This window comes from Ictalurus furcatus, chromosome 6, assembly GCF_023375685.1.
Source record: "Ictalurus furcatus strain D&B chromosome 6, Billie_1.0, whole genome shotgun sequence".
Lineage (NCBI taxonomy): Eukaryota > Metazoa > Chordata > Actinopteri > Siluriformes > Ictaluridae > Ictalurus > Ictalurus furcatus.
The window spans coordinates 8229906-8518263 of record NC_071260.1 but is presented as its reverse complement, the minus strand read 5'-3'; positions in this window follow the sequence as shown (position 1 = coordinate 8518263).

Sequence of the window (288358 nt, the reverse complement as noted above, 5' to 3'; positions counted from 1 at the left end):
GACTGGGCAGAGCAGCTGGTGAGCACTGGGTCCTCTGCCCTCCAGGATGTCACTCAATTTGCAGAACTTTTTATGGAGGAGTTCACGCAGCCAGGGCAGCTTCATGGCCTGGATTTACTGGGGTGGAGAGTCAACGGACAGCCCCAGCCTGACCTGCCATTTAACCTCTATTATGAGGGGATTGACAGGTCAGCCTCCACCGATCTGCTTCTGGTTCCAGCGAACGTGGTGGAGGTGGCACCGACATGCATGTCTGAGGGCTGCAGGAGAGAGACCAAGCTACAATGCCCTACCTGCAAAAAACTGGGTCTCCAGGAAGCATTCTACTGCTCTCATGAATGCTTCAAGAGCGGCTGGTGGGAGCATAAGAAACTCCACCAGAGAGCCCGTGCAGAGATCCATTCCCGGGGTCAACAGGGTGACCTCGGAGCTCCCGTCGGAGGTCTCAGCACCCGAGCCCCAGCCGGAGGTGAACCTGGCGACCTCAGAGCTCGAACCTGAGACCCACGAGGAGGTCTCACCTGCTGAGCTAAAGCCAGAGGTCCACATGGCAGCCTCAGAGCTCCAGCACGAGACCTACGGGGAGGTCTCAGCTCCGGAGCTCCAGCCTGAGGTTAACCTGGCGACCTCAGAGCTCGAACCTGAGACCCACGTGGTGGGCTCACCTGCCGAGCTCCAGCTAGAGGTCAACAGGGAGTCCCCAGCATCAGAGCCCCAGCCGGAGGTTAACCTGGCGACCTCAGAGCTTGAACCTGAGACCCACGAGGTGGGCTCAACTGCTGAGCTCCAGCCAGAGGTCAACAGGGAGGCCCCAGCCCCAGAGCTCCAGCCTGAGGTTCAGGAGGGGGTCTCAGCTCCACAGATCCCAGCTCTCAGAAGCCCAGTTACTGTCCCAAGTGTCTGTTAACCTGGACAACCAAGCCCTGCTCAAGCCCAAGTCTACTGACACGGCCGACCAAGTTCTGCTCACACCCAAGTTTACTGATACGGCCAACCAAGTTCTGCTCAAGCCCAAGTCTACTGATATGGCCGACCAAGTTCTGCTCACACCTGAGTCTACTGATACGGCCGACCAAGTTCTGCTCACGCCCGAGTCTACCGACACGGCCGACCACGTTCTGCTCAAGCCCGAGTCTACCGACACGGCCGACCTTGTTCGGCTCAAGCCCGAGTCTACTAACACGTACAGCCAAGCCCTGCTCCCGTCCGAGTCAGCCGACATGACCGATCAAGCCCTGCTCCCATCCAAGTCAGCCGACACGGCCGACCAAGCCCTGCTCACGTCCCAGTCAGCCGACACGGCCGACCAAGCCCTGCTCACGTCCGAGTCAGCCGACACGGCCGACCAAGCCCTGCTCACGCCCAAGTCCGCCGACAAGGACAGCCAACTTCTGCTCACGCCCGAGTCCGCCGACAAGGACAGCCAAGTTCTGCTCACGCCCGAGTCGGTTGACAAGGACAACCAAGCTCTGCTCACGTCCATGTCTGCTGACATGCACAACCAAGTGTCTGTTGAAACAAACAACCAAGCTCTGCTCATGTTCCCGTCTGATGACCTAACCAACCAAGTTATGTCCACGCCCAAGTCAGCTGACGGGGACAACCAAGCTCTGCTCACATCCCAGTCTGCTGACATGACCAGCCAAGTTCAGCTTGCAGGCTCCACTGAGTACGTCGCTCTGCCTTCCTGCTCAGCCGAGGACATCGCTCTGCCTTCCTGCTCAGCCGAGGACATCGCTCTGCCTTCCTGTTCACCCGAGGACGTCGCTCTGCCTTCCTGTTCAGCCGAGGATGTCGCTCAGTTTCCCTGCTCCACCGAAGACGTCGCTCTGCCTTCCTATTCAGCCCTCCTAAATAAAACCTGTTCAAACTGTGTTTGCATCCGTCATATCTCTGTTACATCACGAAACGTGACAGCAGCATATAAAGAGCTGCTTGAAGTGATTACTAAGGCTGGATGAGCTTTTTTCTCCCCAGAGAAAGTAAATCCCTCACACTGCGAAAAACTCCCCTTTCTTCCAGAAGTGCATGACAAAATATCAGGCTTCTGGGGGAAAACCATGCATAAGCCGTATTTATAACCCCACGATGTTGGATTATTTGGCCATTGTGGGGAATGAATGGCATGGCTATTTAGCTATGCTGAAGGTGGAGGAGGCGCTTGCGAGCTACCTCTGTCCATCGATGACAGATAATTTAGGGGGCCAGCTTTGCCATCCAAGCCACTGTGTAAGGGCTCCATGGCAAGGGCAAGGCCTGTGCAGTAGTAGTCTTGCTTGTGGGTAACTGCAGACAATGACAGTGTTGCAGCCCTACCAAGGAGACCTGCTGAGTGAGCTCAACATATGGCAGCATTTAGCCAGATCCTTCCCTGTTGTGTCAAGTTCACCCGGGCATTCACGAGTGGAGCCTGGGCCAGCGCTAGTGTGAGGGAGACACAGAAGGCGAGTATGGCAGCCCACCAGGGGAACCGGATAGCCACAATTGCGGCCTGCTACTAGGCCTGATCTGAGAATGGTCATAAAGGCCAAGCAGACAAAGAGCAGTGGTCCTGAGGGGCCGTGGAGGGACGTATCAGGAAACATGAGGTTGTTACAGCAGTTAGCCCCCAGTGCTACTGTAGGGCCTCTGATGCTTTCCCTCCAACAGAATGTGTAATAGTTAATGTCACTAAAAGACCATCTGGCAGCGTGGAATCTACTGCCAAATGTGTCTCCATGGGTTCTGTCTACTGTAGAAAAGGGTAACCAGGTCCAGTTTAGAGCTTGACCCCCTGGTTCAGAGGTGTGCTCACCACAGTAATCAGCACAGACCCGAACCTGACGTTAGCGCAGGAAGTAAGATCCCTCTTGGACAAAGGGGCCATAGAACATGTACCCCGTTCCCTGAGGGAGGGAGGCTTTTAAAATCTCTAAGTAAGGACTCGCTGTACTTACCTCCATCATTCCGGCTAGTGGTGTAAGTCGGAGCAGCTGCTGGTCTGCTTGGCAGCGACAGTAGAGCTGATGCTGTGTCAAAGCAACGCATCTCTAATTGGATAGTGGAAGCAATCTCTATCACTTATGAGGCGTGCGGTCTCACTACGCCTCTGGGCATAAGGGCTCATTCCACTAGGGGGGTCACCTCCTCGAAGGCTTTGTCCAACGGGGTATCCATACAGGATGTGTATGCTGCTGCAGGGTGGTCTACGCCAGACACATTCATTCAATATTACAGTCTGGATATTCATTCCGCCCCAGGCTCAAGTGTCTTACAGTGAGCCTTGGGCTTGGGTCTTTTTGAACAGGCTGTACCCTTGGTATGATGGAGTGGGTATTCTCGTTCCCATAGTGTTATGCTAAATGCAACGTCGAAGTTCCCTTTGAAGGGTAACGTCTGGGTTACGCATGTAACCCTGTTCCCTGAGAAGGGAACGAGACATTGCCTAGCTTTGTCATACCAGGGTAGACCTGTAAATTGCGTCTTCGCTTCAGAAAATAGAGGCTGACAGCGTGGTTCACAGGTGCCATATATATATATATATATATATATATATATATATATATATATATATATATCATGCGACGTGCTTAACTGCCACGTCACCTGATCACGGCAAGCCTATAAACAGGCATGATTTTACACAAGCTTCAGATGCCGGTCACACGTGATGTTCTTCGCATCTCAGTGGAAGAAAGACAAAAGAGGCAAAGAATGAGAGGAATGAGATTGTGGCAATACGATGGACTTTAATTTGTGAATTCCAAGATGCAAGGAAGTGGGTAAGAAGGGGAGTCGGTGGTTTTAAGAGAAGGTGTTTGTGTGGAGAGCTGCAGATAGCAGAAGTGTGGGCGTCTGTCTTTGCAGCCATTTTTAATCCCACTGTGCCTAGAGGCTGAGACATGACAGCAGTGGAGCTGGCCTCTTTTTAATGGCCATCACTTTCAGACAGGTAGAGATGCACTTGCTCCCACTACGATTCTTTCTTCCTTTTTACCTCTCTGACTTTGTCCACTTTCTTACTTTCCACATCCAGTTCTTTCTGCTTCTCTTTCTCTACCTCTGTTTGTCAATCCATCTCAACTGAGAAGCTTTGTGGAGTTTTTATTATTATTATTATTATTATTATTATTATTATTATTTCTTACTGTTCAGAAGTAAAATCAAAACTCTGAACATACAGTATAAAATCTGGCACAATAAAAAAAAATCCTGTTCAAATGAAAGCATTATGGAGGCAGCTTAATGCAATAGCTTTTTTTTATGCAGCCTACATTTCAACTCAGCAGAGAGAAATGCCTTTACTTAGTGACAACACAGAGCAAGTTTGTAGAGATCATTAGTGAATAGTAGAGTACATGATGTTAATGAGGGAAAACCAGGTTGAAGTGGTCTGACTTCAATAAGGCAAGAATAACAATGGGAAAGATGGCAAAATGACAGCTACATTTATTACAAATACTGCATCAAGACACTCTGATTCTGTGAAAGTCTCAGCATGGACACAAGAAAGAATCCAGATAATTCTCACTGACCCTGACAGTCATGATGGGTGAAGTAGAGCATATATTTGACAATGGTTTGTGTTTCTTTCATTCTTTTTTTTTTTTGTACTGAGAGTGGTTGTACAATGTAGTAGCTTGTATTTTGGGGAGGCTATGGAAGAGTCTCAACCTTTCACACAGGCCCTTTTACACGAGAAACTTAACAGCAATTAAAGCCTCACTTGAATGGGTTAGTGGTTACAATATTAATCACAAAAATATTGGAATACTTTGTTGACTCCTTGACCTGTCACTGTCCATATGAACAAAGATAGCTACTGAACTAATGTGGATTAAGTCGTAGATTGTCTGTGGGGGACACAAAATCTATGACTTTATCCATATTATTAGCATATTATTATTATTATTATTATTATTATTATTATTATTAGCATATTAGCTATCTTTGCCATCTAACCAAAATATTTTGATCAAACTGACCTATAATACTGTACATGTCCACTCCCCCAGTTTTCCCCAGTATCATTCTTCATAAGCCTGGCTAACTACTTTCCAACACTGGGTCTAATTTATCAAGCTGGATACAAAAGTATTTACAGTGTCCTCCACTAATATTGGCACCCTTTGTAAATATGAGCAAATAAGGCTGTGAAAAATTGTGTTTATTGCTTAACCTTTTGATCTTTTGTTCAAAATATTCACAGAAATACTCTGCTCTCATGGATATCAAACAGTTACAAACATAACACAGGTTTATCCAAAAAAAAAAAAAAAAAAACTTTGTTAAATATACAGTGCCCTACACTAATATTGGCACCCTTGGTAAATATGTGCAAAGAAGGCTGAGAAAAATTGTCTTTATTGTTTAACCTTTCGATATTTAAAAAAAAAAAAAAAATTTCAAAAAAAAAGTCTGCTTTCATGGATATCAAACAATTGCTATATATATATATATATATATATATATATATATATATATATATATATATATATATATATATATATAATATATATGGTAAATGGTCTGCACGTATATAGCACTTTTATCCAAAGCACTTTACACAGTGTCTCATTCACCCATTAGCACACACACTCACACACCAATGGTAGCAGAGCTGCCATGCAAGTTGCTAACTTGCCATCGGGCGCAACTTGGGGTTCAGTGTCTTGCCCAAGGACAGTTCAGCATGTGGAGTCATGTAGACCGGGAATCGAGTCTCCAACCCTATGATTAGTGGACGACCCACTCTAGCATCTGAGCCACAGCAGCCCTATATCTTTGTTAATTATAGGTGTGCAACAATTATTGGCACCCTTTTAGTCAATACATTGTGCTACCTCCCTTTGCCAAGATAACAGCCCTGAGTCTTCTCCTATAATGCCTGATGAGGTTGGAGAATACATGGCAAGGGATTTGAGACCATTCCTCCACACAGAATCTCTCCAGATCCTTTAAATTTCGAGGTCCATGCTGGTGGACTCTACTCTTCAGTTCACCCAACCATAGCACCTGTGAGTGTGAAAAAAAAATCGGCATTCCCAAAACGTTTTTAAATCCAGCACAAAATTATAAATTCTAAAATGTTTGCATTTCTGTATATTAAAAATGGGAGAATCTATAACACAACTGACAGTGGCTACTTAGTTCTGTCTCTTCCCCAAGATGCTAGGTCTATTCCCGAGATAGGGGCATTTGTGGACTGCATATTGCTGGATGTGGGAGAACAGGTAGAACCTGAACAGGTACTTCCACTCTCTAATAAAAAAAAAAGTTGTAATCTTAATCCTTTAACATCCTCACTAAGAAAAAACCAAAACAATGGAAAATTGTTTTCTTTGCATTTTCCTTGGAGCAATTACAACAACAATAAATGTTGTTGTTTTTTTAACAGACCCCAGTGTTTTTTTTAGTATAGGCCTAATATAGGTGACATATGGCCCTTTTAGTATAGGCCATAAGTCACTTTATGGTAAAACTCTAAATACATTTACCAAATACCAAAAACTTTTAGAAAAAGTCTAATAAAACCCAGAGACGGATGTCTGGAGTGACTTTCTTGTTGCTAATTTTATGTAAGGAGCCAAACTGAAAAGGCACACTATTTCAAGACACAGCAACATTTAGTGAATGTTTTTAACATAGCATACTTAAACTGAGTGGCATAACTGGTTCAATCAGAGTTACGTTCAACACATTTTTTCAATTAGATGTAGTGACTCAAAATGTGCTCTTCCAAACAGTTGAGAAGAAGGAAAGAGATTTGGTGTGTAGGTGGAGCATTTATCATCACCAGAAAGAAGTGTAGTGATTTCAAATCTCCTGGCATAATAAATTGTCTAACATTAAATCAATAATGCAAAAGTAATAAAAACTAATTTTGTACTGTGATTCTGCTTTGTTGAAAAAGTCCAGGGGTGAAAAATGCTCCTTCATTTCTGACATTAAAACTAGGAACAAGGAGCTTAGAAGTACAATCAGTCATACACAACTTCCAAAGGATAAATGGTGAAAAACAAAGGAGTATACATACACACAGGGTAATGAAAGCTTTAACTGGGAACAGGTGCAGATATTTACACATGGCCTTGCTGACACTGTGCTGTTACAAACAAGGTTCCATTACAGGAGGTGACACTTTTCTTGCCACAGCCATGTGCCTCTGATCTACTGCCATATTATATCAGAATTATAAATGCATGAGTATTTTATAAAGAAGATAAAAAGAGCTTCCAAATTTCACTCGACTAGATTTTTAGGTGTTGATTTTAGGGATACAGGCTGCCATGAGAAGTGATGTTGAAGCAGTTGAATAAGACTATTTGTGTGGCTCTGGAAAAAATGGTGACACATCAACTTGGTGCACATGCTGGACAAGTTCAGCATGTCTTGAAGAGGAAGAAGAAGCTGCTGGGAGCATGGTCAGTTAGATTAGTAAGTAGGGATGCAACTAAATATATCTATATACAGTGCCCTCCCCTAATATTGGCAACCTTGGCAAATATGAGCAAAGAAGACTGTGAAAATTGTCTTTATTGTTTAACCTTCTGATCTTTTCTTTTAAAAAATCACAAAAAATTCTCAGCTCTCATGGATATCAAACAATTGCAAACACAACACAGGTTTATCCAAAAAAATATCTTTGTTAAATATAGGTATGCAACAATTATTGGCACCCCTGTGAACGCACAGGAGAAAAATATATTCAGTATATTCACAGTGATTTTTTAAAAAAATTTTTAGTACATCTGGCTGACTTGGAACAGGAAATTGTTCAACCATGACTTCCTGTTTTACAACAGTATAAATATGAGGTAACACATAGGCCAAATTCCTTTAGTCATTCATAACAATAGGTAAGACATTTTTTCACAGCCTTCTTGCATATTTACCTAGGGTGCCAATATTAGTGGAAGGCACTCTACATTATTCTGAATGAGCATGTAATGTGTTCTAAATGGATATATATACACAACTAGAAGGTGCACTATTTGTTTTATTTCACATGGCATCTTGATACTTCGTGTGCATTGGGACACAACAAAAAGGTACAGTATGTGAGTGGGAGGGTTTTACTTTCATGCTGGTGCAAGTGAAATATAAATCTCAGGGGGGACAATAAAATATTACCTACATTAACATCAACCTGAGGTGACCATTCATTCATGCTTACTCCCTGCCTGTTTAGGGTAATGTCATGGATATCCTGGAAGCTACTCCAGACTACAGTTCACAGCAGCCACTGCACCATCATTGTCACTTGACCACCTACACCTGAATCCCCTTCATGTTAACAAGCACCATGTGTATATATATACATAGCCACAGATTGCACTGAATACTGGCAAGGGCGTAACCATGGTATGGACATTGGGGTGGTCCAACACCCCCCCCAAACATCCAAAGTTTGATACTGAAAATTCACATATTTAAAACATAGTTTTAGGATTACAGTTACCGTTTGAATTCACGTGATTTCTGAGTGATAGAAGCTCCCACAGTATGGGGAAATTGTAGGGTGCTGTGGACGTCCTGTGGGCAGATGTATTCTCTGCTCCATAACCTACCATGAAACCTACCACACCAAGTAGAGGCGAGCTAAGATGTATGCAGGCAAACCACACACGCTAACATTTAAACACGCAATCACGACTTAGACAAACTCAGAAAGGATGGCTACCAATGAAACTAAATTCAACACTATATATATATATATGCTGTTCACCCCGACAGGCCAACTCTTGCAGTAACTCTATATATGTATACACTATATATGTTGTAAATACAATTTCCCCACGAATACTTCCAAGTAATGCTGTGCTGCCTGCATTGTGACCAGGTACCATTATTTTCCCAGAAGAGCAATGACTGACTTAGATGATCATTTTACTTTGATAAACTGAATATTCTGTTTGTGTAACTGGTGTCATTTATTATGTTAATGTCATCATGCTGTTTAGCTTGCTATGCAAAAAGTGTACAAAGTGTACAACAATATATAGTGGTAACCTGAAATGTTAGCTATGTAAAGGGTACTGGAGTTTTCTTTTTCTTAATTCTAAAGACAAACTGCCATAACTAGTTCTGAATGGATAACTACAATATGGCCACAACTCAGACATTAGTTCCATATCTCTCATTGCCAAGCTAGCACATCTCAGCATTATGCTGAGCCTTATATTTGTAAAAATCACTTAGTTGTCCTTAGCCCAAATGTAGTGTAAAGGAACGAAATGCTATGCAGCTTTCCTCACTTTCAGTCACATTTATAACAGTCTGTCACAATGTGAGGGTTCACAACGAACTCGGAGGGAGGATATGCAAGTGAATATAATGTTAATGGTCAAAAACTGGAACTGATGTTAGCCTAGCCTACTTCGTGGGTGTGCAAATATCAAAAGTTAATTGACTTTCTTAAGAACAAACAAACCCATGGTATGATGCCTTCCATACTAAGCTAAGGTTACCTACTATGTAGGTATCTAGTTACTTACTGTCTGAAAAAAGCTTGTATGTTCTGCTTCACTTTTCTATGCTTGGCTGCTGTCTCCATGTCTTATAGACTGAGCTGCTAAAATATATCAACGAACTTGCAAACAAACCTATTTTCCTTAACAAACAGAAATATATTAAAAAGGAATAGACATAAACAAATAGAATAGATGAAGAAAAGACAGATCCGTTGGCAGGATTCATTAAAGGGGGACATATAGAAAATATTTTGTACTGTATATTGGGGGGACAGATTGGTATTTCCTCAACATTGGAGGGGACACGACCCTCCCAAAGAATGCGTGGTTATGCCCATGCATGCTGGTCTTGTATTTGTCTCACTTTTCCATGATTTCTGTCATGGTCTTTGTATTATATTTAATCCTTGCCTTTATGTTTTTATTACGTGTTCATAGCTTCTTTTTGTGCCTTTTTTCATTGTTATTAAACTCTTAATCTGCACTTGCATCCGTCTCTACCTCCAAACCCTGACAGAACGCAAGACCCACGTAGAGTATAATCTGTGGCCATATATATATATATATATATATATATATATATATATATATATATATATATATATATATACACAGTATCTCACAAAAGTGAGTACACCCCTCACATTTTTGGAAATATTTGATTATATCTTTTCATGTGACAACACTGAAGAAATGACACTTTGCTACAATGTAAAGTAGTGAGTGTACAGCTTGTGTAACAGTGTAAATTTGCTGTCCCCTCAAAATAACTCAACACACAGCCATTAATGTCTAAACCGCTGGCAACAAAAGTGAGTACACCCCTAAGTGAAAATGTCCAAATTGGGCCCAAAGTGTCAATATTTTGTGTGGCCACCATTATTTTCCAGCACTGCCTTAACCCTCTTGGGCATGGAGTTCACCAGAGCTTCACAGGTTGCCACTGGAGTCCTCTTCCGCTCCTCCATGACGACATCACGGAGGTGGTGGATGTTAGAGACCTTGTGCTCCTCCACCTTCCGTTTGAGGATGCCCCACAGATGTTCAATAGGGTTTAGGTCTGGAGACATGCTTGGCCAGTCCATCACCTTCACCCTCAGGCAAAACACGTTATCATGCTGGAATGCTGCCCTGCGGCCCAGTCTCCGAAGGGAGGGGATCATGCTCTGCTTCAGTATGTCACAGTACATGTTGGCATTCATGGTTCCCTCAATGAACTGTAGCTCCCCAGTGCCGGCAGCACTCATGCAGCCCCAGACCATGACACTCCCACCACCATGTATGACTGTAGGCAAGACACACTTGTCTTTGAACTCCTCACCTGGTTGCCACCACACACGCTTGACACCATCTGAATCAAATACGTTTATCTTGGTCTCATCAGACCACAGGACATGGTTCCAGTAATCCATGTCCTTAGTCTGCTTGTCTTCAGCAAACTGTTTGCGGGCTTTCTTGTGCATCATCTTTAGAAGAGGCTTCCTTCTGGGACGACAGCCATGCAGACCAATTTGATGCAGTGTGCAGTGTATGGTCTGAGCACTGATAGGCTGACTCCCCACCCCTTCAACCTCTGCAGCAACGTTGGCAGCACTCATACGTCTATTTCCCAAAGACGACCTCTGGATATGACACTGAGCACGTGCACTCAACTTCTTTGGTCGACCATGGCGAGGCCTGTTCTGAGTGGAACCTGTCCTGTTAAACCGCTGTATGGTCTTGGCCACCGTGCTGCAGCTCAGTGTCAGGGTCTTGGCAATCTTCTTATTGCCTAGGCCATCTTTATGTAGAGCAACAATTCTTTTTTTCAGATCCTCAGAGAGTTCTTTGCCATGAGGTGCCATGTTGTACTTCCAGTGACCAGTATGAGGGAGTGTGAGAGCGATGACACCAAATTTAACACACCTGCTCCCTATTCACACCTGAGACCTTATAACACTAACAAGTCACATGACACCAGGGAGGGAAAATGGCTAATTGGGCCCAATTTGGACATTTTCACTTAAGGGTGTACTCAATGTCAAATTCAAATGTTATTGGTCACACACACACACAACCATTCACAGTATGATTAGTACGATATGCAGTGAAATGCTTCTTATTGTTACGAAACAGGGACTTGGAGACAGGAAGTAAGTGCAGGAGAGCAGTCTTTATTGTGCCACTTGACTAAACACACGAGGAGGCAGGAAACCAGACCCAAACAAAAAACTCTAACCTAGAGCATGGACACTTCATGTACCTAGAGTATGAACACTTAATTTAACTAAAACAGGAACCTCCCATTTAACTACAGCAGGAACATCTCATTTAACTAGAGCAGGAACATCTCATTAAACAGGAACATCTCATTAATCTAGAACAGGAACATCTCAGTTAACTAGAACAGGAACATCTCAGTTAACTAGAACAGGAACATCTCATTCAACTAGGACTGGATACAAACGCTCAACTATGACAGGGTATCAACTAAAGGACAAGAAAACAGACAGAGCATGGCAATATCACAACCTGGCTGTTACAGAGCGTAGACGGAGACAGTGTCGTCGATGTAGGCGATAACGTACCTTCCAAGCATGTCCCTCAGTGCATCATTGATCAGGTTCTGGAACACAGAGGGGGCGTTAGCGAGCCCATACGGCATGACCAGGTACTCATAGTGTCCAGAGGTGGTGCTGAAGGCCGTTTTCCACTCGTCACCCTCCCTAATATGAATTAGGTTATAAGCGCTACGGAGGTCCAGCTTAGTGAAGAAGGTGGTGGACCGTAACTGTTCCAAGGCTGAGGGGATGAGAGGCAGCAGATATCGGTACTTAACGGTCACTTGGTTGAGGGCCCGATAATCAGTGCATGGTCGGAGGCCCCCTCCTTTCTTCTCCACAAAGAAGAACCCGGCAGACGCAGGGGATGTGGATGGTCGAATGTACCCCTGCCGGAGCGCCTCCTGAATGTACTCTTCCATGGCCTGCTGCTCCGCCTGGGAGAGTGGGTGCACGCAGCCCCGAGGTAGGCTGGCCCCTGGAAGGAGGTCAATGGCACAGTCGTAGGGTCTGTGAGGTGGGAGACAACTGGCCCACTCCTTGCTGAACTCCTCATGGAGGTCGCAGTACTCTGGGGGGATTTTAACCGGGACAAGCGACAGGGGGCTCTCCACAGTCATGGTGGCCAAAGGGACCGCAGGGCCCCTCAAACAATTATGCAAGCAATACGAGGACCATTGGATGAGTTGCTTGTCAGTCCAGGAGATTTGGGGGTTGTGCCGTTCTAGCCAGGGGAGTCCGAGTATAACAGGGTGTCTGGTGGAGCCAGTGAGGTAAAGGACCAGAGTTTCATGGTGAAGGGCGCTAACTTGAAGGCTGACAGGGTGTGTGCTGTGAGATATTACGCTTCCCCCTATAGGCGACCCGTCTATGGATTGGAGCTCACGAGGACGGAGGAGGGGACATATGGGAAGGCCGAGCTCCTGCGCCATCTTCTCATCTATGAAGTTCTCCGCTGCTCCGGAGTCGATGAGTGCTGAAAGAACAAAAGAACGGCCTGAATGTTCTATCACAACTGGCACAGCAAATACGTGAGACACACGTGACTGTTTTGGACTCACCCGGGCATGACAAGGTGGGTTGTCAGTGCACCTCCCGGTCCCTCGGCGCCTCCTGTGCGGGCATTGGCGGACGGCGTGGGTGTTCTCACCGCAGTAGAAGCACCAGGACTCATTACGTCTTCTCTCCGTCTCCTCCTCGCTGGTCCGTGTCCTTCCGAGCTGCATGGGTTCGCTCGCTGCTCCCGGCTCAGCTGGCAGTAAACCGTGTGGTACAGGGCGGTTGGTATGGCGCAGACGATCCAGCCTTATAGTCAGATCCACGAGGTCATCAAAAGTTAGCTGTTCACCCCGACAGGCCAACTCTTGCAGTAACTCTGGATCGAGGCCACGGCAAAACGCGGTCTTAAGGGCTGGTTCGTTCCAGCCGCTTCGGGCAGCGATAGTGCGAAATTCCAGCGCGTACTCTCTCGCGGTATGTGAGCCCTGTTTAAGTTGCATGAGCTCATCACCAGTCTCCCAGCCATCAGGAGAATGGTCAAAGGCATGCTGGAACCAGGTGAGGAAGTCATCTAACGAGGGTCTGACATGCCTCCTCGCTCCCACTCCTCCGTGGCCCACGCCAGGGCCGTTCCGGAGAGTAGTTCCATAAAATGGGTCAACTTACGGACCTCAGGCATCTCCGGGTGGCTCTCGAAGAACAGCGCACATTGTAACATGAAGCCCTTGCATCGCTCCGGCTCCCCAGCGTATCTCTCTCGTGTGGGCAGAGGCGGACTGTGCGCCGTCGGCACAGGAGTGTGAACAGCCGGCGCTGGAATGTACGCAGCTGGCGTCGGCTGAACATGCGCTGGGGCGGTCGGCGGTGGTGACGTGAGAGCCGGGGGCGTGGCGTTGGCAGATGCGGAAACGCTCAGTCGCGAGACTTTGGCACGCAACGCGGATATCTCATCCCGATACACCGCTAGCGTGCGGTTTTGTTCCAGGATAATACGCTCCCAATCCGGGGTACCTGCTGCCTCTATAGTACGGCGAAGTAATCTGTTACGGAGCGTAGATGGAGACAAGCGCGGGCAAGCGGAGAGATGACGTGTGACTGAACGCGGAACAAGAATCGAGTCGGGAGAGAGCAGGTAAGCTAGGTATCAGGGGCGTAGGCAAAAGCGTAGTGAAAGACAAGCGTTAAGTCGAGTACCAGGGAAAACACTTCTAGCAAGATCGGCTTAGTAAACAAACAGAGATGAGGCTGCTGAGCAGTTACTTCGCAAGCGGCGAATGCTAAGGAGGCCCTTATATAACCTTAGGTGTCTGCAGGTGTTCGTAATCAGAACTCCAGCGAACTCGAGCGCGGGTATGGCTGGGAAGTGTAGTCTTCCTCCGCCATGTCCATGGGCAGCACTACACATTGTGAGCTGCCGCGCCGATTTCGCCGTGTCGTAACACTGGCACCATTATACATTCCGTCGTCTTCTCTGTTAGTCCTTTCTCCTCCTTACTTTGCTTGGCTTGATGTTGCTTTACTACAACTCTTTAGCTTAGTTTATTTTAATGCCGCGCGATGTGCGCAGCAACACGAGTGGTGTAAGTAGACAGTCCCTTGATTGCCGACAGCTGGTGACACTTAACCCAGCTTTAGCGTCCATGTGCACTTCACTCACGTGCCCGTGATCAAGCTGCTCATGCATGCTGTCGCCACAGCACCGTCTGCTGGCGGTACCATAACAGAACCCCCCTCCAACGGGGGTCCTGGGCCCCTGTGTAATTTGTCTCTTGATGCATTGGAAAACAAGGCGGCCTCCGCCGGGCAGCAGACAGGCGGAGCACCACCCCCAGTGGGACTGAAGCTCGGGCGACATTCTCAGCGGGACTGGAATGCTGGGCGACATCCCCAGCAGGGCTGGGAGGCTGGGCAATGTCCCAGCGGGGCTGGAAGACTGCTTGACTTCCTCTGTGAAGCAAGAAAACAGAATGATGTCCTCATCGGCGCAGGCAAACAGAGCACTATACTCAGTGGGGCAGGCAAACGGAATGCCGTACTCAGTGGAGCAGTCAAACAGAGCGGCGTACTCAGCGGTGCAGGAAAGCAGAGAGACGTCCTCTGCAGGGCTGGAGCTCGGAGGGACGTCCTCTGCCAGGCAGGACAATGGGACAGCTTCCTCGGCAGAACAGGGCAGCGGGACAGCTTCCTCGGCAGGGCAGGACAGCAGGACAGCTTCCACGGCAGGACAGGGCAGCAGGACAGCTTCCACGGCAGGACAGGGCAGCGGGACAGCTTCCTCGGCAGGGCAGGGCAGCGGGACAGCTTCCTTGGCAGGGCAGCAGGACAGCTTCCTCAGCAGGACAGCCCCCTCAGCTGCAGAGAACTCCCCGCGGTTTTCGGGCTGGGGCTCTGAGGTCGCCAGGTTAACCTCGGGCTGGAGCTCCGGAGCTCAGACCTCCCCCTAGGTCTCAGGCTGGAGCTCTGAGGCTGCTAAGTTGACCTCAGACAGGGGCCCAGAGGTCGCCAGGTTAACCTCAGGCTGGAGCTCCGGAGCTGAGACCTCCCCGTAGGTCTCGGGCTGAAGCTCGGCACGGGCTTGCCTGTAGTAGTTTTTTATGCTCCCGCCAGCTGCTCTTGAAGCATTCGTTTGAGCAGTAGAATGCTTCCTGGAGACCCAGCTTTTGCAGGTAGGGCATTGTAGCTTGGTCTCCCTCTCGCAGCCCTCAGACCTGCATGTAGACCTCCTCTCCACCACATCGACCGGAATCTGAAGCGAAGCTGCTGCTTCTGTCTGGTCCAGCCATGCGTAATAGAGGTGGAATGGCCAGTCCTCCTTGTCCATCACTTCGAATCCCCTCTCCAGTACATCCAGGCGGTTTGATTGCCCCGGCTGCGAGAACTCCTTCAGAAAAAGTTCAGAGAACTGGGTGACGTCGTAGAGGGCACTGGACCCTGAACGGGCCAGCTGCTCTGCCCAATCCCAGGCTGGGCCATAAAACCGGGATACTAGGAAGCCCAGCAACTGTTTCTTGGTAGGATTGGGGGGGCACCAGGCTGGCAAAGTACACCTGGCTGTGGAAAAGGAACAGCAGCGGGTGGTGTCCCCACCCAGGCGTTTCCCACGGGAGTTCAGCGGCCGTCCTCTGTGGAAATTGCACAGACTTCTACCACGGCCAGTAGTCCAAGCACATCCTGACCAGGTACTTTCTTGCTACTTCCATGTTTTGTCGTGGCATTCTGTTATGAAACAGGGACTTGGAGACAGGAAGTAAGTGCAGGAGAGCAGTCTTTATTGTGCCACTTGATTAAACGCATGAGGAGGCAGTAAACCAGATCCAAACATAAAACTTTAACGTAGAGCATGGACACTTCATGTACCTAGAGCATGAACACTTAATTTAACTAAAGCAGGAACCTCCCATTTAACTACAGCAGGAACATCTCATTAAAGAGGAACATCTCATTAAACAGGAACATTTCATTAATCTAGAACAGGAACGTCTCAGTTAACTAGAACAGGAACATCTCAGTTAACTAGAACAGGAATGTCTCATTAATCTAGAATAGGAACGTCTCATTAATCTAGAACAGGAACGTCTCATTATTCTAGAACAGGAACATCTCAATTAACTAGGACTGGATACAAACACTCAATTACAACAGGGTATCCACTAAAGGACCGGAAAACGGACAGAGCATGGCAATATCACAACCTGGCACCATTATACATTCCGTCATCTTCTCTGTTAGTCCTTTCTCCTCCTGGCTTGGCTTGGCTTTACTACAACTCTTTAGCTTAGTTTAATTTAGCTTATTTTAGTTTAATGCCGCACGATGTGCGCAGCAACGAGGGGTTTAAGTAGACAGTCCCTTGGTTGCCGACAGCTGGTGACACTTAACCCAGCTTTAGCATCCATGCGCACTTCACTCACATGCACGTGCGCGTTTTCAGGCTGCTCGTGCATGTTGTCACCACAGTGCCATCTACTGGCGGTACCGTAACACTTATGACTGTCCTGTGACATAAAAAGCAGAATTTACATAAAGCAGAATTTATTTGCATACTAGTAGAAAAATAAAAATAATATATAATATAAAGCATATATAGTCCCCTCTGAAACTATTGGAATGCAAGGCCAATTCATTTGTTTTTGCTGTAGACTGAAGACATTTTGGCTTTGAGATCAAAAGATGAACATGAGACAATATTTATCCCGGTGTGTCCTGTTAGATTGTCTGTTTTTTACAATAACTAGCTCTGAACATCTACTCTTGGTTTTAGAGTTCAGTTTCACCTGTGAATATTGCATTTGATGTTAAAAAGGATAAGCCAAAATGAAGATCAGAGAACTGTCTATAGGGAAAAAAAGCCAGCTTTGCCTGATAACAACGCAACAATGCTAGAATCCCTCCCACAAACACGTGATAACAGTTGGCTAGATAATTTCTGCAAGGAATTAGGATATCACAACCTAAGTTTCCTCACAACTCCGTACGGAACCACCGGTACTTTAACTGGTGAATCTGCCTACGTCAGTGTTGATGACACAGGCGGCTGTATTCGATCTGACGCATTCAAGATTATAAAAGTGACAGTCGTGGTCCTTCTAGAACATCTTATCAACAAAAAGCTGAAAGAGCTCTGTTTGGGGTGTGAAGTGAATCACCCGAGTCAGATTAGACACTTGTGTCTGTTCGAGCCTGACGCGTATTTCTTTGACAAATACTTTGAGGAATTATTGCGTGATCTGGTCAAACCCGGACTTAAACATTTCATCGCTCAAGAGTCTGCTTAAGTGACGTATTAGGTGTGAGATGTCCAGCATGATGTACAAATGCCTTATGGACTGTGCTGATGTACCTGTAGCTGTAAATAGATGTGATGTTGACCCGAGATGTTTAACAAATCTTGTGAATCAGATGTGTCTTGTGCAAGGTACGGTGTGCAATTGGTCTGCTTTGTTGCATATGTGTATTATATGCATATGTGTATTATATGCAGACATATGCATATGTCTGCAACTCACTGCTTTCAGGCCTCCCAGCCAGCTCCATCAAACCCCTTGAGATGATTCAGAATGCTGCAGCGCGCCTCGTCTTCAACCAGCCCAAGAGAACCCATGTCACACCCCTCTTCATCTCCCTCCACTGGCTTCCTGTAGCTGCCCGCATCAAGTTCAAGGCCTTGATGCTCACCTACAAGACCTTGTCAGGAACAGCACCCTCCTACCTCAACTCTCTCCTGAAGGCCTACGTTCCCTCTCGCAATCTGCGATTGATTAGCGACCGACGTTTAGCAGTTCCAACTCAGCGTGGCGCAAGGTCCCTTTCCAGAACCTTCACACTAACTGTTCCTCAGTGGTGGAATGCACTTCCAATCTCAATCCGGACCGCAGAATCTCTCACCATCTTCAAAAAACAGCTAAAGACCCACCTCTTCCATGAACACCTAACCAACTCATAAAAAAAAAAAAAAGAAAAATTGCACTTACACCACTACTCTGCACTTTGCTTCTTCTGGAATTCAATTAATGGATCTTGTATGGTAGCACTACTTGTATTGTTCTCTTCTTGATATATCGCTTTGCTTGTATCTTTCTTATTTGTAAGTCGCTTTGGATAAAAGCATCTGCTAAGTGAATAAATGTAAATGTAATGTAAATGTAAATGTATTAATGCATGCGATCCGATTTGGGCTTCTACCACAAAAATACTAGATCTTGTGACTGAGTGTGGCAAACGTGTTAGAATTGTGGACATTTTATGTATGTGTGAATATGTGCATGATTTATCTGTAATCCTTCTGTCGAGAAATGAGCAGACTGTTGTCTGTGAAATAACCGATATATTTATCGCATATATGGTTGAGAAAAACACTGATGTGTATAAAATTTCTACACTCCCTCTATGATGCATGATAATGTTTGTGTTGTTTTACTGAAATAAATACCATTACATTTAAGACCATCTGCGTTATTCTTTTGTGGAGGCTAAAGTGGTGATATGTCGGAAGAAATGAAAAAAGTGTATTATACACCTTCAAATGCGGGGTCTTTTGGTGGTAAAAATTTTTTAAAAGACGGCGTTTTAAAAGAAACAGGGGTTCGTTTAACAGATAAACAAGTTTGGGATTGGCTCGCTGGCGAGGATGCTTACACGTTACACATAACTGCGCCATTAAAATACAAAAGAAATCGTGTCTTTGTTTATAGTATTGATATATAGTTTCAAGCCGATCTGGTCGATATGTCTGCATATGCCAAGGAAAACAACGTTCATTTTCTGTTGTCGTGCCTATACATGTTTAGTAAATTTGCATGGACTCGGGTTTTAAAAAAACAAATCCGGTGGTGAGGTGTCTAAAGCTTTCGAATCTATACTGGATGAGGGCAGGGTGCCCCGTAAACTACAGACAGATAATGGGAAATAATTTTTTAATAAACATTTCAAAGCATGACAAAAATTTTGCCACCAATTTAAAAGCATGCATTGTCGAACGGTTTAATAGAACCTTAAAAGGGCGGATGTGAAGATATTTAACTGCTACAAACTCCAAACGCTATATCGAGATTCTACAAGACATCACGGATGGATACAATGCCAGCTATCACAGGAGCATTAAGTTGAGACCTATTGATGCGAACAAAGAAAATTAATCTGCGGTGTATAAAAACCTATATGGCTCTAACGACGGCCCCACCGTAACCCCCAAATTTAAATATAAAGTTGGCAACATTGTTAGAATTTCTAAAGTAAGAGGTCCGTTCACAAAATGTTATAAAGAAAACTATATGCATGAGTTTTTCACTATAACAGAATGCATATCACACGAACGTCCTGTCTATAGATTGTGTGATTATGATGGTGATGTCATCGATGGTGTTTTTTATGAAGAGGAATTACAAAAAATATTTGTGAACAAAAACAAAACATTTAAAGTGGAAAAAAATTTAGACAAGAAGAAACAAGGCCAAAACATTGGTTTTGGTTAGATGGCTCGGATGGCCCTCAAAATTTGCATCATGGATTGACCAGAAAGAATTGGTCAATGTACAGACCCTATAAAACAAACGAAACCTCGTAGATAATGCACATTCATGTAAAAATCCAACCATGACTGAGGGTGGATTTTATGCAATGCTTCCCTGTAATGCCTCAACTACTGTTTATCCGGAAAATCGTATCTCGTGTTATACAACTCAATTATTGAAAACTATCAATCTAAAAGGAGAATGGCAAGTCAGGTTAATCGAATTTGAATTTAATGAGGAAGATGCTACGTTCATTTTCAACTATGGTGAAACAACGAAGACTGAGAATCGGGTCACCGAATATAATACTGAAGGCAAAATATCAAACAAATCTTACGGGTTAAAGACTGGATATTATGACGACATCGTTTTTTTGATCAGGGAGATCAACGCGTCCCTGACACAACGTGCGAGTCTTGGCTATGATCATGTTAAAAATAAAGTGTTTCTGAAAGGCCCTCCGAAGACATCGCTGACATTTTATGGAAAGGTGGCCAATATTTTAGGATTAAAACCAGGGGTTGCTATTGAAACTACGGACCATGCTCTTGAAAAGTCTAGTATGACTTATGCGCCCTTTCAGGCTGACATTAATGCGGGGTTTTACAGAATGTATATTTATACCGATATCATAGAAAACCAGACCGTGGGTGATTTCTATGTACAGCTGCTAAGATGTGTACATATAGAGGGGGAAAATCATAAGATTGTTAGTGTTAGATATGACACCCCCCACTACGTATCGGTTAATAAATCGTCCGTCAGTGAGATAACCATACAAGTGAAAAATCGAAATGTGCGCTTCAGTTACGGGAAGGTGTGTGCCAAGTTACATTTTAGGCCTGTGAAACAATTTGTTTAAAAAAAAAAAAAAAAGTCATATTTCAACAATCACCACACAGACCTCCTGCGTTATGTTGTGTATTACCAGAATCAAGCAAGAACCGACTCCCCAGCTATGCAGGGGGCGGTGTTATGTATGGTTCCGGGTTAGGGGGTATGTTTAGAGGTCTCTTTAGAATGGCTATTCCATTGCTAAATCGTGGTTTTAGCATAACCAAGTTGCATCTTAAATCAGCTGCAAAAAACATACTAAGTGATGTTGTTAGCAATACATTACCGCATACGCTACGCTTAATAATAACAACAATAATAACACTCAAGACTGGTCCAGACTTGTGGTGATGGTTCGCAGAAGAGCATCTAGACCTCCAGGGGTTCGGAAGAGTGGCCAAACGATGAAGAAAAGAAAACACAACACCAAGAAATCGTCAGTTGTAAAATGCAAACACAAGAAGACACCAACCAGGTCTACAGCAAAAAGACCAAAGACCTGCGTTAAAACAATATTTTAGACCATGTCTTTACTACACAATATGTCAGAAGAATGCTTACAAACCAAACTGGATCTATTCACAGTACCATTGACTCAAACGGTTATTGAAACAAATACATATATAGAAGTACCCCCGTTGTCAGCAATATCAGAGACATCACCTCTGGAGTTTTTTATAGCGGTAACTGGAGAGGATTATGTGGACCTAAACAACACCCTCGTTTTTTTACGTCTCAAAATCACTAATGCAGATGGTTCAGACATTGCAGACGGAGCCCCCGTGGGGCTTAGTAACTATGCCGGATCTACAATATTTTCACAAGTGGACATGTTCGCTTGGAGACCGTCTCATATCACAAAGCTCCAACACATATCCTTATCGATGAATAATAGAGTGTCTTACCAATTATGGTAAAGACACACTTGAAATGCTATTCTCAGCAGGGCTCTTTTACAAAGACACGGCTGGTCACATGGACGTAAGGGACCCTGCTGGTGGTAATAGAGGTTTGACCAAACGAGCTGCCTTTACCAACGCCAGCAATGTTGTTGAACTACTAACACCCATTCACAGCGACATATTCTTTCAAGAAAAACTAATGCTTAACGGTGTGGACATTAAAATTCGCATGACGTGGGCAAAAGATGAATTCTGTTTGATGCGGAGCAATGCTATAGCCTATAAATTAAACTATCATGTCAGCTTCGCTGTTTGTGAAAAAAGTGTCTGTATCACCAGGTGTGAGATTGGGGCACGCACAAGCATTGCTCTCAACGCCAGCCAAATACCCCATCGACAGAGTATGTGTGAAAAACTTCTCAATTCCTGTAGGCTCACGTGTTTCTAATCAGGAAAACCTGTTCTTAGGAACTCTACCAAAATCTGTGGTTCTGGCTATGGCTGATAATGACGCGTTTACAGTCTCGTGTAATAAAAATCTGTTCGCATTTAAAAAATATGACCTAGAATTTTTGCCAGTTTATCTGGACGGTCAGCAGCACCCCTCTAAACCTCAGCCTGAATATGGAAGTGGCTCTGCAGTGCATGAATTTTACCAGTTAGCGATGGCTTCTGGAAAGCATCTTAAAAATCAGCCTCTATCTATTGATAGGGAGGATTTTCTGCATGGTTATACCCTTTATACATTTAATCTCATGCCCGACGGAGACTGCAGTCAACACGTATCGCTTATCAAGTCTGGAAATATTAGACTAGAAGCACATTTTAGACAGCCTCTACCCCGAACGATCAACTTAATTGTTTATGCCATATTTGACAGCATCATCGAAGTGTCAAATCGCAGACAGATCCCGTTTGATTACTATTAATAGGCAAAATGGACACCATCCAGATTACGACTATAATGGATAAAATCACGTGTAATACCCATTTTCTCGGCGTACTCCCATGAGATTACCTACCAAAAGCTCCCTTAAGAAAATTACCGTCAATGGTGATAATCAACACGTAAAACTAAGAAAAAGTTAGTTGTAATGAAAATGTTTTCAAATGTATTCATTGTGTTCAGACAGGTGAGATGTTTATGTCTAATACTAGATTTCTTCAATAAAAACAAAGAACATTTCTTCTTCTTTTGACTCTTTATTATTATTATTATTATTATTATTATTATACATATGCAACCTCCAGCAATACAGATAATAACAAGATCATAAACATTAGAAAGCTCATGGGTTAAAAACTTAGCCACTGACTCACGTCAAGAGTGGGTGATTTGAATACTGGGCCATCTGAATAATTTGATTGTGCTGATGGTGTGCTCGGCAGTATTTTCTGTTTTTTACGCTTCATAGATGAGATGCTTAAGCCGAAGTCGATTTGGTTTTGAAAGAGTTAATTGCATGTCTGACATAATGGTTTGGTACCGTTGAGTATGGTCTGTTTAAACTAGCAAAAGCCTCCTGAAATTCGAGCTAGCCGACACGTCTTCGGGCATCAGAAATCTTTTGCGGAGCCGTGATGCCTTTAACTAAATCGAGCACGTGTGAACCAGGGATTGTTCTACCTTTAAACACAAACTCCCCCGAATCATCCCAAGATGTGACATCTTTCATTTTAGACATTTTATCTAAAATGTAGCGAGCGTTTTTTACACTCCTCTGCGGAACATTCTTCAAAATATTGTCCACCACGTTATCTAAATCTAAATCGTCGTGGGGGTTTACGCTGGGTGGCGAAGACGGCTTTTCTTTTTCAGTGTGATCAGTCTGCGGAAGTGTTAATGTTAATGTGCTGTTTTCACGGTCCCCTTGTCTAGAGAGTGTTAAAAAGCACTGTAAAACGCTTGTGTACAGCTTCGCCTGTTCATAATTGTCCAAGTCAGATCGGTGCAAAATATTTCTTATAGCTATGTCCAAATCATTCTCCACAACCTGTTGAATAGAATCGCGGGGGGTTCCGATCTTTAATTTATCCGGTATTGTTGTGATGTGAGCGGTATATTACCATAGAGCTACTTCACACAATGTCACAATGAGTTCGTCTGTGGCAGTTTATAAAATAATCCGTCTTTGTTTGGGTGTTGCTTTTAATAATATTTTTAAAAGCGGCAGGTTTCTACAAAGTATGGCCGACATCTTTTCTGGAGATGTACCACAGGGTGTGGTGCAAGTAAATCTGTTCTGAGCCGATAGTGTTCAGGTGTTTTTTTTATATAATCAATCAGCAGATACCCGTAAGGTTTGCTGGTTGCGTCTTGATAACACTCCATAAAAAATTTTGTGTTGCCGGGATACATTCGTCTATCTAGAACACTGACTTGATTAGCGTGTCTGGGGTTCCCTTTCAAAGGGAACTTCGACGTCGCATTTAGCATAACACTATGCTGTTTCCGCCTTGTGTGCGTGACCGGTATCTGAAGCTTGTGGAAAATCATGCCTCTACTTAGGCCTGCCATGATCAGGTGACGTGGCATTTAAGCGCGTCGCATGATATATATATATATATGGCACCTGTAAACCACGCCGCCAGCGTTATTATCTTTAGAGAGACTGCATGTCTGTTGTTTGTGTGACAAAAAATGTTACATTTCTACTCTATATTTTCTCAAAAAGAAAAGAAAAGAAAAGAGTGGTTTACGCATGTAACCTTGCTCCCTGAGAAGGGAATGAGACGTTGCATAGCTTTGTCATACCAGGGCAGGCCTGTGAATTGCATCTTCGCTTCAGATAATAGAGGCTGGTGGCGTGGTGGCATGATATATATATATATATCATGCGATGCACTTAATTGCCACGTCACCTGATCATGGCAGGCCTATAAGTAGAGGCATGTTTTTACACAAGCTTCAGATACCGGTCACACGCGCAAGGCGCTTCCCATACTGTTATGCTAAATGCAAATGGCCATAAATCAGCACACACTACTTTGATTGACAGTTTGACAGAAAGTGTATGATATAACTACTAAAGCCACTGGTGTACTGAGCAACCGACACCAAATGGATTGGCCAAAGAAAACAACAGCTGATGACAGAAACATTGTGAGACCTGTGAAGAAAAACCCCAAAACAGTCAGTGACATCACCAACAATGTCCACAGGGCAGGGTTGAAGGTATCAAAATCCATTGTTTGAAGAAGACTTTGAGAGCAGAAACATTGAGGCCATACCAAAAGGTTCTATGTTTTATGTTGTTTGCCACATCTAGATGTAAATACCAGGAATTAAATATCCGTCTCTTTTCTGTCTTTTGATACCAAATATAAAAGTCTTTGGTGTATATAACACAAACAAATAAATCGGCCTTGCTGTTTTTATATTTTGGAGGGGACTGTATAAGATAGATGGCAGTACAAGTATGGACTGTATGAGGAATAAAGTGCATGAATGTGTCCAAGTAGATATGTCCAAATAGACAGTATTAAATTAAAATTATTACATTAAAAACATGTCATTTTCAAAACTCAGTGTTCTAAAACTTATGAAACTCTGTGTTCTAAAACGTATTATTAAATATCGTTAATAAAGAATAGTTCTGAGAATGAGTACACTAATTCCTTGACTCACAACAAACAAATGTATACCGTAATCTGCATCTCAGCCTTATGACATTCCTGTTCCTTTTAGCTGGAGTTTAAATAGGCTGCTAATTTGCAATCACATGATCAGATAACAACATGCTGATGCATTTCTGACACGCTTCCTAAGCCAGCCCATGGGGAGTCTGAATGCAGCCGAGAACTTGGCAACTGAAGAGACAAAATGTGCTAATTTCAGCTTTTCCAACCTAGAAATACAATAGATATTGCTCCCGACTGACTGCCTTAATGAATATTTCTTGTTTCACCCTGCTGAGCCATTGTACTTCTACAGTATATGGCTGATTAGTTAGAATGCATCAGTTGTCTAATCACAGGACCCTAAAAAAGAAAAGAATTTTCCTTTATAAGACTTTGACATTTCTATAGATCTCCTCTACACTAAATGAAGGTACAGTAAAGCCCAAATAATAGTCAAATCAGTTGGCTTTCTATGCTGATTTCGATTTACTATTTCTTTTTAGTAACACTTTTCCAGCCTTTTGTTACCGCCTCCTAACTCTTTTGAGACATGTTGCGGCCATCAAATTCAAAATTACCTTATTTTTTCTTAAAATTGTACATTTACTCAGTTTAAACATTTGATATGTTTTCTATGTTCTATTGTGAATAACATATGGGTTTATGCGATTTGCAAATCATTGCATTCTGTTTTTATTTACATTTTACACAGCGTGCCAACTTTTTTGGAATTGAGGTTGTATTTTAAACCATTTCAGAATTTTGCATACGGTACTGTATTTTTCATTGGAAAATCAGAGGGTACTTTTTGACCTCTAGACCTGGAAAAACATTTTTTAAAGATTGCCCTGAAAACCCTAATGGAGAGTAACCCTTGAAAAAACTTGTTTAAGTTACCAATTCACTTCTCCACACCTTATATTCACCTTAGACGTCCTCCAAACATCTGGTTGTTTAACTGACCCAATTCCCAAAACTGCTCCACTTCAATAACTATGACTCTTGGTAAAATAATGAGAACTGGCAGTATTTACTATCTTGCATGCCCTCATATGCATATCTTCCATGATAACATAATGGCTTCAATTAATACAGAAACAAAAAAAGAGAGGAGTTCTGACCTAAATAAAGTCTCCCAAAAGTCTTTTCTCAAATGAGGACCATATATTTTCAGTGACACTATTGCTGTGCATCTGGCACAGTGAACTGCTGGCCAATTACTCTTCACTAGTTCACCCCCAAAAGTTTTAACAAGTTTCCTGCTACTATGACCATAAAGCTATAACTATAATTTTTCCAGTGCAGTCAATGTCTAAGAGAAATATAGGTACCAGCAACCAAATATTAATAACATAATAACAAATGTTAGACAATAATGTTTATTACAGTAATTATCTTTTCTTATAACACAGCATGGTTGAACTCTTAACTCTGATTGAGCAGAAGGTGTGCATTATTTTTGTATAATATCACAGCGAGGTCCATGCCATGGGTTTATATTAATAATTTCAAGTATTGAGTAAAAAAGTTAAATTAAAAATGCTGTACTGTATATAAAAGTATGATATGAACAAATACATATATAGGTACCCTTCAAAAAATGCTTTTGCCATGTCAGAGAAAGTAAGATTTGTCTCACTGCCTTAACATCTTCTGTTCTTCTGCAAAAATGCCATTTCCAGCAAGCCAGCAACCTTCTATTCCCTACATGCCAATCGTAGCTTTGATTGGTGTGAAATACAGCCATTACCTTTTGTGATATCATGAATCTTCATCCCTGGAAGTCATGTGCTGTTGCCAGGAGATAGAGCAGCCCACAATCCCATACCTTTTACTTAAGCCAACTAAAGCAAGCAAGGCACAGCCAGGCAATATCAGACAGTGTGTTTTTCCCAATATTTAATCTGGGTTCAGCAGAATTAAATCCTTGGGGATGAGTGTAATTGCTAGTGAAAAGTTGGCCAGTGTTGGTCCAAGAAGAAGCTTAAAATGGAAGAAAGTGTGAAAACAGCATTCATTTACAGGGAAATTTAGTTCATTTAATTAAATTCAATCCAATTTATTTGTGTAGAACTTAACAATAGACAAAGCAGCTTCACGGAAATCTAGATGTAGATTTATATTTATATTCCTAATAACAGAGAAGACAGTGGCGAAGAAAAACTCCTTGAGATAACACGAGGAAGAAGCACCCCAATTATAACTCATTACACCTACACAATTATATATTATCCATCCATCCATTTTCTGTATTGCTTATCCTACACAGGGTTGCGGGGAGCCTGGAGCCTATCCCAGGTGACTTGGGGCACAGGGTGGGGGACACCCTGGACAGGGTTCCAAAGCATCACACGGCACAATCGCACGCACACACTCATACAACCATTCACACACTACAGACAAATGCCAGGAAACCCCCGAAGCACAGGGAGAGCATGCAAGCTCCACCCACCCAGGAATCAAGCCCCCAATGCTGGAAGAGCGAGGGAAGCACTCAAAGCAACCATGCCCCCCCCAAATTATATACAATATATAGGCAAAAAGTACTGAATGTGTTAAAATGAGATTTCTGTTTAAATGTCAGAATACTCACAATTCCAGCTTAGCAACATGTATTTACACACTTTCATAGAATTGTCATATATTGTTTTGCTTACACAGCTGATGAAGTACTTTTGACCAAAACTCACAGCCTTTTTCTAGAAATTTAATTTGTTTAAGTCTTACTACAGCTACAATAAGTCCTGACGAGTACACTGTCATGGTCCATCTGGAGCCGATCCTGGGAACACTGGACATAAGGTTTGCACCATGCACACACACACACACACATTCATAGTATGCAGTATTTTGGTGTAAACTGTTGATAAGGACAAAACAGTGTTATGCTGTGGGCATAATACACGTGGCAAAGTTCTTCTGACTTATCACCTTTATCCTATGATGAATAATTTCTATCCCGGTGGGAGGGGTCTCTTCAAGGACGACCCCTCCCCCGTTCACAATGTACGAGAGCACATTGAATGGATGATGAAAATAATATAAGTCATTCTTATTACCTTAACACTCACCAGATCTCAAACCAATTAAAACACCTATGTGAGATTTTGGAGGGAAGTGTTAGACAGATCTGTCTATCACCACCATTTAAACACCAATAAAGGTGTTATCTTTCATAAGAATGATGTCCATCTCTTCAGTATAGTTTCAGAGATTCAAAGAATCCATGCCAATCTGCACTGAAGCTGTTCTGGAGGTATGTAGGGGCCTAACTCCTTACTAAAACTGTTTGTTTGTTTGTTTGTTTTATTTTTATTTATTTATTTAATTTGTCAACACAAATCATACACCAAAAACTAAGACATAATTGACTGTCTCTAGAAGTGAGAGAAACACACAGAGAGAGAGAGAGAGAGAGAGAGAGAGAGAGAGAGAGAGAATTACCACACAGTACAGTAGACTTTGTAATTTGTGTAACAATTTGTGTAATGACATCTGGTAATGCAAAGACTGATTATCAGTATTCAGGTGGCCTGCAAAGCTTGAGGCTAACTATTACAGCACTATTATAACATTTAGAGACTGAGCAATGCCATCATTGCCATTCAGAACACCTGCGCCTCCATTGCCTACTGGCTCATCATATCATCAGGCTCCAGTTTAGATGCCGTCATTGTAATTCTGTACATCTGCTTTTACCCATAGAAATCACTTTAGGTCTGTTTTTGCATGTAGGTGTTGAAACTGCCTTAAGTTGCAATTTAGGGTGTTCTCTTTTAGCTTTTGTCCTAAAGAGATCTAAAGCAGTTAGCTAACATGAGATAAAGTCATACTATTGCCGCTGAATGCAATTAGTTTACTTAGCTTTTACATGGTATTTGAATTAACTCTGGATCTCTGAGATATTCCATGTTAATCTGTGCATATGTGTCCAATTGTATCATTGCAAAATAAATCTCTCTGATTTTGAGAGGTCTCACAGCTACTGTAAAACAGCAGATCAGATGAGTCCTGCTATCAAAAAGACCAAGGAACTGCCCAGGAAGATTCTAGATGAAGTTGTTAGAGGGAAAAAAATAATGAGTTATAAAGAATAAAGAATGTTATACAAAGATCAGCAAAGCTTTGAAACTTCTCAGGAGCACTGTAAAATCTTTTATAACAAAATGGAAAAATGGCACAACCCAGACACTACCAAGACTGAGTGCAAGAAGGGCAATTGTCAGAGAAGTGTCCAAGAGACACTGAGCTCACAAATCTCTGGATGAAATAGAAGAAACTGTGTAGACCTTAGCAATATCATCAGTGCTTCACATATCTGTTATAGAGTGGCCAGAAGGAAGTGACTTCTGAGAAAGGCCATGTTATAAAATCTAAGAGCTTTTGAATTAAGAAGTTAAGCCATCTGGTCTAAAGCCAAAGCGTAATGCTTGGCACAAACCATTTACAGCCCAACAACCAAGTACGTCATTCCTGTGTTTAAGCATGGTGGTGGTAGCATCATGCTCTAGGGTTGCTTTTCAGCAGGAGGAACTCGAAATCTTGTTGACATCACTGACAAACACGGATGGAGCCTAATATATGCAAATAATTGCAAGGAAACTGTTCCAGTCAGCCAGACATCTGCATTGAGGGCTGAAATAGATGTTCCAATAGGACAATGACCCAAAGCACAGTGCAAAAACTACAAAGAACTGGAAGAGAAAGATTGTGTTTTGGAATAGTTGAGTCATAGCCTTGAAAATCTCAATTAAAAATTATGTGGCATGAACTGAAAATTGCTGTCCATCAACATTATTCATCTAATTTGGCAGAATTGAGAACATTTGCATTGAGTAATGGGAAAAAAGTGCAAATCTCATAGAGACACATCTGAGACAACTCAAATCTATAATTGCTGCAAAATGACAATCCACACAGAGGGGATGAATACTTATTCATCCCCAACTCTTAGTAGGTCCCTACTTCTGGCTGGAGTTCTCATCACTTGGAAATCACTCGCTGTTGATGATGGCCCCACATGGACAGCCTAAAGATACATGAGATTACTGAGAATGGTACCATTTAAAAACCATGAAGATGGCTTTGGCCTACAGTTGATATGAACAGTTTTGCTATGATGGCTTAGGAGTACATTTGGCATGATAGCTTTAGGACTGCAATTGCCACAAACAGTTTTGCACTCAAATCTCCATCAGTGAACAGCTGATAATGTCAATAAAACAGACTTCATGTGAAAACTGTAATGAATTTCCTGGTTACAAAATTTCAGCTTTTGACCATGTAGTACACAGATAGAAGGGAAACTATTTACATAATTTACATCTGGTGTCACCCAGATGAGGATGGAGTCCATTTTGAAGGTTTTGCTCAAGGTTTCTTCCTCATATTGTCTCAGGAAGTTGTTCCTTGAACCTGTTGCCTCTGGTTTGCTCATTATGGATAGATTTATAAATAATTTTCCCCCCGAATTTATATATTTCTGTGAAGCTGATTTGTCACAATGTCCAGTGTTACAAGTGCTATACAAATAAAATTGAATTGAATAATTATTGAAGCAATTTTTAGATTTTTGAAATTTTATTTTCAAATAATTATGAGGATATCTACATAATTTAGTTCATTTTATTTTTGTGAAGAGTCACTTTAAAAGGAGCAAACAAAGATCCCATTCTGATATGCTTTTTGATTTGCAAATTGCAAATTTCAGGTTGCAATACTGCAAGAAGAGAAGTAATGATGGGGGTCAGGAGGTGGTGGAGTGTGTGTATGTGTGTGTGTGTGTGGGGGGGGGGGGGCAGGGGTGAATATTTTCTAGAGACACTGTACATAATATACCATTAAAAACCATTAATATACCATTAATACTGGCAGCTCTTGATACCACATGTAGTCATAAATCTGAGTGGATGTCTCACAGCTATTTTAGCACCTTGACAAATTTATCATGGTACTAAAACGAAATCTATCAACTACAGTATTATATTAATAAATTGTATAGTACATTTAATCCTGGTCTATCTCTATATATAACTTATGTCATTAGATAAGTGAGTAGAGACTTCAAACTGCATCACTCTTAATTTGTATTCAAGTCTTCAAATATGTTGACACATCTTTATGGACATTTGCAAGCTATTATAAAATGTATTCAATCTTGTTTAGTTGTGTTTTGTCTAATTCCTGTCATTTATTACAAAAAGGATGTGTTGTGGAAATAGGGTCCTATATCACACTGTAATAAGTAACATAATTGGTAACTCTTTGGTTTAATGATCTTGCAACAAACATAAAACCATCTAAACAAACAAACAAACAAATTAGTAGACACATATTTCTCAATATGACCAATCCTGCTCAAATATCTATCTAATTTAAATACATTGTGCCCTGATAATATAAATCTGCAACCAATTGCATTATACAGCAATCATTTTTCATTAAAATATCCTGTCATTGTTCAAAAAAGCTTCTAAATTGAAAATGAATTGCAAGAGCACTATAAAACAGTCATTAAACAGTAATAGTCTCAGTCAATATTCAGTCATTGTTTTAGAATAAAGCTGGTGAGGACTGGGTTCAGGAGGTTGGGTCTTTTTTCTGGGTATTTCATATCAAATTAACACTTTGGGGTAATTAACACAACATAATGGCTGAAATGCCATTACAATCTAGTGTTTTGTTTAATTCTCTGGATGGAAAGTAGGAACAATCCAGAATTTTAGTCCTTTTCTTAGTCCCAAGTTATTTTCTTTTCTGACTCCATATAGCAATGAGCGTTGATATTACATATATATATATATACACAGTATCTCACAAAAGTGAGTACACCCCTCACATTTTTCTAAATATTTGATTATACCTTTTCATGCGACAACACTGAAGAAATGACTCTTTGCTACAATGTAAAGTAGTGAGTGTACAGCTTGTGTAACAGTGTAAATTTGCTGTCTGGTATTGGTTAAAATACCAGAATTGAAACACGATCTCACTAAACAGACACCCACAAATTCACTGTAAAGCAAAGGAAACATTCTGGAAAGGGCTTTGTCTAGGTAAAATTGGATGGTATCCATTCATGAGCAGAGGGAAAAGTCTGCAACAGGACCCATCACCTACCTAGAACGATGTCCTGACGTCCTTTATCTCAGCGGATTCACTCTGATTCACATCTCTGGGCCCTGTTGTCATGTCAATATCATGATTCCACATGATTAAATGGTAAGGATTTTACCATCCTCACATAGAGCTGAATTAACCAGTGGCAAAAAATCTTAATGACTGAATAAATCAATTCTCTAAGACTCTCGACTAAACTGCCTCCACTGTATTGGCTTGTTCATTTTATTTATTGGTTGGTGCAACTTTGTGGTGTTTGGGTGATACTTACAGTATCTAACTCATTCATTCATTCATTCATCTTTAGTAAACACTTTATCTTGGTCAGGGTCTTGGTGGATCTGGAGCCTATCCCAGGAACACTGGGTGCAAAGCGGGTGCAAGGGGTGTACCCTAGATGGGCACCAATTCACAGTGCAGCATGCAAATCCACACATTCACAACTAGGGGCAAATTAGCTTCCACCCTATTGGCATGTTTTTGAGAGGTAGGAGGAAACCAGTGAAACTCACTCTGACATAGGGAGAATTCCATACAGTAACCTGTGCTCTGGATCAAAAGTGGGGAGCTGGAACTGTAAAGCAGCAGCATTACCCGCTGCACCACCATGTTACCTTAATGATGTAATTATTTATTTTTATTTGATGTAATGATGTAAGTGTTGCAACATGTTTTTGAATATGTCCTAATTTATAGTGCATTTTAACATGCATAGTGAAGATGTTTTATTTGATTTAGTAAAATGACCTATTACTTAAGCGTACCCTGCTTAATGTAATGCAAAATAATATTTTTAATTTGAAACAAATTATTTTATCTCATAACAAGCCCAAACAACCCAAACATGGGTCAAAATGAACCAATTCTTGGGTACTTCAAGCAACCCAACACATAACCCATAACCCATATGTTCTGTTATTTGCTGTACCAATTTGCATTACTGCAACTTGCATGAACCTTCTTTTAAGAGCAAGGGCAAATTTTGCATAATCCAAAGAATACCTTTGTTAGTATAGCTTTAAATATCAACTAGAGGTCATAAATCCATACACTCTTGATAAAAAAGGCCAACCATTACAATACCACGTGAGTCACCAGCATGGCCTGAATCAAAGCCTGGAAGCCTGACTTTAATAAACAAATAAGAACAGATGCTCATGGGAAGGGTTCCCATTCACAGCTGTGCACTCAGTGGTCTCCAGAAATTGGTGGGGTGGATTTAAGGGGCAATTCAGTGACTCAAACTCAGCTTGTTTGCTTCATCATGCTCTACTTCAAAAAGCTCATCCATGGAAAAAAGGGAAAATGTTTAGCAGAGGAAGAGCACAAGCTATTTATGAATGACTGTCTGTTGTGTCTCAGGGGAAGGGCATTTGAAGTTTGATGTCCTGGGAGGAAGAGTTAGCTTTAAGAAAACCAGCAGCGCTCAACTAATCAGGTAATTTAATTGCTAATTGCTGTCATTTTCCAGATGCTGCGCACGGCTGCAGGGTGACATTACTGATATCATTACATGATAGTGGTCTTTTAGTAACACTAGAGATAATTATTAAATATTAATTTAAATATTAGCTGCATATGATGAGTGCAAACTGATGTATTAACAAGGCCTACAGAGGATTGCATTCTTTATTTGTATATGCCATGTTGCATAATTTAGAGTTTCTCACTTGTCTCAACATCCCAATATATACTAAAAAAAGATCAGTCTTCTTCTTAAAAAAAAATAACAGATGAATTTGGAATGACTGAGAGTTTTACAGGTGTTTTGAACTCTCCAATATTAACTGACCCTTAGTTAAAGCCTTAACCAATTAAGAAAGTAATCTTTCATTAGGGCCCGAGCACCAATGGTGTGAGGCCCTATTGGATCTGCTCCATTTCTTCTTCTTCTTCTTTTTCTTTTCCTAAATGAATAGCATTTTTGAGGGCCTAAACATACACGAAAACTCATGAAACTTTGCACACGTGTCAGATCTGGTGAAAATTTACATCTGATAGCGGTTCCAGAATTGAGTGTGTTATAACTCAAATATACAATATCCAATCTGCTCCAAACTTCACATGTTTGACAAAAGTCCTGGCCTGAAGACATGTACATGCTAATATTCAGTTATAGTCATAGCGCCACCGACTGGCAACAGCCATTTCCAGGCCTCATACTTGAACAAACTCCTCTCAGAGATTTAATTAGACCAACATCATATTCGGTCAGTCTAATCTAAACATCTTGGTAATGTTAAATTGCGAAGCTGTTGAGTTTTCATTGAAGGGCATGTCCGTGACGGCTTGACAAATTTCGATGTGAAACGAATCACATTTCTGAGGGCTAAACATACTTGAAATGCAATTTTGCACACACCTCAAAAGTGGCAAACATTTACATCGGATATAGGTTTATAGAATTGAGTGTGGCAAAATGGCTCGATAGCACCACCTACATTATTTCAACGATGTGCGCCTCACGCTACGTTTCACCTACATGGACGCAATTCGGCCCTTATGTGTAACCTGCCAATACATACAAAGAAGTCTCTTGAACCCATGACCTAAACTCAACAGGAAGTCATCCATTTTGATTTATCTCTTTTTGCTCAGATTTTGCAAAAACAGGAAGTTAATAGGAAGTTGTTAAAACTCAAACATACAATGTCCAATCTGCCTCAAACTTCATAAGTTTGATAAAAGTCCTGGCCTGAAGATATCCACATGCCAGTATTCAGTTATAGTCATAGCGCCACCTACTGGCAACAGGAATTGACATGTTTTACACTATGATGCACTCCTATCAACATATTAAAATATGCCAGCAAGACGTAAATATGCTAGCAACATGGTAGAAACATGTTACACCATGCTAGCAACACTTAGCTAAGTGATAAAGCATGCTATTAATGCCATGAAAAAGAAAATTGTTATAACTCAAACATACAATGTTCAATCTGCACCACACTTCACATATTTGATACGAATCCTGCCCTAAAGACATCTACATGCCAATATTCAGTTATAGTCATAGCACCACCGCACCACCTGCTGGCAACAGGAAGTGACATGCTTTACACTGTTGTATTCCTAGCAACGTATAAAAATATGCCAGCAAATTTTAAACATGTTAGCAACATACTAGAAAAATGTTAAAACATGCTAGCAACACTTAGCTAAGTACTAAAGCATGCTATTACTGCTATTAAAGAGAAAATTGTTATAACTCAAGCATACAATGCCTAATCTTCCCAAAACTTCACATGTTGGATACGAATCCTGGCCTGATGCCATTTACTTGCCAATATTCGGTTATAGTCATAGCGCCACCTACTGCCAACAGGAAATAACATTTTAAATATGGTGATACACTCTAACGACACATAAGTGCTAAAAAGTGCTAAAAAAATGGAATGGCGTTCCCCTGACAGAGCAGCCCCAATGTGCACCTGGGTGTGAAGACCTGTTCATCACTGCTGTCAGCATTAATTTCATCTGAGTTTCTCTCTTGAAATGTGATGTGCGCTGTAATGAATGAGGCTGCACCATATTCATTCGCCCACCAGAGGTAGCCCTCACCTGAATACTAACCACTGACATGTGCCTCACACTCACTTCTTGTTTGCTACATATATAAACATACCATTTCCACATTCACCTTTGTATTGTTAGTTCATCTGAATTACCAAGCTGTTTGCCTGTTGTTTTTGCTTCATATTATGACCTTTGCCTATTTTTTGGAATTATCAATTCTTTGGATTATCCTTTGTTTTGTTTGCTTTGTTGGGCTGTCTTTTTGTTATTGAACTTTAACTGTGTGCACCTCGACTACGTCTCACTGCCTGCGGATTTGGATTGTTTGTTTGTGCATTTCAGTTAACTTCCTGCACATGGATCCTAACACGATCTCCATGTCCTATTCATTCAATTCAATTCAATTTTATTTGTATAGCGCTTTTTACAATAGACATTGTCTCAAAGTAGCTTTACAGAAATATCAACATGGTATACAGATATTAAAGGTGCGAATTTATCCCAACTGAGCAAGCCACTGAGTGGCGACGGTGGCAAGGAAAAACTCCCTAAGATGTTTTAAGAGGAAGAAACCTTGAGAGGAACCCGACTCAGAAGGGAACCCATCCTCATCTGGGTAACAACAGATAGTGTGAAAAAGTTCATTATGGATTTATATGAAGTCTGTATGGCCTTAGGAGCAGCCGTAGTCCCAGCAGTCTGGAATTAGAGAAGATTTGAGCTCCATCCAGAGGCAGAAAGGATCTGGATCTCTAGTATCTCCATAAATTCATGTGGGGCTCGGCGAAAGGAGAGAGGGAGAAAAAAGATAATTATGACTGCGAAGTAGTAGAACAGAATCTAGTCAGGGTAGGCTTGAGTAAACAAATACGTTTTAAGCCTAGACTTAAACACTGAGACTGTGTCTGAGTCCCGAACACTAATAGGAAGACTGTTCCATAACTGTGGGGCTCTGTAAGCGAAGGCTCTTCCCCCTGCTGTAGCCTTCACTATTCGAGGTACCGTCAAATAGCCTGCATCTTTTGATCTAAGTAGGCGTGGCGGATTATATAAAACCAAAAGGTCGCTTAGATATTGTGGCGTGAGACCATTTAGTGCTTTATAGGTTAATAAAAGTATTTTATAGTTAATGCGAGATTTTACTGGGAGCCAATGCAGTATTGATAATATCGGTGTGATATGGTCGTACCTTCTAGTTCTAGTTAGGACTCTAGCAGCTGCATTCTGGACTAACTGGAGCTTATTTATATTCCTACTGGAACATCCAGACAGTAAGGCATTACAGTAATCTAATCTAGAGGTGACGAATGCATGAACTAGTATTTCCGCATCATGTAGTGACAATATGTTTCTTATTTTAGAAATATTTCTGAGATGAAAGAAGGCTATCCTAGTAATATTATCTACATGAGCATCAAATGATAGGCTGGAGTCAATAATCACTCCAAGGTCTTTAACTGCTGCACATGATGAAACAGAAAGACCATCTAGAGTAACCATGTGATCAGAAAGATTACTTCTAGCTACACGTGGGCCTAATAAAAGTATTTCTGTTTTATCAGAATTAAGTAGAAGGAAGTTAGTTAACATCCAATGTCTAATGTCCTTTACACAATCCTCAACTTTACTAAGCTTCTGTCTGTCCTCTGGCTTCGCTGAAACATACAACTGTGTATCATCAGCATAACAGTGGAAGCTAATTCCATGTTTACGAATAATTTGACCTAGGGGTAGCATATATAAAGTAAAGAGCAGTGGGCCTAAAACAGAACCCTGTGGAACTCCAAAAGTAACCTCAGTACGCATGGAGAATTCACCATTTACATCTACGAACTGATAACGATCGGTCAGATAAGACCTGAGCCAGGAGAGGACTGTTCCCTTAATACCAACAACATTTTCTAATCTATCAAGGAGAATAGTGTGATCTATAGTATCAAAAGCTGCACTAAGGTCTATTCGTCACATGCGCTCACTTTCTGTCATAGTAAGTGAAGAATGATTTGAGTAGTGATGGGCGAAATAAAGCTTTTCAAAGCTTTGAATCAGTTGAACCAATTGCTTCGCAAAATGATTCACTGTTTCGAAGCATTCGAAACACCACACACTGGCGACACCTATTGGTCAAAACAGTGTAAAAGCTATGAGATCTAAGCCCAAACATAATGATATATTTTACAAAACAATTGCAAATATCTTCACAACAGTGTAATGTTTTCAATATAATTTACAACTCATTAAATACCATTAAATATTAGTGCTTGTATTCTGCGTTTTAGTTAGGGTCTTTGCTAATCAGACCATTTACATGGTCATAGATCAGTACAAACACAATTGATTCATTTCAGTTTTATTAACATACAAAATAAAACTGACCATAAATGAGTTAAAACAATTAGTAGACAATGATTCATGGGTTCACTTTGAGATCAACACCCCCTAGTGGCAACCATCGGAGTTTTGAAATGTTTCGAAACAATAATGATGTCATGAAACGTCGGGGTTACCTGAGAAGGGAACGAGACGTTGCATTTAGCATAACAGTATGGGAACACCTTGTGCGCGTGACCGGTAACTGAAGCTTGTGTAAAATCATGCCTCTACTTAAAGGCTTGCCATGATCAGGTGACGTGGCAATTAAGCACATCGCATGATATATATGGCACCTGTGAACCACGCCACCAGCCTCTATTATCTGAAGCGAAGACACAATTCACAGGCCTGCCCTGGTATTACAGTGCTATGCAACGTCTCGTTCCCTTCTCAGGGAACAGGGTTACATGTGTAACCCCGACGTTGTCTTTCAAAGGGAACTTTGACGTTGCATTTAGCATAACAGTATGGGAATGGGAATACCCACTCCGTCATACCGAGGGTACGGCCTGTTCAAAAATACCCAAGCCCGAGGGTCACTGCAAGACACTTGGGTCCGGGGTGGAATGAATATCCAGGCTGTAATAACGAATGACTGTGTGTGGCGTAGACCGCCCTGCAGCCACACACACATGCTGCAAGGATACCCCTTTAGACAAAGCCTTCGAGGAGGCGACCGCCCTAGTGGAATGAGCTCTTATGCCCAGAGGCGTGGCGAGACCACATGTCGTAAGCCATAGAGATTGCTTCCACTATCCAAGTAGAGATGCGCTGCTTTGACACAGCATCACCTTTACTGTCGCTGACAAAGCAGACCAGTAGCTGCTCCGACTTACGCCACTGGCCGGAGTGGTGGACGTAAGTACAGAGAGCCCTTACTGGACACAGCAGGTGCATCCTCTCTTGTTCCAGTGTGAGGAACAGAGGGCAGAAAGCCTGCAACACCACAGGGTGGGCAGCCGATGTAGGCACTTTAGGAATATAATCCGTCCTAGGATACAGGAAGGCCTTGGCTAATCCAGGGGTAAAGTCAAGGCAGGAAAGGGCAACAGAAAGAGCTTGTAGACCTCCCACTCGCTTGAGAGATGTCAGGGCCAGTAAAAGAGCTAACTTTAGAGTCAGAAGCTTCTCAGAGGCTGACTCTAAGGGTTCAAATGGGGCCCCTGACAGACCTTCCAAGACCACAGAAAGGTCCCAGGAAGGTATGCATGGCCTGCAGATGGGCCTCAGCCATCTGACACCATGCATGAACCTCGAAGTTAGAGGATGTTGCCCCACAGAGGCTCCATCAACAGGGGCATGGCTGGCCGAAACGGCGGCCACGTAACCCTGATTGTAGAAGGAGCCACCCTGCTGAGAAACGTTCTTGTAAGAACTCCAGGACTGTAGCTATTGTGTAGTTCACTGGGTCTAGCTGACGTTCCTCACACCACAAGACAAAAGCCGCCAATTAAGCGCATACAATTTCCTGGTGGATGGTGCTCTAGCATTTAACATGGTCTCTACCACCTCAGTTGTGCGACCAGAATCTATGAGCTGGTGCCCCTCAGGGGCCAGCCCACAGTTTCCATAGTTCTGGCCGAGGGTGATAAATCAGCCCTCCGGCTTTTTGAGACAGGAGATCCACCAAGGGCTCAAATGGGGCACCCGACAGACCTTCCAGGACCACAGAAGGTCCCAGGAAGGTATGCGCGGCCTGCAGATGGGCCTCACCCCGCTGAGAAATGTTCTTGTAAGAACTCCAGGACTGTAGCTATTGCGCAGTTCACTGGGTCTAGCTGACGTTCCTCACACCACAAGACAAAGCTGCCACTTGAGTGCATACAATTTCCTTGTGGATGGGATCCACTCTAGGGGCTCAAATGGGGCACCCAACAGACCTTCCAGGACCACAGAAGGTCCCAGGAAGGTATGCGCAGCCTGCAGATGGGCCTCAGCCGTCTGACACCACGCATGAACCTCGAAGTTAGAGGATGTTGCCCCACAGAGGCTCCATCAACAGGGGCATGGCTGGCCGAAACGGCGGCCAAGTAACCCTGATTGTAGAAGGAGCCCACCCCGCTGAGAAATGTTCTTGTAGGAGCTCCAGGACTGTAGCTATTGCGCAGTTTACTGGGTCTACAGTGGATCCCTGCGGACGGGAATCTCCTAAGGAGTGCCATCTCGCAGGGATATTATTCCTCAGAACCATGTTCGAGCTGGCCAAAAAGGTGCTACTAGCAGACTGTCTTGGCGAACTCTCGCTAGAGCTTGTGGGAGCAGAGTGATGGGGGGAGCAGCATACAGATGTGACCTCGGCCACATGTGTGGACTCCACCCCAAAGTCTCCCAAGATCCAGCTTTATCTTGCTCAGTGTTGATAGGATTAACCCTACGCATGTTGGGGATAGAAACGCGCTCATCGTAGTACAATCCTATAACCCCTAGAAAAATTTTCCACTGCACCAGGGAAAGCATACTTTTCTGAGATTCAACCTGAGCCCCAAGTTCTTCATGTGGGCGAGAACAACATCTCGATGTTGAACCGCCAGCTCCCTGGATCATGCTAGAATTAACCAGTTGTCCAGGTAGCTTGGTACACAGATGCTCTGGAGTCTCAATGGAGCCAGAGTGACAGCCATGCACTTTGTGAAGGTGCAAGGGGATAAAGCTAGCAATATTCCTACGTGGAAATATGCACCTTTTAGATCTATCGCCACAAACCAGTTCTCGAACTGAATCTGTGGCACGATAAGTTTGAGTGTCAGCCTCTGAACCTGTATGTCCGAAGAGTACGGTTCAGATGACGCAGATCTAAAATTGGCCGCATACTCACACTTTTTTGTGGAACAGGAAATAATGGCTGTAAACCTCCCTCCCTTTGGGAACAGGGTTCTATGGCCCCATTGTCCAAAAGGGAGCTTACTTCCTGCGCTAACGTCGGGCTCTGGTCTGTGCTGACTGCTGTGGTGAGCACACCTGTGAACGGGGGGGGGGGGGGGTCGAGTTATAACTGGACCCGGTAACCCTTTCTACGGTAGACAGAACCCATGGAGACACATTTGGCAGTAGTTCCACGCTGCCCGATGGTCTTTTAGTGAAGTTAACTATTCCATATTCTTTTGGAGGGAAGCATCAGATTTTTGTTGCCCTGTGACAGTTCGCTGACCAGAGAACACTGAAAACTTGGGGACCGCCTTGGCTAGGGGAGGCCCTACAGTAGCACTGGGGGCTACCTGCCCTAACAACCTCATGTCTCCAGATACGTCCCTCCACGGCCCCTCAGGACCACTCTTCTTTGCCTGCTTGGCCTTTATGACCATTCTCAGATCAGGCCTAGTAGCAGACTGTGACTGTGGCCGCCCGGTTCCCCTGGCTGTCTGCGGGGGTTGGCGGGCTGCCATACTCGCCTTCTGGGTCTCCCTCACACTAGTGCTGGCCCAGGCTCCACTCGTGGATGCCCGGGTGAGCTCGAGACAACAGGGAAGGAAATGGCTTTTTTTTGAATGCCGCCATATGTCGAGCTCACTCAGCAGGTCTGCTTGGTAGGCCTGCAACCCTGTCATTGTCTGCAGTGACCCAGAAGCAAGACTACTACTGCATAGGCTTGCCCACTAATGCCACGGTAGCCTTACATGACTTGGATGCAATCCGGCCCCCGTAATTATCTGCCGTCGGTGGAGAGAGGTAGCTCGCAAGCGCCTCCTCTACCTTGAGCATAGCTACAGTATCTCACAAAAGTGAGTACACCCCTCACATTTTTGTAAATATTTGATTATATCTTTTCATGTGACAACACTGAAGAAATGACACTTTGCTACAATGTAAAGTAGCGAGTGTACAGCTTGTATAACAGTGTAAATTTGCTGTCCCCTGGAAATAACTCAACACACAGCCATTAATTTCTAAACCGCTGGCAACAAAAGTGAGTACACCCCTAAGTGAAAATGTCCAAATTGGGCCCAAAGTGTCAATATTTTGTGTGGCCACCATTATTTTCCAGCACTGCCTTAACCCTCTTGGGCATGGAGTTCACCAGAGCTTCACAGGTTGCCACTGGAGTCCTCTTCCACTCCTCCATGATGACATCACGGAGCTGGTGGATGTTAGAGACCTTGTGCGCCAACCACCTTACGTTTGAGGATGCCCCACAGATGCTCAATAGAGTTTAGGTCTGGAGACATGCTTGACCAGTCCATCACCTTCACCCTCACCTTCTTTAGCAAAGCAGTGGTCGTCATCATGCGGCCTAGTCTCCGAAGGGAGGGGATCATGCTCTGCTTCAGTATGTCACAGTATATGTTGGCATTCATGGTTCCCTCAATGAACTGTAGCTCCCCAGTGCCGACAGCACTCATGCAGCCCCAGACCATGACACTCCCACCACCATGCTCGACTGTAGGCAAGACACACTTGTCTTTGTACTCCTCACCTGGTTGCCGCCACACACGCTTGACACCATCTGAACCAAATAATTTTATCTTGGTCTCATCAGACCACAGGACATGGTTCCAGTAATCCATGTCCTTAGTCTGCTTGCCTTCAGCATACTGCTTGCGGGCTTTCTTGTGCGTCATCTTTAGAAGAGGCTTCCTTCTGGGACGACAGCCATGTAGACCAATTTGATGCAGTGTGCAGCGTATGGTCTGAACACTGACAGGCTGACCCCCCACCCCTTCAACCTCTGCAGCAATGCTGGCAGCACTCATACATCTATTTCCCAAAGACAACCTCTGGATATGACGCTGAGCACGTGCACTCAACTTTTTTGGTCGACCATGGCGAGGCCTGTTCTGAGTGGAACCTGTCCTGTTAAACCGCTGTATGGTCTTGGTACCACCGTGCTGCAGCTCAGTGTCAGGGTCTTGGCAATCTTTTTATAGCCTAGGCCATCTTTATGTAGAGCAACAATTCTTTTTTTCAGATCCTCAGAGAGTTCTTTGCCATGAGGTGCCATGTTGAACTTCCAGTGACCAGTATGAGGGAGTGTGAGAGCGATGACACCAAATTTAACACACCTGCTCCCCATTCACACCTGAGACCTTGTAACACTAACAAGTCACATGACACCAGGGAGGGAAAATGGCTAATTGGGCCCAATTTGGACATTTTCACTTAGGGTGTACTCACTTTCGTTGCCAGTGGTTTAGACATTAATGACTGTGTGTTGAGTTATTTTGAGGGGACAGCAAATTTACCCTGTTACACAAGCTGTACACTCACTACTTTACATTGTAGCAAAGTGTCATTTCTTCAGTGTTGTCACATGAAAAGATATAATCAAATATTTACAAAAATGCGAGCGGTGTACTCACTTTTGTGAGATACTGTAAATAGCCATGCCGTTCATTCCCACAATGGCCGAATAATCCAACATCGTGGGGTTATGAATATGGTTTATGCGTGGTTTTCCCCCAGAAGCCTGAGATTTTGTCATAAACTTTTGGAAGACAGGGTAGTTTCTGCAGTGTGACGGATTTACTTTCACTGGGTAATCATTTCAAGCAGCTCTTTATATGCTGCTCTCAGTTTTTAACACACCCTTCTAACTCCTCTCGGTCAGAGAGGAATTATTACCCTTTTGGCTTTCCATAGCGGAAGGAGGAGTCGCGACGCGAGCTCCAAAATCCAGCGGAGAGTCGAACCCGGAAGACAGAGCAAGAGATAGAGCAGCGCTCGTCTCCGGCTCCTTTTCCGGATCTATAAGAGATCCCCTGAACCTGAGACGGCTGGCTGCCTCGGCAGCGGCCGGCCCAGATCCGCGAGGCTCTGATACCCGACTCGCTTCGGCTTCCGTTTTTATCGAGAAGAGCGCGATTCGCGAGCCGAGCTGCTTAATGTAGGCGTTACCATGCGCAGCCTCTCGAGGCTGCCATCGCATACTACACCGCTAAAACTTCACCCAGAAAGTGTGTACTTTTCCCCGTGATGAAACGGGAGCAAGCTGTAACACACTTATTGAATTCTTTCTCGCTCATTACTTACCTCTCTTTTCCTCTAAAAAAGAGATATAAAAGTTCAGAGATTTTGAGAAAATATCGAGTAGAAATGAAGCGTTTTTGTCACACAAACAACAGACATGCAATCTCGCTGAAAATAATAAGGATGGCGGCGTGGTTCACAGATGCGATATATATATATATATATATATATATATATATATATATATAGATATATATAGATATAGATATATATAGATATATAGATATAGATATATATAGATATAGATATATATAGATATATATAGATATAGATATATATAGATATAATGACGCGCTTAATTGCCACGTCATTTGATCATGGCAGGCCTTTAAGTAGAGGCATGATTTTACACAAGCTTCAGATACCGGTCACGCGCACAAGGCGTTCCCATACTGCTATGCTAAATGCAACCTCGAAGTTCTATTTGAAAGGGAACCTCGTTTTCTGAAATCACATGACTTGCCTAATTTGATACACGCTCTGAACTACTGATTCGAAACAAAAGATTTGAAAAGGTTTCAAAGCTTCATGAAACAATGTTTCAAAAGCGGCCATCACTAGTTTTGAGTTGACTATATTTATTCAATCAAAAGAAATTTTGTCAGAAACTAGTCAAAAACATAAAAATCAACACCAACAAACAAACCAAATAAAAGATTATATAGGTCTACAACAAAAAGAGAGTGAATGTAATACAGATTTGCAATATTGTTTATTTAAATAGTCACTGTTAATAAAATATGCATATTTAAACAGGCTATATTTGGCATGAGTTTCTTCACAATGTCCTGGTGAGCATTTAATTTTGACAAGTCGAACCAACAACCCGAGTGTAATCTCACATTGATTTGGATATGAAAAGCATCACAGGCAAGCTCATTAGATGCCATAATCATTTGAGCCTCCCACTAACATCTTCATGGACAGTTAAACATACACAGATCCATTCTATGTTTGCTTTTTATATTCCATTAAAATGAGATGAATCGAACTGCAAGCCATAATCACCATTCATGTGGATTAATGAAAAGTGAGATAGAATGATTATACAGGTGCATCTAAAAAAATATATTAATATCGTGGAAAAGTATTTTTTTTTTCTGTAATTTAATTCAAAAAGTGGAACTTTTCTTTGGCTATATTCTAGATTCATTACACATAAAGTGAAATATTTCAAGCCTTTTTTTGTTGGTTTGTTTTAATCTTGATTACGGCTTACGGCTCATGGAAATCAAAAATCCAGTATCTCAAAATATTAGAAAAAAGAATTCATAATAGAGAAATGTCAACCTTGTGAAAAGTATGTTAATTTATGCACTCAATACTTGGTCAGGGCTCCTTTTGCACAAATTACCGCATCAATGCCGTGTGGCATGGAGGCAATCAGCCTGTGGCATTGCTGATGAAAGTTTTCGCAATTACTTTGTTCTGGTTTCCATTAATTTACCAATGTCCCTGTAAAAATGGGTGAATTTAATTATTAAGGCTTCTGTGGTTGATGTTAAAAATATATTATTAAAGTTCCAATGAAATTGATTAAAAGCCATAATTTGATTCAGTATGTTGATGTATTTCATTTTAAAACAGGAAGTCAGCATGAAGGTATGTTTAAGAGCTTGATTATAGAGTTAGATACTCCAGATGCCTGCCAAATCTAAACAAACTTAGTGAACTAGCTACATGTGAAGAACAGCGAAGAGTTTAGCAAGAATCTTGACGTTTTCAACTGTGGAGAATTTCTTACTACTGATTTCAACCAAACATGAACTTTAATGAGGATGATATCCTAAACGATGCTGTAAGATGCTGTACAGATTAAACTTCATCAGTGCCAATGGTGAATGAGAGCTGGAGGGCCATCACCTGGAGGCCTCTGATGTAGCTGAGTGCTAAGTTTATAACTAAATAAATAATATTATTTGTATTATCATTATTTTGTCTAGTCTGCTATACAGCAATAAACCTCATCTCAACACTGTGTTCTATGTGTTCGTATTGACATTTGACATCTCTGGTTATATAAAGTCTATATACCCTTGCTAAAATTGCAGGTTTTGTGCTGTTTCTTCCACCTTTAAAGTGGTTTAGCAATCTTGAAAATTCAACACCCCTTAACCAATGCTTTGTTAAAATACCTTTTGCTTGTAATATTTTTGCTTGTAATAGCACTGAATAGTTATGGTAAGAGTCTACTAATTTAGCCCATCCTGATTTGGCAATTTTCTTCTGCTCTTCCTTGTGAGAAGAAAAAAAAAAAAAAAAAAACTCATGGTCTATCAAATTGCTATGGGATCTCCTGTGCACAGCCCTCTTCAAGTCATTCCACAGTTTTTCAATAAGATTCAGGTCTGGGCTTTGACTAGTCCATTTGAAAACAATTTTCTTCTTCAGAAGCCATAATCTTTGTTGACATGGATTTGAGCTTTGGATCATTATTGTTCTGGAAAGTGAAATTTATCACTGTTCTCCTGCATCCTCAGCTGTTTAACTGAAGTCCTGCAGGTTTTGTACCAAAATAAATTGGTATTTGGAGCTATCCATGATTCCCTTTATCTTCACTAGCTCCCCAGTTCTACCTTGCTCTCATCAGACCCTAAAACATTTTTCCACATGGTTTGGGGTGATTTAAGCAGGTTAGGATGTTTTTTGTGTTTTTTTTTTTTTCCATCAGAAAGGGCTACCATCTAGCCACCCTACCCCATAGCGCAGAATTGTGAAGAATATGAGAGATTGTTGTCGGATGCAGGGAGTGATCAGATATTCCTTCAGCTTCTTTAATGTTGTAGGTCTCTTGTCAGCCTCCCTGGGAAGTTTTTGTCATGTCCTTTCACAATTTTTTCGAGTTAATGTCACTGTCAAACATTCTCCACTTGATTTATGGAAATTCACAGTGTTCCATGGTACATCTAATGTTTTTTTTTTTTATTCCTTTGTCCTCCTCTCTTAATCAGTGCCATTCAACAGTGAGATCCCATACATACTTTGTAAGCTCTTAGTGGACCATGGCTTCACCAGTCGGATGAAACAAAAAAGATGTCAAGAAAATCCTACAGAAACAGCTAAACTTTATTTACTTCGGGTAAATTAGAATCGCTTCCTTGATGACAGATGTATGATAATTACTTTTGAACACAAGTTTGAATGTGATTAGTTAATTCTGAGCACAGTCGCATGCCCCATTCACGGGTTCACTTGAATTTTGGTGATTGCTAAAGGTGGTAAAAGATCTGACATTATTTATCATGGTTTAATTTTTTTATATATCACAAAAACCTAGAAATTTTTATCAGGGAGGTGTAGACTTAAATTTTAAATTAAATGTTACAGCAAAATCTTTGTATGTCAGTAATGGAAGCAACACATTATGTAACAGACCACATTTAGACCAAAAACATAAAGAAGACTGCCAGGTTTTGCTGCAAAAAACAAACAAACAAACAAGTGCAAGAGTCAGAGTCTCCAGAAGAACTGTGGCAGATTCTCCAGTATGCTAAGTAAAACTTACTAGCTCATTTCTTTATAAAACAGCACAAGCTGTACCAGAGACTATTTGTTCCCTTTTTTTTTTTTTTTTTTTTTTTTTTTTAAAATAGCAAAGGGGTTTCATACTAAATATTGACTTTGTTTAGTTTATTTTACTATTTTGTTTAATTTACTGCTCTATAGTTTAAAAATGTTTTTTTTTTAAGGAATCTTTTCTCAAAGACTTTTGCACAGTACTATTTACAGTGACCTCCACTAATATTGGCTCCCTTGGCAAATATGAGCAAAGAAGGCTGTGAAAAAGTCTTTATTGTTTAACCTTATGATATTTTGTTTAAAAATTCACAAAAATACTCTGCTCTCATGGATATCAAACAATTGCAAACACAAGAGGTTTATAACAAAAATCTTTTTTTTTATTGAATTCTATGAATTCAATTCCCATTGATATTTACATTTTTTTTAGTAAATCACCTGCGTGACTAGGAACAGGAAATTGTTCAACCATGACTTCTTGTTTCACAGGGATATAAATATGAGGCAACACATAGGGTTAAATTCCCTTAGTCATTCATCACAATGGGTAAGACCAAGGAATATATCTGTGATGTGTGGCAAAAGATTGTTGAGCTTCACAAAATGGGAAGCGGCTATAAGAATATAGCAAAAACATTGAAAATGTCCATGTCCACCATCAGGGCAATAATTAAGAAGTTCCAGTCAACTGGAAATGTTAGGAATCAACCTGGAAGAGGATGTGTGTCTATATTGTCTCAACGCACTATGAAGAGGATGGTTCAAGTATCCAAAAAATCTCCAAGGATCACAGCTGGAGAATTGCAGACGTTAGTTGTGTCTTGAGGTCAGAAAGTCTCCAAAACTACAATTCAAAGTTAGCTACATTGCCACAAGTTGTTTGGAAGCATTTCAATTTAAAAAAAAAGCATCTACTCTCATCCAAAACCATCTCAAGCATCTTCAGTTTGCCAGACTCTACTGGAACTTCAAATGGGATCGGGTTCTATGGTCAGATGAGACCAAAATAGAGCTTTTTGGCAATAAACACCAAAGGTGGTTTTGGTGCACACAGAGCGGTAGCCATATGGAAAAGTACCTCATGCCCACGGTTAAATATGTTGGTGGCTCTTTAATGTTTTGGAGCTGATTTTCTGCCAGAGAACCTGTACATATCCATACATAGGATACATGGCATCATGGCCTCTGTCAAATATCAACAGATATTAAATGAAAACCGGAATTACATAGAAAAGATCAGAATTACTGAAAACAACACTTCAAGTTGTACCATGACATAATATCATGGTACTTTAACTCCCTTGATTTGTCCACTACATTAAAGAAGGTCCTTAACAAGCCTCACACACCTGTCATTTCTATTCTAAAGAGCATGTCTGAATGTGACCACACTAGAGCCTCTGCTTGCACATCTGTGCAGCTTCCCAGACTGGACTTGTCAACTTGCACCACCCACACAGTGTCCTATTAATTGCTTTACTCTGGCTCATGTCCTGGGTCAGAAATAGATTTTTCCCATCAACCAACAGAGGAGATTATTAATCGGCATGAGAGGAGGAAAGTGCTGTGGAAATATTACATTTTCACCAGTGCTTGTCAGTACTGCTTACATTTTTGTAGACATTTTTTCTTTACTGGGCCTGAACAAGGAGCCTTTAACCATATTGTATCCCTCCCCTCAAACTGCAGTGGTTCTTGAAATTGAAGATAATCATATTGCAACAATGATGAGCCTGAAGACAACTTAAGAATGGGGAATGGAAAAATGTAAGTGAAATATACCCTTGCTTATGTGAAGTTTTGGCATTTTAATGACCAAATAAACAGCAATGGATAACACCAATTACATTTTCATGGTTTTATTTGCAGTCCATTTGAATGAAACACTGTGTAATTCAGAATCTACTTAAATATAAAGTTTGCCCTGAAAGACATAAGGCATGTTCATATTGAAATATGTATGAGATGGTCATCAATTCTGGTGACAATTTATTGGTTGACGCTGTATTTTTTTTATTGGCATATGGCATTTAATATAGTAGAACAATTTTCAACATTCTCAAATATAAAGGATAACAGTCAGGTTTTGCTATTACTTCCTAAAATCAAAGTAGACAAATGTTCTTTTCTCACTCATCATTGACCGTTCACATTATATTAATGAGAAATCCAGCATTGCCCATCACACTAAGAGCACCACTCCTAAAGTGAAGCATGGACGTGGTAGCATAATTTTTGTAGAAGCTTTTCATCAGCAGGGACTAGGAAACTGTTTGGGATTGGCATCAAGATAGATGCAGCAGCATACAGGGCAATCCTATAAGAAAAACTGTTCCAGTCTGCAAGAGACTTGAGACTAGACCTTCTAACAGGTGAGCTACACTGAATGGTTCAAAACCAAGAACCTAAATATGTTAGAATGACCCAGTCAAAGCAACCTCCAGACAGAGGTCAACGTGGCGAACTCATCCCCAGAGCTCCAACCTGAGACCCAGGAGGTGGAATCACCTGCCGAGCTTCAGTTGGAGGTCAACGTGGCAACCTCCTCTGAAGATCCCCGATCGGATGTCAACATGGCGACCTCCTCTCCAGAGCTTCAACCTAAGGCCCACGAAGTAGTCACAGATCCAGAGCCCCAGTTGGAGGTCAAGGTGCCGACCTCCTCCCCGGAGCTCCAGCAGGACACCCATGGGGTGGTCTCATCCCCAGAGCTCCAACCTGAGACCCATGAGGTGGTCTCAACTGCAGAGCTTCAACATGAGACCCACGAGGCGGTCTCATCCCCAGAGCTCCAGCATGAGACCCACAAGGCGGTGTCATCCCCAGACTTCCAGCATGAGACCCACAAAGGTGTCTCATCTCCAGAGCTCCAGCATAAAGTCAAGTTCCTGTCCAAGTTTGAAGAGACGACCTCTGAAGCCAAGATCCTGTCCGAGGTCGAAGAGAAGACCTCTCAAGCCAAGTTGTTGTCCAAGGTCGAAGAGACGACCTCTCAAGCCAAGTTCATGTCCGAGGTCGAAGAGACGACCTCCCAAGCCATGTTCCTGTGTTCCTGTCTGAGGTCAAAGAGTTGACCTCTCAAGCCAAGTTCCTGTCCGAGGTCGAAGAGACGACCTCTCAAGCCAAGTACCTGTCCGAGATCGAAGAGACAACCTCTCAAGCAAAGTCCCTGTCCAAAGTCCAATAAAGGGCCTCTAAAGTCAAGTTTCTGTCCAAGGTCAAAGAGAAGGCCTCCCAAGCCAAGTTCATGTACGAGGTCGAAGAGATGACCTCTCAAGCCAAGTTCATGTCCGAGGTCGAAGGGATGACCTCCCATGCCAAGTTCATGTACGAGGTCGAAGAGGCGACCTCTCAAGCCAAGTTCCTGTCCAAGGTCGAAGAGACGACCTCTCAAGCCCAGTTCCTGTCCGAGGTCGAAGAAGCGGCCTCCCAAGCCAAGTTCATGTACGAGGTTGAAGAGATGACCTCTCAAGCCAAGTTCATGTATGAGGTTGAAGAGACGACCTCTCAAGCCAAGTTCCTGTCTGAGGTCGAAGAGACGACCTCACAAGCCAAGTTCCTGTCCGAGGTCAAAGAGACGACCTCTCAAGTCAAGTTCCTGTCAGAAGTCAAAGAGACGACTTCTCAAGCCAAGTTCCTGTCCGAGGTCAAAGAGGCGACTTCTCAAGCCAAGTTCCTCTCCTAGGTTGAAGAGACGACCTCTTAAGCCAAGTTCCTGTCTGCGGTCGAAGAGACACCCTCCCAAGCTTAGTTCCTGTCCAAGGTCGAAAAGACGACCTCTCAAACTAATTTCCTGTTTGAAGTCGAAGAGACGACCTCTCAAGCCAAGTTCATGTCCGAGGTCGAAGAGATGACCTCCCAAGCCAAGTTCATGTACGAGCTCGACGAGGTGACCACTCAAGTTCCTAACGGAGGTCGAAAAAAAGGGCCTCTCAAGCCAAGTTCCTGTAAGAGGTCAAATAGACGACCTCTTCAGCTCAGTTCCTGTCCAAGGTCGAAGAGACAACCTCTCAAGCTCAGTTCCTGTCCGAGGTCAAAGAGACTGTCTCCCAAGAAACATTCCTGTCTGAGGTCGACGAGGCGATGTCCCATGCCAAGTTCCAGCTAAAGGAAAATGAGGTGACCTTACACGCCAAGTTCCAGTCTGAGATTGACGATGTGACCTTCCATGCCAAGTTCCAGTTTGAAACCAACGTAATGAGCAACCAAGCTCTGCTCACACCTTAAACCGACATCATGACCAACCAAGGTATGCTCACGACAGAGTATGTTGACACGACCAACAAAGTTCTGCTCACACCTGAAGTCAACATCACGACCAACCAAGTTATGCTCATGCCAGAGTCTGTTGACATGAACAACCAAGATCTCCTTATGCCTGAAACTGGCGTCATGAACAACCAAGTTATGCTCATGCCTGAATCCGACATCACGAACAACCAGGTTCTTCTCACGCCTGAAACTGACGGCACGATCAACCAGGTTATGTTCACGACAGAGTCTGTTGACACAACCAAAAAAGTATAACTCACGCCTGAAACCGACATCACGACCAACCAGGTTCTGCTCACGCTAGAGTCTGTTGACACAACCAACCAAGATCTCCTCATGCCTGAAACCGATGTCACGACCAACCAAGTTCTGATCATGTTAGAGTCTGTTGACATAACCAACCAAGTTATGCTCCAGCCAGAGTCTGTTGACACGACCAACCAAGTCCTCATGCCTGAAGCCAGTGTCACGAACAACAACTTCTGATCATGCCTGAGTCTGTTGACACGACCAACCAAGATCTCCTTTTGCCTGAAACCGATGTCATGACCAACCAAGTTATGCTCATGCCTGAAGCCGACGTCACGATCAACCAGGTTCTTCTCATGCCTGAAGCCGACGTCACGACCAACCAGGTTATGCTCAAGACAGAGTCTGTTGACACAACCAACCAAGATCTCCTTATGCCTGAAACCGATGTCACGACCAACCAAGTTCTGCTCTCGCCTGAGTCTGCTGACACGGACAACCAAGTTCTGCTCTCGCCTGAGTCTGCTGACACACACAACCAAGTTCTGCTCACACCCGAGTCTGCTGACACAAATAACCAAGTTCTGCTCATGCCCAAGTATGTTGACACAGCCAACCATGTTCAGCCTGCAGAGTCGATAGAGGACGACACTCCGCTTTCCTGCTCCGCTGAGGATGCCGCTCAGTCTCCCGGGTCAGATGAAGACATTTTGCCCAGGGGTCCAGGACCGCCAGGGCAGAGGAGTGTCTTCTGGTGCTCCAGGAGGAGTGCCCTTGGGGGGAGTTCTGTCACGACTTTCCCTCGAGCTGGAGCTGCTGTATTGCAGCGTGCTCGGAAACCCGGAGTGCGATCTTGTTGTGCGAGCTCTTAGCAAACGCATGCTTTTGGGTCTTCAGTGTATTTAACTTTGTTTACCTTGGACACGTACTTTTGTTATGGTTTATGTTCAGTGTCCGCCCCTGTACTGTCATTGGTTGTTCCCTTTCAAAGGGAACTTCAACATTGCGTTTAGCATAACACTATGGGAGCGCCTCTCGCAAGTGACCGGCGTCTGAAACTTGTGTAAAATCATGCCAATTTACGGGCCTGCCATGATCAGGTGACATGGCAATTAAGCGCATTGTGTGATATAAATTTGGCACCTGTGAACCGCACCATCAGCCTTTATTATCTTCAGCGAAAGACTGCAAATCAGTTGTTTGTGTAAAGAAACAAAAAGACGCTTCATTTCCTCGCTATCTTTTCTCAAAATCTCAGAACTTTTCTATCCCTTTAAAAAAAAAAGAGAAGAAAAAAAAGGAATGAGCGAGAGAGAAAAATATGAGTGAGAGAATTCAGGAAGTGTGTTATGGCTTGCTCCCGTTTCATCACAGGGAATAGTGCACACTTTCTGGGTGAAGTCTCAAGGGGTGTAGCATGCGATGGCAGCCTCGAGAGGCCGCACATGGTAATGCCTACATTTAGCAGCTTGGCTCGCAACTCGTGCTCTTCTTGGAAGCCGAAGCGAGTTGGGTTTCAAAGCCTCGCAGATCTGGGCCGGCCGCTGCCGAGACAGCTAGCCATCTCAGGTCCGGGGGATGTCTTATGGATCCGGAAGAGGAGCCGGAGACGAGCGCTGCTCTATCTCTTGCTCTGTCTTCCGGGTTCGGCTCTCCGCTGGATTTTGGAGCACGCGTCGCGACTCCTCCTTCTGCTATGGAAAGCCAAAAGGGAAAAAAAAACACACACAAAAATAATAGTAATAATTCCCCTCTGACTCCGAGGAGCCAGAAGGATGTGCTAAAAACTGAGAGCAGCATAGAAAGAGCTGCTTGAAGTGATTGCTAAGGCTGGATGAGCCTTTTTCTCCCAGTGAAAGTAAATCCCTCTCACTGCAGAAACTCCCCTTTCTTCCAGAAGTGCATGACAAAAAACAGGCTTCTGGGGGACAACCATGTATAAGCCGTATTTCTAACCCCACGATGTTGGATTATTCGGCCACTGTGGGAAATGAACGGCATGGCTATTTAGCTATGCCGAAGGTGGTGGAGGCGCTTGCAAACTACCTCTCTCCATCGATGGCAGGTAATTAGGGGGGCCGGCTTTGCCATCCAAGCCGCCATGTAAGGCCACCGTGGCATTGGTGGGCAAGGCCTATGCGGTAGTAGTCTTGCTTGTGGGTCACTGCAGACAATGACAGTGCTGCAGGCCTACCAAGCAGACCTGCTGAGTGAGCTCGACATATGGCGGCATTCAGCCAGTTCCTTCCCTGTTGTCTTGAGCTCACTAGTGCGAGGGAGACCCAGAAGTTGAGTATGGCAGCCCGCCAACCCCCGCAGACAGCCAGGGGAACTGAGCGGCTGCAGTCACGGCCTGCTACAAGGCCTGATCTGAGAATGGTCATAAAGGCCAAGCAGGCAAAGAAGAGTGGTCCTGAGGGGCCGTGGAGGGACCTATCAGGGGACATGAAGTTGTTAGGGCAGTTAGCCCCCAGTGCTACTGTGGGGCCTCCCCTAGCCAAGGTGGTCCCAAGTTTTCAGTGTTCTCTGGTCAGCGAGCTGTCACAGGGCAACGAAAATCTGATGCTTTCCCTCCAACAGAATGTGGAATAGTTAACATCACTAAAAGACCATCTGGCAGAGTGGAAACTACTGCCAAATGTGTCTCGAGGGGTTCTGTCTACCGTAGAAAAGGGTTACCGGGTCCAGTAGCTTGACCCCCCCCCCCCCCCCCCGGTTCAGAGGTGTGCTCACCACAGTAGGCAGCACAGACCAGAGACCGAAATAGCGCAGGAAGTAAGATCCCTCTTGGAAAAGAGGCCATAGAACATGTACCCCATTCCCTGAGGGGGGTAGGTTTTTGCAGCCGTTATTTCTGTACTCTTCAGACATACAGGTTCAAGATGCTGATGCCCAAACTTATCGTTTCACAGATTCAGTTTGAGGACTGGTTTGTGACGATAGATCTAAAAGGTGCATATTTCCACATAGAAATATCGCTAGCTTTATCCCCTCACACCTTCACAAAGTGCATGGATGTCACTCTGGCTCAATTGTGACTCCAGGCCATCCGTGTACTAAACTACTTGGATGACTGGTTAATTCTAGCACGATCCAGGAACTGGTGGTTCAACATCGAGACGTTGTTCTCGCCCACATGAAGGGCTTGGGGCTCAGGTTGAACCTCAGAAAAGTATGCTTTCCCCAGTGCAGTGGACAACTTTTCTAGGGGTTATAAGGATTCTACTATGATGAGGGAATTTCTATCCCCAACATGCGTAAGGTCAATCCTGTCAACAGTGAGCAAGATAAAGCTGGATCTTGGCATCCCCTCCAGACTCTATGGGAGACTATTGGAGCTTATGGGCAGCCAACGTCATACCATTGGGCCTATTGCACAGGAGACCGTTCAGTGGTGGCTGAGAAGTTGGGGGTTTCGTCCAAGGACGAAACCTCTGAGAGTAATCAGTGTCATGCGGCGATGCCTACGTGCTTTTTAGAATGTAAGTGTCCCCGGTTTCTATCCTTGGGTCACACTCTAGGAGTGTCTCCTTAGTGCAAGACTGTTATGACAGACACCTCCCTCACGGGCTGGAGCACAGTCTTAGACAGCTGTCCAGCTCACGGTCTGTGGAGCGGCCTTTATCTGGAGCGGCATATACAGTATCTCACAAAAGTGAGTACACCCCTCACATTTTTGTAAATATTTTATTATATCTCTTCATGTGACAACACTGAAGAAATGACACTTTGTTACAATGTAAAGTAGTGAGTGTACAGCTTGTATAACAGTGTAAATTTGCTGTCCCTTCAAAATAACTCAACACACAGCCATTAATGTCAAAACCGCTGGCAACAAAAGTGAGTACACCCCTAAGTGAAAATGTCCAAATTGGGCCCAAAGTGTCAATATTTTATGTGGCCACCATTATTTTCCAGCACTGCCTTAACCCTCTTGGGCATGGAGTTCACCAGAGCTTCACAGGTTGCCACTGAGTCCTCTTCCACTCCTCCATGATGACATCATGGAGCTGGTGGATGTTAGGGACCTTGTGCTCCTCCACCTTCCGTTTGAGGATGCCCCACAGATGCTCAATAGGGTTTAGGTCTGGAGACATGCTTGGCCAGTCCATCACCTTCACCCTCAGCTTCTTTAGCAAGGCAGTGGTCATCTTGGAGGTGTGTTTGGGGTTGTTATCATGCTGGAATTCATGCTGGGATCATGCTCTGTTTCAGTATGTCACAGTACATGTTGGCATTCATGGTTCCCTCAATGAACTGTAGCTCCCCAGTGCCAGCAGCACTCATGCAGCCCCAGACCATGACACTCCCACCACCATGCTTGACTGTAGGCAAGCCATGCAGACCAATTTGATGCCGTGTGTCATATGGTCTGAGCACTGACAGGCTGACCCCCCCACCCCTTCAACCTCTGCAGCACTCATACGTCTATTTCCCAAAGATAACCTCTGGATATGACGCTGAACAAGTGCACTCAACTTCTTTGGTCGACCATGGCGAGGCCTGTTCTGAGTAGAACCTGTCCTGTTAAACCGCTGTATGGTCTTGGCCACCATGCTGCAGCTCAGTGTCAGTGTCTTGGCAATCTTCTTATAGCCTAGGCCATCTTTATGTGGAGCAACAATTCTTTTTTTTCAGATCCTCAGAGAGTTCTTTGCCATGAGGTGCCATGTTGAACTTCCAGTGACCAGTATGAGGGAGTGTGAGAGCGATGGCACCAAATTTAACACACCTGCTCCCCATTCACACCTGAGACCTTGTAACACTAACAAGTCACATGACACCGGGGAGGGAAAATGGCTAATTGGGCCCAATTTGGACATTTTCACTTAGGGGTGTACTCACTTTTGTTGCCAGCAGTTTAGACATTAATGGCTGTGTGTTGAGTTATTTTGAAGGGACAGCATATTTACACTGTTATACAAGCTGTACACTCACTTCTTTACATTGTAACAAAGTGTCATTTCTTCAGTGTTGTCACATGAAAAGATATAATCAAATATTTACAAAAATGTGAGGGGTGTACTCACTTTTGTGAGATACTGTAAATTGCCTAGAAATGTGGGCCATATTTCTAGCACTGAAATTCGTTCTTCCACAATTGAGAGTTCACCATGTGTTTACAGACAACACAGTGGTGGTCTCATATATTGACCACCAGGGAGAATTATGTCCATTCCCCCTATTCAGGCAGGCACAACTAATTCTTCTCTGGGCAGAGGGAAAGTTTTGTCAGTGAGTGCAATGTACATTCTGGGCAACTGGAACATGGGATGGAGTCCATTTGGTGGAGGTTTGGCCAAGCAGTACTGCATGTGTTCGCCTCCGAGGAGAAAACACATGGCCCACTGTGGTTCGCCCTCACTCCTCCCAACAATTAGGGCTGGACGCCATGGTGCACATGTGGCCGAGGTCACATCTGTACGCTTTTCCCCCAATCGCTCTGCTCCCACAAGTTCTAGCGAGAATTCGCCAAGACAGTCTATGTCTGCTGTTAGTAGCACCTTTTTGGCCAGCTCGAATATGGTTCTCAGAGATAATATCCCTGCTAGATGGCACTCCTTGGGAGGTTCTCATCCACAGGGATCCACTGTAGACCCAGTGAACTGCACAATAGCTACAGTCCTGGATTTTTTACAAGAATGTTTCTCAGCAGGGTGGGCTCCTTCTACAATCAGGGTTTAAGTGGCCACCATTTCGGCCAGCCACGCCCCTGTTAATGGATCTTCTGTGGGGCAACATCCTCTAACTTCGAGGTTTATGCGTGGAGTCAGGCGGCTGAGGCACATCTGCAAGCTGTGCATAACTTCCTGGCACCTTTCTGTGGTCCTGGAAGGTCTGTCAGGTGCCCCATTTGAGCCCTTAGAGTGGATCTACTGTCTCAAGCCTGAGGGCTGATTTATCACCCTCGGCCTGAAGTATGGAAACTGTGGGTCTTGCCCCTGAGGGGCACCAGCTCATAGATTCTGGTCTCACAACTGAGGTTGTAGAGACCATATTGAACCCTAGTGCACCATCCACCAGGAAATTGTATGCACTCAAGTGGTGGCTTTTTGTCTTGTGGTGTGAGGAATGCCAGCTAGACCCAGTGAACTGCGCAATACCAGTCCTGGAGTTCTTACAAGAACGTTTCTCAGCTGGGTGGGCTTCTTCTACAATCAGGGTTTATGTGGCTGCCATTTCGGCCAGCCACACCCCTGTTGATGGAGCTTCTGTGGGGCAACATCCTCTAACTTCGCGGTTTATGTGTGGTGTCAGGCAGCTGAGGCCCATCGGCAAGCTGCACATACCTTCCTGGGACCTTTCTGTGGTCCTGGAAGGTCTGTCAGGGGCCCCATTTGAGCCCTTAGACTCAGCCTCTGAGAAGCTTCTGACTCTAAAGGTAGCTCTTCTGCTGGCCCTGACATCTCTCAAGCGAGTAGGAGATCTACACACTCTCTCTGTTGCCCCTTCCTGCCTTGACTTTGCCCGTGGATTAGACAAGGCCTTCCTGTATCATATGCCGGATCATATTCCAAAGGTGCCTACATCGGCTGCCAACCCTGTGGTGTTGCAGGCTTTCTGCCCTCCTTCATTCCTTACATCAGAACAAGAGAGAATGCACCTGCTGTGTCCAGTAAGGGCTCTCTGTACTTACATCCACTGCTCCGGTCAATGGCGTAAGTCGGAGCAGCTGCTGGTCTGCTTTGGTGGCGACAGTAGAGGTGATGCTGGGTCAAAGCAGCGCATCTCTAATTGGATAGTGGAAGCAATCTCTATCGCTTATGAGGCGCACGGTCTCTCTACGCCTCTGAGCATAAGGGCTCATTCCACTAGGGCGGTTGCCTCCTCGAAGGCTTTTTCCAACCGCGTATGCTTACAGGATGTGTGTGCTGCTGCAGGGTGGTCTACACCACACATATTCATTCGATATTACAGCCTGGATATTAATTCCGCCCCGGGCTCGAGTGTCTTGCAGTGACCCTCGGGCTTGGGTCTTTTTGAACAGGCCGTACTCTCGGTATGACGGAGTGGGTATTCTCGTTCCCATAGCGTTATGCTAAACGCAACGTGGAGTTCCCTTTGAAAGAGAACATCTGGGTTACGCATGTAACCCTGTTCCCTAAGAAGGGAACGAGACGTTGCGTAGCTTTGTCATACCGGGGTAGGCCTGTGAATTGCGTCTTCGCTTCAGATAATAGAGGCTGACGGCGTGGTTCACAGGTGCCATATATATATATCACGCGACGCGCTTAATTGCCACATCACCTGATCATGGCAGGCCTATAAATATGCATGATTTTACACAAGCTTTAGATGCCGGTCACGCATGAAAGGCGCTCCCCATAGTGTTATGCTAAACGCAACGTCTCGTTCCCTTCTCAGGGAACAGGGTTACATGCGTAACCCAGACGTTTTGAATACCACTAGGTGTGGTACATAGTCTGTCGGGGTAGTGTGAATGGAGGCTGGTCAGAGGAGGTGTGCCCCTACAATAGGAGACATGGCTATACCTCATTTGTAAGTTTCAAAATAGACCAGAGACAGCTTGTTTTTCACTGAGTTATTCCTTATACATTATGGTGTGTTAACTGTAGTCCAGCCTCATGCAGCAGGGCCTATTTATGGACTCACACCACCTGTCAGCTGGACCAGTCTGATTCCTTTCACCATCCTTTTACTACTTTTGCCTTCTTCTACCACATCTTTTCCATTTCAGAGACCAAAACTGTGGGAACCATCAATGAACATTAAAGAAAATATATTTTTTTTAAGAAAAAAAAAATTAACACAAACTTTTCATAGAAATCGTGGTATAAAAAAATCTCAATCAAACCCTAGCTAGTCACTCTACACCTATTCCACTGAATTCTCTACATTAATTGACTTCACCCCAAATTTGGCAACCTTGCCTCTTTGAATTGCCTTCAAAAGCATTAATGATAAGTGGCCCAGCAGCATCACATAACAGGTGTATGGTGTCAATCCCCCAGAATTAAAAACAAACTTAGAATTGTTGTTATTGTTTCTGTATCTTTTTCCTCCCCAGAAAAATAAGTATATAATAACAGCACTAGATCCTCATGATATAGAAAAAAGGAAACAACTATCTTCTCTATTCTGTCTTAACCTTTTGAGTAGTATGGTTCCTCTTTCATTGGAAAAGAAAAACAAACTCTCCCTTTCCTTTCCCGTTTGTCTTGTTTTGTTTTTGTTATTTGTTGACTTGTTGCAAAAAAAAAATACAAGTCATCACCATACTGCCAATAGCGACTCATGGTCACTGCAGCAACACTTAGCCTAGGCTTTAATACACTGTCAAGACCTGTGTCTGTCTCTCACACACCAGGTTTTCCCCAACATGGCCCATACTGTCGACCCCATCAGACACTGGGAAGAATTGGATAAATGGCTGAGCGCTGTGACAGACAGCCTCCTACCCAAGGCTGCCAACAAGCAATGGGACCAGAGCCAGCAGCAACTGGATGACCACATAAGAGAAGTGATGGTGCAAAGCCCAACACAGCATTACGGTTACAAAGAGCATTATGCCGCATTGGACAGCCTTAGCAAAGAGCTGAAGAAATGGATCAAGCATCTACAGGGGAAAGCACTGAGCTCCAAGCAGCCCTGGAAACCGTGGAAAAGGAAAAGGAGACTGCAATGACTGCCCAATCAGAACTCGTAGACAGACTTTAGTATGCTGAGCAGATGCTGGAGAAGGCCAAATTGGGACTCCAGGACAAGAAAGTTCACATTAGAGCCTTGGAAAACCACCTAGAAGGAGCCAGAAATTAGGTCAAACGTATGACCACACAGCTTGAATGTGCCAGAGAGGCGCGTGATGGTGAAGCGACCACACAACACAGGACCTAAGGGATGAGGGAGCACAAACCAGAACCTCACCAGCTCCATGTGAAGAACCTGCACCTGCTGATCGGAAACAGGGGCCCCACCCACACTGACCCCAAAGCTGTGCATGGAGAAGCCATGGCCAGCAAGGAATGGGACCCTCAGTCCAGCACCAAGCCCAAGCATGAAGCAAACAGCTGTGGAACTCGCAGGACCAGCAGCGACCCTCTAGAAACTGGTAGAAAAACTCCTGGGAGTCCAATGGGATGTCTAAGAGTAATAAACAAATGCACCCTCCCCGGCACAACACAAAGCCAGAATCGGACCCAGTACATGACAACTGGGACCAAAAGGATCTCCAGCTACCACCTACCAATGAAACCATATGAACACAAGAGAGTGCAGTCTTGATTGTTTGCCATTCATCTGAACGGATGGACTTTGATGTCCTACCAGTCATGACCCAGGCCCCGGTTCCCCAACTCCTAGGTGACCTGATTGAAAAGGGGTAGCCAGGAAATTTTACCTATCTATCATGCTACAGCATCAAGTAAGACTAGAGGCCCTAGTAGACATTGGCACTGACATCATGCTGATGTCAAACCAGCTCAAAAATCACCTCGAGTGAACATCCAGGCATCCTCTTAAACCGGGCTGCGATTGGAACGAGTAGCTCCAATACACCTGACTGTCACCCCAATGAACCTGGTGCACCCAGTGTACATCTCACCCCTGGAGACATTCCCGCTTCTCATTGGAAAAAACCTGCTGGACCCATTTGAGCCATTGATAGATTTCAAACAACTAAAGATATGGGCCCAAGTCCGAGAGCACCTGCCCTTCCAGGCTGTGAACTCCCTGGAAGTGCAATGTCAAGTGTCAGATGCTGCCCAAAGTGCACCAAGTGACAAGGCAAACCCAAGTTAAAACAGCACCCAAACCTCACTCCTGTGTGCCCTACAAAGGTTGGTGTTAGCCCTTTGGGCAGACAACACAGCTATTAGCTATAAGCTCTTCAACCTGCTATGACAAAACATGACAGGGCTAGCTCACATCTCAAAGCTCAGTCGATTCCCATTGAGGCCTGACTTGCCAACGTCCAAGGTGACCTCCAAGAATGGTGACCTCCAAGGATATCTGTGCCCTGTATGTTTAGTGGAATAACAGGCACCTGAACCATTACTTCCTCGTCATCTCAGACCTACACCATGATCTGTACATTGGAGCAGACATCGTGGTGAGATTAAATGCCTGCGTGGACACAATAAATGAAGTAGTGTGGGCTCCACCATCACACCAACCCCTGATCAACCCAGTCAATCCCAAGAACCTCAAGTCAGGCCAAACCATACCAGAAGCATATGCAATGACCAGTGAGCATGAAGTCATGGCACCAGCCTATACAAAAGGCATCAGAATATTTCTCAAAATACGGCCCAGCCAAACCCTCAATCACACACTAGGGTACTTGGAGCTTTCCATGCCTGGACATGGGACTTTCCTTGGAGGCCATGCCACTCAGCAAAATCTCATCACAAACTGTATATGTGCTGTTCAACAACTGTATGGCCACCAACATCAGTATACCAAAAGCAAGTCACCCGGGATGGCTGATCAGCCACGCATTTCATGACTACGAACTCACTGTGCCCATCATAGGCCCCATACCAGAACAGCTATGGCCAGAAGGAAGTTTGGGTGGCAGTGTTCACTGTGTCCTGCAGAACCATCGCCATTGCCTCCATTCTATTGGTACCCAAAGACAGTGTCTACAGGATAGAACTGACAAATGACTCACACCTTGCAGTGTACACAATCTCCACTCAGCCTGCAGCACTGCCAAGTGAACAGGGATCCTCCTTGTACATGAATACAGTGGACACTGCAGTGATAGTAGAGCCTTAATTAGGGTTTGATGCCTCAGTCCAACAGATCTTAACAGGTGCGGATGCCGTACACAGTGATGATGACTGCTGGAGTCCTGTACAAGTACAAAGACTCATTTGCAAAAGACTCCCTCGTCTGCAACCTCACGGACATACACACGGTGCACATCCCAACGCATCCGAATGCACATCCCACCGTTGTGAAGCAATACAGGATTTCAGTCGCTTCCTGGTGCCAATATCACACTTCAACAAGGACAGTGGTGCAAAACCAGTGCAGACTCTGTGGGCCTGCTCACTGGACAGCATGGCATTGAACCCCAATCCAGTCACATCCAAGTGATCCAAAACATAAAAACACCCATTAATGTCTCTGAACTGTGCAGCTTCTTAGGGGTGTGCAACTACAAACACCAATTCATTGAGAACTACTCTGACATCACATGACCACTGACCACTCTCCTGAAGAAAGACAGTCTGTTTGTATTGTCAGAACCTCAAGAAAAGGCAATGCACATCTCAAGCAATGCCTATGCTCCGCCCCATGTCTAGCTTACCCAGAGCCAATGAAAGAATTCTACCTGTAGGTTGGAATCTCAAGTTGCTGTCACAGTGCAATTCTGTACCAACACCACAACCAACACAAAAGAGTGGTCGCTTACGCCAGCAAGACACTACTTCCACCAGAGTGCAATTACTCCAACTGTGAAAAAGCCTTGCTCTGCACAGTATGGGCCATCCAATGCTTCTCCAACTACATTGGAGCACAGAAAGTCGTAGAAACCTGCCACCAGCTTGTAAAATTCCTCAACAGTCAGCGCATTCGGGATGGCATGGTCACCAGTGCTCACATAGCTACATGGTTGATGACCCTCCAAGGACGTGACATTGAAGCAAAATATGCCCAGAACCACAGATCATATTCGGCAATGGATTGGCAGCTTGTCAGAACTGCTCCAATGACACCCCATCCGTGATGCCCACGGCCTACGTTGATGGTTGCTCATACAATCACCAGGGCAACTTGAAGGCAGGAGCAGGCATTGTGTGGCTTAACAATAACCCCTGCCCACCTCAACATTTCTAATTGGGACCCAGTTCTTCACAATATGCAGAGGTAGCGGCTATCCTCATCACCCTCCAAACTGCTGCAGCTCATAACATTAAAGAACTCCTTATCTGTACCGGCTCAAACTAAATTCAACTCAGCTTCAGATGCCATCTAGCAGGATGGAAGTGAAATGGGTTCAGCACATCCAACAACAAACCAGTCAAACACAAAGATCTATTTGATGCATGTAATGCCATTGTCATGTGACATGACTTTCTAATATATTGGAAGATGGTCCGTGGCCAGTCATGACAACCCGGAAAAGGACTACAATGACCAAAGTGATGCCCTCACCAAATCTGGCCCTTGGACACTTCAGCCTATTCCCCCCTCAAGTGGTCTCCGCTGTCACCTGCAGCCAGCATGCTGGGATAGGGCAGACCCCCACCTCCACCCTTGTTGGCCTGGAACCTTAATTCTCCACGAAGGATCTTCCTTCCCTACAGGCCTCTGACCCTGGAATTAAAATCCTAATAACCCACTTTTTAGACCCCCAAACAAACCCCATTACGGACCATGACCTTACGTGTTCCTCCGACCTCCGACGTCTCCACAAGTTCAAGCGCATGCTTTGTCTCAAAGATGGAATTCTCCTTTATGTCCCTGAGGACCTCACTGCACCTAAACTTGTGGTCCCTCAGGGCCAAAAGGGGTTTATGCTTATGTATGCACACGACGCCCCATGTGCTGGACACCACAATACCCAAGCCTCTTACAAAATGCTGAGACAAATAGAATCCGCCCAGAATGCAACAGGACATGGTGGAATACGTGAAAGGATGCTTGGTATGCTGCCAGTTTCATCCTGCAAATCTGAACCACAGAGCCCCATTACAATGCAAAGGAATGACCTTCCCATGGTCAGATCTTCAAATAGACTGGGTTGGACCTCTGCCAAGATCAACAAGAGGTAACAAATACTTCCTCACAGTCGGTAAATTCATCACCTGCGATATCGGATTATTCGGCAATCGTGTGGAATGAATGGCATGGCTATTTACCTATGCTGAAGGTGGTGCAGGCGCTTGTGAGCTACATCTCTCAATCGACAGCAGGTATTTAGGGGGCTGGCTTTGCCATCCAAGCCATTTAAGGCCAGCTCAGCACTGGTGAGCAAGGCGTATGTAGCAGTGGGTTGTGCTTGTGGGTCACTGCATACAATGGCAGTATCGCAAGCCTACCAAGCAGACCTGCTGAGTGAGATCGACATACAGCAGCAGTCAGCCAGTTCCTTTCCCGTCGTGTTGAATGGAGCCCCCCACAGAGAGGCAGGGGAACCGGGCGGCCACAGTCGCTGCCTGCTAATAGGCCTGATCTGAGAATGTACATGAAGGCCAAGCAGATAAAGAAGGAGTGGTCCTGAGGGGCCACAGAGGGACGTATCAGATTGTTAGGGCAGTTAGCCTCCAGTACTACTGTAGGGCCTCCCCTAGCCAAGGCTGTCTCAAGTTTTCAGTGGTCTCGCATCAGCGAGCTGTCACAGGGCAATGAAAATATGATGCTATCCCACCAATAGAATGTGAAAAAGTTAACTGAAAGACCATCTGGCAACATGGAAACTACTGTTCTCACAGAAGCTTCTGACTCTAAAGGTAACTCTTCTGCTGGCCCTGACATCTCTCAAGTGAGTAGGAGATCTACAAGCTCTCTCTGTTGTCCCTTCCTGCCTAGACCTTGCCCCTAGATTGGCCAAGGCCTTCCTATATCCTAGGCCGGATTATATTCCTAAAGTGCCTACATCTGCTGCCTAGCCAGTAGTGTTGCAGGCTTTTTGCCCTCCTCCATTCCTCACACAGAAACAAGCGAAATTGCACCTACTGTGTGGTCAGCTTTGGCGGCGACAGTAGAGGTGATGCCGTGTCGAAGCAGTGCATCTCCAATTGGATAGTGGAAGCAATCTCTATCGCTTCTGAGCCACACGGTCTCGCTACGCCTCCGGGAATAAGGGTTCATTCCATTAGTTGGGTCGCCTCCTTGAAGGCTTTTTCCAAAGGGGTATCCTTACTGGATGTGTGTGCTATGGTGGGGTGGTCTATGCTGCACACATTCATTCGATTTTACAGACTGGATATACATTCCAGCCTGGGCTCGAGTGTCTTGCAGTGACCCTCGGGCTCCAATCTTTTTGAACAGGCTGTACCCTCAGTATGATGGACTGGGTATTCTTGTTCCCACAGCATTCAGCTAACGCAATGTGGAGTTCCCTTTGAATGGGAACGTCTGGGTTACGCATGTAACCCTGTTCCCTGAGAAGGGAATGAGACATTGTGTAGCTTTGTCATACTGGGGCATGCCTGTGAATTGCGTCTTTGCTTAGGATAATAGAGGCTGATGGCACGGTTCACAGGTGTCATTTATATATCACGCGATGCGCTTAAATGCCACATCACCTGATCACGGCAGGCCTATAAACAGGCATGATGTTACACAAGCTTCAGATACCGGTCTCAAGCGAGCTAACGCAACATCTTGTTCCCTTCTCAGGGAACTTATTGTGTTTAAGAAACTCTTTCAGTTGAATATGCAGTGCAGAGGGTCCTTTTGTACTTCCTGTCTGTTATTTGAGCAATTGTTCAAATATATATATATATATATATATATATATATATATATATATATATATATATATACACAGTATCTCACAAAAGTGAGTACACCCCTCACATTTTTGTAAATATTTAATTATATCTTTTCATGTGACCACACTGAAGAAATGACACTTTGCTACAATGTAAAGTAGTGAGTGTACAGCTTGTGTAACAGTATAAGTTTGCTGTCCCCTCAAAATAACTCAACACACAGCCATTAATGTCTAAACCGCTGGCAACAAAAGTGAGTATAGCCCTAAGTGAAAATGTCCAAATTGGGCCCAATTTGCCATTTTCCCTCCCCGGTGTCATGTGACTTGTTAGTGTTACAAGGTCTCAGGTGTGAATGGGGAGCAGGTGTGTTAAATTTGGTGTCCTCGCTCTTGCACTCCCTCATACTGGTCACTGGAAGTTCAACATGGCACCTCACTGCAAAGAACTCTCCGAGGATCTGAAAAAAGAATTGTTGCTCTACATAAAGATGGCCTAGGCTATAAGAAGATTGCCAAGACCCTGACACTAAGCTGCAGCATGGTGGCCAAGACCATACAGCGGTTTAACAGGACAGGTTCCACTCAGAACAGGCCTCACCATGGTCGACCAAAGAAGTTTAGTGCACGTGCTCAGTGTCATATCCAGAGGTTATCTTTGGGAAATAGACGTATGAGTGCTGCCAGCATCGCTGCAGAGGTTGAAGGGGTGGGGAGTCAGCCTATCAGTGCTCAGACCATACACTGCACACTGCATCAAATTGGTCTGCATGGCTGTCATCCCAGATGGAAGTCTCTTCTAAAGATGATGCACAAGAAAGCCCGCAAACAGTTTGCTGACGACAAGCAGACTAAGGACATGGATTACTGGAACCATGTCCTGTGGTCTGATGACATCAAGATAAACTTATTTGGTTCAGATGGTGTCAAGCATGTGTGGCGGCAACCAGGTGGGGAGTACAAAGACAAGTGTGTCTTGCCTACAGTCAAGCATTGTGGTGGAAGTGTCATGGTCTGGGGCTGCATGAGCTACAGTTACGGTGACATGTACGGTGACAAACTGAAGCAGAGCATGATCCCCTCCCTTTGGAGACTGGGCCGCAGGGCAGTATTCCAGCATGATAATGACCCAAACACACCTCCAAGACGACCACTGCCTTGCTAAAGAAGCTGAGGGTGAAGGTGATGGACTGGCCAAGCATGTCTCCAGAACTAAACCCTACTGAGCATCTGTGGGGCATCCTCAAACGGAAGGTGGAGTCAAAATCCGTGATGTCGTCATGAGGGAGTGGAAGAGGACTCCAGTGGCAACCTGTGAAGCTCTGGTGAACTCCATGCCCAAGAGGGTTAAGGCAGTGCTGGAAAATAATGGTGGCCACACAAAATATTGACACTTTGGGCCCAATTTGGACATTTTCACTTAGGGGTGTACTCACTTTTGTTGCCAGCGGTTTAGACATTATTATTGTCTAAACCGCTGGCAACAAAAGTGACTGCAAACAGTTTGCTGAAGACAAGCAGACCAAGGACATGGATTACTGGAACCATGTCTTGTGGTCTGATGAGACCAAGATAAACTTCTTTGGTTCAGATGGTGTCAAGCGTGTGTGGCGGCAACCAGGTGAGGAGTACAAAGACAAGTGTGTCTTGCCTACAGTCAAGCATGGTGATGGGAATGTCATGGTCTGGGGCTGCATGAGTGCTGCCGGCACTGGGGAGCTACAGTTCATTGAGGGAACCATGAATGCCAACATGTACTGTGACATACTGAAGCAGAGCATGATAAGTATGCAGTATTCCAGCATAATAACGACCCCAAACACACCTCCAAGATGACCACTGCCTTGCTAAAGAAGCTGAGGGTGAAGGTTATGGACTGGCCAAACATGTCTCCAGACCTAAACCCTATTGAGCATCTATGGGGCATCCTCAAATGGAAGGTGGAGGAGCACAAGGTCTCCAACATCCACCAGCTCTGTGATGTCATCATGGAGGAGTGGAAGAGGACTCCAGTGGCAACCTGTGAAGCTCTGGTGAACTCCATGCCAAAGAGGGTTAAGGCAGTGCTGGAAAATAATGGTGGCCACATAAAATATTGACATTTGGGCCCAATTTGGACATTTTCACTTAGGTGTGTACTCACTTTTGTTGCCAGTGGTTTACACATTAATGGCTGTGTGTTGAGCTATTTTGAGGGGACAGCAAATTTACACTGTTATACAAGCTGTACACTCACTACTTTACATTGTAGCAAAGTGTCATTTCTTCAGTGTTGTCACATGAAAAGATATGATCAAATATTTACAAAAATGTGAGGGGTGTACTCACTTTTGTGAGATACTGTATATATGTATGATCTTGTGTCTGACAATATCTTTAACAGTAAAGTTAACCTTTGCTGAATAAGTAATGGATAATTAGTCATTGATTAATTAATAACACTAATTAGTAAGTAAATGAGGAACTGCTATCAAGAGTTAATATTTATTCACTTTTAATAAGTAATTGGTTATGTTATGTATTGAGTAAACTTCACTTAATTTCATTTGGCATGCTATAGCTGATACATTTAGGTACTCTTTATTCAAACTGTAGGTTATTTTCTTTTATTTATTTATTTATTTATTTATTTATTTATTTATTTGCAGTGTAGCTGTTCCTCTGGGTAAAGCAGAGCTATTGCTTTTGTTTTGCACAGAGCAATATGTGTACGGCTATTTTGAGGTATACAGTTCAAATGTAATTTTATTTATTTTATTTTTTTTCACATCTGATTTGAGTAGGAATGATTCTCAGCAGTCTAAATGCCAAACACAGGAAATCCAACTTGTTCCAGTTAGATTCAAGGCATATTGTATATAGTTTAAAATCGAACTGAAATCCGTTTTCTAGTCAAACTGACTGGTCAAATGTGATTTGGGGTGTTTGCTGTCAGAAATTTGCAACAAAAACAATTAAATTAAACATGACAACTCTCATATAAACTGTAATAGCCACACTGACAGCAGTGAGAAATACAGCACACATCACATCACACATCTGTTCTAATTTTGCTACTGTTTTCTGCACTGAATATTCAGAACATGACTGGCCATTGGCCTCATTTGAAACATAATCCATGGTAAAATATCATCAATGGTAGCAAGCTAACTAGCTAACTTATGTCTACCCAGGACTTTCTTTTATACAGTACAGGTATCATATATATGCAGTGTGGATATGCAAGCAAGTGTGTGTGTGTGTGGATGTGTGTGGATGTGTGTAGATGTGTGTGTGTGTGTGTGTGGGGGGGGGGGGGGGGGGGGGTATTGGGGGAATTACATGACTAGGTCACATAATTTCCAATGAGAGCAAAAATCAAATTGGATTTAAGAAATAAACCAGATTTGTTGTGCCCCCTGAACAAAGCCCATGGCAGCAGTCATTTTTAATATTCTTATGCCATGCTTAAGGTAACAACTAGGTAAGTCGGGGCGATATTCTGAGCTTGGATGCTTGAAAGTGCAGATTAAATCTTTTGGTCGACTGATTGCACACTTTCTATCTACTCTCTGAATGACCTTTGCCACTTGTGTGATTAAATTGCAATGGAAGGATTTAAGAGCATTACAGATTGCTCCAGTTCTACTTAGATATACCCCTTTTCGGACAATGTAAAAACCCCAGAGTTCATGGATTAAGCTGTTTCAGTGTTGATATCAGAGTAAAATCACCTTGTTAAATCACTAATTCATAGTGTACATTTCAATGTGAATTGTTCATTTGTTTTAGTTCAAAACAGCAACCCACTTGATGGTAATAATTTCACAGTAAAACTGCTGCTACAAGCCAACCCATAGGTTGGCTTGTATTCTATTCGTTCGATCAAACAATATATGGCCAAAATTTGTGGACACTTGACCTTCACACTCATAAGTGGTTCTTCCCTAAATTGTTGCCATAAAGTTGGAAGCACAGAGTTATCTAGAACATATTTGAATGCTGTAGCATTACAATTTCCCTTTACTGGAAAGGAAACCTGTTCCAGCATGACAGTGCCCCTGTGCACAAAGCAAGGTTTAAAAAGACATGGTTTGCCCTGACCTCAACCCCACTGAACACCTTTGGGATGAACTGGAATGACTGCATCCCAGACCAGTGCCTCACTAATGTTCTTGTGTATGAATGGACACATATCCCACAGCCATGCTCCAAAATCTAATGGAAAGCCTTCCCATAAGAGTGGAGGTTATTATATAACAGGAAATGGGGAAATAGATCTGGAATGGGATGTTCAAGAACATATGGGTGTGATGATCAGGTGTCCACAAACTTTTGGCAGTATAGTGTATTTCACTTGTTAAGCCAATGTTACAACCTGGTCTAGGACGGGCCGCAACATACAATAAAATAAAAAAGGGTTGGCAAGACCAGGATTGCATTTGCTTTGTTTTATTCTCACCTTTTTTATTATATGTATAGTGGTTTCTCTTCAGAAGCCGACCAGGCCAAAATAATAAACAAAAATACCCTCTAACTGTACACAAAGAAAACTAACTAAACTACAAGAGAAGAAAACAAAAATACACAGTCTTCCCTCACTCCCTGGCTAAGCCAAAACCAAGAGAAAAGAAGAATCAACATAAACGGCGCCAACTTCCTACTAACCACTATTAACAGTGCACTATTTACAGAGGTGAATATTAAGTGTAAGTTAACAAAATACTATGTACATATATACACAAGTGTCGTAACGTATATGTACCTATGTACATATATACACACTCGATTCGTAACGGGGCAGAGCATAAACAAAGTCAAAGACAGGCATAAGGTCATACACAGGTGAAATCAACACACAAAAAGCACTTCTCACAACACACAAAGCAACAGCAATGATCTGCCCCAGGATGGAAACTGGCGAGGCTTAAGAACACCTCCGGAAACATGCAGCCAACCAATTCTATTGCACAAGGCCAGAGCAGGCGTGGACAAGATGTGATCATCCAGTAGCAAGTCAGAATGTGATGCATACAGTAGGCGGGGCCTATAGAAGGGGGAGGAGACAAAAGAAACCCATCCCACCACCGACATAGACACAAATGATACATAGAGCAATCAGAATACATTGGAGAATGTAACACCAAATATTTAACTGCTAAAGTATAAGACAAAGCAGGGCGAATATAAACAGTAAATGTTTATGATATAGGGCAGGGCTGCCCAATCTTATCCGGAAAGGGCCAGTGTGGGTGCAGGTTTTCATTCCAACCAAGCAGGAGCCACACCTGATACCACCTGTTTAATCAGTTGATCTTGGCTTGTGGATTCTGGTGTGGATTCTGCTTGGTTGGAATGAAAACCTGCACCCACACCGGCCCTTTCCGGATAAAATTGGACACCCCTGATATAGGGGGACACGGTGGCTTAGTGGTTAGCAAGTTTGCCTCGCACCTCCAGGGTTAGGGGTTTGATTCCTGCCACTGCCCTGTGTGCACAGAGTATGTTCTTCCTGTGCTTCGGGGTTTCCTCTGGGCACTTCAGTTTCCTGACCTAGTCCAAAGACTGACTGGCTTTTCCTAATTGTCTGTAGTATGTGAATGTGTGTGTGCATTTGTGTCCAGGGTGTCCCCTGCCTCACGCCCAGAGTTCCCTGGGAAACGCTCCAGGCTCCCCGTGGCCCTAGGTAGGAAAATGGATGGATGGATGTTTATGATACAAATATTTGCTGCACTTAAAATGTAGTAATTACTGTACCTAGAGGTGGTTATCACATCTAATCTAGAGATTATAGACTGGAAGATACTGAATGTTTCATTTTCTCAGACTGGCTCTAACTCAAAGGCTCAAACTAACTTATACCAATAGTATGTCTGTGAAGAACAGAATGTCTCTGTAAATTATATTGCAGCATTTACTACTACTTTATAGAGTGTATATGTTTTTAAAAAAATAAGTAAATCCATAACTAAAGATAGCAGGGTGGCACAGTTGGAAGCATTACTGCCTCAAAGCTCCAGGCTTTGTGGTTCAATCCTGAGCTTGGTTTACTGTCTGTGTGGAGTTTTGCATCTACTCCCTGTCCATGTAGGGTTTCTGTGGGTTCTCCAGTTTCCTCCCACCTTCAAAACAATACATTGTCCCTAGTGATGGATTATAAATTCTCTTCTCCTTAATAAAGATGCAAGCAAGTACAAACTTGGAGAAGAGGAATAGATTTTTTTCAAGATTCATACATTTGCATACACAGGTGTTCTCTCTTCTAGGTTCAGGCCTCAACTGCTCACATACAAAAAAATATCTTTCTCAAAACATTTTACCTAAGCTTCTAACCCAAGGTCATCATAAAGGTAAAACCTTTGCCACTCACAAATATGTAATACTGGATCATTTTCCTCAATAAATAAATGACCAAGTATAATATTTTTGTCTCATTTGTTTAATTGGGTTCTCTTTATCTACTTTTAGGACTTATGTGGATGATCTTTTAGGTCATATTTATGCAGAAATATAAAAAAAATTCACAAACTTTCAAACAACACCGTATTAGAATTGATATACTTGCTCAACATAGTCCCATTGGTTTGATACCCTGTATGAATTCCATTGTATCAACATTTACCAATTATCTCTATAACCTGTTTCCAATATCAGAAAATGACATGTGTATCAAGAACCAGTAGCAACATAATTTTATTCATAGCCATGTCACACATACATAACTATTGTCCGGATTTATAAATGACTTCCAATGGATACTAATCTTTCATTTTATAACATGAACTCCAATGGTAGATATTCAGCCGCTTCAGAAAATATTTATTACCTTGATCATGTGTATTACCTTAGGACTAAAATTAGACTAAAAAGTCTGTAGGAGGCTCCCTTACTGTAGCTCCACTTGATTTGTTTAGTAATTCCCATAGTGTTTCTTAAGCTACTATCCTTATATTGCCTCTTCACATTCATATGCTATTGTGCCCACCTATATTTACATACCTGATTTCCAAAACCTGGAGTATTAAATTTTAATTACTCAGTGTTGGATATCTTGTTCCGAACACAACACATAACATCAATGCATGAAAAACAGGCCCTGTGAAGGTTTGGATCAGATTTCAGCCCATGATTGTTTCATCTGTTGGCAAAAAAAAAATCTGCTCTGAGCCCTCATATCAGGAAACACACTTGGAGTTGGCACAGAGCACAGACACTTGCTGGCTAAACAATAGCGGTGCCAGACAACAGTGTTATCCTGCAGCTAATTCTTTCATTGCTTTTCGCCTACACCTCATCCTTCAGTTCAGCACTGTTCTGGATGATGTATTTCATAACCGACTGTAATAAAGTTTAATTAACTGGCCAGATCTCTGAACTGGCCCCAGTGATGCACCCTGAGGGCTATGATGGATGTCATTTAAATTAATTACAGATAGAAAACATCAGTCTTGCTGTTGTATTAAGGTTTATACTGGGAAACTAGTTTAGCAGGCAAAAAAAATATCTATTATCATGCTCACTAAAAAAAAATATATATTGAAATACCTGTCATTTGGTAATTTTTCTACCCCATGCTTAATAAATCTGCACAATTGTTTTCAATTGCCTAAAGGTCTATTCTCTGGCACATTTCATATAGTTGTGCTGTTTTCATCAGGCTCTTTCTGTCTCATAATGAGGAAAAAGCAGGATACAATTGCAAGAGTTTTATGCGTTTTACTAATCCTCAGGCAAAACTGTAGTCAAACATGGCTGAGTTCAAACACATAGGCTCAAACTAAGGAATGAGGTACTGTCTCATGCTAAGGGACCAGGGACCATCAGTCTGACCAGAGAGACATTATAAGAGAGTGAGATTCCTTACTGTCTGTTCTAAGTTGTACATGCCTGTGAAATATCTTAAAAGGTCCACTGACTCTTGAACCCAACTTGTAGCAAGGTAGGTGAAGCCAAAGATCTCAATTTGATAGCTAAACCAAATTTAGCTAAACCTATCACTGGGCCTAAATTCAGGGTTTATATTGCTGTGGCTTTTTCCTGGGTCTTGTGACGTTTGGAAGGTTTGATGGTGGTGAGTGTGAGATCTCTTCCATACTGATGATGCATTTATTTAGGTTGGGGTCTATGGGAATAGTAGTGGTTGGTAAACTCCAAAACATTGTAAACAATGTTAAATGGGTTGATGAATGGTGCTTTGAATTTGATTTCATAGAAATGACTAACTATCTGGACACTTTTGCTTTTGGATACTTGATACTTTTATATTTAACACTTATATTTGAATACTTCCAGTACATATATCCACTTTAAATTTACACACACTGTCTTTTGATTTGTACTTTTAAATATGAACAAAAACACACTATATAAAATAAATAAATAAATAAATAAATAAATATGTAAAGGTTACATGAAAATAATTCAAGTGCTACATTTAAATTATGCAAAAAATTAACAGGCAAATTGCACTAGGTATGCTTTAAAACAATGTTGCCACTGGTGTGGAACAAATAGCAATCATGGTGAATGAGCAATGAGCTTCCAAAAATTTCCAGGGACAACTTTATTAAATATCATTTGAATGGAAAAACCTACAGAGCCATAGATAAGACCTTAAACATCTCTGTCACTATAACTGGTTTCAATAATATACATGAGAATTTGATGGAACCACAACTACACAGTAAAATCCCTAGTGTTGAATTAACACCTAGAGTGTTTATTTGAGTCCAATGGACTTATATAAACACTGTAGGGTGTGAATTCAACATTGTGGTGATTTTGCTGTGTACTTGTCCTGGACAGGTGCACTGTGCATGATTTTACAACTCTGATTAATGATAAGGAAGGTTAGAGAGAAGCCAGCAGTCACTTGACAAGAATTGCAGGATAACCTGAAAGCAGCAGGAGCAACAGTTACACAGCAGATAATAAGCAATGAAGTGTACTGCAATCATTTCTTTTTGTGCAAACCATGCAAACAATTTATTTAGAGAAATCAAAACTCTTTTGGAACAAAAGATTTAAAAAAAATATAACACTTTGGCAATGCTACAGCTCATGTTCAGAGAAAGAAAGGTTGTGCATATGATACAAAGAACACTATACCCACTGTCAAATACAGAGGTGGGAGCATCATGGTATCAGGCTGCTTCTCTGAAAATGGTGCTGGTCCATTACATCTCATAAAAGAGATGTAACAAACTTACCTTACCAAGCAAAGAATACAGTAGATCCAGGGTAGAAAAACTCAAAACACAATGAATATCAAATTGGATACACCTTCATTATACTTTATCAGTGTAAGCCCTGTCAACAGTACATATCTTAGGTGGAGCATGAAAACCACTCTTGACTACAAGCCAGAGACAATAATTCACAATTTATAATTAGAGACAATACAATAATAATATAGTCACCAATACCAAAGTCTCTCCTACTGATTCATTCATCAAGTTTTCTATTCTTTGATATGTGTTGCTCAGGTGTGAACTTGAAACAGGAGAAAAATGACACCCATGTTTTTGATAATTGGTAAATATAGTAAAATGATGTTCAGTCCCACTTGACAGCCAATTGGTCCTAGTGATCACGCCATAATTCTTGTCTGGATGATTTTTAGAAAGACAAATGCTATAGGATGCATATTGACTCAGGAGCTTTGATTTTGAGATAGAATAATCCTAACCCCCTCTTCGAGGCATCTATGTTGGCTCTAATGGGTAGGTTTGGGTCAGGGGTTTTATTATAGGGTGGTAGAGAACACTTGGCCAAGGGTAGCAAACAGCCTGAGATTTGCAAACTAGTTACATGAGGGATGCAACATTGGAACTAAATAAAATGCCTGCATAAATTGGTTAACCCCAGAAAGTATTGTATGTCCTTTACCTTCTGATGTGTTGACTACTCCATGACAGCATAAACATTAGCATAATCCATGACAACTCCATCTCAACTGATGACACATCCTAAGAAGGACACTCTGGACATGTATAATTCACATGTAAATCTCTTTTAATGAATAAGATATTGGCTTTGCAGGAGTTACTTGGCATGTTGGAGTTTGGTCTGTAAAGAATCAGAATATTGCCATCTTGCACTGCGGCCTACAAACATGGCCACCATGGACTACACTTCCCCCACAGACACACGTTCAACTTCTCCAGAATTCTAATCACATACACCTGTTTCCAATCTCACACACACTCCCAGCACAGTATATAAGAGACTGTTCATATACTATGACTTTGTGTAGTATTGAGTTTAACTCTTTACCAAGTGGTTGTTCTTTGTTCTCGTCTCGTCTCATTTCATTTCATTTCATGTTTAATGACCTCATTTCCCAACTCTGATATACATTATAATTCTATTTTAAAATATGCCTATTGTGTGTGTGTGTGTGTGGTGGGGTTGAGAACTACTGCTCTAGAAGGATCAGGCTCCTTAATAAAGCCATACAAGTGACAGTATTTTCAAGTCAGGCTCAGCAGAAAAGCTCAAACTGTATCTTCTTCAATTACCTATTGTAATTATGTAAATTACAACTACATCACTAGGTATGAAGGGGCATATTTGTTTAGCACAACTGGGATTTTTTTCTCAATAAAAAAACAAAACCCTGATTTCCAAAAGCATTATTCATGGAAAATCACACTTATGTGAGGAGGAATGAACTGCTCAGCATGATCAGCAGTTTCAAATGCAGAAGCGGCATTCCCTGGTTAGAGAGGTGGAAAGAGAGCTGGGGTAGCACTCTGAGAATAACCTCTTCTCCTATCTGGTGGCAGAGCCAAGCTGTGAGCAGTAATTGAAAGCAAAGGATTACTGAGTGCCGGACCCTTTCAAAGCCCGCTCATTAAGTAAATACAAACAGATATTGTAAAGCATTAAAGCATGGCCCAAGACACAATGAAGCAAATCCTGAACACCAGCAGGGTTAATTGGAAACAAACTGGCAAAAACAAGCTCCAGGAAAGGTGTATATTTTTTCCTCCTCCCTTTACAAATGTAGCGAGGAACTGAGGAATTGAGAATTCAAGAACTTAAAATTTTGCCCTCCAACCTGACATATATTTAAAAAGTAGAAGAGAGTAGAATAAAATTGTTTCTGATAGGGCAGATCCCTTTGCAGACATTTGGAATGTACTTCTAAAAGCCATGATGTTAGATAGGAATATCTCATGTCTTATAATAATCTTTGTTGTGAAGTTGATTTGTTTATTCTAACAGACTATGACTAACTACACTGCCAATCAATACAAAGTTCTTTTGACTGATCCTGTTTATCCTGTGATGAAACAATTCTAACCTGATGCGTGTGGTCTCTACCAGGATGGCTCCACCCCATCCACAGAGCACAAGGGCTCCCTGAATGGTTTAATGAGGATGGAAATCATGTAAATCATATGCTATGGCCTTCACAGTCACCAGAGCACAGCACAACTGAACACCTATTGGAGATTTTCGCCAGCATATTAAACAGTACAGTAAATTCTTTGGAGTAATGGTGGTGTGGTCATCCCTCCAGTACAGTTCCAGAGACAGAATGAGTCTACATTGAAGCTTATTTATGTGTTGTTGATAATCTTATTTTAAAATATCATATTTAAAAGTGATGAAACATTTGGTCTCTTACTGGATTCTAGAGCACTCCGTTTAAGCCATCTCAGCGAAACAAAAAACAAAAAAGGAAGAAAAAGAAAATCACCCAAGCACATGGAGAATACCAGACAACAGTGTCAGGTTATGCTCCATTCTTTAACTGTGAAACTCTAAGTAAAATAAATAAATAAATAAATAAATAAATAAAATGCTGAGATAGAAACATCATAACGAATAGGCTTGCTCTTAGAGCTGTGCCCCAATAGCTCCAAGTTAATTACACACATTGTAGTTTGTCAACAATAAAGAAAAGCCCCCTCAATTACACAGGAGAGCCTGCTGTGGTTATGAATGTTTTATTTTCACTTGCAGAACCATGGCCTATGGTTAGAGTCATGCTGCTTTCAAATTTTGTGCCAATCCAGTCCCATAGAATAAATGTGTACATACAACTTATTTGAAGCACCCTATATACAATGAATATAACCATTTTGTCACAACTGCACAATGTACTGTATATCAATGAATTACTTTCTTTTGCCTGCTCTGGAGGATATTTACTTCTCCACACCCACATCTCCATTAGATTGATATGTAATACATGAATATATCTATTTTTTTAACATATTGGGCCACACGTCTCAAAGTTGCACATAACGTGTAGTGGAACGAAATGATGTTTTTTTCAGGTCCATGGTGCAATATTGAACAGTACACAAGATACATAAAGTGTAAATACACAACAGTATGAGATGAGTGCAAAACAATAAATGCACAGAACAAAACAATAAATACATAGGACAGTAAATACACAGGACAATAGATACATTGAACATCGACTGTAAACTGTAAAGATAGACTGTAAACTGTAAGCTATTGTGTAATGTAGCAGCACAAGTATAGCAGCAATACTGGCAGCAAAAATGAGTTCCATAGTATAAAGTGACTGATGCAGCTATGTAAAGTGTAGTGTGCAGTAGTATTGAGTCTTACTGGGACCATTAACACCATCCCTACAGTGAAATATGGTGGTGGCAGCATCATGCTCTGGGAATGCTTTTCATCCTCTCAACCTGGGCTTGTTGGCAAAATTGAAGAGGAACGAATGGAGAAAAATACAGGGGGATATTATAAGAGAACCTGCTTCAGTGTGCTAAAAATAATTAAAGCTTGGGAGAAACCCAAACCCGAGGCCAAAGCAATGCAAGAGTGGTTATACAAAAGAGTGAATGTTCTACAGTGGTCAAGGCAAAATCCAGATCTGAATCCCATTGAGAATCTGTGCCACTTTGAAAACTACAGTCAACAAACAGCATCCAACCAACCTAAAGAACTGTCACTCACAAACTGTATACAGAACTGGTACCTGTAGGAACTTATGACCTTGACCCCTCTCAACTGTCCAGCTATAGACCTATATCAAATCTCCCCTTCCAAGATCTTAGAAAAGGTTGAAGCACAGCAGTTATGCTCATACTTGCAGAGGAATAACATTCATGAAGTGTATCAGTCAGGATTTAGACCTCATCATAGCACAGAGACAGCATTAGTTAAAGTAGTAAACGACCTACTACTGGCCTCTGATCAGGGTTGTGTCTCGCTGCTTGTGTTAATTGACCTTAGTGCAGCTTTTCATACTATAGATCATGTTATTCTCCTTGATAGATTAAATATTGTTGGCATTAAGGGAACGGTCCTCTCCTGGCTCAGGTCTTATTTGACTGATCGTTATCAGTATGTAGATGTAAATGGAGACTTCTCCATGCATACCGAGGTTAAATTTGGTGTTCCACAAGGTTCTGTTTTAGGCCCACTGCTTTTTACTTTATATATGCTATCTCTAGGTCAAATTATTCGTAAACATGGAATTAGCTTCCACTGTTATGCTGATGTCACACAGTTGTATGTTTCAGCGAAGCCAGAGGACAGACAGCAGCTTAATAAAGTTGAGGAATGTGTAAAGGACATTAGACGTTGGATGCTAACTAACTTCCTTTTACTTAATTCTGATAAGACAGAAGCACTTGTATTAGGACCACGTGTAGCTAGAGGTAAGCTTTCTGATCACATAGTAACTCTGGATGGACTTTCTGTTTCATCATGTACAGCAGTAAAAGACCTTGGAGTGATTATTGACTCCAGTCTATCATTTGATGCTCATGTAGATAATATTACTTGGATAGACTTCTTTCATCTCAGAAATATTTCTAAGATAAGAAATATATTGTCACTATATGATGCAGAAATATCAGTTCATGATTTCATCACCTCTAGACTAAATTACTGTAATGCCTTACTGTCTGGATGTTTCAGTAGGTGCATAAACAAACTCCAGTTAGTCCAGAATGCAGCTGCTAGAGTCCTAACTAGAACCAGAAGATAAGACCACATCACCCCGATCTTATCAACACTGCATTGGCTCCCAGTGAAACCTTGCATTGATTATAAAATATAATTATTAACCTATAAAGCACTAAATGGTCTCGCGCCACAGTATCTAAATGAACTTTTGGTTTTCTATGATCTGCCACGCCTACTTAGATCAAAAGATGCAGGCTACTTGACGATACCTTGAATAGCGAAGGCTACAGCAGGGGGACGAGCTTTCTCTTATAGAGCCCCACACTTATGGAACAGTCTTCCAATTAGTGTTTGGGACTCAGACACAGTCTCGGTGTTTAAGTCTAGGCTTAAAACGTATTTGTTTACTCAAGCCTACCCTGACTAGACTTTCTGTTACACTAAGCACAGTCCTAATAATCTTTTCTTTCCCTCTCTCCTTCTGTCGAGCCACACACGATTTTATGGTGATACTAGAGATCCTGATCCTTTCTGCTCTCCAGACCTGCCTGATCCGTTTCGGATGTCCTACCTCTGGATGGAGCTCTCATCTACTCCAATTCCAGATTGCTGGGACTACAGCTGCTTCTAAGGCCAAACAGACTTCATATAAAACCATAATGAACTTTTTCACACTATCTGTTGTTACCCAGATGAGGATGGGTTCCCTTCTGAGTCTGGTTCCTCTCAAGGTTTCTTCCTCTTAACATCTTAGATAGTTTTTCCTTGCCACCGTCGCCACCAGCTTGCTCAATTGGGATAAATTCGCACTTTTAATATCTGTATACCATGTTTATATATTTCTGTAAAGCTGCTTTGAGACAATGTCTATTGTAAAAAGCGCTATACAAATAAAATTCAATTCAATTCAATTCAGTGCAGTAGGTCTATATCTGCTTTCCCCTGCATCAAGTCTAGGACAAAACTATAAATGTCTTACATTGCAATTTTGTCCATTAGTCTGCTAAATGTATGCCTGGAAAATCTAGCTTCCAGCATTATATGGTTAAAACGCTAAAAGGGTAATGCATGATTCATTTTCCATTCTGCTCTCCAACAAGAGACTTAACTTTTTAGCATATAGCCCCCAAATGGCTCATTTGGCTAAAGCACTGCTTCTGTGGTGAAGAGATGAGCACTCTGCTAATCGAGCTATCTCTGTGAGAGATAAGGACATTGTTGGCTGAGAAAGATGGCAGGGTTCTCGATTTATGAGCCCCAAGAACTCTTTGGTGTCTGCTCTTCATATAACGTCATCAGTTTTGCAGTTTTCTGTGTGTTTGAAGATGGAACAGACAACTGAAAAACACATAAAGCACTATATATATATATATATATATATATATATATATATATATATATATATTTATATATATATATTTATATATATTTATATATATATATATATATATATATATATATATATATATATATATATATATATATATATTTATATATATATATATACACTGAAGTTCAGAAATCACACCCAGTGATCTGCATGTAGTTACCCATGCAGAACCTCAGAGGAGACAGCAGAGAGATGTGGCCAAGACTATAATCAATAATCTATGGACCTGTTGCTTAATAAAGCATGAGTTTCTGCCTAATTCAGAGCAGAAGTCTTAGGGGCACAACTGTATTTCTGAATAAATGACTTACGATCAGGCCTTTATATGATCCAAAGAGACAAGGAGGCTAATTCCCACCAGAATGGTGGGAGTATTCAGTATTCAGAATGCCAGAGTAGCTCTGCTATCATAAAAGCTTCTACTTAAAGCCCCTGAAATTAAGGATGACAATAAAGAGGCATAACATAGGCACTTTCTGTTGTGTGTGTATATATATATATATATATATATATATATATATATATATATATATATATATATATATATATATATATAGTATACAAGCCAATTATTTGGGTTTGTCTGGGTGGGACTTTTCTTTTAACTCCAGTCATACTTGTGAACACAAGTAAGTCAACAACAATGGGTTCCTACAAGTACCAACTATAAGTACTTGGGTGTCCACTTGAACAATAGACTGGACTGGAGGACCAACAACGATGCTGTGTATAAAAATGGGTATGAGCAGACACTATTTTCTGAGGAAGCTCAGATCTTTAAATGTATGCATCAAGATCCTGGCGATCTTCTACCAGTCTGTGGACACAAACACCATCTACTATGCTGTGGTCTGCTGAGAGAGCAGCATCAGTGTCAGAGATGCCAGCAAGATCAATAAACTCATTCGCAAGGCTGAAACTATCATTGGACAAAACCTGGAGACATTTGCATCAGTGAGGAGTAGGAGGTCACTGAAAAAACTGCTCTCCATCATGGACAATCCATAACACCCCCTGCATGACACACTACAAAGACAGCATAGCTCATTTTCCAACAGACCTTCTTACCTTTCACCATAACACTGTACAACATCTAATCTCTGTGTGATAGGTGAACACTACTGCACAACTATCTGTACATACTGTTTACATCATACATATGTTGTATATATTATTCACTGCCATCACACCTGTTTTTATTGCTATTTTTTTTTTTTATTTATAACTATTTCTAATTTTGATGTGGTACATATCTGTATTTAATATTCAGTGTGTTTTTGGAAATCTGCAATTCTGCTTTTCATTTTATTCTTATTCTTTATGCTGCAGTAACCTAACAATAAATTCTATCTATCTATCTATCTATCTATCTATTTATCTATTCAATCCATATGTTATAGACAAAGAAGCCTTCCCCTTACTAAAATTTGGAAAATCAGTTGTTTTGTATGGTTTATACACTTGGACTTGTGTTGTTAGGCTGAACACCTCTCCTGACCTTCATCTGGGGTGGCAAGGGTACACTGGAGGCTTGGAAGCAATGACCAATGCCAAATAAACTCCCAGGTTTTGTACCTGCTCACTAGGGCGTGAAATCACTTTGCCACATTTTTTTTCCCCTTCTCGTCATTCCTTCTGTTTTTGTATACCCAAGCATTTCTCTAAAACTTCCTTTATCCAGTCCCCCATGCTGGCACACAAACTAAAAAGGCATGCTTTGTTTCTTCTTATTCATATCCCCTACAACCTCCAGCTGCTTTAAGATGGTAGAAACTTCTAGGTGTGCTGTCTTTTATTTCTTGTGATAGTGCCTAAGGCTTGGTACAGCAACAACTCTGCATAATGAAAACTATGTGAGGGGGTCCTAGAGTGTAATTATTTTTAATTAGCGATCTGCAGTAGGCTGTAGCACATTCCCCAACATCACTGTGTGACAGGTTTACTGAGTTTTTAACTATTTTCCACATTAAAATGAGCAGAAAATCCACATTATCACCAATAATATTGCTATCCTTTAAAAGATTAATGATAAAAAAAATATATATAAGAAGGAGGTAAAGAAAATTCTTGCTTGCAATGTTGAAAATGTTGCACTACTATTTGACCTCCAGTCAGTAAAGTAGACAACAGGCTATTTTTATGTGCAGCCTAATAGTCTGCTAATAGTTTGACAGATAGCTCACTCAGAATAGGAAATGCCCATGTATACACCTCAATCAGAATAGAGTAAGCTAATCAAAGGCAATCAAAATTAAATTTCTATCTGATTGAAAGATGTTTGTAATCCTTTTAGCAATCCATCAAATAGATGAATAAAATACATGTAAACCTTTCTGTCTGATTACTTTAACTACTGTACTCTGCATATGTGTTTGGCACATGTATGTTTGGGCCATGTTACACTCCTGATGTAATAAAAATAAGAAAACAGTCCAACGTACACTTTTTTTCATGAAGTTAATTCATTTATTTTAATGAATTTATTTAATGTCCATTTAAATTAATTTGGGGGTTGGATTGGATTGGATATGAAACTAACAGTTTGAGGCAGATGCAGGATGTAGACTGACCTCAGTAAAGTTATATTCACCACTACATACACAAAGTAAAAAGTGGTACATATTTGATAAAAACCTTTATTTCTTGTGTTATTTCCAAACATTGGCTTTCAATGTTGGTAACAGTAGAAGATAATGGCATTATACATATCTGTTTTTTTTCCCAATGGATACGTTTTATGTTACTTTGAACCACAGCATAATTGCTCCAGAATGTCAGGCAAATATGAAATGTTGAGCAACTTTACTACAATTCAATTCAATAAAATTTTATTTGTATAGCTCTTTTAAAAATGGAAATAAAGCACAAAGCAGCTTTACAGAAATATATAAATGCTGATATACATTTTAAATGTATAAATTTATCTCTAATGAGGTGATGGTGGCAAGGAAAAACTCCCTGAGGTGACAAGAGGAAGAAACCTTGAGAGGAACAAGACTCAAAAGGGAACTCATCTTCATCTGGGTGACACCGGATAGCGCGGTTGTAAATAATTTCCCTGCTATAACTGTATACTATATACTCAAAAAGTGCAATTATGTAACTGTGGAAATGCAATACTATATTTTCTATATTTAATCCGTATGTTAGTATAAGGTCAAGAGTGTGACCACCATGATGGGTCCTATTAAATTCTGATTGACTCCTACTGAATCTAGAAAGGATACAATGTTCTCGAAGGGTCTTCTTGGTTATCAAAATGAATATTAAAGTCTCAAACAATTAATGCTTTGTCTAAAGAAACAACCAGATTTGAGATGAAATCTGCAAATTCACAAAGTAATTCAGAATATGGCCCTGGGGGTCTTTAAATAATAATTAGCAGAATTTGGTAGACTTATCATTTGTGGTTATGTATGTTATGTTAGTAAAAAAAAAAAAAAAAACTGCAAAAGCATTGAATTTATTGCTAGGTTTTTGTGTGATGCCTAGATTATCATTATAAATGAGTGCGACACCTAATCTTCATTTAATGCTATGTACTCATTAGGTTTAATCCACATTTTTGTTAAACACATTACATTAAACTCCTGACCAGTAATGATTTCATGAACAATAAGTGATTTGGACATAAGATATCTATTATTTAACAGTTCTAGCTTCAGATCAAAGGTGCTGGCTGTAGAGTCTGTATGATCTAATTTTATATTAATTAGGTTACTAAAACTTTCTGAATATTACAACATTTTTGTTTAGCTCAGGGAACAGACACAGCCTCAATATTTTGGAACCTAGGTGACCACTCAGTGCATCTAGCCGATGGTAAGTTAAGCCCTGGCCTTGGCTCTTCATTGTTGTCGATTAACTAGGCCTGTTCTAAGACTGTCCTATGCTGCAAGAAATGAGAGCTGCACCTTTCTGAGTGGGATAGATACCATCCTGCCCTGACAAGCCAGCCTTGCCCTGAAAACTACTCCAATTATCTATAAAGCCCACATTGTTTTTGGAGCACCACCTGGAAATCCATAACCTTCTGTAAGCTATAACACTACACCAAATTGGGATGGCCAGAGCATATTACTGCAGCAGACATCGCATTCACTAATTTACACACCTCTACAATGTTACGCTTAATATTCTCTGACTGACGAAGGCGTATATTATTAGCTCCTATGTGAATAACTATATTTGAAAACCTGTGCTTGCCTAAGACCCTAAGATTGCCTGCTATGTCTGGCACCCTGGCTCCCGGTATACACCTAACTAAAACTGCTGGAGCCCCTAAAGGCCTAGCTAATTTCATATGCCTTAAAATAGAGTCTCCTATAACCAGAGCTCTTTCAGGTTTCTCAGCAAGTGCTTCACTGAGAAGAGCAAACCTGTTGGACATGTGAAGGAGAGAGGAGTGATGCTCCTGTGGGTGAGCCTTAGTGTTAGCTTTGGCTTTGCGATTACGCCAGCGAGTCATCACCCATTTGTCCAGCTGTGAGGGCTCTAATGCCGGAGTTGGGGGATTGCTATCTCCACATAAGGCATGCAGACTTTCTCCTACAGAAACAGTGCAGCTCTAACTCTCACTAACTCTCTCTAGAGTCTGGACACACACCTCTCGTGCGTGTTAATAATAACAATAACTAGACCGGTACATTTCCTGAAGAAAATGTGAGTGGTGCTTGCCGTGGCGAAACAGGGACGGGGCGCCAATACTTTTGAGAGCCGATGGCGAAGGGCGCCAATACTTCCGAGAGCCGGACAGATAGGGCGCCTGCACTGTTAGAGCTGGCCGTGTAGTGCACCAATACTTTCTAGGACCGACCGTCAAGGGCGCCAGTACTTTTGAGAGCCGGCCAGATAGGGTGCCAATACTTCTGAGAGCCGAACAGATCATGTGCCAATACATTTTACAGCTGAATGTGTACGGAGGCAAAACTTTTAGAGCTTTCTGTTTAGAGGGCCAATACTTTCGAAACTCAATGCAAGTCTATGGGAAATTTTCCGACTTTGAGCTTCCGTAGCGGGAATTCCAGTATTCTGATCGCTTATAAAAGTCATAGCACACCTCTCCTCAATAAGCCGATCGATTTGACACCTCACCCCTCGATCTCCAACAAACGGTGCGGGACTAGTTACGCGCCAAAAAAAAAGTGGAAGAAGAAGAATAATTATAATAATAATATGAAGAAGTATGCAAGAGAACAATAGTAGTGCTTTTCAAGCACCACTAACTAGAACAGTACATTTCCTGAAGAAAATGTGAGTGGTGCTTTCGTGGCAAAATTCGGATCGGGTGCCAATACTTTGAGAGCCGACAACGTAGGGCACCAATACTTTTGAGAGCCGGACGGATAGGTTGCTAGAGGGTTTTAGCATGATGCTTGCATGTTTTAGCATGATGCTAACATGTGCTAGATGATGCTAACACGTGCTAGATGATGCTAGCATGATGCTAAAACATGCTAGCATGATGCTTAGACGTGTTATCATGATGCTAAAACATGCTAGCATGATGCTTAGACGTGCTAGCATGATGCTAAGACGTGCTAGCATGATGCTAAAACGTGCTAGCATGATGCTAAAACGTGCTAGCCTGATGCTAAAAGATGTTAGCATGATGCTAAAACGTGCTAGCATCATGCTAGCTTGTGTTAATATCATGCTAACATGTCTTGGCATAATGCTAACATGTCTTAGCATCATGCTAGCATGTTTTAGAATCATGCTAGCATGTTTTAGCATCATGCTAGCACATTTTAGCATCATGCTAGCACGTCTTAGCATCATGATAGCACGTCTTAGCATCATGCTAGCATGTTTTAGCATCATGATAACACGTCTAAGCATCATGCTAGCATGTTTTAACATGTGTTATCATCATCTAGCACGTGTTAACATCATGCTAGCATGTTTTAGCATCATGCTAACATGTTGCTAGCATGATGCTAGCATGTTTAACATGTTTTAGCATCATGCAGGCATGTTGCTAGCATGTGTCAGCACTATACTGACCGTGTAGGGTGCCAATACTTTTAAAGTTGGACAAATAGGGCGCCAATACTTTCGAGTGCCGGACGTGTCGGGCACGAATACTTTCGAGAGCCGGACGCGTCGGGCGCCAATACATTCGAAAGCCGAAAGCGTAGGGCGCCAATACTTTTGAGAGCCAGGCGCTAAGGGTGCCAATACTTTCGAGAGCCGACAGCGTAGGGCGCCAATACTTTCAAGAGCCGGACAGATGGGGCGCCAGCATTGTTTGAGCCGGCTGTGTAGTGCGGCAATACTTTTTAGAGCCGACCGTCAAAGGCGCCAGTACTTTTGAGAGCTTATAAAAATCATAGCACACCTCTCCTCAATAAGCCGATCGATTTGACACCTCACCCGTAGACAAACGGTGCGGGACTAGTTACGCGCCGAAAAAAAAAAGTGGAAGAAGAAGAATAATAACTATATAACTATATACACCCATTGTTACTCTAAAATATACATGACTAGAAAGATGTATGCCGAGACCCTCCTAAAAGAGGTTTTGCCCCGCCCATAAATCTTTAGTGGCTGCTTGACTTTCTCATAGTCGTTTCATCAGAGAAGTACACACAGTGTATGTTCATGTTATTAGCAGTATATTAGGTAAATGAGCAGGAATGTAATTTTTAAACCTGATAAATGAACCAAAATAAACCATCAAAAGGTGTTTGGTTACAATTACTGCTACTGCTCTACTATGGACAACCAACAGATCTGACATACACTTAAATAGCCATTGTAAATATATAAATTATTTGTGTAGTTTTCAATTCAATTCAATTCAATTAAATTTTATTTGTATAGCGCTTTTTACAATAGACATTGTCTCAAAGCAGCTTTACAGAAATATCAACATGGTATACAGATATTAAAGGTGCGAATTTATCCCAACTGAGCAAGCCACTGAGTGGCGACGGTGGCAAGGAAAAACTCCCTAAGATGTTTTAAGAGGAAGAAACCTTGAGAGGAACCCGACTCAGAAGGGAACCCATCCTCATCTGGGTAACAACAGATAGTGTGAAAAAGTTCATTATGGATTTATATGAAGTCTGTATGGCCTTAGGATCAGCCGTAGTCCCAGCAGTATGGAATTAGAGAAGATTTCAGCTCCATCCAGAGGCAGAAAGGATCTGGATCTCTAGTATCTCCATAAATTCTTGTGGGGCTCGGCGAAAGGAGAGAGGGAGAAAAAAGATTATTATGACTGCGAAGTAGTAGAACAGAATCTAGTCAGGGTAGGCTTGAGTAAACAAATACGTTTTAAGCCTAGACTTAAACACTGAGACTGTGTCTGAGTCCCGAACACTAATAGGAAGACTGTTCCATAACTGTGGGGCTCTATAAGCGAAGGCTCTTCCCCCTGCTGTAGCCTTCACTATTCGAGGTACCGTCAAATAGCCTGCATCTTTTGATCTAAGTAGGCGTGGCGGATCATATAAAACCAAAAGGTCGCTTAGATATTGTGGCGCGAGACCGTTTAGTGCTTTATAGGTTAATAATAGTATTTTATAGTTAATGCGAGATTTCACTGGGAGCCAATGCAGTACTGATAATATTGGTGTGATATGGTCGTATCTTCTAGTTCTAGTTAGGTCTCTAGCAGCTGCATTCTGGACTAACTGGAGCTTATTTATATTCCTACTGGAACATCCAGACAGTAAGGCATTACAGTAATCTAATCTAGAGGTGACGAATGCATGAACTAGTATTTCCGCATTATGTAGTGACAATATGTTTCATATCTTAGAAATATTTCTGAGATGAAAGAAAGCTATCCTAGTAATATTATCTACATGAGCATCAAATGATAGGCTGGAGTCAATAATCACTCCAAGGTCTTTTACTGCTGCACATGATGAAACAGAAAGACCATCCAGAGTAACCATGTGATCAGAAAGATTACTTCTAGCTACATGTGGGCCTAATAAAAGTATTTCTGTTTTATCAGAATTAAGTAAGAGGAAGTTAATAAGCAGCCAACGTCTAATGTCCTTTACACAATCCTCAACTTTACTAAGCTTCTGTCTGTCCTCTAGCTTCGCTGAAACATACAACTGTGTATCATCAGCACAACAGTGGAAGCTAATTCTATGTTTACGAATAATTTGTCCTAGGGGTAGCATATATAAAGTAAAGAGCAGTGGGCCTAAAACAGAACCCTGTGGAACTCCAAAAGTAACCTCAGTACGCATGGAGAAATCACCATTTACATCTACGAACTGATAACGATCGGTCAGATAAGACCTGAGCCAAGAGAGGACTGTTCCCTTAATACCAACAACATTTTCTAATCTATCAAGGAGAATAGTGTGATCTATAGTATCAAAAGCTGCACTAAGGTTGAGTAACACAAGCAGCGAGACACAACCCTGATCGTAGGTCAGTAGAAGGTCATTTACTACTTTAACTAACGCTGTCTCTGTGCTATGATGAGGTCTAAATCCTGACTGATACATTTCATGAATGTTATTCCTATCTAAGTACAAGCATAACTGCTTTGCTACAACCTTTTCTAAAATCTTAGAGATGAAGGGGAGATTTGATATTGGTCTATAGCTGGACAATTGAGACGGGTCAAGATCAGGTTTTTTAATCAAGGGTTTAATAACTGCTAATTTAAGTGATTTAGGTACATAGCCAGTGCTTAGGGAAGAATTGATTATATTTAAAAGTGGTTCAATTACTCCTGGACAAATCTGTTTAAACAAACATGTCGGTACGGGATCTAGTATACAAGTTGATGAATTGGCTGAAGAGATTAATGTAGCTAGTTCGGTCTCTCTAAGCGGAGCAAAACACTCTAAACATTGATCTGATATTGCTACATTGTCATGTAATGGGTTTGTTACAATACTGTCCGGTTTTAATTTAATGGCCTGTATTTCACTTCTAATATTTTCAACCTTATCAATGAAAAATTTCATGAAATCTTCACTGCTATTTAATGATTGAGTGTTTCTCTCTGTAGTGGTTTTATTCCTAGTTAATTTTGCTACTGTGTTGAAAAGGAATCTAGAATTGTTTTTGTTATCTCCTATTAAGGTGGAGAAATAGATTTTTCTAGCATCGCCAAGAGATTTCCTATATTTCAGTAGGCTCTCCTTCCATGCTGTTTGAAATATCACCAGTTTGGTTTGACGCCATTTACGTTCTAATTGTCGAGTTGTCTGTTTTAAGGTTCGCGTTTGATCGTTATACCAGGGTGCTAATTTTTTTTCTCTAATTATTTTCCTTTTGAGTGGAGCCACTCTATCTAGCGTGTAGCGGAGTGTTGACTCCAAGCTTTCAGTCGCCTGATCGAGTTCTATGGGATCTGACGGTGATCCAAATCTAATTGATGTTTCTTCTAAGTTATTTATGAAGCTCGGTGCAGTAGCTGATGTGTAGGTACGTTTTACGCAGTAGCGAGGCGAGGTGGAAATATTATGATCAATATGTATTATGAACGAGATAAGATAATGGTCTGAGACAACTTCAGACTGCGGAAAAATTATAATATTTTCTACACTTAGTCCGTATGTTAGTATGAGGTCAAGAGTGTGACCACCATTATGAGTAGGCCTGATTACATTCTGATTAATCCCTACTGCATCTAAGATGGACACACCCGCTAATCTTAGAGGGTCTTCCAGGTTATCAAAATGAATATTAAAGTCTCCAACGATTAATGCTTTATCTACAGACACATCCAGGTTTGAGACAAAGTCTGCAAATTCACTAAGAAATTCAGTATATGGCCCTGGGGGTCTGTAAATAATAATTAGAGGAATTGACTTATTTTTTGTGGCTACATAACTTATACTGGTATAAAGAATTTCAAAAGAATTAAATTTATGCTTAGGTTTTTGTGTGACGACTAGATTTTTACTATGGATGAGACCAACACCTCCTCCTCTACCAGTTGAACGAGGCTGATGTACATAACTGTATCCAGGAGGACTGGCTTCATTTAATGCTATGTACTCGTTTGGTTTAATCCAAGTTTCTGTTAAACACATTAAATTACATTCCTGATCAGTAATGATGTTGTTAACAATAAGAGCCTTAGACGCAAGAGATCTAATGTTTAATAGTCCTAGCTTCAGATCAAAAGTGCTGGCTGTGCATTCAATATGATTTAATTTTATGTTAATTAGGTTACGAAGATAGACTTTCCGAGATTTTCTATATATTTGTATAGCTCGGGGAACAGATACAGTCTCTATAGTATGTATTACCGGTGCCGGATTTTTAATTGAACATTGATTATACTGAATGTTGTTATTATTGGAAGATGTACTTACGGTAGGCAGTCACTTGGAGTGTAGCGCCTTGGAGATGTTGTCAGACAGCAGTTCCGCTCCAAGGCTGCTGGGGTGCAGGCCATCAGGACGAAACAACCTAGGACGCTCCCAGAACAGATTCCAGTTATTGACAAACACCAGATTCTGCTCATTACACCAAGAGACTAACCAATCATTTAATGCTAGAAGTCTACTGAAATTTTCTGCTCCACGTCTGTATGTGGGAAGAGGGCCAGAGACGATGATCTTCGCGGTGGATGATCTGCCTCGTACCGTCTCGATCAGGCTGGAGAAGTCCCTCTTCAGAGCCTCCGTCTGCCGCAGCCTGGTGTCGTTCGTCCCCGCGTGGAGCACAACCGCTCCAATGCGCTCGTCCTTCTTCAGGATCCCGGATACCTGCGCAGCGACATCAAGGACACAAGCACCAGACAAACAGTGTGTGCGCACCTTACCTTTAGATGAGGCTACACGGACGTTCCGCACAATGGAGTTCCCGACGATCACAGCGTTGGGTCTGGTCTGATGGAGAGGGGCGAAGCGGTTCCTGGTTGGAATCTTGAACACTGGACGTGGAGAAGGTCCAGCCCGCGCCTTCCGCCGAAGGTTCACCCAAGGCCCGAGGTGTGTTGGCGCCGGCGTGACGGAGACCACGGCTGGGAAAGTCCTAGGTGCACGGTCCCTGCACAGAGAAACACATGGCATAGAGGGGCTGGGAGTGGAAATACCACGCTGTGTGCTTACCTTGGATATGTGGGCAGAGGCACAAGATGTTTCCAGCGCAGTTTGTAGCTCCAGCAGCTGGGCCTGCTTGTCGAGTAGGCCGCGGATCTGCTTCTCCACATCCTCCAGTTCCAGCCGCACCATGTGAAGCTCGAGCGAGTCCTCATCTGCACTCAAAACTGGAGAAACTTTTCAAGCACCACTAATTATAATAATAAGTATGCCGAATAACAATAGTAGTGCTTTTCAAGCACCACTAATAATAATTATAATAATAAGTATGCCGAATAACAACAGTAGTTCTTTTCAAGCACCACTAATAATTATAATTATAAGTATTCACAAGAACAATAGTAGTGCTTTTCAAGCACCACTAATTATTGGTGAAAAAGAAAGCAACAGTATAGTTTAAATGTCGACACGTGCAAGAAGCTCCCACCAAACGACTTAAAAAAAGGAACAGAAACAGAATTAAGTAGAAGGAAGTGAATAAGCATCCAGTGTTTAATGTCCTTTACACAGTCCACAACTTTATTGAGTTGGTTTCACTCATTTGGCTTTACTGATGCATATAAATGTGTGTCATCAGCATAACAGTGGAATCTAATACCATGTTTGCAAATAATTTTACCCAGATGTAGTATATATAGAGAAAAAAGCAGCGGGCCTAAAACAGAACCTTGTGGAACACCAACCTTTACCTTATTATACATAGAGATGGCACCACTTACAGTACTGTGCAAAAGTACAAACTTTAGATAAGATTTTTCTTTTATGACTTCTACATTATCAAGTCACTAAAAAACATTTTAGATTTCCAAACATTAATTTTCCGGCACAAAATTAAATGTTACAGAAAAATGTTTGTATGTCAGTAAAGAAACCAGCATATTAAGTGGTAAGAGACACTTTTCAAACAAAAAACATAATGAAGGCTGCTCGAGTTTGCTGCAAAAATAAGAGGCACATTCAACAGTCAAAGTCTCCAGAAGAACTGTAGCTGATTCTGCAAGATGCTCAGTAAACCTTACAGCTAATTTCCTTATAAATGTTGCACACTTGAAGGAGATAACAAGTGTGTAATTTGGTCGAGTTCTTTTATTCAGCCAGCACCATTTGTTACAGCTCTGTACCACACAGCACAATACAATACCAATTGTCTCGTAAAACACTACATGAACGACTGCTAACTCTTCTTTTTCTCTTCTCTTCTAAATCTAATCTGGCTACTGCCACAAATATACATGCATCTATTGAATAATTAAACAGTTATTAATAACAGAACAGAAATTTAAAAATATATATGTAAATATTTGGGGGGGGGGGGGGTCTAGCTTTTAATTCAAAATTATATTAATCTATCAGTTTATATTCTATATTTCCCCAACATTCTCCCCTACAAAATAGGATGTAGTCCCGACATTCTCAGAATACATTACTGGTTATCCACCTGTAGATCATTTCTTTGGTAGGAGTCAGTGATACAACAGTTTTAGTAATTGTGCTTTACTTTTTCATGTCATGTTTATCTCCTTTTCCATGCAGTGTGTTTGTAGCAGACATCATTGTGCACCATGATCTTGTGGGAATAAATTTAAGACACAGGAAAACACAAGGGTAACAGAGTATGTAGTTTACTGAGAATCACTATCATACACATATTCTGGGGAGGAAATAGGTCCTGTAGGAGAATAATTTGTAGGTGAGAGGTCATATGATGTGTTTGTAGCAAAGTTACTATCATCATGAGAGGAAATAATAAACGGGCCCTCCACAGAAGTTATGGGAGCTGCAGTTTGAGTGGAAGCATGAACATAGTTCACCGATGGAATGATATAATAAGCGGGAGAATAAGGAAACCCTGTGGGTACAGGTGGAGAGCAGAGCTGTAACATCGACGTCCAAATAAGCCAGCTGATGACGTATATATTCACTCAGGCCTGTGAGATTGAGCAGCCGAGAGAGAGAAAGTCCAGCTGCAGCAGGGCATTGATTAGCTGGATGGAGATCAGAGAGAAAGGATGGAAATTAGATAAAACAGTAGTAATACTTAAAATATATTCACATAAATACACATACAAGCACATGCAAAGAATGTAGGAAACAGGTATCAATACATGACATGGATAAAGCATGAAAAAGGGGAAAAACACACTCATATGATGTTTTGAGAAAAACACACACCCACACACTCAAAAATGTTCAAGAGGAACACACGCACACACTCACAAATATGGACAAAAGAAACGCACACAAACACATATACTCACAGAATGTCTAAGAAGCACCAAAAACATAAATAAACTTAGAATTAGAGAAGAAATATGTGTAACATTAAGCAATAATAAAAAAAATCTTACCCATAATGAAGAAGTGATGAAAATATCCAAATTAATTGTTCAGGACAACGGCAATGAGATGCGCACAGCTCGGTTACCGGAAGTGGGTATGGCAGTAGGGCCTTGGAAATTGTTTTAAATACCCAAAAAGAAAAACACGAAGATAAGAGTATATCCAATAGCTGACTATGTGTTTTAAGGGGATTTCAGAACGAGAAAAGCTTGTTCAAACCGTATTTCAATTTGAGAATAGTTGGATTTAAGGGGAATCAGATAAAAGACTTTAATAAAGCATATTGGGATTCCAAAAGAATGAGATAAGTAGGTGTAACCTAAAGATAAGACTGTATAAATAGGGCATTGAATCTGTGCTTATATTCAGATCACTTTTGGGACGTCTCACGAGGGGATCCCATGTTGTTTTTTGAATAAAAAACTGGACTTCTGCTTCTCTCATCTCTCTTGTTCGTGGCTTCATTTTGATCAGTAAATTGAGGATTATTGTATTGACTAACCAGAGGAAATTCAGCAACCTTGTCATTTTAGACACGACATTTTGGCGAGCCAGCCAGGAGGGTTACGGCTGGTGAATTGATCCCATCCAGTGGGACTTCACCACTCCATGGACAGCAGATACTGGCCATATAGGAAAAAGGTAAGCAGACACCTGTTTAATTCAAAGCTCTGCTGTAGTGAACCTGCTGTCTGTGAGGGAGAGGCCCTGGGGAGGGGAGAGAGGAGCCGGTCCCCTCTGCACGAGCCTAGAGGTACCTCAAAGATAAATAATTGGATAAAATAACAAACCTCTGGGAGAGCAGTGGATGGGAGAAGTAAAATAAATTAAGTTTGCGCCTCTGGTAAAAAAGAACCAGATCATTATGTGAATGTTTTTGAGGTGTGCTTCTGTGGTATATGTGTATGATTTATGAAAAGGTTCAGTTGTAATGAATAAGTGAATAAGAAATTCCTGTAATACCGCTGTTGAGATGAGGGTTTGGAACCCCCTCAACAGGGCTGCTTGGAGACAGGAAGCATGAGGCCTCACTCCCTTGAATACCGCTGCCAAGGTAAGGCAGGGCTGCTTGGTGAGGGACAATATCCTGGGCCCATGAGAAAGGGTAAGAGCAATAAGAGCCAACCCTTTTTGTGAAAGCAGACCCAGTGTGTCTATGAGTGTGATGTGTGTGCATAGCAGATGAATGTGTGAGTAAATAAATAAATACCTAACAGAGTGGATATAATATTGGGTTATTGGGCAAATGGTGAAGATATGAAAATATATTAGATAATAGAAAGAACATGAGGTGTAACTGGAAAGTAAAGTGTAAAAAGGTGTGGTCATTCTTTTGGAAGGTTATGTGGATAATTAGTGAATATTGTTGAGCCCCTAGGAAACAAGGCGGAGCTGAGAGGCAGAAGGGAGGAGAGACCTACCATACCTCTACGCACCGGAAAAAAGAAAAACAGATAAAGAGCGTGAGAAAAAAACAGACAAAAAGAGAAAAAAGGTAAGGGGAGTAAATATTTATAATGAACACCAGTCATATGAGCATTGAAAAAGGCTTAGAGGAAATTCACAGTATAGTCAGTTCAGACAACTCTGTAGTATAATTATTATTGCTATTGCTAGGAGTTGATCGGTTAGCAATCAGGCTATCGGTAGACGGGGTGTGGGTCACGGGGTACAGCCTCGGGAAAATACCTAATTGATATATTTTGGTGATAAGCCACATCATAAGTAACTAGGGAGTAGGTGTGATTCATAGAGTATGGAGTTTCCAATAGAGATAATAATAAGAAAACATGAAAAAAAAAAGAAAGAAAAGTATATAAGGCATTGTTGCAAGAAATGGCATGACAGGACAGCTGGAGAGTTGCAATGGCCAACAGAGGGAACATTTGATGAATGGATGTGCCAAAAGATGATGCAGAGGTTAGCTTGCTAGAATGAAAAGAAAAAGGGAGAAAAAGCCAAGGCCAGGCTAGAGAAAAAGGAGGAGATAGTGGAGTGCGTACGCCAAGAAGAGGATGGGGAGCTACAAAGACAGGAAGAAAACAGAAAAAGGAAAAAGACACTCAAAGAAGAAGCGATGGTAGATCCCCCTCCCAAGGTAAGCGAAGAGTTGAAAGATGTGACAAATGGACAACAAGAATCACAAAGGCAGATCGTATTTGTAAGAACTAACGATGCAGACATGCAAACAGAACAACTGGACTCACAAGCTAACAGAGGCCAGATCGTCCACATGGAAGGGGACGTGACAATAACTGCACTGAGGAATGAAGAAGGGGAACGGTTGAAGACAAGACTAGGGAATCTGGAGGGTTTGGTACAAGAAAAAGGAAGAGAATTCCACCAAGTGAGAGAATTGGCCATAAGTGCATGCGAGGCTGCTGCAGAAAGTCACAATGTAGGTCACGCACAATTGGATAGTATGCAATTAATAGCGGAAATCAAACAACAGATGGACCACGCCATAGAAGATCAGAAGAAATTATTAGAGCTAACTAAACAAAGGTTGCGTGAACTAGAAGGGACAGAGACCTCAGTGGAGGAGGAAGATGAAATAAAGGAAAGAGGGGAAGCTGATATGGACTTTACTAATGTAAATGCCCAACACGATGAGAGAGGTGGCTCTGGCCAATATGAGACGATAGCATTACCTGACCGAAATTCACTCCAAGCTCCAAATCGATTTACAAATGAGGGCACTGGCAAGAGATCTGCTACAAGAACCGTGCAGAAAGAGAAAAAGAATGGGAACCCTGCCACCTTTTACTCATTGATGATGAAGGGTAAGGCAGTGCAATATGTACTGTGGACCTTTATGGACTTAACAGGATTGGTACAGAAACTTCCAAATCTGTGCGATGGAGGTCAAAGGTGGATAACCAAGTTTGAGGAGAAAACAACAGGACAACTGTTAGCCATTGGAGACATAAAAGCCATATTTTGTCAGACTGTGGGCAAAGGTCAAACTGAAGAAATAATGGAGATGGCCAACTCGAAGAAAGAGATGGATGACCCTAGGTGTGATCCAATGCCATTTGGCCTGAGGCGGAATATTGTGTGGGGAGCAATAAGAAAAATGTACCCCACAAAGTTAGAAACTATCAAACTGAAAGAGGAAGAAAATATAATGAAATGTGTGCAAGAGTTTCAGGACAAATGGAGAGACAAGACAGGAGGCAAATGGGACGAGTCCTCTGCCAGTGCAGGACTCTTCAGGATGATGCTAAAGAAGGCCCTACCTGAGGATGTGCAAGAAAAATTAGAAGGTGTAGTGGGACTGAATACAATGGAATGGAGCTCATTCATAGCACATGTAACACATCATGTAGATCAGTACAGGAAAAAGAAAAAGGAAACTAAAGAAGCAGCCGAGGCACTGATGACCCAACTATACAAGGCACAGCTGGGAGAGATACTAAGAGCAAAGCAAGAAGTGAAAGAAAAGAAGAAAGAGAGTGCCAAACAAGCTGCGTTGATGGTGACACCACAAGCCACGGCACCTCAGGAACAGCCAATTGTGGCCGCTGTCCCAGTGACAGCACCGACACAAGCACAAGTGACATACGCTCCTGTACAGACACCTGCAATGCAGCTGGCACCTGTTGAATACATGTATGCAGAACGGCCCCAAGCTCCCCAGAATTACAGATTCCAAGGACTGATGCCTCAGAACAGGGGCCGAGGCAGAGGGTTCTTTCGTGGAGGTCCAATGCAAGGACCCACCACACAGAGCATGTCTGCTGAAGGATGTTGGACATGTGGAGACCCAAGTCACCTCAGGAGAAATTGTCCACAGGCAATGGCCAGGTACACATGGGGAGATCATGTGGATAGGGCTGAGAGGAGAGGTCAGACCCTAGGGCCACAAGCCATGGGACAGGGATGAGGGAACCAATGGATTGAACAACAATGGCAGCCCCCAGTGCCTCCTGGAGGGTCGATATTTGGCCCCAATGAAGGGCCAAACCCACACCAGAGTTGAAGAGGCCCAGAGAAGTCAGAGGAGGAGCTGATGCAGTATGTCACCACACTGCACCCAGAACAAGAACCAACGGTCCCGGTGTCGGTCGGGAAGGGATTAAAGGTACCTTTCATGATTGATACAGGGGCTACTTATTCAAGCATCGGGAAAGAAGGCTCACAGCTCCCCCTCACCCGTAAAGTGATTCAAACTATGAGCTTCTCTGGAAAAATACAGACTTTATGCTTTACAGAGCCTCAGGAACTTACACTCGATGGTGTTACTATACAGACACCCCTGCTATATTCTCAAGGGGCACCAGTGAACTTACTAGGCCGAGATGCCCTGTGTTAACTAGGGGCAAAGATACAATGTGACCCGACTGGGCTGTGGGTTACCTTTCCGACGCCCATAGCTACACAGTACTTGATCCTCCAAGAACAAGACACAACTCCACCAGTTACTGACAAAGTGTACTGGTTGTAAGTGGAGGACATGGAGAAATCTGAATTATGGGAAAAGTTTGAAGAATGGAAACTCTGACTGAAGTATATGCGCCCGGACTGCCATGAAACACAAACTCTGTTACACTGTACAATCAAGTATGATAAGGGAGGACAGGATGAGGAGTTTGCCCAGTTGTGGGAAGAACTCGAAGAAGGATGTAAAGTAGCAGTAAAGACTTTGGATGTAATAAGTGGGCCCCAAGGGATAGCAGCCATGGTACAACTGCCAGAAAGACTGAAAAATTGGTACCAGGTGGAGGATGCAATCCCCCATGTCTCTCTTATGGTTGTAAATAAGTTTGAACCTAAAGATTTAGAACCAATGGTTAAGCAGGCTAGGCAAGTGAGGGAATGGAAACCAACTGAGAATTCTTACTTACACAGGTCACCTGATGGGCAGTTCATACGAATCTCTGTAATGGCAGTAGACCAAATGGTAACAACATGCGTCATGATTCATAAGGTAGCTGCAGGGCAAAAGCAGATGGTAATGGTAGAGGAAGGAAAAGATCCAGATGAGGAAGAACTGCTGAGAAAAGTGCCAGAAAAGTTATGGACAAAGCACAAAACAGATGTGGGGTTAGTGGAATCAGGAGGACTAGCAAAGATATAAGTCAAAGGGAACATTTGCCTTCCGTATCAAAGATAATACCCGTTGTCCTCACAAGCCAGGGAAGGTATAAGACCAACCATACAAGGGCTAATTGAAACAGGTGTATTGATTCCCACCAGGAGCCCTTGCAACACTCCAATCTTTCCTGTCAAGAAGCCCGATTCAGATAAATGGAGGTTGGTGCATGATTTGAGAACTATAAATCAAATAGTGATACCTGAAATGCCAATTGTTCCAGACCCGCACACGTTGTTATCAAACATACCTGAGGGAACAATGTGGTATACGGTAATTGATCTGTGCTCTGCATTTTTTAGTGTACCTCTCCACCTAGATTCACAGCATCTATTTGTGTTCATTTATGCTGGACAACAATACACATACACAAGACTTCCCCAGGGATATTGTGAAAGCCCCTCTATATTCAACCAGGTTCTAGCTCATGACCTTGATACTCTGAATTGTCGTTGTACCTTGTTGCAATACGTGGGCGTATTTTTACTCTGTAGCCCGACCAAAGAACACTGTCAGGAAGACTCGGTAAAGGTGTTAACTATGCTAGCTGAAAATGGCCACAAAGTGAGTAGAGAAAAACTCCAGTTTTGTAAACCTAAAGTAGAGTACTTGGGACATGTCCTAGAAGTGGAAAGCCGCAGAATTTTGCCTAAGCACATGGAAGCCATTAGGAAAGCACCCTGACCGCAAACCATATGACAAATGTTAGCATTCTTAGGAATGGCGGGATTTAGCCGACCATGGGTCTGTGACTTTGTGCTAATTGTTCAACCTCTCTGTCATTTAATCAAAAGCGCAGACCAATCACAGCCAAATGCTCCTCTTTCCTGGACCCCTGGGGTGTTAGATACATTTGAATCACTCAAAGCCACTTTGACGTCAGCACCTGCATTGGCAAACCCTGATTATGGTAAACCCTTTCACTTGTATATTTCAGAAAAATGGGGCTTTGCATCTGCTGTATTGACCCAACAGCAACAAGGTGTAGGTAAACAACCTATAGCGTACTACAGTACAGTATTGGATAACGTTGAGAAGGGAATGCCACCGTGTTATTGTGCCTTGGCGGCTGCTGCATTTGCATACCAAAAGGCATCCTCCATTACAATGGGGGCATCCTGTCACGCTGTACACAACACATGCATTGCATGCATTATTGACCAGTCAGTCTTTCGTCATTACCAACTCACAACGCACAGGGTACAATGTCATTCTGTCTGCCCCAGAGTTAACCATAGAAAGGTGTAACACAGTTAACCCCGCTGACAAAATGGTTACTCCACAAGACGGGTTGCCCCATGAATGCGTGTCCGAATCAGAAAAATTCCTAAAAGCGTGTGCCGACTTAGAGAATCAGCCTTTGTCAAACGCACAACATGTGTTCTTTGTAGATGGGTCATGCTTTCGAGCGGATACAGGGAATAAAGCTGGGTTTGCTGTTGTAGAGGCTAGGGTGGATCCTCTTTCATTTAAAACAGTAATGGAGGTCTCTTTATCCCAACCCTGCTCAGCACAACTGGCAGAAATAAGGGCTCTGACTGCTGTGTGTGAACTGGGAAGTGGTAAAAGCTGTACAATTTATACTGATTCAGCATATGCATATGAGTATGTCATGTATTTGGGCCTATATGGGCACAGAGAGGATTTCAGAGGGCAGATGAAATGTCGGCTCACAAGACTGATGGTACTTTTGTTACTAGGGTAACACGGCAGCAGATGAGGCAGCAAAGAAAGCTGCTATAGGAACATCACCAATGATGGCCTTGATAAACCCGGGGGAGGAAGAAGTCCGACACCTGCAAGAGGATAATGTGGAACAAATCTTGGAAATACAAAAAGAGGCCAGTGAGGCAGAAATAGCTAAATGGATAGCTAGAGGAGCAAAGAAAGAATGAGGCACAGGGCTGTGGCGGAGTGTAGAAGGCTTGTGTGTGGCCCCACTGAGTCTCTTACCACTGCTCATAAAAGATGCACAGGGGTTGGACCATGCTAATAGAGGAGAAACCTTGAGGAAAATCAGGGAGGTTTGGTGGTCCACCTACTTAGCTAGCATGATTAATAAGGCACTAAATCAATGCGAGACATGCATAAGACACAATGTTCACAAGAGCTTCACAGCCCCTATAGGGCACATTCCAGAACCAAAGGGTCCGTTCAGGCACTTAATAATGGACTTTGTGGATATGGGCAGTGACAATCGGAAGGAGGGTAAGAGATACATATTGGTGGTGACAGACTGCTTCAGTCATTGGGTAGAGGCAGTTGCAAGAGCCAATCAAGAGGCATTAACAGTGGCTAAGTTTCTATGTAGGGAAGTTATTCCACGGTTTGGAGTTCCGGATTTCATCAGCTCAGACAATGCTCCGCATTTTGTTAATCAGTTTATAAAGGCTGTAGCCAAGGCTTTGTGTATGGAGCATAAGCTGGGGTGTGTGTCATCTACAGTCACAGGGAATGGTGGAAAGGGCTAATGGAATAACAAAAAACAAGGTTATGAAGATCTGTGGAAGCTCACGGCTTACCTGGGTTCAAGCATTGCCACTAGCCCCATGAAAATGCGGTCCCAACTAAACGTACTACTCATCTAACCCCACACGAGATGTTGACGGACCACCCTATGCTGTGGTCCCTACAAGGGCCCACCTCTTGAACAACTAAAGGGCAAAATGCAGGAATATGTGGACCACCTAACCCAAATCCACAGGCATTTGTATTCGCATGTGCACAAGGCAATCCATGGTGAAGACGTCACCACACCTGAAAGACTTGTGGAACCAGGGGACTACGTGTACATACGCATGTTCAAAAGGAAGTACTTCACTGACCCTTGAAGGGAAGGACCATTCAAGGTGGTTGCAGCAACCCCAACTGCAGTAAAAGTTGAAGGTAAGGAGCACTGGTACCACCTAAACCACTGCAGCCGTGGGGCGGGAAAAGGCAGACTTTTGCGCCCTACTGAGGACGGGGAAGATAGGCTCCAGCATCCTACTCAAGGAGAGGAAGGGAGACTCCTGCATCCTGCCGGAGAAGCAGACGATGCACACTCTGTCGATAATCAAGAAGACCTAGACTTCGCAAGCGACAGTGATCCGGACGACCCCGAGCATCCCACAGAACACGTGGACAAATTAAGAGGAGGGGAGAGCGCAGAGCATGCCGACAGGCAGCAAGTGACGGCGACACTCCTACAGGAATACCAGGTGGTAGCACTCCAGAGCACGGACCATTAATGATTCCAGGCGAAGACTCATGGGTAGTATCAGACGTGGCTGACATACCACCTGAGGAAGTCCCTGCACCTCCAGCTCCTATTCCAGACCCAGACCAGTTTCCTGAAGCCCCTTTCATATTAAACGACGAGACAGGGGAGGGGGTGGTGCAGTTGTTAGAGAACAACCATCACCCGTACGAGCAACTATTGGGGACTCTAGATCTACAGGATCGGAGAGATCTCAATATCCTTGCTTATCCCCAGCAACCACAACAGCACCTGAACACTGTCCCTGTCATAGATATAAACCAGCAAATTCTACAACTCCTTTCACCTGAATTTGCAGCTCCGTTTGCACAGGTAGCTCATGCAGTTGGACCAGATGTTGTTCCCCAAACTGGCCCCGAGGCAGTTGGACCAGATGTCGTTCCCCAAGCTGGCCTCGAGGCCGTACCCCCGGATGCGCCTGAACCGCACCAACCATAACATTAAAATCAGGGTGCTTCTTGCAGCCATCGTTGTAATAAGTGCTATCGGAATGACCACACTTATTATTATCATTCTAGGTGGCACTAAGGTCCAGAAAATAGTCATTGCACCACACTACCGTCGGAAACAGTAGCACAATCTTTCATTTGCGGGTGCCTAACACTGGGCAGGCTAACGCTGTAACCCCTCACAGACCATGCAGACACACTAATGGCTTGCCCATACCAACGAGCCCACCTACCCCTGCTACTATAGACCGTAGATGTGCCTTAGCTTTGCTTAACTAGGCCCAGGGTGCACACTTGCTTAGAGCAGACACCAACTATACCGTCCATTACAGAATGTGGAGCATGCAGCACTCCTTGTTAAGAAGTACACACCGGCAGTCACCTGGGACTGATTTTCTGTCCAATTGGTCGCGCAAGTAGGTCCATTAAAGATCACTGGTTGCCCAAAGTTGTTTCTTTGCTCAGCGGGCACCTTCAGAGTCAGTAACATTACCCAGGCAAATGGTATTGCTCGCATTAGGGGACTGAAAATAGTATCGCACTTCCACTTTTCTTTTCGTTTTAACCAGACAGCATGCAGTGATCAACCCCAAACCATTGTAGTCGAGAGGACCGCCGCCGCCCAAATGGTAAAGCTGCAGAGACATAGCTTTTATAAGGAGGCTACCCACCCTCGCAGCAATTTGTATTTGAATTGGATGTTTCATACAGCTCGCACAGTTACCAATCACACCTGTCTCGTATGTCATGAGCATAGTGGTCGACCCCCCCTCATATGCAACCTTTGGTAAATTTGGATGAATGTTTGGTAGAACCTTACAATGAACATTAATTGTGTCCTACCGTCTGCCTGTTGGGGGCAGTGTCCTTCAGCTATGGCCCAGCTTGGATGCGTAACATGAGCCGTGACTTCCAACATGAGCTGTGACTTCCACCCAGTGAGTACCCCTCTCGATGCTTCTATTTCCGTATATGTTGGCTTCCCTTCCACCTTTCCTCTCTGTGTTTGCTCTGAGGAGGGCCTTGATTTTGTAGGCAACATATCTAACGACTGTACTCACATTAAGCCAGCCCTCGTGCCTATGGTGTCCACCCATGCCCAGTGTGACAACAGCACAGATTATACGCATACAGATTCTTCGATGGTTCGTATACAGTTGCCAGATTTAGTAGATGGCACTTTGCCCTTGGCGGACATTTTTTGGTATTGTGGTGGAGACCAGGTACGCCAGACCCTCCCTATGGATTGGATGGGGTGCTACAGCTCAGTACGCCTGGAAGGTAAGACTTGTGTGCTCCAGTTGACTAACGACACGTATAACAACATTACTGTGCTTTCACGCCCAAGAAGGAACGTTGCACACGTATCCTCGTGGACAGATTATGTGCAAGATGTTGATGATATACAGTACTCCGACTGGGCTCCAGACCCAAGTGTATCTCTTGACTTTGGTGGAACACCTGTGGGTATCCCAAATCAATATAAGGCCACTGAATCCGTGGGTGGTGGATTTGCCGCCGTGCTACTACCCAGCATCCAAGTAATCTGTAACACATCATGGATTAACTACATCTGGTACAATCAACAGTGGTTCATTAATTATTCGCTCGATGCTTTGGGTCTGGTCCGTGAAGAACTGCATGCTACTTCTATTATGGCTGCTCAGAACCGCTTTGCTATTGATCAAATGCATGCCCCAGACGAAGGAGTGTGCACCATGGTTGGGGCTGAATGTTGTGCCGTTATACCCTTGCATACAGGAACACCCCCCATTGGCCGACATGGTTGTCTTGGTTTTTCACTGCTGATTGGGCATCCACGTTGACCCGCCTCAGCATTGCCATTGCTATAGCATTGTGTATGATAGGCCTACTTGCATTCTGTGTTAGCCAGCATATGGTTGTCCAGCCTTAGAACCGGTCCCTCGTTCCCTTCTCTCCTTTGGTTGAGGCGTGTCCGCCTCAAAAGGGGGGAGGGGGGTTATATTACAATGTGTATTATTAAGATGTGTATTAAATGCTCTGGGGGTTATATTACAATGTGTATTATTACGATGTGTATTAAATGCTCTGGAATGCTCAAGCTTGTTATATTATGTATATATGTATATTATGCAGTGTTAAGAGAGATACTGGTATGTACTTATATGATACTGGAAATTTTAAACCGATGTTTGCATATCCCTGTTTTGCATGAAAACACTGGCACACTGACACACCTACTAGTTGTTACTGCATGGCAATTATAACAAGTAGAAAACGCTGAAGCTACACTCTGTAATGCAATGAACTGTTGGTGGCGTGAGCCCCATGAACAATGAAGTATTGATCAGAATGGATTGTTGGAATGTTTATACTTATATCATGATGTGTATTGTGGTTACAGTGACACATATTGTCAAAATCTGAGCCAGGTGTAGCCACTGTTGAGCACGCAGTGCTGGCAGGGTGGGAATTTTTCCTCGCAACTGGGTTAAGAGGTTTTTTCACCCACCCCTGGGTCAGACTTCTTTTGGGAAAAGCAAATGAACCCTTGAGTCCTGAAGATACAAGGTAGTCAATAAGGCCTATCCGAGAAAATAGGGACGCTATAGGGATATTAGCATTAGACGTAGTCGAAAATAGGAGCATTGTTAGTGCTTGACGTAATCAACAGAATATAGTCCAATTGTATCACTTACATACAGTATGACAACATAGTGTCAATTCACTTCAACTAATTACCGGAGCACCTTGACTTAGTTATCTGCACAAGTAGAAGCTATGACAGTATATTGCTATGTGTGTCCTGCTCAGCCTGGTGAAAGATCATTACGTCCAGTTTTACAGCTGCCGTGTTATTTTGAATGAAACAGCAATACCAGAGTAGACTTTTTACATCCAATAGCTCGAAATTTGTTTGAGAGACACCCAGGTCAGGCAATTGTAGAGGTCTCAGCTGCAGTGGATGATATAGGGCTGGAGAGATTGGACAGATGGCACACAGGGTATATAACAGTAACAATAAGACAGTTGACGCATGATGGTCAAAGGGTGAAAAAGGCATTATTTATACATAGGTATCCCTTGAATTAAGAGAAGAGTGAGGCTTAGAGATCCTCAAAGTGGGGAATGTGGGAATAAATTTAAGACACAGGAAAACACAAGGGTAACAGAGTATGTAGTTTATTGAGAATCACTATCATACACATATTCTGCGGAGGAAATAGGTGTTGTAGGAGAATAATTTGTAGGTGAGAGGTCATATGATGTGTTTGTAGCAAAGTTACTATCATCATCAGAGGAAATAATAAACGGGCCCTCCACAGAAGTTATGGGAGCTGCAGTTTGAGTGGAAGCATGAACATAGTTCACCGATGGAATGATATAATAAGCGGGAGAATAAGGAAACCCTGTGGGTACAGGTGGAGAGCAGAGCTGTAACATCGACGTCCAAATAAGCCAGCTGATGACGTATATATTCACTCAGGCCTGTGAGATTGAGCAGCCGAGAGAGAGAAAGTCCAGCTGCAGCAGGGCGTTGATTAGCTGGATGGAGATCAGAGAGAAAGGACAGAAATTAGATGAAACAGTAGTGGTAATACTTAAAATATATTCACATAAATACATGTACAAGCACATGCAAAGAATGTAGGAAACAGGTATCAATACATGACATGGATAAAGCATGAAAAAGGGGAAAAACACACTCATACGATGTTTTGAGAAAAACACACACCCACACACTCAAAAATGTTCAAGAGGAACACACACACACACTCACAAATATGGTCAAAAGAAACGCACACAAACAAATATACTCACAAAATGTCTAAGAAGCACCAAAAACATATAAATAAACTTAGAATTAGAGAAGAAATATGTGTAACATTAAGCAATAATAAAAAAAATATATCTTACCCATAATGAAGAAGTGATGAAAATATCCAAATTAATTGTTCAGAACAATGGCGATGAGATGCGCACAGCTCGGTTACCGGAAGTGGGTATGGCAGTAGGGCCTTGAAAATTGTTTTAAATACCCAAAAAGAAAAACACAAAGATAAGAGTATATCCAATAGCTGACTATGTGTTTTAAGGGGATTTCAGAACGAGAAAAGCTTGTTCTAACAGTATTTCAATTTGAGGATAGTTGGATTTAAGGGGAATCAGAAAAAAGACGTTAATAAAGCATATTGGGATTCCAAAAGAATGAGATAAGTAGGCGTAACCTAAAGATAAGACTGTATAAATAGGGCATTGAATCTGTGCTTAGATTCAGATCACTTTTGGGACGTGTCACGAGGGGATCTCATGTTATTTTTTGAACAATAAACTGGACTTTTGCTTCTCTCATCTATCTTGTTCGTGGCTTCATTTTGATCAGTAAATTGAGGATTATTGTATGGACTAACTAGAGGAAATTCAGCAACCTAGTCGTTTTCTCTCCTACAAAATAGGATGTCGTCCCGACATTCTCAGAATACATTACTGGTTATACAACTGTAGATCATTTCTTTGGTAGGAGTCAGTGATGCAACCGTTTTAGTAATTGTGCTTTACTTTTTCATGTTACATTTATCTCCTTTTCCATGCAGTGTGTTTATAGCAGACATCATTGTGCACTATGATCTTTTACCACCATTACTGTTTATCAACAGGAATCTGTGCTTTCACTGAAGGAATATAACCTTTAACCTTGGAAACAATTTACTTTGTAATTGTTTTCTTCTGGAATGTTATGGTTACTACTTTCTCTTTAAACTGGGAAATATCAACTTAATCTTATTCTGGTTTTAATTTAACATCTTAACATTTTAACTACAACTCATTACTGTGATTCAATTCAGCAGCTTACCCATCTATGATAATAGGCTGACCTTGTGTATGGTAAGTAAACATTATTTTTGCTTTTCTGTTTCTCAAAGGATATACTCTTTTGCAGGCAGGTTGTGAAGGAGCCTCCCTGTCATTCTCTTCAGCATCATCTGTTTCTCTGACCTCCCCCCTTGACGATGACACATCATCTTCTCTTTGACCTGCTCCTTGCTCATTTTCCTCCTCTGGAGCAGAATCATTCAGCATCACTGTGTCCTCTGGATGAGGTTCCGGAGGTTTTCACTGTAGACACCTACTGTCGTTCTGACTCTCTCTGTCGACCGGCACTCCATCCAGGCATCTCCAACCATCCTCACCATCTGAACTGACACAGTGTGTTTGATTGTGCCGTGTTGATGTTTTTACAGTCTTGCCTCTTTTCTTTTTCAGGTCTTCCAGGTAAGTATTCTCTCTTTGCAGGTAAGTAGTCACACGGTAACAATAGATTTCTGTGCAGTATTCTTGTTTTGCCTTTCCCTATTTCACGTCGAACTTCATATACTGGACTATCGTGGTACTTCCACTGGGTGATGACATGAACTGGTTCTTCTCAAAATGATCGAAGCTTCCCAGGTCCACCTTTCTCCTTGGAGTTACGGACAAGTACTCTGTTCGCAGGAATCAGTTTAGCCCCATGCACTTTCTGATCATTCAAAGCTTTTCCTCTTTCCTTCTCTTTGTGTGACACTCTTGAGGCTAATTTGTAAGCTTCCATCATTCTCTTCCTCCAGTCCTCAACATAGTCATGATAAGAGGACTTTTGGTCCTTTGCTGGTACACCAAACATAATATCAGTGGGCAGTCTGAGAGTCTGGCCAAACAGGAGATAATAGGGAGAAAACCTCGTCGCCTCACTTCTTGTACAATTGTATGCATTTACAACCTTTGCAAGTGATGTCTTCCAGTCGGCTTTGGAGGTCTCAGGTAAGGTCCTCAGCATTGCTAGCAAAGTTTGGTTAAACCGTTCAACTTGACTATTCCCCTGCTGGTGATACAGTGTCGTTTGGGAGCCTTGTACACCACTATACTCTTGCAACTTTGCAAACAGCTTGTTATCAATTTCATTGCCTTGGTCGTGATGTAGTTTATTTGGGAACCCAAACTTCAAAACAAAGTCCCCGAACACTTTCTCAGCAGCTGTCTTTGCACTTTTGTTTCTGCATGTATACGCTTGAGTGAAGCGTGTGGTCCATCACAACTCGAATATATTCATAACCTCCTTTACACGTCTCCAGATGCAGAAAATCAATAGAGACAAACAGATAAAGTGGTGGTGATGTTAATCATTTAAACAATTAGACCAATCTCTGATCAAGTCTTAACAAGTAAACAACCTACTACTGGCCTCTGATCAGGGTTGTGTCTCGTTGCTTGTATTACTTGACCTTAGTGCAGCTTTTGATACTATAGATCATACTATACTCCTTAATAGATTATAAAATGTTGTTGGCATTAAGGGAACGGTCCTCTCCTGGCTCAGGACTTATTTGACCGATCGTTGTCAGTTCGTAGATGTAAATGGTGACTTCTCCACATGTAGCACCACGTGTAGCTAGAAGTAAGTAAGGAGTTCTGATCAGACACACCTGGCACCAATCACACACGCACACTCTCACCGCTAGTACTTAGGGATGTCATTCACCTAGAGTCAATGTGAAGTATACGTTCAGTCAAGTCGTTTCTCTGCGTAACCAAGCCGATCTAGTTAGTTAGTCTTTTCGTTATCCTCGACCCTTGTTTCCGGTTTCGACTACGCTCTCTGCCCGACCCCGTTTGTGTTGTTCGTCCGATCGCTTGACCATTGCCTGTCTTACGACTACGTTTCTTGAACTTCCCGATACCACGCCCTACACCTGCCGCCCGCTTCTGCTTCCGTGCCGATTCGAGGTTCGTGACACTCATGTAGATAACATTACTAGGATAGCCTTCTTTCATCTCAGAAATATTGCTAAGATAAGAAATATATTGTCACTACATGATGCAGAAATTTTACTTAATGCTTTCATCACCTCTAGACTAGATTATTGTAATGCCATACTGTCTGGATGTTCCAGTAGGTGCATAAACAAACTCCAGTTAGTCCAGAATGAAGCTGCTAGAGTCCTAACTAGAACCAGAAGATAAGAGCACATCACCCCAATTTTATGAACACTGCACTGGCTCCCAGTGAAATCACGCATTAAATATAAAATACTATTATTGACTTATAAAGCACTAAATGGTCTTGCGCCACAGTATCTAAACGAACTTTTGGTTTTCTATGATCCGCCACACCTACTTAGATCAAAAGGTGCAGGCTATTTGACGATACCTTGAATAGCGAAAGCTACAGCAGGGGGAAGAGCTTTCTCTTATAAAGCCCCACAGTTATGGAATAGCCTTCCAATTAGTGGGACTCAGACACAGTCTCAGTGTTTAAGTCTAGGCTTAAAATGTATTTATTTGCTCAAGTCTATCACGAGTAGACTTTCTGTTATGCAAAGCACAGTCCTAACAATCTCTTCTCTCCCTCTCTTCTTCTGTCAAGCCACACACGATTTTATGCAGATACTAGAGATCCTGATCCTTTCTGCTCTCCGGACCTGCCTGATCCGTTCGGATGCCCTACCTCTGGATAGAGCTCTCATCTACTACAGTTCCAGATAGACACACTCACTGTGCTTGCTGGGACTGCGGTTGCTTCTAAGGCCAAACAGACTTCATATTAAATCATAATGAACTTTCCTTTACTTTTACACTATCCGTTGTTACCCAGATGAGGATGGGTTCCCTTCTGAGTCTGGTTGCTCTCAAGTTTTCTTCCTCTTAACATCTTAGGGAGTTTTCCCTTGCCACCGTCATCACTGGCTTGCTCAATTGGGATAAATTTGCACATTTAAAATCTGTATCCCGTGTTTATATGTTTCTGTAAAGCTGCTTTGAGACAATGTCCATTGTAAAAAGCGCTATACAAATAAAATTGATTTGAATTGAATTGAAGTCTTGATGTAACTCCTTATAAACAAGCTCATGGTATCTCCTAGGCAATACCAACTGATGACTACTTGCTGTTTTCCAGATCAAGAGACCATGTTCATCCAGGTATAATCTAGCTTGTTCCCTCATTAATCCCCGAACCTCTTTTCCCTGGCTTCTGTTCATAGGCCACGGTTTGGATTTAAGGTACGACAAGACTTCTCTGATTTCAGGGTCTTCCTTTTGGGCTTTTCTCAGAACTTCCTTGGGGATCTCTGCAACTGACGGGAACAGCTCCTCCACCTGTTCTCCCGACAATGCTGTTTCAGAGGTATGTGGACACAACCATGTCCCTCTCTCCTGACTCTGTGCCATTGCTGACTGAGTTATGCTGACCATGATGTGAGGGTGCTACCCATCTGTATGTTGTGGCATTTAGCTTGGCTGTTGACATCACATATGTGAGATGGTTAATGTCTGTGTACACAATGATTGATGGGGCATAATAGACATAGTCCCTGAATCGCTCACATATGGCCCACTTCATGGCCAAATACTCGAGTGAAGATGGTAGTTTTTCTCAGGATGGGTTAGGGTTCTTGATTTGTACACTATCACCACTAACTTGCCTCTTTGCCTTTGATACAGCACTGCATCAAGGCCTTCCTGTGAAATGTCGCAGTGGAGTACAAAGGGTTCATACACATCTGGATATCCCAGCACCGGTGGATTAGATAAGTAGTCCATTCACTCACAGAGGACTTTTTGATGTTCATCTATCCATGTCACTGCATGTGACAATGCAAGCTGTCCTTGGCAGTTTTCCCCTTGCCATTCCACCTCGGCTGTACTTTCACCATTTGTGTCTTCATTTCAGCGAGCAGCATCTAAAGCGGCACAGTCTTGCGGGAAAAGTTCTCAATGTATGACCAGTAGTAAGAGAGAAATCCTAATAACTTTCTCACAAACTGTCTTAGGGGTCCTCTCCTTCAGCACTTGGACAGGAGCAATGTCAGCTGGGTCCATCGTGTACCCATCTTTGGTTACCAGCCTCCCTAGAAATCGTACCTGATTTCGGAACACTTCACATTTTTGAGGTGTTAGCTTGACACCATGTTTCTGATAACACTGCAACATTTTCCTGATGTCCTGAAGATGATTCACAAATGTTGGCATTGGATATCATTTTTCAGCATACTTGATAACTCAAATACTTGATAACTCAAAATGATGCTGCAGTTCGGTGTACTGTTTCTTTAAATTCTGTCTGCATCACCACCACCATTTTTACCGTGCGGTTGCTGCCCTGCATTATTTTGCTGGAAAACTATCCTGTGATTTTATCTATCTATCTATCAATATATATTCAAAATTTCCCCTACATAAATCTGCACTAATTCTACCTGAGACTTCTTTTGTTTTTAAAGCAAAGGGTCATCACACCAAATATTGCCTTTGTTTCATTTATTACTGTTTACTGTTCTTTGAAGTATTTTTTTTTAAAAATGAAGAAACATTTAATTTCATTATTTTTGAAAGCATATTTACTCTACAGCATTTATTTGCATGTGCCTAAGACTTTTGTACAGTACTGTATGTCTACCTACTGATAACGATCAGTCAAATAAGACCTTAGCCAGGAGATGGCCATTCCTTTAACTCCAATAACATTTTCTATTTGATCAAGGAGAACAGTACACAGTAAAATCCCTAGTGTTGAATTAACACCCAGAGTGTTTATTTGAGTCCAATGGGCTTATATAAACACTGTCTGCGTTTACATGGACAACAATAATCCACTCTTAATCTGATTACGACCATACTTTGATTAAGCAACTACCATGTAAACAGCAACCTTAATCTAATTAAGGTCTTAATCTAATTAAGCAATAATCGAATTAAGGCAGGTGGAGTACTCCTGTTTTAGTCGCATTATGAACGTGTATTACAGACATGTAAACACCTTAATCACATTATGAACGCCGTGAGAGAGTTTTCACTGCATTTTGCAACAGGACACGATCACACACGGCAGTGCTCAACATTTACGGTGAACAAGAGAGTTTGGCTGCGTCCCAAACCGCAAACTTTCCTACTATAGGCCTGTAGTGGGGAAAAATACATGTATCTCGGCTACTATATAGACGGTAAGTACGCGGTTTGAGACGCAGCCCACGGCTTCAAGCAGTTGTCTATTAGCACGTATAGCATGACAAATAATTAACCGCACTTAAAGCGTTCGTAAAAAAATGAAATAAAAACACCCAAAACTGTATACGGTACCATAACGAAGACGAATTGTATGTTGATACGTGAAATTCTGGAGGGACGTCAGATGGCATGGCGCGGTGACGTAATGACGCAGGCTGTTAATCTAATTATGCTGTATAACATAAAACGGGTACATGACAGGAGTACTCTAAAAGCGACCCATGTAAACACCTTAATCACATTATTATCTTACTTAGATTAAGGTCAATAATTCAATTATTGCTGTCCATGTAAACGTAGTCACTGTAGGGTGTTAATTCAACACTGTGGGTGTTAAATCAACACTGGTGATTTTGCTGTGTATGATCAATTATGTCCAAAGCTGCGCTAAGGTCATGCAACATAAGCAAGAAGACACAACCCTGATCAGAGGCCAGTAGTAGGTTATTTACAATTTTAACTAGCGCTGTCTCTGTGCTATGTTGTGGCCTAAATCTTAACTGATACATTTTATGAATGTAATTCATATATTGGTACGAGCGTAACTGCTCTGGTAAAACCTTTTCTATGATCTTTGAGATAAAGGGGGGTTGATAGTGGCTCATAGATGGACAGCTCTCAGGGGTCAACGTGAGGTTTTTTAATCAAGGGTTTGATAACTGTTAGTTAAAATTATTTAGGTACATGGCCAGTGCTAACAGAAGAACTGATTATTTTTGAAAGAAGTTTGATTGCTTCTGGTAGTATTTGTTTGAAGAAATGTCTATGTAATAGATCTAGTACACAAGTTAATGATTTTGATAAGGAAACTAGTCAAACTAATTTGGTCTCTTGAAGGGGAGTAAAACATTCTAATCATTGATCTGATATTGTTATATTTGTAGTCGTAGCTATTACATATTGATGGTGTACATGCTTCTGTGGTGGTCTTATTTCTAGTTAATTTTGCTACAGTATTAAATAGGAATCTAGGATTACTTTTGTTATCTTCTATTTGGGTGGAAAGCTAAATTGACTTAGCAGCACTATGAGCTTTTCTATAGATCTGGAGGCTCTATTTTACATACTGTTTGCAATACTACCAATTTAGTCATTTAGCTATTTACGTTCTAATATTCAAGAGGTCTGTTTAAATTATTATATTCAAAATATGCATTATTTGTTAAATAATGTACATTATTGCACTACCTCAAATCCCAGGCTGCCTGAAATTCTCCGATTTCAGAGTGCTCTGATTGGCCAACTGACCCGCTGTGTTGTGATTGGCCAAAAGCCTCATGAATGTAACGCCCCTTGCTTTAGCTTCAGCAATTCCAAGCTACTAAAAGCAACATGCCAGTTTTACCATATCAGTTCGAGCCCGAGTCTTAAACTGCAGATGAACAAGCGGAAGCAAGTTTCACCTCACAAGGTTTCACAGTGGTAAGTTTTTATTTAGTAACTCTTTTACCTTTCAGATACAATGTTATAAAATTCCAACTCACTGCAAAAGTTATAGCATGGTTTTGCACTTCACAAGTGCAGTTGTCATGCCTGCTAGTAATGCACGCTGTGACGTAGACATGTTACGGAACTAAAATTGGACTTCGAACAATATATTTCAGGTAGGTCTGGAACAGTGCTCTCTGATAGATAGAATAAATCCCTCATAATAAAATATGAGTTTTGGGACTTTGCAGAGCTTATACATGCACAAACACATACATTAAACACCCAAACAGAAGGAAAACATGAAAAATAATGTTATGGCCAAGGTGTATTTGTGATTGGTATACCAGGGTGCAATTTTTTCTATCTAATTATTTATCTTTTAAGTGGAGCTACATTATCGAACTTGTAGCAGAACATTGACCCTAAGCATTCAGTCACCTGATCAAGTTCTGTAGCATCAGACAGTGACCTAATGAAAGTTGATAACTCTGGGAGATAATCCAGATGAACCTCCATCCATCTGGACCTCAATCTGGATTTCATCCAGATGAAATCCACAAATTCACAAAGAAATACAGAATATGGCTATTGGGGGACTGTAAATAATAATTAGTGAAATCGACTGGCTAGACTTGTTGTTTTTTTTGTGGCTACACATGTAATGTCAGTATAAACAACTTTTAAATGTGTTGAATTTACGTATGGCCAGGTTTTTGAATGACAGCTAGATTATCATTATAAATAATTGTGACACCTCCTCTTCTGCCAGTTAGACAAGGCTGATGTAATTATATCCAGGAAACACAAAAAAAGTGTCTGCTGAACTTTTCCCGTTTCTGAAGTGAATAGTACAGAAACTCTTAAATAACCACTTGTGGGTGTGTACATGCATGCATATTACAATAAAGTCACATAGTGACGTATAATGAAATATTTACAATAAATTCTGCTGTTATACAACATTAATTCCATTATTCTTCTCACATGCTTGCATGTCAGATTACATGAACACAGTATGGAGCTTTCTGCTTAGCAGCTCTTAACTATTATCAAAGCAACAGTTGTCCTGTCATTCAAAGCTAGGGAGATCCTGCTTTTATTTCAAAACAATACTCCCAACCTTGAGTCAGTTTTACAGTTGCAATCAAAGTTATTCAACCCTCACTGCAATTCAGGTTTATTGTCAAAATTTACAGACTTTCAGCTGTTTGCAATGAACAAATCAAACAAAAACAATTGAAATAGTTCAACACAACGAATGCTTCAAGTGGTTTCCCCAAATTCAACTGAAAATGCAAATTATAGTGATTTCTCCAGTTTCAGAATTATTCAGCCGCTTCATGACAAGCATCTTTAGTACATAGTAGAGCAACCTTTTGGTGTTATGACCTGCTACAAACAAGATGCATAGTTTCTGGCAGTGTTACGTCATGTCAAAAATGACTAGCGGTGCTAATTACCTTTTATCCATAAGAAGATTGCCAAGAGGTCGTTTCCGGGGTGAACGTGCCTTTAGTTCCTGGGCAAAAGGCACACGTCACCCAGGTCACAGGTGACTTTGTTGATATAAACACTCGTCCTGCACGTACACGTGAAGGACATCCAGGTGCTGAAAACACCACCTCTGGAGGTCATTTAAAATTCATAGAACCGGGGTTACATACGTAACCATCGTTTAAATGACAAACGTAATCGGGGTGAAACACAAGACAGCTGAGAACAATGATGACACAACTACTGGAAAGAACCAATGACAATACTGGAGACAGGACAAAAACCATAACAAAAGCATGTGTAGAAAGTAAACAAAATCAATGTCACTGAAGACCCAAAAGCATGCATTCACTAAGAGCTTGTGCATCGGCTCACGCTTCGAGCTCACACTTCGAGTCCCCGAGCAGGCTGCATGCTACAGCGCTAGCTTGAGGGGAAATCATGACAGTTTTTTTTCCTTTAAAGTGTAGCATTGGTACTCCCTCTCCATATCACACAGTGTTTACTGGCCATCTAATATTCTTAGCTGGAACCCCCAGAAATTTCATGCTTCATTCTGGAGGGTGCATTCTCTTTATCAAAATGACTGCTTTTCTGTACCTGGGTTGAATTGCTACCATATTCTACACTGTAATGAGATGACCACCACAGGACTTGTGCTGACACAAAGAATGTCTGAATCTAAATACCATGCACTGTTAACTGCATAATCGACTATTCTTAACAGGGATTCCTGGTAATTTGTAGTTTTTAATTTGGAGTGGATATTCTCCCCATGCAAACATCTACTTTTCCACACTTGGGGTGTCTTGCAAACCCTACTAGTGGAATTGTGCTCATGCAGATAAGGGCTGAACCTCTTGGGAAACAATGATGAGCATTAACTATGTGCATACTACTTCACATTAACCATGTTAAGGATGTTTTGTCTGACTATGACATCTCATGTGTTGACTGCAAAATGCTAACACTTGTTCAACTGGCAAATTTGTATTCTGACTAACAACTGAATCTGGCCCAGGCTCCTCAGTCTAAACAGTCAGTTGTTTGTAAATGCACATGCCCATTGACAAGCCAGTGAAGGAATGACTTGGCAGCAAACATGGCTACCAAAGTTTAAGGTAAATGAAGTTAAAATCAATGACTTTGCAATTGTACTATGTAACTAGGAGACTTCCATTACATAGCCCTCCTTATAATGACCTACCAGCTGAGCCACCACATTCATATCAACCATTCTTCATGGTCCCCAGCTCACCCATGCTCAGGCTCCATGAAGGCTTTCTGGCTTGTATGATGGATCATGAGTCAGCCAGCATGGATTTTTGTGTTGTGTTGTCGAACAGTGAGTATGGATGTTATGACAACTCTCTGGTCCAACATATGGCTAGCAACAGCAATACATTGGCTGCTCTTCTGCTGGCACTGTAACACTAGTGGACACTGCAATCTGCATATGTTGACCTAATTGTAAGGGGGCTAATTAATACCTTGCTTCTGGCAGTGGGGCATCTGGGCCAAGATATGGGATCACTCTCTGCCAACTTGTTTTATACTCAATGTCAGGTGTAGCTTGCTCAGTCCACCCTGCTGCTAACCCTGTGTGTTAATCAGCCATGCAAAGTCAGCCTTCTGTGCCAAAACGGACAGGAATAGGACTGGAACTTGCATTTTCAGACTGGCTTCTGTGTACTCTCATCAATGAGCAGGCCATTCAGAACATGTCCACCACTATTTGTGAAGTTCAGCCTTGCCACCACCTGTGGTATTGGTGTCTGCTTGGAGTGATGATGGCAGCCACTTTAATAATTCTAGGCTAGCGAGGACTGCAAGCGTTCCAAAGAGGAGCCATCAGTATGCCACTGGACCCCCAAATTTGACACACTAAAATGTGTCCTTATCCTAATAGAGGGAGCTTAGAGGCAGTACGGACCATTTCCAGCAGAAGGAATCTGATTGGGGGTTATTCTCCACTAGAGTGAGATAATCACCAAATGTGCTTACTTCACAGGTATCACAGGTTGTCTGATGTCACAGTTATAGCAGAGCATGTGGTACATAAATCAGATGGAGTTGAGGGTGGTCCTCTGGCTTTGTGGCCTCAAAGTCATTCCTGAATGTTCTCAGACAACAACACATTATGGTTCCCTCAGACAATGTTATAACCATTAGGCTTACCAACCATCAGGCCAGCACAAAGGCCAGTGGCACCCTTTGCCTTGCACAGATCCTCCTTAGGTACACCTAACCACCCTCAGGCATGCTTAACTGGTCTCACTGAGAGCAAATAATTTTCTTGGGCTGTAAAGTGGTGAAGGGAAAGCACTGTCAAAACCATACATACTGTACAGTACATCCAGAGAAGTGGTGTCTACATCTTGGTGGTAACCCAGATATGTGACATGTTTGGCCAGGCATGCATGAAGCTCTTAGTCAGGGCCACCTTAACACATTACTAGTTGTGGTTCTCCTTAGCAGAGATAGACATCCCTCAGGAAAAGGATAATTTGCCTAACCACTTGTTACCAACTGTTATTCAACTTATTTTGTTAAATTTGTAATATTTTAATATTTATTATTCAAATGATTTATTATGAAATTTTTACTCTACTTTCACTAGTTGTCAAAACACCTTCACAAGCACCCCTTACCAGGTCAACATAAATTTACACTAGTGTGTTTTCATTTAAAAACGGCATTTTAAAATGAAAACGATCCTCGTCCACACTGGCATTTTTGCTGTGTTTCAGAAACAATCTCTTCGTCCACACTACACAACCGAATACGCATGTCACATGACCATTCATGCACACTAAGTATGCGCATACAAGTGTAACCAAGAAGTTGTTTGCTAGTCACTGGCAGGCATAACAAACCGGTGTTCCATGTAGGGCTTTCGCCTCTTGAAATGAGATTTGTTGCTGATTGCTCCAAACATAGCTTGCCTCTTGCTGTGCACATTTTCTACAAGATGCTCATTGCACCTTACTGGTGGGAAAGTGTTGAAGATCTTAAGTACCTTTCGGAGCAGTGCTAGGCTGAGGCATTATACAGGTATTATACAGTGCCTCTTGTCTTTAATAGAAGGAAACAGAATACTATTTAGATATGCAACTGTGCTTCAATGACTTCCACATAACCCCCAGGGTTGCTGGTCATTCAGAACCTGAGCCAATTTGTCAAGCTGTTTCTTAGAGTTTGACAGCAATATTTATTGTGAAAACTGCATCATCTTCACTACTAGACCTTGTTGGAATATCTCCTCATGTACACACACACACACACACACACACACACACACACACACACACACAGGTATTCTTTAGGTGTTATACCTTAACACCTTATCCTTCAGCTTTTCTGTAATGAAAACTAATGAATTATATATTTTACTCAATACTTTGCCTTTCAGACATCCAGATTTTTTTTCCTCTTAGGTCATCTAAATAGTGTTACGGCTTTGGTAGGATGATGCAAGGGACACACAATATTTGTAGCTTGCTGAAACACCAGCACATCCTCAGTATTGTTTACCCAAGTTGTTTACCAAAGAGGTGATCACCTTTTGTCCTCTGACTCAGACATCTTCTCCATGTTTTCTCCTCATCCATCTGTTTGATGTACTCAAATATTGGAGTGTGTGAGGTTACAATCCACTGCTTTTTCATATTTTTTGTTTGATCATGCCTATCAGTGTGCACTTGTGTATGTCTCTGTGTTATACTGTGGAAACTTTTTTACATTTTTTGCTAAAAAAATGTTTCCGTTATCCATCTAGCCAAGTCATAGTGGTCAAAGAAATGCAATTGCTTCAGATGTTGACAATATTATGAATCCATTGCTGCTGTTTGTTACTGTTGCTGTTTTAGGAAGAAATGTGGTTCATTTAATATGGAAAAAAAAATATCCCTGCACTTTCCACAATGCCAAAGAGCTCTATTTATCTATGGTCAAAGGAGCTTCAGGTAACTCCATCATTGAAATGAACTGAACCAAGCTTGTTGCCACCTGAAGGTTGCTGAAAAATTGATGGGCACAATGATTGGGATTAAAGCATGTTTTCCAACTTATGCTTCTTTATTTCCTCCATTCTCAGGATATTAATTCCTCCATCTTTACCCTTGTGTTACCATTGAGTTTGTTTAAAAATGTGTATGGGGCAATTGTGTAATAAATGAACATAAACAGGGGAAATAGAGTGCACCATAAGATTTACCATAATACTTAACAGTTGGTGACAGAAATTATGGGCTTTCTAGAAAGTGTCAGAAGAAATGTCTTGATTTTCAAGACTGCTGTTTTTTTTTTTTTTTTTTACTAATGCATTTACACCTGCATTTAGTGTGTCTTGCATTGAAAATTCAAACACCACACATCTGCCATTCAGACTAACATAAGTATGTGAGTAATGTCAGTATGTGACTGTAACCGAGTTTAATTTTGATGTGGTGTTGCCAATGTCACTGGGCTTTGTGGCAGTGTAAGACTATATGAATTCCTGTGTAGGAATTCATAACACATTATTTTGCACAAGCCTAGATGTCATACTAAATCATCCAGATTTAACCACACTTGGCCAAGGATGTTAAGTTTATCTATCGATGCAATAAAACATGATGGAAACAGATTTTCAGAATAAATGGTGATGTAACAAATGTGTGTTTCACTCAGTTGATGAATATGCGTTGGTCTGATGCTCTATCTGTCAAGATTTCCCCTCGAGCTAGCGCTGTAGTTTGCAGTGTGCATGGAAACCCGGAGCGTGAGCTCGATGCGTGAGCTCAAAGCGAGCTCACACTTTTGGGTTTTCAGTGACACTGACTTTGTTTACTTTCGACACGTGCATATCTTTTATGTCCTGTCTCCACCCCTGTATTGTCATTGGATGTTTCCTGTATGTGTCATCATTAGTCTCAGCTGTTTTGTGTTCACCCTTGATTATGTTTGTCATTTAAACTCCTTGTGTCTCTTTGCACTTTGCGAAGTATACATGAGTTTTCCATGTACCAAGCATTTGTTTTTTGGTTCATGTGTTATCATTTTGATCTTATTCTCGCCCTCATTCTCGATTCCTGATTTGCCTCGTTTATGCCCGCTTGCCGATTGCCTGACCTACTGCCTGTTTTTTGACCACGATTTTGTCTCATGATTTGGATTGGTCAGCCTGCCTATCTTTAATAAAAGCTCTTATCTGCACTTGCCTCTGTCCTACGTTCAATTACGTGACACTATTGATATGTCATTATATTGTGGTTGATAAATTGTAAACCACTTTAAAAAGATGTATCCAATATATTAGATACTTCTTTCTATTATAATAAAATTAAAAGCTATTAAACAACGCCGATCTTCCAATCTTGCCTGTAGAAACAGACCCTCATGTGACCCTGGTCATGATGTTAGTAGCTGAAAAGTTTAATGGACCATGACAAGTTGTTTTCATGAGGGGCTTCAAGCAAGTAGGGCAGCCTGTTAAAAAAATATATGTATATGCCAAAACTATATTATACATAAGATAACAGGGACCAGTAGACAGGTCTTTCAGCTGTCCTTGCAGTACAGAATATGAGAGAAGAAGTCAAATAGGAAGAACATTCATTAAAGGTGCATTAGGTGCATTAACTCAAACAGTTACATGGGTGTGACTGAATAAGATTTGAATGTTTTTTTTTAACTTATTGAGCTGCCCCCATTTCCATCCATGTACACAAAGCTCTGCCCTTAAAACCTGATGGTTCAACAAGAGTTAGCATGTTAACTAGTATTACCATTAGCAAGGAATGTCATGACATCACTTGCATTGGACTTGGACATTCAACAGCTTGAAAGCTGTCATGTTACGCGATTGGAAACGGAATTGAATACGGAAGCTGGTGCAGGTAAAGACGTTTATTAAAGAAATCAGGTAGACAAATCCAAAACGTGAAACAGCTGCCTAGTCAAAAACAGGCAGTGGGTTGGGCGATCGGCAAACAGGCATGTACAGGGTTAGGCAAGAATCGAAGTCGCGGTCACAGAAAACAGGGTAAAAACACCAAACAAGAAACATGAAACTATGACTGTGAACTGGGAGCGGAAACACCAGCGTGGTCTAAGTGAACTAAGCTACGGTAAACTAAATTGATCTATCGTGGTACAAAACATTAACTATCAACTATCTAACTATTATAACTATATCTATAATACTCCGTGAGGTGTACAGGGAAGAGAGCGGTATATATCCCGAACATAATCAGCGCTAAGTGCTGGCAGCTGAATACAATGAAGACACACCCTCAAACAACAACCAATGACAAAACAGGGAGAAGAAAGAACAGAAACAAAACAAACGCATGTGTCCACAGTAAACAATGTCACAGTTATCAACATGTGAACAGCATGCGCTCGTGCACGCGCGTGCCCGGTTCGTGCGCACACGCCACCTCCGGCACTCAAAGCGTGTGGCAGGTTACAGCTTGGTCTAAAGGGGAGATCGTGACAAAAGCCAAGTTACAACTCTGTAAACATGCACCTTCTGCTCATAATGATATAAGAGTATGTGAAGGGATAGCTGTGTCTAGAAAATGCCTGACAAGAGGCCAATCCAAATTCAAATAAACATTTTGGACCAGAATGCAGGTTTCCAAACAGTTTTGTTTGTTTTGAGTTTTTTTTTTTTCAGTTATGGAATACACTTTATTTTTTAGACAATTGCTTAAACTATTATTATTTTTAAAAATAATTTCTACATATGTTTCCACATTATTTGTACAAGTAAGAAGCAAAAAATATTGACTATTTCACCTTTAAGCACCCTTATGCAGAAGCTGACATCTGCACCTGATTTTTTTTTAAAAGTCTACTAATATTTATATAAAAGAGAGAAGATATAAGATCCTTCAATTATCATTATTAGTTTGGTCTTTCCTAGCAGCATCTTTCCTAACATTCATTGAGTATTGAGAAATCTATGAAGTTTCCACCAATCATGTTACCTTTTGGGAAGTATATTAAATGTAAGTCCTTCTTGTAGGAGTTGAATGGTCTTTAAATGTCCCACAGACATGGTTGCGATCTGTGGGACAGGGCTTTCTCAGCCTATGCTCCTAGACTCTGGAATGCACTCCCTGCTCATATTAGAGTTGCACAGAATTTGAGCATTTTTACATGTAACCTAAAAACTAATTTCTTAATGGTTTTAACCATTTTGTATTCAAGTCTGTTTTTTTGTCTTTGTACGTGTCTTTATCTGTGTGTATATATATATATATATATATATATATATATATATATATATATATATATATATATATATATATATATATATATATATATAGTAGGGATTTTAGCCAGCGGTGGGCGGAGCACAGACACACAGGAGGCTGTTTCAAGGTTATGGGAGATTTATTGAAGACAATCGGTGAGCGGGGGTGCGCGCGCGCGTGTGTGTGTGGGTTGAAGGTTGATCGGGCGGTGAGGGTCTCAGCAGTCGGCGGTTACAGCCAAGGGGGCGGGGCGGAGCCATCACTCGCGTCGGAGTTACTTGAAACCCGAAAAAACACACAACAGCGATTAGCAAACAGGCACGCGTCGGCAAAAACTGCATAAAACACGCCAGAGATTTGCACACATGCTCGGAAATACTTCTCTCTTTCTGCGACTGATTATCACCCTTTTATACTCTCCCCTTGCTTGCTGGATGGTGGAATTCTTCCGTACGGTGCACCATTCACGAGCCGTGGGTGTGTCAGCGGCCCCACCCCACCGCCACGTGCTCTCTGGATGTCCAAAACATTTGGTGGTGCTGAAGCGGAACAGTCTCTTCTGCGCCAGTCGCGCGAGGAGCAATCTTTGTTTCCTGTGCGGCTACCGGCCTGGCGCCACAATATATATATATTTCCTTATTGTGTAAAGTGCCTTTAGAAGCTGCTTTAAAGGCACTATATCAAAATAAAGTTGTTTATTATTATTATTATTCTTATTAACTGGTGGTCTACTTTCATTCACTACTATAACAATGGACATTGTCACAAAGCAGCTTTACAGAAATATATATATTCTGGACATAAATTTTACATGTATAAATTTATTTCTAATGAGAAAGTCCGAGGCGACAGTGGCAAGGAAACGTCTGGGTTACGCATGTAACCCTGTTCCCTGAGAAGGGAATGAGACGTTGCGTTTAGCATAACACTGTGGGGAGCGCCCTAGCGCGACCGGCATCTGAAGCTTGTGTAAAATCATGCCTATTTATAGGCCTGCCATGATCAGGTGACGTGGCAATTAAGCAGGCCGTGTAATATATATATATGGCACATGTGAACTGCGCCGTCAGCCTCTATTATCTGAAGCGAAGATGCTATTCACAGGCCTGCCCTGGTATGACAAAGCTACGCAACGTCTCGTTCCCTTCTCAGGGAACAGGGTTACATGTGTAACCCAGACGTTCCCTTTCAAAGGGAACTCCATGTTGTTTAGCATAACACTATGGAAACGAGAATACCCACTCTGTCATACCGAGGGTACGGCCTGTTCAAAAAGACCCAAGCCTGAGGGTCACTGCAAGACACTCGAGCCTGGGGCGGAATTAATATCCAGACCGTAATATCGAATGAATGTGTGTGGTGTAGACCACCCTGCAGCAGCACACACATCATGTAAGGATAACCCGTTGGACAAAGCCTTCGAGGAGGCGACCCCCCTAATGGAATGAGCCCTTATGCCCAGAGGCGTAGCGAGACTGCGCGCATCATAAGCGATAGAGATTGCTTCCACTATACAATTAGAGATGCGCTGCTTTGACACAGCATCACCTCTACTGTCGCCGCCAAAGCAAACCGGCAGCTGCTCCGACTTACACAACTGGCCAGAGCGGTGGACGTAACTACAGAGAGCCCTTACTGGACACAGCAGGAGCAATCTCTCTTGTTCTGGTGTGAGGAATGGAGGAGGGCAGAAAGCCTGCAACACCACAGGCTGGGCAGCAGATGTAGGCACCTTAGGAATTTAATCCAGTCTAGGATACAGGAAGGCCTTGGTGAATCCAGGGGTAAGGTCAAGGCAGGAAAGGGCAACAGAGAGAACTTGTAGATCTCCTACTCACTTGAAACATGTCAGGGCCAGCAGATGAGCTACCTATAGAGTCAGAAGCTTCTCAGAGGCTGAATCTAAGGGCTCAAATGGGGCCCCTGACAGACCATCCAGGACCACAGAAAGCTCCGGGGAAGGTATGCATGGCCTGCAGATGGGTCTGACACCATGCATAAACCTCGAAGTTAGAGGATGTTCCCCACAGAGGCTCCATCAACAGGGGCGTGGATGGCTGAAATGGCGGCCACATAAACCCTGATTGTAGAAGGAGCCCACCCTGCTGAGAAACGTCCTTGTAAGAACTCCAGGACTGTAGCTATTGCACAGTTCACTGGGTCTACACCACAAGACAAAAAGCCGCCACTTGAACGCATTCAATTTCCTCGTGGATGTTGCTCTAGGGTTCAACATGGTCTCTACAACCTCAGATTTGAGACCAGAATCTATGAGCTGGTGCCCCTCAGGGGCCAGACCCACAGTTTCCATAGTTCCGCCGAGGGTTATAAATCAGCCCTCCGGCTTGAGACAGTAGATCCCTGTGGATGGGAATCTCCCAAGGAGTGCCATCTAGCAGGGATATTATTTCTGAGAAACATATTCGAGCTGGCCGATAAGGTGCTACTAGCAGCAGACATAGACTGTCTTGGCGAACTCTCGCTAGAACTTGTGGGAGCAGAGTGATCAGGGGAAAAGCATACAGATGTGAACTTGGCCACATGTGCACCATGGCGTCCAGCCCTAATTGTGCGTGAAGAGTGAGGGCGAACCACAGTGGGCAGTGTGTTGTCTCCTCGGATGCGAACACATCCACTCTCGCTTGGCCTACCCTCCACCATATGGACTCCACCACTTGTGGATGGAGCCACCAATCCCTGGCCATCAGCCCCTGCCTTAACAAGATGTCTGTCCCCACATTCCAGTTGCCCAGAACATACATTGCACTCACTGACAAAACTTTCCCTCTGCCCAGAAAAGAATTAGTTGCGCCTGCCTGAACAGGGGGCGTGGACATAATCCTCCCTGGTGCTCAATATATGAGACCACTGCTGTATTGTCTGTAAGCACATGGTGACCTCTCAATTGAGGTACAAGGAATTTGGAAATATGGAAATATGGCCCACATTTCTAGGCAATTCATATGCCACTCCAGATGAGGGCTGCTCCAGAGACTGTGAGCTGGACAGCTGTCTAAGACCACACTCCAGCCCGTGAGGACGGTGTCTGTCATTACCGTCTTGCGCTAAGGAGACACACCTAGAGTGTGATCCAAGGCTAGAAAACAGGGACACTTCAAATTCTCAGAGCATGTCGGCATCGCCTCGTGACACTGATTACTCTCAGAGATTTCATCCTCGGATGAAACCCCCAACTTCTCCACCACCACGGAAATGGTCTCCTGTGCAATAGGCCCAATGGTATGACGTTGGCTGCTGCTGCCATAAGCTCCAGTAGTCTCCCATAGAGACTGGAGGGGATGCCAAGATCCAGCTTTTTCTTGCTCAGTGTTGATAGAATTGACCCCACGCATGTTGGAGATAGAAACACCCTCATCATAGTAGAATCCTTATAACCCCTAGAAAAGTTGTCCACTGCACTGGAGAAAGCATACTTTTCTGAGGTTCAACCTGAGCCCCAAGCTCTTCATGTGGGCAAGAACAACATCTCGATGTTGAGCCACCAGTTCCCTGGATAGTGATAGAATTAACCAGTCGTCCAGGTAGTTTAGTACATTGATGGCCTGGAGTCACAAGGAGCCAGAATGAAATCCATGCACTTTGTGAAGGCGTGAGGGGATAAAACTAGCCCGAAGGGAAGAACCTGATCTTGGTATGCGTCGCCTCCAACGCAAACCCTAGGAAATTCCTGTGACTGGGCGATATTCCTACGTGGAAATATGCACCTTTTAGATCTATCGTCACAAACCAGTCCTCAAACTGAATCTGTGGAATGAGAAGTTTGAGCGTCAGCATCTTGAACCTGTATGTCTGAAGAGTACAGTTCAGATGACGCAGATCTAAAATTGGTTGCATACTCCTATATTTTTTGTGGACCAGGAAATAATGGCTGTAAAAACCTCCCTCCCTCAGGGAACAGGGTACATGCTCTATGGCCTCTTTGTCCAAGAGGGATCTTACTTCCTGTGCTAACATGGGGCTCTGGTCTGTGCTGACTACTGTGGTGAGCACACCTCTGAACCAGGGGGTTGAACTCTAAACTGGACCCGGTAGCCCTTTTCTACAGTAGACAGAACCCATGGAGACACACTTGGCAGTAGTTTCCATGCTGCCAGATGGTCTTTTAATGACGTTAACTATTCCACATTCTATTGGAGGGAAAGCATCAGATTTTCGTTGCCCTGTGACAGCTCGCTGACCAGAGAACATTGAAAACTTGGGACAGCCTTAGTTTGGGGAGGCCCTACAGTAGCACTGGGGGCTAACTGCCCTAACAACCTCATGTCCCCAATACGTCCATCTACAGCTTCTCAGGACCGCTCCTCTTTGTCTGCTTGGCCTTTATGACCATTCTCAGATCAGGCCTAGTTGCAGGCCGTGACTGTGGCCTCCCGGTTCCCCGGCTGTCTGCGGGGGTTGGTGGGCTGCCGTACTCGCCTTCTGTGTCTCCCTCACACTAGCACTGGCCCGGGTTCCACTTGTGGATGCCCGGGTGAACTCAACACAACAGGGTAGGAACTGGCTGAATGCCACCGTATGTCAAGCTCACTCAGCAGGTCTGCTTGGTAGGCCTGCAACACTGTCATTGTCTGCAGTGACCCACAAGCAAGACCCACTACTGCATATGTCTTGCCCACCAATGCCACGGTGACCTTACATGGCTTGGATGGCAAAGCCGGCCCCCCTAAATTACCTGCCGTCGATGGAGAGAGGTAGCTCTCAAGCACCTCCTCCACCTTCAGCATAGCTAAATAGCCATGCCGTTCATTCCCCACAATGGCCAAATAATCCAACATTGTGGGGTTATAAATACAGTTTATGCATGGTTTTCACACAGAAGCCTCAATTTTTGTAATTTTTTTTTTTTTTTTTTTTAAAGGGGGACTTTTCTGCAGTGTGAGGGATTCACTTTCACTGGGGAGAAAAAGGCTCATCCAGCCTTACTAATCACTTCAAGCGCTCTTTATATGCTGCTCTCAGTTTTTAGCACATCCTTCTGGCTCCTCCGAGTCAGAGAGAAATTATTTTATTATTTTGTGTGTGTGTGTGTGTGTGTGTGTGTTGTTTTTTTTGGCTTTCCATAGCGGAAGTAGGAGTCGCGACGCAAGCTCCAAAATCTAGCATAGAGCCGGACCCGGAAGACAGGGCGAGAGATAGAGCAGCGCTCATCTTCGGCTCCTCTTCCAGATCCATATGAGATCCCCCAGAGTTGAGATGGCTAGCTGCCTCGGCAGCGGCCGGCCAAGATCCGCAAGGCTCTGAAACCCAACTCGCTTCGGCTTCCGAGAAGAGAACGAGTCGAGAGCGGAGCTGCCTAATGTAAGACGTTACAATGCGCACAGTCAGACCTCTCAAGGGCTGCCGTGGCATGCTCCAGCCCTAGACACTTCACACAGAAAGTGTGCACTCCTCTCCCGTGATGAAATGGGAGCAAGGTATAAAACATTTCCTGAATTCTCTCACTCATAGTTTTCTCTCTCGCTCATTCTTTTTTTTTCTTCTCTTTTTTAAAGGGATAGAAAAGTCCAGAGATTTTGAGAAAAGATAGAGAGGATATGAAGCGTCTTTATTTCTTTACACAAACAACCAACATGCAGTCTCCCTGAAGATAATAAGGCTGATGGGGCGGTTCACAGGTGCCATATATATATCACTCAACGCGCTTAATTGCCACGTCACCTGATCATGGCAGGTCTATAAATAGGCATGATTTTACACAAGCTTCAGATGCCGGTCACGTGTGAGGGCACTCCCCATAGTGTTATGCTAAACACAACGTGGAGTTCCTTTTGAAAAGGAACACTCCCTGACACAATATGAGGAAGAAACCTTAAGAAGAACCAGACTCAATTTGGCAACTGAATTAAAAAGCATAAAAGTAGTGATTAGTGATTAGTAGTGAGGTCTTCAATGAAGACAAACCATGATTGTAATAGTCAGAGCTCTATTTATATGCATGTTAGTACTCATCTTTTGTGCTCAAATTCAAGGTCTAATAGGTATTATGATGTTCAAACAAAAGATGGAAGGCCTTTTTTATTTTTTTATTTTTTTTTTATACATGTTTTAAAATCAATAAATGTTTGCATGTGAATCAATTTCAAAAGGGACACAGCATCTATGAAGGAATTTTACTCTCAATTAAATTTTTCAGGTTAAATAAAAACCGCAAAGCGTTTGCTGATGGCAATTCCACATCAAATTGCATTTTGAGCAAAGGCAAACTAGGCATCAGAAATTGAGCCCATACAAGTCCTGATATTTGTAATGCTGGACTCCTAACATCCAAAATGCCAGGTTTGGGGATGTTCTTGGCTTTTGCTATACTGCAATAATACATGAATATTCTGTCTAATAATATGATTAGTCTCATCTCATCTCAAGTTAGCAAGATGTCATGACATACCATTGTGAATCAATGCCCATACTTGATGTTTATCAAATTCAGATGAAATGAAATCAAATAAGCCAAACAACTAAAGATATCTGAAAGATCTGGTGCATTTTACTGCGTAATACTTTTTATGTATTAATATTCAACATTTCTAAACACTCATGGACACCTACACAAGTTCTTATTCTTCTGGATCTGCCTTGTGCTGAATTTTGCCTTGTTTTTTATCACTATAATGTAAGGTATGCATCAGGACCCAAGGGACCTCAAGGACCCAGATCGGAGAGGGAGTTCAGACATGAAGATTTTATCCATTTCCAATAACGTTCAACTACATTCCAATATTGTACAACTTCATTAAAAAGTCTTAATCTTCAGTGGACAGAAATCAGATATTTTTCTCAAATCTGCTGAAAATCTGTAGTAAGAGGTGGTGGTTTCTATGAGCTATGAGAGTCAAATAGTTTCTATGTTGTAATTTGGCTTTCACTTTGACCTAAAGAGTCGGCCCTGTTCATGTAAACTCCGTTTTAACAATAGTTAATCAGTCCCTCCAGGATTTTGCGATTTTGTGATCACAGAAATTAATGCAAAATAAAGCAAACTCTGCAATATTTGGAGGAGATTTTTCTATATTACCACAGATTTTCCACAGATTTGGGCCAAGATGCGTCATGTGACGTCATCACATCTTTCAGCCAAAGATCTCTTTTCAATTCACGTGCATTGAACATGAGTACAGCTAAAAGATTGCATTTACCGACAATCACTGAACAGCAATGCAAAATAATTTTGTGCATTTACAATTTTGCCAATTCAAGCAGATTTCTGCAAAAATTACAAAAAAAAAAAAGCCTGTACGGATTGGATAAGCATCCATTTACTTGATTTCTATGCAAATTTTTAAATAGTTAATTCAATGAATCAATAAATTTCTAGCAAAGAAAAGCTGTGATAGAGAACAAATATGAAATCATACAACAATATTCCATGCTAATAGTGTGTAATGGTTCTTCACTATCACAGAGACTTTGATTGATTGTGTACTGAATGTATTTTTTTAGTATAAAAAGTTTCAAAACAATAACAGAATCTGGAAACTAGGCTCATAGATTAAATCGTATATACGTTGATAACTGGCCCATACAAGCATATTGTTAAACATAGAGGTTTGTTTTTGGCATGCCACAATCAACCAAAAACAATCTCACCATACCAGGTAATTAAATATTCAGCTAGCTTTTTTATTCATTATATAATACAGTATCTTAGCTGAATTTCATCCAAATTTCCTATCCATTCTCTCTGTATGTAAATGCGAGGTCAGAACTAATAGTCCTACAAGTGGACACAGTGGGAGCCAGTGGCATAGGCCATGTGTCAGGAGTGACCTTAAGGGTAAGAAAGCATTTGAACATCCTGTCACTGGCAAGAGAGAAAGTGAGATGATGAGTGTGTTAAGAATTTAGAAAACACACCAGACACAGGCATCTGACACCCTAGCTTTGCCCTGCTAATATTTGGAAGGTACATACACAGTGTCAGACCTAGGCATGTGTGTCACAAAAGGTTAAAGTAGTTCATGCATTAGTTTTATTGCAGCTGATTAGGTTCATAATTATGGTACTTGAGTAATCAGTTGGCTGATGCATAAATGAAATTTATGATCTGAATCAATTCGTTAAGCAGGATGAGTGTGGGATATTGTTAAGTTATGTTGCTGTTGTTAGTGTGTATGACAACCATGTGTTTTGTTATTAATTAGTTTTTACTTTCAGCTACTTGCTCAGATATTATATGACAGACCAAAAAATATACTTAAAAAAACACTTTTAAAAACCTGTCTGCATTTCAAGTTTGAGATTGAGTACTTTAAGTAACATGAATAACTTCTTGGCTGGCGTAGCCTCTAGCAGCCAGCCTTCATGCATTGTCCTTCTGCAGCCAGATATCATGTAAAATTTGTATTCTAATAAGCAATAGTGATTTCTTTTTCTGTATTTGTGGGACTGTTGCACACATTCTCCCATTATCAAATACTTAATAAGACAGCAGCAAGCTCAAAGCTCAAATGTCATCATGCGAAAGCAAGCTCGTCGATATTTCCTTCCTGACCTTTAACAGTGTTTACCTACACAGAACATAAATGGAAAGCTAATCTAATGGCTTACAAAAGGGAGGATAAGAGGGAAGAGACAGACAACTTAGTGTTAGTCACCCACAGACTAGACAGGGGCATTAGGTGATTGAGGGCAGTGAAAGGGTACAGTGGTCGAAGTGATCATGATAATATGATTGATGGATTAACGTACAGTACAATCCCCTCTGAAAGTATTGGAATGGCAAGGTCACTTCTTTTGTTTTTGCTATACACTGAAGTTATTTGGGTTAGAGATTTGAGGTTAGCCCACTAACTACTCTGTGGTTAACATACCAATATTGTAGTTGATTTTTTGTGGTTGATTTTCCCTCGACATACCACGTACTGTTCATTACTTAGTCTACTATATTAACTGTATTTCATTGGGTTGTACTTATAGATTATGCCCTCGTAGATCATACTATAGTGCGATGCTAGCTAAAAATTACCTTGCTCAAAATGACGAGCACTCATGCAACCAGTTTCTGAATATCTTGGACACGTAAGCTCACCAGATATGTGCTCAATGCCCTGTCACTTACCATCTCAGAGCATGACGTGGCTGTGTAGCAATGGCAATGTTGATATATTGTGCTTGGTTGACTTAGACCCTGGTTCAGAGTGTGGTTCAAATCTGACCAAAGCCCCACAGCCTATACAGCATGCTGGTTACAAATCCCAACATTCTTCCCATTCTCTCTAGATGAATGAACATTCTGGTGATGAACACTGGTCATCTAAATCAAGGAGCAGCTAAAATCAAAGAGCAATTCAGGAGCTTAGAATGTACAACTCAGCAGCTCATATTCAACAGAGCCCTTCTTACAGTACATGGATTAGTCAAATGTCTCGTTTGTTACCAAATGAGCACCATGATCTACTGTGCAACTGGGAGATTTATTTAAGTTGATAAATACCTACAGTGTCTAAAGAAGCATCTAGACCAGCCATTTATTGTTATGTGAAGTTTTGTGTTCCACAAGGTTCTGTTTTAGGCCCACTGCTTTTTGCTTTATATATGCTACCTGTGGGTCAAATTATTCATAAACAGGGAATTAGCTTCCACTGTTATGCTGATGATACACAGCTGTATGTTTCAGGGAAGCCAGACAACAGACAGCAGCTTAATAAAGTTGAGGAATGTGTGAAGGACATTAGACATTGGATGCTTATTAACTTCCTTTTACTTAATTCTGACAAGACAGAAGTACTTGTACTAGGACCACGTGCAGCTAGAAGTAAGCTTTCTGATTACATTATGACTCTGGATGGCCTTTACGTTTCTTAATGTGCAGCAGTAAAAGACCTTGGTGTGATTATTGACCCCAGTCTTTCATTTGATGCTCATGTAGATAATATTATTAGGATAGCCTTCTTTCATCTCAGAAATATTGCTACGATAAGAAATATAATGTCACTACATGATGCAGAAAAATTTGTTCATGCTTTTGTAAACTCTAGGCTGGATTATTGTAAAGCCTTACTGTCTGGTTGTTCCAGTAGGTGCATAAACACACTCCAGTTAGTCCAGAATGCAGCTGCAAGAGTCCTTACTAGAACCAGAAAGTATGACCATATCACCCCTATCTTATCCACACTACATTGGTTCCCAGTAAAATTTTGCATTGATTATAAAATACTACTATTGACTTGTAAAGCACAGAATGGGCTCACACCACAGTACCTGAGCGAACTTTTGGTCTTCTATGATCCGTCACGCCTACTTAGATCAAAAGGTGCAGGCTATTTGTTGGTACCCCGAATAGTGAAGGCTACAGCAGGGGGAAGAGCTTTCTCTTACAAAGCCCCACAGTTATGGAACAGCCTTCCAGTTAGTGTTCAGGACTCAGACACAGTCTCAGTGTTTAAGTCCAGTCTGAAAACATATTTGTTTACTCAAGCTTACCATGAATAGACTTTCTTTAATGCAAAGTACACAGTCTTATCTATTATGGGATAGTCAGCATACCTAACAATCTCTCACTCTCTTTACCTCCCTCGCATTCTCTGCTTCTGTTGAGCCACACGTGATATTATGGAGATGCCAGTGATCCTGATCCTTTCTGCTCTCCGGACCTCCCTTATCCATCTGTATCCATATTTTCTGTTTGACTGCCAATTACATTTTTTGAGCCTGGTGCACCCCAAGCCTGACCAGAGGCAGTGGATGGGGTTCATCCTCTCCTGGCTTGTTGGCCATGCCTGACAGTGGGCGGAGCATCTGGCCCATAAAGAATCCAAGGGTCTTCACAATGTAACTCAGTTTGTGGGACTATTGATAAAGGAGTTTGAGAGTCCAGAGTACACCCCCAACCTGGATGAGTTTTTGGGGAGGGCCAGTCTGATGAATGAACCTGTGAGGCCGTTCACCACCTACTACAAGACGACCTCGTCTCCACAGCTCCAGCCTGAGACCCAGGAGGTGGTCTCAACTGCAGAGCTCCAGCTGGAGGTCATTGTGGCGACCTCATCTCCAGAGCTCCAGCATGAAGTCAACATGGGGCCCCCATCTCCAGAGCTCTAGCCTGAGACCCATGAGGTGGTTTCACCTGTAGAGCTCCAGCTGGAGGTCAACGTGGTGACCTCCTCTCCAGAGCTCCAGCTTGAGACCCACGAGGTGGTCTCACCTGCAGACCTCCCGTTGGAGGTCAACATGGTGACCTCCCCAGAGCTCCAGCCCGAGACCAATGAGGTTGTCCCATCTCCAGAGCTCCAGCATAAAGTCAAGTTCCTGCCTGAGGTCGAAGAAGGGACGGCCTCCCATGCCAAGTTCATGCCCGAGTCTGCTGACATGCACAACCAAGTTATGCTCAGGCTTGAGACTGATTAACACGGCCAACCAAGCTCTGCGTACACCTGAGTATGCTGACACATCCAACCGAGTTCAGCTGGCAGAGTCAGTGAAGACACTCATCCACACTCGTGAAAGGCCGACGGGACGGCCCACCAAGTCAAGCCCCTGTCTTAAACTGACGACACAACTTCCCAAGCCTGGGTCTCACCTAATGACCCCAGCGAAACAGTCCCAGCCTTATGTCTGCTCCTCGGCTCCTTGAGGCACCTGTTACTTGTTGGACAATGCCTGCATTGGAACCTGAGGGGCTGTGTGAACATTTTGCCCAGAGGGCCAGGACCACTGGGGAAGGCAGTGTATTTTGGCGCTTTGGGAGAAGCGCCCTTGGGTGGATGGGGGGTGGGATTGTCATATTAAAGCAAACCAGTAACTACATTTCTCATCTTGCACTGTGGCCTACAAATATGGGTGCCATGGACTACAATTCCCAGAACACTCACCATCATTCTAATCACGCACACCTGCATTCGATTCACAGCACAATCACAACCACAGTTTACAAGGACCTTCTATGCGTTCACTCTTTGCGAAGTATATGCTCAGTTGCCTTGTCTCTGTCATTACCAAGCCTTGATACCGTGTTTGTTTATTCTGGTTTTGACCTTGTTTACGTTTACGACCTTGTCTCTTTGCCTTGCCTTGTTTGGACTGTTTGCCTGATCGCCTGACCTCTGCCTGTCTTTGTTTATTGATTTCTGCCTGTTCCATTGGACTATTGTATTAAACTACCTACCTGCACTTGCTTCCGTCTCATCCTCTAATACATGACAATGGTGTTTTTTTTTTGTTGTTTTTTTTAATGAAAGGGTTAAAGTTTTTCTGTATACTTTGGTTGTTATTGGAAGTAAACCTAGTATAAAGCCAGCGAAGCATTATGAACAGTAAAAAAGTACATTATTAATGCTGTTCCATATCTGCCTTCGAGTGTCTGTGTGTGTGTGTTATAGTTTGCACTAATATTATTTATAGTTATATTATGTTAATATTTGACACCCTTATCTAGAGTGCCTTTATTATTATTATTATTATTATTATTATTATTATTATTATTATTATTATTATTATTATTATTGGGCCAACGACCAAAGGTGCATAGGCACTGTGTTCTTCTTCTTCTTCTTCTTCTTCTTCTTCTGGCTAGGGTGCCTATGGAAGCCCATAGAAGCATCTGGTAATTAGTTTGGCACATTGAAGAGGGTCTAAGGAACAATCTGACAAATTTGGGCTAAGTGCTGCCAAGACTCTAATGCCACCATCAGGTTTAATTTTGGCCTAATTTGGAAGTAGGTCTATGGTCATGAGTTTTGAACTATGTGTTCAAATTTTTAAAGCCAGGCAGCCCTGGATTCCCTTGGTTGAGATTTTTTTCCCCCCTTTTTTACTCCTCCTAAAACTTTTAATTTATTTTTATTTATTATTAATTAATTTGTATTTTATTTATTTTAATTGTATAATTTAGTGACTCTGAAGACTCAAGAGTTGTCTTATTGAAATGTGCAAAGTTGGGCTTTGCAGAGACATGTGCACTGGCACACTGCACTATATTTGAATTTGTTCACAAGGCTCTGCATGATTATATGACAGATTTGTGATGGGGGAAATCTTTAATTCCTCTCAGGAAAGTTGCTCCTTTAAAAGGAAAAATCTGTTTAACTTGGGGAATAGCTTTGATCTTGGTCAGAAACTCTGGGTTAGGAATGAATTATAAAATGTCAGTGCCTGCTTTATCATAATGACATGCAGGAAAAAAAGGAAGAACTTTTTATTATAGAAGTTTTATACATGTTCTGCCTGTAGTGTTAACAGAAAAGCACTTTTGTGCACAGGAAAGGTCAGGTGACTGGCAAACAGGCATAAGCTAGGCAAGGAAAAACACAAAACGAGAAGCTAGATGTGAGATCTGAAAACCATGAAATGAAACATGATGAACAAAGGCTTGGCATGGTGAATACACTCAAGTAATACTTCGCAACGTACAGCGACACGAGGGGTTTAAATACTAAACATAATCAGGGGTGAAACCCAAAACAGCTGAGACTAATGACACATAAGGGACACAACCAATGACAATACAGGGGTGGAGACAGGACAGAAATCACAACAACACACGTATCAGAAGTAAACAAAGTGAATGTCACTAAAACCCAGAAGCATGTACTCTCTCTTCTAAGCCCACTGCATGCTCTAGTGCGTAACGTGGGGGAAATCGTGACATATCCCACCTGCCCCAGACAATTTTTTGTCACTGGAAAATCCCTAGTGTCCACTGTGGTTTCCTGTATAGCCTAATTAGAACCCTTGAAATCATCCCCACATTCTCCTCCTTGTTTGTTGTGCAAAATTTGCACAATTGCTGCAGTGTTGAAACCTTGTCTGCTGAGTAAAACAAAGCCTCTGACTCCTTTCAGCCATCTTTAAGAAGAATTTAATGAACTCTTACTCCTTTCATAAAAGAGATTTGAGTGGGTTCTTGCAAAAAATATACAATTTGAAATATCTAGTTCCTGATGGAAGACAAACATTACTAAGTGAAAGAAAAGCAACAAAAAGAACAGCAACAAGAATGTTCACTAGAATTTATTTAAAATTTCACATTAACATGAATGAAAATGAGAGATTAAAAATGGCCTGGCCTTTTCTAATGAAGAAAAGTGAAGAAAAAAAAAACAACAACAAACTATTCAACAGAATCCCCATTATTTATGATTTGTGCAGAGTTGTCAGCAGTTGTAAGCCTCTGTATTGCATGAAGTATAAAGCAGTCATACAGGGAAATGCATGTTTGTATCAAAGACTTGAGAATAGTGAAACACAGGCTTTCTCTAGTGTCCTATATGCACATCATCAGCTAATGGCTGCCTCTGGAGATTTTGGTAGGTTTTTATACAAATCTAAAAATGATTTAAGAATTAGCCTAGGGAGCACATTTCCTCCATATTCTCTCACTTAGATTTAGAAATACACCTCTAATATCCAAGTGCATGAATGCAGTGTAAAAAAGGAGAGAGAGAAACAGAGAAAGAGTAAGAAGTGCTCAGCAAGCTAAGAAAAGCAAGAAAATAGAGAAAGGCTAGTAAATATGTATACACTGAACACTGGTGATTATTCGTGCTCCAGAACTTTGCCATCATCTACTTCCTGGGTAATGACTCCTGAAACGCAGCAGGTGCCATGACATTACTGTTCTTCATGCTGGATATCAAGGACACACTGAGACACTCATTGTCTGTAAAAAGAAATTACTCCAATAAGCGTTTCCGTTTATAAATGCTAACAGTTGGTACCTCATCATAAACCCATGCTGTGTAACTATAGCAACAAGCAGGTCTCACCCAAAAGTTGTACAAATTCTAATCAGTAAAAGCAAAGTCTCGTTGTTAATGAAGTTTAAGAGCTACAATCACTGACCATGTCTTCTGTGCTAAATTTAACTGTTTGTAATTTCTCATATAAGTGGTCTCATGTGAATTTAGGATTGTAACACCATGCTGAGATAGTTGTAGATAATCAACAGGGATCCTAGTGGTAGCTGATGGTTCACTACTTACTCCTGAATGTATGTAGTTTTAATATTTAGTTTATTTCACTTATAATGAGGTTGCTGCAGTGGTCTGAATGCAGACACAACAACTGCTCACTTTTTTGCGGCTCATTGGATACTTTATTGCTCTTACTCAAGTAATTATTAACATTATTACTTTTACTGTTTCTTGAGTAATTATTTTTATAAGTAGATTTACTTGTACGTGTGAAAAAATTTTGGCTACTCTACCCACCTCTGGTTCTGCGGATGCAAGCAGACAGAAAATGATGTACACAAAATAAAATGTTTAGGAGTACACGCAACCAACTGAAATTTTTGTCCATGATTCACAGTAGGTTAATTCATTCATTCATCTTCAATAAGTGCTTTATCCTGGTCAGGGTCTTTGTGAATCTGGAGCACATTCCAGGAACACTGGGTGCAAGGATATGATGCCAGTCCATGCATTCACACATACACATTCACACCTATCAGCAATTTAGAGCAACCAGTCTGCCTACTGACATGTTTTTGGGGTGTGGAAAGAAACCAGTGAACCTGAAGGAACACAGGGAGAACATGTGAAACTCGGACAATAACCAGGGTTCAGAATCAAACTATGGACCCTGGAGCTATGAGGCAGCAACACTACCCACTGTACCACCATGGCACACACCATGGTACACAAATAATATATTTTTTCATATAGTTAATTTTGTGTAACATAATGTCTTTTAATAATCTATATTTGATATGTCGTGTTAGCTACCTAAGATAACATACTAGGACTTGGCTTGTGTAATAAATGGAGACCAGGCAATTCACCTCAGAAACTGGGAAGCTTTACTTAATGTCTCTTCTCTTAATGACCACTTCAGCACCAAGCTGAACATGTCTTACTTTTCTCAATACAAAAATCTTTCTTAAAGGAACAGCATGTAATGCCAGCTCAGAGCTCCCTTTTGGGCTGGTCACCTAATCTTGATCAAAGCACTCCCACTGCTCAGGAACTTGAAACTGCCGAACATGATCCTGATGACAGCAAATCATCACAAAGGATAGTCTCACCACAAAGGAAAGGGGACCACTTTTGTCCACAATGACTCTAGATAACCAGCACTGACCCTGGGTGAAGTTCCTGATGAAGATCCATCCTTCCCCAAAGGTCCATTCTTTCACATGCTTGTCGTGCCGGGCTTTCTGCTTTTCCTGCTGGACCCTTACTTTCCCTGAACGTCAGGATGAAGCAAGCCCAAGTGAGATTTTGGTTTCTGTCCCAGCATCATCTCAGCTGGCATCTAGCATCGTCTGATTTTTCCATACAGTGTTGGACTTTATCCACATTCAGCCACCTTACGTACGCCCTTGCTAAGCTTTTCATTAGCTAGATACCTGGATCAGCTAAATGGACCTCTTCTAGCATGCGGGCTCACCACAGAGGATGCACCACCACCCTCAAACCCCACTGAACAGAAAACTCATTTTATTCTTTTCTCAAAGGGTTTAATTTCTGTGTCAAGAGCTGTGGAAAATACGAAATATTTTCACTTTTTTCTCTCTTTCTGTTCATGTTTTGATCTTCTTTGCACTCACAGGTGAGTCATTTAGCTTTTCCAGCAGAAAAATGGTCTTAGGTGGCAGAGGGTGGCTGTGGAGTTGTCTGGAAGTGCCAATCAGCTTAGTGCATCCACAGTGTCATTTTCCGCTCTGTATACTATATGGTATTGATATGCAGACAGTGTCAGCACCCACCTCTGGATGCAAACTGAAGCCATGGGTGGGATGCTCTTATTTTCACTGAACAGACTCATTAATGGCTTATGATCCGTGCAGATGGAGATTTGCCATAGAGAGAAAAGAGAAAGTTCGGACACATTCCCCGGCTTGGGAACATTCTTGATGGCCCTGACTGTTTCTGTCACTGGACAGAGGCCTTGGGCATATATTTGATGACCCAAGTAAGTCACACTTTGTGCTTCAAATGAACATTTGCTTCGTTTCAGTTGAAGCCCTGCCTCCGACATCCTCTTAAGCACCTGATCCAGGTTACTGAAATACTCCTCTTCCATTTATCCCATAACTAGTATGTCATCAAGGTACACGGCTACCTGGGGAATTCCATGCAAGAGGTTATCCAACACCCACAACAGCACTTTGTGGGTGTTGGCATATTGCTTAGAATCCTCAACAGCAACAGCTGCTGATAAGCATGATTCACGTCAAGTTTAATGAAAGTTTTACCTCCAGCCAACATTGAAAACAAGTCCTCCACCTGTGGAATAGGATAGGTCTCCACCTTAGATGCCTGATTGATTGTTAGCTTATAATCGCCACAAATACAAACCATACCATCCTCTTTCAGCACAGACACTATTGGTGCTGCCCATTTAGAAAAATGAATTAGTTATGTCTTGTAATCAGGGTAGGAGACGAATGCAAATGTAGTTAAAGCTTTTATTAAAGAAACAGGCAGACAAATCCAAAACATAGGGCAATATCATAGTAACAAAACAGGAGAGGGGTCAGGCGATCGGCAAACAACATAAACTAGGCTTAGACAACAATCAAGAAATGCGAGGACAAAGCAGGATCAAAACCATGAAACGCAGAACAAGGATCAAAGGATCGGTATGGATCTGGCAATAAACACACAGATACACAGAAACACACAATACTTCACCCAAACAAAGACACATGAGGGGTTTAAATATACAATGTAATCAAGGGATTGACACAGGACAGCTGAGATACATTGGGAAATAACCAATAACATAACAGGGGCGGTGACAGGACAGAAACCAAAATAACACACTTGTCAAAATAAACAGTCAATGCAAACCCAGAAGCGCACACTGTCATGTTTTGGGCAGTTTATGCGCGCTGAGCATTCAGAGGGGAAATCCGTGACAGGTTCAATGATTCCAAGTTGCTGAAGGCTCTCAAGTTCATTTTCCAACTTAAGCTTTATTGCATAGAGAACAGATTGGGGTTTTAAAAAAAGGTGTGGCATTGAGCTCCACACAGAGTCTCACTGTAGTACCATTCATGGTGCCCAGTTCAACACATTGGGATATTTTGCAACCACCTCCTCCGCACACAACCATTTTATTAGCTTGATTTCACCCCAGTTTAACTTAATTTTGCTTAGTCAATCCTGGCCTAGCACACTTGGCCCCATCCCCTTTACAATGACTAACCGAGCTTTGGCTGCTTGACTTCCATATGCAATGTTCACTATAACAGCCCCTGCTAAAGGAATAATCTGCCCACTATATATTCTCAGTTTAATGGAAGATTCATATAATGCATGTGTCTGAGCTTTAGACCTTAACTTCCATATGTCTCCTCACTGAAACCCCAGTGTTAATTTCCATCTTAAAACTCACCCAATTTTTTAAATTGTAGCATAAAGAAGATCTGGCTGAGCTTCCTGTAGGGTAAACATAGAATAGGAACAAGCCTCTACCTGTTCAGCCACCACTATCTGTTGTGTCACCGTGAGGTTTTCTCACATCCTTTGGACTTTTTGCTTTAGATTTGTGGCCTCTACATTTCTTTGCTAAGTGCCTTTCCTGCTACAATTATCAGCACCAAACTTACAATGCTCTGATAGCTGGCTGAGCTCAGCCACAAACTGGGAAATAAAGTCTCCAGACTTACAAAAATGGCTGTGGAACTTAAATCACTGCACTATCAATGATGGTTTGGGGCAGTGGTGATTCTGGACAAGAGTGATTAAATCATTGTAAATCATTGTAAATCACTGTAAATACTGCCAGAGCCATGCCTCCCTGCAGTTCTCACTTGGTTTCCCACTGAAGCAAAGCAGGGTTGAGCCTGGGCAGTACCTGGATAGGAAAAGGGGAACCTGGATAGTACCTCCTGGGGAAAGCTAAGGTTTCTGCTGGAAGTGGTATTAGTGAGGTCTGTGTGGGGCTTAATGCCCCAGTATAGTGACAGGGACACTGTACTGTAAAAACAGTACTGTCTTTCGAATGAGACATTAAACCAAGGTCCTGATTCTCTGTGGTCATTAAGAATCCCAGGACAATTATCGTAAAAGAGTAGGGATGCACTACAATGTGCTGGTGAAATTCCCCTATTGGCCCTTCTCAATCATGGTCCCCTAATAATCCCCATCTCTGAATTGGCTACATTACTCTCTCCTCTCCACTAATAGCTGGTGTGTGGTGGGCGTTCTGGATCACTATGGCTGCCGTCGCATCATCCAGGTGGATGTTGTACACTAGTGGTGGTTAAGGAGCCCCCCCCATACTATGTAAAGCACTTTGAGTGTCTAGAAAAGCGCTATATAAATGTAACTGTAACTAACTAAGTAATTTATCCTGGCTTACACACATTGCTAAGTTTTTCACTAGCTTATAAGTCTTTGCCCCACAAACACTTAACCCTTAATGTCTCTTCAAGTGAACAGGTAAAAGAGTGTACCATAGATCACTGGATCAAAAATGCCTTAGCTGGGATAAAAACAAAAACAAAATACAGTTTACAGTAAATAGATGAAAAAGTATTTCGATTGAACTTTGGCTTATGTTAATGGTGTTAATATGCTGTGACATTTTTGCATAATGTAAACATTATCTGGAATAAAAATTCTATTTCATTGATGGCTGCATGTTTCCACTATCTACTTAAGGTCATGTAATTAAATTAAATATTTTGGTAGTATGTTAACTAAAACTAGAAGATGGTAATGATTTAGCTACAAGCATCACACAAGCTCAGTTTTTTTTAATGTGGAAATATCCTTTTTTTAAAAAAAATAAACAAAGTGTCTACTTAACGATTTTACACCCTTGTTGCAACAGGTCAGAAAATATCGGCTTAGAACCTCAAAATCAAATACATTCTTCTCACCTGCATATTTATATCGAGCATGCAAGCACCAGACCTGCATATTTATATCCAGCACCACAGAAACTATGAACTTCAATATGACTAACACTAACATTCCCCACAATAGAGTCGTTCACAATCAACACAACTTCCTGTTTGAGACAGATAGTACGTTTACATGGACAACAATAATCTGATATTAACCCGATTAAGATAATACTCTGATTACTAAACTACCATGTAAACAGCGATTGCTGATTACCATATTCAAAGTAAACACAAATCGAATTAAAACAAATGGAGTATTCCTATTTTAGTTGCATTATCGACGTGCATTACAGACATGTAAACAACTTAATCACATTATTAACATCGTGTGGGAGTTTTCACCACATTTTGTGACAGGACACATACACACATGGCAGTGGTCAACCATTTAACAGCAAACAAGAGAGCATGGTTGCGTCCGAAACCACGTACTTACCTGCTATATAGTAGGTGAAAAACTCCTATTTTGGCTACTATATAGTAGGCAAATACGCAGTTTCGGATGCAGCCCATGGCTTCAAGCAGTCGTCTATTTGCATGTATAGAATGAAAAATAATTAACTGCACTTGAAGCTTTTGTTAAACTAAAAATGAAACACCCAAAACTGTATATGGTGCCATAACAAAGACGAACTCTATGTTGATGCGTGAAATTCTGGAGGGAACGTCGGATGGCGTGGCATGGGGACGTTATGACATTAATCTATTTATGTTCTATAACATGTAAAACAGAAACATGAAAGGAATATTCTAAAAGCAACTCATGTAAACAAGTTAATCACAATATTTTCTTATTCAGAATAAGGTCAATAATTAGATTATTGCTGTCCATGTAAACATAGTCAGTGTGAGTCACTTCCTGCTGAAGCTCCTTATGCTCAACCTCACCGTCATCATAACTGCCTTAAATCAATGCAAAATTATTCCCAAAACCAAAGTCAGGTACAGGCAGAGTGAAGAGGCTGTAAATAGTTTCTATCATTAATCAAACCATCACTATTTGTGATTAAAGGATCTCTCATAGCTCCCACAACTTGACATGGGGTACATTAACACCTTTAGATCGACATCTGTGTGGACAACATTAGTCCCTGCAGTGAGACTACACTTTAAACAGTGCTATAAAGAGGATCACTCACACTGAGCTTTGAAGTTCCCTTCAACTTCCCTCCAAGAACTCAACGTTCCGTTTAGCATAACACTATGGGAGCACCCTTGCACATGACCGGCATCTGAAGCTTGTGTAAAATGATGCCTATTTATAGGCCTGCCATGATCAGGTGACGTGGCAATTAAGCGCGTCGCGTGATTATATATATATATATATATATAATGTCACCTGTGAACCGCGCCGTCAGCCTTATTATCTTCAGCGAGACTGCATGTCGGTTGTTTGTGTAAAGAAACAAAAAGATGCTTCATTTCCTCTTTATCTTTTCTCAAAATCTCTGGACTTTTCTATCCCTTAAAAAAAAAAAAAAGAGAAGAAAAAAAAGGAATGAGGGAGAGAGAAAAATATGAGTGAGAGAATTCAGGAAGTGTGTTACGCCTTGCGAGTTGGGTTTCAGAGCCTCACGGATCTGGGCTGGCTGCTGGCAGCTAGCCGTTTTAGGTCCGGGGGATCTCTTATGGATCCGGAATAGGAGCCAGAGACGAGCGCTGCTCTATCTCTTGCACTGTCTTCCGGGGTCCGGCTCTCCGCTGGATTTTGGCACTCGTGTCAGGACTCGTCCTTCTGATATGGAAAGCCAAAAGAAAAAAAACACACATACAAAAATAATAGTAATAATTACTCTCTGACTCCGAGGAACCAGAAGGGTGTACTAAAAACTGAGAGCAGCATATAAAGAGCTGCTTGAAGTGATTACTAAGGTTGGATGAGCTTTTTTCTCCCCAGTGAAAGTAAATCCTTCACACTGCAGAAAACTCCCCTTTCTACCAGAAGTACATTACAAAATATCAGGCTTCAGGGGGAAAACCATGCATAAGCCATATTTATAACATTGTGGGGAATGAATGGCATGGCTATTTAGCTATGCTGAAGGTGGAGGAGGCACTTGCGAGCTACCTCTCTCCATAGACGGCAGGTAATTTAGGGGGGCCGGCTTTGCCATCCAAGCCACCGTGTAAGACCACCATGGCATTGGTGGGCAAGACCTATGCAGTTGTATTCTTGCTTGTGGGTCACTGTAGACAGTGACAGTATTGCAGACCTACCAAGCAGACCTGCTGAGTGAGCTCGACATATGGCGGCACTCAGCCAGTTACTACCCTGTTGTGTTGAGTTCACCCGGGCATCCACGAGTGGAGTCCGGGCCAGTGCTAGTGCGAGGGAGACACAGAATGCGAGTATGGCAGCCCGCCAACCCCCGCAGACAGCCAGGGGAACCGGGCGGCCACAGTCGCGGCATGCTACTAGGCCTGATCTGAGATTGGTCATAAAGGCCAAGCAGACAAAGAAGAGCAGTCCTGAGGGGCTGTAGAGGGACATATCAGGGGGACATGAGGTTCTTAGGGCAGTTAGCCCCCAGTGCTACTGTAGGGCCTGCCCTAACCAAGGCTGTCCCAAGTTTTCAGTGTTCTCTGGTCAGCGAGCTGTAACAGGGCAACAAAAATCTGATGTATTCCCTCCAATAGAATGTAGAGTAGTTAACGTCACTAAAAGACCGTCTGCCAAATGCGTCTCCATGGGTTCTGTCTACTGTAGAAAAAGGTTACCGGGTCCAGTTTAGAGCTCGACCCGCGCCCCGGTTCAGAGGTGTGCTCACCACAGTAGTCAGCACAGACCAGATCCCGATTTTAGTGCAGGAAGTAAGATCCCTCTTGGACAAAGGATCCATAGAACATGTACCCCATTCCGTGAGGGAGGGAGGATTTTACAGCCGTTATTTCCTGGTCCACAAAAAAATAGAGGAGATCTGTGTCATCTGAACTGTACTCTTCGGACACACAGGTTCAAGATGCTGATGCCCAAACTTATCGTTCCACAGATTCAGTTTGAGGACTGTTTTGTGACGATAGATCTAAAAGGTGCATATTTCCACATACCCAAGTTTGGGTTCTTCCCTTCGGGCTAGCTTTTTCCCCTCGCACCTTCACAAAGTGCATGGATGTCATTCTGGCTCCATTGTGACTCCAGGGCATCCGTGTACTAAACTACCTGGATGACTGGTTAATTCTAGCACGATCCAGGAAACTGGCGGTTCAACATCGAGATGTTGTTCTAGCCCACATGAAGAGATTGGGGCTCAGGTTGAACCTCAGAAAAGTATGCTTTCTCCAGTGCAGTGGACAACTTTTCTAGGGGTTATAAGGATTCTACTATGATGAGGGCGTTTCTATCCCCAACACGCATTGGGTCAATCATATCAATATTGAGCAAGAAAAAGCTGGATCTTGGCATCCCCTCCAATCTCTGTGGGAGACTATTGGAGCTCATGGCAGCAGCAGCCAACGTCAATTGAGAGTTCACCATGTGTTTACAGACCACACAGTGGTGGTCTCATTTATTGACCCCCAGGGAGGATTATGTCAGTGCCCCCCGTTCAGGCAGGGCAACTAATTCTTCTCTGGGCAGAGGGAAAGTTTTGGCAGTGAGTGCAATGTACATTCTGGGCAACTGGAATGTGGGGGCAGACATCCTGTTGAGGCAGGGGCTGATGGCCAGGGATTGGTGTCTCCATCCACAAGTGGTGGAGTGGGACTGCATGTGTTCACCTCCGAGGAGACAACACACTGCTCGCTGTGGTTCAACCGCACTCATCCTGCACAATTAGGGCTGGAAGCCATGGTGCACATGTGGCCGAGGTCACATCTGTACAATTTCCCCCGATCGCTCTGCTCCCACAAGTTCTAGCCAGAGTTTGCCAAGACAGTTTACGTCTGCTGCTAGTAGCACCTTATTGGCCAGCTCGAACATGCTTCTCAGAGATAATATCCCTGCTAGATGGCACTCCTTGGGAAATTCCCATCTGCAGGAATCTACTGTCTCAAGCCGGAGGGCTGATTTATCACCCTCGGCCAGAACTATGGAAACTGTGGGTCTGGCCCCTGAGGTGCACCAGCTCATAGATTCTGGTCTCACAACTGAGGTTGTAGAGACCTTGGTAAACGCTACAGCACCATCCACAAGGAAATTGTATGCGTTCAAGTGGTGGCTTTTTGTCTTGTGGTGTGAGGAATGTAAGCTAGACCCAGTGAACTGCACAATAGCTTCAGTCCTGGAGTTCTTACAAGTACGTTTGTCAGCGGAGTGGGCTCCTTCTACAATCAGGGTTTATATGGCTGTCATTTCAGCCAGCCAGGCCCCTGTTGATGGAGCCTCTGTGGTGCAACATCCTCTAACTTCGAGGTTATGCATGGTGTCAGGCAGCTGAGTCCCATTTGCAGGCCGTGCATACCTTCCTGGGACTTTTCTGTGATCCTGGAAGGTCTGTCAGGTGCCCCATTTGAGCCCTTAGAGTCAGCCTCTGAGAAGCTTCTGACTCTAAAGGTAGCTCTTCTGCTGGCCCTGACATCTCTCAAGCGAGTAGGAGATCTACAAGCTCTCTCTGTTGCCCCTTCCTGCCTTGACTTTACCCCTGGATTACCCAAGGCCTTCCTGTATCCTAGGCCGGATTATATTCCTAAGGTGCCTACATCTCCTGTCCAGTCTGTGGTGTTGCATGCTTTCTGCCTTCCTCTGTTCCTCACACCAAAACAAGAGAGAATGCACTTGCTGTGTAAGGGCTCTCTGTAGTTACGTCCACTGCTCCGGCCAGTGGCGTAAGATGGAGCAGCTGCTGGTCTGCTTGGTGGCGACAGTAGAGGAGATGCTGGGTCAAAGCAGCGCATCTCTAATTGGATAGTGGAAGCAATCTCTATCGCTTATGAGGCACGTGGTCTTGCTACGCCTTTGGGCATAAGGGCTCATTCCACTAGGTCGCCTCCTTGAAGGCTTTTTCCAACCGCGTATCCTTACATGATGTGTGTGATGTTGCAGGGTGGTCTACACCACACACATTCATACGATATTACAGCCTGGATATTAATTCCTCCCCACGTTCAAGTGTCTTGCAGTGACCCTCGGGCTTGGGTCTTTTTGAACAGGCCGTACCCTCGGTATGACAGAGTGGGTATTCTCATTCCCATAGTGTTATGGTAAACGCAACATGGAGTTCCCTTTGAAAGAGAACGTCTGGGTTACGCATGTAACTCTGTTCCCTGAGAAGGGAACAAGATGTTGTGTAGCTTTGTCATACCGGGGTAGGCCTGTGAGTTGCGTCTTCATTTCTGATAATAGAGGCTGATGGCGCGGTTCACAGGTGCCATATATATATATCACTCGATGCGCTTAATTGCCACGTCACCTGATCACAGCAGGCCTATAAATAGGCAGGATTTTACACAAGCTTCAGATGCCGGTCGTGCATGAGGGCGCTCCCATAGTGTTATGCTAAACACAATGTCTCGTTCCCTTCTCAGGGAACAGGGTTACATGCATAACCCAGACGATTTATTTGCAACCTGTCTGTGAAGAAAGCTGTTATATTTTAATTCTATCTTAAAACTTTGTTAAACATTCTTTAAAACTTGAATTATTTCATTTCTAACAACTATATAAATGATAGGATTATAACTGAATACTGATACATTATTTGGAATGAACAGATAATGTGTTTCTAAAGAGATACTAACACAGATATGAATAGGAGTTACAATAATCCTTTTTTGGGTTTTTTAGTCACTTTTTCATGTGGTGGGGGCTCCAGGGTTGGGGGTTTGATTTCCACTGCTGCCACCCTGTGTTTGGCTGTCACCCTGTCCAGGGTGTACCCCAAGTCCCCTGAGATAGGCTCCCCCTGGCAGTGGCTGAATTTTATTCATGGGATGGCCAGAGGGGTGGCCATTGGGTGTTTAACATGATTTAGTCGAAGATAAATTGATATTATTTTAGACGGATCCTACGTGGACAGACTCCACTTGTTGTCTTTAATCAAAGAAACAAAAGTGTTATTTTTAAAAAAAATTAAAATACAGCAGAAAGGAAAGTGACACTACAACAAATGAGAACAATGGCTCAAAATTATTAATGAAAAGCACTTTTTTCTTTGACTAAAGACAAGTAGAGTCCATCCACTTCAGATCCGTCTAAAATAATATCGACTTATCTTCGACTTAGGTACATTAAACACCCAGTTTGGCAAACATTCAGCTTGTTCAGTGTGTTGAGTTCAGGATGTTTAGTCATAACTCTCTAGCTAAAATCATTGTAAGGATAGCGAAAAATAGACAAGCAGGCTGACTAACTAGCTAATAATAACCTCCCACTAAACTCAGCAGCTAGCAGCTGTTATCCTGCTGAAAAATCCAGTTATCAGCTGCCGAAACACAGGCTGAACTGGTTATATTGGTAGTTCATGTTTGCCTTCTGCTAAGTGCTGGTAGATATCCCAAAGGACAACATAGTTATGGCTATATATGCTAGCTTTGACTGAATGCTAATGCCACTTAGACTTTAATGCTCATAGCACTTGCTTCGAGATGAGGAGTGGCTTGATTTAAGAGTAATATATTAATAATTAGGATGTATTTCTATAAATTTCCCATGTCAATTTTATCAGGGGTACAACTATAAATACAACAGCAAAACATTACATAAAATTGTAAGTGATACAAGAAAAAAAAAATTGTTTGCAAGTTGGAGCAAGGCGTTGAGCCAGTGCAAGAGTGGGAAGGAGTAAATGAAAAGAGCAAGCGACAGAAAACAAAATGAACGGTAGTGCTCTTTCCTTCCAAGCAGGCAATTTGAGGCCTATTTCTAAAGCCTAATGGGAGATGGGCTGTGATGGACAGCATGTGTGGGTTACTTATTAATCCGGGAGAGGCAATCGGAGAACCTCCATCGACCTGCAGTAAATTAAATAAGGCCTCCCCTGAAATGGCATCATTTTCTCTCTCTCTCTCTCTTCTTCGCTTGCTCCCTTCCTTGCTACTGCTAATCCCCTCCCTCCTTTGTGATTAAATAAAATAAAGAGGCAAGATTTGAGCATCAGGAACCAATATTAATCACCGTCACATCCCGAGCGTATCAAGTTTGTATCCAAAGATCGAGGGTGAATTAATCAAATGGACTATTTTGATATGTGGTGAACTTTCTTCTGAGAAATAGCAGATTTGGATTCCTAGCCAAATCAGCAAAACTTTCCGAAACCCTTCAGTGCCTTTCATAATTATTGGAATCCACAGTTATTACAAACAAAAGCTGCAAGTTAGAATGCAAGCTGAAATAGTAATCTAATAAAAGCGAATCATTTGTTCATAATTTTGTTTTAATTTAATAAATTATATATTTTGGATTAAATAGATCTGAGGCAGTCTAAGAAAACCTGTTGGATGTTACTCGGCCTGAATTCTGGTGAACAGCACAAAAGACAAAAATGAAAAAGTTGGTTTTTTTTGTTGCCTTTTTTGTTCTCTATGCTGCCTGCGCAGATCACATTACATTAAAAGGAGCCAGTTAAACAAAAGGTTAGTCTGCAGAAAGGTAGTTTATTTGCTAGTTAAGCATATTTTTAAGCATGCAGTTGACTTCATGCCTTAATCAAGTTGATGGCTATGGGCCATTGTGAAACAGACACCCTCTTAGATTCAATTTGTAAAAGGGTACAAATTCTAGCTGTTAAATTATCTATGATTCACACATGCCATTACCCTATAGAGATGACTTAAGACAAAGTTATAATGTTTAAATGTGCACAATGAACAGTGAACAACGAAGTGAAGAGCCTGAAATTTAACTCAATTGATAACACTAAAGAGACGGTGCTTAAGATGAAAGTGTTCATAAGTACTAATTTCCAATATACATGGAATATATGTGTATTACAGAATATATGTAATCTGTAGTAAAGTGTAACTAATGTTTATTTAGTTATTTTTCATTTTAGTAGATTATGCTTCAAATGTAAAGGTAGGCAATATTTGCTTCATATAGCATGCTTTCTTGGGATAATATTAAATCAGGTTATCAGAGAGAGAGAGAGAGAGAGAGAGAGAGAGAGACTTTCAGCATGTTGCCATCTTTCAGCAGTCTTTCAGACTAAATCTTTAAATGTAATTACTACTTTTTTCTCTCATTATTGAAGGTAACTAGATTTTAAGATGGTAGAATTTTACTTATGGTTGAGATACTATATGTGTAAAAGGAAAAGATAAACATATACAGTACACAAAGTTCTGAAATGTCATGTAATGGAGGTTAGGACAGATGCAAGCACAGATAAGAGCTTTTATTAAAGAGTCAGGCAGACAAATCCAAATCATGACACAATAGCGTTTTCAAAAAAACAGGCAATGGGTCAGGTGATTGGCAAACAGGCACAAACTAGGCAAAACAGGAATCGAGAAACGTGGACGAGAACGGGATCAAAACTAGGACACAAAACACGATGAACATACATATATACAGAATATACAGAAAACACATGAAATACTTTGCAAAGAGTGAATGCATTGAAAGTCCTTTTAAACTTTGGTTGTGATTGTGCTGTGAATTGGATGCAGGTGTGTGTGATTAGAATGAAGGTGAGTGTTCTGGGAATTGCAGTCCATGGCAGCCATGTTTGTAGGCCGCAGTGCAGTGTAGGAAATGTAGTCACTGGTTTGCTGTGATATGAGATTGCAGGTTCCTCAAGGAGCCGAGGAGCAGACATGAGGCTGGGGTTGGTTCGCCAGGGTCATTAGGCAAGATGCAGGCTTGGGAAGTTGTGTCCTCAGCTTTAGATGGAGGCTTGACTTGGTGGGCCATCTCATCGCCCTTTCTTGAGTGTTGAGCGATGTCCTCCATTGAGCACAGAGGCAGAACGATGTCCTCAGCAGCATGGGAAAGTGGAGCGACATCCGTAGAGAAGCCTGGCACAGTGACTTCCGAGGCAGAGTAGGGAAGCAAAGAGGAGCTCTTGGCTGCAACGGGACGTGGAGAAATGTCCTCAACATGAATGCTGAGTGGCTTTGCCCTCGGACAGAAACGTGGCTTGGGGAGCCGCCTCGTCCCCTTTTACAGGAACTTGGTTAGGACGGATGCAAGTGCAGATAAGAGCTTTTATTAAAGAGAGGCAGGCAGACAAATCCAAATCATGAGACAATAGCGTGGTCAAAAAACAGGCAATGGGTCAGGCAATTCGCAAACAGGCACAAACAAGACAAAACAGGAATCAAGAAACGTGGATGAGAACAGGATAAAAACTAGGCCATAAAACATGATGAACAATGGATTGTTATATGGAAAACACATGTAATACGTCGCAAAGAGTGAATGCATTAAAAGGAGTGAAGTCCTTTTAAACTGTGGTTGTGATTGTGCTGTGAATTGTGAATTGGATGAAGATGTGCATGATAAGAATGAAGGTGCGTGTTCTGGGAATTGGGGTCCATGGCGGCCATGTTTGTAGGCCGCAGTGAAGGATGGGAAATGTAGTCACTGGTTTGCTGTGATATGACAGTGTAATAGAAAATTACCCAGGCCGCCACATATATATAGTGTTTTTTGTTATTTCATATACTTTCAGTGCATATATCCACTTTAAATTATTCAAATGTCTTTTGACTTTGTACTTATAAATATGAAAAATGCTGTATTCATTAGCTAAAAATATATGTTTGATTAACATTATTACTTTATTATTAATTGACTTTTTGAAGCATTGTGGTTTAATTTTGGCCCATTCCTCTTGGCAAATAATCTGCATTTCCCCAGGGTCACAAGAGTCCCTCTGATGGGCTTTCAATTCTCTATAAATTTTCAATGGGATTCAAGTCAGGAGATGCAAGGCCTTCTTGAGTTATTTTGGCTCTACATTTGGGGTCATTGTCCTGTTCTCCCCAGATTTAGTTTCTTTGCCAATGAGATTAAATTATCCTCTAATATGTTCCTGTACTCCATTGTATTCCTATTTTCTTTAATGATGTGTAATGCCCAAGTACCATTTCCAGAAAAGCAGCATCATATCATGATGCTCCAACCTGCATACTTTTCTGTGGGTATGGTGTTGTTGGGAACCCTGCTTTCTCCAAACATGACAAGCTGAATTATTGCAAAATAGTTCTATTTTTGTTTTGCCTGACCAGATTATATTGTTAGAAATACATTCTACGTGTTTTAAGATGTGTAACTCTGTGCTTCTTATTTAGCATGGGGTATAGGAATGGAAATGACTGAGTTGCAGTTTCAGTGCTTATTCTTCTATGCATACCTGTTGTTCCTGCTGCTTTCAGGGCATCCAGGTCAGCCCGATTCTTTTCAAGTAATTGATGGCTTCTCTATTACCTTCTTTCTCATTATTCTGAGAGTGCATTGTGAAATCTTTCATGGCACACCTGTTCAGAGATGAGTAGATTCTCTTAACTTTCCACCTGCATAATAGTCTCAGTCTATGAAACTTCTGGAAAGGCAAAGCAGAAAATGTCTCAAAACTTGCAGCAATTTGCAAACATGAAATGCGCTCTCGGGAGGCCGCCTCGTCGGCATTGAGCTGGAACTCGGCATGGGAGGCCGCCTTGTCGACATCGAGCTGGAACTCGGCATAGGAGTCCACCTAGTCAGCCTCTAACTGGAACTCGGTGTGGGAGGCCGCCTTGTTGGCTTCGCGCTGGAACTCAGCGTGGGAGGCTGCCTCATTGGCTTCACGCTGGAACTCGGCGTGGGAGGCCGCCTCGTCAACCTCAAGCTGGAACTCGGCGTGGGAGGCCGCCTAGTCGACCACGGTCAGGAACGTGACGTGGGAGGCCTCCTAGTCGAGCTCGGTCAGGAACGTGGCGTGGGAGGCCGCCTCGTCGACCTCGGTCGGGAACGTGGCTTGAGAGGCCGTCTCGTCGACCTTGGTCTGGAATGTGGCTTGGGAGGCCGTCTCGTCGACCTCGGACAGGAACGTGGCTTGGGAGGCCGTCTTGTCGACCTGGGACAGGAACTTGGCTTGGGAGGCTGTCTCAACGACCTCAGACAGGAACTTGACTATATGCTGGAGTTCTGGAGATGAGCCCACCTCATGGGTCTCGTGCTGGAGCTCTGAAGAGGAGGTCGCCATGTTGACCTCCACTTAGGCTCTGGAGCTGAGGTTGCCATATTGACCTCAGATGAGTGTTCAGCCGGTGAAACCCCTTCATAGGTCCCATGCAGGAACTCTGGGGAGGAGGTTGCCATGCTGACCTCCGACAGGAGCTCGGCAGCTGACACCACCTCATGGGCCTCAGGTTGGAGCTCTGGGGAGGAGGTCACCATGTTGACCTCTGGCTGGAGCTCGGCCGGTGGGACCACCTTGTGGGTCTCAGGTTGGAGCTCTGGAGAGGAGGTCGCCATGTTGACCTCCAATTGGAGCTCTGTGGTGGAGTTCATCTTGTAGTAGGTGGTGAATAGCCTCACAGGTTCATTCATGAGACTGGCCCTCATCAAAAAAAAAAGAAGCAGTTTGATAGTGTACTCTGGACTCCCAAACTCCTTCATGAATAGTCCCACAAACTGAGTTACATTGCGCAGACCCTTAGATTCTATATGGGCCAGACACTCCACCCACTGGCAGGCTAGGTCAAAGAGCCGGGAGAGTATGAACCCTAGCCACTACCTCTGGTCAGGCTTGGGGTGTGCCAGGCTCAAAAAATGCAATTGACAGTCAAAGAGAAAATATTCAGGGTAGCCAAAAAATCCAACATATGGCTCTGGAGGATCCATGGCAACCCATTGAGGAAGCTTAATAGAGTTGAGTCTCAGTAGGGTGTTCCTTACTACCTTGGCATGATGTCTCCTTCGCTTTCCTGCTGTTTCCATGTTATAGGCGAAGTATTCTGTCACGTAGTGTAGGCGCAGGGCAGGAGCAAGTGCAGGTATGGCAGTTTAATGAAACAACAACAATAACAAGTCCAAAGGATAAGGCAGAAGACAATAATCATGAATATGCAGATGTCAGGCGATCAGGCAAACAGCACAAACAGGGCAGGGCAAAGAGATGAAGTAATAAACATAAGCAAAGTCAAAACACCAGAATACACAGAGACAATCTAAGGCTTATTAACAACAGAGACAAGGCAACTGTCTCTTTGCCAAAGCTTAGTTCCTGAACAGTCTCTATTATAGTGTGGTGTGATGTTGATTGTGATCAGGAACAGGTGTGTCTGATTAGTCCTTATGAGAAGGTGATGTGTCTGTGTGTTACATTGTGAAGTATATGCCTCTTCGGCCATGTTTCTAGTTGGTCTATTCTGGGAAATGGAGTCGCTGGCTTGCTGTGATATGACACCAGGGAATGACAGAAAGGCCACAGTTTCTACACCAACCTCAAACACCTTCCCCTGCCCCAACTGCCAATGGGTTTTTACCACAAGAATTGGTCTACAGAGTCATTTAAGAAGAAATTTAGGAAATTTGCATAACTGACATAATGCTCAACCAACAAATTGTAATATTGTGTCTAAATACTATTCTTCCCAATGAAAAAATGAATCGATAAACTACTCACAAATAGGGGTCTTTATTACTGTTTAGCAATTACTACATAAATAATTTGATAGTGAATAATGGGATATTAGGGACTACATTAGGAAAGTTACATGCAGACCATTTTTAATTTTTCAAATCAAATTTTCAATTTTGCCCATATGAATAACCATTAATAACGATGCCTGCCAGTAGTTATATCACACACTTTCTGTCAAACTGTCAATCAAAGTAGTGTGTGCTGATTTATGGCCCTTTGTGCTTCTCTGGCCGCCATTTCTGTAGGTAACCTAATTTATGACCGGGGTGGGGGTAGCCCTATCGACTGTATCAGTTGGTCAATCTGGCCCCTGTGTGTCTGGACAATGGTGGAGAGGGGTGTGTGGGGGAGTAGCCCCCAACAAAGGTGTTTATGTTAATAAGTCTGGTTTTGGGGGGGGGGGGGGGGGGGGGGGTGACAGTTTCTGTAGATTGAGTAAATTTATGACTCTACCAGCCTGTTCTGTATGTGTACCTAATGTATGATCTTTATGTGTATGTGTACCTAATGTATGATAACACTCTTTGTGTTTTTTCCTGACCAAGAGTTCTATGGGGGAGACACTTATTTTATGACCAGGGGTCGTGGTGTAATCCTATCAGTTTGTTTATGATTAGTTAATGTCTGGGGGTGTTAATGGCTTTACGAAACCCCCACAAATAGGTAAGCACTATGTTTAAAAGCGGAGTCAGTTACACAGAAGTTTCTAAGATTGCGGCTGTGTACCAGTGTTTGCACTGTGTAATTTAGACGAACTGGCTGTTTCTCATTTTAGCTCAGTGCTAAAGTTTTGTTTTTATTTTGAGGAATACTTCAAAGAGGAGATGGCTGTCTATCATAACAGTAAGTGTTTTATTATTATTATTATTATTATTATTATTATTATTATTATTATTATTATTATCATTATTATTATTACGCATTAATAAGAATGAATACGAATTTATGGGGCTGTTGTAATGGTTAAACAGGTATCTAATGCTACAAGTGATGCTGACATTGTGTCTATTCTGGACATCGTCATGGACATGAGTCGCCGGCTATTATAGATAACAACAGAGCCTTATCTGAACTGATACGATCCGGGTTCAAGACCATCAAGGGGCGTATTGCGGGGATTGAAAAGAGTTTTGCTGGCTTCGCAGAGCGTCTGGACAGCCTTGAGAAGAAACAACGTTTTTATAATCAATCTGTGACGGATACTTTACAACGACACACCATCACGCATAAACATATTATTGCTACCCAGAGGCTCCTTGCTGGGGAGATTCGCCACGTTGACCATGATCAATATCTGACAACGGAGTTGTTAAATCAGATTGTACAATTAGTTGAAAAAAAAATTACTCGGGGAGTTGTATAATACGTTTTTTATACATCTGTGTGTATACATGTATCAATTGCTGATTCGCATCAGTTTACTGTGTGTGATATTTTCTTTACTAGTTTAGTTTCAATTTAAAAAATCTGTTAAAAATGTCAAAGCGTTGTGGTGGAACAGTTTGTAATCAGGGAGCAGTAATTACATCTAGAAAATGCGACGGCGACGGTTTGTGTTCCTTTGAACAGCACGGTAACACAGAGACATTACAGTATTTAATTCGGACAATGGAGGATCTGAATAGATCTGAGTCTACCACTGATACGTTGTTGGAATTATTAAACATGGCTAGATCGATAGCTGACGATCAAGCAGAATCAATTCCAACTTCGGCCTTAAGACCATGATTCAAATTCACAGCAGGTGGGGTGGGGGACTGCGAATCGTATCGATTGTTTAATCCTTTGGAGCCAAATTTTGGGTTATCCGAATCTGCTATTGAATCTATTGTAAGAGAGGGTGGCGATGTTGGCAGTTATACGGTGATACCGAGACACAGATTAATAGTTTGGAGATGCGGCATCATATAAATATGCATATGACAACCGCTCCAGACCTGGCTGCGTACACTATATTTCTGCATGATATCATGTCTAAAATAGTGTCGTTTTTCAGACTGCTGGCCAGTGATGGGGGTTTAATCAACATTACCTTGAGAGGCCCTAGTCTACCTTCTGATGTTAACGCTGTCTTATCACCTGACAATGATTACGATGTGTACGTGTTCACAAAACAGCTTGAGAACATTATGCAAAGCAATTCTAATGTGCTGGCTGATGACTGTTTGGATCTAAATGTGTCTATAGCTCGTGGTAAACACAGTGGTGCTTATCAAAAGATATGTGATCTAGCCCATAACGAAGTAATTGCCAGAAACAGAATGAATCTCTTTTTCCCCAACAATATATCTAACAATCTGTGTTTTGCAATCTGTCGGGCCCATTTTCTACATCCACAAACGTCATGTACTGATCTAGAGCCGATAGCCGAGTCTCTGCAGAACACATGGGTTGCACACAGTGCTTCTGAGTTTGACAACTTTATACTTTTGGAATATTTCACAAAAGCAGGGCTAACACTTCAAATTACCATGCAAGGCTGTCGGATCATTTTAATGTATGACATGACATTCAAGCAATGTTTCATCGATAGCTACTCATTCATCCCTATGTGTCTGGCCATGACGTCTGCTGCGTTAAATCTAACCTGTGCTGAGAAAGGTCATTTTCCACACGTGTTCAATAGAATAGAAAACGAAAACTATGTAGGCAACTATGTAGACAATATCCGGACAAGTATTCTACGGGAGACAATGAGACAATGTTTGACAAAGAGAGGGCTCTGTTTGATGAGTGGTGTGTTACGGTATCGGGTAAGGTGTTTGATTTTAAAAAAGAACTCGCCATGTATGGCAAGAACGTTTTGCCATTTTGCTCCGTGAGGCATGCATGAAGTACCATCACGAATTCATACAGTGTACCAAACTCAACCCATTCAGATACACCACTTTAGCAACGTGCTGCATGGCCGTGTATAAAACCCACTTCCTACCAAAAGACACCCTAGCTCTGACCCATAACAATGCATACACAAATCAGAACAAGACATACTCAACCGTTTCCATTGAATGGCTTGAAAATGTCAAAACACCACGCGGCATAAACATTCAGCATGCATTAAACCACGGTGAGATGGTGATTGGAAAATACCATCTCGATGGTTATTATGAAAAGGATGATGTCAAATACGCTTTCGAATTCAACGGTTGTATGTTTCACGGGCATGATTGTCATTACAGTATAACCCCAACCACTAACATCTATTATCAAAAGTGCCCTACGGCTTGCTCAGAAGACAATTTGGTGACAAAGTAGAAATATTGGAAAATGCATATGGCCTCAATGTTGAGATAATGTGGGAGTGTGATTGGAATAACCTTAAACAGACCGATGTCACTGTAATGGCTTTTATATCCACTTAGACACATCCTGAAAGATTGAAACCGCGCAACGCTCTATTTGGTGGTTGTACTAACGCATACAAATTGTATCACAAAGCCGACATTAGTGAAAAAATACGATATGTCGACTTTACAAGCTTGTATCCCTTTTGCCAGGTCAAAAAATGTTACCCCATAGGACATCCACAAATAATTTTCAAGGATTTTGAACCTCTTGAAAATTATTATGGGTTTGTCAAAGCTACAGTGCTGCCACCACAAAAACTGCTTCACCCCGTCCTTCCCTATAGGACTGGTGATAAGCTTATGTTTCCACTCTGTCATGCATGCGCCGAACAGCAGAATCAGACAGACCCGTGTGGCCATACTGATGAGGAAAGCGCAATTTCAGGCTGTTGGGTCAGCATTGAGCTGTTGAAAGGCGTGGAAAAGGGTTATGTTGTAACGAAAGTGGATGAGGTGTGGCATTTTCCACGATGGTCAGAAACTTTGTTTTGTGACTATGTTAAAACATTTTTACAATACAAACAAGAGGCCAGCGCATTACCCGCACACATTGTGACAGATGCAGACAAGGAATGCTACATCTCAGATTACTTTGAGAAAGACGGGATTAAGATGGATGTTGATAAGATAAGTCATAACCCAGCACGGCGTTCTATTAACAAACTTCTGCTGAACTCACTTTGGGGTCATTTCTCGATGCGTGAAAACTTGCCGTGTACAGAACTAATTTCGGACCCGGAACAGTTTACACAACATATATTCGGCAACGGTTATGACGTTAAACACTTTTCCTTTTAGTCAGACAGTGTAGCACTATTTCAGTGGTGTTATGCGGATGGGAAAGGGGGTCAGACTCGTGACATCAACATCTTTCTTGGGGCTTTACAACAGCTCATGCACATCTAGAGCTGTATGAGTTGATGGACAAGTTGGGTGATAGGTTGTTGTACAGTGACACAAACAGCATGATCTTTACATCTAGAGAGGGTGACTGGGAACCTCCATTGGGGCCCTATCTCGGCAATTTAACTGATGAGGTTGGAGAGGGTGATCACATTATCGAATTTTGTTCAGGCAGGCCAAAACCATACGGTCACCGCACTGCCAAGGGCAAGGTTTGTATGAAAGCCAAAGGTATCATATCCAACGTGGTAAATTCAAAAACCATTAGAATAGACACATTGATTGGACTTGTTGACCGCTACGTCGTGGGGGCGGATAATAGTCGTCATATACTGGCATTCACATACACCATTGTACGTAATAAAAAACATTTCACACTACACAATAGGTCAGTTGTTAAAAAGTTTAAGGTGTTGTACAACAAACACGTGCTGCTCCCTGATTTTACAACACTCCCATATGGCTTCTGACAATCTTTTTGGACATGGGGTGTGCGAGACACAGATGGTTTTGATTTCACATTACAACACCCGTTTTCATGTGTGAAAACTGGCCCTTCAAACTCGGGAAAGTCATATTTTGTAAAAATGTTGTTGCAAAATGCTGTACAGGTGATTTCTAAAAAAAAATAAAATAATATTGTGTATATTTATGATTGTTGGCAACCGTTGTATGATGAATTCTTGAAAATGTACAAAATAAAATTTGTTGAAGGATTACCACAGACTCTGAATGATGATGCACTGTTTCCAACCAACACAACTAATTTGTTGATCCTTGATGATCAGATGAAAGAGGCCAGCGGGAGAAACGAGGTGGAAAAGTGTTCACCCAGTATGTACATCATAGAATTCTTAGCGCTATTTGTATTGTGCAGAATTTATTTTGCCAAGGGGAAGTCAGCAGGACCATCAGCTTAAACACAAATTATCTGATGTTGTTTAAAAACCCCAGAGATGTTAATCAAGTCAATGTTCTAGGAAGACAAATGTATCCCAGCAACACAAAATTTTTTAGAGTGTTATCAAGATGCAAATAGCAAAACTTTTGGGTATCTGCTGATTGATTATAAAAAAAACACCTGAACACTATCGGCTCAGAACAGATTTACTTGCACCACACCCTGTGGTATATCTCCAGAAAAGAAGATAGCGAAAATGTCGGCCAGACTTTGTAGAAACCTGCCACTTTTAAAAATATTATTAAAAGCAACACCCAAACAAAGACGGATTATTTTACAAACTGCCACAGATGAACTCATTGCGACATTGTGGGAAGTAGCTTTTAATGTTCTCTATGGTAATATACCGCTCACATCACAATACCAGAAACTGAGAAAAAGGAAAAGCTTAATCAAATTTGTTGCGGTTAAAACGGTTGGAGTTAAAAGAAAGAGACATGTAATAAACCAACAGGGGGCTTTCTTCTACCACTCTTAAGCGTGGCTATTCCTTTCATCTCCAGCCTGATTGCTTCTAGATAACAGGGATGGAGTATGCAGAGATGATGTTTTTAGTCCCACAGCATCAGTTGGATAAACTAAAGACCGGAACCCCCCGCAATTCTATTCAGCAGGTTGTGGAGAATGATTTGGACATAGCTATAAGAAATAGTTTGCACCGATCTGACTTGGACAATTATGAAAATGTGAAGCTGAACACAAGTGTTTTACAGCGCTTTTTAACACTTGCTAGACAAGGGGACCGTGAAAACAGCACATTAACATTAATACCTCCACAGACTGATCACACTGAAAATGAAAAGCTGTCTGCGCCGCCCGGCGTAAACCCCCATGATGATTTAGATAACGTAGTGGAAGATATTTTGAAGAATGTTCCACAGAGGAGTGTAAAAAAAATGTTCGTTACATTTTAGATAAAATGTCTAAAATGAGAGATGTCCAGCAGAAATGTCCAGCAGAAATGTTCAGCAGAAATGTTCAGTAGAAATGTTTAGTTCAGCAGAAATGTTCAACAGAAATGTTCAGCAGAAATGTTTAGTTCAGCAGAAATGTTCAGCAGAAATGTTCAGCAGAAATGTCCAATAAAAATGATACTGGATAAAATGAAAGATGTCACAGCTTGAGATGATTTGGGGGAGTTTGTGTTTAAAGGTAGAACAATCCCTAGTTCACACATGCTCGATTTATTTAAAGTCATCACGGCTCCACAAAAGATTTCTGATGCCCAAAGACATGTCGGCTGGCTCGAATTTCTGGAGGCTTTTGCTACTTTAAACAGACCATACTCAACGGTACCAAACCATTATGTCTGACACGCAATTAACTCTTTCAAAACCAAATCGACTTCGGCTATAACCATCTCGTCTAAGAATCGTAAAAAACAGAAAATACTGCCGAGCACACCATCAGCACAATCAAATTATTCAGATGGCCCAGTATTCAAATCACCCACTCATGACGCGAATCAGTGGCTACGTTTTTAATCCATGAGTTTTCTAGTGTTTATGATCTTGTTATTATCTGTATTGATGGATGTGGCATATGTATAATAATAATAATAATAATAATAATAATAATAATAATAAAGAGTCAAAAGAAGAAGAAATCTCTGTTCTTTGTTTTTATTGAAAAAATCTAGTATTAGACATAAACATCTCACCTTTCTGAACACAATGAATATATTTGAAAACATTTTCATTACAACGTACTTTTTTTAGTTTTAGTTTTTTTCATAAATGCCGACACCATCTTGTCATTTTTAATAAAATCGCCAGTATACATCTTCAACACACGGTCATAATCATACACACAATGCTGCCCGCAGGTCTCTGATGAAAAATCTTGGACTTGTACTGCTTAATGCTGAACCACTCTAGAATTGCAGTTTAGAAAGTTTTTGATATTCTGCGGAAAAAGGTTGTCATCTGGTTTATTACCAAAGCTGTATAAAAAACAACCCACGCTGACCACGTTTATGTAGATGGCTAACCAGTGTTCACCCGGGAGTCCTGAAGTATGCGTGTTGATTATCACCACATTTTCTTAAGGAAGCTTTTGGTAGGTAGTCGCACGGGAGTACACCGAGAAAATGGGTATTACACGAGATCTTATCCATTATAGTCATAAGCTGGATGGTATCCATTTTGCCTATTAATAGTAATCAACCAGGATCTGTCTGTGATTTGACACTTTGATGATGCTGTCAAATATGGCATAAACAATTAAGTTGATCATTCGGGGTAGAGGTTGTCTAAAACGTGCTTCTAGTCTAATATTTCCAGACTTGATAAGCGATACATGTTGACTGCAGTCTTCGTCCGGCATGAGATTAAATGCATAAAGCATATAACCGTGTAGAAAATCCTCCCTATCAATAGACAGAGGCCGATTTTTAAGATGCTTTCCAGAAGCCAGCGCTAACTGGTAAAATTCACGCACTGCAGAGCCACTTCCATATTCAGGCTGCAGAGGTTTAGCGGGGTGCTGCTGACCGTCCAGATAAACTGTCAAAAATTCTAGGTCATAGTTTTTAAATGCGAACGGATTTTTATTATACGCGCATGTAAACGTGTCATTATCAACCACAGCCAGAACCACAGATTTTGGTAGAGTTCCTAAGAACAAGTTTTCTTGATTACAAACACATGAGCCTACAGGAATTGGAAGTTTTTCACACATACTCTGTCGATGGGGTATTTGGTTGGCGTTGAGAGCAATGCTTGTGCGTGCCCCAATCTCACACCTGGTGATACAGACACTTTTTTCACAAACAGCGAAGCTGACACGATGTTTAGTTTATCGGCTACAGCATTGCTCCGCATCAAACAGAATTCATCTTTTGCCCGCATCATGCGAATTTTAATGCCCACACCATTAAGCATTAGTTTTTCTTTAAAGAATATGTCGCTGTGAATGGGTGCTAGTAGTTCAACAACACTGCTGGCGTTGGTAAATGCAGCTCGTTTGGTCAAACCTCTATTACCACCAGCGGGGTCTTTGTAAAAGAGCCCCGCTGAGAATAGCGTTTCAAGAGCGTCTATACCGTAATTGGATATGGATATGTGTTGGAGCTTTGTGATATGAGACGGTCTCCAAGCGACACGTCCACTTATGAAGATATTGTAGATCCGGCATAGTTAATAAGCCCCACGAGGGCTCCGTCTGCAATGTCTGTACCGTCTGCATTAGTGATTTTGAGACATAAAAAATCAAGTGTGTTGTTTAGGTCCACATAATCCTCTCCAGTCCCTGCTATAAAAAAACCACAGAGGTGATGTTTCTGATATTGCTGACAACGGGGGTACTTCTATATATGTATTTTTTTCAATAACGGTTTGAGTCAACTGTGAATAGATCCATTTCGTTTTTAAGCATTCTTCTGACATATTGTGTAGTGAAGAAATGGTCTAAAATATTGTTTTAACGAAGGTCTTTGGTCTTTTTGCTGTAGAGCTGGTTGGTGTCTTCTTGTGTTTGCGTTCTACAACTGACGATTTCTTGGTGTTATGTTTTCTTTTCTTCACCATTTGGCCACTCCTCCGAACCCCTGGCAGTCTAGATGCTCTTCTGCGAGCCATCACCACAAGTACCGACCCATCTTGAGTGTTATTATTGTTGTTATTATTAAGCGTATGCAATAATGTAATGCTAACAACATCGCTTAGTATGTTTTTTGCAGCTGATTTAAGATGCGGCTTGGCTATGCTAAAATCACGTTTTAGCAACGGAATAGCCATTCTAAAGAGACCTCTATACATACCCCCTAACCAAGATCCATACATAACACCGCACTCTGCATAGCCGGGGAGTCCGTTCCTCACTTGATTCTGGTAATAAGTGACATAACGCAGGGGGCCTGTGTGGTGATTGTTGAAATATGACATTTAAAAAAAATATATTTTTAAACAAATTGTTTCACAGGCCTAAAAGGTAGCTTGGCACATACCTTCCCGTAACTGAAGCGCACGTCTCGATTTTGATCTTCTTTCACTTGTATGGTTAATTCACTGATGGACGATTTATTAACCGATACGTAACGTGGGGTGTCGTATCTAACACTGACAATCTTGTGATTCTCCCCCTCTATATGTACACATCTTAGCAGCTGTATGTAGAAATCACCCACGGTCTGGTATTCTATGATATCGGTATAAATATACATGCTGTAAAACCCCGCATTAATGTCAGCCTGAAAGGGCGCATAAGTCATACTTACTTTCAAGAGTATGGTCCGTAGTTTCAATAGCAACCCCTGGTTTTAATCCTAAAATATTGGCCACCTTTCCATAAAATGTCAGCGATGTCTTTAGAGGAGTCTTTTCTGCCTTTCAGAAACACTTTATTTTTAAAATGATCATAGCCAAGACTTGCACGTTGTGTCAGGCACGCATTGATCTCCCTGATCAAAAAACAACATCGTCATAATATCCAGTCTGTAACCTGTAAGATGCATTTGATATATTGCCTTCAATATTATATTCAGTGACACGATTCTCAGTCTTCGTTGTTTCATCATAGTTGAAAATGAACGTAGCATCTTCCTCATTAAATGTGTACCATGACAGTGGATATTCAAATTCGATTTACCCAACTTGCCATTCTCCGTATAGATTGATATTTTTCAATAATCGAGTTGTAACACGAGATACGATTTTCCAGATAAACAGTCGTTGAGGCATTACAGGGAAGCGGTGCATAAAATCCACCCTCAGTCATGGTTGGATTTTTACATGAATGTGTGTTCCCTTTCAAAGGGAACTTCCTTGTGCGCGTGACCGGTATCTGAAGCTTGTGTAAAATCATGCCTCTACTTATAGGCCTGCCATGATCAGGTGACGTGGCAATTACACGTGTCGCATGATATATATATATATATATATATATATATATATATATATATATATGGCACCTGTGAACCACGCCTCCAGCCTTATTATCTTCAGCAAGACTGCATGTCTGTTGTTTGTGTGACAAAAATGCTTCATTTCTACTCGATATTTTCTCAAAATCTCTTAAATTTTCGATCTCTTTTTTAGAGGAAAAGAGAGGTAAGTAATAAGCGAGAAAGAATTCAAGAAGTGTGTTACAGCTTGCTCCCGTTTCATCACGGGGGAAAGTGCACACATCGCTGCCGAGGCAGCCAGCCGTCTCAGGTTCGGGGGATCTCTTATAGATCCGGAAGAGGAGCCGAAGACGAGCGCTGCTCTATCTCTTGCTCTGACTTCCAAGTTTGGCTCTCCGCTGGATTTTGGATTTTGGACTCCTCCTTCCGCTATGGAAAGCCAAAAGGGTAATAATTCTTCTCTGACTCCAAGGAGTTAGAAGGATGTGTTAAAAACTGAGAGCAGCATATAAAGAGCTGCTTGAAGTGATTACCCAGTGAAAGTAAATCCCTCACACTGCAGAAACTCCCCTGTCTTCCAAAAGTTTATGACAAAATCTCAGGCTTCTGGGGGAAAACCACGCATAAGCCATATTCATAACCCCATGATGTTGGATTATTCGGCCACTGTGGGAATGAACGGTATGGCTATTTAGCTATGCTGAAGGTGGAGGAGGCGCTTGCGAGCTACCTCTCTCCACTGACGGCAGATAATTACGGGGGCCGGATTGCATGCAAGCCATGTAAGGCCACCGTGGCATTGGTGGGCAAGCCTATGTAGTAGTAGTCTTGCTTGTGGGTCACTGCAGACAATGACAGGGTTGCAGGCCTAGCAAGCAGACCTGCTGAGTGAGCTCGACATATGGCGGCATTAAAAAAAAAGCCAGTTCCTTCCCTGTTGTCTCGAGCTCACCTGGGCATCCACAAGTGGAGCCTGGGCCAGCACTAGTGTGAGGGAGACCCAGAAGGTGAGTATGGCAGCCTGCCAATCCCCGCAGACAGCCAGGGGAACCGGGCGGCCACAGTCGCGGTCTGCTACTAGGCCTGATCTGAGAATGGTCATAAAGGCCAAGCAGGCAAAGAAGAGCGGTCCTGAGGGGCCATGGAGGGATGTATCTGGGGACATGAGGTTGTTAGGGCAGGTAGCCCCCAGTGCTACTGTAGGGCCTCCCCTAGCCAAGGCGGTCCCCATGTTTTCAGTGTTCTCTGGTCAGCGAGCTGTCACAGGGCAACGAAAATCTGATGCTTCCCTCCAACAGAATGTGGAATAGTTAACATCACTAAAAGACCATCGGGCAGCGTGCAACTACTGCCAAATGTGTCTCCATGGGTTCTGTCTACCGTAGAAAGGGTTACCGGGTCCAGTTATAGCTCGACCCCCCCTGTTCAGAGGTGTGCTCACCACAGTAGTCAGCACAGACCAGAGCCCGACATTAGCGCAGGAAGTAAGCGCCCTTTTGGACAATGGGGCCATAGAACATGTGCCCTGTTCCCTAAGGGAGGGAGGTTTACAGCCATTATTTCCTGTTCCGCAAAAAAGTGGGAGTATGCGGCCAATTTTGGATCTGCGTCATCTGAACCGTACTCTTCAGACATACAGGTTCAGAGGCTGACGCTCAAACTTATCGTGCCACAGATTCAGTTCGAGTACTGGTTTGTGGCGATAGATCTAAAAGGTGCATATTTCCACAGAGGAAAATCGCTAGCTTTATCCCCTCGCACCTTCACAAAGTGCATGGATGTCACTCTGGCTCCATTGGGACTCCAGGGCATCTGTGTACCAAACTACCTGGACGACTGGTTAATTCTAGCACGATCCAGGGAGCTGGCGGTTCGACATCGAGATGTTGTTCTCACCCACATACAGAGCTTGGGGCTCAGGTTGAACCTCAGAAAAGTATACTTTCCCCAGTGCAGTGGATAACTTTTCTAGGGGTTATAGGATTCTACTACGATGAGGGCGTTTCTATCCCCAACATGTGTAGTGTCATTCCTATCAACACTGAGCAAGACAAAGCTGGATCTTGGGAGACTTTGGGGTGGAGTCCACACATGTGGCCGAGGTCACATCTGTATGCTGCTCCCCCCATAGCTCTGCTCCTACAAGCTCTAGCGAGAGTTCACCAAGACAGTCTGCTAGTAGCACCTTTTTGGCCAGCTCGAGCATGGTTCTGAGGAATAATATCCCTGCGAGATGGCACTCAATTCAATTCAATTCAATTCAATTTTATTTGTATAGCGCTTTTTACAATAGACATTGTCTCAAAGCAGCTTTACAGAAATATCAACATGGTATACAGATATTAAAGGTGTGAATTTATCCCAACTGAGCAAGCCACTGAGTGGTGACGGTGGCAAGGAAAAACTCCCTAAGATGTTTTAAGAGGAAGAAACCTTGAGAGGAACCCGACTCAGAAGGGAACCCATCCTCATCTGGGTAACAACAGTTAGTGTGAAAAAGTTCATTATGGATTTATATGAAGTCTGTATGGCCTTAGGAGCAGCCGTAGTCCCAGCAGTCTGGAATTAGAGAAGATTTGAGCTCCATCCAGAGGCAGAAAGGATCTGGATCTCTAGTATCTCCATAAATTCGTGATGGGCTCGGTGAAAGGAGAGAGGGAGAAAAAAGATTATTATGACTGCGAAGTAGTAGAACAGAATCTAGTCAGGGTAAGCTTGAGTAAACAAATACGTTTTAAACCTAGACTTAAACACTGAGACTGTGTCTGAGTCCCGAACACTAATAGGAAGACTGTTCCATAACTGTGTTGCTCTATAAGCGAAAGCTCTCCCCCCTGCTGTAGCCTTCACTATTCGAGGTACCGTCAAATAGCCTGCATCTTTTGATCTAAGTAGGCGTGGCGGATCATATAAAACCAAAAGGTCACTTAGATATTGTGGCACGAGACCGTTTAGTGCTTTATAGGTTAATAATAGTATTTTATAGTTAATGCGAGATTTTACTGGGAGCCAATGCAGTATTGATAATATCGGTGTGATATGGTCGTATCTTCTAGTTCTAGTTAGGACTCAAGCAGCTGCATTCTGGACTAACTGGAGCTTATTTATATTCCTACTGGAACATCCAGACAGTAAGGCATTACAGTAATCTAATCTAGAGGTGACGAATGCATGAACTAGTATTTCCGCATCATGTAGTGACAATATGTTTCTTATTTTAGAAATATTTCTGAGATGAAAGAAAGCTATCCTAGTAATATTATCTACATGAGCATCAAATGATAGGCTGGAGTCAATAATCACTCCAAGGTCTTTAACTGCTGTACATGATGAAACAGAAAGACCATCCAGAGTAACCATGTGATCAGAAAGATTACTTCTAGCTACATGTGGGCCTAATAAAAGTATTTCTGTTTTATCAGAATTAAGTAGAAGGAAGTTAGTTAACATCCAACGTCTAATGTCCTTTACACAATCCTCAACTTTACTAAGCTTCTGTCTGTCCTCTGGCTTTGCTGAAACATACAACTGTGTATCATCAGCATAACAGTGGAAGCTAATTCCATGTTTACGAATAATTTGACCTAGAGGTAGCATATATAAAGTAAAGAGCAGTGGGCCTAAAACAGAACCCTGTGGAACTCCAAAAGTAACCTCAGTACGCATGGAGAAATCACCATTTACATCTACGAACTGATAACGATTGGTCAGATAAGACCTGAGCCAGGAGAGGACTGTTCCCTTAATACCAACAACATTTTCTAATCTATCAAGGAGAATAGTGTGATCTATAGTATCAAAAGCTGCACTAAGGTCGAGTAACACAAGCAGCGAGACACAACCCTGATCGTAGGTCAGTAGAAGGTCATTTACTACTTTAACTAATGCTGTCTCTGTGCTATGATGAGGTCTAAATCCTGACTGATACATTTCATGAATGTTATTCCTATCTAAGCACGAGCATAACTGCTTTGCTACAACCTTTTCTAAAATCTTAGAGATGAAGCTACTCCTTGGGAGATTCCCGTCCGCTGGGATCAGGATAGCCCAATAGCTACAGTCCTGGAGCTCCTTCAAGAACATTTCTCAGAGGGGTGGGCTCCTTCTACAGTCAGGGTTACTTGGCCGTTTCGGCCAGCCACGCCCCTGTTGAGGGAGCCTCTGTGGGGCAACATCCTCTAACTTTGAGGTTCATACGTGGTGTCAGATGGCTGAGCACCATCCACAAGGATGAAAGGGAATGTCGGGGTTATGCATGTAACCCTGTTCCCTGAGAAGGGAACGAGACGTTGCATAGCACTGTCATACCAGGGAAGGCCTGTGAATTGCGTCTTCGCTTCACATAATAGAGGCTGGCGGAGTGGTTCACAGGTGCCATATATATATATATCATGCGACGCACGTAATTGCCACGTCACCTGATCATGGCAGGCCTATAAGTAGAGGCATGATTTTACACAAGCTTCAGATACCGGTCACATGCACAAGGCGTTCCAATACTGTTATGCTAAATGCAACGTCTCGTTCCCTTCTCAGGGAACAGGGTTACATGCGTAACCCAGACGTTATGTACGAGGTTTGTTTTACGGGGTCTGTACATCGACCAGTTCTTTCTGGTCAATCCATGATGCGAATTTTGAGGGCCATCCGAGCCATCTAACCAAAACCAGTGTTTTTCTTGTTTCTTCTTGTCTAAATTTTTTTCCACTTTAAATGTCTTGTTTTTGTTCACAAATATTTTTGGTAATTCCTCTTCATAAAAAACACGACGATGACATCGCCGTCATAATCACATAATCTATATACGGGATGTTCGCGTGATATGCATTCTGTTATAGTGAAAAACTCGTGTGTATAGTTTTCTTTATAACCTTTTGTGAACGGACCTCTTACTTTAGAAATTCTAACTATGTCGTCAACTTGGAGGTTACGGTGGGCCCGTCTTTAGGTCCATATAGGTTTTTATACACCGCAGATTCATTTTCTTTGTTCACATCAATAGGTCTCATCTTAATACTCCTGTGATAGCTGGCATTTATCCATCCGTGATGTCTTGTAGAATCGCGATATAGTGTTTGGAGTTTGAAGCAGTTAAATATCTCCACATCTGCCCTTTTAAGGTTCTATTAAACCGTTCGACGATGCATGCTTTTAAATTGGTGGCTGTTGCAAAATGTTGTATGTTGTACTTTTTTGCCATGCTATGAAAATGTTTATTAAAAAATTCTTTCCCATTATCTGTCTGTAGTTAATGGGACACCCTGCCCCCATCCAGTATAGATTCGAAAGCTTTAGACACCTCGACACCAGATTTGTTTTTTTATAACCTGAGTCCACGCATATTTACTAAACATGTCTATGCACGTCAACAGAAAATGAACGTTGTCGTTTTCCTTGGCGTATGCAGACAAATCGACCAGATCAGCTTGAAACTGCATATCAGTACTATAAACCAAAACACGATTTCTTTTGTATCTTAACAGAGCAGTTCTGTGTAACGTGTAAGCATCCTTGCCGGCGAGCCAATCCAAAACTTGTTTATCTGTTAAACAAACTCCTGTTTCTTTTAAAACGTTGTCTTGTAAACATTTTTTATCACTAAAAGACCCCACATTTGAAGGTGTGTAATACACTTTTTTCATTTCTTCCGACATATCAACACTTTAGACACCACAAAAGAATAACGCAGATGATCTTAAATGTAACGGTATTCATTTCAGTAAAAGAACACATAGGTTATCATGCATCATCGAGGGAGTGTAGAAATTTTATACACATCAGTGTTTTTCTCAACCATATATGCAATAAATGTATCGATTATTTCACAGACAACAGTCTGCTCATTTCTCGACAGAAGGATTACACATAAATCATGCACATACAGTATCTCACAAAAGTGAATACACCCCTCACATTTTTGTAAATATTTGATTATATCTTGTATACAGCTTGTATAACAGTGTAAATTTGCTGTCCCTTCAAAATAACTCAACACACAGCCATTAATGTCTAAACTGCTGGCAACAAAAGTGAGTACATCCCTAAGTGAAAATGTCCAAATTGGGCCCAAAGTGTCAATATTTTGTGTGGCCACCATTATTTGCCAGCACTGCCTTAACCCTCTTGGGCATGGAGTTCACCAGAGCTTCACAGGTTGCCACTGGAGTCCTCTTCCACTCCCTCATGACGACATCATGGATGTCGACTCCACCATCCGTTAGAGGATGCCCCACAGATGCTCAATAGGGTTTAGTTCTGGAGACATGCCTGGCCAGTCCATCACCTTCACCCTCAGCTTCTTTAGCAAGGCAGTGGTCGTCTTGGAGGTGTGTTTGGGGTCGTTATCATGCTGGAATGCTGCCCTGCGGCCCAGTCTCCGAAAGGGAGGGGATCATGCTCTGCTTCAGTATGTCACCTTACATGTTGGCTTTCATGGTTCCCTCAATGAACTGTAGCTCCCCAGTGCCAGCAGCACTCATACAGCCCCAGACCATGACACTCCCACCACAATGCTTGACTGTAGGCAAGACACACTTGTCTTTGTACTCCTCACCTGGTTGCCGCCACACATGCTTGACACCATCTGAACCAAATAAGTTTATCTTGGTCTCATCAGACCACAGGACATGGTTCCAGTAATCCATGTCCTTAGTCTGCTTGTCTTCAGCAAACTGTTTGCAGGCTTTCTTGTGCATAATCTTCAGAAGAGACTTCCATCTGGGATGATAGCCATACAGACCAATTTGATGCAGTGTGCAGCGTATGGTCTGAGCACTGACAGGCTGGCCCCCCACCCCTTCAACCTCTGCAGCGATGCTGGCAGCACTCATACGTCTATTTCCCAAAGATAACCTCTGGATATGACGCTGAGCACGTGCACTAAACTTCTTTGGTCGACCATGGTGAGGCCTGTTCTGAGTGGAACCTGTCCTGTTAAACCGCTGTATGGTCTTGGCCACCGTGCTGCAGCTCAGTGTCAGTGTCTTGGCAATCTTCTTATAGCCTAGGCCATCTTTATGTAGAGCAACAATTCTTTTTTTCAGATCCTCAGAGAGTTCTTTGCAGTGAGGTGCCATGTTGAACTTCCAGTGACCAGTATGAGGGAGTGCGAGAGCGATGACAAAAATTTAACACACCTTCTCCCCATTCACACCTGAGACCTTGTAACACTAACAAGTCACATGACACCGGGGAGGGAAAATGGCTAATTGGGCCCAGTTTGGACATTTTCACTTAGGGCTATACTCACTTTTGTTGCCAGCAGTTTAGACATTAATGGCTGTGTATTGAGTTATTTTGAGGGGACAGCAAACTTATACTGTTACACAAGCTGTACACTCACTACTTTACATTGTAGCAAAGTGTCATTTCTTCAGTGTGGTCACATGAAAAGATATAATCAAATATTTACAAAAATGTGAGGGGTGTACTCACTTTTGTGAGATACTGTATGTACACATACATAAAATGTCTACAATTCTAACACATCTGCCACATTCAGTCACAAGATCTAGTATTTTTGTGATAGAAGCCCAAATCAGATCGCATGCATTAATATACATATGCAACAAAGCAGACCGATCGCACACTGTACCTCGCACAAGACACATCTGATTCACGAGATTTGTTAAACGTCTCGGGTCAACATTGCATTCGTTTACAGCTACAGGTACATCAGCACAGTCCATAAGGCATTTGTACATCATGCTGGACATCTCACACCTAATACGTCGCTTAAGCAAACTCTTTGCTAATACTGTAGCACTGCACGCATTTCCCATCTCAAACGACTGGTGTGATCCCCTTCCAGCTATCCACAGCATCATACACAATCTGCTCGCTGTTGACGTCCACAAGTTTTTCTCTCACTTCGTGACGCCTTTGCATGATGTACACTTCATCGCGCAGCTCATGCAGAACAGCATCCACCGATCCTTGAATTCTCTGGGGGTTAACCCTCAAACCACACAAACTCAATGATTGAGACTTGAAATGTTTAAGTCCGGGTTTGACCAGATCACGCGATATTTCCTCAAAGTATTTGTCAAAGAAATATGTGTCAGGTTCGAACAGACACAAGTGTCTAATCTGACTCGGGTGATTCACTTCGCACCCCAAACAGAGCTCTTTCAGCTTTTTGTTGATAAGATGTTCCAGAAGGACCACGACTGTTGCTTTTATCATCTTGAATGTGTCAAATAGAATACAGCCGTCTGTCATCAACACTGACGTAGGCAGATGCACCAGTTAAAGTACCGGCGGTTCCGTACAGAGTTGTGAGGACTCTTAGGTTGTGATATCCTAATTCCTTGCAGAAATTATCTAGTCAACTGTTGTCACATGTTTGTGGGAGGGATTCTAGCGTTGTTGCGTTGTCATCAGGTAAAGCTGGCACTGTTTCCGGAATATTCTGTAGCAGGCATATGCAGAATCTTGAGACATCTTTGTAATATGTGTTCACTGTAACACCATCCACCCCGTTTTAATCATCGCAGCATGAGGGCGGTCTTAAGAGAGGTTCTCCGGAGTTGGTAACGCCCTGCTCAGGGTTAATCATCAGCTCCTTCACAATGTCATTCTCACAAATAATTTTTGACAAACTAACACATTGTTGTTTTTTTCTTGGAGTAAAAGTTGACTCCTCACGCTTTTCATCAGAGTCTTTTATAGGTGTGATGCAGGACAGTCTTCTAGGGATATTAGGAATTCTCGGAGCAGCCATTGTATCAGATAGTTGCAGACTGTCTTCTCTGTTTTAACCACAATGTCTTAAGATGATATTTAAAAGCCATTAACACCCCAGACACCAACTCATTATCATAAACAAACTTAAAGGATTGCACCACACCTCTGGTCATAAAATAAGTGTCTTCCCCACAAAATTCTTGGTCAGGACAAAAACACAAAGAGTTATAAATTAGGTTACCTACAGACCTGTCAATCAGGAAAACACAAAGATCATAAATTAGGTACACATACAGAACAGGATGGTAGAGTCATAAATTTACGCGATCTACAGAAACTGTCTGCCGGTGCAACATGTGTATGGGCATGGGTTTAGAAAGTGAGAGAGAGAGAGAGAGAGAGAGAGAGAGAGAGGTGTGTCTGAAACACGTATGTATGGGTGGGGTTTAGAGAGAGAGAGAGGTGGTTCGGTTTTAACATCATTAATGCTTTAACCCAGCGAATGTAAGACATCTCGCAAAAACTTATCTTCTAGTTTAAACAATACGGCGATTCTTTTAGCCAACACTTTAACATTTTTAGCTCATAAGGATCTTTGTTTAGAAGTCATGTAATACGCACGATTCTTTTTAAACAGCTCTTTTAATCATTTTTACCTCCTAAAGGTTTATGTTTAGAAGGTATGTAATACGTGCGATTCTTTTAAACAGATACTTTTTTTAAAAAAAAAATGCTTTACCTCCTAAACTTTTTATTCAAAGGCAAACCGGGCTCCATAAAAACGTAATCAACATTTGTTTTAATTTATTTCACAAACAAATATTCTACTCATATATGTACACATTCAAACATCATGCTTTTTCTAACAATGTGGTTACACAAACGAAATACCCCCACACAGTAACACAAACACATGCCCAATATTAACCATTGATATGCTTTTCAGACATATTTCACCCCCCCCCCCCCCAAAAAAAAAAAGAAAAACACGAAAAGAAACAGACTCATTAACATAAACACCTTTGTTGGGGGCTACTCCCCCATACATGTTTCTCCACCATTGCCCAGACACACAGGGGCCAGATTGACCCACTGATACAGTCGATAGGGTTTCCCCCACCCCTGGTCATAAATTAGGTTACCTACAGGAATGGCGGCCAGAGAAGCACAAAGAGCCATAAATCAGCACACACTACTTTGATTGACAGTTTGACAGAAAGTGTATGATATAACTACTCCTGCCTGACTGACTACACACCCACCTGCCTGCCTACCGACCTGTGGATACAAAAAGTCTAAACACCTCTTAAAATTGCAGGGTTTTATGATGTACAGTAAAATATTGAAACAAAGATAATCATGTCAATTAAAATGGAACTGTTTATTGTCGGAATGCGTCCATATTATTTGCTAATGGAGTTCTCCCAAGCCACTGTGTACATTGTTTATGTCATCCATTGTGAGACTACAGATCTATCAACCCAGTGCATTTATAGCTATGTCTGGAGATTTTAACCATGGTTCTCTCTCCTTGAATCTAGCAACCATTAGACAATGGAATGTAAAGTGAGAGAATGTATATTTGTGGAATGTAAATTTTAAATGAAGCGAAAACTGAACACTGGATCTGCTGTATGTCAAAGATGCCTACAGCTCCAGAGCACTCCTTCCACAGAGGAGATTAGTTCATAGACAGAAATGTTTTAGGGAAAAGAAATACCTGATTGCAATAACCTGGTTGCACAAGTGTAACTGTGCTCAGATTTAATCAATCATATTCAAACTCAATGAGCATCATACACCTGTCATAAATTAAATTATTCTGATTAACCCCAAATAAAGATCAGCATCCATGTTTTCGTTTCATCTGAATGGTGACGCCCTGCAAAGACTTTCCAAAAATCATGAACTTTTGGGCATAATTCTAAAATATATGTTTGGTGGAAAAACAAGACAGCTTATCACCAAAAGAACACCATACCCCCGGTGAAGCATCATGCTATGGGCCTGTTTCTCTTCAGCTGGGACTGCGGCTCTTGTCAAGATAAAGGGAATCATGTGAAGTTCAAATACCAATCTATTTGGGCACATTAACTGCAGTCGTCTGTTAGACAGCTGAAGAATACAAATTTCACCTTCTAGCACAATAAAGACCCAAAGCACAAATCCAAGTAAAAAAAAATGGCTTGAGAGGAAGAAGGAATGACCCCGTCAGAGCACAGATGTACCTTATATTGAAAACCTGTGGAATGACTTAACTTGGGTGTACTGTGATTTGCTATGTTGGAAGACTCTTAGCGCAAAACACTGGAGTTGCATTAAAAGCAAAAGGTGCGTTAACAAAGTCTTAGTTATGTGGTGTACACACTTTGCAAGCAGGTTATTGCAAGTTTTGTCTTTCCCACTTCTATTTTTATTAGTTTTTCAGTTGAATTGTGTATATCACAGGAAAAGGTTTGACATTATTTATTCTGGTTTCTTTTTTTTTCATGAAATCCTGCAGAAGTGTAGACTTTAATATTTATATGTACAGTGGTGCTTGAAAGTTTGCGACCCCTTTAGAATTTTCTATATATCTCCATAAATATGACCTAAAACATCATCAGCTTTTCAAACATGTCCTAAAAATAGACAAAGAGATCCCAATTAAACAAATGAGACAAAAATATTATACTTGGTCATTTATTTATTATATGATTCATGATTTATAAATCATCTAATACTACATATCTGTGACTGGCAAAAGTTTGTGAACCTCTAGGGCTACTAGTCAAATTGAAGGTGAAATTAGAGTCAGGTGTTTTCAAATAATGGGATGACAATCAGATGTAAATGAGAGAGCATACTGTTCCCTTTCAAAGGGAACTCAACTTTGCGTAAACTTCTCGCCATGGGAAGTGCCCATGCGAATGGTATCTGAAGTCTGTGTGAAATCATGCTTATTTATAGGCTTACGTGGTCAGGTGACATGGCATTTCACACGTCGCGTGACTATAAAACAGAGCCCGTAAACCATGTCATCAGCCTTATTATCTTCAGCGAAGACCACATGTCGGTTGTTTGTGTGAACACTCCTAAAAACTCTTCACTTCCTTTCTATTTAAAAAAAAATAAATATATATAGTATCTTTACTTTTCTGTCCCTCACCTCTTTGAGAGTATGGGTCAAAGAGACTACAGGAAGTGTATTACTCCTTGAGGATGGACACACTTTCTGTGTGAAGTGTCTGGGAGTGGAGCATGTGACTGCAGTCCTTGAAGAGGCTCACTGTGCGCATTGTGAATGAGTCACAATTAGGCAGCTCTGCTCTCGGCTCGCTCTCTTCTCAGTTGAAGCTCCAAAACCCTCGGGTCCTGGGGATCTCATATGGGTTTGGAGGAGGAACTGGATATAAGCTCTGCTCTATCTCTTGCTTTGTCCTCCGGATCCAATTCTCCGCTTCTGGGTTTTGGAGCTTGCGTAGCAACTTCCGGTATGGAGAGGCGACCCACCCTCTCTGACTCTGATGAGCCAAAGGGGAGAACAGTGTACCAAAAATGGAGAGCAGCTCTCAATCATATAAAGAGCTGCTCGATGTGATCACTATGGCTGTAGAAAAACTGAGTTTAGACTGGCCTGGGGAAGAGGAAATGGCTTATAGCAGGCTGGACGAGCGCTTTCTCCCCAGTGAAAAAAAATCTCCCTCACACCACAGAAAAGCGTTTTTCCAGAAAAGCATGATGAAATATCATGCTTCAATTCAATTCAATTCAATTTTATTTGTATAGCACTTTTTACAATGGTCATTGTCTCAAAGCAGCTTTACAGAAATATATAAACACAGGATACAGATTTTAAATGTATGAATTTATCCCCATTGAGCAAGCCGGTGGTGACGGTGGCAAGGAAAAACTCCCTAAGATGTTAAGAGGAAGTTTTCTAGTCTATCAAGGAGAATAGTATGATCTATAGTATCAAAAGCTGCACTAAAGTCAAGTAACACAAGCAAGGAGACACAACCCTGATCAGAGGCCAGTAGTGGGTCATTTACTACTTTAACTAGCGCTGTCTCTGTGCTAAGATGAGGCCTAAATCCTGACTGATACATTTCATGAATGTTGTTCTTATGTAGGTACGAGCATACCTGCTGTGCTTTTCTAAGATCTTGGAGAAAAAGGGGAGATTTGATATTGGCCTATAGCTGGACAGTTGACAGGGGTCAATGTCAGGTTTTTTAATCAGGGGTTTGATAACTGGTCATTTAAAAGATTTTGGTACATAGCCAGTGCTAAGGGAATCATTTATTATATTCAGAAAGGGTTCAATTACTCCAGGAAAAATCTGTTTAAAGAAACATGTAGGTAAGGGATCTAGTATACAAGTTGATGATTTTGCTGAAGAGATTAATGAAGCTAGTTCGGTCTCTCTAAGGGGAGTAAAACATTCTAATCATTGATCAGATATTGCTATATTATCATCTGCAGGGTTAGTTATAAAATTGTCTGGTTTTAATTTAATAGCCTGAATTTCACATCTAATATTTTCAACTTTACCAATGAAAAATTCATGAAATCTTCACTGCTATGTAATGATTGTCTGCCTATGTCTATGTTCGTTTTATTCCTAGTTAATTTTGCAATTTTAGTAGAGAGATAGACTTTTCTAGCATCACTAAGAGACTTTCTGTAGTTCAGAAGGTTCTCATTCCATGCTGTTTGAAATAATACGAATCTGGTTTGGCACCATTTATGTTCTAATTGTTGAGTGGTCTGTTTTAAGGTACGCGTTTGATCATTATAACAGGGTGCTAGCTTTTCATTATAAGAGGGTACTCTCTAATTATTGAGTGGAGCCACTCTATCTAGTGTATAGCAGAGCGTTGGCTCTAAGCATTCAGTCGCCTGATCAAATTCCCTGGGATCAGAAGGTGATCCAAATCTAATTGATGTCTCTGGGAAGTTATTGATGAAGCTCAGTGCAGTAGCTGACATGAATGTACGTTTTACGCGGTAGCGAGGCGAGGTGCAAATATTATGATCAATATGTATTTTAAACAAGATAAGATAATGGTCTGAGACAACTTTAGACTGCGGAAATATTACTATATTTTCTATATTTAATCCATATCTTAGTATCAGGTCAAGAGTGTGACCACCATTATGAGTCGGTTCTATTACACTTTGATTGACCCATACTGAATCTAAAATGGACACAACCGCTGTCTTCAGATGGTCTTCCAGGTTATCAAAATTAATATTAAAATCACCAACGATTAATGCTTTATCTAGAGAAACTGCAAGATTTGAGATAAAATCTGCAAATTCAGTATATGGCCCTGGGGGTCTCTAAATAATAGAGGAATTAACTTATTTTTTGTGGCTACATATGTCATTCTGGTATAAACAACTTCAAAAGAGTTTAATTTATGACAAGGTTTTTGTGTGATGCCTAGACTATGGATGAGTGCAACACCTCCTCCTCTGCCAATTAGATGAGGCTGATGTATATAACTGTATCCAGTACAGCTGATGTATATAACTGATTATTTGGCCATCATGGGAAATTAACAGTACGGGTATTTGGCTATGCCGAAGGTGGAGGAGTCACTTACGACCTACCTCTCTCCATCAACAACAGGGAATTTAGGGGTGATGGCTTTGCCATCCAAGCTATGTAAGGCCACCTTGGCATTGGCTGGCAAAGTCTATATGGCAGCGGGTCTCGCCTGTGGGTCACTACATACAATTGCAGTGTTGCAGGCCTACCAAGCAGACCTGCCAAATGAGCTTGACAGCAGGGAGGGAATTGGGCCTGAGTCAGTGCCGGGGCTTCGCTGTGCCATGGATTTGTCACAGCGGAGAGGCACCTATGGCTCAACCTCTCAAGAATGGGGGATAAGGATCAGGTTGCCCTGCTGGATGCCCCTGTTGAACCTTCCAGCCTGTTTGGCCACATGGTTAACACCATTGCTGACAGGTTCTGCGAGGCAAAACAGCAAACAACGGCATTCAGCCAGTTCCTTCCCCGTCATGTTGAGTTTGCCTGGGCTAGTACTAATGTGAGGGAGGCACAGAAGGGAAGTGGGGTGGTCTGCCTCCCCCTGTGGAAAGCCAGGGGGACCAGGCAGTCACAGTCACAGACTGCGTGTAGAATGAACATCAATGCCAAGCAGGTAAAGAAGGAGCGGTCCTGATGGGCAGCGGAGGGAGGGGACATGAGGAAGTTAGCCCCCAGTATTACTGTAGGGCCCTACCTAGCAAATGTCATCCCAAGATTTAAATCTTCTCTGGGAAAAAATCTGATCCTATCACTCCAACAGAATGTGGAAAAGTTAACATCACTAAAAGACCATGGAAAGTACTGCCAAATCTGTTTACCACAGAAAACGGTCCAGTTCAGAGCTCAATCCCCTGGTTCAGAGGGGTGCTCACCACAGTAGTCAGCATAGAGCTGAGCCCGACGCTAGTGCAGGAAATAAGCTCTCTCTTGGACAAAGGGGCCATAGAACATGTACCCCTTTCTCTGAGTGGGGGAGGTTTTTACAGCCATTATTTCCTGGTACACAAAAAAGATGGAAGCATGCAGCCAATTTTAGAGCTGCGACATCTAAACTGTATACTTTAGACATACAGTTTCAAGATGTTGACACTTAAACTTATTGCTCCACAGATTCAGTTCAAGGACTGGTTTGTGACAATAGAGTTAAAAGATGCTATATCTAGATGCAAGATCTAAAATAGAATTTCCACATAGAAATATTGCCCAGTCACAGGAAGTTCCTGAGGTTCGCATTTGGAGGCAACATGTATCAGGTACTTCCCTTCAGTCTAGCTTTATCCCCTCACACCTTCACGAAGTGCATGGATGCCACTCTGGCTCCCTTGTGACTCCAGGGCATTCGTGTACTAAACTACCTGGACAACTGGTTATTCCTAGCACGATCCAGGGAACTGCCACTTCAACATCGAGATGTTGTTCTTGCCCACATGAGGAGCTTGGGGCTCAGGTTGAACCCCAAGAAAAGTATGCTTTCTCCAGTGCAGAGGACAACTTTTCTAGGGGTTATATGGGATTCTACTATGGTGAGGGCGTTTCTATCCCCAACATGCGTAGGATTGATCCTATCAACATTGAGCAAGATAAAGCTGTGTCTGGGCATCCCCTCCAGTCTCTATGAGAGACTGTTGGGCCTTATGGCAGTAGCAGTCAACGTCATACCTTTGGGCCTATTGCACACGAGACCATTTCAGGTGTATGCCCATTATGTGGGGGCAGACATCCTGTCGAGGCAGAGGCTGAGGCCCGGGGGTTGGAGGCTCCATCCACAAGTGGTGGAGTCCATATGGCGGAGGTTTGGCCAAGTGGAAGTGGATGTGTTCGCCTCTGAGGAGACAACACACTGCCCGCTGTGGTTTGCCCTCAGTCCTCCTGCACCATTGAGGCTGGATGCTATGGTGCACATGTGGCCGAGGTTGCATCTATATACTTTTCCCCCGATTGCTCTGCTCCCACAAGTTCTAGTGAGAGTTCGCCAAGACTGTCTACATCTGCTGCTAGTAGCACCTTATTGGCCAGCTCGGATATGGTTCTCGGAGATAATATCCCTGCCAGACAGCTCTACTTGGGAGATTCCCATCCGCAGGGATATACTGTCTCAAGCCGGAGGGCTGATTTATCACCCTCTGCCGGAACTATGGAAACTGTGGGTCTGGCCCTTGAGGGGCACAGGTCATAGATTCAGCTCATAGATTACAACTGAGGTTGTAGAGACCATGTTGAACACTAGAAGAGACCATGTTGAACTTCCTCATGGATCAAAATCGACGAGGAAATTGTATGCGCGCAAGTGACGGCTTTTTGTCTTGTGGTGTGAGAAACATCAGCCAGACCCAGTGAACTGTGCGATAGCTACAGTCCTGGAGTTCTTACAAGGATATTTCTCAGCAGGGTTGGCTCCTTCTACAATCAGGGTTTACGTAGCCGCCATTTCGACCAGCCAGGCCAGCCACGCCACGCCAGCCAGCCAGCCACGCCCCATAAACAATAATTGTTTATGGTTCTTTGAACAAGCATGAATAACATTGTTTAAATAATTTCCAATAAAGATCTGTAAAGCTTATTTGGGTTTTACAAAATTCTTGTTTTAAACTTGTGTACTGGAGGAAAAAAATGCAGTGATTATAAAGGCATAATATGCAATCTGTATCATGCTCCAAATATCCTTTCCTGCACTTGGATTTAAGCCTGAAATGGGCATGGCCTGATTACCAATATATGGATAATTATTTTACAAAATAGTCTCCTGAAAAAGGGATGTTTCTTTCTTTTTGGTGTATATATATATATATATATATATATATATATATATATATATATATATATATATATATATGATGTTTATTTCTAATAACCCTGCATTTAAAAACTCCGGTTGTGGCTTGCTTTTTCACACGCTGTGTTTCCATGGTAACTCCTGAAATAAGCGGTCCATTGACAATATCTTTGTGTGCACGCATTTACTCTGAAATACAAATAGGAGGTTGATTTGAACTTACTCCACACAGGTGGACTGGAACCAGAAAATCCTGAGTAAGTAATGTTTGGGTTAATCAACTTAGAGTTCATGGTTTATGTGATGGTAAGTTAACTTTGCTTTCTGGAATACACCTCCAGAAGCAAACAGTCACTCTCTGGGCAGCTGGAGCATACTGAGTGCTCTGACACTCTGTGTGAGGGGGAAATACTTGACAATTGGATTTTCTTTATCTCCTTTGAGGACTTGTGTGAAAATCTGATGTTTTAGGTTATATTATGCAGAAATATATAGAATTCTATATATAAAAAAGGGTTGTAAAGGGTAAAATTCAACACTTTCTAGCACCACTGTACATAAAATTTACATGCTACTTGTTTGTAAATATAACTAACTTAAATTCAAATTCTTGATTGTATTATGACCTGTACATGTATTATGTTACCATGCAAGATGTCAGTGCAAGTAATGATGCCACTGATTTTTTGTAAGACCTTCAGATTAGCTTTTAAGCACAGATGGCACCTGTGCAATTTTGCACATTCATTTGTTCCAACTTTGAACAATATGCAGGAGACAGGGAACATCCGTTACTCATGCAGTTAGATTTGTGTCCAACATTCAGCCTTCTCTATCACTCTTCCACAAGGTATGTAGGACAATTTTCCTCAAATCTCCTTACTCCCTCCTTGCTTCTTCTCCACCTGAGCAGGGTTAGGGTACTTGGTGTCTGTACTAGTGTAACAATTCTAAATAATCCTATTCTATGTAATGGATGAGTTTCTGTCCTAGATATTTGTTTCTTGTACACATTAAAGTGTTGTAAAAGATAACTAATCAGGGAGGTGGGTGGCATGGTGATGTGGGTAGTGTTACCTCCTTACGGCTCCAGGCTCCCATACTGGACATATTGAAAAGGAAAGAAAAAGGGCACAAAAATAAAATCTAACACATATTTATTTCTGCCTTATCTGTGTATGTAATGTGCATAAGATTGGTTATATTTGAGTAAATTTTATCTGTATATTGCTAACCCCCCCAGTACAAAAGTTTAAAGTTTGCTTGGTGAAGCACACTGAAAATGATTGAATGTCTGCCTCACTTAATGTGCTGTCACCTTTTGTAGAAAGTGGTTTTATGGTTAATGGAACAGTCCTATTCCTCTAACACTGTATAATCTGATGTAAGACAGTAACACCTTTTTAGCAATTATTCTGTTTGTCTAATCACTGAATGACTATAATGCTCACTGCCACAATTAGGACAAAAAAAAAAAAAAAAAAGATATCAATGTATACACACAAACCAGTAAACATTTTATCAAACTCTTTTTATTTGTGGCTGACCCACAGCAATGACTAAGCTTTTAGTAGAACTGTGTGGCTATATTTCCTTTTAATGGCTTTTTTTGCCAGAGTTATGATGGTAATAACACACCTACGATGACACAAAGCTCAGGCTACGCAGAGACTCCAGAGCTGCTGTGTGAGAACATTGCCACTATATGTTACCAACAGGAGGGACCCAATGACATCTCCGTTACACATGAGCAAGGGTGGCGGGAGGGAGGGATGGGGTGAGAGAATTTGAGCAGCTGGTCAAGTGGCCCTGAAAGCTTTTGGAAAGTCCCAAGTGGAGAGAGTGATGTATGGCTTTGAACATGGGCACATTAAAATGGGCTTTTTATAGTCACTGACGCACACAGCATGTGACAAGTAACAAATATTACATGCAAAACATCCTACTAAGGACACCTTATTTTCCCTTTTTTTTAAAACCAAATTTGCCCTTCATATGACCCTCATTCACATGATTTCTATTCATTCATCAGTTACATTTTTGTCTTTCTGTTTCAAATACCTTATAAATTAAGTAATGTAAAGTGAGTAGTTTGATGAGATGATGTAAGTTACGAAACAAGAATTAGGGTGAAGTTATCTAATGTAATGATATCTAATGTAATAATACAGGAAGTACATTTACATTTTCTCCCCCATACATAAATAAAGGTAATAATAGTGCTGTTTTTTAAATAGTGAGTAAAATGATAGACATTGATTTATTGCCAAATCCCATTCCATCCCTGGTCCTAGCCAGGTTTTCCAGACTTCCATCTCTGATTTAGTACCCACCATTCCATTCAATTAACTTTCACAATTTGTCATTTATTTAATGTATATAAGCCATATACTAGTTCTGTGTCTTGTGATGCTAACATGAACTTATTTTATGCTTTCCAAATGTGCATCAAATGTGAGTAACTCAGGATGATGCTTTTCTGGCTGTTAAGTACCATCTGAATTCAGTTTGGTGTCTTGCTATATAGTGCTCTATATAATAGCACTGCTGCCATGTGCATTTAGTCTTTAAAGAACAGCCTTTAAAGTGCATAGTGAATGAATGAGTGATGATATGCGCTCAGACAGAGCTTAACTTTTCCTTCTGAAATTACAACATTGCACTTTCAAGGCTTATTTCTGGCATGTTTACTTTTTCATTTTTCTCAGAAACATTTTGCTTCAAATTATTTCCTCATTCTTGATGTTGGATCTCCTCTATTTCATCTATTACATGTGATTTACAAATAAATATATTAAACAATGTTACTTTTATTTATACCAATTCTTGAATTGGATTTTTTTTTATTATTATTTTAAAGTTGATTAATTTTCTATAACAGCAGCTCTGACACTAGTGCTGCATTTTTAAATGGATTCAAATGCTGTTGGTATTTCATAAAGATATATATATATATATATATATATATATATATATATATATATATATATATATATATATATATATAATTGTTAATTTGTACGTTTTCAGTAAGGGGGCATTTTCATATTTATGGAATTCCATGTCAGTGCTTTGTAAGAGTAGAGATAAAGGTAACATCTATGGACAAAGGATGTTAGGTTTTGCAGTTACTTGGTAACAAGCTGCATTTTAATTTGCTCGTTTGTTTTAAAATCTTAACAAGACAAGGTAAGGGAATTACTGTTTATAGCTGCTATCACATAAGGGATAACAGGAACTAACTTGTATTGTGGTTGTTTCACAACGTTAAATGTAACTACAAATGTATAAATGTAAGATGTGTCATTATTTAATAAATAAAAACTTGTACTCATTGGCAAGTCACTGTGGCGTATAATAATTTTAACCTTTTGGGACATGCTGTCATAGGGAAATAATTAACTTCAACTATTGCATCACACCACCCATGTTTTATTCTGTACCTAATATTAACATGTATTTAATAATAATTACAATATATACAGTTTAACTTCTGTGCATCAGCTTGGCATTAACACATGCCAGTGATAATCCCAGTGAGTATCTATGTATGGACACAAATCATTTGCTCATCAACAGTCCATGCTGGCTCTCTTATCACCTGCACCTGTTCCTTTATTATAGCCTCATTAACACCAATACACACTAATCTGTGTGGTGCAGTGTTCTGGGAAAGCTTACTAAAGCCTCTTGGCTATGAAGGGAAGTTAGGTGAAGTTTTAATGGATGGTGAATTTCAACTGGATCAAATGCTTCAAATTCAATTTACTAACTAACCTAAATAAATGAATTCTATTAAAAAACTCTGTTTATTTTCTCTAACTCTAGTACCAATTTTAATTCTGTTAACACTATAAATAAAATGTAAGTGCATTAAAATCATTTTAGACTTCAAGCAAGACACAGACATTTGGACAGAATTTTCCAGCTTACAGAAAATACAAAAAAAGAAAAAAAAAAAAGAAGAAAACGAAAAAAAAAGAAACATCCCAGAAACTGAGTAATTATTATTATTTTTAAAAACTCTAGCCAAAGTGATATATTTCTGGTATATATAGTGGCAAGAAAAAGTATACGAACCTTTTCGAATTTCATGGTTTTCTGCATAAATTTGTCATAAAATGTGATCTGATCTTCATCTAAGTCAAGGGTATTGACAAATATAATGTGTCTAAAATAATTGCACAAAAAATTCGGATCTTTCATGTCTTTATTGAGAACAACCAAAAAAAACTCATAGGGCTTGTGGAAAAAGCATGTGAACCCTTGAGTTAATGACCTGAAAAAGCTAATTGGAGTCAGGTTTTTGCACACCTGGAGTCTCGTTAAGAAAATGAGTTTGGAGGTGTGGACTACAGCTACTTTGACTGATAAAAACCCCTCAAACTTTTGGAGTTTGCTCTCCACAAGAAGCACATGCTTATGTGAACCATGCCTCACCAAAAAGAGCTTTCAGAAGATCTACGATCAAAGAATTGTTGATTTACATAAATCTGGCAAGGGTTACAAAGTGATTTCAAAGAATTTAGAAACAGTTAGGTAAACATTTTACAAATGGAGACACTTTGGGACTGTTGCTATTATACCAAGAAGTGGGCGCCCAGTCAAAATGACACCAAGAGCACAACGAAGACTCGTCAATGAGGTAAAGAAACAACCCCAAATGACAGCCAAAGATTTGAAGGCATCATTGGAACTGGCTAAAATCTCTGTTCATGTGTCTACAATACATAAAACATTGAACAAGCAGGGTATCTACAACAGGACACCACAAAGGAAGCCACTGCTTACTAAAAAGAACATTGCTGCATGCCTGAAGTTTGCAAAAGAGCACATTGACCCTCCACAGCGATATTGGCAAAATGTTTTCTTAACTGATGAAACTAAGATTGAACTATTTGAAAAAAAACCACACAGCACTACATCTGGCGTAGAAAGGGCACGGCATATCATCATGAAAACATCATCCCAACTGTAAAGTATGGTGACGGAAACATCATGAATTGGGCCTGCTTTGCTGCATCAGGGCCTGGCCAGCTTGCAATCACTGAGCTGAAGATGAATTCCCAAGTATATCAGACAATTCTTCAGGATAATGTGAGAATGTCTGTACATCAGCTGAAACTGTGTAGAAGTTGGGTGATGCAACAGGACAATGACCCAAAACACCGAAGCAAGTCCACAACAGAATGGCTTCAGAAAAACAAAATCCGCCTTTTGGAGTGGCCAAGTCAGAGCCCAGACCTCAACCCAAAAGAGATGCTATGAATGACTTGAATAGAGCCATACACATGAGACGTCCAAAGAATATGACAGAGCTAAAGCAGTTCTGCCAGGAAGAATGGGCTAAAATTCCTCCTGAATTATGTGCAGGTCTGATCCACAGCTACAGGAAGTGCCTGGTTGAGGTTATTGCTGCCAAGGGGGGGGGTCAACAATTTATTAATTCTAAGGGTTCACTTACTTTTTCCACTGACATTTTGAATGTTGAATGAGTGTGTTCAATAAAGACATGAGGGATCAGAATTTATTTTGTGCTATTATTTTAGGCACATCATATTTGTCAATACCCTTGACTTAGAGGAAGATCAGATCACAGTTTATGACAAATTTATGCAGAAAACCATGAAATTCCAAAAGGTTCACATACTTTTTCTTCCTACTGTACACAGCAAAGGACACAGGCATATTTCCTGTTTAACTGTAATAAGTAAATTTCAACCCATCTTAATATTACTAGCAGTGCTAACCATTACTGGGTCCAGACTTGTATTCCACAATGAGACTACCCGAATCTGTAGTTAGATTTAAACCCAAAGTGGGTGTGTCCTAGTTTCTAAGGTTTATCTTATTTATTTATTTTATATGAACTCTATGCCCATAGAAACACTGGGGGTGAAAAACCCAGAGCCAGAGGTCTGGCTCTGATGGTTCCTCAACCTCAGCTATATCACCCGAGTTCATAATTGGCCTCAATTAGAGATGTGTGCCAGACAGTTCCCTTTCAAAGGGAACTTCGACGTTGCATTTAGCATAACAGTATGGGAAGCGCCTTGCGTGCGTGACCGGTATCTGAAGCTTGTGTAAAATCATGCCTCTACTTATTGGCCTGCCATGATCAGGTGACGTGGAAATAAAGCGCGTCGCATGATATATATATATGGCACCTGTGAACCATGCTGCCAGCCTTATTATCTTCAGTGAGACTGCATGTCGGTTGTTTGTGTGACAAAAACACTTCATTTCTACTCTATATTTTCTCAAAATCTCTAAACTTTTCTGTCCCTTTTTTAGAAAAAAAGAAAAGAAAAGAGAGAGAAATAATGAGCAAGAAAGAATTCAGGAAGTGTGTTACGGCTTGCTCCCGTTTCATCACGGGGAAAAGTGCACACTTTCTGGGTGAAGTGTTTAGGAGTGTAGCATGCAATGGCAGCCTCGAGAGGCTGCACATGGTATTGCCTACATTAAGCAGCTCGGCTCGTGACTCGCGCTCTTCTCGGAAGCCGAAGCGAGTTGGGTTTCAGAGCTTCGCGGATCTGGGCCGGCCGCTGCTGAGGCAGCCAGTCGTTTCAGGTTTGTGGGATCTCTTATGGATCCGGAAGAGGAGCCGGAGACGAGCGCTGCTCTATCTCTTGCTCTGTCTTCCGGATTCAACTCTCCGCTGGATTTTGGAGCTCGCGTTGTGACTCCTCCTTCTGCTATGGAAAGCCAAAAGGGGAAGAAAAAATAAGTGGAAAAAAAACACAAACAAAAATAATAGTAATAATTCCTCTCTGACTCCGAGGAGCCAGAAGGATGTGCAAAAAACTGAGAGCAGCATATAAAGAGCTGCTTGAAGTGATTACTAAGGCTGGATGAGCCTTTTTCTCCCCAGTGAAAGTGAATCCCTCACACTGCAGAAACTCCGCTTTCTTCCAGAAGTGTATGATAAAATATCAGGCTTCTGGCGGAAAACCATCCCTAAGCCGTATTTATAACCCCACGATGTTGGATTATTCGGCCATTGTGGGGAATGGACGGCATGGTTATTTAGCTATGCTGAAGGTGGAAGAGGCGCTTGGGAGCTACCTCTCTCCATCGACGGCTTTGCCGTCCAAACTACCGTGTAAGGCCACTGTGACATGGGTGGGCAAGCCTATGCAGTAGTAGTCTTGCTTGTGGGTCACTGCAGACAATGACAGTGTTGCAGGCCTACCAAGTAGACCTGCTGAGTGAGCTCGACATATGGCGGCATTCAAAAAAGCCGGTTCCTTCCTGTTGTCTCGAGCTCACCCGGGCATCTACGAGTGGAGCCCGAGGCAGCACTAGTGCGAGGGAGACACAGAAGGTGAGTATGGCAGCCCGCCAACCCCCGCAGACAGCCAGGGGAACCGGGCGGCCACAGTCGCGGTCTGCTACTAGGCCTGATCTGAGAATGGTCATAAAGGCCAAGCAGTCAAAGAAGAGCGGTCCTGAGGGGCCGTGGAGGGACGTATCAGGGGACATGAGGTTGTTAGGGCAGGTAGCCCCCAGTGCTACTGTAGGGCCTCCCCTAGCCAAGGCGGTCCCATGTTTTCAGTGTTCTCTGGTCAGAGAGCTGTCACAGGGCAACGAAAATCTGATGCTTTCCCTCCAATAGAATGTGGAATAGTTAACGTCACTAAAAGATCATTGGGCAGTGTGGAAACTACTGCCAAATGTGTCTCCATGGGTTCTGTCTACCGTAGAAAAGGGTTACTGGGTCCTGTTTATAGCTCGACCCCCCCGATTCAGAGGTGTGCTCAGCACAGTAGTCAGCACACACCAGAGCCCGACGTTAGCGCAGGAAGTAAGTTCCCTTTTGGACAAAGGGGCCATAGAACATGTACCCCGTTCCCTAAGGGAGGGAGGTTTTTACAGCCATTATTTCTTGGTCCGCAAAAAAGGTGGGAGTATGCGGCCAATTTTAGATCTGCGTCATCTGAACCGTACTCTTTGGACATACAGGTTCAAAATGCTGACGCTCAAACTTATCGGGCCACAGATTCAGTTCGAGGACTGGTTTGTGACGGTAGATCTGAAATATGCATATTTCCACATAGGAATATCGCCCAGCCACAGGAAGTTTCTGAGGTTTGCGTTTGGAGACAACACATACCAATTTCGGGTTCTTCCCTTCGGGCTAGCTTTATCCCCTTGCACCTTCACAAAGTGCATGGATGCTGGGTCCCTTGCAACTCCAGGGTATCCGTGTACTAAACTACCTGGACAACTAGTTAATTCTAGCATGATCCAGGAAACAGGCTGTTCAACGTCGAGATGTTGTTCTCACCCACATGAGGAGCTTGGGGCTCAGGTTGAACCTCAAGAAAAGTATGCTTTCTCCAGTGCAGAAGACAACTTTTCTAGGGGTTACATGGGATACTACTCCGATGAGGGCGTTTCTATCCTCAACATGCATAGGATCAATCCTATCAACTTTGAGCAAGATAAAGCTAGGTCTGGGCATCCCCTCCAGTCTCTACGAGAGATTGTTGGGCCTTATGGCAGCAGCAGCCAACGTCATACCGTTGGGCCTGTTGCACACGAGACCATTTCAGTGGTGGCTGAAAAGTCGGGGGCTTAATCCGTGGATAAAACCTCTGAGATCAATCAGTGTCGCTCGGCGATGCCTACGTGCTCTGAGTATTTGGAGGTGTCCGCAGGTACTCCTTGGGAGATTCCCATCTGCAGGGATCTACTGTCTCAAGCCGGAGGGCTGATTTATCACCCTCTGCCAGAACTATGGAAACTGTGGGTCTGGCCCCTGAGGAGCACCAGCTCATAGATTCTGGTCTCACAACTGAGGTTGTAGAGACCATGTTAAACGCTAGAGCACCATCCACAAGGAAATTGTATGTGCTCAAGTGGCGGCTTTTTTTCTTGTGGTGTGAGGAACGTCAGCTAGACCCAGTGAACTGCGCAATAGCTACAGTCCTGGAGTTCTTACAAGAACGTTTCTCAGCAGGGGTTGGCACCTTCGACAATTAGGGTTACGTGGCCGCTGTTGTGGCCATCCACGCTCCGCTTGGTGGAGCCTCTGTGGGGCAACATCCTCTAACTTCGAGGTTCATGCGTGGTGTCAGACGGCTGAGGCCCATCTGCAGGCAGCGCATACCTTCCTGGGACCTTTCTGTGGTCTTGGAAGGTCTGTCAGGGGCCATATTTGAGCCCTTAGAGTCAGCCTCTGAGAAGCTTCTGACTCTAAAAGTAGCTCTTCTGGCCCTGACATCTCTCAAGCGAGTGGGAGGTCTACAAACTCGCTCTGTTGCCCGTTCCTTCCTTGACTTTGCCCCTGGATTAGCCAAGGCCTCCCTGTATCCTAGGCCAGATTATATTCCTAAAGTGCCTACGTCAGCTGCCCACCCTGTGGTGTTGCAGGTTCCTGCCCTCCTCCGTTCCTCACACCGGAACAAGAGAGGATGCACCTGCTGTGTCCAGTAAGCTCTCTGTACTTACGTCCACCGCTCCAGTCAGTGGCGTAAGTTGGAGCAGCTGCCTCCTCGAAGGCTTTGTCCAAAGAGGTACCCTTGCAGGATGTGTGTGCTGCTGCAGGATGGTCTACGCCACACACATTCATTCGTTATTACAGCCTGGTATTCATTACACCCCGGGCTCGAGTGTCTTGCAGTGACCCTCGGGCTTGGGTCTTTTTGAACAGGCTGTACCCTCAGTATGACGGAGTGGGTATCCCCGTTCCCATACTGTTATGCTAAATGCAACGTTGAAGTTCCCTTTGAAAGGGCACGTCGGGGTTACGCATGTAACCCTGTTCCCTGAGAAGGGAACGAGACATTGCATTGCTCTGTCATACCAGGGCAGGCCTGTGAAATGCGTCTTCGCTTCAGATAATAGAGGCTGGCGGCATGGTTCACAGGTGCCATATATATATCATGCAACGCGCTTAATTGCCATGTCACCTGATCATGGCAGGCCAATAAGTAGAGGCATGATTTTACACAAGCTTCGGATACCAGTCACGCGTGCAAGGCGCTTCCCATACTATTATGCTAAATTCTACGTCTCGTTCCCTTCTCAGACATTTTGTTGTTCTTGTTGATGATGTTTTTTAATCCCTTTTGTAGTCTTAAATTTATTTCATCTTGCCCCTGATCTGAGCAAATTAATTTGGTTCTATTTCCCAAAATATAAATGAAAAGGTAGCCTAATTTATACCACTCAAACAACATTGCCAAAAACCAATACAGGTAAATATGTAATAACAACAAATTAGTGGATTAACTTTTTATTCTGAGAAAAGCAGAGGGCGCACGGCACATTTGGCTTGTTTTCTTCATTTTGTTAGCACTGTATAAACTACAGTGTTTTGGCCCATGAGCTTTTATAAAAATAATCAGATGTAAACCTAGTCTAAAACAAACAAACAAACAAAAAAAAAAAACAGCAAAATCTTAGCTAGCTATCTCCCTGACTAGCTTCTTTGACATTTATAGCTTAGCCACAGGCCACTCGTTCTTTCCCACATGTTCCTTCCTATCTACTGGTGGTAAAGTTGCGTTACCGATACTGTCGATACTTCCTGCATGTGATGCTAAAAGTGGTGCAGGTGACTATTATGTGGCACAGATTGTTACTTTTAATACTTGTTTTAGGCTCTGGGAGTTCTTGATTGCAGGGAAGGATTGGGGACTTTATCCCATAGGCTCTTCAGTGACAATAATGTAGATAAATAACTTCTGGAAGATTAGTGCTTCACAGAAACAAAGCAACTCAGGAGAGGCAAATATTTTAGGTTTAGCTGGGATTTATGCTGCAATATTGACAAAGAATGTATTTTTTCATATCTTAGCTACTTCTGTTTTTACTTGGTTTTTAAGAGACATCAGAATTTTGACATAATTAGTAAACAAATAGTAAAGTAAATAAATTGATGGTCTGGCTAATAGAGTAGATAAGTGAGGAGGTGAAACCTTTATTTTATTAAAAGAAAATGTGATGGCAGCCATTATTGATGTAGAGGAAGGTGAAATTTATGAGGACTCTGGAATGAAGAGGGAAAGCATCAGTGAATGAGACCTTTCCCACTGCAACCTGAAACTTCTCCATCACCCTGAACAATGAAACTATTAATGCAAGCTGAGGTCCATTAGTAGAGAAAAAGCACCCCTCCCAACATACAACACCATGTTGGTCTGACACACTGATACACACCCTTCATTTATTCAAACCCCCAAGAGAAACCAGCCAGTAATGGTACTACACACACACACACACACACACACACACACACACACACACTCCTTCTTATCTCCCTTTATGGAGCTAGGCCTGAAGTTCTCAAAGGTCCTAACACAAACAAAGTGTTCAGCTAATGGAGAGATCGTTTTTTTAAAGTACTTTATTTGTTGCGCCATCTACATCAGCGACACGGAAATTGCTTCCGCAGCATGAGCGGTCGAGGATGAGCCTCATCGAAACATGAGTGCCTCAGAAAAGGTTATCTGTTCCACATCTCTGGATGCCAACTGAAAATTTTCAAAGTGGTCTTAATCAGTAACAGTGCTCATATAAGCAGCATTAGCAGTCTAGACATCTAAATCAAGTACATTCACCATAGTTTATAGAAAATTAGCATTTTGTTGGAAGTTTTTTGGAAGAACAGGTTATGGAATGGCCTTTAAAATGTAAATGAAGCACAGAATCACAGAGTAATTGCGCAGGTAGCATTAGGGAAAAAAACCTGTAAATGACATGTAGAAAGGTAAATTTGTGAAGGCAAATAATAGTTTGATAATTTTTTTCATTGGTTAGTTTTTTAGGCGTGCATAAGATGTACTGTATATTAATCAGAAGTCATGTGACTGGTATGTGCAGTATAAATCGGAAGTTTAATATTTCAAGCATCAGTGTTTTATGGCGAATTGGAATGGGAAACATTTGCTTCTTAGTTTGTGCTAGGCATACCGATTCTTGTATCCCTCAAATTTCACCTAAATTAAACGGATATCAGAAAACTCTTTGTCTTCTATGGTAATGTGCATAGTTATCAATCTTACAGCATTGGCTAGACGATATCAAGCCATCTGTTTCAAATTGGCTTTATAATGTTTTACAGCTTCTCCCATTGGAAAGGCTTACTTATGTTCTCCAAGAAGACATGAAGGGTTTTTCTTTGTTTGGAGCTCTATCATAGATTTTATTGGAGAGGATTATGCTGAAACCATATTAAAGCGTAAAGTCCATACAATCATTAATATTTCATTGTTATTGTATAAAATGGATGATGATGATCTATGTTTGTGATTTTTTTTGCTTGTTTCCCCCCCCTCCCCCCCTTTTGTCTAATTGTGTAAAGTAACTCATTGTTGGGGTTTAGTATTTGTATAATATACTATTAAATGTGTAATTTGTATAAACTGAAAATAAAATAAAATGACAGAAAGAAATAATGATCCAAGGAGTCATGTTGTTTTGATGTGAACAGCACAGGTCCGTGTTGGGAAGGTGATATTTTCGCGGTAAATCGAGCAGCATATCTGAGCATCATTGTTCATCCCTTCATGGCTACAATTTGTCAACAGTGAGATGGACACTTCCAGAGATAATGCATCATGTCACAAGCTGTCATCACTGAATCGAGCATCTTTGGGCTGAGGTGGAAAGGGCTGTTTGCAGGAACACAATTATTTCCACATGGTACAATATTCCTGCCCAGTGCATCCAGCATGTGGGAGAATCCACACTCAGGTGAATTCAAGCTGTTCCGATGGCCAGAGGAGAAACCACATGGCACTAGGTGTAGGTGAACATAATAATCATGCACCTCTAAATATATTATATAGATACATATTTTTTGTATATGTTTTCGCCATTTTCCAAAAACAAAATGCAATTAGTAATATATAATAAGTAGGTCACAGCCATACAAGGTACATGCTGATTTAAAGACCATTACAAACATTTACATAACTTGTATAAAACATAATATTTTTCATATATAGGATAGATGCTGGCAATAAACTCCAGCAAAGTTGGAAATGCTTCTAAAATGATAAACGATACTGTTATGACAGGAGTGCTGACATAATGATAGCACTACTGACCACACTGTTTGCTGACAATCTTATCCTGCCAGAGCTTCTTGCTCTAATCATGTTTCTTCATACATTTGGGTCCTAACATCTGAGAAGAAGAAGAAAGACTTTGTGACATACTGTATGTTACAACACAGCAAAATTCTTTTCTTCCCAGTTTTTAAGAAGTCCGGCTTAGACAAGATCAGGGACTTACTCAAGACCCAACAGCTTGGTAGTGGTGGGTCTTGAACCCCTAACCTTCTACGCAATAAGCCAGAGTCTTAACCACTGAGCCACTACTGGCCTCCTACTTTTCTGCTTTAATATAACAGTTTTCATTACAAATTATATTATTGACAACAATTTGAATGAAAGGTAGAAACTTTAAATATTTACATGAATTTCAGAGTTTCTTAGTATGTCCCCTTTTTGACAGTGTGCACTTGAGCTGGCATGGACTCCTCAAGTCTGTGCAAAACCTTATGATACATTTTAAATCAAATCCATCAGAGTGTAATCTGATCACATGTTTCAAAAGAAGAGATTAGAGATGAGGAAAATCTGACCTTTTGCACAAATGCAATACGGTTTAAAAGCTTCCCTACCTAGAATGAAAAGAGGGATTTTATACTAGCAACACAGCTTTCTACTGCTTTTTCCTATTACATGTTTCTTCCTGCCTGCACCCATATTGTGCAAATAGATCACTACTCTGAAAATTTGCATTTCCCTGTTGCATCAGTGTATGTTCTTGCAGCCTTAAGATGCTTGATGCTATGCCATGGGGATTATGATAATGGTACATGCAAATGGCATGATGTGACTTACAACTGGCTGCTGTCTGAGGAAACTTCAAGCATATGAAGACATTAAGGAAGAAATTATATTTGAACATTTCAAATGTAAAAAAAAAAAGAGAAAAATAATGAATTAATTAATGATGTGCATTCTACCCTGTCCAGGGTATACCCCGCCTTGTGCCCGATGCTCCCTGGGATAGACTCCAGGTTCCCTGTGACCCTGAAAAGGAGTAAGCGGTAGAAGATGGATGGATGGATGGATGGATGATGTGCATTCTGGGTGTTTTTGTTTGTTTTCGTTTAGTAATTTTGCTAAAGGAAAAAGCCTTCAATTACAAACACACATTGAACACCATCCATCCATCCATTTTCAATACCACTTATCTTACACAGAGTCACCGGGAGCCTGTAGCCTATCCCAGGGAACTGGGACCACAAGGCGGATAGCACTCTGAATGGAGTACCAACCCATTGCAAGGCACAATCGCACACACATTCACACACTATGGACAATTTGGAAATGCCAATTAGCAAACAACACATGTCTTTGGATTTGGGGGAGGAAACATCTTGGTTACGTACATAACCATGGTGCCTTGAATAAGGAATGATATGCTGCATCAGTAGCTGACACTATTGGAACACCCTCCAGGTATGATGATGTCTGAAGCTCATATAGAATCAGGCCAATTCATTGGCTGATGGTGCTAGTGCCACCCCTCCGAGGCATAGTGTCATTGGTGACATAACATGTATGTTGGTCCTGATGACCACATGGCAACCTTGAAGGTCTGGTAGGAAATGGTTCAAGGCTAGAAAAACCACAAACCTCTCCAGGCAATTTATGTGCCATGTGAAATGAGCATTCTACCAGACTCCACAAACTGGGAAACTTTCGTAAACCGTGCCCCAACCTGTCACAGAGGCCTCTGTTGTGATCGTTCTGAGATAAAAACAGGTGCAGGTGCACTTGCATCGTGCATGTATTCAGGTCCACTCCCAAAAAAATGGTCTGCTGCCTCGGCAACAAGTCGCTCTTTTGGAGATTTATCATAAACCCAAGCTGTTTTAGGTGGCTGAAGATGATATCTCATCTACCAAGGTGTTATTTGCACCAATATCAGCCAATTGTCGAGATAATTCAGCACACGGATGCCCTGGAGCAGTAGCGGGGCCAGAGCTGCATCCAGGCCAGAAGGAAGAACCCGAAACTGATAATCCTTTTCCCCAAAGGCGAACCTCAGGAACTTCCTGTGTTTCTGCACAATCTGAATGAATCTGATTGAGATCTATAGTGACAAACCAGTCCCTCAGACAAACTTGTGTAATAATGTGTTTCAGCGTCAACATCCTGAAGCTGTATTTCTGAGAGTGAAGTTCAGCTGATGCAGGTCTAGAATAGGATGCAGGCCGTCACAATAGAAAATAACGGCTATAGAAGACAAGTCCACCTGAGGAGGGACCACCTCCTCTATGGCCCCTTTCTACAGCAGGGACCAGAATTCTTGCTGCAATACTGGGGCCTCCCAACAGCTAACCACTGAGGGGAGCAGAGCATTGAAGTGGAGCAGACAGTGCAGGTTCTGAATGACATACCCACTCTCTATGGTTTGAAGAACCAAGTCACCACACTGCCAAATGAGCCAAAAGAGGTGTCATGCATTTCGTGGCTGAAGCCTGGGAGCAGGGACCCTGACCGTCACCTGTAGGGGAGTCTTGGCCACCGTGCAGTGCGGGGAGGATCCAAGTCCCCAGTCACTGCATGAAACAAGGGCCGTAGAAATGTCTCGTGACATCACAGCAGCAGGGCAAACCTGTTCTAGGAGAGAACTAACAGTCTGATGTGACACATGGGGGCCCAGCATACAACATGGGGGCATGACCTGTGGGAATCATTGTGCCATCACTGTACAGGTTGTGACCTAGCTCACATACTCCGAAAGCCAAATTACGCAGAGTACAGGCCAGAAAACACCCACTGGATGGGACATCATTCCATCACATGGACCATGCGCGCACACACACACACACACACACACACACACACACACACATTCACACAATCATTCACACTTCATCAACCAGCAAGTTTTTGGGAGGAAACCAGAGGAAATCCACATGGACACGTGGAGTACATGTGACACACCATATGGACAGTAATCTGAAGGGTAAAAATCTTTCCCCAAAATTAGTCCCACAGACTTTATATCAAAAGGACAGACATTTAAAAGGAAAATTTTGAGCAGTTACAAATTATTCATACATTGTACTGCATATTATGTCCCACATGTTCACGAATAACCTAATTAGAAAGCTATAATTTATTGAGGATTTAAGTAAATGAGCAAGCTCTAACTAGTTCAAGAAAGTGCTTGCTTCATCCAAACTGTTCTTCCATTTTTTTTTTATATCTTTAATGAGACTCAGAATTAGTACAGTGTCACTTTATTTTCTCTGCATGTTCTCTGCACCGTGTCAAAGTTCATAGAACAAGCAGCCTTTCTGTTAGAAGAACACCAATATAAAAAAAAAATTCTTGCTTCTTTCCCCAACCGCTTCATCATGAAGTGCAAATAAAGATAAGATTCTCTAACAACTCCTACCTAAGTACTTATTACCACCAACCTTATTTTCCCCAGGACATCTCAGTGCAGTCCTGAACTTTTCTTCCAAGTTCACCAATTATGCTTTTATAGTCTTCCAAGTTTGTTCAGTGCTGCGCTGATCTAGACACGAACTGGTACCTTGGTGTTTTACACTTTTGAAGTCAGAAAGTGAGACAGCAGCGGATCGTGTTTGATGGTTTGCTTCTGTAGTGCACAGTTCCTGACAGCTTTCTTATATTTACCTGCTGGTTCACATTTATCATGTAGATAAAGATATTATTTCAGATTTTATTCGATTGGTACATCAGGTTCGTAGCCTCAATAAAAATGTTTAAGCATAAATGCTTTCTGCTCAGTTCCCACAAGTTATCTTAATAATTGTCAAGATCACCTCGGCGTTTCTTCCACAAAATTCTCTAAATGCTTTGCCAGTGGTAAGTCAGTAATTCTCAGAGGGAATTTAAAGTGGCTCAGTTTTCCAAAAAAACAACTGTGCTAACTGTTGCTTAGAGAAAACTTTTGCTGGTTGTTATCCTGAAATAATACCGAAATAATATCTAAGTCACTCTACTAACCAGTTTTATAAATGTAACAAACCTCCAGGCCTACATACCAGGCTGTAGAATAATAAACGTTTTTGTTCTCCTAAATTAAGATCCTCTTATAATTAATCTGTTCATGTAAGTAAATTGAATAAGACTATCCAATCTCTGCTCTCTTCTTACTACAAAGACTGGTTGAAAATTGCATAATTAGAAACCTCTTACACTATTACAGTCGAAAAAGAAATCCGAATGCTATCTAGATCTAATTAATGAGTGCCTTTTTTAGAACTTTGTTGTATGAATGGATGCCAAACAGCATTTTTAAGAATGGCAGAATGAAGACTATATTCTTAATACATCTGAATTCTGTCAATTCATAGCGTAAAAAGGCTTCATCAGTGAACACTGCACATAAATAATTTTCTTGTATCTTGAATTTAATGGAGCTTGTAAGCTGAAAAAATAGATTTGAATATGGATTTCATACATTTAAATTCTATACATGTCATGTTAAATATATTTTTTTCTTTAATGTAATTAATCAACATTTTTTTTACCAATACTTTTGAACTTTTTGAACATTTATATTTACGTCTATGGCTTTTGGAAACCGCCCTTATCCAGAGCAACTTACAGAAGTGCTCCGAAGTCTCTATCAATAAATATATCCTGATACTAGTTCACTAGGTCACAGACTAAGAGTACCATCAGTCAAAAAGTTGGGGAGGTAATATAGTAAGAAAATAATACAGACAACACTATTTATTTATTTATTTATTTTCAGTGCTAATTCAAATATTTCTGGAAGAGGTAAGTCTTTAGACATCATTTGAAGACTGCCAGTGACTGCTGTTCAGACATCTAAGGGAAGTTAATTTAACCACCTAGGTGCCAGAATCGAGAACACTCTTGATGCATGCCTTCCTTGTACCCTGAGAGATGGTGGGACCAGTTGAGCAGTACTAGAGGATCTGAGGAATCGTGAGAACTTTATGAAGCTCTTTTGAACTTGCTAGCAAGAGTTGCTGTTTTAAACAAATAATTTGAAATTATTGGTTAAGGTTTTTGGATTTTTAAAAAACAAAAAGAAAATCTCAAAAATTGATATCTCAAAAGTAAAGATTTCATGTAAATTAGGTCAAAGGTGAATAATCCAGGATTCCCCCGGGAAAGGGTCAGAGTTCAGTGTGGTATAACTGTCATGCTCACGTCCATCAAGTGAAGTGATGTAGAGTAGAGTTAAGTGGAGTGAAATTGAAAGTTATGAACCATAATGAGGTAAGTGCATCTAAAGTTTTTATATTTTTCTGAAATATCTCATTTCCTATTAAGCAGCATTTTTTTTAAAACCAGCAAACTACAGTGAGCATAGCCTACCAATTTAGCTAATTTTTCTTTGACCACTCTGAAAGCATGTTTTTCACTGAGAATCTGAGATGCTTTGCCTACTAAGCTGGGGTATGCAAAGAAAATAATTTGACTGTACTATAACTTGTACAGTGAGGGGAAATGAGTATACTAACACTTTTGATTTTGTTTTTTAATATACTTCCAGTGCATATAGCAACTTAAATGCTGCAAAAATAAATAAATAAATAAATAAATAAATAAATAAATATTGCGCAAACTTCGCCTATACTTGTGGGAAATCTTCCCAACTAAGGTTGGGAAGAACATTAAGGCTCATCTGAACATTAAGAGAACATTAAGGCTCATCTGAATTTTGCCAAAACAAACCTTGATGATCCTCAAACCTTTTGTGAGAATGTTCTGTGGCTTGATGAGTTGAAAATGGAGCTGTTTGGAAAAAATAATAATCTGGCATAAACTAAACACAGTATTCCACAAAAAGAACAACATACCTATGGTCAAACATGGTGGTGGAAGTCTGATGCTGTGGGAATGCTTTGCTGCTTCAGAGCATGAGCAACTTGCAATAACTGAGGGAAACATTATTCTGCTCTCTAACAGAAAATTCTAAAGGAGAAAATCCTGTCTTCAGTCCATAAACTGAAAGTCAAACACAACTGGATTATGCAGCAAGACAATGATCCAAAGCACAGGAGTGAGTACTAGTCCTAGAAGTAAGTGAAAGACTGATCTCCAGTTATCAGAAGGCTTTATTTGCAGTTATTGCTGCTAAAGGTGGCACAACCAGTTTAAGGGGACAGTTACTTTTTTACATTGGTGATAGGTGTTTGATAATTTTTTTAATTCAATAATAAATAAATAAATAAATAAAAACTGTAATGTGTGTTTACTCAGGTTGCCTTTGTTTAATGTTGTATTTCGTCTGAAGATCTGAAAACTATTTGGTATGAGAAATGCACAAAAACAGAAGAAATCAGGAAAATACTTTTTCACAGAAATGTATTTACAGTACATTGTCACATTTGCCTTAGCTAAAGTGAGTGCTGCCACTATGTCCTCTTTGTCCAAAGACCTTTGGATTAATTGGAAATTAGTGCCATGTTAACTAATATTAACTAATGTATTAACTTACATAAAGTATTGATTTGTGGGAGCGTGAGACACAGTACCAGTACTTGCCAAGGGGTGCAAGTCGAGTTGTGCCCATCATTCACTGTACCACCTATCGCATTTCAGTCCACATTAAGAATTACTAACACTACACAAAACATGCCAACCCTAGCTAAATATTACCAATAGTTAATCTTGCAAATAATAAGGTGAAACTATAGAGGTAAAGTTAGTCAGAACAAACTATGATGTTGGCTTGATAAAACCAGTCTAAAAGTTTGAAACTGTTTCATAAGCTTGAAGATTATTTGTTGAAAGACAGAAAGAAAGAACAGTGACAGACAGACAGTTACTGGTAGAAAGACAGATAACAAATATTGTGATAAAGTAATGGTAAATGGTCTGCACTTATATAGGGCTTTTATCCAAAGCACTTTACACTGTCTCATTCACACACACACACACACACACCAATGGTAGCAGAGCTGCCATGCAAGGCAAGGCGCTAACTTGTCATTGAGAGCAACTTGGGGTTCAGTATCTTGCCCAAGGACACTTCTGCATGTGGAGTCATGTGAGCCAGGAATCAAACCACCAACCCTACGATTAGTGGACAACCCACTCTACCACCTGCGCCACAGCCGCCCTGAGTACACAGTCAGATGGAGTGAGAGTCTCTGTTACAGGTACATTGACAGAGTGAGAGGGAGAAAAGAGGGGCTTCAGGCCTTGTGCATGCAGGTGTGAGTGAGTTTTGACAGTTGGAGTCAGAGTTTGAAAGCTAGGCTCTGAGCATCAATGTAAGTCTATGGGCATTTTGGGGATTTTTGATTACCTGCTATGAGAAAACGGTAGGTCCGATGAGTTTAAAAAAATAAATACAGCTTGATAAGTCAGATCAGCCTGAAGGGCTATACTGAGTTTGGTGAATATACCTTGCAAGGTTTAGGAGTTGTAACAGTCTAAATTTTTCAATGGAAGTAAATGGGAATTTGGCAACTTTGAGCTTCTGCAATGAGAAAACAATAATTCTGATCAGTTAGAAAAGTCATAGCACACTAAGTCAGAACAGCAGGTCTGTAGTGAGTTTGGTAGGCTTGAAAGCTCTAGATTTTTAGATATTTTGGCTCTTATTTCTTATATGTATATATATCCTGTTTCCTCTTTTCCTCCTCTTCTTGTTTGTTATTGTGCTTCTGGTTGCCATATAGGTATGCCCTCTTCATTTTCAGGAAGTGTGAAGGGGTGGCGCAGGAGCATAACGAGTCTTCAAATGAGATAGAGCCTTACAAAGGAGGCTGCTGAGGTGTTGCTGCACATTACTTTAAGAAGAAAATTTCTGGTTATTGTTACAACTCACTAGCTTTGGGATGGGAAATTTTTTTGTGTGCTGTGCCATATTTTGTGTGCAGGTCCGGACCAGAGTTTCCAGCCTGCCCTAGCCTGCCTTGCTCCCGCCTCCCAGGATGACATCACTGAACGGCAGCCATATCTGAAGAGGAAGAAGACATATACTATATTCACAATTCTATATTCTGACTGCTGCCTGGGGTTTGGACTGTGATGTTGGTTGTTCCTGTATCTGGTTGTGTATACTTTTCACCAGTGTATACACACGTGGTTCACTGGCGGTAGGGGTGTGGCTGCCATTTCTTTTGGGAAAGGGTCCTATTGGCTCTGTTTTTGGCTTAGGGAGTTAGGGAAGTATTTGTCTTTTCTTTATTATTTGCTTTTTAGGTAAGCTAGCTACCTAACAATAGAATCCTTTTGTTTATTATTTTGGCTTTGAGCCACCCTGAAGTTATGCCTGTTTCGGTTCTTTGTAGAGTTGTATGTAATTCTGTGTTTTACAATATACTGCACAATTTTTATTTTAACAACCTTGTTTTGTTGTTATTCCTGGCTCCCTCATTTTTAACAGGTCAAATTCCATTGAATCCCGAGCTGGTTACTCTGTGCCGCCTAACCTAGACTGGGCCGTAACATTATTTAAATGATCAGCCCTCAGGGGCCTTCTCAGAATGCGAGGCCCCAGGCAATTCCTTGTCTTGTTCCTGCCCTGTAGCTACGCCTCTGCCTCTCTTGGTGTTAGCACTGTAGCACTGGAGTGTCCTTCCATGAATATTAAGCAAAACTCTACTTACAGAAATTGTGTAATTATGTAGGTCATCCACCATACAAGTCCCTGTGAATGAGCTTTTACTATAGAAACAATAACATATTAGAACAAGCACATTAATATAAAGATGAATTGAATTACAGCTGGCATGAATGTCAGAGGAAATTAATCAGTGCTATCTGACTAATCAGGTTTGGGAATTCAACAGCACTGTGGTATAAGTAACAATAAAGGCATTGTTCTGAACTGTAATATTTGGAGTCTTCGATGTACTATATTGCTCATGCTAATTGATTATAATACTTTCTATGTCCAATTCCTGTGACTATCATTGCCAGTTAAAATCTCTTTGCAATGCCTTGTTTCTCTTAGGTTTCTCTCTTTTTTTCTGGATGCAGTCCCTTTGCACAAAATGTCTGATATGTTAATTCATGTGTGAAAGCTGTTTTTGTAACAAAGTGAGTGCAGTCCTGGGAATCAGTCTCCCACCCACCTGAAAACACCTGGTGGTCTGGGGTTCCCTTCAAGTGAACTCGGGTGCGACCGCACCATGTGTGAAAACCATCTGCTCCAGAGACTGGGTGTCAAATAGCAATGTTGGTTGAGCTTATTGGATTATTACTGATTGAAAGTTTGTAGTGGTGGGGGAAAGCCATGTTACGGCCTATTGATGCAGTATATAGAGCATAAAAAAAGCAAGTAAGTACAACTGGAAAACTATAAGCCTCCTAGTGAGCAGCATTGGCTTTGAATAAACTGTGGCAAAGAAATAGTAAGAAAAAAGTCTAATAAATGAAATAAATATTAATATGAACAGTACTGGGTTGTATTTATCTTTTATTTTGACAAGATTTTGCTTTCCCTAAACAAGCCCAGAATTGACCCTCGGTTTGGAGTCTTCAGTTCAAGTGTGAAAACATCATGTTTAGTTTAACTTTTTTTTTTGACAAAGCATCCACACTACCACTAAGCACATTTTAAGTGATGAAGTGAAAACTGTTAATTACTGTCAAACATTTATCTCCAAGCATTTATTATGCACTAAAGTTGGGAAAACACTTGATCATTGCTACACTGGGCTTATGTAAGGTAGTTGTGTAAAGCCAAAGCTTCTGTAAGCTTACAGAAGTAAAAATAAACACCTTCACAAAATAGGCCTGAGAAGGGAAGTTGAACAGTGAAGGGGTACTCGTAAATAAAAAAGTTCCAAATATCACTTAATAACCCATTTGGAATTACACACTGGAAATCAACAACAATGATAAAGGACCGCTTGTCCATTGAATGACTATCAAGAGGCCAAAAATATCAACAAATTCTGGTGCAGATTTGAAGTACCTAACCCTGAATGACCCCAATTCCCTTCCAGTACACCATATCTTTCACACCTCCAACTAAAAATCTATGAACCAGGTGCAAATAGACTTGCCGGAAGACAGAAAATCTGAAAGATATCTGGCCCTGACTCCTCTCTGATGCACTACACTCATCATCAACCACAAGTATTCTGCAATTAATTAAAAAAAGATGTTTGAATAAAAGGTTTCACCAGACAAGTGACCATATGTTCAGTGGTTACAAAGAGTGTCAAAAGATCTTGAGATTGTCCATCTTAAATCTATAATGGACTTACTGAAATATATATATAAATTTCATTTCCATACATAGGGTAAGAGAGTCTACAAAAAAACAATTGTACTTTTGATTCATAACTATACATCAGCTCCTCCTAATTATCAGTGACTCAGTTTTCTTTACAGTACAATCCTCAGATTTCTTGGAACAGTATCTCTTGGGATATCAAATGCGAGAACCACCACAACTCCATCATAAATATAGTGCAGCACGGGACACACTTTCCGGCAATACTCGTCTTCCATTATAGAGTCTGTTCTCACATCCCTAAATGTTTGATTTGGGTCTCAATTGCCACACAAGGGAGACTGAAGCTTCAGTACATCATTCAAACTGTAGAAATAATGATGGTCTGCTTTCCTCAAGGACCTCTTTAAACCCAAGTACAAAAATGAAGGCAGTCAAGATAATCATTGACTATTTAGATATTCGTATCCCATCTTCAGCTACTCACTGGAAGGAAGGCAAACCAGTATTATATGGCAAGAGTTCAAGATGCACATCGGTTGTTCAAGATCTAGCCATCTAAGGTAACTGAAAGGAAAAATATTTCATCATTGACAGTAAACCATCATAAATGCAAGGACCACTGTGTTGTTCTTTTCAAGTTTTATTTGCATAGCATTTTTTCACAATAGGACTTACCATTAGCAGCTATATTTGTAATGATTCAGTCAAATTTAAAAGTGGCAAAAATAGGGGGGAGTCCCTGAGTCCCATAAACAAGAAACCTTGGCTCAAAGGAAACCTATCCTCTTCTAGGTGGCTTTGGACACTAGCCTGGTACTATCAAAATATTTGAAAAATATTGAAAGTTATATTTTTAGCACTTCCATGATTTACATTTATTTATCACTGTCATTGACATCTATATCCCACAGCTAAATATTTAGCTAATTTGTACCTCACAACACCTGTGCATGACATATATTTCCTAATAAAACATAAATCCAGCCTCCATGTTACACAAGGTTTTTTTTAGTACATTTTGAGTTATAATGCTGAATATGTGGTAACTACAACAGTGCTTTGTCGTTACCTCTAACCTTTAACCAGTTTGAGCACATTATAATATGTAATTCCACTATAATGTGTTGTGTAGTGGGGTAATTGATGGTATAGCATTATATTCTAGCATTATATACTAGCTTTACAGCCCACCCTTAAATAAACCATGGCAAAAGATAAATTGTTTGTGCAGTTTACACTCCTCTTCCTCAAGCTGCTCTTTCATTGCTAAAGGTTTCCTTCTTTTGTGCTCCAGCCGCTGTTAATCTGAGATGCTGCAGTAATCCAATAAAGGCATTTGTGGGCCATTATGGGCTCACTTCCTGGCTAACGGAGCACAAGGAGGCCACGTCAGGCCACAGAGAGAGAGCTCATGCTCGCCGTTATTTATGGTGATGTGATGTCAAAGCACTTACGGTAGGAATGGCTGTATTCTCATTACCAGAAAGACGGCTCCTCTGTGGGAATTGGCAGCAAGTGATTAATTATCCGTTTATTTTGACACGTCAAAAAAACAGCAGTAGGGGGAAAAATAATAGGAAATGCAATAATTACAAGAGTTCAAAATTCAGAGTCTGCTTCTTGTCATATAAAGGAGGTTCAGGACGGATGCATGTGCATATAAGAGCTTTATTGAAGAGAGGTAGACAAATTCAAAGCGTGAGACATAGGAGTGGTCAAACAATGAGGTCATGCAATCGGCAAACGGGCATGAACGAGGCAAAACAGAATCGAAAAATGAGGACAAGAACAGGATCAAAACTATGGCACAGAAACAAGGAACAAAGGTTTGGCACGGTGATAACACTCAATACTTCGCACTGAACATGGACACACGAGGGGTTTAAATAACAACGTAATCGGGGTGAAACACAAAACAGCTGAGAACAATGATGGCGCATATGGGAAACATCCAATGATAATACAGGGGCAGAGACAGGGCATAAACCATAACAAAACACACGTTTCAAAAGAAAACAAAGTCAATGTCACTGAAAACCTGGAAGTGAGGGGAAATCATGACAGAACCCCACCAAAGGCACTACTCATGGAATGACAGAAAAAAACACCCCCTCCTCCGGCGGTCCTGGCCCTCTGGGCAAAATGTCTTCACAGCCCCTCAGGTCCCGAGGCAGGCATTGTCCCACAGATAGCAGGCTCCTCAAGGAGCTGAGGAGCAAGCATGAGTCTGGGGCAGTTTCACCGGGGTCCCTACGCAGCACCCAGGCATGGGAAGCTGGATTGTCAGCTTCGGTGGAACAGGAAGGCAGAGCAAGGTCCTGAGCAGAACAGGAAGGTAGAACAATGTCCTCAGAGGAAGAGGAAGGCAGAACGATGTCCTCAGCAGAAGAGGAAAGCAGAGCGACGTCCTCAGCAGAACAGGAAGGCAGAGTGATGTCCTCAATGAACAGGATGGCAGAGCTTTATTGAAGAGAGGCAGATAAATCAAAAACGTGAGCCATAGAAAAACGTGAGACATAGGCGTGGTTAGGCAAATGGTCAGGTGATCGGCAAATGGGAATGAATGAGCCAAAACAGAATCGAAAAACGAGGATGAGAACAGGATCAAAACTATGGCACAGGAACAAGGAACAAAGGCGATAACGCCCAAAACAGCTGAGAACTGTCAAAGAAAACCCAGAAGCGAGTGCTCACGCTTCGAGCTCGCACTTCAGGTTTCAGAGTGCGCTGTGTGCTACAGCACTAGCATGAGGGGAAAAAATGACACTTCCAAGAATTATGCTGGTCAAATTATCCTTTGATAATATACAAATCAAATGTATTTCATTTGTATTTCATTTCATTGTCTAAACTTTTTACTTACTTTCTTTCTCAAACATCTAAACTTGACTTAATCTTAAATTATGCATTCTGAATATAAGGTATTTGGTTCTTTTATTTTTTATTATTATTATTTTTATTTTTGTAGTTTAATTCAGTTAGATTTTATTGTGTCCTTGCCTGAAATACTTGAAATATGTCCAACTAAAGAAAAAAAAAAAAAAAAAAATCATCCTATATGGCAAAGATATTATGATTCAGATTCTCACCAGTAGCAACTGTAATTTATGTGCAGAATGACATTCTTGTACCATCATCAATTTCTAGTAATCACTGGTGCCAGGTAATAGGAAAAATGAGTAATAGAAAAAATCAAGAGCACACTCTTGAGCACACTTCACATTTTAATATGAGAGCACAGATGGACGAGTTATCACTCAAAAATATGCAAAAAAGAGCAATCTTCTTTCCCTCCAAATGAAAACATCAGATGAGCCAACCGACATATGAATCTGGAATGATTGACAAAACTCTCTGATATTAACTGAATATCTATCAATATATGTTTGACTTAGCTAATATTAGTCATGTTTATAGTTAATATCTGCTAATTAAAGAGGGTACAGTGGCTTAGTGGTTAGCACAATTGCCTTGCACCTCTGCAGTTGGTGGCTTGAGTCCCGCCTCTGCCCTGTGTGCGTGGAGTTTGCATGTTCTCCCTGTGCTTCGAGGGTTTGCTCCGTGTACTTCGGTTTCCTCCCCCGGTAGAAAGGCATGCGCTGTAGGCTGATTGGCATTTCCAAATTGTCTATAGTGTGTGAATGTTTGTGCGATTGTGCCCTGTGATGGGTTGGCGCCCTATCCAGGGTATCACCCACCTTGTACCCCGAGTTCCCTGGGATAGGCTATGGGCTCCTGCATTACCCTGTGTCGGATAAGTGGTATGGAAAATGGTTTGATGGATCAACTAATTATACTGTATTTATTAAGGACACATTGAAATTTCCAAATTTGTCAAAATGCTCAAAAACTGCACTTTCTTCTTTCAGTTTTCATCTGAATCCGAATCCGAATTGCTTACCAAATCAATTTTGAAATTTGAATGAGCAAAAGATTTTATTCAAGAAAATGTAACAATACTAACCCCACCCCTAAGCATAATCTCAACCTTCATAACTTTACAAATGAATTAATTGAACTGTGAGACAATATTATCTGGTGATTATAGTTGACCCAATGCATTATAATAGGCAAATAATAGGCACTGGTTTATATATTATATTAATAATATAATCTTTTTGCTGGCAAAGATTTGGCAACTAAATCCTTCAGAACACTAGAATTTCATAGTAAAAAATATAATGGCATTTTTTATTTGTAAATGGAACAGTTTCACACGTAGCTTCTTTAGACTGAGATATGACATAACTCATACCCTGCCCAAAGTATGGAAGTAAGGATCTTGAACACAAACTATACACAATATCTACCATAATCAAGAGTCATATCTGTGGCAAAGCTCTTCTTTTCAGTGCTGAGTGCCATGTTTTATTCATATTGTAAAAAGGTTTCACCGTAGAGCATACACGGACATGATTGTACAATGCCTTATCCGAATACACAATATGTTGGCCTTCCCTTAGGAGATGAATTACCTCAGGTCTGCCTGCCTTCTAATAATGATGGATGTTTGAGGGAGAAAAGTGCTAGGTCATTGTCCATTTATGGGTAAGAAGTAACACAGCCATTTGAGGCATGTAACCCTGGAAGGCCATGAATTTGCAATGTTTCTGATAAAATTATTATTATTATTATTTTTTTTATAATTCGACAGTTCGCGTTACTTTGGTTGTTTGTTTGTTTTGGACTGTTTGTAATTAACTCATTTATAGCACTGGAAAATAGCAATACCATGATTTATAGCTTAATTCTAAAATACTGAATATTGAATGCTCTGACATTTCATATGAATTTTAGCAGGTAAATTGTGTAAAAGCTGTGAGCAGATTTCATGCAAATCATACACAATTAGTAGCCATTTGCTGCATTTTTTTTTTCATGCTGTGTGCTTAACCATTTACGATGATCTTTCCAGTGCTGATGCTAGTGCTAATAGACTTGCACTCACATATCGTATTTGCCCTCAGCATTCAAATGCACATACCTCCATGCCTTTAGCTGCAAAGGGTCGTACTCATCTTCCGGTTGTCGTTAATTGTCTCAGAGCATTTGTAGCTATGTCATGGCAGAATTCAGTGTTCAGTATGTGGGGCTTCTCAAAATATGACATGAAGGCATCCATGCAAATGTGTGTGCTCTATGTGTGTCCTCTATGTGTGTGCTGGAATCAAAGCATGATTTCTAGGAAGTTCCACTGGAGATTGAGCTGTCTCGCAGTGGGCATGGAGCCCAGAAGCAGCTGACCCATAGACAGTGGTCGAATGAGGCTGGCAGTCAACAGACAGCTATTAGCCAGTCCAGGAATCATCAATCTGTGCAAAAAGGAAAAAGAATTTACGCACAAAATCACTTGCTAACTTTTTCATTGTTCAAATAATTCATTGTTGAAACTATTTGATCGCAATAAGAATGCTAAAGAATTTATACATTAACTCCTATGAACATTTAGAAATGGTTAAGATTAGGATGAGGGACAAGGTTAGTTGATCTAGTGTTCCTAGAACTTTAAAATAATGGCATGTTTATTTACCAAGATTCATCTTACACAATGTAAACATCCCATTACTGGTTGCAGATTTAAATGTCTGTTTAAACCAAATAATCACATTTTATGCCATAAATTTAAAAATACTACTACTACTAATCCATCCATCCATTTTCTGTACCGCTTATCCTTACTGGGTCACGGAGAACCTGGAGCTTATCCCAGGAGGCATGGGGCACAAGGTGGGGGACACCCTGGACAGGGTGCCAATCCACTGCAGGGCACAATGACAAAACACACAAAACACACACATTCACATACCGATTCTTACACTACGGACAATTTTTTGGACGGCCTACAATACATGTCTTTGGACTGGGGGAGGAAACCGGAGTACCCAGAGGAAACCCAGACGTACGGGGAGAACAGGCAAACTCCAGACACACCCAGGAGGTGTGAGGCAAACACCCTAACCACTAAGCCACTGAGCCCACTACTACTACTACTACTAATAATAATAATATTAAATCTGAAACAAAAACCTAATGTAAACTAATGAAATATACATTAGACAAACCAGAGAGAAGTATTAATTCTTTACTTTATTAGCACTCCATCCTTATACTGCTAGAAAAACTGGTTCCTTATGAGTTCTTCAATCCTAAAGGGGTCCATCCATCCATCTTCTACCGCTTACTCCTTCTTCAGGGTCATGGGGAAACCTGGAGCCTATCCCAGGGAACATCGGGCACAGGGCGGGGTACACCCTGGACAGGGTGCCAGTCCATCGCAGGGCACAATCACATACACACTCACACACCCATTCATACACTATGGACACTTTAGACACGCCAATCAGCCTACCATGCATGTCTTTGGACTGGGGGAGGAAACCCCCGCAGCACGGGGAGACCATGCAAACTCCGCACACACATGGCCCCAGCGGGAATCGAACTCCATGTGTGAGGCGAATGTGCTAACCACTAAGCCACCGTGCACCCCATCCTAAAGGGGTTATAACTGAAACTCTCTGTGACAGGGAAACAATAGGTTTCAGGTTTTTATAACACAGCTTTACAAAATAAAGACATTTTACCAATCTAACTAGGATGGCTCTGCATTATACTTTTTTCTAACAGTGTACAATACAGTGCCTTACAGTTCACCCCATTGAACTTTTCCACATTTTAGTCCAGTAGTGTTACAAACTGGTTGCTTTTCTGACTATTGCCCCTCTTTCCTGCTCACTGAGTTGGTGGACAGGTTCCTTTATTCAGAGTCACAGTTATTCCACATTTTTTTCATGTTTTAGTAATGGATATAATGGTGCTTTGCAGGACATTCAATGTTTGGAGATTATATATATATATATATATATATATATATATATATATATATATATATATATATATATATATATATATATATATATATATTTATATTTTTTTTTTCTTTTAATTTATTTATTCATTTTCATATGAATCATTTACATGTGATTCATTTACTTATTCGCTTCTCTTTAAATGCAGTTTTAGACTGTGATATTACAAAGGTCTTTCCAGATTATTACTTGCCACACTGTATGAGATAACCCCAATAAAATTGCCTGAATTCTATAATATAATTTGTTTACCATGTTAGGTTTAAGTCCTCTAAAAACAGATTCGCAATTGACTAACATTACTCTGTTCCAGTTCACATCCTTTCACATCCTTTGTTTTGCATGTTTTGTTTACTCTCACAATCCCCCAAACACACACACACACAAAGTCTCCATAAAACAAATGAGACAGCAGTGTTTTCCACAATAACCAAAAGTTGTCCACAACGTGAAAACAACTTGGAGAGTAAGCTGAACTAACCAAAAAAAAAATTACCAAGACAAAAAGTTCCAGTAAGACAAAAAGCCCCTACTGACTTCAACAGTCTGCGCACAATAACAAATATAATGTCCTTAACTTTTAAAGACTTGTAACAAATAATATAACAGTGTAGGATGTAAAGCCGAGGAAAAAACACTAATAAAATTAAATAAACAGAATCTCTAACCTAGTCAGAGCCTCAAAACAGAGAACCACATTAATACCGAAGTAGATTTAAGAGGAGTGAGTCCACAAAATCTAGGCGAAGTAATGCAACGACAATATCTTCAATAAAAATCCAAATACTGTAGAGCTGGAAGGCCGAGTGCAAAAAATAAAAGTAAAAGAAGAGCGAAAAAGACAAAGTTGTATAGATGATGCAGTTCACCCCGATATCAAGAGTTTAACATAGTCTCCTGCTTCCTCCGCTAAAATAAAGTCCTTCTGAACACCGTTATATGTAATGCGAAGCCGAGCTGGGTGAAGTATTCCATAGCGAGCGCCCTCAATACCACGAAGTTGACGCCGAACCTCATTAAATGCGGTCTGGGCTATAATGTTTGGATATTTTGTTTAAATAACAAAACCCTGATTTATACTTGGTCTTCATGATGCTGTTTGTTTAGGTATCTTCTCTAGCAAATTCTGGGGCCACCTTATAAACTTTTGCAAATTATATAGATTTTTTTCTATGTACTGTAATTTTAGGAGATATTTTGTTTGATTCATAACACATAATCCCAATTAAGTCCATTCCAGTTCCTAGGCTGTAACAGTACGAATGTGAAAAAGTTTAAAAGGGAGTGAATACTTATGCAAGACTCAGCTTTCAACGTACTCCAGCAGAATCTCCCAGATCAGCAATTGGCTCCTGCTAAAAGTTAAAGTCTAGAATAATTATATTTAGCTTTTCATTATATTTAGCATGCTTAGCAGCCAGCAAGTATTAACATACTGTAGCTTGGTATTTCTGTACTCAGTTTATTCCATGTGGTAATTACAGACAACTCCAAATAGCTGCATGATGTTATTGCACATATTACACAGACACATTGATGCATGTTTAATATAATAAGCCTGGCAGCACCGGAGATCAGCTTAGTCATCAAAAACAAATGAGAGGCTTGACTTTGAGCTCTCAATTACTTCAGTGTCCTCATCGATTTGCGATGTAGCTATATCGTTATGAGCAAATAGCTATGGCTGCTATATTTTGATGATATGTTTGGGGGCAGCTGATTACATGCTGATATTTTGATGTCTTGTGTAAAATTTGAGAGACAGCTTCTTGACAAGGAAAGGCATATGGGGCATACATCAACTTACACAGAAGTCCTCTGGGCTCTTGTGTAGCTATAGATAAGGAATATTGACTGTGTCTTGTATCTTGTGACAATCATTTGAATGAATGTCACTAAAATTATACATGGATTCCACGTCAACAGAAATTTAGCTTTTTAGATAATAAAGTTTGCATAGGATATTGATTATGAATTTTAAAAAATAGCTATGGGGAAGCTGCTAAAGCTCAAGATATTTTTTTTCTAATTGATCTCATGTTGCATGTCATGGCATAATCTTACAATTCAATTTTTTAACTGGTTTCTTTTAAATAGCCTTATTTTTTATGAATTCAATAGCTTCTCAGGTATGTGGAGCTTCAGGTGTTGGTGTCAGTGGATATAAAAGGTAATTTGGATAATTTGAATCTCTAGGCAGTTTGTGGATATTTGGGAAAGGTTCTCCCTAGAGAATAGGAAGACAAATAACTGTTTAATTTTAAGTTATTCAAAATGGAAGGTTGCCTACTGTATGTATCCATAGTTCTACAGTATGACTGAGTGGAGGACCACATGGGTACATAGGTTGTGACTAAGAAAGATTCAGTTTTAGAAATGTCGCTGCTTTACAAATGTCCACAAGTGACACTGCTCTTAATGCCATCCTGGAGGAACAATGAATGGCATTTAATGCAATAACGATCATGGGAAACTTCTTGAACACCAGAGAAAAAGGGGTTTAAGCTGTCTGATGGCTGTTAGGGCAACAAGGTATTGACCCCCCCATTTCTAGCACAAAGCATTTAATAAAATTGTAAAAATACAATACATTACAGCCAACAGCAGTGATGGGAATTCCATGTTCTTTCAGTGAGTGAGATCAATTTGTTCAATTCACCAATGAGTCAACTCTTTCAGCTCCTAATAGACTCTGCAGGTTTTTCAAAATCAGCCAGTTAGTGCTATGAATAGTTCACTACCTTCCTAATACATTCATATCTATTTTATTATATATGTTTATAATAAAATACAATTAACATTTAATTAACATGTACATTTAATTAAATGTACAAAGATTTTTGAGATGTTTTAATCCGGCCCCACTTCAACGGTTCAGCCAGAGAGATGATGTGCAATTCTTTATGCAGCAAGGCACATGAAGCTTTAGAGTATACATCATTGTCAGTTTAGCTAAATTTTGGTTGACTGCATGCATTTAGGTCTCATTAAGGATTCATTTAAGGACCTGCCATAAGAGTTTTGAACTTCTGATTGAATGTTGGAGATGCTTTGCTGATTTAATTAGATGTTGTGTATATACAACTAAATATTCTAAGTGATTATTTATCTGGAACTGAAATTCTCTACATATATTGCAATATGTAATGGATTTACACTATTTTGCAATTCAGTATGTGTTTTTCCTTTGAAAATCCTAATCTTGTGTGGTCCATTCCTGAGGCACATTCTCTCCTGGCATTAAAATAAATATCCTCATTTAATTCAGCCCCATAGATTATAATGATAGTAATTACTCACAGGGGAAGAATCCTCCTCCTGTGTGGAGTGAAATGGTGCATTGCATCTGTAGAAAAGGTCACATTGCCATTGTTCAGGCTCGTGCACTTCCATTTGGGAAGCCTCCATTTGGGATACCACTTCCTTCCTATAAAGGACACAGTCACCCATTTAACTCATTAAAACTCTTACAAAGATAAGGAAAGCTACTTATATCAAGAGGTTTCTCTGACATTTGCCTTCAGGCATTGCTGGAGATGAATGAGTAATTACTGTATCGTATAGTACTGTTATGTGTGATATGTGGTGGAAAAAAAAAAAAACTTTATGTGCGATATGTGATTAAAAAACAATGTTAACATAATGTGGAGCCCAATATGTCAAGCTATTATTTACTTAAATTTTTCAATTAAATTTTATCTGTATAGCACTTTTTACAATGGACATTATCTCAAAGCAGCTTTACAGAAACATATAAACACAGGATGTGTGTTAATAAATCTCTAGTGAGCAAGCCGGTGGCGATGGTGGCAAGGAAAAACTCCCTAAGATGATATGAGGAAGAAACCTTGAAAGGAACCAGAAACCAGAAGGGAACCCATTCTCATCTGGGTAACAAGGGATAGTGTGAAAATAAAGGAAAGTTCATTATGGTTTTTACATGAAGTCTTTGTTGAACTAGTCCACTGTTCACCAAAGGAGACCTGGGTGAAAAATTGTATGTGGTAATTGCAGTCCCAAGGCCATAGTAGCGACCATAGTCCAGCAACCACAGCGAGAATGTCCAAGTGGAATTGAGGTCCAAAACTATTTCATGGTACTTCAAGGGCATCCGGATGGATCAGGCAGGTCTGGAGTAAGAAAGTAAGAAATTCAAGCTAATGCAATCAATTCTATGCATAATGCATAAGACTTTTCTCCACCTTTGTGTATGCTAACGTCATGCAAAGAAACTAATTTATATATATCATCAAGTCTTAAAGAAATAACATTAAAAGAAGTTAAGGTCTCAGAAAGGAACCATTAAATACACAGTGGAAAGAGGCTTGAAACATGTCTGCAGGCAAGCCTATATTCCCGTATCAGTATCACATTCACAGGCTTATAGCAGCATAGCACTATAGGAAAAAAGCTCCAAGTCACTGTGAGATACATGATGAGTTAATCAAGTGAGTTAGCGCATGATTATGAGGCACATTTTACCCTCTGCGCTCTTGTGCAGGTGTATAGCTCATACCCCTGCTTCTTCTGGTTTGAGTTGAGTAGACTGTGTAGTCCAGCATTTAATGAGTTTTCTATTTTGTGACAGGTTATGAGTATGCACTATTCAAAGAAACACATTATAGGGGAAGAGTTACAAGGTATATATACAGTGCATCCGGAAAGTATTCACAGCGCTTCACTTTTTCCACATTTTGTTATGTTACAGCCTTATTCCAAAATGGATTAAATTCATTATTTTTTCTCAACATTCTACAAACAATACCCCATAATGACAACATGAAAGAAGTTTGTTTGAAATCTTTGCAAATTTATTAAAAATAAAAAACAAAAAAGCACATGTACATAAGTATTCACAGCCTTTGCCATGACACTCAAAAGTGAGCTCAGGTGCATCCTATTTCCACTCATCATCCTTGAGATGTTTCTATAACTTGATTGGAGTCCAACTGTGGTAAATTCACTTGATTGGAAATGATTTGGAAAGGCACACACCTGTCTATATAAGGTCCCACAGTTAACAATGCATGTCAGAGCACAAACCAAGCCATGAAGCCTGGAATTGTCTGTAGACCTCTGAGACAGGATTGTATCGAGGCACAGATCTGGGGAAGGGTACAGAAACATTTCTGCAGCGTTGAAGGTCCCAATGAGCACAGTGGCCTCCATCATCCGTAAATGGAAGAAGTTTGGAACCACCAGGACTCTTCCTAGAGCTGGCCACCCGGCCAAACTGAGCGATTGGGGGAGAAGGGCCTTAGTCAGGGAGGTGACCAAAAACCCGATGGTCACGCTGACTGACCTCCAGCATGTCTTTGTGGAGAGAGGAGAACCTACCAGAAGAACAACCATCTCTGCAGCACTCCACCAATCAGGCCTGTATGATAGAGTGGCCAGATGGAAGCCACTCCTCAGTAAAAAGCACATGACAGCCCGCCTGGAGTTTGCCAAGCTGAAAACCTGCTGAAAACCTGCTCCAGAGCGCTCTGGACCTCAGACTGGGGCGAAGGTTCTTCTTACAACAGGACAACGACCATAAGCACACAGCCAAGATAACAAAGGAGTGGCTACAGGACAACTCTGTGAATGTCTTTTAGTGGCCCAGCCAGAGCCCAGACTTGAACCCGATTGAACATCTCTGGAGAGATCTGAAAATGGCTGTGCACCGACGCTCCCCATGCAACCTGATGGATCTTGAGAGATCCTGCAAAGAAGAATGGGAGAAACTGCCCAAAAATAGGTGTGCCAAGCTTGTAGCATCATACCCAAAAAGACTTGTGGCTGTAATTGGTGCCAAAGGTGCTTCAACGAAGTATTGAGCAAAGACTGTGAATACTTATGTACATGTGCTCTTTTTGTTTTTAATTTTTAATAAATTTGCAAAGATTTCAAACAAACTTCTTTCATGTTGTCACTATGGGGTATTGTTTGTAGAATTTTGAGGAAAATAATTAATTTAATCCATTTTGGAATAAGGCTGTAACATAACAAAATGTGGAAAAAGTGAAGTGCTGTGAATACTTTCCGGATGCACTGTACATATGTATGTGTGTGTATATATATATATATATATATATATATATATATATATATATATATATATATATTAAAGATGCACCAATGTATCGGCCGATAACGGCTATTTTTCCTGCTATCGGCTATCAGAAGATAGTTTAAAAACATCCGATATTCAGGGCTGATTATATCCTGTCAATAAAAAGAGGGCAAGAAAACACATCGATTTTGTAAAGAGGATGTCTTGTGTGGAATGATGACAAAACTGCAGTTTGCAAGCTCTGTAATCTATGCACTGCTAAAATTTTACACAGGAAGTAGCAAGTAGCAGCAGTGAAGCGTTTCGGCATCTACTCTAATCCACACCCCCCGCCAATACTTCACTACTTGTGCTACTCGAGCTGACTTGAAGGGCCAGTACACCACTGAAAGATTTAAATGAAGATGAGTTGAAAAAATGTATATATTGCACAGAAAAATATTTGTAGAGTAGTATATTTCATATGTCGTTAATGTTAATGTGAGTTAATATCATCATTAAAAAAAGTTTATATTAGGCCTATATATTACCAGTTTGATGTCACTGATGGAGTAGAAATGCTTTTGTTTGTGGTGAGTGAATGTGAAGCCTAACAAGAGGTTTTTTAGAATTCAGTCACTTAATTCTGTTAATATGAATTAATAGCATTCAATAAGTTAAGAAATCTTACTTTAATCTTCAGAATTTAGTTAATGTCTTAATGTTAATTTGAGTAGTGTGTTTTCTGTTTATGAGACCAGTTACTGTGAAACAACTTGTTGAAATGGAGCGAATAAAGATTTTATTTGCATTTCCTTCAGAGTTGTGGAATTAATTATTATTAATTTAAAAGAAGGCATAAAAGACAGAACTATCGGTTATCGGTATCGGCTGAGAAATTTAATATCAGCGCATCTCTAAAATATATATATATATATATATATATATATATATATATATATATATATATATATGTGTATATATATATATATATATATATATATATATATATACACACACACACACACACACACAGTAGGAGTTTTAATTTCTTTAAATACTATTGAAAACTTTATTATTTCCAACTGGGACAAATAATCTTTTGCCAGTAACTGTTAAAAAGGTCCCTGTATAAAACCAGATGTACTTCTTGTTTCATATAATTAAAATTTTATAAATGTTCTCTGCTAGCATGTGTGGTGATTATTAATTGTTGTCATCTCTTAATGATCAGCTGATTTAGTATGATATTTTATGTATTATACATAACTGCCTGTACTGTCTTGAAATATTGAGAACAAATTTATGAATACTAATGTACAGGGTTCATGGATAAACATTGATAATACTTAAATTATGGGAAATAGTCTGTTATAGATGAATACATACCATATTATATAACATCTTATATAACCACTTCATAATATGTAAGTGAGTCACTAAGGTGAACTAAATGATACAGTGTATTCCTAAAGTATTCAACCCCCTTAAGAGTCATCCTTTGGATTACAAAGGACACTTTTATTCCAGATTTCCAGCATTTTTATTGCAAACCAATAGGTTCTTAAAATAAATTTTCAAAGTCACATTTCATTATTTGTCAGCTGATCTTTTTTTTTTTTTAAAGTTAAAAACTGAAAAATGCTGCATATGCATATGTGTTCAACCCCTTCAGCCCAGTACTTGACATTTGCTGCAAAATGTCTGGGTATACACACACAGCATACTTTGACACAACATCACCTCTACTGTCCTCTACTGTCGCCGCCAAAGCAGACCAGCAGCTGCTCTCACTTACGCCACTGGCCGGAGCGGTGGATGTAAGTACAGAGAGCCCTTACTGGACACAGCAGGTGCATCCTCTCTTGTCGTGTGAGGAACGGAGGAGGGCAGAAAGCCTGCAACACCACAGGGTGGGCAGCCGATGTAGGCACCTTAGGAATATAATCCGGCCTAGGATACAGGGAGGCCTTGACTAATCCAGGGGCAAAGTCAAGGTAGGAAGGGGCAACAGAGAGAGCTTGTAGATCTCCCACTCGCTTGAGAAATGTCAGGGCCAGCAGAAGAGCTACCTTTAGAGTCAAAAGCTTCTCAGATACTGACTCTAAGGGCTCAAATGGGGCCCCTGGCAGACCTTCCAAGACCACAGAAAAGTCCCAAGAAGGTATGTGTGGCCTGCAGATGGGCCTCAGCCGCCTGACACTACACATGAACCTCGAAGTTAGAGGATGTTGCCCCACAGAGGCTCCATCAACAGGGGCGTAGCTGGCCATAATGGCGGCCACATAAACCCTGATTGTAGAAGGTGCCAACCCTGTTGAGAAACGTCCTTGTAAGAACTCCAGGACTGTAGCTATTGCGCAGTTCACTGGGTCTAGCTGACGTTCCACACACCACAAGACAAAAAGCCACCACTTGAGTGCATACAATTTCCTTGTGGATGGTGCTCTAGCATTTAACATGGTCTCTACAACCTCAGTTGTGAGACCAGAATCTATGAGCTGGTGCCCCTCAGGGGCCAGACCCAGTTTCCATAGTTCTGGCCGAGGGTGATAAATCACCCTTGCGAATCTCCCAAAGAGAACCGTAGAGCAGGGAAATTATCTCAGAGAACCATATTCGAGCTGGCAAATAAGGTGCTACTAGCAGCAGATGTAGACGGTCTTGGCGAACTCTCGCTAGAACTGCGAGCAGAGCGATCAGGGAAGAGTATATAGATGTGACCTCGGCCACGTGTGCACCATGGCGTCTAGCCCCAGTGGTGCGGGAGGAGTGAGGGCGAACCACAGCGGGCAGTGTGTTGTCTCCTCGGAGGCGAACACATCCACTTCTGCTTGGCCGAACCTTGTGGACTGAGCCTCCAACCCCCAGGCCTCAGCCCCTGCCTCAACAGGATGTCTGCCCCCACATTCTGGCTGCCCAGAATGTACATTACACTCACTGACAAGAACTTTCCCTCTGCCCAGAGAAGGATTAGTTGCGCCTTCCTGAACAGGGGGCGTGAATGTAACCCTCCCTGGTGGTTGATATGAGACCACCGCTGTGTTGTCTGACACAACTAACACATGGTGACCTCTCAACTGAGAAAGAAAGAATTTCAGTGCTAGGAATACGGCCTGCATCTCTAGGCGATTTATATGCCACTCCAGATGAGGTCTGCTGCAAAGATCATGAGCTGGACAGCCATCTAAGACTGCACCCCAGCCCATGAGGGAGGCGTTTGTCATTACCGCCTTGCGATAAGGAGACGTCCCTAGAGTGTGACCCAAGGCTAGAAACTGCGGACACCTCCAAATACTCAGAGCACGTAGGCATCGCGCGTAACACTGATTACTCTCAGAGGTTTCATCCTTGGATGAAAGCCCCGACTTTTCAGCCACCACTGAAAAGGTCTCATGTGCAATAGGCCCTGCGGTATGACGTTTGGCTGCTGCTGCCATAAGGCCCACCAGTCTCTCGTAGAGACTGGAGGGGATGCCCAGACCTGGCTTCATCTTGCTCAAAGTTGATAGGATCGATCCTAGGCATGTTGGGGATAGAAACCCCCTCATCATAGTAGAATCCCATATAACCCCTAGAAAAGTTGTCCTCTGCACTGGAGAAAGCATACTTTTCTTGCGGTTCAACCTGAGCCCCAAGCTCCTCATGTGGGCGATAACAACATCTCGATGTTGAAGTGGATGTGAAGTTTTGACTTTATGTTTTGAAATTCAGTTTAGCTTTAATTAGTTTTTAAAGTGGGTTTGCTAGTTTACTTTAGTTTCTATTTTTTGAAAATGTTTGGTTTTAGTTTAGTTTTTATTAGTGTTAGTGTTAGTTTTAGTCTTTTGTAATATGGGTTATTTGTCAAGGCCAGAAAAAGTATTGTGTAAAAAAAACTCAACAAAAACATCATACATTTTTAGAAATATGTATTCAACAATAACACCAGTACATAAAATGTACATATGGGCACAAATATGTAAACAGTCTACACAAGACGCCGCCGTAAGTGCAAAATGTGTAAGTGACGTGTGCCAGGAAAAAACCTAAATAGGCAATAGACTAAAGAAGACATACATGAACAGCATGTATTCAACTCATTCGTGAGCCACACATGACATTGCTTAAGATCCAGGAGTGTCAGGGAGCTCAATCTGAGAAAAGAATATGAAACAAATAAAGGTGAAAGGTGAAGTTTATCCCAAGACTTAGTATTATTTTTTCTTGTAACATCTCCCTGTATTTTATTTTGCTCCATCCATTCCCTCTTCAATTTGAACAAGAAGCCCAGGTTTTGAGGAAGAAAAACATCCCCAGACTATGATGCTGCCACCACCATGTAAGGGTGGTGTTAATTAAGGTATGGCCTGCATTATGTTTGTACCACACAACACATTGAATAGTGTCTTGATCTTGGTGTCATAATACCAAAAAAATAAACATATTGTTCACTCTTGTGATTTCTTGTGGCTCTTCTTGAGCAAATGTTTCTTTCTAGTCACTCTCTCATACAGTCCTCAATTATACAGAGCTCTTGAAATGGTTGTCTGGTGCACCTTCACTCCACTCTGTCACTGTAGTCTGTAACTCCTTAAGAGTGACTGTTGGCCCACTGTGGTTTCCCTCACCACTCTGTGCTGTTTTTTTTCTTTTTTGTGTGTGTTGGGTTTTGAGGGACAGCCTTGTCTAGGTAGTGTTTGGGTGATGTGATGCAACCTCCACTTCCTCATTATTGATCCAAAAGTGCTTACTGGGATGTCCAACCTCGTAGATACAGAGCCCTCTGAAAGTATTGGAGCAGCAAAGCCAATTCTATTGTTTCAGTATTCACAGAAGACAGTTTGGTTCAAGATCAATAGATGAATATGAGACAATAGATCTAAATTTCAGCTGTCATTTCCTGATATTTAAATCTGCTTAGAGCATGGCACCTTTTGTTTCAACCCACCCATATTTCAAGGGATCAAAAATATTGGAACATGTTACTGACAGGTTTTTCTTGTTGTCCAGGTGTGCCCTGTTAAATTGATTTAAATTGTTTAAACAATGAATAGCTCTGAATGTCTACTCTTGGTTTGAGCCCTGGGTTGCACCTGTGAAGACTGTATTTTTTGTTAAAAAGGGTGAACCAACATGAGGACCAGAGAGCTGTCCATTGGAGAAAAGCAAGCCATTTTGAAGCTGACAAAATAGGGAAAGCCATTGCACAAACATTGGACATAGCCAATGCAATAATTTGGAAAGTTACAAAAAAGAAGAAACCACTGGTGTACTAACAACCAGACAAGGAAAAGGGTGGTCAAGGAAAAGAACAGCAGTTGATGACAGAAATATTGTGGGAGCTTTGAAGAAAAATCCAAAAACAACAGTCAGTGACATCACCAACAACCTCCACAGGGCAGGGGTGAAGGTATGATAATCCACAATTCAAAGAAGACTTTGAGAGCAAAATAGAGGCCATACAACAAGACACAAACCACTCATCAGCATAAGAATCAGAAGGCGAGATTGCAATTCACAAAGAAATACAGAGATGAGCCACAAAAGTTCTGCAACCGAGATTAACCTCTACCAAATTGACGGAAAGGCCAAAGCATTTAGAAAGAAAGGATCTGCTCATGATCCAAAACATATGAGCTCACCAGTCAAGCATGGTGGAGATAGTGTCATAGCTTGGACTTGCATGGCTCCTTCTGGAACAGGCTCACTAATCTTTATTGATGATGTAACTCATGATGGTAGCAAGTGAATGAATTCAGAAGTTTACAGAAACATCATGTCTGCCAATTTACAAAGAAATGCATCCAATCTAATTGTGAGGAACTTCATCATGCAGCAAGACAATGACCCAAAACACAGTGCCAACACAACAAAGGACTTCATTAGGGGAAAAAAGTAGGCGGTTTTAGACTGGCCAATCAATTACCAGACCTTAACCCAATTGAGCAGCATTTCACCTCCTGAAGAGAAGACTGAAGAGAGAACAACAACTGAAAGAATGTCCAATATGCAACCAAATATTAAGTGTTGTTTACTTTAAGACTATCTGTTCCAATACGTTCCAATACTGCTCATCTAAAAATTTGGTGGGTAAGGTGTTCTAGGTTGTTTAACACATCCATATTAAAATATCAGGAAATGAAAACTGAAATTCTGATCTATCATCTCAGATTCAGCTTTTGATCTCAAACCCTTAAGTAGTCTTCAATGTATACCAAAAATAAACAAACAAACAAAAAAGAATTGGCATTGACATTCCAGTACTCTTTAGGGGACTGTATAATTTCACACTCTATTGCTAATTTATGAAGTTCTATTGCCTTATCTTTAACTTCCTTACTCTTAACTCCTTACTCTTCATTTTCACTTTGTTGCTTTAGATTGACAGTTTCTTTAATGACAGTTCAACCGAGGTGTTTTTTGTCCAGAAAATGGGAAAAGTTTTAATATTTCACAGGTGAAGGCCAATTGAGAACTTGTTAAGGCAATATCTATCACCTTCAGCTTCCGGATCCTGTGGTTGAATGCTTAGTCTTTCACTAATTCAATTAGTATAATTTAGTTTTCCAAGAATCCTATGCATTATATACATTATACTGTATACACTGATCAGCCATGACAGTAAAACCACCTAAATTTTGTAGATCCCCCTTGTGCTGCCAAAACAGCTCTGATACATTGAGGCTCCATAAGACCTTTTGAAGGTGTGCTGTGGTATCTGGAACTTTTTAGCAACAGATCCTTTAACTCTTATTTGTCCAGCACATCCAACTGATGCTTGATTGCATCGAGATCTGAGGAATTTGGAGGCCAAGTCAACACACTGAGCTCTTTGTCATGTTTTTACAGTGTGGCAGGGCACATTATCCTGCTGAAAGAGGCCACTGCCATTAGAGATACTACCATAATACTGTGGCCATGAAGGGGTACATGGCAGTATTATATATAGTGTATATATATACAGTATCTCACAAAAGTGAGTACACCCCTCAGATTTTTGTAAATATTTGATTATATATTTTAATGTGACAACACTGAAGAAATGACACTTTGCTACAATGTAAAGTAGTGAGTGTACAGCTTGCATAACAGTGTAAATTTGCTGGCCCCTCAAAATAACTCAACACACAGCCGTTAATGTCTAAACCGCTGGCAACAAAAGTGAGTACACCCTAAGTGAAAATGTCCAAATTGGGCCCAATTAGCCATTTTCCCTCCCCAGTGTCATGTGACTTGTTAGTGTTACAAGGTCTCAGGTGTGAATGGGGAGCAGGTGTGTTAAATTTGGTGTCATCGCTCTCACACTCCCTCATACTGGTCACTGGAAGTTCAACATGGCACCTCCTGGCAAAGAACTCTCTGAGGATCTGAAAAAAGAATTGTTGCTCTACATAAAGATGGCCTAGGCTATAAGAAGATTGCCAACACCCTGACACTGAGCTGCAGCATGGTGGCCAAGACCATACAGTGGTTTAACAGGACAGGTTCCACTCAGAACAGGCCTCGCCATGGTCGACCAAAGAAGTTGAGTGCACGTGCTCAGTGTCATATCCAGAGGTTGTCTTTGGGAAATAGACAACTGCCAGCCCAATAGACAATTGTTTATGGTTCATTGAACAAGCATGAAAAACATTGTTTAAACCCTTTCCAATAAAGACCTGTAAAGCTTATTTGGATTTTATAAAATTATCTTTAAAATACAGTCTCCTGAAAAAGGGACATTTCTTTTTTTGCTGAGTATGTTATTGAGAAAATAATTGTTTTCCAAAATAGTAACATTATTTATGTTTGGGGTCAATCTCACACCGGTCAGATACCATTGTTTTTAATACAAGAAAAATGAAGTAAATGCAAAAGTGCTTTTTTTACTACACACTCACTAACCAGCCAAATTAACTATGTGCAAATTTACAGTACATACACATTGTCTGGGCAATAGGACAGCAAAATGTAAACTCTACCCCTATGCCAGACAAGGCAGAAACTCAAAATTTTTCCTGGGGATTTACAGGCGTATACCAGAGATTCTTGCAGACACACCCTCCGCCCTCTGTGGTAAAATTGCAAAATGTAATTTGTGTGTGTATGATAGAGAGAGAGAAAAAGAGTGTGAATGTGTGTGTGAGAGAGCGCGATAGAGAGAGGGTATGTGTGTGTGTGTGAGTGAGAGAGAGGGGGGGGGGGGGGGTTACACCTTAGGTACCAAACAGATTCAAAGCATGTGAAAATCCTCTGCTCTCAATAACATTTATTACTGGGCTCAATATGACCACAAACATCATCTGTGTAGTCTTGTCGTAGTAGACATCAGAAACATTATAAAAAAAACAAAAACAAATTAAAAACACATTTCTGAAAAGATCTTTTGTAATTAGGAAAATTCATGAAATATCAGCATAAAAAATAACGATGCATTTGTTTATTTACTATTTGAAGGGGTCTGGGACCCCAAACAGAGCATAAGGGTTAATCTAATTAGTCGGTCACATTGAGGAATTGAGGAAACGATGTAACGAGTTGAAATAAGAAGGTGATGTGAAACAGGTGAGGCAATTGTCTAATCATAGTATATAAGGAGCCTCCAGAAAAGGCAAGGATTGGTCAAGGTTCACCAATCTGCCAACAGATCAGCGAATAATCCAACACTTTGCAGACAACATTCCCCAAAGACAAGTCAGTAGGATTTTGGGCATTTCACCTTCTACAGTGCACAATATAATTAAAATATTCGACAAATACAGTGAAATCTTGGTGCATAAAGGGCAAGGCTGAAAACCACTTCTGAATGCATATGATCTCCGATCCCTCATATGTCACTGTCTTAAAAACCGTCATGAGTCTGTAATGGAAATCCTGACATGGGTGCGGGAATACTTTGGTAAACCTTTATCAGTCAACACCATTCTCTGCTTTATCCACAGATGCAAGTTAAGGCTTTATTATGCAAATCAGAAGTCATATATCAACACTGCCCAGAAGCGCCGCCGACTTCTCTGGGCTCGGTCTCCTCTGATATGAACAGTAGCACAGTGGAATCATGTTTTGTGGTCCGACGGGTCATTTCAATTCAATTCAATTCAATTTTATTTGTATAGCGCTTTTTACAATAGACATTGTCTCAAAGCAGCTTTACAGAAATATCAACATGGTATACAGATATTAAAGGTGCGAATTTATCACAACTGAGCAAGCCACTTCAAAATGCCATGCCATTTCAAATAGTTTTTGGAAAAACAGCTGTCGTACTTGTGTCTGCATTTAAATTATACTGTTCCTTTCTTTTTCATTAATAATTTTGCTCTATTGTTCTCATTTCTTGTAGTTTCACTTTCCTTTCTGCCGTATTCAAAATTTTTCAAAGAAAGCTTTTGTTTTTCTTTTCTTTTTTTTTGTTTGTTTTTTTGACTAAAGTTAGCAAGTGGAGTCCATCCATGTCCGATCCATCTAAATAATATCACTTTTATCTATGGCACGCTAAACACTCAATATGGCAAACATTTAGCTTAGTTAGTGTGTTGAGTGCAGGATGTTTGGTCATTCTTCCTCCATCGTTAGTGATAGCTTTATCTGTGCTAAGTGTACATTAGTTAGCTCTCTGATGGAGAAGATGTATCAGGATTTAGGTCTCATCATAGCACAGAGACAGCGCTGGTTAAAGTGGTAAATGACTTACTACTGGCCTCTGATCAGGGTTGTGTCTCTTTGCTTGTGTTACTTGACCTTAGTGCAGCTTTTGATACCATTGATCATACTATTCTCCCTGGTAGACTAGAAAAAGTTTTTGGTATTGAGGTAAAGGCCCTCTCCTGGCTCAGGTCTTATTTGAATTATTGCTATCAGTGAGTAGGTGTAAATGGAGACTTCTCTATGCATACTGAGGTAAAGTTTGGTGTTCCACAAGGTTCTGTTTTAAGCCCACTGCTTTTTACTATATATATATATATATATATATATATATATATATATATATATATATATATATATATATATATATATATATATATATATAATATGCTTCCTCTGGGTCAAATTATTTGTAAACATGGAATTAGCTTCCACTGTTATGCTGATGACACATAGTTGTATGTTTCAGCAAAGCCAGATGACAGACACCAACTTAATAAAGTTAAGGAATGTGTAAAGCACATTAGATACTGGATGCTGATTAACTTCCTTTTACTTAATTCTTAAAAGACAGAAGTACTGCTACTAGGACCACATGCAGTTAGAAGTAAGCTTTCTGATTATATAGTAACTCTGGATGGCCTTTCTGTTTCATCATGTGCAGCAGTAAAAGACCTTGGTCTGAGTACTGACTCCAGTCTTTTGAAACTCATGTAGATAACATTACTGGGATAGTCTTCTTTCATCTCAGAAATATAATGTCACTACACAATGTAGAAAAATAAGTTCATGCTTTCATCACCTCTAGGTTGGAATATTGTAATGCCTTACTTTCTGGATGTTCCAGTAGGTGCATAAACAAGCTCCAGTTAGTCCAGAATGCAGCTGCAAGAGTCCTTACTAGAACCAAAAGATATGACAACGTTACCCCTATCTTATCCACACTGCATTGGCTCCCAGTATAATTTTGAATTGATTTTAAAATACTACTATTGACCTATAAAGCACTGAATGGTCTCGCGCTACTGTAGCTGAGTGAACTTTTGGTCTTTTATGATCCACCATGCCTACTTCGATCAAAAGGTGCAGGCTATTTGTTGGTCCCTCAAACAATGAAGGCTACAGCAGGGGGAAGAGCTTTCTATTACAAAGCCTCACTGTTATGGAACAGCCTTCCAATTAGTGTTCGGGACACATTCTCAGTGTTTAAGCTGAAAACCTATTTGTTTAGTCAAGCTTTTTGTGAATAGTTTTTTTTTTTCTTACGTAACGGAGCAGATCTAGAGGGCTCACAGGCATAGAGTGTTGTGGTGAACTGGGATGTTTGGATGCTGTCGCCCCCTGCCCCCCCCCCTTTCATGCGTTCACCCAGGTTTGTTGATGGTAGAGTGGCTGGCCACCATATGTCCCAGGGAGCCCTCATGTCCACACATACTCCTGAGATGCCAGTGATCATGACCCCTCCTGGTCTCCGGACCTGCCTGACCCATCGTAATGCCCTACTTCGGGTTGGAAGTTACATGCTGCTGCTGAGGATGGCCCCACATGGTGCAGCCTAAAAATAATTGAGATTGCTGAGGATTGTACCATTTAAAAACCATAAAGATGGCTTTGGACCTCAGTTCATATCAACAGTTACTGTATGCTATGATGGCTAGGACTGAAATTGCTATTATAGCCTTAGCACTGCAATTACCACAAACAAAATTAATTTTTTAAATGACAAATTCATACATTTAAAATCTATATTCTAAATTGATATATTTCTTTAAAGCTGCTTTGGGACAATGCTCATTGTTAAAAGCGCTATACAAATACATCTGAAATGAACTGAATTTGCTGCAATCCAGAGTAGGATAACGCCAAACCACATTCTGCCCGGATTACAAGTGCATGGTTGCGTAAGCAGAGAGTGTCTCCGATTGAGAATGTGTGGCGCATTATTAAGAGCAAAATAAGGCAACGAAGGCCTCATATAGTTGCGCAGCTAAAGAAATGCATAATGATGAATGGCGGAAAATTCCACTTACTAAACTTAACTCAATGGTGTTGTCAGTGCCCTAAAGCTTAATAAGCGTTATTAAAAGAAAAGTTGAGGTTACACAGTGGTAAACAGTCGACTGTCCCAACTTTTTTGGAGTGTGTTGCCTTCATCAGATTTGAAATTAGTGTATATATTCAATGTGTTTTCAATATAGTACAGGGTGAATTGAATTTTTAAATGACTTTTTTAGTTTATTTGTTTTTCGGAATTGGGGTTGCAATTCTGCATGCCTAAAGGGAAAGTGATTCTAATTTATGTGGCTTGAGCTTGCATATCAGGTATTATACCAATTTAATATCCAAATATAAACCATCACTATTACAGTAAATTCTTGTTTTACTGTAATCTGTACTCTGCACTATAATATCTTGTATCTCTTGTGTTACTCTGTAATGTCTTGTTTTACCGAAATATGTACTCTGTAATGTCTTGTTTTACTGTAATATGTAGAGTTTGACTACTCGATCCTGGACTCAAATTCAATTATGAACGAACTTGGACTCGAATGCACTCAGGTACAGTCAAGTCGTGTCATGTGTTACATGAAAATAAATATTTAATTAATATTAAGATTAAAATTAAGATTGCAAGAAATTAATGACACTTGAAATGCATGCACAGAAAGCCACCTCATCGTGTGAGTACCGAATGGACTCTATGCACAATTGCTTCCGCGTTTTGTCTTAGCCAGCTCAGTTACACCCGCTGCTGCACCAGAAGCCATTTTCCCCATCTGCGATAACAATGTGAAGATGGTGCAGGAGAGTATGACATATTACACTTGCTGTTTACAAGAGCTTCCTCAGATTACCATGAATGACGTTAATCGTATTGTGAGGCAGTCAGCTGTTACACCCAACATTAACGAGAAGGGCTTCAAATTACATATTTCTATTTATGGCAACAAATTTGAGGGTGAGTATTCTCATTCTATATCTGACTAGTGAATCTAGCTAGGTCTCCATTTCTGACAGTTCATACCTGTCTTTGCATTATTTGTATTTGCATTATTAGTGCACGGTGGCTTAGTGGTTAGCATGTTCGCCTTACACCTCCAGGGTTGGGGTTTGATTCCCACCGTGGCCCTGTGTGTGCAGAGTTTGCATGTTCTCTCTGTGCTGTGGGGGTTTCCTCCCCCAGTCCAAAGACATGCATGGTAGGCTGATTGGCATGTCCAAAGTGTTCGTAGTGTATGAATGTGTGTGTGATTGTGTTCCATGCGATGGATTGGCACCCTGTCCAGGGTGTACCCCGCCTTGTGCCCGATGCTCCCTGGGATAGGCTCCAGGTTTCCCCGTGACTCTCAAAAAGGATAAAGCGGGATAGCAGATGGATGGATGGATTATTATTAGTTTACTTATTTATTTGAAAAGGGACCATGTACAATTTTTAACATAAATGTTTCCATTTCATTTGTTAAAACCAAAAAGGACCTTCAGCTAAATTTTCCTTCCTTCTATATAGGTGATCAAGTTTTAACCATGGTAAATAAATCAAAATACTTGGGTCACATCATTAGAAATTATTTAAATGATTACGATGATGCAGTGCTGTAAGTTGTATGGACAGGCAAATATGCTGGCTCGTAAATTTTATATGTGTAGAGATGATGTTAAAATAGCTCTTTTAAAAGCTTATTGTACTTCTCTTTATATGGCACACTTGTGGTGTAAATATAGTAAAGCTAAAATGAAAACGCTCCAGGTGGCATTTAATGATGCTTTAAGAATTTTGCTTAAGCTCCCAAGGTGGACAAGTGCAAGCTATAAGTTTGTATCTAATAATGTACCCCTTTTGTATGCTGTCTTAAGGAATTATACGTTTAATTTCGATTAAGTGATTCAAAAAGAGTATCATAATGGTCTTATCTAATATTACATTAAGTGATACAAGGTATTTTTCCTGCTCTTGGAAGCATTGGAATGAAAGTTTGTATGTTTTTAAACAATGCTTGTTGTTCGTAATATACGTTTGTATGTTTTCTTTTACTTTTTGATATGGACCTATGAGTCTGTAATAAAGAATGAATTGAACTGAATAGTACTTTTACTTGAGTTTTAAAATAAAACATTAAGCTTCATTACATTTAATTTTAATCACTGTTGCAGAGTAAAAAAAAATATAAAGATGCATTTAAACATGGAAGAAGCTAAGAGTTTAACTTTGAGGAGGGCTCACATAACAAGACACTACGATGTTCGGCCAAACTACTGTCTTCCCGCTGTTGGTACTTGATCTTTCTGGAAGCCATAACTATAATGAGATATGCGTATATACATACATACATACATACATATATACATATGTATATTTTATATATATATATATATATATATATATATATATATATATATATATATATATATATATATATATATATACACATATGTATATTTATATATATATATATATATATATATATATATATATATATATTTGTAAAATGAATCATATGAAAGCATTTTGCCGCTAGTACACTTCGTTATAGGAACATGCTATATGGAAGTAAAGTCGCTGGCAGAGATTCTACCAGAAATACGAAAGCATTAAGTTCTCTTTAGCGGCTTATTATGCTTGGACGGTCAAACAAATACACACACATCATGTCAAAATGCAGGTCTGGCCAAGTATTCATATAAATACAGTTGGTTATGTCTTAAGTGAATGTAAACAGTGGGGGAAAAAATCGGCGGTGTGTCAATTCAGTTTATTGGATCTGCGCATTAGGTCTTAAAGTGACAGCAGTCTAATAAACCTGCTGCTGTCTGTGTCATTAATGTTAATCAAACAACAAAAGACAAAAAGAAAATCAATGACTCATTTGGCTGAATAACTTTAATAAGAATCACTGTATATGTCATACAGTGAAGTCTATTTTTGTTTTAAATCTAATTGCTTTATTCAATTTCCGTAGCATTTCTTACTTGAATACTACTGATAGACCTACCTGAGAAAATGTATCGTTATTGTGAAATAAGATTGTAGTCATATCACCCACCCCTAAACATTAGTGTTTCGTGATTCCAGTCATGAATTTCACATAAAATGTGAAATTGTCACGTACCGTAGGTGGAGATGGAGGCAGTTGACAGTGACAGGAATCAAGGCAGAAATATCCAAAGGGGACAGACAAAGTTCGTGGTCGATAAACAGGCGAGGATCAGGCGATCGGTCAAACAAACAAAAGGAGGCAAGGCAGAGCTCGAAGTCAGGGGCGGAAAAACTGGTCAAAAGGTAGCTTAGTCAATGTACGAGAAACGGCTTAGAAAATGACAGAGAAACGAGTCAACTGAACATTACTTCGCAAAGTCTCCTCTCTTCCACAGTCTCTCTTATACTGTGGTGTGGTTGTCCTTGTAATGGCTTGCAGGTGTTTGCTTAGAACTCTGGGGAGGGCGAGCGCATGCGTGAGCGGGAGGTGTCATTTGCAGTGGCCATGTTGGGAGTGAGTGTTGCCTCCTGGGAAATTGAGTCTTGGCAAGGCTGAGATATGACAGAACCCTCCCCAAAGGGCTCATTCCAGGAGCCGAGGATCACCTGGGCCTCCCCCGGGGTCGTGGACCCGGAAGATTAGGGTGAGTTGCATGAAAATCATTGATGAGCAGCAGATCTAGTATGTCCTGTCTCGGGACCCAACACTGCTCCTCCGGTCCGTAGCCTACCCACTGGACCAAGTATTCAAGCTGGCCCCTCCTACGCCTAGAATTTAGGATGTTCTCGACTAAGTAGGCCGGTTGGCCCTCAATTTCCATGGGAACTGGAGGGCTTTTGGAGGGCACCTCTGTCCGGTGACGACCGGCTTGAGACGTGACACGTGAAATGATGGGGCTTCGCGGCTGTGTCAGGGTAACTCCAGACAATAGGTAACATCATTGATCTGTTTGCTGATCCTAAAGGGCCCAGTTTTCTGCAGCCATGAGGCTGCTTTAAGTCTTTGGTTGATAACCAGACCCTATCGCTGGGTCAGTAGCAGGGATGCTCACTGCGGCGGCGGTCAGCAAGGTGTTTGTATGTGGCTGCTGTTTGACTCGGGCGTTGGTACAGGTCAGACCAGACCTGTTCACTTGTCCTGAACCACTGGTCTACAGCTGGAGATTCCGTGGGAGTCGCGTACCACGGAAACAAAGGGGACTGGTACCCAAGTACGCACTGAAATGGTGTGAGTTGCGTGGCTGAGTGTCGGAGAGAGTTTTGAGCATACTCGGCCCACGGAAGAAATCTGCTCCAATCCTCGGGGTTGGAGGCGCAGAAAGTTCTGAGAAACCGGCCCAACTCCTGGTTGATCCGTCTACCTGGCCGTTAGCTTGGGGGTGGTAGCCTGACGTGAGATTCACTGTGATTCCCATCTTCTCCATAAAACAGGACCATGCTCTAGAGATGAATTGAGGTCCACAATCACACACTATCTCCTCCGGAATGCCGAAGTACTGGAACACACATTGAAATAACATCTCCGCAGTCATAAATGCAGTTGGTAGATGGTGTAGGGGAATGAATCTCACCGACTTCGAGAATCGATCCACCGTGACCAGAATGGTTGTATTTCCCTGGGACCTGGGTAGGTCGGTTACAAAGTCGATCGATATGTGTGACCAGGGGCGTTCTGGTGTGGTAGTGGCTTGAGTTTTCCAGCTGGAAGTCTCCGTGGTACTTTACTTCGTGCACATGAAGAACATGAGGCCACCACACGGTGTATGTCCCTCTCCATATTGGGCCACCAGTACTTCTCCCGTAGCAACTGATACGTGCATTGGGCCCCTGGGTGACCTGTACCTACTACCGTGTGGGCCCAGATAACGAGTTCTTGTTGGTGACATTCAGGAATGAAGAGTCTTCCCCGAGGGCAGTTCTCAGGCACTTGAGACGCGGGAACTTTGCCCAGAACTTGATCCAGCTCCCACTCTAGAGCTCCTATGATACATGAGGGGGGAATAATGTATTCCTCATGGCTGTTCAATAATTCCTTGTGGTCTAGACGAGACAGGGCGTCAGCCTTGGTGTTCTTGGACCCGGGATGGTACAACAGGGTGAACTGGAACCTGGTGAAGAACAACGCCCATCGGGCTTGTCGAGATGATAACCTTTTAGCCTTACGTAGATATTCGAGGTTCTTGTGGTCCGTGAAGATGACAAAGGGGTGTGTGGCTCCCTCCAACCAGTGCCGCCATTCCTCGAGTGCTAGTTTGACGGCCAAGAGTTCTCGATTCCCCACGTCATAGTTTCTTTCAGTAGAGGATAAAAAAGGCCACCGGGTGGAGCTTGGGCCTTTCTCCAAAACGTTGTGATAGAACGGCTCCTACACCTGTCTCGGAGGCGTCCACCTCCACAATGAAAGGTTTGGATGGGTCTGGATGTTTAATGATGGGAGCAGTCGTGAAGGCTTTCTTGAGTTGATCGAATGCAGCCTGGGTAGCGTGGTTCCAGGACAGGCGTTTGGGTTTTCCTTTTAACAAAGACGTCAGTGGATTTGCGATGGAACTGAAATTCTGAATAAATCTTCTATAAAAGTTAGCGAAGCCCAGAAATCTTTGGTGCTCCTTCACCTTCATGGGTCTGGGCCATTCTACCACGGCTCAGACTTTGCTGTGATCCATGGTAATCCCCTCTGGGCTGATGATATAACCAAAAAAGGAGATAGTGTCTCTGTGGAATTCACTCTTCTCTGCTTTGATGTATAATTGGTGCTGGAGTAGTCGTTGCAAGACTTGGCGCACGTGACGAATGTGTTCCTCCTTGGAATTGGAATAAATCAGGATATCATCAATATACCTGATAACGTAACGCCCCAGCATTTCTCGTAGGACGTCATTAATCAGACACTGGAAAACGGAGGGAGCATTAGAAAGTCCGTACAGCATGACCAGGTATTCATAGTGCCCGGAGGTGGTGCTGAACCCCGTTTTCCATTCATCCCCTTCTCGAATCCGGACCAAGTTGTAAGCACTGCGCAGATCTAGTTTAGTAAAAATGGTGGCAGTACGTAGCTGTTCTAAAGCGACGGGGACTAGTGGTAGAGGATAGCGATACCTGCTGCAACATTGGTTTAGGCCTCTATAATCTATGCACGGTCTCAAGCCCCCTCCCTTTTTCTCCACAAAAAAGAACCCGGCGGATGCTGGCTACGTGGAGGGTCGTATGTAACCCTGGAGTAGGGCTTCTTGAATGTAATCTTCCATCGCGCGCTGTTCCTTCTGTGTTAGGGGGTAGACCCTTCCTCGGGGTGGCGTAGCTCCCGGTAGCAAATCAATAGTGCAGTCATAGGGCCGATGAGGGGGTAAGCCACTCGCCTTTTTCTTACTAAATGCCTCGCTGAGGTACCGGTACTCCATGGGAATGTGGATGGTTGTGGCACTGTTCGGACTTTCTATGGACGTGGTAGCTAACATGAGTACAGGTGCCCGAATACAATTCTTAATGCAATGAGGGGACCAGTGCATGATCTCCTTCTGAGTCCAGGAAATGACTGGATTATGGTGCTCTAGCCAGGGAAGGCCCAGGACCACTGGGTGTCGGGTGGAAATCGTGACATAAAAAACGATACTCTCCTGATGAAGTGCACTGGTTTGGAGGGTGATTGGTTTGGTGCAGTGGGTGATGAGCCCCCTCCCGATGGGAACCCCATCAATGGCTTGGATCCGACGTGGAGTATGTAGCGGTCGAACGGGGATATTGTATTGCTGGACGGTGGACTGGTCAATGAAATTCCCCGCTGCTCCTGAGTCGATTAGCGCCTCTAGAGTACAAGACAGGTTTGAGTATTCTAATACAACAGGGATGAAAAATGCAGATGGAGATGAGCTCCGGGTTTCTGAACCCACACTCACCTCTGGCTGATGCTGCTTGGCCGCAGTGTTCTCTCTTGTGGCTCCGCGTTGTTTGAGAGGGCATTGTGGAATGAAATGCCCCTCCGTGCTGCAGTAAAAACATCGAAATTCTCGACGTCTTCTTTCTCTCTCCTCCTTATTAACCCTCGATCGACCTAGCTGCATAGGTTCAGCCGGAGGAGCTTGTACCGCCAGATTCCCCTCACTGTATGTTGGACGGCGACTTTGTAGCAGTCGGTCAAGATGGATGGCCAGGCTGATGAGCGAATAGAGGGTTAGTTGATCATTGCGACGTGCAACTTCAGTCACGACGTCAGGATTTAATCCTCTGCGAAACATGGTTTTTAGAGTGGGTTGGATCCATCCACTTCTAGCTGCTACAGTGCGAAATTCCAGCACATAGTCCGCCACACAGCGTGTCCCTTGTTGCAGAGTTAACAGTTACTCCCCAGTCTCCCTGTTGTCGGGAGAATGATCGAATACAATCCGGAATCGCTCGGTCAGCTGATCATATGTAGCGATGGAACCATCTGCCTGCTCCCACTCGGCTGTGGCCCAGAGTAATGCTCTTCCGGTTAACAACTCCATAAAATGCATGATCTTGCGATTTTCCGTCATTTCGGGGTAGGTAGAAAAAAACAGGGAGCACTGAAGGAGGAAACCTCGGCAACGGGTCGGATCTCCGTCATATTTTTCCGGTGCCGGGGTGGGAGGAAGACGCGGAGATACTGTAGTAGCGGCTGGCGTGGCCTGGTTTAGCTTAGCTACCTGTTTGTTCAGGTTGGCTATTTGTTGCATATGGCCGCTTAGAACCCGGCCGTGGCTTTCAATGGCTTGTTGAACACGCGGATCACCCGCTGCTTCCATTTTAAATGGCGAAGTAATCTGTCACGTACCGTAAGTGGAGACGGAGGCAGTCGCGGGTGACAGGAATCAAGGCAGAAATATCCAAAGGGGAGAGACAAAGTTCGTGGTCGATAAACAGGCGAGGATCAGGCGATCGGTCAAACAAACAAAAGGAGGCAAGGCAGAGCTCGAAGTCAGGAGCGGAAAAACTGGTCAAAAGGTAGCTTAGTCAATGTACGAGAAACGGCTTAGAAAATGACAGAGAAATGAGTCAACTGAACATTACTTCGCAAAGTCTCCTCTCTTCCACAGTCTCTCTTATACTGTGGTGTGGTTGTCCTTGTAATGACTTGCAGGGGTGTGCTTAGAATTCTGGGGAGGGCGAGCACATGCGTGAGCGGGAGGTGTCGTTTGCAGTGGCCATGTTGGGAGTGAGTGTTGCCTCCTGGGAAATTGAGTCTTGGCAGAGCTGAGATATGACAGAAATGTACTTCTTAATGTATCATAAAGTTATAAGAACAGAGCTGTGTTCAGAAATTAGTTTTTTTTCTGTCATTAATAGACAGATTAAAAGCAGTAATAAAGCATGAAGCTTGTTGTTATGATATGCTCTAAATGTAACTCTACTCTGTACTCTCTCTCTCTCAGCCTATATAATTGTGGGGGAGAGGCATCAAATTGAAATGTCAACTCAAACTGGAGAATAGTGTGATACAATACCAAAAGAAGTTAATTTGTATTTTCATGCACCTCTATATCCGTTTTTTAATTGATACCATTTTTGATAGGAAACTAGTTGAGGTGATGATGACATGAAATAAAAATATTAAATGGCAATGGCAAGATGTAATAGTGGTATTTTTTGTTATATTTATGTTGCCCTTGGTTTGTGAAGGTTAAAATATTAATTTAACAGCTCAGTGTTGAGTTTACAATTGCAATTTCAATCTAATCTTTTTCAATTCAATTACTTTCTGGACTCGGCCGGACTCGACTCAGACTCAGCCATTAAGGACTCGGACTTGAGTCCAACTCGACCCCTTTTGGACTCGAACTTGGAAAGGAGTAGGTCTTGACTTGAACTCGACAAAGGTGGACTCCTACCCACAGGTGGACTCTCTTTTTTTAGTCTCTAATCTCTTGTTTTACTGTAATCTGTATTCTGTTATCTCTTGTTTTACTCTGTGGTCTCTTGTTTTCTCTGTAATCTGTACTTTGTAATTTCTTGTGTTATTCTGTGATCTGTACTATGTTATATCTTATATTACTGCAATCTGTACTCTGTAATCGGTTTTCTCTGTAATATCTTGTTACTATGTAATCTGTCCTATACTGTAATCTGTGTAGACTGTAACAAACATTATTAGCTTTTTTTAATATTCTACTCCTACTATGCCTGCTAACTCTTATTGCTTACCAGTTACTTTTTAATGTTATTTTTTTAAAGAAAATTCTGTCAGATTTCAATGCTAGTTTTAATTAATAAACCATCTAAGAGACTAGATAGCTTTTAAAAAATATATATAATTAAAAGATTAACAATTATTACATATTATTTATTGTTGGTTGCAAACTTTGCTAGTATTCTTAGGAACTTTCCTTATTTTGCTCTCTTTTTTCCATTTTATAACTTACACTATTTTTTGATTCTCTTAAGGACATTCAGGTTTCCCCCATTTATCACATCCAAATTCAGCCCATGAACATTTTGGTAATTAGTGAATAATCAATTCAGATGTTAAAAAATGTAAACTCAACAAATGCACAAAAAACTATACTGCTGCTTTTACTGTCTTTTTTTATTTTATTTTATTTTATTTTATTTTATTTATTTATTTATTTATTTATTTATTTATTTATTTATTTATTTATTACCTCTGGTAAAACCTTTTTTGACAAATAATGCAGTCTAAAGATTAGTCTCTCCTGATAATGGTGTAGTAGTCTGCTTTGGATGGCCATTCAAACCACCTTTATATTTGTGCCCTTTGCTAGGCACAGGGCTAACCAGTTTTTATAAATCAATCATGGCACAAAAAGCCTTGGGGCTCAACTGTCCTCAACTATTTGAAGAACCAATGTGACCAGCTCAAAATGGCACATCTCTAGGGTTCCTTGTAGAAAATTAGTAGTAGTAGGGAGAATATCTGAGCAGACATTCTGCGCTCAAATAAAAATGTATAATTTCTAATTTCCAGATACAATCCAAAATGTCAGTATGTAGCATTTAATATTTGAGATGTCATGTGTCATGACATAAAACAATGTTTAGTGAAGCTAAAAAGAATATTTAATCTACTAGCAAGCAAGCAACAATTTGGTATCTCAGAGTAAAGCACATCTTACACTGCAATGATACACCAGTATGTTATGTAATTACCAGTATGGTAATTGGCCTCTTGATATAACGGCTAGCCCAAATTTAAATCCCATAAACATACAGGTAAGAACCACATCACTGAATGAATTTCTCTTTGATTACACTGATTGTACAAACTTTTGATCCAGCAATATTGTTTGGATGTCATTTGGGAGCTTGGTGGAATATTGGGCTGGGGAAATATCAGACAGTGTAATAGTTGCTCCAATCACAGACTGAGATCTGCACTGCAAATCAACTTGCTTGGGTCTGTTACAGTGGCTCTAGAGAGCTAGATGTGGATGAAAATCTGTCCTTATTCCCACATCATCTAACACTGCTTCCACCCTTTCCCTGTGTATCCCAATACCATTCTCATCCTCTGCCTGTGTAATCCATCTCTACCCTCTCCTGACCCAGTGTACCTCAACACCATTCCCACCCTGTCCTCTGAAATCAGTGTCTACCCTCTCCTGCTCCTGCATATACCAACACTATTTCCACCCTGCCCCTCTGTAATCCATCTCTACGCTCTCCTGACCCTGTGTATACCAACACCATTCCCACCCTGTCCCTGTGTAATCCATCTCCACTACAAAAACTCTACATTTCCCAACATCATTCCCACCATATCCCTGTGTTATCCATCTCCATCTCAACAAACCCTACATATCCCAACAACATTCCCACCCTGTCCCTGTGTAATCCATCTCTGCCCTCTCCTAACCCTGCATATCCCAGCAGCATTTTCTCTACCCTGAAGCAGTCTCCACCCCAGCACACTTATTCTAACACCATTCTCATGACATTTGTCAATACACCAAAACTGTACCCAACCTGCCCCCACATGCTCCAACACCATCACCACCTCTTCCCTAGTATTATTAGAGTCCTAATGTTACATACAGTTTACTGTATGTAAACTGTATGTAACTGTACTGTTTACTGTAGCTCAGGTTACTGTCTATGTAAAGTTTCTGTGCATGCTCTCCCTGTGTCCACATGGGTTTCTTCCCACCTTGCCAAAAAATTCCAGTAGGTAGATTGGCTGTGTTACATTGCGTGCTGCCCTGTGATGGACTGACATGCCACCCAGGGTGTATCCCTGCCTTGTGTCCGTGATAGGTTTCAGATCCACCGCAACCATGACCTGTATAAAGTCCTTACTGAAGATCAATGAATGAATGAATATGTGAAAGAATGTATGATTTAGTAAGAAAAATGTATGAATTGCATCCAGTTTTAAAAAGAAAATTGCCCCATGCTATAATGAGTTTAAAAGAATTTCCCAAACATTATATGTACCATGGATCACCATAAAGGCCAACATTGACAAATACAAAAAATGCAGCACTACAGTGACATCACCAAGAACAGGACATCCCTCCAAATTTTATAATAGGACAAGACAAAAACTTACCAGGGAGGCTGCCAAGAGACCTACAGCAACATTAAAGTAGCTGCAGGAATATCTGACAAGTACTGATTACTCTCTGCATGTGACGATCTTTCATATTCTAGGCTATGGGGTAGGGTGGCTAGATGGAATCCATTTCTCACAAAAATCATCCAAGCCCAACTAAATCACACCAAACCATGTAACAAAATGTGTTATGGTCTGATGGGATCAATTCCAAAATTTATAATAATTCCATAATGCCCAAAGGTATTTTTGGTACAAACAAATGCACATCACCAAAAGAGCACCATACCCATGATGCAGCATGGTGGTGGCAGCATCATACTTTAGGGCTGCATTTCTTCAGCCACAACTGGATTTTATCAAGGTGGAATGAATCATGAATACAGTGAGGGAAAAAAGTATTTGATCCCCTGCTGATTTTGTACGTTTGCCCACTGACAAAGAAATGATCAGTCTATAATTTTAATGGTAGATTTATTTGAACAGTGAGAGACAGAATAACAACAAAAAAAATCCAGAAAAACGCATGTCAAAAATGTTATAAATTGATTTGCATTTTAATGAGGGAAATATGTATTTGACCCCTCTGCAAAACATGACTTAGTACTTGGTGGCAAAATCCTTGTTGGCAATCACAGAGGTCAGACGTTTCTTGTAGTTGGCCATCAGGTTTGCACACATCTCAGGAGGGATTTTGTCCCACTCCTCTTTGCAGATCTTCTCCAAGTCATTAAGCTTTCGAGGCTGACGTTTGGCAACTCGAACCTTCAGCTCCCTCCACAGATTTTCTATGGGATTAAGGTCTGGAGACTGGCTAGGCCACTCCAGGACCTTAATGTGCTTCTCCTTGAGCCACTCCTTTGTTGCCTTGGCCGTGTGTTTTGGGTCATTGTCATGCTGGAATACCCATCCACGACCCATTTTCAATGCCCTGGCTAAGGGAAGGAGGTTCTCACCCAAGATTTGATGGTACATGGCCCTGTCCATCGTCCCTTTGATGCGGTGAAGTTGTCCTGTCCCCTTAGCAGAAAAACACCCCCAACGCATAATGTTTCCACCTCCATGTTTGACGGTGGGGATGGTGTTCTTGGGGTCATAGGCAGCATTCCTCCTCCTCCAAACACGGCGAGTTGAGTTGATGCCAAAGAGCTCCATTTTGGTCTCATCTGACCACAACACTCTCACCCAGTTGTCCTCTGAATCATTCAGATGTTCACTGGCAAACTTCAGACGGGCATGTATATGTGCTTTCTTGAGCAGGGGGACCTTGCGGGCGCTGCAGGATTTCAGTCCTTCACGGCGTAGTGTGTTACCAATTGTTTTCTTGGTGACTATGGTCCCAGCTGCCTTGAGATCATTGACAAGATCCTCCTGTGTAGTTCTGGGCTGATTCCTCACTGTTCTCATGATCATTGCAACTCCACGAGGTGAGATCTTGCATGGAGCCCCAGGCCGAGGGAGATTGACAGTTCTTTTGTGTTTCTTCCATTTGCGAATAATCGCACCAACTGTTGTCACCTTCTCACCAAGCTGCTTGGCAATGGTCTTGTAGCCCATTCCAGACTTGTGTAGGTCTACAATCTTGTCCCTGACATCCTTAGAGAGCTCTTTGGTCTTGGCCATGGTGGAGAGTTTGGAATCTGATTCATTGATTGCTTCTGTGGACAGGTGTCTTTTATACAGGTAACAAGCTGAGATTAGGAGCACTCCCTTTAAGAGTGTGCTCCTAATCTCAGCTCCTTACCTGTATAAAAGACACCTGGGAGCCAGAAATCTTTCTGATTGAGAGGGGGTCAAATACTTATTTCCCTCATTAAAATGCAAATCAATTTATAACATTTTTGACATGCGTTTTTCTGGATTTTCTTGTTGTTATTCTGTCTCTCACTGTTCAAATAAATCTACCATTAAAATTATAGACTGATCATTTCTTTGTCAGTGGGCAAACGTACAAAATCAGCAGGGGATCAAATACTTCTTTCCCTCACTGTAGCTACAAATACCAGTCAATTTTAGTGCAAAACTCTCAGGTGTGTACTAGTAAGCTGAAGATTTCACCTTTCAGCATGACAATAACCCAAAGCATACATCCAAATCAACAAAGGAATGTCAAAACCACAAGAAGATCAATGTTTTTGAATGGCCTAGCCAGAGCCTAGACCTCAATCCAACTAAATATATGTGGGGTGAAGTGAAGCGGTCTGTGCACAGGCAATGCCCTTTCAATTTGACAGATCTAGAATGTTTTTGCAAGAAAGAGTGGGAAAATATTGCCAAGTCAAGATGTGCCATGCTGATAGACTCTTACACCAAAAGATGGAGTGGTTTAATAAAATCAAAAGGTGTTTCAATTTAAGTATTAATTTAGGTGTGCACACTTATGCAACTAGGTTATTGTACTTTTTAAAAAATTTTTTAAAACTATTTTTCCCTGAAAAGTTTCTGATTGTTGTCATACTTTCACACTGAGGGTGGAAAAAGTTCTGACATGATTAAGCTTGGTTTTATTTTTCACCCTATTTAAAAAAAAAAATAAAAAATGGCATTCATTTAGCATGGAAATTCAATACAAATTGAAGTTAATCTTATTTTAATAAATACAATTCACTGAAGTGTAAAAACACATCAGTCTGGCAGAAATACATTGTAGACCAGTGACTTTTGTTTGGCAATAATATGACATAAACCTTCAATACACTTTTTGGCACCTCATGCATGGGCTATAATGCCACACATTTATCATTGCTTTATTGTTACACAGTAATATCATTTTCATTACCATACCAGATCTAATACTGTGAAGGACATCTCCTTAAATAAATAAATAAATAAATAAAATATATATTTTTAAAAGCATAAAGCTTCCTGTATGTGAGGTGGGAATCTTGGCTCGGAAACAAAACGGAGAAATCATAAACAAGTTTTACTCATACATACTACAATACTCATTTAGGTTAGATGATGAGTCAGAAGAGGTTAAACATATTTGCATCACAAGGCAATGTGAAGCCTACAAATGTATTGTCACAATTGTTAAGTTGTTTTGTGTATTGGCCTGTATAAAAGGAACAATTTGAATGTATTTTTGCAATGGATTTGAGTGGTGTTGTTGAGGATGCAATTGCTTGATTATGCCACAAGGGGAAGTGTTCATTTATGTGATCGCTAGTAGGGCTGCGCGATGCTTCCACTTCTCAGACAGAGAACAGCTTGCTGAGCAATCACAAGTAACGTCTCCTGTGTCTGATTTTCCTGTACAAAACAGGTTAGTAGTGTGTAATATTTTGCTGCAATACATTTTTATACAGTGAGGGAAAAAAGTATTTGATCCCCTGCTGATTTTGTATGTTTAGCCACTGACAAAGAAATGATCAGTCTATAACTTTAATTGTAGATTTATTTGAACAGTGAGAGACAGAATAACAACAAAAAAATCCAGAAAAACGCACATCAAAAATGTTATAAATTGATTTGCATTTTAATGAGGGAAATAAGTATTTGACCCCTCTGCAAAACATGACTTAGTACTTGGTTTAAAAACCCTTGTTGGCAATCACAGAGGTCAGACGTTTCTTGTAGTTGGCCACCAGGTTTGCACACATCTCAGGAGGGATTTTGTCCCACTCCTCTTTGCAGATCTTCTCCAAATCATTAAGGTTTCGAGGCTGACGTTTGGCAACTCGAACCTTCAGCTCTCTCCACAGATTTTCTATGGGATTAAGGTCTGGAGACTGCCTAGGTCACTCCAGGACCTTAATGTGCTTCTTCTTGAGCCACTCCTTTGTTGCCTTGGCCATGTGTTTTGGGTCATTGTCATGCTGGAATATCCATCCACGACCCATTTTCAATGCCCTGTCTGAGGGAAGGAGGTTTTCACCCAAGATTTGACGGTACATGGCCCCGTCCATCGTCCCTTTGATGCGGTGAAGTTGTCCTGTCCCCTTAGCAGAAAAAAAACCCCAAAGCATAATGTTTCCACCTCCATGTTTGACGGTGGGGATGGTGTTCCAGGGGTCATAGGCAGCATTCCTCCTCCTCCAAACACGGCGAGTTGAGTTGATGCCAAAGAGCTCCATTTTGGTCTCATCTGACCTCAACGCTTTCACCCAGTTGTCCTCAGAATCATTCAGATGTTCATTGGCAAACTTCAGACGGGCATGTATATGTGTTTTCTTGAGCAGCGGACCTTGCGCGCGCTGCAGGATTTCAGTCCTTCACGGCGTAGTGTGTTACCAATTGTTTTCTTGGTGACTATGGTCCCAGCTGCCTTGAGATCATTGACAAGATCCTCCCGTGTAGTTCTGGGCTGATTCCTCACTGTTCTCATGATCAATGCAACTCCACGAGGTGAGATCTTGCATGGAGCCCCAGGCCGAGGGAGATTGACAGTTCTTTTGTGCTTCTTCCATTTGCGAATAATCGCACCAACTGTTGTCCCCTTCTCACCAAGCTGCTTGGCAATGGTCTTGTAGCCCATTCCAGACTTGTGTAGGTCTACAGTCTTGTCCCTGACATCCTTGGAGAGCTCTTTGGTCTTGGCCATGGTGGAGAGTTTGGAATATGACTGATTGATTGCTTCTGTGGACAGGTGTCTTTTATACAGGTAACAAACTGATATTAGGAGCACTCCCTTTAAGAGTGTGCTCCTAATCTCAGCTCGTTACCTGTATAAAAGACACCTGGGAGCCAGAAATCTTTCTGATTGAGAGGGGGTCAAATACTTTTTTCCCTCATTAAAATGCAAATTAATTTATAAAATTTTTGACATGCGTTTTTCTGGATTTTTTTGTTGTTATTCTGTCTCTCACTGTTCAAATACAACTACCATTAAAATTATAGACTGATCATTTCTTTGTCAGTGGGCAAACGTACAAAATCAGCAGGGGATCAAATACTTTTTTCCCTCACTGTACATACTTTTAAAGCCTTAACTCTGTTGTTCTGACAACATTTTATAAAGGAATACATTGAGGATCTTCTTGTTAGAGGGTGGATTGTGAAGTCCAAATCTCCTTACTCAGCACCAGTAGTCTGTGTGCGGAAGAAAGATGGGACGCTCAGACTCTGTATTGATTATCGTCTCTTGAATCAATGCACTGTTCCAGACAGACACCCTTTGCTGAGAATCCAAGATCTCACATATACTTTGGGTGGGTACAGCTGGTTCTCCATCCTAGACCAAGGGAAGGCGTACCACCATCGGTTCATTGCAGAGGGGTCGCACCACTTGACTGCATTCATCACCTCCTGGGGTCTTTACGAGTGGGTACGAATCCCCTTCAGACTAACAAATGCACCCGGTGCGTTTCAACACAGTATGGAAGAAATGCTTGCTCCCTTTTGAGATGAGTGTTGTATTCCATATTTGGATGATATACTGTGCTACACCAGAACATTCGAGGACCATGTTGAAGGGCTGAGAAAGGTCCTGAGAGCCCTACAGAATCATGGAGTCAAACTCAGGCCAACAAAATGTGACCTGTTTAAACGAGAAGTGAGATATGTTGGTCGTTTGGTTTCAGCCGAGGGTGTGCACATTGATCCTAATGACCTGGAGGCAGTGTACGCTCTGAAGAAAGGAAACACCTGCCACTGTTGGAGATGTGCGAAGAGTCATGGGCTTTTTGAGTTACTACCGTTCATATGTCCAAGATTTCTCCAAACTGGCAGCACCCATCTACAAACTCCTGCAACCAAAGAGAAACAAAGAAGAGCAGTCTCATGGGAGACATGGGGAACAGAGAGGAAAGGGTGCACAGTTTCCATATAAAACCCCAGTTGAATGGACTGAGAAACATCAGGAGACACTGTGTAAGTTGATTGACATGCTGGCGAACCCCCCTGTCCTCGCTTATCCAGACTTCGAGCTTCCTTTTGTGCTCCACACGGATGCGTCCGATAAAGGACTTGGAGCTATACTTTACCAGAGCCAGGGTGGGAAGCTGAGAGTAATTTGTGTATGGCTCAAGGACCCTTACACCAGCTGAAAAGAATTACCGGCTCCACTCAGGCAAACTAGAATTTCTCGGCCTAAAGTGGGCAGTCTGCGAGAAATTCAGGGATTACTTGTTTTACGCCCCACGTTTTACCATCTACACGGACAATAATCCCTTGACATATGTCATCAGTACTGCTAAGTTGAATGCAGTTGGCTACAGGTGGGTGGGAGAACTATTAGATTTTAGATTTGACATACGTTACCGACCCGGCAAAATAAATGTTGATACAGATACTCTTTCAAGATGCCCCCTCGACATCAACAGATATGTCACTGAGTGCACAAAGGAACTCCCCAGAGAAGCTGTCACTGCCACATGGGAAGGCTGTGGAGCAGGCAAGCATGGAGATGTTGCCTGGGTTGCTGCCTTGGCTCTAACACAGGGTGACCAACTTGAACCAAGCATCAGAGAAGTTGCGCCACCTATTGATTTGGCTGAACTACAAAAAGCTCAGAGAACAGAGCCAGTGATAGGTGAAATTTTGAAAATGAAAGAGTCAAACAAAACACTCACAGATTAAATGAAACGCAGTGTAAGGGGTAGTGCCAGGAAAATGATGCATTAATGGACAAAGTTTCACATTGAAGATGGGGTTCTCTACCGTAAGACAGCAGAGAGACATCAGCTAGTCTTACCTGTCGCCTTTAAGCCACTAGTTCTCAAGAATCTACAGGATAACATGGGCCATGTCGGAGCAGAATGGGTCCTCAGTTTGGCAAGGCAAAGGTACTGTTGGCCCTACATGAGGCGAGAGATTGAAGCTTATGTCACCAGACAGTGCCCATGCATAAAACAAAAGAAGCCAGTGACAAATACACGAGCCCCAATGTCTAGTATAACCACAAGTTCGCCCATGGAGCTCATCTCCATAGATTACTTACACCTAGAAATGAACAGAGGAGGCTACCAATACATCCTAGTAGTGGTAGATCACTTTACTAGGTATGCACAAGCCTACCGAACCCGCAATAAGAATGGGAAAACTGCAGCGGAGAAGATTTTCAACGATTACATTCCCAGGTTCGGCTACCCATCAAAGCTACACCACAACCAAGGTTTGTCTGATTTTCCTGTACAAAACAGTTTAGTAGTGTGTAATATTTTGCTGCAATACATTTCTAAGGACTTTTAAAGCCTTAACTATGTTGTTCTGACAACATTTTACGTGTAAAACTGTGGTTTATTCAGTTGAGAGACCTTGAATTGAAGTGTAGCTAGCTCCCTTGTAAAAAGTGTAAGTGACATGGCGGCCTTCCCACACCGACATTTATTTTGTTTGGTCATTGCTCCTGGACATGTGCACCTTTCCCTGTGTTTGTTAAAGCTAAAGTTTATAAAGTACGGTTATTTCAATAGTCATGTATATATAGTTGTAATGTGTTGGTAAGGTTAAAGAGACAGAGGTATTTTGTATAATGTAAGCCTCTGTATTGTTTTTGTATTTTGTATTTGAAAATGTAGAAAAAGTGTGAAACAAGTAAGCTAACAGTATTAAAGCTACTGGACGAATATGACTTTGGAGCTGATAATAGCAGTAACTATGAGTCGTAGTACCAGTTAAGACTGGGATATGTGAAGTATGTCTGTTGAACGTAACAACAAATTTGTACATTCATATAATTTGTAAAATATATCATTGTCAAAGTGGTTTGAATGAAGAAGGAAAAAAAGATCTATTCTGTTTAATAAAGACAGAGAACAGCTTGCTGAGCAATCACAAGTAACATCTCCTGTGTCTGATTTTCCTGTACAAAACAGGACACAATATCTGTTCACAGGTTACTCATGCTTGAGGCCTGTAACAGCAACACAAAATATTTGCTGTTTGGACTGAAGAGAGGTTAAGAGATTAGACTGAGGAGAAAAGGTCAGAAAAGATTTTACTATAATTAGTGGAATATTTAGTTTTCACACTAATGTAATATTATTACAGATTCACATAATTTAATTAAAGCTTAATGTTAAGAAATACATACACCTTGGTTTTAGAAACAGCTCATAAAAGATCAAGGCAAAGATAACAGCATAATTTTCATGCTGCAAACAAACCTTATTTAGGCATGCTAAATTAAGATTTTAGTATGTGTCACAATGGAAGTGGAGGCAGATGAAAGTTAAAATTATTTGATGTGAAGTAGACAAAATGCCCAAAACTGTGAACAGTGGATATAAGGCAAAAACATTGAGACTACAAGCTAGACTGTAGCATAAATGACAACACACACAACAACAATGACGACAAATGCTTGACACTAGCTATGTTTCCATCCAAGTTCCAAGTTTAACTTATGTGAAAATTTGGAATATTGCATAAAACATTTGTGTAATAAAGCACTGCTTCTATCCCATGTGTTCAAGAGAACAAAATTGCCAGTTCCGAGGAAACTGGCGCAAAGTATCACTACAAATGGAAGTTTTTGCAAGTGGGGAAGCCACTGTGGCTCTTTTTTCCAAAATAATAAATTAATTGGGCTTCAGAGAGCACAGACCAAATGCTTTCACAAACATCATGTTATCTTGCAATCAGAGGTGGATGCCTGATATTTCGGAACAGAATCATGTGAGAAAGTTCCAGAAGGTAATAATAAGAAATAATTTCGATGACACAGTTTAGCTCAGGCATTTTCAGACAAAAACAACCTTTGAGATGCTGTGCAATGCGATTGGTCCACTGGTTAGTCTCTGCCATTTTTACTTTTCTGAAAAACAATCAGATGATTTGTTGAGGCAAAGTCCCATGATTATTTTTTTAATCACATCGAGGAACTTAAGCAGTAAATGTGATTCCATCATAGTTTATGCCTTGTCTTCTTATCAAATAAAATAAATCAGCCTCAATTGTTGAGCGCATATCTTTTTTTATGTGGCTTTTGGAAATTTCATTCACATCTGGTGTTTCCATCCAGCGTTTTTTTTTTTATGCGATAAACAGAAATTTGCATAAACATACTTAGATGGAAACATAGCTAATGAGATGCTGAAAAACAGGAACTTATATGGTGTTAATCAAGGTGAAATGAGACACAGCTGAAAGTGATTGAGACATGTGACATGCTAGGGCTGATGGGTAGTTTAGTTCTGTGCCCCTTTTGGCACTACCATGACAGTGTGTAAATTAGAGTACTCTATGTGTGAATTAATTTGTAAATATGCTTCAAACAGCATATTGGCAATTTCCCAAAAATAACTGATTAACTCCACCCACACTGGGATATGTGTTATACACAAAGACATTCTGTCTAACATTCTGTGTTGTGCTACTACTGTCTGCTGCCTCCATCATCATGTGCTCAGATGGAAAACTTTGGCTCTTTCTTTTTACTTTGTCGTTATAGAAATCTATAGTGTAAGTCGTCTCATTTGTAAGTCGCTTTGGATAAAGGCGTCTGCTAAATGAATAAATGTAAATGTAAGTAGTGTAGTAACAAAAACAATGATAGCAACTACAGTAATGGGAAGAGCTATAGAAAGAGTACAAAACACTGACTTAAGTAAACATTAAGACAGTGATCAAGAAAATTAGTCAATTAAGATGAAATAAATCATCTGGTGGGAAATTACTTGAGTAATCGCTTGTGTTTGATGCCTACAATAGACTCTTTTCTATTTTGTTCTTATGAAAACAAATCAAGTGAGTTTTGATTAAATGAACACCACTGACTGTTGAAGTCATACCAGGTGCAAATGATGCACCAGAAGCATTTTAATAATGACAGCAAGAATAAGGCTCCTCTCCATGGTCTAGTCCCACAAAGTCTGATTTCTTGATTTCCTTTTCTTTCTGATTTCAACAACAGGTCCCTTTGTTCTGAAAACTGCATGCAAAGCAACCTGCACATCTGAAGCAGGTGAAATGATGAAAAGCTGAAATGATGATGTATAGCCTGAATTGTATCAGTACTCAAAGATAGTGATGCTGACCAATCTTGACCAGAATCCACAACAACCTCAATCATCAACTGTATATGCAGTAAATAAAGGTAACATTTGCTGGGTAGCTAGCTCATGTTAATGTTAAAGTTTTGCGTTACATAGTTCGCTATCTAGCAATGATTCCCCTTACACAAATTCTTTAACATTACCTATAGCCTATAGCAACATTTAGATTCATTTAACACAATAGACAAACTACTGAATATTGAAGTGATATATTAAGTTTAATACAGAGCTTTCAGAAAAGATTGTGCTAGTTAGATTAGCTCACTCATCTAGTTAATGGCTTAGCTACATGTTTCCAGAGGTTGGATGTTGAGCCATGAAATGTCAATATCTGCATGTTTTTAAGATCACATTATTTGATCAAATTGGCCAGGGATCCTTATCTGTCTCCACTGTTTCAAGCATTTGGAGTCTGAAGTGTTTTGACAGGACACTGTCTTGTTTTGATTGGGTCATGAAATTAATTAGTAGAATTTACACATATAATATTTGGGTAAAACATACTTGAACAGACTTAAGCTTGCTGAATCACCTTCTTTCAATCAAATCTGACACCAAGCATTACTAATGTATTGATATCCTCAGTGGAAGTGAACTTTCTGAGAACTATATGAAAATGACAAGTTTTTCAAGGTTCAGGAAATGATTAGGCTGAGACCTGGTTTAACAACAAAAAAAACCAATTCTCCTTGTTAACACAATTTATCCTCTGGGCTAGCTCCTATGTGACCTCTTTGTGCCAGAAACAGAACAGTCAATTGCTACATGACTCAATATATGATGTTGGGGAGAAAGCAGCAGCTGAGAGAGAATTAAGCTTGACAATATAGCCCTCTTGGAGAATGGGTTCAATTCAGAGTAAAAGCTGTACATGGGAGTTACAGCAGCAAGAGCTGAAGCAAAAACCCACAAAGTGGCAAGGAAGGATGTTATCAGTAGGTCCCTGGTGGAAGGGAAGGGACAGAGTTGAGCAGGTCAGGGTGTAGCTCATTACGAACAGCATGCAGGTCTTTAAGTCCCTGTTTATTGGAGAAAAAGAGAGTCCTAAGATAATGGGCTCACTTCTGATGCCAAGGTACAGTGGATATAAAAAAAGACTTCACACATCTGTTAAAATTGCAGACTTACATGACAATTAAGAGTAAATAAATAACTAAACAAACAAACAAATAAATAAAATGAAACATAGTTAAATCATGTCAGATCTTTTTCCACCATTAATGTGATCTAGTAACCAACAAAATCCAATTAAAAAAAAACAAAACAGAAATTTTAAGGAAAATAAAAGAAAAATAAACAGCACATAACACATGATTTGGGTTGATTTTGGCAGGCTTGGATGATGTTTTTTCCATGAGAAAGGGCTTTTGTAGCCATATCCTGACATGTGAATAATATGAGAGATTGTTGTCACATGCAGGGAATGATCAATACATGCAAACTATTCCTGCAGCTCCTTTAATGTTGCTGTAGGAGCCTCTTTGATAGGTTTTCTTCTTGTCCTTTCATCAATTTTGGAGGGTGTGCTTGATAATGTCACTGTGGTGCCTCATTTTCTCAGCATGTTGATGATGGCCTTCACTGTATTCCCTCATGTAACAATGAGATCCTGTACATGCTTTGTAAGCTCTTTGAGGATCATGGCTTCAGCAGTTGGATGAAACCAAGAAGATGTCATGAAAATCTTACAGAAACAGCAGATCTTGATTTGGGGTTAATCAGAATCAACCCTGATGACAGGTCTATGATGATCACTTTTGAACATGAGCTTAAATTTGATTGGTTAATTCTGAGCACAGTCACATGTCCCACTATAAAAGGGTGTTCACATGTCTATAACCAGGCTATAGAAAGTTTTTTTTTATTTCTTTCCCGAAACATTTCTAATTGTTTTTCACTTGAATTTTGTTGGTTTGTTGGCACATTAACAGTGGGAAAAGACAGATTTCCCCCCATCCATTTTCCATACCATTTATCCTACACATAAATATAAAATATAAATGACACATATGGTGTCAGAGGAACATGGAGCCTATTCCAGGGAACTCAGGGCACAAGGTGGGCGACAGGGGGCCAGCCCATCACAGGGCACAATCACACTCACACATATATTCACACACTAGGGACAATTTTAGAGATGTGAATCAGCCTACAATGCATATTTTTGGATTGGTGGAGGAAATCGTAAAAACCTGCAAAAAATAGCATGGGTGTGTAGGCATTTTTATATCCATTGTGTGTACACATTTTATCTGACCAAACAGAGGGATCAGCTGTCTCAACTGCCTTGATTTCAGGAACATCCTGGTGGCTATGAGGATGATGTGCTGCTTTATCTGGGTAACAAGTGATGTTTCAGCACCATGGACAGTGGAAAAATAGTTCTGATATTTCACTAACATGTTTCTAATGAAATCATTGACATTTTGTCACACTCACTCAGGTTACACTTTTTTTCTATCTAGGTCATTAATAAAATATTCTGCTCAATCCAAGAAACAGTAGTTATGACAACAAATCATTGTTACACATTAGACATAATGTGGCAGATTTTTAGTGCTGTTTCTTTGCAACCTGTCTTGCTTGTTTTTGTTTTTTTTTTCTTTTTCTTTATACGCAAACAGTAAACAGTAGTTTATGCTAAAGATATTCGTTTTATTGGTGATCATTTATACTAGTAGTTATAATAGTATACAGGCGCATCTCAAAAAATTAGAAAATCATGGAAAAGTTACATTTTTTCTGAAATTTAATTTAAAAAAGTGGAACTTTCATATATTCTAGATTCATTACAAATAAAGTGACTATTTCAAGCCTTTTTTGTTTTAATCTTGATGATTATGCCTTATAGCTCATGGAAGGCAAAAATCCAGAATCTCAAAATATTAAAAAAAAGAATTTATAATACAGAAATGTCAACTTGAGAAGAGCTCTAATCAGCTAATTAGCTCAAGACACCTGCAAAGGTTTCCTGAGTCTTTAATCTCTTAATCTGGTTAAGTACACACAACCACAATCATGGGGAAGATGAAAGTACATTTTGTATTTCATTTGGAAATCAAGGTCCCAGAGTCTGGAGGAAGAGTGGAGAGGCACAGAATCCAAGTTGCTTCAAGTCTAGTGTGAAGTTTCCACAGTCAGTGATGATCTGGGGTGCCATGTCATCTGCTGGTGTTGATCCACTGTGTTTTCTCAAGTTAAGAGTGAATGCAACCGTCTACCAGGAGACGGTTAGAGCACTTTAAGCTTCCATCTTCTGACAAGCTTTATAGAGATGCCGATTTCCTTTTCCAGCAAGACTTGGCACCTGCCCACAGTGCCAAAACTAGTAACTGGTTTGCTGACCATGGTATTACTGTGCTTGATTGGCCAGCCAACTCACCTGACCTGAACCCCATAGAGAATCTGAGAGACAACAGCCCCAACAATACAGACCAGCTGAAGGCTGCTATCAAAGCAACCTGGGCTTCCATAACACCTCAGCAGTGCCACAGGCTGATTACCTCCATGCCAAGCCACATTGATGCAGTTATTCATTCAAACGGAGCCCCTTTTATGAGTGTATAAATTAACATACTTTTCAGAAGGTCAACATTTCTGTATTATAAATTCTTTATTCTAATATTTTGAGATTCTGGATTTTTGATTTCCATGATGTGTAAGCTGTAGTCATCAACATAAAAACATAACTAAATGTATACGCTACAAACTTTGATGATGTGGAATTTGCTAACAGATTGTTGAGCAATCTCCCTTTCTTAAATGCTCACCTGTTGATTTTCGGTGGAGATTTAAACTGTGTAATTGACCCAAACTTAGATCGGTCTAATCCCCGTAATCTGAATCAATCTGCAATGTCTAAAACATTTTCCGATTTTATGTGTCAGAATGCTCTCGTTGATCCCTGGAGATCCCGTAACCCCTTTCTTAAAAAGTTTTCTTTCTTCTCCCAGGTGCATCATTCCTAGTCGAGGATTGATTACTTTTTTATAGACAGCACTCTTGATTCTTGTGTAGTTTCTTCTGACTATTTGGGTATTGTAATTTCTGACCATGCGCCTCTACAATTAGATATTCATCTTTCTATTTATAAACGTAGCCCACCGCCTTGGAGATTTAATTCTCTTCTTTTAGCAGACAGTGAATTCTGTGAGTTCATTTCCACTTCTATTGATGACTTTCTTTTCTTCAATCAGAATGACTCCACCTCTTATTCATTGTTATGGGAGACACTTAAATCCTATCTCAGAGGGCAGATTATTTCTTATTCTGCTCGCTGTAAGAAAAAACTCACTGCTAGGATTAATGAACTTACATCTGTGATCAGTAACCTTGATCAAAGATGTGCATTGAACCCCTCTCCAGAACTTCTTAAACAGCGTCTTGACTTGCAGGCAGAATTTAATCGTATTTCAACTATAGAGGCGGAACGCTTATTGTTGCGTACTCGTGGTTCATATTATGAACATGGCGACAAGCCGAGTTGTTTACTGGCACATCAGCTACGGCGACAGGCCACTTCCCGTCTCATACCTAGTATTAAAAACACTTATAATATTGTCACTACAGATCCCATGGAAATTAATGCTACTTTTAAATCGTTTTACTCTTCGCTTTATAAGTCCGAATTTCCAACAGACAATACTAAAGTGAATGCATTTCTTCAAAATGTTTGTAACCCTGTTATTGATTCGAATACTGCTATGCAACTGGACTCCCCACTCTCTCTTGAAGAAATTTTAATTTCAGTTAAAACTATGCAATCTAACAAAGCTCCTGGCCCGGAGGGGTTTCCAATTGAATTTTTTAAAACGTTTATTGGAAAATTAGCTCCATTGCTTTTGGCTATGTTCAACGAATCTTTGGAATGTGGGTCTTTGCCTCCAACACTGACACAAGCCACAATAGTTCTGCTTCTCAAGGATGGTAAGGATCCATCCTCCTGCGGTTTTTATAGACCGCTGTCTCTGCTTAATGCAGATGTAAAGGTGTTGGCAAAAGTAATGGCATCTCGTTTAGAGAATGTACTCCCTTATATTATATCTGAATAGCAGAACAATTTTATAAAGGGACGTCAATTGTTTTTTAATACCCGCACACTCTTTAATATAATTTATTCAAAGCATTCATCTGTGCTCCCTGAGATTGTGATTTCATTAGATGCTAAAAAAGCATTTGATAGGGTTGAGTGGGAGTATTTGTTTGCACTCTTGAGGAAGTTCGGATTTGGGGATAAGTTTATTTCTTGGATTAGCCTCCTTTACTCATCCCCTAATGCCAGGGTTCAGACAAACGATATTTATTCAGATTATTTTGCTCTCAGACGAGGGTGTCGTCAAGGCCGTCCTTTATCCCCTCTGCTTTTTGCTGTCGCTATCGAGCCGCTGTCTATTGCGCTAAAATCTTCTCCCTTGTTTAAAGGAATAGTTCGATACGGGGTAGAATACAAATTGTCGCTATATGCTGATGATTTGTTATTGTATGTAACCGATCCTATTGCCTCTATGCCAGCTGTCTTGGGTGTCTTCTGGAGTCCTTTGGTGTCGTCTCTGGTTATAAATTAAATTTAGATAAAAGCGACTGTTTTCCTGTCAATACTGCAGCATTTTCTCTCCAACAGTCAGATCTACCATTTCAATTTAGTCAGTCAGGTTTTAAATACCTAGGTATCAACGTGACACATTCTTTATCTAATCTTTTATCAGCTAGCTTCACTCCCCTTATCTCAAAGGTTAAATCTAACATTCAGAGTTGGGGTAACTTACCCCTTTCTCTAATTGGCAGGATCAATGTCGTCAAAATGAATATATTACTGAAGTTTCTTTTCTTGTTCCAGCAAGTGCCTCTTTCTCTGCCTAAATCATTCTTCAATTCATTGGAAATGATAATTAGTACATTTATTTGGGGAGGGAAGCCACCAAGGATTAGTAAATCTTTATTGCAGAAATGTAGACTTAGTGGAGGACTTGCATTACCCAATTTTCAATTCTATTACTGGGCTGCGCACATTCATAAACTTTGCTACTGGGTTAAATCTCCTGGATCTTCTTGGTCTAAATTGGAACTATCTTCTTGTAGGGAATCCTCTTTACCTGCTTTGCTTACTCCTCTTTACCTATGAAACTCTCCCTATATACTGATAATCTAGTTGTCCTCAACACACTTATGACTTGGTATCAATTTAGACGGCGCTTTAAATTTGTAGGTGCATCCTCTTTGGGTCCTTTAGTCAACAACCATCTATTTCCTCCATCGTGTTTGGACTCCACATTTTCAGTATGGTATGACAAGAGTATTAAACAAGTTAGAAATCTGTATGCCGATGGTGTGTTTGATAGCTTTGCCAATCTGGCATCCACTTATGACCTCCCTGTGACGCATTTTTTTCGGTATTTTCAAATTCGGAATTTCGTTTCTAGATGTTTTCCTGATTTCCCCCCTGCGCCTCCTGAACAGGCTTGGGAAAGCTTGTTTTCAAACAATCCGGATCAGAGAGGAATGATTTCTAGGATTTATGATTTTATTCTGGCGCTAGGTAGTGAGTCGAGTAACAAAATTAGGAATGCGTGGGAAATGGAGTTAGGAGTACAGATAAGTGAGGAGTGTTGGGAACATGCTATAGGGAGGGTACAGTCTACCACTTCTTGTGCTCGTCTTGGACTTGTACAGTTCAAAGTTTTAAATAGAGTCCATCTGTCCAAGTCGAGACTTTCTGTGATGTATCCGGACGTAGAGGACAAGTGTGATAAATGCCATGGCTCTCCCTGCCATCTTGGCCATATGTTTTTCTTCTGCCATGATCTCCATGGTTTTTGGTCTGTTTTTCTTTTTTTTTTTTTTTTTACCATCATCTCCACTATTCTCAGGGTAGATTTAAAACCTTGCCCATTGATTGCTGTATTTGGGATTCCTGATGACTCAGTTCCATTGAGCTCGATACAAAAGGATGTTATTGCTTTCACATCCCTTATAGCAAGACATTCCCTACTGTTGCATTGGAAGTCTGCTAAATACCCATCTATCTCCCAGTGGCTAAAGGACATGATGTTTTTTCTAAAACTCGAGAAAATAAGGTATACGATGAAGGGTTGTACGGACAAGTTTTTTTTATATATATAAATGGCATCCCTTTATCGTATACTTTATGGAGTTACAGACACTTCCCACTTAAATTTTTGTGCCTGTTGTTGGGTCTTACAATATCTATATAACCAGCGACAGTTATTGGGTAGCCATGATGAGCCGAGGGGGGCGGGGGACGGGTACTTTTAATTTTGTTTTCCTTTGTTAGTATAAAAAGAAAAAAAACCTGTCAATGTTTACTGCTGTGTGTTGCTCAATTTGTTTTCTTTTTTCTTCTCAATGGAATATTTGGGAAAGGGCGGGGAGGAGAGAAGAAAAAAGGTGATGTTCAGCAGACATGTTTGGTAGACGTGTTCAGCAGAAATGTTCAGCAGAAATGTTCAGTTCAGCAGAAATGTCCAGCAGAAATGTTCAGCAGAAATGTTCAATAAAAATGAAACTGGAAAAAAAGATAAAAACATAACATTGAAATATTTCACGGTCTAGAATATCTAGAATATATAAAAGTTCCACTTTTTGAATTAAATTATGGGAAATAAAACTTTTCCACAATGAATTTTGAATTTTTAGAATGTATAAGACATCTCACAAATTTTATTTCACTAAGTAATCATGAACAGCACATAATAATCAGCTAATCATGAGCAATCAGTACAACTTGTTTTCCATTAGTCAGCTGGTAATATTGCAGTTGACTGAGTTCACCCAGGACATTTTTAATTAATTGAAGTGTGAGATTAAGAATTTAACCTTCGGCATCCCAAAATACTAATTTTAATCAGTTTAACAAGCCTATATTTGTCACATATACATTAAAGCACGGTGAAATTCTATTATTTGCATATCTCAGTTTGTTAGGAAGTTGAGGTCAGAATGCAGGGACAGCCATGATACAACACCCCTGGAGCAGAGAGGGTTAAGGGCCTTGCACAAGGGTCCAACAGTGGCAGCTTGGCAGCAGTGAGGCTTGAACCCTGACCATCTGATCTGTAACCCAGAGCCTTAATGTGATGTGACTGCACAGCATATCCACACAAGGACCAGAATGGTGGAAAATCTGAATTAATTGCAAACTTAACCACCTTCAGAACAGGACAGTCTGAAGAACTTCATAAAATCTCAACCAATCAACATTATGGGTTTGTCAGGTTAATTTCAGATACTCAATCCTGACATGCAGCCAGCTGGGGAAAAAAAAAAAAAAAAAAAAAAAAAAACCTCTAACAGGAAATCTAACAGGAAAGCAGACTGAAGGGGTTCAAGCTGAATATGACGGAGGTGCTAATAACAATAATTTTAGTGTTCATTTTAGTGTTGACTCTAGTTCTTGCTCAACTTTTGTCTATGTTATCCTCATTTGGTGAAAGAATATGTGGCTGACTCTACATAGCATTCTTTCAGTCCAAACAGGATTAGCCTGAAAGAAAGCTATGTAGAGTCAGCCACATAGCTTTCTTTCAGTCCACGGTGAATTGTTCCCTTTTAAAGGGAACTCAATGTTGCATGAGCTTTACGCTGTGGGAAGAGCCCTTCCTTGTGAACATTGTGAATGCCTTTCAATTAGGCAGCTCTGCTTGTGGCTTGCTCTCTGCGGCTGAAGAGAGTTGGGCTTCAGAGCCTCACGGATCTGGGCCGGCTGCTGCAGAGGCAGCCAGTCAGCTCAGGTCCTGGTGATTTTGTATGGATCTGGAAGAGGAGCCGGAGACGAGTGCTGCTCTATCTCTTGCTCTGTCATCTGGGTCAGCCTTTCCACCGGACTTTGGAGCTCGTGTTGTGACTCCAAAAAAGCCAGAAGGGTGTGCCAAAAATGGAGACCAGCTTTCAAGCATATAAAGAGCTGCTTTAAGTGATTACTAAGGCTGGACGAGTTTTTTTCCTCCCAGTGAAAATAAATCTCCCTCACGCTGCAGAAAACTCCCCTTTTTTCCATAAGCGCATGACGAAATATCTTCTGGGGAACACCATACACAAGCCATATTTATAACCCCGCGATATCAGATTATTCGGTCATCGTGGGGAATGAACGGCATGGCAATTTAGCTATGCTGAAGGATGAGGAGGTGCTTGCGAGCTACCTCTCTCCATCGATGGCAGGTAATTTAGGGTGGTTGGCTTTGCCATCCAAGCCATGTAAGGCCACCTTGGTGTTGGTGGGCAAGGCCTATGCGGCTGTGCGTTTTGCTTGAGGGTCACTGCATACAATGGCAGTGTTGCAGGCCTACCAAGCGGACCTGCTGAGTGAGCTTGACATACGGCGCCATTCAGCTCCGTCGTGTCGAGTTCGCCTGGGCATCCATGAGTGGAGCCTGGGCCAGTGGTAATGTGAGGGGGGCACAGAAGGCAAGTGTGGAGATCCAGGGGAACTGGGTGGCCACAGTCACGGCCTGCTAATAGGCCTGAAAGGAGGAGCGGTCCTTAGTGGTCGTGGAGTGACGTATAAGGGTACATGAGGTTGTTAGGGTAGTTAGCCCCCAGTACTATTGTAGGGCCTCCCCTAGCCAAGGCTGTCCCAAATTTTCAGAGTTCTCTGGTCAGTGAGCTGTCACAGAGCAACAAAAATCTGATGCTTTCCCTACAATAGAATGTGGAAAAGTTAACGTCACTATTAGACAGGATAGGGACAGCGTGGGAACTACTGCCAAATGTGTCTCCATGGGTTCTGTCTACCATTGAAAAGATTACCGTTTCCAGGTCAGAGCTCGACCCCAAACCCCCCCGGTTCAGAGGTGTGCTCAGCACGGTAGTCAGCACAGAGCAGAGCCCGACGTTAGCGCAGGAAGTATGATTCCTCTTGGACAAAGGAGTCATAGAACATGTACCCCATTGCCTGAGGGAGGGAGGTTTTTACAGCAATAATTTCCTGGTCCACAAGAAAGATGGGACTATGCGGCCAATTTTAGATCTGTCATCTGAACCATACTTTTTGGACATACAGGGTCAAGATGCTGATGCTCAAACTTATCGTTCCACAGATTCAGTTTGAGAACTGGGTTGTGACGATAGATCTAAAAGACACATTTCCACATAGAAATATCGCCCAGTCACAGGACGTTCATAAGGTTCTCGTTTGGAGGCAATGTGTACCAATATTGGTTCCTTCCCATCATGCTATCTTTATCCCTTCACACTTTCACAAAGTGCCTGGATGCCATTCTGGCTCCCTCGCGACTCCAGAGCAACTGTGTTCTAAACTACCTGGATGACTGGTTAATTCTAGCGTGATCCAGGGAACTGATGATATAACACTGAGATGCTGTCCTTGCCCACATGAAGAGCTTCAGGCTCAGGTTGAACCTCAAAAAAAGTATGCTTTCTCCAGTGCAGAGGAAAACTTTTCTAGGGGTTATATGGGATTCTACTATAATAAGGGCGTTTCTATCCCCAACATGCATAGGGTCAATCCTGTCAACATTGAGCAAGATAAAGCTGGATCTGGGCATCCTCTCTAGTCTCTATGAGAGACTGTTGGGGCTTATGGCAGCAGCAGCCAATGTCATACCATTGGACCTGTTGCACATGAGACCATTTCAGTGATGGCTGAAAAGTCACAGTCTAGGAGCGTCTCCTTATTGCAAGATGGAAAATAACAGACGCCTCCCTCATGGCTGTCCAGATGGCTGTCCAGCTCGTGGTCTTTGGAGCGGCCCTGATCTGGAGTGGCATATAAATCGCCTAAGAATGTGGGGCATATTTCTAGCACTGAAATTCTTTCTTCCTCAATTAAGAGGTCAACATGTGTTAGTTTTGACAGACAACACAGGTGGTCTCATATATCAACCACCAGGGAGGGTTATGTTCATGACCTCTGTTCAGGCAGATGCAATTAATTCTTTTCTGGACAGAGAGAAAGTTCTTTTGAGTTGGAGGCCCGGGGGTTGGATGCTCCATCCTCAAGTGGTGGAGTCCGTATGGCGGAAGTTTGGCCAAGCAGAAGTGGATGTGTTCGCCTCCAAGGAGACAACACACTGCCCACTTTGGTTCCCCCTCACTCCTCCCGCACCATCGGGGCTGGATGCCATGTAACACACATGGCCGTGGTCACATCTGCTTTTCACCCAATCGCTCTGCTCCCACAAGTTCTAGCTGCAAGACCCTTTGCTGCTTGTAGCACCTTATTGGCCAGCTTGAATATGGTTTTCATAGATAAAATCCCTGCTAGACAGCACTCCTTGGGAGATTCCCATCCACAGGGATCTATTGTCTCAGGCCGGAGGGCTGATTTATCACCCTTGGCCGGAACTATGGAAACTGTGTGTCTGGCTCCTGAGGGTCACCAGCTCATAGATTCTGGTCTCACATGTTCTGGTCTCCATGTTGAATGCTAGAGAACCATCCACAAGGAAATTGTTTGCACTCAAGTGGCGACTTTTTGTCTTGTGGCATGAGGAACATCAGCTAGACCCAGTAAAATGCGCAATATCTATAGTCCTGGAGTTCTTACAAGGACATTTCTCAGCAGGGTTGGCTCCTTTTACAATCATGGCCATTTTGCCATTTCGGCCAACCATGCCTCTATTGATGGAGCCTTTGTGGGGCAACATACTCTAACTTAAAGGTTTATGTATGGTGTCAGGCAGCTAAGGCCTATCTACAGACCAGGCATACCTTCCTGGGACCTTTCTGTGGTCCTGGAAGGCCACAGGCCGTATTATATTCTTAAAGTGGGTGGCTGTGGCTCAGGTGGTAGAGCGGGTTGTCCATAAATCGTAGGGTTGGCAGTTCGATCCCCAGCCCACATGACTCCATATGCTGAAGTGTCCATGGGCAAGACACTGAACCCCAAGTTGCTCCCGATGGCAAGTTCGCACCTTGCATGGCAGCTCTACTACCATTGGTGTGTGGGTGTGTGTGAATGGGTGATTGGGTGAATGAGACACAGTGTAAATATAAAAGCGCTATATAAGTGCAGACCATTTACCAAGTGCCTATGTCTGCTGCCCAGCCAGTAGTTTTGCAGGCTTTCTGCCCTCCTCCATTCCTCACACCAGAACAAGAGAAATTGCACCTACTGTGTCCAGTAGCGTAAGTTGGAGCAGTGGCATAAGTCAGAGCAGTTGCTGATCTGCTTTGGTGGCGACAGTAGAGGTGATGCTGTGTCAAAGCAATGCATCTCTAATTGGATAGTGGAAGCAATCTCTATCGCTTATGAGGTGCGCGGTCTCGCTACTCTCCGGCTTAAGGACTCATTCCACTAGGGGTGTCATGTCCTCGAAGGCTTTGTCCAAAGGGGTACCCTTACAGGATGTATGTGCTGTGACGGGGTGGTCTATGCTGCACACATTCATTCTAAAAAGCTTAAAATGGGAGGTGGTTGGATCTTCCAGCAAGACAATGATCCAAAACATACATCAAAATCAAAACAAAAATGGTTTACTGATCACAAAATCAAGGTCCTGCCATGGCCATCCCAGTCCCATGACTTGAAGCCCATAGAAAACCTGTGGGGTGAACAAAAAAGGAGAGTCAAGTAGCATGGACCTTGAAATTTTAAGGATCTGAAGAGATTCTGTATGGAGGAATGGTCTCAGATCCTTGGCCAGGTATTCTTCAACCTCATCAGGGTTTATAGGAGAAGAATCAGAGCTGTTATCTTGGCAAAGGGAGGTAACACAAAATATTGACTAAAAGGATGCCAATTATTGTTGCACACCTATATTTAACAAAGATATGTTTGTATACACCTGTGTTGTATTTGTAACAGTTTTATATCCATGAGAGCAGGGTATTTTTGTGATTTTTTTTAAACAAAAGATCAAGAGGTTAAACAATAAAGACAATTTTCATAGCCTTCTTTGCTCATATTTACCAATTATGCCAATTTTAGTGGAGGGCACTACAGATCAGTGCATGACTATGGGACATGGGGCATTTATTTATTTATTTATTTATTTATGAAGAAAGCTCAACCATAGATTCAATACTTAGTAGTACATAGTATCTAAACCTGCATGCCTTTCACTACAACTCATCCTGTAATATATATTACATGTACAGGTTGGGCTTGCTAAACACATGGCTAAAAATTAAGAACTATTTAAAGAACATTACTGTAAACTCACCAATCATATATTATCAGACCTACTTTAAAGAACAAAAGATTAATATCCATATTAGAGAAAGACTTATCTGCATCTCTATCAGCTCATGGCTGTACATGCTCCACACCCAGTCATGTGATCAACCAGCAAACTGCCTATTCCCACTCTCAATCACTAAACTTCTAATTAGATGCAAACATTTGCAATCAGTACAAACAAATTATACATGAGGAAATGAAAACTGAAATTCTGATCCATCATTTCATATATATATTTTGATCTCAAACCCAAATGTCTTGTGTATAGTCTATACAAAATATACAATGTATAGTGAAAACTATAGAATTGGCCTTGCTGTTCCAATATTTTCAGAGGTGACTGTTCTCTTGGCTGTGCACCTTCAGTGCTTTACTCTCTCTATTTTGCACATTGCTGCTCTTGATTGAAGATGAACTTGATGGACCCAGCAACCCCGTCAACACATTTTTACCTGCTATTGTCTATAGAGTAGTAAATAGGCCAGCAGAGTGTCCACATAGTAGATATTATAAACAGGCAAGAGGTCATCAGTGTTAAAGCAAAACATAACAAAATTCAAGAGTGTAACCTACCTTGTACTGTACAGGTATAATGAAGCACAGTTGTGCTAATAATCTAGCTTGGTGGCTTAACCCATAATCAAGGATAGACTTGACTGGAATGTGACAGAACCAATTATCAGAAGATTAGTGAGTGGCACCTTCCATTACAATGCCATGTTGCATTAGTAGGTCATGCATAAATTAATGTTAGACCACAAATTGCTCTGCTGGGTACAAAAGCCCCTCATCCGAATATAAATCTATCTTTTTTTTTTTTTTACTGTCAGTTGTGCTTAAAATATTGTCAACATCCATACACATATCCAGTGTGATGCATGGTGGTCTTTGCATCCTTGTACCTGTATTAATAATAAGTGCTTTCCCTTAATGTCAGGCTCATGAATAATGAATGCAAAGCATCAAGGGAAATCATATGAAACCTTAATAAAATAACCAATGAAAAGATATGAGAAAAGGTAAAGCTAGCAGACAAGGTCTTCATCGTGGTTACTTAATGCTTAAGGTCCCAAATACTGTATGATGTTCATCAAATAAACATGCAAAGTCTATGATATTCAATGTCAAATAACATGTTTTGTGCAGATATTGCACTATAACAAGGTTCACAAATGGTCAACTGAGTCATCATTACAATTCCATATGCTCCAAAAGTAAAATGAATGCATCCCTTCATTTGTTTAACTACAGTGTATGGCCTACCAGCTGCTATGGTGAGAAGCAGGATTAACCAATCAGGACCATGCATTTTTTCCAATTTCTGTTTGAAAGCTACAAGGTGGCTCTCAATCAATCAATCAAGCAAACAGCATTTATATAAAGCACATTTATATGCAACATAAGTTGATCCAAAGAGCTGTACAATATAGCTCATGCTCATGCATTTTGGCTGGACGTGTAGAAGTGGTGATGGCAGGAATATGTTATTTAACCATCTTTATATGGTTAAATAACATATTCCTGCCATCACCACTTCTACATATCCAACCAAAATGCATCACCACTTCCACACATCCAGCCAAAATGCATGAGCATGACACACTTAGTGTATCAAAATCACAGTACAGATCACGCTGTGATTTTATTTAGTATATTTCCTTATTCACATCTGAAATTCATTCTTGGCTATGCCACTTCACTGTCCTTTTTTATGCTTTGCAGTATGTTACTTTGAGTTAAACTGTTTAAACAGATGACATATTAGTACCAGATTTGTAGATGTGGTATGGTGTCGTTACAAGAGGATGCAATGCTATCCACATGTGTCACATTTAAATCTTATCACCCTTCTGCCCTCATTCATGATGCCAAGATGACAGGATAAATAGATTGGAGTGGCAACCTGTCACTGAATCTGTTGGCTTAGTCTCTTTGGCAAACACATTTACCTCCTGTCGGGAAAGGTGGATGTCTTAGGCAGTAAGAAGCTAATACATATTCACAGAAGGTCAGGAGAGATGCTATTAGCAGATCAACAGACAACAATCATTGATGAGTTGGTAATAATTTACACTTTTTTGGCACTTTTACTTTTTCATGTTTAGGTTCTTGCATTCTTGGATCCTTAAGTGATGATTTCTTACCATCGTCACATTTGAGACACTTTCTGACAGCAATACATTCTCTTACAAGCATAGCAAACTTGACAACACTTCATAAATTGACTGCTTTTAGAGTATCCCTATCATGCAAACTGTGAGAATATCTCTTGTAATCTGTCAGTCAGGAGTGGGGGCCTAATAAACCTCTGCTGGGCATGGCCTTAATCACCCATTGCTGCTAAATCCACCACTGAACAATGCTCTCTAAACTGATTATAAAATGGAGATTATAGTTATTTATATGTTTTACTGACTCAGATCAGGGATGGTTGGTAAAAGTCTTAAATGCCACACAAATTCTTATAAATCAGGAAATATACTCCTAGAGCAATGTAAAAAGCATTTGTTTGACTTAAGAGTACTTTAAAATGGTATCTGTTAACAGTAGAGGAAAATGGCAGAACTCAGAGCCCATTTCTGCACTTGGTACTGCATTAAAACAATCATGTCTCTGTGGCTGCTTGTGATTCAACACAGGAATGATCATTCTATGCATATACATGTATGTATACTACTCCTGCACTTCGCTAGGGATGTACTAAGGAAATAAAATCTAATTTCATTATATTAGAAATCCGATTTCTTAATCTACTTCTTTCTGAGAGTTGCACTAACTACTATAAACCATTTTTGCTTCCACAATTTTAACTAAGATTTTGTTTTCTGTAAAACAACTAAGAATATATACAAGAGCAAATTTAAGATGCTTTATACATACCACCCAAGCTTTATTTATTTGTTAAGTGTTATATACACATCATTGTATAAAGTGTCCAGTGAGTTCACATCTATATTCACTATATGGTCAAATGTTTGTGGACACATGTGCTGAACATCCTATTCCAGATTTGTTACCCCTTCGCTGTTATAATAAACTTCATTCTTCTGGGAAGGCTTTCCACTAAATTTTGGAGCATGGCTGCGGGAATTTGTGTTCATTCAGCTATAAGAGCATTAGTGAGATCAGGTACTGATGTTGGGTGAGGAGGTCTGGGGTGTAGTTGGTGTTCCAGTTCATCCTAAAGGTTGAGGTTGAGGTCAGGGCTCTGTGCAGGACACTCGAGTTCTTCCACTCCAAACTTGGCAAACCATGTCTTCATGCAGCTCACTTTGTGCACAGGGTCATTGTCATGCTGGAACAGGGTTGGGTCTCTTAGTTCCAGTGAAGGGAAATTGTTATGCTTCAACATATAAAGACATTCTATACAATTGTGTGTTTCCAACTTGTGGCTAAAATTTGGGGAAGGCCCACATACTGTATATAGGTTAGGTGTACACAAACTGTAGGCCATATACTGTACATTTTCCCCTATAAATGTACAGGGCAGGAAATATGTATTGGACGAGTTAACATTTTTTTCAGTAAATATATTTCGTATGAGGCTATTCACATGAACTTTACACCAGACATCGGTATTAACTCAAGAAATCTGGAAATATAAAGAATTTACAACACTAAAGTCCACAAACAAAGTTATGTGTAATAAATTGGAAGGACAGGAAGAAAAGTATTGGACACGCTAAGAAAAAACAGTTCTCCAAGGCAAGGTAAGGCAAGGAACCAGTCGAAATCCGTAAATAATTATTCCTCCTATATGTGCAAATTAATATCAGCTAGGTTAGTAAATGGGTTACAGCAAAGAGCTCATGATGGTTTAAAGCAAAGAGATCTCCCAAGAACTTCGCAACCTTATTGTTGCAAAACATATTGATGGAATCGGAAACAAACGTATTTCAAAACTTCTGAATCCTCCAGTAAGCACCATTTGGGGCTATTATCTGCAAGTGGACAGCAAATTTATACTGTTACACAAGCTGTACACTCACTACTTTACATTGTAGCAAAGTGTCATTTCTTCAGTGTGGTCACATGAAAAGATATAATCAAATATTTACAAAAATGTGAGGGGTGTACTCACTTTTGTGAGATACTGTGTGTATATATATATATATATATATATATATATATATATATATATATATATATATATATATATATATATATAAAGAATTATGTCTTTTACCAAAGATGTATGCATGAGAATAGAAGTGAGACACATAAAACTGTACTTGTGAATTTTCACATGTTTAAAATGTGTTTTTATTTGGTATGTATTATTCATGGTACTGGCATGGTACTAGCATGGTACTGGCAGAATTCATATAATTGAAGGAACGATGAATGGAGCCCTTTAGCGAGAGATTATTGAGAAGAATCTGCTGCCATCCATCAGGATGATGAAGATGAGACATGGATGGACCTTCCAACAGGACAAAGATCCAAAGCATACAGCAAAGGAAACTCTCAATTGGTCTCAGAGAAAAAAATCAAGGTGTTAGGATGGCCCAGTCAATCACCTGACTTGAATCCAATTGAACAAGATTTAAAGACAATATTGTCACGTATCAAGAAACTCTGGACTCCACTTCCCATCAGCCACTGCACTGCTCTAGTTGTCACATGACCACCTGCACCTGATTCACGTTTTGGTTGATGAGCACTCATGTGTATATATAGTCCTGGTCTGCACTATATGCTGGTCTTTCATTGTCTTAGACTGCTGTGTTCCATGTTTCTTGATCTTGTTAGTTTATGTTTAGTTTTGCCACAGTATTATGTTAAGTTGTCTTAGACTCTCGTTCATGTCTCGTGTTTTGTTTCATGCCGCAGTAGTTTTCCAAGTTGTGTTCGTGTCTGTTTCCTAGTACGTTTGTTTCAATAAATGTTATTATCTGCACCTGCTTCTGGCTCAACCTCGATCCGTGACAAATATGTTTAGAAGAATGGGCCAAAATCACACCTGAATACTGTGGTCGATTAATTTCTTCATACAGGATGCGTCTTGAAGCTGCCAAAGTCTGGTGAAAATTTATGTGAAGAGCCTCATAGGAAATATATTTACTGAAAAAATGTTGACATGACCAGTATTTATTTTCCCCACTGTATGTGTGTGTGTAGATCTTTATACAGTTCAAAGTGGCTAGTGCGTGTATATCTAAAATATAATAGATTTTCATAGGAAGTCTCTATATGGGGAGAAATGTGCTAACACTGAATTGATGTGGGAGTGTTTCTCTGGTTTTAGTTAAAGAATTGAATAAAATATGGCTTAATACTTCAACTTCTTCGACCACTCACCCCCACCTTCAAATTACTTGATGAATGGAATAATGCATCCCATGATGGATTTTAAGTTAAATATTCCTCCAAGAGGAAAAGATGAATAATTATTTATTCTTTTACCCATCTCATTTTGTCTTCAGGAACATTAATCTTTACTATAATCACCAAAACAGCATCGCTGGACATGCTTATGAACATTGTAAAAGAGTAGTTTTAGACTAAATGTGGATAGCATTTACCCTGACCATCTGTATGGTGCCTAAGCAAGGGTCGTTAGATTTAAGTGCTACAAGTTGCAATTATGGTTTAAGAGGTTATGGCATATAGTCATCTTCATTTGTAATGGAGCAGGAACAGTCCTATCCCTACTTCTTGACCCCATGCCTTTATACATGTTGTTGGTGCTGATACTTAAGTAAATTGAATATGGGAAATGCCATGAAGCGGAACATAATGGCTTGTCATTTATTCAAAGCACCTTTTTTTATCCAGGTAATCAGGTGATGTGTGAATAAAAGCAGACTCAGGAGTAGAGAAGCAAAAAAAATAACTTAACAGAGAATCTGGTAAAGAAAAATGACCAATTCTCATGCTGGAGCTGCATATGGGCATAAGCACATCCACAAGCTTTGAAGCAACTGAAGATACCTTCAAAGCCCAATCCCTGCTTTGAAGATTACCCCCAATTCTGCTTTTCTTTATTTAGATGTGTAGCTTAATATGCTAATGATAATGCAAAGCTGGAGATATGTGCTCCTGGAGTTCTTTTCCATGGGTCATTATGAAACTGTAGGTAGATATCATACTATATATAACAGCATCACCAAATGACAATTTTCCCCTAAAATATCCTGCCATGAGTCCATTACTTGGAATAAGGGACCAGCTTAATTGTTATTACAGTGGTATTTTGAATCCAATTATGTCAACTTCTTTTTGCCATTTATCTCCTAATTGTGTTTTTTGATGTGGATCAGATTCTGCATGGCTCGATAGGCCCTTTATGTTGACTAGAGGGAAACTTTGAAGTAATCATCAGTCTATTTCAGTGAAAAACATGAATAGTAATTTGAGATCAAACAGGGTGCTAATAAATGCAACAACACTTGCATTTATGTTGAGGTATAATTTATTAAACAGATCTTCAAGATGACATTTTCCTAGTACTTAGCTGGATTTTAACCAAATAGTATGACTAAAATTATTGTCATTCACTCTATTTTATAGACAGAGCTGTTAGGGTTATCACAAAGATAAAAGTTATATATTCTATATTGATTCATCCCTTTGTCTTGCCTGCTGATAGTTTTGATGATGTACACTTCCTTCTCTATGTTTAGTGGGAACATTGGCCTGTATTGTGGGAGGTGAGAGGAAACCTGGAATACCTAGAGAGAACCCAGACAGACACTGGGAGAACATTAAAAACTCAACCCAGTCTGTATATCAAGTTCAGGATCAAATGTGGGACCCTGGAGCTATGAGGTGCCAACAGTACACAGTGTGTCATTGTGCTGCCACATTTTAAGTATAAATAAACACAAATACATTGCACTCAATGTTAAAATGACTCAAAAATCATATGTGACACCTGACATAACTACCCTTGAGCTCACAGAAGTCATAATCGGTCTAAAAAGCAAAATGATCAGATGACAATTACATATAATATGGAGCAAGAGTACATACAGTAGGGTCCAAAGGTCTGAGGCCACACTGATAATCTGGGATATAATCTGGAAACAAACAATGTTTTAAATTTTTTAAATATTTAAAACAAATAAAGAAAATGTTCAGTGATTTTGTGTGATTTTACAAATAAATGGCAATGATGTAGTGGATATATGTTGTAAACAAAGTTACATTGTACTAAAAATTGTTCATTTCCCCTATGTATGGAGACTTTTGGGACACCCTATAGTACATTCTACATGCATGTGGTAGCTATTTGGAGCTCGGACTCTAGTTAAATTTGACACTTGCAAAAGATCGTAAATAGTGTGAAACATGCAGAATTTTGCAGAATTTTCAGTAATATATATATGAGTTCACCCCTCACATTTTTGTAAATATTTGCAATATTTGCAATACTTTTCATGTGACAACACTGAGGAAATGACACTTTGCTACAATGTAAAGTAGTGAGTGTATGTCACAGCTCGGTCTGATCAGAACTCAAATTCCCAGGATGCAATACTCACTTCTCAGGCACGCATGCGCTCCCCATCCCCGGAGTTCTGATCAGACACACCTGGCACCAATCACTCACTAGTACTTAGAGAAGACATCCACCTAGAATCGGCGCGAAGTATACGCTCAGTACCCTAGTTTGCTGCGTTACCAAGCCGATCTAGTTCGTTGTTTCTTGTGATCCTCAACCCTTGCTTTCTGTCTCGACTACGCTTTCTGGATATCCCCATTCGTATTGTTCGCCCGATCGCTTGACCCTTGCCTACTCTACGACTACGCTTCTTGAACTTCCCGATCCTACGCTGTTCACCCGCCTCCCGCTCCTGCTTCCGTACCGTCTCGAGGTTGGTGACAGAATACTTCGCCTATTAATGGAGGCAGCGGGAGATCGTTGGCCGAACGCCATCGAGGGACATGGCCGGATGCTTAGCGAACATGATCACCGTCTCGCCCACCTAACTGAGCAGGTAGCTTGGTTAAATCAAGCTGCGCAGCCTCCTACGGTGCCGACCCCACGCTTACCTCCCACTCCAGCGCCGGAGAAGTATGATGGAGATCCCGCACGCTGCCGGGGTTTTTTACTCCAATGCTCCCTGTTTTTCTCCACATACCCAGACATGACGGAGAGTCAGAAGATCATCCACTTCATGGAACTTTTAACCGGGAAAGCTCTCCTCTGGGCTACCGCGGAATGGGAACAGGAAGGGAACCGTATCAGCACGTTGGAGCAGCTGACATCACGCTTCCGCACGGTATTTGATCACTCTCCAGACAGCCGGGAGACTGGGGAGGACTTATTGTCCATGGCGCAGGGATCACGGAGTGTGGCGGATTACGCCCTCGAATTTCGCACGGTCGCCGCCCGGAGCAGATGGAATGACCCCGCTCTAAAAGCCATGTTTCGCCGGGGATTAAATGCTGACATCTTAACGGAGCTGGCATGCCGCAATGATCTTTTGACCCTCGACTCACTCATCAACGTAGCTATCCGCCTGGATCGTCTACTACGTAGCCGCCGCCCCGGACGCGGTGAGGCGGAAGCACTGACACCTGAGCACTCTAGTGAACCCATGCAGCTGGGACAGACTCGGGTGAGCATGCAGGAAAGAGAACGACGGCGCCGTGAACACTGTTGTTTCTACTGCGGTGAGAAGGGCCACTTCGTGCAACAATGCCCTCTCAAACAGGGCTCTACCCAAGGGGAAGCCAAAACTGCCAGACCATCTCAGGCAGGGGTGAGTTTCGAACCCATTACCCAGCACTCTGTTCAGTCTGCCTTCGTATTGCCCGTTATAGTGGGTTACTCAAGTGTTTCCTGTGTTTTAGAAGCGCTGATCGACTCGGGAGCGGCGGGGAATTTCATTAACCAAGAGACCGTACGCCAATATAACATCCCCGTTCGTCCTCTCTGCACCCCCCGCCGTGTCCAAGCCATTGATGGGGCCCCCATAGGAGATGGCTTAATCACCCACTGCACCGAACCTGTTAACCTCCGAACCAGTGCCCTTCATCAGGAGAAGATCACGTTCCATGTCATAGTGACGGCTCGGCACCCAGTGGTTCTCGGTCTCCCTTGGCTCGAACATCACAATCCCCAAATTTCATGGAACCAAAGGGAAATCACGCGCTGGTCAGCTCACTGTATTAATCACTGTCTTCAAGTCCCTGTGATCTCCGTAGCATCTACCTCCATTGAAAGCCCAGATAAGGCAGATAACGTTCAGATCCCCAGTGTTTACCACGACTTCATAGAGGTATTCAGTAAGAAGAAGGCGAGCGGACTACCTCCCCACCGTGATTACGACTGCGCTATTGATTTGCTCAAGGGCATTACACCGCAACGATGGAGGGTCTACCCGTTAACGATCACTGAGCAAAAAGCCATGGAAGAGTACATTCAGGAGGCGTTGCACCAAGGGTATATACGACCATCCACTTCTCCAGCATCCGCGGGATTTTTCTTTGTGGAGAAGAAGGGAGGAGGTTTACGACCGTGCATCGACTACCGAGGACTAAACCAATGTTGCGTCAAGTACCGCTACCCACTCCCTCTAGTACCAGCCGCTCTGGAACAATTACGCACGGCCACCATCTTCACGAACTGGACTTACGCAGTGCATACAACCTGGTCCGGATCCGAGAGGGAGATGAGTGGAAGACTGGGTTCAGCACAACTTCAGGCCACTACGAGTATCAGGTCATGCTGTATGGGCTTTCTAACGCCCCCTCGGTCTTCCAATGTTTAATTAACGATGTGTTACGTGATATGCTGGGACGCCATGTGATCGCCTATATCGACGACATACTGATATACCCTGACTCCCGGGAAGAACATGTTCACCACGTTCGCCGAGTGCTACAGCGACTGCTCTGTCACCAGTTATATGTTAAAGCCGAGAAGTGTGAATTCCATAGAACCACCATCACATTTCTGGGATATGTCATCAGCCCCGAGGGGATCTCCATGGACCAAGAAAAGGTCCAGGCGGTAGTAAGCTGGCCCACACCCACGACGATCAAGGAACTACAGAGGTTTCTGGGGTTTGCGAACTTCTACAGGAGATTTATCAGGAATTTCAGTGCCGTCGCCAACCCCCTCACATCCCTGCTAAAGGGGAAACCCAAACGTCTGGCATGGAATTCAACTGCCCAATCCGCCTTCGACAAGCTCAAGAAAGCCTTCACTACTGCACCCCTCATCAAACATCCAGACCCATCCAGACCGTTTATAGTGGAGGTGGATGCGTCAGAGACCGGGGTAGTAGCCATTCTGTCCCAACGATTTGGAGAGAAGCCAAAACTTCATCCGGTGGCCTTCTTCTCGCGAAAGCTTTCCCCAGCCGAGAGAAACTACGATGTGGGAAATCGGGAACTCTTGGCAGTTAAGTTAGCGCTGGAGGAGTGGAGACACTGGTTAGAGGGGGCTACACATCCATTTGTCATCTTCACGGACCATAAGAACCTGGAGTACCTTCGCACTGCAAAGCGACTCACACCCCGCCAGGCCCGATGGGCCCTATTCTTCACTAGATTTCAATTCACGCTAACCTACAGACCCGGGTCCAAGAACACAAAGGCGGATGCTCTGTCTCGTCTCGATCAGACGGAACGGGTCAACGAGCAGGAGGAGTACATCATTCGTCCTTCATGTGTTATCAGTGCGCTAGAGTGGGAGCTGGACGCGGAACTAGAACAGATTCCCCAGTCCCAAGAACCTGTAAAGTGTCCTCCTAACAAACTCTTCGTACCCGAAGAGTACCGCCAAGAACTCATCATCTGGGCACACACGGTACTCGGTACAGGACATCCAGGTACACAACGCACACACCATCTCCTGCAAGAGAAATACTGGTGGCCCAATATGATAGGAGACATACACAAGGTGGTGAAGTCCTGTTCATCGTGTGCACAGAATAAAGTACTGCGGACCCTCCCCGCTGGGAGGCTCAAGCCCTTACCTATCCCCGAACGCCCATGGTCACACATATCTGTAGATTTCGTAACAGACCTGCCTAGATCCCAAGGAGATACCACAGTTCTAGTCGCAGTGGACCGGTTCTCCAAGTCCGTACGTTTCATTCCCTTACCCGCTCTCCCCACTGCATTCAGGACAGCCGAACTTCTATTCCAGCATGTGTTCAGGTATTACGGCATTCCTGAGGAGATCGTCAGTGACAGGGGCCCGCAGTTTACCTCCAGAGTGTGGTCCAGCTTCATGACGAAGATAGGAGTGACAGTGAATCTCACCTCGGGTTATCACCCACAAGCCAATGGGCAAGCCGAACGAGTCAATCAGGAACTGGGGCGATTTCTCCGTACGTTTTGTGCCAATAACCCAGAGGATTGGAGCAAGTTCTTGCCATGGGCCGAGTACGCCCAGAACTCACTACGTCATTCGGCTACCAATCTCACCCCCTTCCAGTGCGTGCTCGGTTACCAACCCCCACTGTTCCCGTGGAACGCAACTCCCACCGCAGCTCCGGCCGTTGACCACTGGTTCAAACGTAGTGAGCGTGTCTGGGCGGACACCCACCGACGCCTGAGGGAGACCTCGGACATGTACAAACACAAAGCAGATCGCCGCCGCAAGGAACACCCTGATTACCAACCCGGCGATCGGGTGTGGTTGTCCACAAAAGATTTGAGACAAGCGCATGGCTGTAAAAAACTAGCACCGAGGTACACGGGACCATTCAAGATCCTCAAGCGAGTCAATGATGTCACCTACCGTCTGGAACTGCCACGACACAGTCGCATCTCCCCTTCATTCCACGTATCACGTCTCAAACCTGTTGTCAACGGTCCTCTAGCCACCGAAGTACCAGCTGAAACTCCCCCGACCCCTCTGGACATTGATGGACAACCGGCTTACCGCGTCAGGAACATCCTCAACTCGAGACACAGGAGGGGCAAGCTGGAGTATTTGGTCGAGTGGGAGGGTTACGGACCTGAGGAACAGTGCTGGGTTCCCAGGCAGGATATACTTGATCCACAGCTTACCAAGGACTTCCACACAACTCATCCTCATCTCCCAGGTCCACGACCCCGGGGGAGGCCAAGAAAGAACTCTGCTCCCGGAGTGAGCCCTTTGGGGGGGGGGTTCTGTCACAGCTCGGTCTGATCAGAACTCAAATTCCCAGGATGCAATACTCACTTCTCAGGCACGCATGCGCTCCCCATCCCCATCGGAGTTCTGATCAGACACACCTGGCACCAATCACTCACTAGTACTTAGAGAAGACATCCACCTAGAATCGGCGCGAAGTATACGCTCAGTACCCTAGTTTGCTGCGTTACCAAGCCGATCTAGTTCGTTGTTTCTTGTGATCCTCGACAATGCTTTCTATCTCGACTACGCTTTCTGGATATCCCCATTTGTATTGTTCGCCCGATCGCTTGACCCTTGCCTACTCTACGACTACGCTTCTTGAACTTCCCGATCCTACACTGTTCACCCGCCTCCCGCTCCTGCTTCCGTACCGTCTCGAGGTTGGTGACAGTGTACAGCTTGTATAACAGTGTAAATTTGCTGTCCCCTCAAAATAACACAACACACAGCCATTAATGTCTAAACTGCTGGCAACAAAAGTGAGTACACCCCCAAGTGAAAATGTCCAAATTGGGCCCAAAGTGTCAATATTTTTTGTGGCCACCATTATTTTCCAGCACTGCCTTAACCCTCTTGGGCATGGAGTTCACCAGAGCTTCACAGGTTGCCACTGGAGTCCTCTTCCACTCCCTCATGACGACATCACGGAGGTCGACTCCACCATCCGTTTGAGGATGCCCCACAGATGCTCAATAGGGTTTAGATCTGGAGACATGCTTGGCCAGTCCATCACCTTCACCCTCAGCTTCTTTAGCAAGGCAGTGGTCGTCTTGGAGGTGTGTTTGGGGTCGTTATCATGCTGGAATACTGCCCTGCGGCCTAGTCTCCGAAGGGAGGGGATAATGCTCTGCTTCAATATGTCACTGTACATGTTGGCTTTCATGGTTCCCTGAATGAACTGTAGCTCCCCAGTGCCAGCAGCACTCATGCAGCCCCAGACCATGACACTTCCACCACAATGCTTGACTGTAGGCAAGACACACTTGTCTTTGTACTCCTCACCTGGTTGCCGCCACACACGCTTGACACCACCTGAACCAAATAAGTTTATCTTGGTCTCATCAGAATACAGGACATGGTTCCAGTAATCCATGTCCTTAGTCTGCTTGCCTTCAGCAAACTGTTGCAGAAAAACTGTTTGCGGGCTTTCTTGTGCATCATCTTTAGAAGAGACTTCCGTCTGGGACGACAGCCATGCAGACCAGTTTGATGCAGTGTGCACCCCTTCAACCTCTGCAGCGATGCTGGCAGCACTCATACATCTATTTCCCAAAGATAACCTCTGGATATGATGCTGAGCACATGCACTAAACTTCTTTGGTCGACCATGGTGAGGCCTGTTCTGAGTGGAACTTGTCCTGTTAAACCACTGTATGGTCTTGGCCACTGTGCTGCAGCTCAGTGTCAGTGTCTTGGCAATCTTCTTATAGCCTAGGCCATCTTTATGTAGAGCAACAATTCTTTTTTTCAGATCCTCAGAGAGTTCTTTGCAGTGAGATGCCATGTTGAACTTCCAGTGACCAGTATGAGGGAGTGTGGGAGCGATGACACCAAATTTAACACATCTGCTCCCCATTCACACCTGAGACCTTGTAACACTAACAAGTCACATGACACCGAGGAGGGAAAATGGCTAATTGGGCCCAATTTGGACATTTTCACTTAGGGGTATGCTCACTTTTGTTGCCAGCAGTTTAGACATTAATGGCTGTGTGTTGAGTTATTTTGAGGGGACAGCAAATTTATACTGTTACACAAGCTGTACACTCACTACTTTACATTGTAGCAAAGTGTCATTTCTTCAGTGTTGTCACATGAAAAGATATAATCAAATATTTACAAAAATGTGAGGGGTGTACTCACTTTTGTGAGATACTGTATGTGTAATATATATATATATATATATATATATATATATATATATAAGAATTATGTCTTTTACCAAAGATGTATGCATGAGAATAGAAGTGAGACACATAAAACTGTTCTTGTGAATTTTCACATGTTTAGAATGTGTTTTTATTTGGTATGTATTATTCATTGATGTGCCGTTGAAATAATGATGGCTTTTTTTAATGTCTAAAATCAATAAAAGAAGAAAAAAAATTGCTCAACATCCGGCAGAAAATTTAAGTGGCCGTCAACACTGTCAACACTGAGGCTTTCACTCTTTGTATTATTCCCTTTTCTAAATGGATAAAAGGATGGAGTAACATGTTCAGTTTTGTGATTACTGACTTTAAAAGGTTTTGCTTAATCTTATTCAAGATTGTTTTGGGATGAATTTAATACTGCAAAAAATGGACTAATTGTATTTACATTTCTTCAATTACTTTTAAGTACCTTTGGTGCATTTCAGTTGTGCAGGTGAGAACACAGCAATCACACTTTATGACCAAAATAACCATATGAGCAAGGTGGTCTTGGGCTGGTTCCAATTGAATTCTATTGCAGATTAAGCAATATCACACAAGCAAGAGTGCTGTTCTACAGAATATCAGCACAGCTGTGATTTGTTAATCACGCCGCCGGTAATCACAACTGTGCATATTCAGTACAAGAGCACAATTGCGATTGTGATATTGCTTTAATGCAACAGTTCTATTAATAAGAAATTACTATCATGTAACTTTATGAAATATTTTGTTTACTTTTGCTGAAATGCTGAAAATGAAATACACTATATGGCTAAAAGTATGGGGACACCTGGCCATCACATCCATATGTGTTCCTTCTCCAAACTGTTGCCTCAAAATTGGAAGCACACAATTGTATAGAATGTCTTTGTATGCTGTTGTATTACAATTTCCCTTCAGTGGAACTAAAGCCAGGGTCACACTGTACGCTTTTGGCCACTATATGGTCATCTGAGACAAATTTTGAGAATCCTAAAAGATTCCTATAATCCTAGGCCAAAATCTGTAGTCTTTGATCGTTAGTTTGACATGTTCCCTGACAGCCAATTAATGACCAATTAATGCGATCAGACTTTTTCTCAGATTAAATTCTTGCAGTGTCATAAGATTTGAGCCACAGTCCTATAGTGTGGCTTCTCCTACTCCATGCAAGTCGTCTTTTATGTGTCCATTTTTTGCGTCTTGACTGTTATACAGCCTGACATTAATGACAACTGAGATCCTAGAGTGTGACATGGCTTACAGTGGTGATCATGTTCATACTGTGTTACAAGCAACAGTTGCAAAGGATTATTAAAAATTGCACAATGTGCACACGGCTTAAGAGGCCCAAACCTGTTCCAGCATGACAATGGCCATGTGCACAAAACAAGCTCCATGAATAAAAGGTTTGTCAAGGTTGGAGTGGAAGAACTTGAGTGTCCTGAACACCATTGGGATGAACTGGAACACTAACTGCACCTTGGACCTCCTCACCCAACATCAATGCCTGACCTCACTAATACTTTTGTGGCTGAATGAACACAAATCTCACAGACATGCTCAAAAATCTAGTGGAACGCCTTCCCAGAAGTAGGGGTGTAACGATCGATCGATATGGATTGATGTATCAATCAAATAACCAACGATACAATGTATTGATGCAATGCATAAACATTGATGCATGTATAAGTTTTTAAGATGGACCATAGCTGGAGTGTCTAATCGGGAGAATTCCCAGTTGGCTGCTCATAAATTGGGCTGGCAGACATACCACTCGCTTGCTTTCTCTTCGTACCTCACACACACACACATATGCAGAAAAAACATGTGTTACATTATTTCGTGACTGATGCTGGCTCAAATTTAGCCTATTACCCAAAAACACTTAAAATTCAACATAGAAGCAAATACTCACATCTCCGAACCCAGTTGGAGATAGGAAAAAAAGACACCAGCCGTGAGTGAGAAGAAGCAAGGGTCCAGATTTATTGGTTCCGTTCCACCACACGAGATCCACACCGATGAGAATTCTCAGAAGTGATCTGACACCCGGAGCTCAAGCTCCAGTATTTATACTGTATTTACACAGTAGATAACCAATATATTTCAGAAAGACTATGATATCAATACCAATAGGGTTAAAAAAAAAGAGCTCATCTACATTACCATTAGGTTTTGAAAAGGGCTTATCAAATTTACCATTAGGCTCTGAAAAAGGGCTTTCCAAGTTACCATTAGGTTCAAAAGTGGAGAGACAAAACAATTTAGAGAGACCTTGGTCTCACTATTATCTTGCGGGGGGGGGGGGGGGGCAGCTTGACTCAGCTACCCTTATAAATGGCTCCTCATGGTTTTCTCTTAAAATTAAGGCCTTCCTTGCGAGACAAGAATCTTCACCGTCTGAATTATGAGTAAGTTACATTTTTCTGTATTTCTAGTTTATAATTTATTTTCATATTTGCTTTATATCTCTATTTTATATATAGTTATACTGCTTGCAAAATGGTTTACTGTACTTCCTACTTCATAATATCATTATATTACCCTTCTACTATCCTACATATCCTACTACTCTTTATTTTTATATTTTATTATTCTAAGATATTACCCTTATAATATCTTAATACTCATTTTTATTATTCTTATAAAGTTATAATGTTATGTGTGTGAGAGAGAGAGACAGAGAGTGTGTGTGTTATGTCTACATGCCCGCCCTTGACTGTACGAGAGTGTGTGTGTGTGTGTGTGTTAGCACTCCTCAGCTCTTATACTTCTTTTTGACTTTTTGACTAATAAACCATAGTGTGTTACTCTTAAAAGATCTTTAAAGTGTGAATCCAATTCGTCAATATCCGCCTAATACCGCTTCTGTGTGTCTAGGTGCCCGTCGTCATTTCTTCTTCTCCCCTTTACTGGATCTGGATCTGGATCTGGAGACTCACTATCAGCTTGCGCATCTCACTGCTGATATCATGGTGCTACTTAACTTTCTTCGCAGCACCCCCTCTGGAAATGGAAATGCGGGGTTCCCCCCCCCCGATACAGAATCTACCCCGTGAATGTGTGTATTGACGCCTCTACACAGCCAGAACCCCCCTCCAGCTTTCAGTCTGAGGAAGATGTCACCTTCTCTGATCTGGGCTCTGACCATTCTTCCCTCTTCTCAAATGTCAGTCCGTCCCGCTCTCAGTGGTCTTCTCACTTCACCTTTGCTGACTATCCCATGTCCCCAGGACGCACACCATTTTCTTCCCCCTAACGCTCTCCTCAAGATTACACACCCACCAGTCCTGTGAATTATCAATAAAATTACATATTACTCATACTAGGTCTCCCTCATGTTTATTTTATATCATTTTTATCCACAACACTGAGGTAACTAAGTACACTACTGAAGTAACTAAATACACTACATAGAACTAAAGTAACTAATTACACTACATTTGTATTTAAAGCAGCACATCAGTTACTTATGCATTAAAGGGTGCAGTTCTCACATCACTTGGCACAGAGCACACATGCACTCTCTCGCTCTCTCTTACACACATACACACACAGACAAAAGTGGCAATATAAACAAACCGTGGTGCAAGGTAACTGCCGAAAAAATTATATTTCTTACTAAAATCTTGCATTCAAACAAACTTTGTTTGTTTGAATGCAAACCAACATTTTCTTTTTTCATAAATGTTACAGTTGGATTTTTTGTAGCAGAAAACAATACTCAGTGTGTCATTTGTTATTTATCTTTATATTCTTGTTGAAACATGTCAATAATAAATATTATGGGATAATAAGAACTGAACTGTCATTTCATTTATCCAAGTTCTTCAACCTCAAAAAAAATTGACTGGTCTTGGGCATTAAATGCCCAGGCTGAAAATGGGTCCCACTCCGGCTATGAGATGGACCTTTATTTAGGACACTCTAATTGAAGCCACATCCCGAACATGACATCTGTCAAAGTTAAGTTCATCACAGGTCCTCATTTGCACTGAAATATATAATTTAAAGTGGAAAAAAGCTCAATAGTTTTTTTCTAAATATACTTCACTTGCAACTATGAATTAGTAGAAATGTTACTGATTGTGTGAAATAGACACAACATTTAATATCTATCGCAGACCCCTTAATTGATCTAATCAAAATCACATCGTTGCAGTCAATGAGGTATCGGCAAATATCGAATCTCTGGCTAAATAAATTGATATTAGATCATATTATCATGAAACTTGTGATTTACACCCCTATCCAGAAGAGTGGAGGTTATGATAAGAGCAAAAGGGGAATAAATCTGGAATGGGATATTCAACAAATAACTATGGGTGTGATGGTGATGGGTCAACAAAATTTTGGCCATATAGTGAATTTCCCAAAGAAGCCACAGCTGGATGGTGAGTTGTGTGTTGCCATGGAATGCACAGACTGACTGACACGGACAAGCAGAGTGATACAAACTGATAAGTGAAAAGTATCAGTGCTTTTATATTAAATATCACCACTTTTGGAATGCTGCTCGACCAGTCAGATTAGAGGAACAGAATTAACTGTTGTACAATTGCAGTTAGAAAGCGATTTAATCCCTGAATGGACCCAACTACAGGAAGATATTTTGGATTGTGGGCAACATTTTTTTCTGTAATGTGAGTTGTTAAACTGAACCAAAGGAAAGAGTCTTAGTGCTGTGGAATTGCCATGTGATTTGGAGATTTGGACTGAAGAAAAAAAAAAAAATAATAATTTTAAAAAATGGCACGTGATACACAAATTGTTTCAAACTCGTAATGTCTACAATTATCTTGTAATTTATTCAGCATAGCTCAGTTGATTTTTATGATTTCTATGAGCACTTTGTAAAGTTCGTTTACTTTTTTTTTTCATCACCATATTCCATATGTTTAAAGGCATTCTGTGTATGTGTTTTCAGCCTTACATGTCCCTCAGACAATGTTTTTTAATTACTTCTTTTAATTACTTGCAGTGAGACAAGCCAAAGCAAATAGCAAATGAATTAAAAGTATTGAATTTGACTCTGATTTGGACTCAGCTACCAGGGTAACTGGTGTGAAAGCATGCTACGTAAGGAAATTAAGTTCAAGAGCTAGCCGACATCAGTATGTAGAGGAAGAATTTTCTCATATTCAAAATTGTGATACGATAGTAAATCGTTGCGATGGTGCCGCATTCAGATTATTAAAATCAACTTCATGGAGTCCTGTTGCTGGATTCTTATGGATTCTTCTTGAAACTTCAGGCCCAAAATATATCAGCTGCTAGAACATGGGGACTGATAAAGCAGAGTACATTGAAGGCAAATGAGAAAGAGGCAAACATTCAAATTAACATCCAGTGGTAGCCAAATATATTAAGATTCATAGTCTTAAATAGTCCTAGGTCATGATGATATCATTAATTTGCTCGCTTTTCAAACTGGGTGTAGTTTAATAATCTGGAATTTACCCAAAATAATTGTCTGCCAGCCTTTAAACCACACTTTGATGGCATCCTGCCGTTGAAAGTTATCCCAGAGTTTGTTTGAAACACAAAAATCAAGACACTTATGCATTTGCTAATGGAGATAGTTACTTGGAGAGAGCACACTGTGATGAGTGATGGAAAACATCATAGGGTTGGTGGTTCAATTCCCGGCCAACATGACTCCACATGCCGAAGTGTCCTTGGGCAAGACACTGAACCCCAAGTTGCTCCCGATGGCAAGTTAGCGCCTTGCATGACAGCTCAGCTACCATTGGTGTACGAGTGTGTGTGTGAATGGGTGAATGAGAACCAGTGTAAAGTGCTTTCGAACCACCAAGGTTGAAAAAGTGCTATATAAGTGCAGACCAAACAGAAAAAACAGGAGTACCTGCTTTATTATTTTTAAATATAATGATAGTATTTATGCCACAAAATAAATAAGATCCTGTGCAAATGAGATAAACTGCCCTGTGATGCCTGCAGTGTAGAGCTCTAAATTAAAGTGAACTGAAACTTTCACATTAGCTATTTATTTACTTCCTTGTGTGCAAATAAATAAATAAATAAAAATGATCAGAGTACTTGAGCTGATTACCTAGATGTAGTGTTGACCAGATAATTCCCTTCTCTAGGTGACCTCTGAGGAAAATAGTGACCATTGTGGGCAAAAGTAAAAAAAAAAAAAAAAAATTCATAAGGGAGTTGTTTTGTTTGTTTAGGATGTAGCAGATACTAGTCATAAAAATTTAGTAATGGATAATCATGAAAAAGGGATATAAGCATGAACAATTCTTTCCTGAGCCCTGCGGGGCCCTTCAGGCAGAGAGGAGATTGACAGAAATAGATTATTTTTTAGAAAAAAAAGTCATGAGTCAATCAAGAACATGATACAGTCACCTGTCAAAATGCCACAGAAAAAAAAAAAGAATATAGACATTCGTTTGGAAGTATTACAGTGTAGCTCATAGGGCAAAAGGGGCCGACCCTTAAATATGCATGCTTTCTGAAGACTTGCTAGTTTTATACATCCTATTTTCAGTTGCTTTGTTTCTCCATGTTTTTGTGTCTTGACTTTGTGTATCTGTTCTTTTGCTTATGGTTGTGGATTTACCTTTTTATGAACCTGTCCACCCAGGTTGACTGCGTTTGATGGAAAGCACCCTATGCAGTGTTCCCATTTTATCTGAAATCATAAATGCAGAATCTAAATTTGTGCTCATCAAAATTACAATGCAAACCCTTATCAATGTTTATTTATCAAGTCTAAATAAGTTATTCATAAGTCAGAATTGGATTTTTTTCCCTAAACTGGTTTTCTTTTGGTTGTTATCTTGTTTTATTTTAGACCTTGGTTTGAATTGACATACTTAGCACTTATCAGTCTCTCCTACATAGTATTACAGCAAAGTATTTTTAAGACATGGGGAAATGAGACATAATAGAATCAGTTATCAAGTCATTTACTGAGAATAAACAACTAAAGGATTATAAGTAAACTAGAGTTAAATGTCTGATCACTTTATCACATTGTTATTACAGTATCTCACAAAAGTGAGTACACCCCTCACATTTTTTTGTAAATACTTGATTATATATTTTAATGTGACAACACTGAAGAAATGACACTTTGCTACAATGTAAAGTAGTGAGTGTACAGCTTGCATAACAGTGTAAATTTGCTGTCCCCTCAAAATAACTCAACACACAGCCATTAATGTCTAAACTGCTGGCAACAAAAGTGAGTACACCCCTAAGTGAAAATGTCCAAATTGGGCCCAAAGTGTCAATATTTTGTGTGGCCACCATTATTTTCCAGCACTGCCTTAACCCTCTTGGGCATGGAGTTCACCAGAGCTTCACAGGTTGCCACTGGAGTCCTCTTCCACTCCTCCATGACGACATCATGGAGCTGGTGGATGTTAGAGACCTTGTGCTCCTCCACCTTCCGTTTGAGGATGCCCCACAGATGCTCAATAGGGTTTAGGTCTGGAGACATGCTTGGCCAGTCCATCACCTTCACCCTCAGCTTCTTTAGCAAGGCAGTGGTCATCTTGGAGGTGTGTTTGGGATCGTTATCATGCTGGAATACTGCATACTGATCATGCTCTGCTTCAGTATGTCACAGTACATGCTGCCATTCATGGTTCCCTGAATGAACTGTAGCTCGCCAGTGCCAGCAGCACTCATGCAGCCCCAGACCATGACACTCCCACCACCATGCTTGACTGAAGGCAAGACACACTTGTCTTTGGACTCCTCACCTGGTTGCCGCCACACACGATTGACACCATCTGAACCAAATAAGTTTCTCTTGGTCTCATCAGACCACAGGACATGGTTCAAGTAATCCATGTCCTTAGTCCGCTTGTCTTCAGCAAACTGTTTGCGGGCTTTCTTGTGCATCATCATTAGAATAGGCTTCCTTTTGGGACGACAGCCATGCAGACCAATTTGCTGCAGTGTGCGGCGTATGGTCTGAGCACTGACAGGCTGACCCCCCAACCTTTCAACCACTGCAGCAATGCTGGCAGCACTCATATGTCCATTTCCCAAAGACAACCTCTGGATATGACGCTGAGCAGGTGCACTCAACTTCTTTGGTCGACCATGGCGAAGCCTGTTCTGAGTAGAACCTGTCCTGTTAAACCGCTGTATGGTCTTGGCCACCATGCTGCAGCTCAGTGTCAGGGTCTTGGCAATCTTCTTATAGCCTAGGCCATCTTTATGTAGAGCAACAATTCTTTTTTTCAGATCCTCAGAGAGTTCTTTGCCACGAGGTACCAGCTTTATTTCTGTAAAGCTGCTTTGAGATAATG